The sequence below is a fragment of the Dendrobates tinctorius genome, unplaced genomic scaffold (assembly GCF_039654945.1).
Source record: "Dendrobates tinctorius isolate UK_male_01 unplaced genomic scaffold, ASM3965494v1 ptg000393l, whole genome shotgun sequence".
Lineage (NCBI taxonomy): Eukaryota > Metazoa > Chordata > Amphibia > Anura > Dendrobatidae > Dendrobates > Dendrobates tinctorius.
In genome coordinates this window covers 260,494-548,851 of record NW_027362059.1, presented here as the reverse complement: position 1 = coordinate 548,851, position 288,358 = coordinate 260,494, and the positions used below count along the sequence as shown (strand labels likewise).

Genomic DNA, 288,358 nt, shown 5'->3' with positions numbered 1-288,358 from the left:
CGACTCCGACTCCTTCATAAATGGCCAATTCATAACAACAAATTTACTGTTGTAAAATATTAAACATCGTGCTTATTCAGTTTCTCACCATCATATAAGTAATCAGACCACTTAGAGCAAAAACTACATTTATTAGAATACAATTAGAATATAGCAAATAACTTTTATAAACTTTTCTAAACTGTAAGTAAATATGCAATAAACACTTTTATGCAGTTAATAAGAAGAAATCTATAAATTTGTCCTCAGAAAAAGTATTGCCTCTGTCAGATCCTCCTTCATGGATGCCCTCAAATCTGATCTAATTATTTTGAGAGCAGAGAACAACCTCTCTACACTAACTTGTGTTGGTGGCAAAGCAGTAACCACTCGGGCAACATCTCTGACAATGTCAGGATACAGAGGAATCGCTTGTTGCACTGTTATTTTTGATGAACGGTCAAATTTCTCAATTTCTTTTAGTGCACATGAAAAATTCTGCTGAAATGTACTGGCTGTGTTGCTTGATGGGGATGACTCTTCTTCTATGCGGGAACGCTTTGCACGGTCCTTGTGATCCAAATATTTTTCGAAATTAAATTCTTCATCAGTTGATGATGAGGGTGAAGATGTGGCAGGACGACCAAGTTCTTCTTGTTCCTCCTGACTGTTCTGCAACCCTTTCATCCTTACTGCTATTTCAAACAGAGCTTCTTTTCCTTTACTTAGCTGTTGATCATCTAGAAGAATCCGATGCATTGGGTCTACATAAACAGCTGCCAAAAGAATGTTATTTTGTAATAGTAGCTCCTCTCTCCGTTTCATTGATGTAGCAATGCCACTTGCAATTAACCCTCCTCTTTGGGACAGGTGAAACATCAGGTTCTTCCACTCCTTTAAGAAAATACCTGGAGTTAAGTCCTCTGCTTGTAATTTTTTAGTCACTGTAAATGGGTGCTCTAGCAATTTTTCCAGCTCAGTCACCTGATTCCACTGACTTTCATTTAGCGTCAGTTGAGGGTTAGCCATGTCTACAAGAAAGGTTTTCAGTTCAACCAAGCGCTGAATCATTAAGTAAGTACTGCCCCATCGTGTGGCTTGATCAATAATTGCCCCTTTTCCAGCACGTCTCTTCAAAATTGAGTCAACTTTAGGGGTTCTGGCAACAGTAGCCAATTTTCTCACCTTGCCAATCAGTGCAGCAGCATGTCCTTCTTGCAGACTGTCTCTTATAGCCAGCTGTAGCGTATGCACAACACAGCGCATGTGATGAATGAAAGAACATATTGACACAGTTTCAACAAGATCATCTAAACTATCATGTTGCTGTTCATCTGAAGCAACTTCAGTTTGCTCCTCAGTTACAATACTGTGTTCCTCTATTTCAAACATTTCTGTGTCTGTGGACCCAGAATGTTCTTCTAGCTGCTGGTCACCATCATTACTCTCATTCATTAGCTTAATAGTACTTATCATATTTGAAGCATTGTCAGTTACGACAGAAAGAACTTGCTCTTTTTTAAGTTCATAGTCTTGCAGAACCTTTTCCACCAAGACCTGGAGAAACTCACTGGTGTGATGAGCTTTGGTGTCTTTTACTGCCAATGTCTTGGTAACTATTTCATTTTTGTCACAAACAAATCGGACATTGATGGCAAAATAGTTCACTCTGTGACGTGTACAGGCATCCATTTTAAGAAACAGAAAGTGTCCCTTGAGAGTTTTTTTAAGTTCTTCCTTTTGTTTAAAAGCTTCTTCGATTACTAATTTTCTAATACTCTCTCTCTCCAGAGAAACACCAAGCTTGTGGGCCATTTCCCCATTCAGACACATAAAAGCTGGTCGTGAAAATAATGAAATAGGCACACTATCCTTTACAACAAGCTCTATGATCTGTTTTTTAAATGTATCTACTGTCATTGTCACAGTAACTTTGTCACTGACAAAATATCTTGCAACTGTTGGCTGCAAAGTTCTCTGCTCCTTTGTTTGGCTGGAAGAGCTGGGCACTGGGTCATTGGTTTGGATGCAGTCTTTCTCATCCACTGCTTTCAGTACTTCTGGATGAAAGCGCTGTAAATGTCTCTTTAGATTAGAAGCTCTGGTAGGAGCATTTTTATCTTTGCCTGAATATGCACTCATCTTGGCTTCACAGCATTTGTTTTCGTCTGGATCATTTGTCATACACTGACAGACATAATGTTTTCTATCTTGAGTGATGGTGAAATGTTCAAATACAGCTGATTTAATGTGATGCTTCTTTGACATTCTCAGGTTTTTAATTCTGCATTCACAATCCAAATGACAATTGTTTTTCCTAAAAACAATTGTACAAAATTATTGCCAGGTCGTACAACTGATATAGTGGTCAGTAATACTGTTATTATTCCTCATGTGCTCACAGTTAACTGATGCAAAGTTTGTTGAAAGGATTATACTTCTTACAGTCTTCCTCTTCTGAGTAGCAGGCAGCTGTGAGATGCTTGGAAGACGCACACCTAGTATGATCTAGTCTAGAGGAGGAGCTTTACTACTAAGAATTTGCAACACATTTTCACTTTCAGTTTCATAGATTGTAAGTAGGGGGGTTGGGGCAGCATGAGGTTAACCAAGTATAAGATTAGATAAGGGCAGTGGAGAACAGTGACACACAAGAAGTAAGAAATGTCTCTATCTCCAGCAGAACTGCTTATCACTGTTGTTCATAGTTTGATAGAACATATATATTTGAGTAACATTTATAAAATTCATATGAAAGTTCAATTATGAAATATTAATACATTTTTTTTAAAGCTGGAGTCGGAGTCGGTACATTTCTACCGACTCCAACTCCAACCAAAACTAACTCCGACTCCACGACTCCGACTCCACAGCCCTGCTTTGCGGGTATTTCTTTCTCAGGGACAGTGCCGGATGTTTCTTTTTTCTTTGACTGACTATTGATAAACATGCGTTTCTACGCGTTTGTATGCACATGCGTTTTTTTGTAGTGTGCGCTCGGGCGCACAAAATGCATCTAGTTGCATTTTTTGTGCGTCCGGTCTGTCCCAAAAAAACGCATGTGCACACAATGCGGTTTTTTTTCACCCAAACACCCATTATAGTCTATGGGTGCGCTGACGTGCGCACGGTAATGCGCACGTGAGCGCAAAAAAACGCATGCGTTTTTAGAAAAAAACATGCTCAAAACCGCAAAAAAACGCACAAACGCATGATGCGTTTTTTATGTGTGTTTGCACTGCGCACGGTGCGCAGCGCAAAAAAACACAAGTGTGAAAGTAGCCTTAGCGGACTCAATATATGCCAAATTTTTATGATCCGTGATTACTATAATCAGATAAGCCACCCCTTCCAAAAACTTCTCTATTGCCCACATCATAATTGCTTTCGGCGGAACAGAACTTCTTGGAAAAGAAGGCACAGGGTCTGAGGTTGGTTAAAGCGGCAGGACCCTGGGACAACACTGCCCCCACCCCCACCTAAGAAGCATCCAAAAGGCTTAAACCAATCTGGCTGTACCAAAATAGGAGCGGACATAAAACATTTCTTAAGTGCCACGAAGGACTCCTTGGTGAGCCCCGACCAATTTCTAACATCCGCCCCCTTGCGAGTAAGGGCCCTGTCAAACATAGCGATCTCGCTAGCGAGATCGCTGCTGAGTCACAAGTTTTGTGACGCAACAGCGATCTCACCAGCGAGATCGCTGTGTGTGACACCTATCAGCGACCGGCCCCCCTGCCAGTATCACTGATCGCTTTTGGAATGGCCTGGACATTTCTTTGATCGCTGGTCTCCCGCTGGCCAGCACGCATCGCTGCGTGTGACAGGTTGGAGACCAGCGATCAGCTGGTAACTAAGGTACACATCGGGTTTCTAAGGGACGTGCGTTAATGAACTTCCGATAATAGTTCACGAATCCCAAGAAGCGCTGCAGTCGCTTAAGACCTCGGGGTTAAACCCAATCTGCAATCACCTACACCTTCTTAGGATCCATGCAAAGCCTCTCACAGGATACAATCAGATCCAAAAAAGACTGTTCTTGTACAAAAAAATGAGCATTTTTCCAATTTAACAAGCAACTGATTTTCTGAGTCTTTGGAGAACCGTGCGTAGATGTTGTAAATTGAGTCTGACTGTCCAGGGAATACGCTAAAATGTCATCCAAATAAATAATAACAAAGCGGCTTATAGGATACGCAAACACCACATTAATGAAATTTTGAAAAATAGCGGGAGCATTAGTAAGTCCAAACGGCATGACCAGATTTTCAAAAAGTCCCTCTGATGTGAGGAACACCGTTTTCCACTCATCCCCCTAACAAACCCTTATCAGATTGTAAGCATCCCAGAGATCTAATTTGGAGAACCATTTGGACCCTGATAACTGGTTACATAAATCTGGGATAAGGGGAAGAGGATAGATGTTTCTTACAGTAATTTTGTTGAGTTCTCGAAAGTCGATGCAGACCGCCATCTTTTTTCTTAACGAAAAAAAACCCGGCAGCCACAGGAGAAACAGAAGGCCGTATATGTCCCTTACAGAGGCTTTCCTCAATATACTCCTTCATGGCTAACCGTTCAGGACTGGACAAATTGAACAGACGGGCTTTCGGTAACAGCCCCCCGGAAGCAACTCAATGACACAATCAAAAGGTCTATGTGGCGGTAAGACCTCAGCCTCACTTTCAGAGAACACGTCCTGGAAGTCCTTCAGGTACTCCAGAATACCCTCCAGACTGACAGACGACACAGAAACAGATTTGACCGGTTCAAATAATAATTCAGGTTTACAACAATGGTTAACACAATTAGGACCCCATTGGACAATCTCCCCCGTCTCCCAATTGATGATATGGTTATGGCGTTGTAACCAGGACATACCCAAAACCAACCCAGCCGGCAAATTCTCCAAAACAAAACAACTTATTTCCTCCACATGATTAGAGCCTGCTTTGAATGAGAAGACCTCCGAGACATAACGAATCCCTTCTTTGGTGAGGGCAGAAGAGTCAATGGCCACCACTTTAACAGGAGTATGGAGTCTAACTGTCCCTATCTTGCATTGGGAGATTAAATGGGGATTGATCAGGTTGATGGATGAACCGCAATCCACAAAAGCTGTAGAAAAAGAAGGACAATTGTCCACTAGAAGTTCCACCTGCAGCAAAACTTTGGAAAATGAAGAAAAGTGTACCTGAAGGTCTGGATAGCCTCCTCGACTACTACCCAGACCTAAACGTTTCCCGTCTCCTTTGATGATGAAGGGCAGGATGGACAGTCCTTCCTCCAGTGTCCAGATTCTCCACAGTAGTAGCACAACTGATTTTCGCGGCGGCGTCTTCTCTCTTTCTCCTTGAAGGTAATGGTGCCCACCTCCATAGCCTCAGAGGTAGCTCCAGCCTAACCTTCACTGGAAAACAGTGGTGTTTCACGTTGCAAAACACCTCTCGCCCGTAGTCAGCGATCCATACGAATCGCTTGGGTCATGGCGTCTTCCAGAGAGTCAGGTGGAGGATGAAGGGCTAAGGTATATTTCAGACGTTCAGACAGGCTTCTATGAAACAAACCTCGGAGGGTGACATTGTCCCATGAAACCTCAGCAGCCCAACATCTGAATTCTGAGCAAAACCTCTCGGCCGAATGTTTCCCCTGACAGACATTAATCACTGTGTCCTCAGCCAAGCGCACTCGATCAGGCTCATCGTAAATATGCCCTAGTGCTTCTAAAAACACATTCACAGACATTCTCTCAGGGGCCGTAGAGGGAAGAGAAAACGCCCAGGCTTGCGGAGCCCCCCTAAGCAGAGACATAATCACCCCCACCCTCTGACTCTCATCCCCAGAGGTGCGGGTCTCAAGTAGAAAAAGAGCTTACAGCCTTTCTTAAACACTCTAAATTCTTTCTTGTTACCGGAGAACGTATTGGGTAACTTAACTGGGGGTGCGGGGGGAACTAAAGTGACATCTCTATCCCCTTCCCCCTGTATCGCAAAGCCAGAGCCCCCTGGACCGTGTCCGCAACCTGTTGGTGGGACTGGGCCAAGGCACGCTGCTCCAAATTTAACTTCTGCAGCTTGTGAGTCAGGTGCTTTACCTGCTTAGACAGCGAGCGCATTGGGTCTATGCTACAGAAGAGAGAAAAAAAAAGTTGTGGTCAGTTATAATATCACGGACCGCGTGCTAGGTACCGACCGGTATGTATGCGTCCTGTGCACTGCAGACGAACGGGGTTTGCAGTGTCCGGGAACAGAGACGTGATGGCACGCTACCACCGGCAGACAGGATCTGCGACACATGACCACAGGGGGCGGGACCGTGGCGGAGCCAACAGCAGGAGAGTAGTCAGGGCCAAGCCAAAGAAGTCAGGAAACTAGTCAAACCACGCATAAGTCAAAGAACCAGGTGAGCAAACAGACAGTACCAAATCAGCAGGCAAATACAAAACGGGAAACAGACCGGGTCAGAACCAAGGTATCACACACGAGAACAGGCACAAGGCACAGGCACACAGGGTTCAACTTAACTCAACTGAGGGCAGGAGTATAACTGACAAGGATTTGAGCAACCTGAGGGTAGCGTGCGAGTAGCTGACGCTAATAAGCTCAACAAACTTATCTTAGAAGGCAAGTGCGGCTGTTGGCCTCCATCTGGACTCTTTTGAGGAGGTAGTGGAAGACAGGATTCAGAAGAAGTGTAGGGCTATAATGGACAATAATACACACCCACTATACGAGCTGAAGCAGAAGGGCACATTCAGCAGCCGTCTAATCCTACTAAGGTGTAAGAAGGAGAAATTCAGGAAATCGTTTGTACCTATTGCTATGGGGATGTATAATAATTTCCTAAGGGTGGTAGACAACAATGACTGATTACAGGTGTACTAATGTCAATTAACAGTGACTTATATACCTGAACTACCCACATTTATTTGTTACGTAATGTTGGTATACTTGTTCAAGATTCGTGTCCTAATATTTTATGTACTGCTGTTTGTATTGCTGCTGTAATACCGTAATTTCCCCCGGGATCAATAAAGTGTATCGTATCAAAAGCCTTCCCAGATCCAGAGAGAGGCCACAATGATTAACCCCTGGTGCACCAGTCCCAAGCCTACCATAGGATCATGACAATCACACTCCAATATATCACAATCACACCCCTATATAACCTGGTCACATCCCTATATAACATGATCACACCCCTATATAGCATTATCACACTTCATATAACAAGGTCACACTCCTACAGTATATAACATGATCACACGCCTTTATAACCTTGTCATTCCCCTTTATTATATATTGTGTGTGCCCCCCCACATCCACCTGCATTTAATCTTATACAATAGTGTCATTGTGGTATACTAGGGGCAATGAGACTGAACAAGAAACCCAAAATCATTAAGATATGGGATCCAATAATTTTCTCCATTTAGTAGCTGTACATGCGCACTCACTTTTGTATATATGCACTCCCACTACCTATAGTGTACACACATTAATTATATATTATAGGTGAAGCGTTAAACCAGCACTGCATTAAGGATAAGTGTTATGAGTGGGTCACCTAGGAGGAAAACAAGACCAAGCTAAGTAACAGAAAACCAGACAGGTTGGTAACTACGCGGATTGCAAACCCCTGATCCTAACCACACAACTAGCAGCAGCCGTGGAGCGTACCTACGATGATTCTAGATGCCTCGTCACAGCCGGAGGACTAAATAAGCCTAAAGCAAGAAAAGGGGAAATCTAAACTGCCCCAGAGCAGACCCCAAAAGAATAGACAGCCCCCACACATGTATTGACTGTGAGACAAGATGAAAGCACAAACACAGGTAGAAAAATAGGCTGAGCAAACGATGGGGCCCACACTAGCTAGAAAGGACAGGAAAGGAAAGATACTGTCTGCAATCATGCCAAAAAACCCTGCAAAAATGTCCAACACGTCTGATAGCAAAAAATACCCTGAAGTCACTAGACTTCGCCCACTATATCAGCACTCTGGCATATTCTGAGAACAGAGCAAGAGGCCAATCTAATAAGGGACAAAAAGCAAACTAGCACATACAATGACATAAGAGTGGAAATTCAGCACAGCCCCAGCCGGGGCTGGCAGACCACACAAAAAACTGAATAGACCAAACCAAATCAAATGTGAACATAAGCAGAGAACAACTTAGCTTGAGAAGGCAGGAACTGAGCTGGAAACTAAGACCTCAGGAGGCAGGAAAAAATCACCAGCATGGGAATAGGAAGTCGGCTGTCTTAAATCCAGTCTGAGAATCCAGATGTCCACTCCTCATCCTCATTATCAGATGGCAGGTCTCTGTTAATTAGATCAGCTTCATTACCTCCTGCCACCAACAGAGGGAGCCCGAAAAGAGAACTCACAACTCCTCTGTCAGCACAACCAGCTCCCTCGCCAGAAACCAGAGGCAGACCAGAAAATGAGTTCACAACAGATAAGACTTCATTTTTTTGGCTCCATTACAAACAAAATATTATGTGCATGCATCGGAAATAGAGAAATCCAAACCCGTTGTGACTTGTTTTCGTTGTGACAACATCTTCCTGAACTTATTTTCGTTGTGACCGCGTCTCCCAGACTTATTTTCGTTGTGACAGCATATCCCCGGATTTGTTTTAGTTGTGACAGCATCTCCCCGGATTTGTTGTCATTGTGACAGCGTCTTTCAGGACTTGTTTTTGCTGTGACAGTGTCTCCCCGGACTTGTTTTAGTTATGACCCCGTAAACTGGACTTGTTTTCCTTTTGACAGCGTCTCCCCAGACTTATTTTCGTTGTGACCGCGTCTCCCGGACTTGTTTTCGTTGTGGCCGCGTCTCCCGGACTTGTTTTGGTTGTGACAGCGTCTCCCGGACTTGTTTTCGTTGTGACAGCGTCTCCCAGACTTGTTTTCGCTGTGACAGCGTCTCCCTGACTTGTCTCGTGTTCGTAGATGTAGTCGAGCAATCTGGTAAAAGGAGGTTTACTAAGAAAAATAATGCATTGTTCGATTCTACATCTGCACTGTTCTCTTACTTTAAAAGCCTCATAACAAAGGTTGTCTCCTTAGCTGAGTAAGTTCTCCTTGAACCACAAAACAAGTCCGGGAGACGCTGTCACAACGGATTTGGATTTCTCTATTACTGATGCATGCACAAAATCTGTTTGTAAGGGAGGAATCAAAGTGAAGTCTTACCTTTCAAGCAGTGCTGGACTAACTCTTCACCTGAACATCGCAGTTATCGGATCTCTCCTTGCTCCACCACCTTCCATCCTAAACCAATCCAACACCTATAGGAATGGTGAGCTGTAATATCCATATGTGTATTCCTGTTATGTACATGTTGTATACATAGATTGTAGACTGTATACGGTCCTCGGGTCAGGTGGTGTGGGCTCTCCTTTTCATCATTTATTTGTACAATTTGTGTCTTTCTGTAATCTGTGGTATTTCTGTATCTCTCACACAGGTCCTGAACCTGAAGCACTTTGAAATTAATGGAGTGCCCAAGGTCGTGCCTTTAAGCTTGTCTTACCAAGACTTTAAGAGAGACATATCAGATAGCAAAGAACTGCTACGTGTTCCTCACAGGATGAAGAAGGTGGACTTTTCCACTGTGGTCTTGCCTGCCATGCATGCTCCTGAACCCCACATCATCATCAATGGCAGATGTCCTCGAGATGAAGAAACAGAGGAGACAGAGGAAGAGGAGGCCGAGCTTCTGGGGTTGGATATAGATCTGCAGAGTGGATCCAGTAGTGATGTCAGTCAGAAAAGTACGGAGAGGAGTCAGGAAGGGGCTCCTTCTACCTTACTGGCAGATGACCAGAAAGATTCTAGAGGAAGAGCCTCCACTGCAGAGAATGACCTGGAACTGGAGGAAGGCTCAAAGACCTTAGTGCTGTTTTCTCCTGGAGACATGAAGAAGTCACCAGTCACTAATGAACTCATGCCAGACCTTGACCTGGGAACACTTGCTGCTTTGACACCTCAAGGAGAAAGGCCCCCGCCCACAGGTAGTCAATTAGATGTGTCTGAACCAGGTACTTTATCTTCCATACTTAAATCAGAACCAAAACCTCCTTGCATCGCTGCTGCCACCGCTGTCACCTCTTCTCCCTTTACCAAAGTTGAACGCACATTTGTTCACATTGCTGAAAAGACACACCTAAATGTTATGTCTTCCACCGGGCAGTTAAGACTGGAGGAGCATCCAGCCCCGGGACAGTCAGATGAGGCCATTATTCACGAAACTGAGGAATGTGGAGTGCAGAGACAGAAGGGAGCTATTACCTCTGCTGTGGGAATAGTGGAAATTGACTCCTATGCAATGTCAGCACATCACTTGGAGGATCATGAGCTGGTTCCACATGAAGTTAATGGAGTAAACAGATCCAAAGAGCAGCTAGAGAAAGTCATGATAAATGAAGACAGCAAGCAAGAAAAGATTGTGCTTTCCACTCATCGCCTTAATGAAACTGACCTTTGCACCAGCAAGGCTTTGAGTGAAGCTGCTAGGATGCGCTTTAGAAGTCGCATCCCTGTATTTCTGTCAGAGGAAGACACAGGATCAGATAGGTCTATGTCCAACTCTGCCAAGGAGAGGTTCCAAAAGAGAACAAAGCAACTGGATCTGGCTCGCCTGGTGATGGAGAAAAGGCAGATCCGACTCCAGCGTTTGGCTTCAGCAGGTTCATCATCTGCTTCATCTAGTGAAGATCGGAGGAGAACATCTGAGACATTGTCTACAACGGGGTCTGAGGAAGACACTCCCGAACTTGAAGACTCAATCCCCATAAAAGTAAGGAAAGAGAAACCATTGTGTATAAAAAGGGAAGAGTATTCAAAAAGCAAGATTCCACGTCCCATCACACCAGTCAATGATCCACGGCTCCTGGAGCCACCATCTCCAAGTCTCAGCAAATTGAAAGAATCCACAGCTGCCCTAAGGTAAGAGTGGACAGGACAGTGGCGTATGGGCTGCATCATGGAAATACTAATAGAGTTGGCATTTACAGATGCCTACAAAGCAATAATTCTTAGGATTGTGCCCAGGAATAGAGATGAGCAGAGTTAGAGGACTTTAATTATTGGGTGTCCTGGATGGACATGATTATTATTGGATATGAATCTGTTCACCAAGTTGGCATGAACTGGGGGTGTTTAGTTGCCCCCAGTTCATCAGGGATTTATTATATCCCACTATCCCGTTCCGGTCTGGAACTTGCAGCTCTCTGGCACCCCCTTACCCTCAGGTCAATCAGGGAACTACACCTAGGATAAATAGTCACCAAAAGGGCTGCCTGGTCGTGTACTGGCTATTAGGCACTCTGCAGGGAGGGCGGTATGTGTATTCCCCGGCTCAGGCAGGAAATTCACAAGTAAAACCTGCGTTCCGTCCCTGACAGAAACTACCAAATACCCCAGAACACACTTTGCTGCCACCAGCTCCTAGTTCTGATATTAAAATCAATATCGGGTTAGGAGCCAACTCAATAGTAGCGTGGATTTAGCACGGAGAACGTGGCAATAAGTTTATAGAGCAAGGAAAATGGAACTAGTAAAATTTTATAGATTTTTACTCCAAAAAGAATAGGCAGTGTTTACAAAAGTACAAAAGATGTTACAAAGAGAGACAGATGCAGTATATACAACAATTATAAAATAAAAGTGGATTAAGATATGAAACTTACAGTTATCAGTCAACGGCACGCCATGTGGAGGAGGGTGAGGGGCACCTTCGCCAAGGGAAAATGGTCCATCAGCACAGCCTCCTAGCTGACACCCCGGGCAAATGACAACCGCCTAATTGGGCTTCCTAGCCTTATACTCTCTGTTCCATGACCTCACTGAGTGGGCAGAGCTATGGCATGCACTCCCCTTTTGAAAGTTATTAAAAAGCTTATGAGTGCTATAACTTGGACTGCAAGGCTCACAGTGGGATGACAGAAGTATTGTAGCTTTTAGGACAAAATTAGCTTTCACTTAAGTCTAAATATGGTGTGGCTCGGTTGGGTCGAAATCCATTTCTCGGCTCCTGCTGGTCGCCGGCGTTTCAAAACCCACTGGTGGGCAGCTCTACTGATGCAGATGCCAAAAATGTAAATTTCTCACCTCTACGAATACTTGGTGTTATGATATTCAAGCTTGCACAAGGACAAAGAGAACATGTGCTTCAAGAACTGCTTCCAACCAGTTTAGGGTCGTAACTGTTCTTTGTGCTGCTGGCACACTAGGGGCTCATGTTACACAGCTGTATAGCAGGGGAGAGAGAGGGGGGCTGCAGCTTAGTGAGGGGAAAGGTCTGTGAACTGTGCCTGCCTGCCACTTCCAAACCCAGGAGATGCAGCAGAGCTCTGTATGTGTGATTGAACAATATGACATTACGTCATATTTCCTGACATAAGTTATGGGCAGATCAGTGGAGAACTGAATCACACTGAGCCCATGGTGATGATCATCAGTCAAGGAGCACCAGTGTCAATAGAGTCACCATTGTATGAAGATATGGACCGGGTTCTTTTACACGAGTTATCTGAATGCTGAGAAATTTATGAAATTCTAGCCCATTCATGCCAGAGTCCTGGGGATCCCCTTACATTCTACAGGATGGTGGGGAAGGAGACAGTAGGTTAGGGGGTTGCAGCAGCTCCAGTGATGGTGAGGCGGTGGCTCCAGTAGTGGTGAGGGGGCAGCGGGGATCATTGCAGGCTGTAGGCTTTCCTGAAGAGATGGGTTTTCAGGTTCCGTCTGAAGGATCCGAGTGTGGTTGATAGCCGGATGTGTTGGGGCAAAGAATTCCAGAGGATGGGGGCTATTCGGGAGAAGTCTTGGGTGAGGAGCGAATAAGTGTGGAGGAGAGAAGGCGGTCTTGGGAGGATCGGAGATTACGTGAGGGAAGATATCAGGAGATTAATTCAGAGATATATGGAGGAGACAGGTTATAGATGGCCTTGTAGGTCAGTATTAGTAATTTGAATTGGATTCGCTGAGGGAGTGGGAGTCAGTGAAGAGATTTGCAGAGGGGAGAAGCGGAGGAGTAGCGAGGAGAGAGATGAGTTAGTCGGGCAGCAGAGTTAAGAATGGACTGGAGAGGTGCGAGGGTGTTAGCAGGGAGGCCACAGAAAAGGATGTTGCAGTAGTCGAGACGGGAGATGATGAGAGCATGCACAAGCATTTTACTAGAGTGAGGGTTGATGAAGGGACGGATTCTGGAAATATTTTTGAGCTGGAGGCGGCAGGAAGTGGAGAGAGCTTGGATGTGCGGTTTGAAGGACAGGGCAGAGTCAAGGGTTACTCCGAGGCAGCGGACCTCCGTTACGGGGGAAAGCATGATGTCGTCAATTGTTATAGATAGGTCAGGTAAAGAAGATCTGTGAAATATGATCAGTTCAGATTTGTCCACATTCAGTTTGAGGAAGTGGGAGGAGAAGAAGGAGGATATGGCTGCTGATAGACACTCCGGGATTTTGGAGAGCAGAGAGGTGATGTCTGGGCCAGAGAGGTAGATCTGGGTATCATCGGCATAAATGTGGTACTGGAATCCATGGGACTTTATGAGTTGCCCAAGGCCAAGTGTATAGATTGAGAAGAGTAGGGGTCCTAGAATAGAGCCTTGGGGGACTCCAACAGAGAGAGGGTGGGAGTGGGAGACGCTGAATGTGCGGTTAGAGAGGTATGAGGAGATTCAGAATAGGGCAAGGTCTTTGATGCCAAAGGAAGAGAGGATCTGTATTAGGAGGCAGTGGTCAACTGTGTCGAAGGCAGAGGACAGGTCTAGAAGGAGGAATATAGAGTATTGTCCATTCGCTTTGGCTGTAAGTAGGTCGTTAGTAATTTTGGTCAGGGCTGTCTCAGTGGAGTGATGGGGGCGGAAACCAGATTGAAGATTGTCAAAGAGCAGGTTAGATAAGAGATGGGAGGAAAGTTCAGCGTGGACATGCTGCTCCAGGAGTTTGGAAGCGAATGGGAGCAGCGATATTGGGCGATAGCTGCACATAGCGGTTGGGTCGAAGGTTGGCTTTTTGAGGATAGGCGTGATTGTAGCATGTTTGAAAGCAAATGGGAAGGTACTGGAAGTTAGTGATAGATTGAAGAGGTGGGTTAGAGATGGGATAAGAGTGGTGGCGAGGTTGGGGAGGAGATGGGATGGGGTCAAGTGCGCATGTGGTGAGGTGTGATTTGGAGAGATGAGCAAGCTCCCCTTCAGTGATGTTGGATAAGGAGGTTATGGGGTTTGGGCATTGGTCTGGTATACAAAGGGGTTGTGGTGGTTGAATAATAAAGACTTGCCGTGTTTGGACCATTGGCCATTAGTGTTACCGGGCATATAACCATTGGCCATTACTGTTACCGGGCATATAACCATTGGCCATTACTGTTACTGGGCAAACAACCACCAGCCATTACTGTTACTGGGCAGCATACAACCACCAGCCAATACTGTCACCGGGCATACAACCACCAGCCATTACTTTTACTGAGAATACAACCACTGGCCATTACTGTTTCTGTTCATACAACCACTGGCCATTACTGTTTCTGGGCATACAACCACTGGCCATTACTGTTACTGGGCATACAACCACCAGCCATTACTGTTAATGGGCATACAACCACCAGCCATTACTGTTAATGGGCATACAACCACCAGCCATTACTGTTAATGGGCATACAACCACCAGCCATTACTGTTAATGGGCATACAGCCACCAGCCATTACTGTTAATGGGCATACAGCCACCAGCCATTACTGTCACCAGGCATTCAACCACCAGCCATTACTGTCACCAGGCATTCAACCACCAGCCATTACTGTTACTGGACATACAACCACCAGCCATTACTGTTACCGGGCATACAACCACCAGCCATTACTGTTAGTGCGCATACAACCACCAGCCATTACTGTTACTGGGCATACAACCATCAGCCATTACTGTTACTGGGCATACAAACACCAGCCATTACTGTTACTTGGCATATAACCACCAGATATTTCTGTTACTGGACATAAAACTATTGGACATTACTGTTACCGGGCATACAACCACCAGCCATTACTGTTAATGGACATACAACCATTGGCCATTACTGTTACCGGGCATACAACCACCAGACATTACTGTCACCTGGCATACAACCACCAGCTAATACTGTTAATGGACATACAACCACCAGACATTACTGTCACCTGGCATACAACCACCAGCCATTACTGTTAATGGACATACAACCACCAGCCATTACTGACACCTGGCATACAACCACCAGCCATTACTATCACCAGGCATACAACCACCAGCCATTACTGTTAGTGCGCATACAACCACCAGCCAATACTGTCACCGGGCATACAACCACCAGCCATTACTGTTTCTGGGCATAAAAACAATGGCCATTACTGTTACTGGGTATACAACCACCAGCCATTACTGGTAATGGGCATACAGCCACCAGCCATTACTGTCACCAGGCATTCAACCACCAGCCATTACTGTTAGTGTGCATACAACCACCAGCCATTACTGTTACTGGACATACAACCACCAGCCATTACTGTTACCGGGAATACAACCACCAGCCATTACTGTTAATGGATATACAACCACCAGCCATTACTGTTAATGGATATACAACCACCAGCCATTAGTGTTAATGGGCATGCAACCATCAGCCATTACTGTTACTGGGCATACAACCATCAGCCATTACTGTTACTGGGCATTCAACCACCAGCCATTACTGTTACTGGACATACAACCACCAGCCATTACTGTTACTGGGCATTCAACCACCAGACATTACTGTTACTGGACATACAACCACCAGCCATTACTGTCACCAGGCATACAACCATTGGGCACTAGTGTTAGGCTAGTTTCACACTAGCGTTTATTCGATGCAGAGCACGGCGCCGCTAGGCCCCGCCCCCGGCCGGCTCCCTGTCCGCCACATCCGGTCATCGCCACCTACTATCGCACATGGACGCTTGCCATCTGCGCACCCTATCTTTAGCATAGGGTGCGCTGGCCGTGCGCTAGTAGGATTTTGGCGTGCGCTGCGCACTTTTGAAGGTGCGCCGTGCGCGCCGAAATTCAACATGCTGCGTTCGGCACAAGGGGCGCACCTTCAAAAGTGCGCACACCAAAATCCTACTAGCACACGACCAGCGCACGATCTGCGCACCCTATGCTCAAGATAGGGTGCGCAGATCACAAGCGTCCATGTGTGATAGTAGGCGGCGATGACCGGATGGGGTGGGCAGGGAGCCGGCAGGGGGCGGGGCTTAGCGGCGCTGCGTTGAATAAACGCTAGTGTGAAACTAGCCTTACCGGGCAGATAACCATTGGCCATTACTGTTACTGGGCAAACAACCACCAGCCATTACTGTTACTGGGCATACAACCACTGGCCATTACAGTTTCTGGGCATACAACCACTGGCCATTACTGTCACCGGGCATACAACCACCAGCCATTACTGTTACTGGGCATACAACCACTGGCCATTACAGTTTCTGGGCATACAACCACTGGCCATTACTGTCACCGGGCATACAACAACCAGCCATTACTGTTTCTGGGCATACAACCACTGGCCATTACAGTTTCTGGGCATACAACCACCAGCCATTACTGTTAGTACGCATACAACCACAAGCCGTTACTGTTAATGGACACACAACCACCAGCCATTACTGTTACTGGGCATACAACCATTGGCCATTACTGTTAATGGACACACAACTACCAGCCATTACTGTTAATGGACACACAACCACCAGCCATTACTGTTACTGGGCATACAACCATTGGCCATTACTGTTAGTGCGCATACAACCACTGGCCATTACTGTCACCGGGCATACAACCACTGGCCATTACTGTCACCGGGCATACAACCACTGGCCATTACTGTCACTGGGCATACAACCACTGGCCATTACAGTTTCTGGGCATACAACCACTGGCCATTACTGTCACCGGGCATACAAGCACCAGCCATTACTGTTTCTGGGCATACAACCACTGGCCATTACAGTTTCTGGGCATACAACCACCAGCCATTACTGTCACCAGGTATTCAACCACCAGCCATTACTGTTAGTGCGTATACAACCACCAGCCATTACTGTTACTGGACATACAACCATTGGCCATTACTGTCACTTGGCATACAACCACCAGCCATTACTGTTACTGGACATAAACCATTGGCCATTACTGTTACTGGGCATACAACCACTGGCCATTACTGTTACTGGGCATACAACCATTGGCCATTACTGTCACTTGGCATACAACCACCAGCCATTACTGTTACTGGACATAAACCATTGGCCATTACTGTTACTGGGCATAAAACCACCAGCCATTACTGTTACTGGGCATACAGCCACCAGCCATTACTGTCACCAGGCATTCAACCACCATCCATTACTGTTAGTGCGCATACAACCACCAGCCATTACTGTTACTGGGCATACAACCACCAGCCGTTACTGTTACTGGTCATACAACCACCAGCCATTACTGTTACTGGGCATACAACCAGCAGTCATTACTGTTACTGGGCAAACAACCACCAGCCATTACTGTTACTGGACATACAACCACCAGCCATTACTGTTACTGGACATACAACCACCAGCCATTACTGTTACTGGACATACAACCACCAGTCATTACTGTTACTGGGCATACAACCACCAGCCATTACTGTTACTGGACATACAACCACCAGCCATTACTGTCACCTGGCATACAGCCACCAGCCATTACTCTTAATGGACATAGAACCACCAGCCATTACTGTTAGTGCGCATACAACCACCAGTCATTACTGTTACTGGGCATACAACCACCAGCCATTACTGTTAATGGATATACAACCACCAGCCATTACTGTCACCTGGCATGCAACCACCAGCCATTACTGTCACCTGGCATACAACCACCAGCCATTACTGTCACCAGGCATACAACCACCAGCCATTACTGTTAGTGCGCATACAACCAACAGCCATTACTGTTACTGGGCATACAACCACCAACCATTACTGTTACTGGACATACAACCATCAGCCGTTACTGTTACTGGACATACAACCACCAGCCATTACTGTCACTAGGAATATAACCGCCAGCCATTACTGTTAATGGATATACAACCACCTGACATACAACCACCAGCCATTACTGTTACTGGACATACAACCATTGGCCATTACTGTTACCGGGCATACAACCACCAGCCATTACTGTTACTGAACATACAACCACCAGCCATAACTGTCACCTGGCATACAACCACGAGCCATTACTGTTAGTGTGCATACAACCACTAGCCAATACTGTTACTGGGCATAAAACCACCAGTCATTACTGTTACTGGGCATACAGCCACCAGCCATTACTGTTACTGGGCAAACAACCACCAGCCATTACTGCCACTAGACTTGCAACCACCAGCCATTACTGTCACTGGACATACAACCACCAGCCATTACTGCCACTAGACTTGCAACCACCAGCCATTACTGTCACTGGACATGCAACCACAAACCATTACTGTTACTGGACATACAACCACCAGCCATTACTGTCACTGGACATGCAACCACCAACCATTACTGTTACTGGGCATACAACCAGCAGTCATTACTGTTACTGGGCAATCAACCACCAGCCATTACTGTTACTGGACATACAACCACCAGCCATTACTGTCACCTGGCATACAACCACCAGCCATTACTGCCACTAGGCATGCAACCACCAGCCATTACTGTTACTGGGCATACAACCACCAGTCATTACTGTTACTGGGCATACAACCACCAGCCATTACTGCCACTAGGCATGCAACCACCAGCCATTACTGTTACTGGACATGCAACCACCAACCATTACTGTTACTGGGCATACAACCACCAGTCATTACTGTTACTGGGCATACAACCACCAGTCATTACTGCCACTAGACATGCAACCACCAGCCATTACTGTCACCTGGCAAACAACTACCAGCCATTTCTGTTAATGGACATACAATAACCAGCCATTACTGTCACCTGGCATACAACCACCAGCCATTACTGTCACCAGGCTTACAACCACCAGCCATTACTGTTACTGGACATACAACCACCAGCCATTACTGTTAATTGACATACAACCACCAGCCATTACTGTCACCGGGCTTACAACCACCAGCCATTACTGTTAGTGAGCATACAACCACTGGCCATTACTGTTTCTGGGCATACAACCACCAGTCATTACTGTTAGTGAGCATACAACCACTGGCCATTACTGTTACTGGACATACAACCACCAGCTATTACTGTTAATTGACATACAACCACCAGCCATTACTGTTACTGGGCATACAACCACCAGCCATTACTGTCACCGGGCATACAACCACCAGCCATTACTGTTAGTGTGCATACAACCACCAGCCAATACTGTTACTGGGCATAAAACCACCAGTCATTACTGTTACTGGGCATAAAACCACCAGTCATTACTGTTACTGGGCAATCAACCACCAGCCATTACTGTTACTGGACATACAACCACCAGCCATTACTGTCACCTGGCATACAACCACCAGCCATTACTGCCACTAGGCATGCAACCACCAGCCATTACTGTTACTGGGCATACAACCACCAGCCATTACTGTTACTGGGCATACAACCACCAGTCATTACTGTTACTGGGCATACAACCACCAGCCATTACTGTTACTGGACATGCAATCACCAACCATTACTGTTACTGGGCATACAACCACCAGTCATTACTGTTACTGGGCATACAACCACCAGTCATTACTGCCACTAGACATGCAACCACCAGCCATTACTGTCACCTGGCATACAACCACCAGCCATTACTGTCACCAGGCTTACAACCACCAGCCATTACTGTTACTGGACATACAACCACCAGCCATTACTGTTAATTGACATACAACCACCAGCCATTACTGTCACCGGGCTTACAACCACCAGCCATTACTGTTTCTGGGCATACAACCACTGGCCATTACTGTTTCTGGGCATACAACCACCAGCCATTACTGTTACTGGACATACAACCACCAGCCATTACTGTTACTGGACATACAACCACCAGCCATTCCTGTCACTGGGCATACAACCACCAGCCATTACTGTTACTGGGCATAAAACCACCAGTCATTACTGTTACTGGGCATACAGCCACCAGCCATTACTGGTACTGAACATACAACCACCAGCCATTACTGTCACTGGACATGCAACCACCAGCCATTACTGTTACTGGGCATACAACCAGCAGTCATTACTGTTACTGGACATACAACCACCAGCCATTACTGACACTGGAAATGCAACCACCAGCCATTACTGTTACTGGACATACAACCACTAGTCATTACTGTTACTGGACATACAACCACTAGTCATTACTGTTACTGGACACACAACGACCAGCCATTACTGCCACTAGACATGCAACCACCAGCCATTACTCTTACTGGACATACAACCACCAGTCATTGCTGTTACTGGACTTACAACCACCAGCCATTACTGTTACTGGACATACAACCACCAGCCATTACTGTTACTGAACATGCAACCACCAGCCATTACTGCCACTAGACATGCAACCACCAGCCATTACTGTTAGTGCGCATACAACCACCAGCCATTACTGTTACTGGACATACAACCACCAGCCATTACTGTTATTGGGCAAACAACCACCAGCCATTACTGTTACTGGACATAGAACCACCAGCCATTACTGTTACTGGACGTACAACCACCAGCCATTACTGTTACTGGACATACAACCACCAGCCATTACTGTTATTGGGCAAACAACCACCAGCCATTACTGTTACTGGACATAGAACCACCAGCCATTACTGTTACTGGACGTACAACCACCAGCCATTACTGTTACTGGACATACAACCACCAGCCATTACTGTTACTGGACGTACAACCACCAGCCATTACTGCCACTAGACATGCAACCACCAGCCATTACTGTTACTGGGCATACAACCAGCAGTCATTACTGTTACTGGACATACAACCACCAGCCATTACTGACACTGGAAATGCAACCACCAGCCATTACTGTTACTGGACATACAACCACTAGCCATTACTGTTACTGGACATACAACCACTAGTCATTACTGTTACTGGACACACAACGACCAGCCATTACTGCCACTAGACATGCAACCACCAGCCATTACTCTTACTGGACATACAACCACCAGTCATTGCTGTTACTGGACTTACAACCACCAGCCATTACTGTTACTGGACATACAACCACCAGCCATTACTGTTACTGAACATGCAACCACCAGCCATTACTGCCACTAGACATGCAACCACCAGCCATTACTGTTAGTGCGCATACAACCACCAGCCATTACTGTTACTGGACATACAACCACCAGCCATTACTGTTATTGGGCAAACAACCACCAGCCATTACTGTTACTGGACATAGAACCACCAGCCATTACTGTTACCGGGCATACAACCACCAGCCATTACTGTTACTGGACTTACAACCACCAGCCATTACTGTTACTGGACATACAACCACCAGCCATTACTGTTACCGGGCATACAACCACCAGCCATTACTGTTACTGGACATACAACCACCAGCCATTACTGTCACCGGGCATACAACCACCAGCCATTACTGTTACTGAACATGCAACCACCAGCCATTACTGTTACTGGACATAGAACCACCAGCCATTACTGTTACTGGACGTACAACCACCAGCCATTACTATCTTTGAGCATACAACCTCCAGCCATTATTGTCACTGAGCATACAACCTCCATGATTGGGGCGTTGGTGACAATATTGGCCATCGTACGTTCAGGTGGGACTGTGCCAAAGTGATCAGTTCATTTTCACCAATGAATAGGTAAGAACTTACAATGTTGAGGTGGAAAATGCCTTTGTTGAGATCTCTGAGATGCTGTGGTCACTGTTTATAACAGTAATGAAGGTGTTAAATGGCCAAGATCTTGGTTCTCCTTCATTTAGACCAGTGCAGTCTGTGATTAGTAGGGGGCACCCTACCACCTATTAATCAGCTAATGCCTTCCATGGTCATCACACAGGTTCTGGATTTGTCTGGGTCACACTCCCCTATAGGTATAGTCTGGTGCAGACTGTAGGTTCAGCATGGTCCTAACACGGCGTCACAGTTCAGCCATCGTTATATGTCCTGCACTGGACAAGTGAGAAGAAACTCTGGCGCCAACAAGGAGTACGTGGCCAGTAGATGTTGACGTTACATCAGTGAGGGTCAATCTGCAGTAAGGAGACAACCGGAGTCTAGAATGGCAGCAGACGCAGTGTGATATGTGAGCAAGCCGTACTTATATAATGTAAAGTGAAGGCGTCTCCGCACATGGGCATCATCAGCCAAAGAGAAGTGGTAAACTGAGGGTAGGAGCCCTGGACAGGTAGGAAAAGATCGTCTGCACATTAAGGAGAGTGATAGGGCAGAAGATGGTACAGGGGCCCGCACTGCTCTTTTGCACCTTAGTGGTGTCTGACATCATCTCAGCACTGTCCTGCTGCTTCCATTGCAAGTGCAGGACGATCAGGCACAGCGGCTTTCATCCCTAGACACCTTTATATAGTCCCCAATGAGCATTTTCTCCTGAAGCAAAGCCCTGATTGGTTACTGAACGATACCGGACTCACAGACAGCCTGTTAGAAGACCCTATAAACCAATAACTGCTTTGATTAGAGTCCTGCAGGGTGGTCCCAGCCATGACCATACAGAGACACAGATCAGAGGATTGGTGGTTCTCTCCATCAGGGCAGGGACCACAAGTAACAGCAGTGTGCGCCCCAGATTGAGGAAAGTCAGGGTCTGCAAAATAACAGCCTTCAGGTGCATAAGACATTAAGGTGTGGCCCTCCATGTTCCTGGCAAATACTGAATTTTCATTTTTTTCTGGTGTTTCACTTCCAATCTTTGGCATGTAAGGGAAGACAGTCCTCTGTTCTCTGGATACTTAATATTGATGGCCTAACACTGATTAGTATCCAGTCCCCTCAAATGAAGCCGCATACCCTTCATCGTAAGGGGCACCACAGCTCAGCAGGATGACAGTCTGAGCCTGGTACGAAAGCTTGGCTCCGGTAAGGTTGGCAGCGTCCTTAAAGACCACCCATGTTAGGTGCCATAACCAATGATTGTCCATCCCCAACCTTAGACCTGCACCCATGGTAGCTGCCATATGCAATGACTGGTCATCCACCAAACTTAGGCCTGTACATATGATAGGTTCAGTTCCCAATGACTCTTCATGTTTAGCCTTAGACTTACACCCATGATAGGTACCATGCCCAAAGACTAGTCTTCTCCAGGCTTAGACCTGTACTCATGATAGGTATCATACCCAGTGAATGTCCATCCCCAGCCCTAGGGCTGCACCCATGATACATGCCATACCCAATGACTATTCATCTTCAGCCTTAGACTTCCACCCATGATAGGTGCCATAACGAGTGAGTGAAGAGTCAGTATTCACCGCATACTCAAGGTGGTTTAATTGCAAATAAAGTGTTCAATTTATTAAAGATGAGCAAGTGATTTCAAGGGAGCATACAATAAAATACAGATGGTAAAGAGACTAGAAAACGCGACGTTTCGCCCCCTCCCGGGTCTTAATCATACAGTCGCTGAAAGACAAAACGATGAGATATCAGATACAAATCCAAGGTGTAAATAACATTACGAGAATTACAATAAATAATTACACAGTCATAAAGAGGTCCCCAAAACAGCAAGATAATAGCAGCTTATAGTACTGCAGCCAAGAGAAGAATATGAAAAGTGGGTGATAGTAACGTTTGTTGAGTAGAAGGCAAGGAGTTAAGGAGGAGAGGATGCAGATGGTAGTTCACCTTAGCCCAAGATCTGTGTGCCATAAGGAGCCATGTGTAGTGGGGTCCCAAATTGCTGAAAGCAACGGTGAACACAAAGATTACTTATAGTCCTGGTGAGAAAAGTCTAAACAAGGTGCCTGTTAGAAGGGACTCCGTACCCACAGGGTTTTGGCTGCCCGGATGTATAAGGATCTAAGCTGTAACAGGTATATTGACTAAATGAACGAGGGAGAGAAGAGGTAATTGGCTAAGTGGTAGGGTATGGCTGCCTAGTTGTCAGTCATGCATTTCTGACTTTATTCTATTCCATACGTGAGATTATTGACTAAATTATCACCCCAGGGAGCTTTATTTGCCCTAATTCACTGATATGTGCTATATGTGGTTACTGCATACCACTCTGTCCTTCTGCTTACATAGAACCTTTATAATAGGACTTTCATGTACCTCATTATTATGATTACCAGTGATGAGCGAGCAGGCTCGCCACTACTTGGTGCTCACCCAAGCATCTCACTGCTCAAGATCCTCGGAGCTCGCAGAGTATTTCCGGGGTTGCTCGGTGGGAGCTCGGGTCCCCTCCCTGTATGTTTGGCGCTCTTTAGAGACCCAATGAACATGCAGGGATTGTCTGCCACACACTGTAATGCCGCAGCCATGTTGGTTGTGGCATTACAGTGACTGGCTGGCCGCACAGCGTCATCAGGTCTATATCAGACCTGGCACCGTCATGCTCGTCACAGTCTACTCCGGAATCGGGCAGTGTAGGAAGAGGTGCTGTGAGCTAGGGAGAGATTTGCTTTGTTCTTACATAGTTTGGGTATACCATATATAATGCACATGTCCATCTCAACTAACAGTCCTGAGGACTAATCCAGCTGCATAGATATCAATGCTAGGCAGGCAGTGTGTGTGGCAGACTGCAGTGCATATAGCAAAAGGGTCCATTCCAGTTCTGTCTGCTGCTTCTGCTTTTACAGATATTTCTAGACATAGCCCCAGGTAACAGAGGCCAGGAATAATTTTTTTACAGGCCAGCTATTGAAAACTGGTTTGTCCGTCACACGGATCACATATAACCTCGCTCAAAATTCTGCCATTTCTGGCCTCCATTTAATTTTTGTTGCAATGTGTTAGCAAAGTTATAGCCACCAGTTTGCTGGAAAAAATACCTACAGGCCAACTATTGAAAACCGTGGTTTGTCCGTCACACGGATCACATATAAGTTTGCTCCGAATTCAGCCATTTGTAGTGAACGTGGAAAATATTGTCCTCTATTTAAAATGGGCAAGGGATGGGGAACTGGGCTTGATGGTGATGGTGCATGCAGAGGCCAAGGCCGTGGACAAGCTGAAATTGTGCCACAACAAACACCCACATCTTCTCACCCGACCTTCCTGTCCCAATTACTCGGGACCGCGGCACACCACTGTTGAACCCAGAGCAGTGTCCCAGCACAGCGTTCAGTTGTCCATACCCCAGTCTTTGGAACGCAAACGCAAACACGCAGCCAGCACCTCACAGGCCATACTACTAAATTCACACATTTCGCAACTGCTTGCACTCAAAATGTTGCCTTTTAGGCTCGTGGAGATGGAAGTTTTCCACAACCTGTTGGCGGGGCCGTCCCTCAGTTCTCAGTCCCCAGCCACCACTATTTCTCAAAGTGTGCCATCCCCGCATTACACAAGCACTTGTCCCACAACATTAGCCATGCCCTCAATAATGTAGTTAATGGGAAGGTCCACCTAACCACGGACACGTGGACAAGTGCTTGTGGGCAGGGACGGTACATCTTGGTGACGGCACACTGGGTTAACGTAGTAGAAGCCACGACCCAGTCGGACCTTGGGATGGAACACGTCCTCCCGACGCTGAGGATTGCGGGCCCTAGGTCAATCAGGGTTGCCCCCACAGTCTATAGCAACTGCACCTCCTCCTCTTCCTCCTCCTTTTCAGCCTCCATCTCTGAAATGACCACATCAGTCACAAGCTGAAAGCACTGCAGCATTGCCTCAGCCAAGTGGCAACAGGCTGTGCTGAAACTAATATGCTTAGGTGATAAACCGCACAATGCTGAAGAGTTGTGGACAGCTCTGAAAGAGCAGGCAGATCTGTGGCTGACACCGCTGAACCTACAGCCAGGCATGGTTGTGTGTGACAATGGCTGGAATCTGGTAGCGGCTCTGAGGTGAGGCGAGCTCACACACGTACCATGCCAGGCACGTGCGCTTAACCTCGTGGTTCAGCGGTTTCGCAACACCTACCCGGAGCTGCCGGATCAGCTTGTCAAAATATGCCACCTGTGTGGCCATTTTAGAAAGTCAGCTACAGCTCCCGCCGCCCTTGCCATGCTTCAGCAGCATTTGCAGCTTCCGGCTCACCGACTGGTGTGTCATGTCCCCACGCATTTGAACTCTGCACTGCGGATGTTGGAAAGGATTTGTGAGCAGAAGAGGGCAGTTGTTAACTACCAGCATCAACGAGGCTGTCGGTATTCAGTTCAGACTCCACACATAAGACCTCAGGAGTGGATATGGATGTCAGCCATATGTATCATCCTCCACCAAGATGGTGAATGGCGATGTGTCACCATTTTGCTTCTCTGTGTTCTGAAACGCTATCTCCTCACAATCAAAGAGGATGCATTGCAGGCGGAGCATGATGAGATGGAGGAAGGAACCATACAGAGTGATTACACTCAGCCTAGCCTCATCTCATCCCAATGTGGATTGGGTGACAAAGAGGAGGAGGAATAACAGGAGCTAGTTTCATGTGCTATAGACAGTACTACCTGCACAACTGTCATACCATCTGTTCAGCGTGGATGTCCTGAGGACAGGGAGGAGGAGAGCATGGTCAGTCTTCCTCTTGGTGAGGGCACGGAAGTCTTGCCTGTTAGCAGTTTGGCACGCATGGCTGAGTTTATGTTACGTTGCCTTTCCCATGACCCTTGCGTTCTCAAACTCAAAATTTTGGGAGACAGTCATTACTGGTTGGTGACACTTCTAGACCCACGCTACAAGGAAAACTTTCTTTCTTTCATTCCCGAGGCGGACAGGTCTACTAAAATGGGGCAGTACCAGAGGGCCATTGTTGCGGAATTATTAAAAAAGGTAGAGGTCACAGTTCATTGGACAACCAAGAAGTACAGGCGAGAGAGACACAACTCCATTCCAGCAGAGGCAGGGGAACACTGTTAAAGTTTTCTCAGACCCTCCCATCGCACAGGCCCTGAGGCATGCGGTACTCTTACAAGGAGTGAAAAGTTTGGGAAGATGCTGAGGGAGTACCTTGCTGACCGTAGCATTGGGTACGCAGGGCGTGCGGATGTATGCGGATATGTCCGCATGCGTCGTTTTGACGATGCGGCGACCGCAACAAAATGCAACACGTTGCGTTCGACGCATGACGCCGTAGCGTCAAAACGACGCAAGCGGACGCATCCGCATACAGATCTGCACCCATGATAGATGCCCTAACCAGTGAGTGTTCATCTCTAGCCTGAAATAGTCAGAGTGAGACAGATATATGGAGCGCCAGGCTGACAGGTCTCAGGGCGCTGGTAGATGTAATCTGATGCTGCTTCTGTCGGGTGCCTCTAGAGAGGATAAAAACATGGGAAGCAGGGTAACCCGATTGCAGGGGAGCACAAAGGAAAGGGAGAAGCTTGAAAAAGAGAAAAACCTTTCAAGCTTCTCCCTTTCCTTTGTGCTCCCCTGCGATCGGGTTACCCTGCTTCCCATCTCTAGCCTGAGACCTGCACCCATGATAGGTGCCATAACCAGTGAATGTTCATCTTCAGCCTTAGACCTGCACCCATGATAGGTGCCATACCAAATGACTGCTGATCCACAACTAAAAGTCTTCATCTCCAACCTTATACGTACACCCATGATAGGTGCCTTAGACCTACACCTATGAACCCATGTTAGGTTTCATACCCAATGACTGTTCATCCCCAACTTTTGGCCAGGACCCATGTAAGTACCATACCCAGTGACTGGTCATCCCCAGCCTTAGATCTGCACCCATGGTTTGTAAAAAACTAAGTGACTGGTGATCTCTAGCCTTAGACTTGCACCCAAGAAAGGTACCATACTCAGTGACTTATTCTGGTTTCCTTGGTGGGTGCCATACTCAATGGCTGTTTCCTGAATTGTTAATGCCCCTTTTGCCCATTTTTGTCACCATGCTGTATATCTGTCCTTTTGACCTATATTTAATCTTTGTTTCTCCTGATTTATATAGGTGCCACACTCCATGGGCAGCTATTGTTGGCAGTACTGGGCTCTCCCCGGACCATAAGCCTAAATCCTTACATATGAGGCTTCCCCCTCTTTCAAGTCCAATTCCGTCTAGAACCAATGTACGGAGAGTCAATCGTGGAGCACCCAAGAGTCCAGTGGTTCCAGTGCGAACACTCAGTCCATCGCCACGAAGCCAGTCTCTCTCCAGAACAGAAAGTCCCTCTCCATCCCGGCAGAGAAGACCAGTTGCCACATCTCACCGTGTACAACAAACTCCCAGACTTCAATCACGAGCTCAAGTCCCTGGCGAGTGTCCAGCAACCCCTGCGGTTGCAAGAAAGGGACAAAGACTGAAGGTGCAAGTGCCAAATCTGGCAACAAAAGTAAAGAATGGAACCAGTGATGGTAGAGGCAATGTTAGGTAATGGCCCCTCGGTGCACACACCATCCTCACTCCAGCTCAACTAGGGGACATTGCTCTTCATTTAAACAGTGCTACGCAATATACACAGTCCCACACAAAGACTGTGCAAAGGAACCAGATCTCTGCCAATCACAAATCAATCATTTTATTTTCACATTTGAAGTTTGTTGCTAAGAATGAGCATTACAATAATGATCTGAAAGACGATAAAGAAGCAGCCCATATTCACTGTGTGACCTGCTGACCAAGGCTACGGGAGCTGTGATGAACACCCGGGCAGAGCAGCCATGTCTGCTTTTCGCTTTTCTGTGCCAGTCAGTAGACTGTTATCCTGTATACCTGCACCCGCCAGCATACACTAGGCATATATTGTATACAGTATGTGGTAATGCATAGAGCCTTCCAGTAATCTGAACACTTCACCCAGGGACACAGGACTCACCAATAAATCGTCTCAGTCAATGAGCCCTTACAGACATTTTCATGATGAAAGGGCGGAATAGCAATTTTGAGTACAAGGGCTGAGCACACAGAGGACACTCTTAGGAGACACCATAACACATCGCCGTGTCGGCCACATGCACTCGTTCTGTATTTTGGGGACACCACAGTATACCACAATGCAGCACAAAGTGACTGAGACTGGGGTGTAGGTTTGTGCACTCCCCTCCTTCCAGGAAAGAAAGATCTTTGACTGAGTGGAGATTGCACTGGATCAGAAGACTTGTCCAAAATTGTTTACACACCGCATCCAGATTGTAACAGTCCCCATGTGTGCCAGGCTGAACCCACACGCATGTTATGGGGGAGGCAGCAGACACATGCGGGACAAAAAGTCTGTTTTTCCTCACAAGCTGTAAAGACTTTGGGGAGCAGCAGTATGAAACGCTTCTTATTGCATTACAACATCCCATAATATCATTAAATAAAGTCTGCTATAGAATGGCTGCATGTCTTATTTCAGCTGCTCGTTACTAGAGTCTAGTGTGTGTGTGTGTGTGTGTGGCATCATTATCAGTAAGTTCAGTGTTGGCATCTCAGGAGGCCGAGGCGGGCTGATCAATGGTAGAGTCAGTGGGCACATCAGTAAGTCCAGTGCTGGCATCAGGGCAGAGGGGGAAGAATCAATGGTAAATTCAGTGTGGATAGCAGAAAGTTCAGTGGTGGCATCTCAGGAGGCCAAGGTGGGAGGATCAATGGTAGTGTCAGTGGGCACATCAGTAAGTCTAGCGGTTGCATCAGCGAAGGTAGAGGTGGGAGGATCAATGGTTGAGTCAGCGGGGACATCAGTAAATTCAGTGTGGCATCTCGGGAGACCGAGGCGGGAGGATCAATGGTAGTGTCAGTGGGCACATCAGTAAGTCTAGGGGTGGCATCAGCGAAGGTAGAGGTGGGAGGATCAATGGTAGAGTCAGTGGGGACATCAGTAAGTTCAGTGGTGGCATCTCGGGAGACCGAGTCGGTGAGCACAGAAGTCAGTGGTGATATCAGGGCAGAGGGGGAAGGATCAATTTTTAAAGTCAGTAAGGACAACAGTGAGTTCACTGAAGGCATCAGGAGAGGCAGAGGCAGTAGGATTAATGTCAGAGTCAATCGGTTCAACAGTAAGTTTAGTGGAGGCAGAGGTGAGAGGATCAATGATAGAGTCAGAGGACACATCAGCAGTAGGTTGTAATAATCACCTAGGCAGGTAACAATGCAACTATTTTTTATTCCTTACATCCATGGTTGTACAGCAAATCCAGGTAAATATCCAAAATAAATTGCCCCCAGTCCACAAGATCCCCTCCCCGGGGTTGATATTCCCACTGCCCTCATACCAGGTGATACTTGTTGCCTCCCAACTTTTGGTTGGCCCACAGATTTCGGATCTCCTCCAGCTCACTTGGCTGCATATAGAGGTAGACACAGGAACATTGTCTCTTTAAATCTTCCACTGGTTTATTAAAGGTACTGCATAAACCAGTGCAGCGTTAGCAAGACAAACACAGCCTTTCTGGCCAAACAGGAAAACAAAAATATAACGTATGGCATAGTCCGTGTTGCTGTGGCGATCAGTCCGCTGGTTAACAAAAAACAAAAAAATTCAGCTTTCCTTATCATCAAAACACAGCTCTAGAGCTTGCACCTCCAGATTCAGCCAACACTGAATGAGCCAGAAGTCTGTGTATTTATCCTCTGGACTCCACTCACTCTACAGCTGTTCACTCATCCTAGCCCTAAACATGGCCAATTATCCCCTCTCAGCACTTTGTGTGCTAGAGTTTTCTCCTAGGTTCATATCACTGAAGCTAACAACCTCAGTGATACACAGGACACGTTGAAGTGCAGTTAGCGTGAAACGGCCATCATCAACAGAAGGTTTCCGCTCCTCTCCCACTGTACTCGTTTTATTGATTAAATAAGGGACTGTTTTAACTGGATGGTGAGTGCCACCTTTTTTCTCTTTTTGTTGGACTATATTGGATTTATCTTTTTTTATGTGCACCCCTATTCCTACAGTTGTCTGGTGTTCAGCTAACACACAGGTAGATTTTCAATCACAGCTGTGAAAATCACAGAAGTGCCCGCAGTACACTCCTTATCACAAACAGAGCAGTGATACATGTATCCCCTCCAGTACTTTGCCAGTAACTTTGTCACATACCCCACTCTACCCAAAGCTGGGGTTTTGGCACCTTCAGTCACCCAACAGGGAAGTCTAGGCAGAACATCTGCGTTACCGTGCAGCTTCCCAGGCCTGTGCTCCACATGAAAGTTGAAGTCCTGTAGCCCTAAAAACCATCTAGTCACCCTGATATTCTTCCCCTTCCTTTCCTCATCCATCTTAGGGGCGTATGATCTGACACTAGCATGACGTTCTGGACTAAGAGGTACAGTGCCTTGTGAAAGTATTCGCCCCCCTGGAACTTTTCAACCTTTTCCCACATATGCTTCAAACATAAAGATACCAAATGTAAATTTTTGATGAAGAATCAACAACAAGTGGGACACAATTGTGAAGTTGAACGAAATTTATTTGTTATTTTAAATTTTTGTGGAAAGTCAAAAACTGAAAAGTGGGGCGTGCAATATTATTTGGCCCCTGTAACTTAATACTTTGTTGCGCCACCTTTTGCTGCGATTACAGCGATATCCCACCATTCCCAGAAATGCCTGATCCTGTTTCTTGGAGACTGGTTGCGGCCAATTTTGGATTGCCTCCACCTTATTCATTTGTGGCTTTATTTCTCCTGAAGATGTAGCCCAAGTATTTTTCCTCTTCTTTCCCCACGGCGCACTTCTTTGGGTTTGGTAAACCCCGCCTTCCTCCGCACATCTAGCACGGCCTGTTCCTTCTGCAGATGACTTCCTCAATCCGGGCTGAATATCACAATATCGCTGAGGTAAGCTGTGGCGTACTTTTTGTGCGGGACTAGGATCCAGTTCATGGCCCTCTGGAAGGTGGCTCGGGCTCCCTGCAGCCCCAATGGTATTTTGTATAAACCTATGCACGACCAAAAATCACTAGTGGGCAGTTCCATAAATATGTGAGAAACCAAAAAAAGGGAAACAACAATGCCCAAGTAATAAAAGGTATAATCTTTAGTTAAAAAATCTGATGTGCCAAATCATGTCAAAACGGATGAGGACTACTGAGCTCTAGTGGTCGATCAGATTCGGGAAGCGATTTTACTGATAAAAAAGCTGAATAACATGAACACAAGTCTACTGTCTAATGTCATTGCTGATTTACGGTAACCATACTATTTTTATGGAGGCATATGTCTTTACTTCACACTAATAACCTTTATATTTTTAATGCACTAGCACTTTATATTTAGGCAGTGGAAACATTGTTCCATGCGTAATCTCCCTCTTTTTTGTCTCAGCAAACCTTTTTTTTTGCCCTGGCACACTAATAGACTTGCTTTCGTGTTATTCAGCTGTTTTAGCACTAAAATTGCTTCCCTATTCTGATTGACCGCTATTGCACAGACACTTTTGCACTTTCCTTTCAAATGATTTTTATTGAAATTTTGTCTTTAAAAGGGAAAGAAAGGGGAAACAAAAGGGACAAGGGAAAATAAAAAGCTAGAGAGCTCTGCTCTACTTCCAGACACTGGTCATTATAATACACTTACAGATACTTTTATTAATGAAAGAGTATGAATAAAGGCCGAATTATCGGAACCTTAAATTCCACACTTCCCACTTCAAGTAATACTTAATTAAGGTACCTGAGTTGAAGGCAATTTTCTCTTCCATCCAACTGTGTGTGCGCAAGAGGCCTATGATATCAGTAAATTTAGGCACATCAGGTTTTTTCCACCATGTGGCGATGCAATTTTTAACAGTCAAGAGGATATGTAAGATCACAAATTTGGTGGATGGGCTGACATTCACAAAGACAAAAGCGCCATTCATGGGGTGACCTCAATAGGAATCTGGGATAGAGAGTTTACATGAAAGTTAACTTGTGACCATAGACTTCGCAGCTTTGGGCAGCACCAGAAAATATGATATAAGTTTCCGGGTTGAGAACAGCCTCTCTAGCATAAAGGCAAAATATCTGTACTAATATGTGACAGACGTGTAGGCGTGTAATACCACCTAAGCATAACCTTGAAAGAAAAGTCTCATGTAAACTCATCGATACAGTGGATTTATATGAGAGTTTGATCTCGTATTCCCATTGGTCCAACTGTATGGATGACTTCAAATCTACCTCCCATCTAGCCATGTAATTGTTTTTTAAAAACTCAGTATCCCCGTTAAAATAGAGGTAAATGCTTTTAAGAGACCATTTGGTTTTGAGGTTAGGGTTACCCACTAGTGCAGAGACAATTTTTAAATTTCTGTTGCGAAGTAGTTTTTGGATAGGATCTTTTCACAATAAGGCATAAACTCTGCCGAAGGAAGATGGTATTTGTCCTTGAGCTCAGAGAAAGAGAGAAGATGACACCCATCCCACACCCCCCCGACCTTTGTAACATGAGAGTCATGCCATATACTTGATAGTGGAAAGTTATATATGTGCGAGACGAATTTGAGGGGAAGAGATTTCAGAATGGTAATTCTATCATCAAGTTTTTTAAATTTGACAAGTTTCCTCCAACATCAAAAATTGGGTGACTATGAGTTTTGGACGTCCATTCCAGCATAAACTTGAAAAACAGGGTCTGTAGAGAGCTACTGTATAATTATTATGGGCCAATTCCAAATCCATCCATGAAGGACAACCCCCCTCCCTAAACCATTGGTGACTATGCTTGATAAAGGTCGCTCGGTAATAAGCCCATATGTTCGGTAAGGCCACTCCGCCATTGTTTTTGCATCTATATAAAATGTTATTTGCTATTCTTGGTTTTTTATTCTGCCAAATAAATGAGTTTATCAAGTTTTGTAGCTTGATAGTCAGTTTCATGTGCACTGTTAAGGGGATTGTCCGAAAAATATATAAGATCTTAGGTAAGATAAAGGATTTGACCGCCAATACCCTGCCAAGCAATGTAAGTTCTAAAAGCCCGAAATGGATAAAGTCTTTAGAGATTGTCTTAACCAGAATATCAATATTGGATGGGATAATCGTTTGGAGATCACGGGTAACGTTGATGCCTACCGTAGGTATGTCAAGCTCCTCTCCTCTAGCTGAAATTTAGTCCGGCTTAGAACGTCCTCAATATCCGTTCGTGTTAAGCTAAAAGGTAGAATTCTGGACTTAGCCTGGTGGATTTAAAAAAAAGAAATGTTAGAAAACTGTTGTAATATTATTTTCAGGGCCTCCACAGATTCAACCGGATTCGTGACTGATATAAAGAGATCATCAGCAAATAGATGAATTTTATGTGAGCGGACTTTAGCTTCTATCCCTGATATGGAGACAGATGCCCTAATGGCTTCATCCAGAGGCTCTATAGCGATTGCGAAAAGCAAGGGGGATAAGGGACACCCCTGCCTGGTGCCATTTGTAATAGCAAAGGGTTTAGAAAGGTGATTATTCATGTATACTCTAGCACTGGGTTCTACATATAAAGAAAAGACACTAGAAATAAATTTATCATTAAATCCAAACCGAGATAAGGCATTTTGGAGGTATACCCAATTTACTCTGTCGAAAGCCTTTTCGGCATCTAGGGACAAGAACAAAGAGGGGACATTAGAAGACCTAATCATGTTTAAAACATTTATTATCCTCCTTGTGCCGTCGGACGCTTGCCTGCCTACAATAAACCCTACTTGATCACCTTTCATCAATTTCGGTAATATGGTCTTAAGCCTATCAGCCAGGATCTTAGCATAAATCTTAACATCTCCATTAATCAGGGAGATAGGCCTAAAATTTTCAACCTTGTCAAGTTCATCCTTCCCTTTGGGTAACATTATGATCGTAGCTTCCAACATAGTTTTGGGAAAGGAACCACAAGTCGATACATGACCAAAAAGAGATTGCAATTGTGGGGACAAAAGTTTAGAGAATAATTGGTAGTATTCATTAATAAAGCCGTCCAGGCCGGGGGATTCCAGTGGCTTAAGATGACTAATAGTGATGGTTATTTCTTCCGCACTAATAGGGCGATTAAGAATCTCTAACTCCAATTTATCAATTTGCGGAAGGTTCAAGCCAGAGAGAAATTAATCAATAGACAACTGGCTTGGGGCAGGAATTGTGGGATCAAGATTTAAATTTTGCAATTTTTCAAAGAATGCAGAAAAGACAATGTCCTGTGGATGTGTTTTCATGACTCCCGATGAGGAACAAATCTGAGAGATTCTTTTACGAATACGATCTTGTTTAAGTTTGTTCATCATATATTTAGTTGGTTGATTCTTTGAGGAGTAAGGCTAAGTGCACACGTACCGGAACTCTCGCGGAAATTACCGCGAGAATTCCGGAATTCCATTCCGCGGGAAAATCGCATTTTAAATTCCGGTGATTTTCCCGCCGAAAAACTAGCATTTTGCAAGCGTATTTAGCTTGCAAAATGCTAGAGTTTTCCAAGCGATCTGTAGCATCGCTTGGAGAACTGATTGACAGGTTGGTCACACTCGTCATACATAGTGTTTGACGAGTGTGACCAACTTTTTACTATTGAGGCCGCCTATGCAGCATCAGTAGTAAAAGATAAAATGTAAAAAAAATAAAAAATGGTGTTATTCTTACCTTCTGACGTCCCGCGCATCCGTTCCCAGTAATCCTTTGCAAAAATGCCCGCGATGACGTCAGTTCTCGCGGGATCGCGATGTCTCGCGGTAATTCGCGATGACGTCGCACGAATGACCGCGAGACTTCGCGATCCCGCGAGAACGGACGCCATCGTGGGCATTTTCGCAAAGGCTTACTGGGAACGGGAGCGTGGAGAGAGAGGCGGGAATACTGCGCGGGACGCCGGAAGGTAAGAATAACAATATTTTTTATTTTAAATTCTATTTTTTACAGGGATATGGTGCCCAGAGCCCAGAGGACAGTCTCCTCTCCTCCGGACCGTGGATACCATCCGCAGTTGTTCTGCTTACTTTCCGCATGGTGTGCACAGCCACATGCGGGAAGTAAGCGGAACAATGCATTCCTATGGGTGCGGGATCGCCGCGATTCCGCAAATTAATGAGCATGCTGCGGTTTTTACCGCAAAGCGATTCCACCGCGGTAAAAGCCGCAGCATTAGTACAGCATTGCGGAATCCCATAAGAATGCATGGGATGCTTATTTTTTGCGTTTTCGCGGCAAAATCGCGCGGTTAAAACCGCCGCGGAAACGCGAAAAAAACGCCACGTGTGAACTCAGCCTAAGAAGCGAGTTCTGAGGCTCTGAGAGCCGAGTCATAGTCAAAATCTGTGCGCTGAGCTCTTGTCTCAGAATTTCCATATGAGTATCGTGAGACGGAGTACTCCATTTAGACTGCTGTTCCTCTTTTACTTTAATACTCGCTTGTAGACTAGATATCTTTTCCCTATTTTCTTTTTATGTCTGGAGAAGAGCTGCATAAGGCATCCCCTGATAACTGACTTATGAGCGTGCCAAAGAGTAAATGGATCTATGGTTCCAGTAGAGTTTTCACTGAAGTAGTTTCTTATGGAGGCTTCTAAAGATTTTGGATATTTTGGGATTTTGAGTATGGATAGGTTTGTTTTCCACAAAAAGGTGTTATTAACCGGGGGCCCTATTACAAATTTAGCCATTAGGGGAGTATGGTCAGAAAAGGATTTGTTAAGGATTTCAACCTTTTTGAATTTAGGTAAGGAGAAGATATTTGTAAGAAATAAATCTATCCTGGATGAGGATCCATGGACATCAGAATAGTAGGTATACTCACGGGAGGACGAGTTTAGGCACCTAAAAGCATCAAACAACTCATTCTTGAGCAACCAGTTACCCAAGGATGAGGCCGATAGGCGTGCAGAAGAGGAGGAGTCCATACGTTTGTCGGGCACCATATTAAAATCTCCTAATATCAACAGTTCACCCTGTTTGATATTATTAATTTTTCAAATTACTTTGTTGAAAAAAGGGAACAGTTTTGTATTAGGTGCATAGATGTTAGCAATGGTGAATATTTTGCCGTTAAGTTTACATAACAATATGTGAAATTGTCATGCTCGCCAGGTCTGTTATGTCCGCCATGTCTGTTTTGCTGCATGTTCCCTAGAGCAGTGTGCACACTCACCTCATGACTGTGTAATACTATTGTAGGAACTCGAGGATTCTGATAGCGTGGGGCAATGATCAGACAGAAGCGGGTTACTTTAGTGCAAATAGTGTATTTTATAACAGCAGTGACACCCAAAAACAATATGCTGATAACCTGAAATGAGACAAGTCCTAAAGCTATATAGCCATTCAGTAAAGTTCCTAAGACAGAGTCCTCATAAACATGTGATCCAAAGGTGAGTGTAACACTCAGGTGACGTGGCACAGTTCACAACGTAGTGATGCAGAGAGAGTCCAATCCCGGTATGTAGCAAGCACAGGGAAGTCCAGAACAAGTCTATAGGTAAATCCCAGACGAGCAAAAGCACAGGACAGTCCAAAAGCTGATTTACAAGTTGATCCCAGGAGCGGCATGAACACAGGTGAGTCCAGGAACAGGTTCACATTAAAGCATACGGTTGGTGACAGTTCCGACTGCTCTCATTGGGGAGAGTGAAGGGTTAAGAATAACACATAGTTCAGGAACACAGTTCTTACCAGATACCGTGAACCAAGGGTTAAGTTCCAAAGATGAGTGCAGCTTTCCCTACAGAGAACAGGGAATGTCCAGAGCCACAGCAGAAGCACACTAAGAAACCAGCAGCACAGCTGAAGGAAGCAGAATACTCCAGCAAGGAAGGCAGCACCTGAGCCGGGTTTCATACAAATGAACAGGAAGTAGGGCACACAAGAACAGCAACCTCCATCTTGACAAAGGGCAAATTCATTCACAAGGTGATTTAGAAAACCCGGAATACTGACAGACTGTTGGGCTGCAAGATGCCTGCATTTCTGCTCTGCCTTCTGTGATCATCTCTGCATGTCTGAAACTCCTGATCATGTGACCTTTCCTGGGTTCCAGCATTGTCTGGTTCGGCAATCATCTCTGCATGCCTGGAATCCTGATCATGTGACTGCTCTCTGTTATCCTGAGGATCTGAACCGGAAGTTCTCCCCTGGTCCTGACCCAAAAGTGGAGGTGCCTATGCCCTATATCAGACCGCCCCTCCCTATGCTCAGCGCCTGAGTATTGTGTTGCTTCCCTGCATGGCTGCTTGGTCTGCTGGGTCGCTCCCTCTATTCTGTGCCCTTGCACTTTGCTCTGTCGTGCGTCTCTGCACACACTCCGTGCTTGTACTCCGTCTCTTGTCTCGTGCCTTGTCTAGTGTTTGTCCCTCGTGCCATGTTTTGTCTCTGCTTTGCCTTGTAGTTCTTCCTTTCTCTGATTCTGCTTCGTGTACCCTGTCCCTGGCGTGCCCCTCGGCACGCGCAGGTCTCGCCTTGTCCTTTGCCCCTGGCATGCCCTCTGCATGTGCAGGACTCTTCCTTGTACTCTGCCTTGTCTCTGATATTTCATGTGCTCTTGCACCTCTCGTACTAGGCCTTGCCATGCTGTCTCGCACGCGTCTCTGTCCTGTACCTTTGCCTAGCCCTGCCTTGTGGCCCCGTGCCCTCTTGCACGCGTCTGGTCGCCCTTTGCCCGCCTGTTGCGCCTCAGCCGTGCAGCTCTTGTCGTGCCCGCCTGTGTGCCTCAGCCGTGCCCACCGTCCAGAGCTATAGTGGTTACCGCCTGTGTGTTCCTCAGCCGTGCCGCCTCTAGTCGTGCCCGCCTGCCTGTGCCACCACCGGTACCGCCTGCCGGTGCCCCAGCCGTGGTTTCTGTGCTCCCTAGAACTCACGCTGGTTCTCGCACTGTGCGTTTTCGTGCTACTCTTGCACAAGCCTTTCTCTTTCTTTGCTCTGTCCTGAACCTTGTCTCCCTGGCGTGTCTCTCTACACGCGCAGGCCTCCGTCCCTGTACCTCTCCCTGGCGTGTCTCTTTACACGCACAGGCCACCGTACCTGTACCTCTCCCTGGCGTGTCTCTACACGCACAGGCCTCCGTCCCTGTACCTCTCCCTGGCGTGTCTCTACACGCGCAGGCCACCGTACCTGTACCTGTCCCGTCTCTACACGTGCAGGCCACCGTTCCTATACCTCTCCCTGGCGTGTCTCTCTACACGCGCAGGTCTCCGTCCTGGAACCTGTCTTGCCTGACGGATTCCGTAACCTGTCGACTGCTGCCAGAGGTCTGGACCTAGATGACTGCGACCTGGTGTTCGAAGCTGACTTCCGCAGCCTGATTCCTGGATCCTGTCGGTCGATGCCAGCACACCGGATTCCGTTGCCACCGTACCCTATCTTGGATCCTGGCGTGTCTTCGGGCACGCACTCTGTCTTGAACCCCGGCATGTTCCTTGACACGCATAATGTCTCTAACTTTGTCTTGTCTCCTTGCATGGAACTCTGATCTGATTACCGGATGCCCGGATCCTGCCGATCGACCATCAGAGCCATAGAACCTGATGTCCCGGTTGATCTTCGCTTGCTGTCTGGAGTCTGACGTCATCGTGCCTCTGCCAACCATCTTGCACGAACCATGCCTTGGACTTTGGCGTGCCCTTGCACGTACCTTGCTATGTGTTTCCAGTGTGTTTATGTTTGGTACCTGTTTGACCCTGAAGTGTTCCTTAATGAAGTTACTTTGAACTAACGTCTTGTCTCGCCTTGTCTTGTTTCCCTGAGTCGGCCGTCTGGTCCAGCTGCCGTGGTGGCTCACCCCCTTGTCCTGCCCCTGACACTCCCTGTATAGGGGGTGGCTTCTCACTAGGTTAGCCCGCCCTAGGTGGGTGGGTGCCATGGCCCAGAGGGTCCACTCATTCAAGAAAAATGACTCAGCGTATGCTGACGCTCGTCACAGAAATCTCCCCCTTGGGTCAACTACCTCGCTGATCAACTCGAACGGTATTTTATTACTGATTATGGTCATAACCCCAGCTTTCCTCTTTTCACCAAATGCTTCAAAGGTATGGGTATAATGTTTGTGTAGAAACACTGGATGGTTATCCCTAGCGAATTACACCTCTTGTAGGCATACGATATCAGCATGGTATAGTTTATTTCCCTCCATGTAACATGTTGTTTGTATGGGCTTTTAAGACCTCTTAGTTGTAGGACAATACATTTATTTCCATCTATATGTATGTTAAATTCAAACAAGAAGACCAAAGTCTAGAAGAATACTTATAGAATTTAGACATCGAGCAAAAACAAGACAAACAATAAAAGGTGTAAAGTAAACTGAGAAACTATGGAGTTCTCCTTGGAGAAAGTGACCTTGGTTTCTCTCCTTAGTTTGGGGTAAAGAAACTGTGGCGAAGGTCCTACGCGACCAGCCAAAGCTCTATTAGAATAATTTATACCGTCTTTAGAACATAGAGGTTATATATATAGGGAACCTAAGATATAGACTAACATGAAAATCATCCTTTATCTTTACGCTCATTTTGAATAAATGCGACAAAATCCCGTCCCTCTTCAGTATTAAGTAACGAGACATTGTTTCCCTTGTACCACACTATTAATTTGGTAGGGAAACCCCACCTGTAAGATATTCCCAAGTCTCTCAGTTTAGTGGTCACTTCTTTGAACGATTTCCTAGCCTCCATGATGTTTCTGGAGAAATCCGAGAAAACCTTAATGTGTTCATAGGGGGCTGGAAAAACACCTCTATCCCTTGTGAATTGTAAGATCCCTTCCTTAGTCTCGTAGAAAAGTAGACGTAAGATGACGTCCCGAGGCTTATCCAGAGGGATACCCTTTGGGCGTGGTAATCTGTGAATCCGATCTATAGTTGACTGGATGTCTGAAAGAGAGGGGATTGTCTTCTTAAAGAGGGCTTTAGCATATCCAGCGAGATCATCCTGAATTTTGGTCTCCGGGACCATAATGACCTGGCCATTTTTTGCAATTCTGACCAGTGTCCCTTTATGAGGCAATAACTCTGGAACGCTTCAACGCATCCTAGCAATTCTGAGATTGTTTTTTTCGTGACACATTGGGCTTCATGTTAGTGGTAAATTTAGGTCGATAATTTTTGCATTTATTTGTGAAAAAATCAGAAATTTGGCAAAAATTTTGAAAATTTCGCAATTTTCAAATTTTGAATTTTTATTCTGTTAAACCAGAGAGTTATGTGACACAAAATAGTTAATAAATAACATTTTCCACATGTCTACTTTACATCAGCACAATTTTGGAAATAACATTTTTTTTGTTAGGAAGTTATAAGGGTTAAAATTTGACCAGCGATTTCTCATTTTTACAACAAAATTTACAAAACCATTTTTTTTAGGGAGCACCTCACATTTAAAGTCACTTTGAGGGGTCTATATGGCAGAAAATACCCAAAAGTGACACCATTCTAAAAACTGCACCCCTCAAGCTACTCAAAACTACATTCAAGAAGATTATTAACCCTTCAGGTGGTTCACAGGAACTAAAGCAACGTGGAAAGAGAAAATGGACATTTTAATTTTTCCAACAAAAATTTTCTTTTAGCATCAATTTTTTCATTTTCACATGGGAAACAGGATAAAATGGATCCTAAAATTTGTTGGGCAATTTCTCATGAGTACACCGATACCTCATATGTGGTCATAAACCACTGTTTGGGCGTACGGCAGGACCTGGAAGGGAAGGAGCGCCATTTGACTTTTTGGAAAATTAGCTCCAATCGTTATCGGACACCATGTCGTGTTTGGAGAGCCCCTGTGCACCTAAACATTGGAGCTCCCCCACAAGTGACACCATTTTGGAAACTAGATCCCTTATGGAACTTATCTAAATGTGTAGTGAGCACTTTGAACCCCCAAGGGCTTCACAAAAATTTATAACACAGAACAGTGAAAATAAAAAATATTTTTTTTTCCTCAAAAATGATTTTTTAGCACGCTATTTTTAATTTTCACAAGGGTAACAGGAGAAATTGGACCACAAAAGCTGTTGTCCAGTTTGTCCTGAGTATGCTGGTACCCCATATGTGGGGGGGGACCACTGTTTGGACACACGTCGGGGCTCAGAAGGGAAGTAGTGACATTTTGAAATGCTGACTATGATGGAATGGTCTGTGGTCATCATGTTACATTTGCAGAGCCCCTGATGTACCTAAACTGTGGAACCCCCCACAAGTGACCCCATTTTGGAAACTAGACCCCCCCCAAGGAACTAATCTAGATGTGTGGTGAGCACTTTGAACTCCCAAGTGCTTCACAGAAGTTTATAACACAGAGACGAGAAAAAAAACAAACAATTTTTTTCCACAAAAATAATTTTTTAGCCAATTTTTTATTTTCCCAAGGGTAACAGGAGAAATTAGACCCCCAAAGTTGTTGTGCAATTTGTCCTGAGTACGCTGATACCTCATATGTGGGAGAAAACTACTGTTTGGGCACACGTCGGGGCTCGGAAGGGAGGGAGCACCATTTGACTTTTTGAAGACAAAATTGGCTGGAATCAATGGTGGCACCATGTCGCGTTTGGAGACCCCCTGATGTGCCTAAACAGTGGAAACCCCTCAATTCTAACTCCAACCCTAACCTCAACACACCCCTAACCACAGCCCTAACCCTAATCCCAACCCTAACCATAACCCTAACCCCAACACACGCCTAACTCTAACCACAACCCTAACCCCAACACACCCCTAACCACAGCCCTAACCCCAACACATCCCTAACCCTAATCCCAACCCTAACCATAACCCTAACCCCAACACATCCCTAACCCTAGTCCCAACCCTAACCATAACCCTAACCCCAACACACCCCTAACCCTAATCCCAACCCTAACCATAACCCTAATCCCAACCCTAACCACAACCCTAACCCTAATTCCAACCCTAACCCTAATTCCACCCTAACCCTAATTCCACCCTAACCCTAACCCTCTTTCCAACCCTAACCCTAATGGAAAAAAAATAAATAAAAATAATTTCTTTATTTTATTGTTTGTTCCTGCCTGTGGGGGTGATAAAGGGGGGGTTTATTTACTTTTCATTCTATATTGATCACTGTGAGAGTTTATCACAGTGATGAAAATGAATGAATGGAAATTGCAGCCGGCGGGCGCATTGCGCATGTGCCCGCCATTTTCCAATATGGCGGCGCCCATGGTCCGGGACCGCGGGACACCGGGAGCCATAGTGGCACTCGGTAAGTACCGGGGGTGCGATCGGAAGGCGGGGGGGCAGATGATGACAGCGGCGGCACATCGCCGCTGTCATTCAGTGATGGGGCAGATCGCCCCCGTTAACTGGTGGGGGGGTCGGATCGGTGTCACCAGCCATGTCCAATGCTACAGCAGCGTCGGATATGGCTGGATTGTAATATTTCATCAATTTTCATTGATGAAATATTACTATCGCTCTGATTGACTGTTTCACTTTTAACAGCCAATCAGAGCGATCGTAGCCACGTGGGGGTGAAGCCATGCCCCTGTGGTGAAGTACAAAGCCCCCTGTATCTGCAGGTCGGGTGACCTTTCAGTGACCTAGGTCACCTGACCCGCAGGGGGGGCTTTAAAGTCATGACGCCACATAGGCGTCACTGGTCAGATTGGCACCAGTTTTCATGACGCCTATGTGGCGTCATTGGTCGTGAAGGGGTTAAGATTGTTGCGACGGCTCCTATCTTCTATGTCCGTCACCTTTTGTTCGATATACAAAACCTCCTGTTTGTAGCTCAAGTTCTGCTGAATGAGAGTTTCTGTTCTATCCTCCACTCTAGTGATCCTGCCCTCGTTTATTATTTGTCAGGCACTTCCTGAGGTTTCTCAGAGTCTCGAAGCCCATAGTAATACAGAAGTTGGCTGATCTACCCTCCGACACCTGCTCATCTGGAGAGAGGACTATCTCACACGTGACCGAGTGAAGGAGCACTCATGCATGAGGCCCCCCGGACATCCCTTCTTGGGAAGAGGTGGATTGCCATTACTAGAGCGTTCTTCCGCGGTGCTGTCCGAGTCAATAGCTGTTGCCCCTTTATTTCAGTACCCTCCCTCTAAAGTTTTCCTTTTATTGGATTGTGCATCTCCTCTAGCTGATCATCTGTTTCATTGGCCAGAGTAGTTTGATGAGATAAGTCGTGAAAGTCAGAAAGTAGATCGAGACTGTCTCGCCCATTCCCCATGGCATGCATTGGAGGCAGTAGAGGAAGACCTAGGTTTCTCCTCTGTTCCGTCCATAGGAGACCTTGACTGAATTAGGGAAGTCTCCCAAAGATTTTGGTTTTGTGGCACCCCATGCCCTCTGAGATCTATTAGTTTGCCCTTTAAATTTGGAATTTCCCGACGCCATGTTAGAAATTGACATCAAAGGGCAAGAGACACACAAATCTGTGGTCGTATGTAGAGAGCAGTCTAACTGCGACAACTATAGTGCAGATAACAATAGACAATGCAACGCCGCGATATCTGGCCGGAGAGAACTAGGCTGTGACATCCTAGGTCCTCCCCGCTCCACTCAGAGCGAGGCCCCGGCCAAGCACCCGAGTTCCGACACCTTACCGCTGTGTGCCAGTGTATGCAAGCTATGAAGTATTCTAATGCACACTATCAGATAACCAAAAGATACATATATATCTATAAATCCTGCACTAGAGCTCCCATAAATAAAGCAGCGGTGCACCGAAGCTGTGTTGGCAGAGGTCCTGGACGTTGCAGAAAAATAGTAGGAAGATATAGACTCCGGGACATAGAAGGAAGAACACAAATTACGCTCCAGTAGCAAAAATTCACACGCCCGCAATATATTATACATATATGTCTCAGAAATAAAGCAGCGGTGCTCCAAAGGAGTATCAGCAAATATATAAGGCGCTCCAATAAGTGATAATACACAAATTACGCTCCAGTAGCAAAAGATAACACCCCTGCAATATAGAACAGAGTGTAAAGGGGCACACACAAAAAAATAAATGTCACCTGCAGCTTGAAGAGGTTTTAAGCCTTCTGCTCAGCCCCAGCAGGGCTATGGGTCAGGTTTAAGATAGCAGCTCTTGCTTCAGCCGCCATATGTAATGGAGATCCAGCGGCTATTCCCGCTACCTGCGATCCTGCAGCTCCGGTATCTTCCCGCTTTCCTCTGTGTCTTGTCTTCTCACCGTCCTCACCGCTTCTTCTCTCTATCCGCTTCTATCTTCTTCTTGCTTCTGCCCTGTCGGCGGTTTCCTACCTCCGGCTCCCTCGCAGCTCCTCCTTCACTCCGCCTCTTGATTACCTCAGAGCGCCGGTTTTTGCGCCTTTTTTCTTTGCAGCAGTGCCTCACTTACTTGCTCTTCTAATGTCCGCGGTGATTCTTCTTTACTTCACAGCGATGGCGGACCTGCCGAGCTCTGCAGGATACTTCAGCTCCAGATGTAGCGACGGATTTTTCCACAGCTCCGACCTCCCGGGCCGCCACCGGAACTTCACAGAGGAGGGACTCCCGGACTCCCAATGCCGGCTTCCCGCCAACAGCGCAGCTCCGCTCCCCGCTACTTGCGGTCAGGTGTAACAGGAGAAATATTAGTCCCACTTTTAGGAAGTAATTCCAGTCGACTCCAGAAGGGTTGTGCACACTTTCAGGGACTTTTTTAATCCAGGTTCCTCCTTGGTTTTATATTTTTCGTCGCTTCACTGGCTGGTCACGCAGGAGCTCAGAGCTCACACGACCGCCACCTTGCTGCGCTCAGGCCACGCCCTTTAGCATTGCTATCAACCAATACAAATGCATTCACTGTCATTGTAACATTTACCAACCCTAGCTGGCCATGTGGTGTGTGACACATCATCAGACACATCTTGTTCCATTTATGAAGGAGGGCCTCTGAAAGTCACAGAGCCGATTTTTATAGGGCCAGCAGTCAGCCCTCACTTTTCTTAGAAAGCCATCAGCCGGCTATGCTTTGTTGTTCCCATTATTAAACAGTGGGTCTCCTATACTGTTAATGCCTATGCAGTGAGTGGCTGGGCTGCCAAAAATTAGGACGCACTCAATACCCCTTTGACGAAATGTACAGGAGGGCCTCATGAAAAAAATGTTCCCATTATAAGTAAGTGGGTCTCCAATAGTGTTTGCCAATGGATCCAGAGACTCCCCGGAGTTCCATGCCCAGCTTTGGTGCGTATGCTTGGCAATATCCCCCCCGCCGACTGCAGTAGGGCAGTTCAGATCCTCTCCAACTCTGAGTTTGTCGCCCAGATGGGAAATCACTAAGGGCCACCGCTACCACCAATGGTGTCCTGGCAGACTGCACCACAGAGGCAGGCCAAAAACCTCCCTGCAAACTGCAGGGAAGTCTCCCGACATCCCCCTGGCACTGGGTTTGACCCCCTGCCTGCACATCACTGGAGGCTACCGCTGTGCAAGTTTAGGGCCTAGCAGGCTGTGCTCTTAAAGCCGGCCACAACCCTCCCCTCTGGTTGCAAGGAGGCTCCATGATATCTCCTGTCATTGTGATCGTCCCCCAGCCAACACTAGTCCAGGGCCTTGCAGATTGCGAAATGGAAGCAGACAGCAGGGTGGGAACGGCCACATACGGTAGGCCGCAACTTCAACAAGGATTGCTCCTGGAATCCGGAAAAGCAGCCACAAGTCCGTGACTTTCCTCCAGCTCCAGAGGGTCCCCGAAGGGGCTCCTGCAATGCCTTCTGGCCCCTCTTGAACCCTCCAGAGAGTAACACTATGGCGGCAGTGACTGCCAAGCATGCTCAAGTGGGTTAGCTGGACTCACCACAGCTGCCGGAGGGGATGTGCGGACCACCTGGTGCTGTTTCCGCACCAGCTGGACCCTATGGATTGCAGTGTCTGCACACACCAAGTTCAGTAACATTGCCAGGCCTGCCATTCTTCTGTATCTTCTATATTCCTGACAGCATTGGTGATATTGGTGATGACATGTTGTGTATCCTTGGTGTGTGGACTGTGTATGGGTGTGATTTTTTTGCTATTTTTTTATTCTATATCTGAGGTTAAATTGTGGTTAAATGCAAGATTGGGTGAGAGGCAATAGATTAGCCCTTGCAGTCACATTTTATGTCACGTGCTGAGATGTGTAGTCGTTACACCAATGGTTTAGGCCTTCCGTCCTGCCCCACCTCGGGAGCAATGTTTCTGGCTGTGTGGTAGCGATTATGTGACCATAAAATTCAGTTTACTGATGGTTTGTGCCCTCATATTCCCCCAAGTCTGGGATATAATAATGAGGGCTAGAGTTGAGCGACTTTGGTCGGATCGGGTTTTATGAAACAAAATTTGAGTCGGATGAAACTGGTCCGACTAGGGCAAAAAAGGTCGGAGTTTCGTCCAAAACCCGACCCCAATGCAAGTCAATGGGGAATAAAAGTCGGCATTGAGCGGATGACATTCGCTCAACTCTAGTCAGGAGGCATAAAAGCTGAAGAAGGTAAGACCTTGTAGAAAATGAGGCGTGGTTAGAAGCTTAAAAGGGTACAAGGAGCTTGTGACATGGTATAAGCTGTTATGGGTCACAATCTGAGCAGTTAAATGCTGAGTAACGGGGAGATGAGAAGGGGTATATAGAAAAAAAGGGCTGAAAGTTTGGATTGTTGGTAGAACCTGATGAGCAGGCTGAAGCTAAGGAGCATATGGAAATAGAAGGGGAAAAAGGTGAAGAAGTCATAACGGTTGAAGAAGAGGTAGGAGTTGAAGAATGCTAGGTGGTGGAAAATGGTAGAGAAGTTTCGGCAGAGGTAGGAGATGACAAGGAGGTTACTGTTCAAGAGGAGGAGGAGGCAGGACTGGAAGGGGTTAACTTATGGTGTAAAAGCTAAAGAGAGAGTAGAAGCTGATAGGGAGGTGGAAGAAATGGGTTGAAGTTGTGAAGAGGTCAGAAGTTGAGGATGTAGAAATTGAAGAGAGTTGCTTTCAGAGCCCATAATATCGTACACTTCCAACACTAGGGACATCTTATGTTCTGTATTGGGCGGTTCCCAGGATTTTGAGATCTCCTAATACTTGTTTTCTGCAGTGATTTTCCTTTCTGATTTCAGGGAATTTACTCTTTATTCACCTGACCCTTTTAAGCCTGATAAGAAAGTTATTAGATGCTAGAAGGTGTTTTTACTTTGGATTCATAAGAATCTGATGAGCATTGATGTTGTGACTAGTTGATAAGATTAGTCATGGTGTGGCATGTTCCAGGGACTTCTTAATGAAGAACGTCCATGATGTGTAATTAAATAACAGTCTCATGAGTCTCATCACTGGGAATTGCTGGGGCAATTAGTAACTTTGGATTTAGGCCTCTGAAAACACACCCAGCCATTATCTGGGTCAATTATACAAATCCCATGATTCCATCTTTCCCCATTCATAGTCGTCTGAATGTCGTCCCCACAATCTCTAGAATGCACTTTGAAGATGTCCTCTCAGAAGTTGGAGTTTGAAGATGTCCTCTCAGAAGTTGGAGTTTTTGGAAAGTTCCAAATCTTGTCTCTTTTGATTCTTTGTCTTCCGAGAGTGATCCTTCCCCTTCACTTCTTACTGCACATCTTCATCTCAGCCGTGCCGCCCCATCATTGCACCATCCCTGACCACAGGAACCCAGGAAACCTCAGCCAGGGAGACCTTTTGCTCCTCAACATCCCTCAAGAACATGATGGCTCCTTCAGCTCCTGTCAGATGTTCTCCGAGCCGCAGTCACATGTGAGCAGGTCTGAGGGTGTGATAGTGAATGGATCCTGGCTGCAGAGTTGTGATCAGGGCTGGGAGTATGAGCACTCCACCTTCTCCTCCACCACCGTCACACAGGTAAGGCCTCCAAAAAAATCAGTGCAAAATCTGTTACAGCACGCGTCAAAGTAAGGGACAAGAGTCATAGTTAGAGGTGTCCCATTTCAGTATTTGGGTCTTCGTGCAAGTTCTATGTAATGTGGTCATCAATGGTTCTTATGTTTTGGAAACTGTTATATAGTCAGTAACTATAAGCATCACATTAAGCCAAGGGACAGGAGAGGACGAAGGGAAAGTGAGGGTAAATTATTGATGTTATTATTAGTGGTTGTCATGGAAAGGGCACTGTGACATTATTGTCACCTAACGGGCACTGTCACAGTGTTGTTGTCTGAAGGGCATTGTGATGTGGTTGTCTTGGGAAGGGTACTGTGATACAGTTTTTGTGTGAAGGAAACAGTGAAGTGGTTGTCGTGTGAAGGGCACTGCAATGCAGTTCTCATGAGAAGGGTACTGTGATGCAGTTGTCGTGGGAAGTGCAATGTGACACAGTTGTTGTGGTCAGGGCACTGTGAAGCTCTTGTCTTGTGAAGGGCACTGTGAAGCAGTTGTTGCCTGAAGGCCGCTGTGGTGCGGTTGTTGTGTGAAGGGCACTGTGTTAGGGTTGCGGATCGCACTAAATATAAAATATAAGGAAGTGCGATCGCAACCCGGGGTCCACCGTGCAGAGATGGAAACTGTTGCTCAGTAATGACGGAGTACTAACTAGACACCGGGGGTTAACCGCTGAACCGGTGTGTACAGGAGCGAACTCTGTTACCTCACAGAGCCGCTAGAACAAGTACCAGAGCCTGTTTATCCTCACAGGACTCGGCAAAAGAGCGTTAGTGCTAAGACACAGGACTCTGCCCCAAGGACTCAGAGTCAGAGCTCCTTTAGCGCCACTAGCGCTCAGCATCGCAACCGCGATGCCTGAACAGACCCCTATAGGATGCTGTGCCCCGTTAGAAGTCACAGGGTGCAGTTGAACGTTGCTTATCGCACAGTGCAGCTCTGGCGGATGCCACTAACCAGCCTAAACTCGGGCCTGAAAATCGCATAAGACGCGCATGGCGCCGCACTAATGGATGCTGCAGTACCTGCGGTAGCGTAGTGCCTAAGGTAGAGTGACGCGCTCTGGCGCTAGCTAGCATGTGTGAAGAGCTGGGAGCACTGTGGCGCTAGGCAGTGCCACACAACTCGGCGCTGGCTCCGAACTCTAAACCCTACCGACATGCGTGTCAAAGGGAAGGGGTGTCATAATGAGTCATTCAGCGGTTCACAAGCATCCATCATCACACACATCTCTACCAAATACAGTGTATACTAGAGCATGGCCATGCGGCTCTTTTATAGCAGCGTCCTCCCGGGACCTTCCTAGTGGTCCAATGAGAGCAGCAATAGGACCTGAGCAGGTGACCTCAGACCTCCAATGAGAGGACTTCCCACGGGCATGCTCAGTGGGCCGAAAGAAGGACTTAGTTCCAAGACTGCTCGCTGCTGGCTATTGCAGGTTACTACAGCTGAACCCTGATTGGCAGCAGTAACCAAGCCAACAGCAGTAGACTGAGCAAGACGCTGGGAACGATGTCTTTGCTGAGCAGGCTCCTCTGCGGCCGGAGAGGAATGGGAGACCACAGCAGAATGCAAGGCTCGTGATTCCTCCTGTGCAGAGGCAGGAGCCCGATGCCTAACACACTGTGACTTGTTTGCCGTGTGAAGAGCACTGTGAGGTGGTTGTTCTGGAAAAGCTGCTGTGACGCAGTTGTTGTGGGAAGGGCACTGTGACAGGGTTGTCATGGGAACGACACTGTGATGCTATTGTTTTGTGAAGGGCACTGTGACGTGGTTGTGTTTTTTCTCCATCCTGGGACTCTTCGTTGTATAATGACCCTCATCCTGGGACCAACTCTGGCTGGGTGCTTCGGTTATTTAGGCAATAACTAATTTTCCTGACAGGCCCCTTCTTTTTATAATTACCTCTATCTTGGGTCCCTTCCTGGTATAATGACCCCCATCCTGGGACCCTTCCTTGTGTAATGACCCCCATCCTGGGACCCTTCTCTGTATAATGACCTCCATCCTGGGACCCTTCTTTGTATAATGACCCCCATCCTGGGACTCTTCTTTGTATAATGACCCCCATCCTGGGACCCTTCCTGGTATAATGACCCCCATCCTGGGACCCTTCTTTGTATAATGACCCCCATCCTGGGACCCTTCTTTGTATAATGACCCCCATCCTGGGACCCTTCCTGGTATAATGACCCCCATCCTGGGACCCTTCTTTGTATAGTGTCCTCCCCCATTCTGGGACTCTTCTTTGTATAATGACCCCCATCCGTCGACCCTTCTTGGTAAAATGACCCCCATCCTGGGATCCTTCTTTGTATAACAACCCCCATCCTGGAGCCGTTCCTTGTATAATGACCACCATCCTGGGACCCTTCTTTGTATAATGACCCCCTTCCTGGGACCTTTCTTTGTATAATGACCCCCATCCTGGGACCCTTCTTTGTATAATGACCCCCATCCTGGGACTCTTCTTTGTATAATGACCCCCATCCGTGGACCCTTCTTTGTATAATATCCCCCATCCTGGAGCCGTTCCTTGTATAATGACCACCATACTGGGACCCTTCTTTGTATACTGACCCCATCCTGGGACCCTTCTTTGTATAATGACCCCCATCCTGGAACTCTTCTTTGTATAATGACCTCCATCTTGGGACCCTTCTTTGTATAATGACCCCCATCCTGGGACCCTTATTGGTATAATGACCCTCCTCCTGGGACCTTTCTTCATAAAATGACGCCCATCCTGGGAGCCTTCTTTGTATAATTACCCCATTTATGGGACTCTTCTTTGTATAATGACCCCCATCCTTGGACTTTTTTTTGCATAATGACTCCCATCTTGGGACCCTTCTCTGTATAATGACCCCCATCCTGGGACCCTTCTTTATAATGACCCCCATCCTGGGACTCTTCTTTATATAATGACCCACCTCCTGGGACCCTTATTGGTATAATGACTCTCCTCCTTGGACCCTTCCTCGTAATATGACGCCCATCCTGGGAGCCTTCTTTGTATAATGACCCCCATCCTCGGACCTTTCTTTGTATAATGACCCCCATCCTGAGACCCTTTTGTAGGATGACCCCCATCCTGGGACCCTTGTTTGTATAATGACCCCTATCTTGGGCACCTTCCTAGTATAATGAACCCCATCCTTGGACCACTCTCTGCATAATGACCCCCATTCTGGGCCCCTTCTTGGTATAATGACCCCCATCCTGGGACCCTTCAAGGTAAAATGACCCCCATTCTGGGACCCTTCTTATTATGACACCAATCCTGGGACCCTTCTTTGTATAATGACCTCTTTCTTGGGCCCCTTCCTGGTATAATGACCCCCATCCTGAGACACTTATTTGTATAATGACCCCCCCATCCTGGGACCTTTTTTATATAAGGACCTCTATCTTGGGCCCTGTCAGGGATTCAGGGGGGAAAGTTTACCCCCTGCAGTTGTCAGGAATTTATATATTTTATACGTTGTCGAATGATATATAAATCCTCACAACTTATGTTTCCTCTTTCAGTTCCGGTTCGGAACTTGCAGCTCTCTGATGTCCCCCTTACCCTCAGGTCAGTCAGGGAATTGCACCTAGGTTGGGTAGTCGCCGGAAAGGCTGCCTGGTTCCGTCCTGGTTATTGGGCGCTCTGCAGTGAGGGCGGTATGTTTATCAACAGTCCCAGGCCAGGAATACTCACATAAACCTCCGTCACTGCCAGGGTTTCCTGATACCACCAGGGACGCTTCACTGCCACCAGTTCCTTGTTTGATACTACCTTATATCGGGTCAGGAACCAACCCAATAGGCTGCTTAATTTGGCACAGAGGACGTGTCGGTTCAATCATAGAACCAAAAGAACCAACTAGTAAATTTATAAGTTTACTCCAGAAAATATAGGCAGTGTTTACAAAAATACAAAAGATATTACAAAAAGTCGTAGTTACTCACCAGTTAACGGTATTTTCGGAGTCCATGACAGCACCACCTGAGAGAGGGGATCCGCCCTCCAGGAACAGGAAATCCTACAGATACATAAGGGCAGCACCTCTCCCACGCATCAGTTGGTTTACAGAGCACAAAAGGACCACAATGGTTAATAGCATAATTTATATACAATACTCTACACGACTATTAATTACCCGTGTACATACAGTTGTGGCCAAAAGTATTGACACCCCTGCAATTCTGTCAGATAATACTCAGTTTCTTCCTGAAAATGATTGCAAACACAAATTCTTTGTTATTATTATCTTCATTTAATTTGTCTTAAATGAAAAAACACAAAAAGAATTGTCCTAAAGCCAAATTGGATATATTTCCACACCAAACATAAAAAGAGGGTGGACAAAAGTATTGGCACTGTTCGAAAAATCATGTGATGCTTCTCTAATTTGTGTAATTAACAGCACCTGTAACTTACCTGTGGCACCTAACAGGTGTTGGCAATAACTAAATCACACTTGCAGCCAGTTGACATGGATTAAAGTTGACTCCACCTCTGTCCTGTGTCCTTGTGTGCACCACATTGAGCATGGAGAAAAGAAAGAAGACCAAAGAACTGTCTGAGGACTTGAGAAACCAAATTGTGACGAAGCATGAGCAATCTCAAGGCTACAAGTCCATCTCCAAAGACCAGAATGTTCCTGTGTCTACCGTGTGCAGTGTCATCAAGAAGTGTAAAGCCCATGGCACTGTGGCTAACCTCCCTAGATGTGGACGGAAAAGAGAAATTGACAAGAGATTTCAACGCAAGATTGTGCGGATGTTGGATAAAGAACCTCGACTAACATCCAAACAAGTTCAAGCTGCCCTGCAGTCCGAGGGTACAACAGTGTCAACCCGTACTATCTGTCGGAGTCTGAATGAAAAGGGACTGTATGGTAGGAGACCCAGGAAGACCCCACTTCTTACCCCAAGACATAAAAAAGCCAGGATGGAGTTTGCCAAAACTTACCTGAAAAAGGCTAAAACGTTTTGGAAGAATGTTCTCTGGTCAGATGAGACAAAAGCAGAGCTTTTTGGGCAAAGGCATCAACATAGAGTTTACAGGAGAAAAAAAGAGGCATTCAAAGAAAAGAACATGGTCCCTACAGTCAAACATGGCGGAGGTTCCCTGATGTTTGGGGTTGCTTTGCTGCCTCTGGCACTGGACTGCTTGACCGTGTGCATGGCATTATGAAGTCTGAAGACTACCAACAAATTTTGCAGCATAATGTAGGGCCCAGTGTGAGAAAGCTGGGTCTCCCTCAGAGGTCATGGGTCTTCCAGCAGGACAATGACCCAAAACACACTTCAAAAAGCACTAGAAAATGGTTTGAGAGAAAGCACTGGAGACTTCTAAGGTGGCCAGCAATGAGTCCAGACCTGAATCCCATAGAACACCTGTGGAGAGATCTAAAAATGGCAGTTTGGAGAAGGCACCCTTCTAATATCAGGGACCTGGAGCAGTTTGCCAAAGAAGAATTGTCTAAAATTCCAGCAGAGCATTGTAAGAAACTCATTGATGGTTACCGGAAGCGGTAGGTCGCAGTTATTTTGGCTAAAGGTTGTGCAACCAAGTATTAGGCTGAGGGTGCCAATACTTTTATCTGGCCCATTTTTGGAGTTTTGTGTGAAATGATCAATGTTTTGCTTTTTGCTTCATTCTCTTTTGTGTTTTTTCATTTAAGATAAATTAAATGAAGATAATAATACCAAAGAATTTGTGATTGCAATCATTTTCAGGAAGAAACTGAGTATTATCTGACAGAATTGCAGGGGTGTCAATACTTTTGGCCACAACTGTATAAGAGGAAGAAGTGCACACCCAAATTAAACTAAAGGGAGGGAATACACGGGTGCTGTCATGGACTCCAAAAAATACCGTTAACCGGTGAGTAACTACGACTTTATTTGGTCGTCCATGACAGCACCACCTGAGAGAATTACAGAGAGTAATAATTACTTTAGGGAGGGACAACAGCCTGCAGAACCCTGACACCAAAGGAGAGGTCTGAGGAAGCACCCAGGTCTAGTCTATAATGGTTGTAGAAGGTGCTCGGAGAGGACCAAGTAGCTGCCTTACATATCTGGTCGATCGAGACCTCCGATCTCTCTGCCCAAGAGGTTGCCATGGCCCTGTTGGAATGCGCCCTCAGCTTGCCATGGGCCGGTTTGCCTTTTGAGGTGTATGCTAAAGAAATGGCCTCCCTAATCCATCTCGCTAGCGAACTTTTTGAAGCCCTAAGGCCCTTTCTAGTGCCCTGATAGGAAATAAATAAGCCATTATCTTTTTTCCAGGGGTCGGTAACCGCCAGGTACTCTAGGAGACATCTCCTAACGTCTAGCGTGTGTAATTTCCTTTCCTTATCGTTCGTGGGATTAGGGAGGAAGGATGGAAGAACTATCTCCTGAGTTCTATGGAAACTGGAGGCTACATTAGGCAGGTACGCTGGATCAGGTGTAAGAATTACCCTGTCATCCCTGAATTGTATGTAAGGAGGAAGTCTAGATAGCGCCTGGATGTCACTCACTCTACGGGCAGATGTCAATGCTACCAGGAGAGCCACTTTAAGGGACAGGTTTTTCGTGGAAGCTGATGATATAGGTTCAAACGGGGCCTCTGTCAGGGCCGTAAGAACTAGGTTTAGATCCCATGGTGTAAATTTATTTTTCACTAACGGTCTGGACCTGCCTGTTGCTTTAATAAACCTATTGATCCAATGGTTACTGGCGATGTTGCAGTTGAACAGTGCCCCTAGAGCCGACACCTGTACCTTAAGGGTGCTGGTGGAGAGTCCCATGTCCAGACCTTTTTGCAAGAACTCTAAGATCTGTGCTATGGGAGTGGACTGTCCAGCTACTACCCCTGAGCTCTGAAGGAATCTCTTCCAGATCCTCACATAGATTTTGGTTGTAACCGGCTTTCTGCTTTTAAGCAGGGTGTTAATTAGGGCCGGGGAAAAACTTTTCTTTTTTAGCAGAGCCCGCTCAAAATCCACGCCGTCAGATGTAGGCCAGCTACCTGAGGATGGTAAACTGGGCCCTGGGACAGGAAGTCTGGAATGTTTGGTAGGACCCAAGGGTCGGATACCGACATGGTCCTGAGGCATGATAACCATGCCCTCCTGGGCCAAAATGGCGCGATCACTATAATCCTCGCTTTGTCCTTCCTGACTTTCCTTATCACCAGGGGTAGTAGAGCCAGGGGAGGGAAGGCGTATGGTAGGCTGAAGTCCCATTTGATTAGAAGAGCATCTACTGCCAGAGGGTTCTCCCTGGGATTCAGAGAGCAGAACTGAGGCACCTTCCTGTTCTCTCTGGTGGCGAAGAGGTCCACTTCTGGCTGCCCCCATTTTTGTACTATCTGGTTGAAGATGGACGCTTTTAAGGACCATTCCCTGTTGTGAACTCATTTTCTGCTCCACCAGTTGAGAGTTCTCCTTCCGTTCTCCCTCTGGTGGTGACAGGAGGTAGTGAGGTTGGTTTAATTGGTAGTGATCTGTCAAATGATGATGAGGATAACGATTGGATCTCTGGAGTATCAGACTGGATATAAGACAGCTGACGCCCTATCCTGGTGCTGGTGATTCAGTCTGCTTCTCTGGTCTTGGACTTCAGCTCTGTTCCAGTCTTCTCAAGCTAAGTTTTTTGCTAATGTTCACACTTGCTTTGTTGGTCTATTCAGTTTTTTGTGTGGTCAGCCAGCCCCGGCAAGGGCTGTGCTGAATTTCCACTCTTATTTATCTGTATTTGCCAATTTGCCTTTTTTGTCCCTTATTAGATTGGCCTCTTTTTGCTCTGTCTCAGAATATTTCAGAGTGCTGATATAGAGGGAGAAGTCTAGTGACTTCAGGGTTAATTTTGCTATCAGAAGTGTTGGACATTATTTTTGTAGGGTTTTTGGCAGATTGCAGACAGTGTCTTTCCTTTCCTGTCCTTTCTAGTTAGTTTGGCCCCATCGTTTGCTCAGCCTATTTTCCTGCCTGTGTTTGTGTTTTCATCTTGTTTCATCGTCAATACATGTGTGGGGGCTGTCTTTCCTTTGGGGTCTGCTCTTTGGCAGTTAGTTTTCCCTTTTTCTTGCTTTAGGCTTATGTAGTCCTCCGGTTGTGACGAGGCGTCTAGATTCATTGTAGGTACGCTCCACGACTGCTGCTAGTTGTGTGGTTAGGATCAGGGATCTCCAATCTGCATAGTTACCAACCTCTCTGGTTTTCTGAGACTTAGCTTGTGTTGTTTTTTCTCCTCGGTGACCCATTCATAACAATTCCCCTTGCTTTAGAAGGTTGCGGCTTAAGAAATCTGCTGTGGTGCTTTCCCTTCCTTTTATGTGCAGAGATGTTAAAGATATGGAGATGTTGCTCTGCCCACTGGAACAGCCATTCTGCTACCTCCATCAGGAGCCTGGAACGAGTCCCACCTTGGTGGTTGATGTAAGCCACGGTGACCTCATTGTCAGAGAATATTCGAACATGGCGACCCTATAGATACACAAGAAGGTTTTTAACTGCCTGGTCTACGGTTGTTAGCTCTTTCAGGTTGGATGACATTCCCAACTGATGGCCCTCCCACAGGTCCTGGATCAAGATTTCCCCCATGTGGGCTCCCCAACCCGTAGGGCTTGCGTCTGTGGTGACTACTCGGGTTATGTTATATTCCCAGGGTACCTCTCTGGCTAGATTGTTCTCTGGCCTTCTAGATAACCGCCCAGGATCTTTTGATGGCGTAAAACCTCGCTCTCTAGCCCCCTTGTGTGGAACTGGGCCCACCGGACCGCGGGGATGCAGGATGAGAGAGAACCCAGGAGGAACATTGCCTTCCTGAGATACACGGTAGGGTTATTGGAGGTGTTCAAGACCTGCTGACGTAGGCAAACTAATTTTTCGGGTGGAAGACGACATTCCTGATTCTGCGAATCTAGGATTAAGCCTAAGAACTGCTGGACCATCATGGGCTGTAGACGGGACGTCTTAATGTTTAATAGCCACCCTAACCGTTCCAAAGCCGACTTTGCTCTTTGCAATTGATCCAGACAATGGACTGCTGTTTTGCCTACAATAAGGAAGTCATCCAGGTAGGAAATTACTAGGATGTCTGCCTCCCGTAGATGGGCCATAACTTCCGCTATAACCTTAGTGAACACCCGGGGGACGACTGCTATACCAAAGGGAAGGGCGACATATTGAAAATGCTGTAACGACCCCTCCAAATGAACTGCCACTCTAAGGAAACGCTGATGAGACGCATAGATGGGTATATGGTAATAAGCGTCTTTTAAATCCAACACCACCATTAAGCAATTTTCGAACAGCAATTTTATTGTGGAACTGATTGTTTCCATTTTGAAAGGTCGAATGACCAGGTATCTGTTGAGTGCTTTCAGATTAATTATGGTCCTGTAGGAATTATTTGGTTTACGGACCAAAATTAGGGGGGAGTAGAAGCCTTCGCCCTTCTCCGCCTCTGGTACCTTTATCAATACCCCCTTCTGACATAGGTCAACAACTTCGGTTTCTAGGGCAGTCTGTTCCGCCAAGGAAGACCTGAGCGGGGTGACCCTAAAACTGTTCTGGGGGACACAGGCAAATTCGAGCTTTAGGCCTGAGCCTACCATCCCCAGGATCCAGTTACTGTTCGAGATCCACGACCAGGCTTGGAAGAAGGCCGATAGTCTACCTCCCACAGGGGCCTCTAGTCATTGGGGAGGTTTCTTGGTCTCACGGGATGCTTCTTGGCATCCCCCTCCAAACATAAAACCGGTACCTTTCCTCTTCTTATCTTCCCATCTGCCCCGGTCCCTGGATGACCTCCTCCGAAAAAATCTCTTCCTAGCAAAGGGACGTCTATAGGAAGGGGTGGGCAGGGAAGGGGATTTCTTTTTATCGTCGCCAGCCTTCTCCAGGAGTTCATCTAGGACTGGTCCGAATAGATATTCCCCCTCACATGGGATGGAGCACAGCCGGGATCTGGCCTGGATATCCCCGGGCCAGCATTTTAGCCATATAGCCCGTCGGGCTGCATTTGATAGCCCTCCGGCCTTGGCCTCCATTCTTGCGGAATCTGCCGAGGCGTCGGCTAAAAAGGCTGCCGCATCCTGGATGGTGGGTAGGGTTTTCAAGATAGATTCCCTCGAGGCTCTATCCTCTAACTGCGTTTCTAGCTGGTCCAACCAGACCATCATAGACCTGGCCGTGCAGATAGCTGCGACCGCCGGTCTCAGGGCGCCAGCCGACATCTCCCATGTGCCTTTCAAGTAGGAGTCTGCCTTTTTATCCAGTGGATCCTTTAACGAGACCATGTCATCAAAGGGGATAGCAGATTTTTTGGACGCCTTAGCCACTGCTGCATCCAATTTTGGGGCTTTATCCCATTTATTCACCACAGGGTCCTCAAAGGGATATCGCCGTTTAAAGGCTGGTGGTAGGGAGCCTTTTCTTTCAGGTTTCCTCCATTCTCTATTAATCAAATTTTGGACCTTGTCATTTAACGGGAACGACTTATGTTTCCTGGGGTCTAAACCCCCGAACATTAGGTCCATTCAGGTTTGGTGTCTGTTACCCCCATGGTAGCCCTGACTGTCTTGACTAGTTTGTCCACTTGTTCCAGACCTAGGCAGAAACGACTGTCGTCTTCCTCTGAAGAGGACGCAGGCGCAGAGGTGGAGGGCTCTGAGGAGTCTTCATTCCCTCTAGGGTCAGCTGAAGAGCCTGACCCTGAAAAACTCGCCCTCTTTCTCTTCCTATACGACTCCCCCTGGGGTACGGATTTTAGGGCTTTCACCTCTGTCCTGATTATTTCCCTTGTAGCGAAGTCAGGGGTTTCTTCCGCCACCTACAGGAGGGGGACAGAGTAAGGAAGTATGCCTGTAATTTTTTTTTTTTTTTTTACCGTCTGCCGTATGCATGACTGGCACAGCCTCTTAGGGTAGGCGTCCGGCAAGGGGAATTTGCAAAGGGCGCATTCCCTGTTTTTTGCCTTGTCAGTGCATTTCTTTCCCTATAGGAGGAAAACATAAGGGGAACACTGCGTCAGGGCACATTCACGAAGATCTCTTACCCTGAGCAGAAGGCGTAGGTACCGGATCATGGGGGGGGGGGTGAGCTGGATCCTTCGGCCTGGAGGAACTTCTATGGCCGGATTGTCCAGTTCGTTTCTTCTTTTGCTGGGAGCTGGTTTGGGACCTCTCTGAGGTACATTCCTGCTCTTTGTCCAGCTGGGGCACGGGAGCTTCCTGCTCGTCCATCCTGCATCTGAGCTGAAGCCGCTCATCAGTGCCTCTGTGCCCTTTTTCCCCTCGGTAATCCGGGTTCACAGGTGACGTGGCCAAGGGCTGATTTTTGACCCCCTCCCCCATTTTCCCTGATGTCCCTCCGTCTGCGTGCCGCCCCCCCCACCGCTCTGCCGGCGCCCGCGCCGCCACGCTTGGCGACCCACGGGGAGAGAGAAAACCGCCGGCACCTGACTTCCGGTCTGGTGCTGCTGGCCCCGCCCCCGCTGCGTCACTTCCGGTCCGGGCACGTGCGAGGACGCGCAGGCCGCCAGCGTCACCGGTCCCGCCCCCCTGCGCGTCACTTCCGGTACGGGCGCGCGCGAGGACGCGCGGGCAACTGGCCCCGCCCCCCGCCGCGCCACTTTCGGTCCGGACGTGCGCTAGGACGCGCAGACCACCAGTGCTACCGGCCCCACCCCCTGCCGCATCCTTTCCGGTACGGCGCACGCGAGGATGTGCAGGCCACCAGCGCCATGGCGGCGCCCAACACACAGCGCCCCCCCAGACGCCACCGAGGCGCAGCTGCACGCCCCCAACCGCGATTCAGGCTGAGGGGGACCGCACTGGCCAGAACAAGGACCGGGATCAGGGGTGGAGAGGCCATACTTACCTGCCGGCGCCGGCCCAGGAGACGGGCATCCACCAGACCCCGCTCCCACCTGCCCCGCACACTGATGTGGAACCCTGCGCGGGCCACCGTGGCGCTTCCAGGGGACTCCGCACTGCCCGAGGTAGGAGACCCCCCCGCTACCTGAGTCGGACAGCCGGCCTGGGGATTTCTCATCCATGATGGCATGATCTGTAGGGAATCCTGTCCTCCAGGAACAGGAAACCAACTGATGCGTGGGAGAGGTGCCGCCCTTATGTATCTGTAGGATTTCCTGTTCCTGGAGGGCGGATCCCCTCTCAGGTGGTGCTGTCATGGACGACCGAATAAAGAAGACAAAATACAGTATATACCAACAGTTATAAATAAAAGGGATTAAGATAAGAAGCTTACTCTATCTCAGTCACATATATGACATGTTGATAAAGGGGAGGAGAACCTTCCCAAGGGAAATGGTATATCAGCACAGCTTCATGTTAGCTGGTTCTCCGGGCAAATTACACCCTCCTAATCGTGCTTTATGCTTTTCACCTGCTGACCTCACTTGGGGCTGAGTCAGAAAAGGTACGCCCTTTTTGAAGAGTTATTAAAAACCTTCTACGTGCCATATCTCTGGCTGTGGGGCTCATAGTGATGGCAGGGGGATTATATTTTCTCTTTTGAAATTATCTTTCATAAGACCAAACATGACGTCTCTGTGTGGTACGGGATGGCAGAAACCCTTTCCTCGGTTTTTAATGACTCTAGAAGTCGTCAAATGCTGTCAGGCGTAGCTTTAATTATACCGATCCTGAAAATATATGTTTCCTGTCTGTGTCACGGTTCCACCCCTCAGAGTGTCTGGGATAAAGTTACTGACAGCTCGGCCGTCCAATCCGGTACAGGGGCATGCTGAAGCTGTTAGTACTTTGATGGACAGCATGGCCATCCAATCTGGGACAAGGGAGTGTTGAGCTGTCAGTGTGTTGATTGACAGCTTAACTAGGCAATCTGTGACTGGGAGGCGTCGACTGTCAGGCGTTCACTATCCCATGTAATTGCAGTGCCTACTTAACTAAGCAGCTTCTCCAAGACCACTGCAAGACGTACATTCATCTTGTGAGCTTTGTGCGCTGTGCTCTCCTGTGCCTTGTGTTCTGTTTGCTTGATCTGTTGCCTGACTTTGGACTTCGTTCTCACCATCCGCTTGTTTAACCCCTTCGGTTCTGATCCGTTAACCTCCCGGTACTCTGACCTCAGAACCTTACCTGACTACGCTTTTGGCTCTCCCTTCTGTTTATGACGTACCCTCCTGGCTTCTGACCTTGGACTCTTTGACCACTCTGACTCACGGCTTGGCAATGAGAAGTGACTAGCGTCTCATTACGTCTGGCAGCTACGCTTTTCTTTTTCACCAGTATGGATCCTGTTCACACGCCTTGTGACCAGGTGGCGAATTTGATGCAGATGACTCAGGATCTGGCGAATGATTTCCAGAGTTTGGAGTCATCGCAATATCAGTTGAAGGGTCAGATAAATAACTTGATGAAGACCTCCCATAGCCCTCCACTGCCGGCAGTGGCTGTGGCGTCAGTATCCTCTGATGTACAATTGGTCTCTCCTGAACCTGTTATATCCCTCCCTGATACATTTTCGTGAGAGAAACACTAGTTTAGGGTATTCAGGGAGAGCTGTAAGTTATTTTTTACTCTGTGACCCCGGTCGTCAGGGGAGGAGTTCCAGCGTGTGGGAAAAATCATGTCCCGACTGCGAAGGGGTCCTCAGATCTCCGCATTTTCTTTATCCCCACAAGCCCCAGAACAGTTTTCCGTTGATGCCTTTTTTGACAGTTATATCTGATATATGACAAACCCGACAGAATCCAGGTCGCGGAGGCTAAGATCATGAACCTGGCACGGGGGGTTCGCACAGCTAAGGACTACTGTACTGAGTTGCGGCAGTGGTCCACAGAAGTTCTAAAGAACGATGCTGCTCTCAGGTGCCAGTTCCAAAGAGGCCTTTCCGAGACAATCAAGGATGCTCTGGTCCTCCATGACGCCCCTTGTTCTCTGATGGAGGCCATGACTCAGGCCATACGAATGGAGCGCAGAATCCGTGAGTGACATGGTGAACAGCAGGCTGTTTGTACTACTCTCCCAGAGGAGGTCCATTTACCCGAGGTTAGAGTTGCCAGTCTTTAGGGCCTGTCACACTAAGCGATATTGCTAGCGATATCACTATGTCTGATACTTACCTCCGACCGCACCCCCGCTGGTTATCGCTGATCGCGCGAGAACGTTCTGGACCGTTTCTCGTCATCAGCTTCCTGCTGGGCTTCCTGTGGCGCCGACGAGCGACACGTGGATGCGGGCGGGAGGACGTCAGGATCGCCTCGTCTGACAGGTAAGTAGCGACCCCGAACCCTGCTATGTCGCTGGTGAGATCTGCCTGTGTGGCAGCTCACTAGCGACCACTTAGCGATGCACCAGTGATCCTGACCACGTCCTATCACTGGTCGGGATCGCTGGTGCATCGCTAAGTGTGACAGTACCTTTTGAGTTGCATGTGACGACTCCTGGAGTGAACCCTCTGGGTCGTGATACCAACCCACCCAGGGCGAGCTGACTTAGTGAGGATCACCCCCTTTACAGAGAATGTCAGGGGCAGACCCAGGGGGGTAAAGTACAACGACTGCTGGAAACAAGTGGCCGGCTCACAGAAGACGCGAGAGAACGTGTCTAGCAAAGTGCAGGAGGGGACACGCAAGACACTAGAGTGTGCAAAGCGTGGACACAGGGGTATACAGGGTTCAGGACAGTACAAGGCACGTACACGGGGGCACGCTGGGTACTGGATAGTGCAAGGCGTGTGTACGGGAGAACGCTGGGTACGGAATAGTGCAAGGCATGTGTACGTGGCTGGGCAGAGTGCGTGCTGGGAAGCACGCCTGGGTGGAATGGCAAAGCAGAGGGTGTGCTAAGAAGCACGACAGAGCACAGTGCAGGAGCAGAGCATGTGCTGAGAAGCACGGCAGAGCACACGGCCCAGAAGGATTCCAGCATGGCTGGCAACTGCTGGTGTGTAGATAGCAAGGCGCTTACCTCCACATCCTCTATGGACCCACTGGCCTTAGCTTGGGCCAACATGTACAAAAGGGGGTCTTCCTCCCCGTCCTCGGGCAGGTTTCAGACCAATAGGAAGCAGGCTCCATGTTCTTGATGAGCCTTCATCATATTAACGTGGAAGGCCTTGAGCCTACCCCTAGCGTGCTCAAGAGTGACCACATAGGTGAGTGGGTTGAGCTGTATGATGTACGGGCCTTCCAAGGCCACCTGAAGCTTATACTTTGGTACGAGGACCAGGATCCAGGTCACAATCTCTGGAGTGGACCCTCTTGCCGTAATTCCAACCCACCCAGAGCAAGCTGACCTAGTTAGACCACCCCCTATACAGGGAGCGTCAGGGGCAGACCCAGAGGGGTAAAATACCATGCTGCTTGTACCAGGAGGCCGGCTCACAGGAGACGGAGGAGACTATGAAAAACCAGGAGGGCGAACAAGAGACACCGAGGAACGGAGGCTGAGGAGACGGAACTGGATCCAAGACCACCAGAGCCCAGGAAAGAGCAGGCACTGTAAGAAATTAAGGCAGAGCTGGAATCAGGACAGAGTCAAGGACGCTCAAGAAGGCACACGAGAAACAGGGATTGGCAGAGCGCGAACTGGGAGGCACATGGGGATCAGTAGTGAGCAGAGCACACACTGGGAAGCACACTGGGATCAGGAGTGAGCAGAGAACGCACTGAGAAACACACAGGGATTGGGAGTGAGCAGAGCGTGCACTGGGGTGAGCAGAGCACACACAGAGAAGCACACGAGGATCGGGTGTTAGCAGAGCGCGCACTGGAAAGCATACATGCATCAGTAGTGAGCAGAGCGCGGACTGGGAAGCGCACTGGAATGAGGAGTGAGCAGAGTGCGCACTGGGAAGTGCGCTGGGACCTGAATAACAGCAGAGCACCCATACTGGAACCTAGACTGGCCCCAGGACAGATACTAACGAAATAATCAGACGCTTCCTCTAGCAGGAAGCAGCCTGATATAACTGGTGCTGACTCCACGCCGGGAGGATGCTTCCAGGTCAGGATGAATTAACCGTAAAGGAAGCGCTCGGCCGTGGCCTAAGCTGCCTAGTGCGCGTGCACGGAGGACGGGTTCCCCGACGCGGCCAAAAAGTAGGAAGCAGAGGAGAGACGCCAGGAGGGACCCAGTCAGCGGCACGCCGGGTAGTGAGGTAAATATCCCGGGACCAGGGGGCTGGCGCCGTAATAACCCACACCTTCTGACCCACCTGGTAGGTCCATTCCCGTGTTTTTGGTCAGCCTGGGCAGGCACCACATTGTCATGTACCAACTGCGTCAAGGTCTGCATCTGGTCACGGAAGTGCATGACATACTCCACGATGGACACTTCAGTGGGGTTTGGCTCTCCTTGCCTGGATTCCCTTACCATCCTAAGGGGTCCCCGGACTCGCCTGCTGTTCAGGAGCTCGAAGGGGGAAAACCCCGTCAGGACCTGCGGAACTTCTCGGTAAGCAAATAGCAGGTGTGGGAGGAGTAGCAGTCACATCCCTGGGTCTCAACCAGCATTTTTAGCATGTTTGAGGGTACCGTTGAAGTGCTCACACAAACCATTGGTTTGGGGATAGTACGCGCTCGATACCAGATGCTTCCACCTGCATTTTCTTACAGAGAGCCTATATTAGGCGAGACATGAATTGAGTCCCCTGGTTGGTATGTAGTAATCGCAGGTACGCAGGATGCAGTGACGAGACGGGAGCCGGAATGAACTGAGAACGTAGCTTTTATATATATACAGCTATGGGAGCTATCTTGAGTAACCAGCAAGCTGACAACAGTTATCCTCATAGGAATTAGCACAACAATACACAGGTAACACGACTATGACTACCCGGTCGGAACCGGCAACTAGGAGGCCACGGTGTGGTGATCGATGTCTGTTCGGTGTCTCAACCGCTGGGCCCAGCTGACGAGGAGTTGACATATATTTCTGGCCCAGGTGGGCTGAGGGCACAACAGGCCCCTGAAGAATTCCTCTGCGTTGCGCCTCCCGGCAGAGACGGAATGGCGGTAGACGGGGCCTGGAGCAAGGCGGCCGCGGGCTGGAGCCAGACTAGGGCCGGGGAGTGATGGCCGCGGGCGGCAGCGGGTAGGCCGCAACCGTGGATGGTAGCTGGGCAGTGGTGGCCGCGGGTGGCAGCGGGCAGGTCGCAACCGTGGGCTGGAGCGGGGCAGTGGCGGCAGCGGGCAGGCCGCACGCTGGAGCTGGGCAGTGGCGGCTGCGGATGGCAGCGGGCAGGCCGCAACCGCGGGCTGGAGCTGGGCAGTGGCGGCCGCGGGCAGGCCGCAACCGGGGCGGAAGTGACGGGAGCGCGGTCGCTTGGTCGGCGCTCCTCTGTGGGGCTGCTCGGTGCTGTCTCCTCTCTGACCGGGGTAAGTCTCACCCCAGTCTTTCCGGTCGTCGCTCACTCCCTCTGGCGCCACCTGGGGTTCCTGCTCCTTCTTCCTCACTCTGTCAAATGCCCCCTGCTGGCGGTCTCAGCTCCTTTTATACTTGCTCCTCTCCCACACCTTCTGGAACTGTCTGTCGTCCATCCTCTAATCATGTCCCCCGGAAACAGTCCCCCTTGGAACCTTGGTGACAGTCCCCTTGTTCCGGCCCGGTTACACAGTGGGGGCACTCCCTCCTGCAGGTAAGCATCTCCCTGGGAAATCCTACTCATGAAAAGATGGCCAACTTGGCATCCACCACCTTATCCGCCCTAATTGAGGACAGAGCCACTGGCTCCGGGTACCGGGTAGCATAGCCTACCACAGTAAGGATGTAACGCTTTCCAGAGCTGCTGGGTATGGCCAGTGGTTCCACAATATGCACAGCAATCCTCTGGAAAGGCTCATTTATCACTGGCAAAGAGATCAGGGGAGCCTTGGGAGCAGGCCCTGACTTCACCACTCTTTGACACGTGATTCAGGAGCGGCAGTAGTTGATTACATCTGTGCACAATTTGGGCCAATAGAATTGTTGAGACAGCCCGGCCTTTGTTTTGCTGATTTCCAAGAGTCCAGCAAGTGGAATCTCATGGGCAATCCGTAACAGCTCACCACTAAATTGGTTCGGGACGACCAGCTGTCTTTCCCTCAACCACTCCCTTTGGTATTTACTGGGAACTGTCTCCCGATACAACCTCCCTTGTTCCCAGAACACTCTCTCATTATCAGTCTCTGAGGTGGGCTTCTCGGCAGGGTTTAACAAGATCTCCAGGCAAATATCATGAGTGCACAGCAGTCTGGGACTCCTGGCTAGAGGCAGCCAGAAGTAACATTAAATTCCCTTCCACGCGGGGACCCTCTGGGACCTGCTCTGGGTCCACATTTGGTTCTGTCATCCCTCTGACTGAGGAGGTTCCAGAAGACAGGGCGTTACCAATGTAGGTAGGGTAACCGACCGAGGGGGTGGTCCGCTTCTTGCCACAAACAGACACGAGACGGAGACAGAATTTGTGTCCAACAGGTCCGTTTTTATTGGCCGTCCTCCTGACACCCGTAGCAATACACCGCAGCAACTTCACAGTTCTCCGTACACAGGCCCGGGTACCTGCACCTTTCTTCTGTCACAGTGGCGTGCCTCGCGGCTCTTCCGCTGTGGCTGCCCTAGGCCTATCTACCGCCAGCGTTTCACCAGTCCGAGTACGTCGTCTGTTTGGTACCCCCCGGGGCCTTGTCTGTCCTGCGGCTCTTCTTGTCGGGGCCACCCCCCTGACCGTCTATTCTCCTCTGTCCCTTCTAGAAGCTCTCCTCTGTTGTCCGTCTTCTCTTTCTGCCTCCTCTTCTCTTGAGCTCCTCTCCCTGGACTGGAACCCTCTGGAACCCACTCCTGTCCTATTTATCCCCCTCCTCGGGAATTTCCCTCCTGGGTTCCTATCTCCCCGCCTCCCCATGACTAAGCGGTTTCTAAAGCTCTAAGCTGCTGTCAAGTCCTGAACTACACTCCCCCTTGCCATCTTGTGGTCAAATCTAGGTACTGCACTCCTTTTCCATCTTCCCCAGCCGTTTCCCTTCTGTCATTACAAACATCCGTCTACAGTGCACAAACCGTCCCTTCTCCCTTCAGTCAAGCCCGTCCGTCAAGTCACCTTCCCCACACCCGCATTCTAGGCACACTGACTGCGGGTGACAGCGGCTATGTAGGCCGTCTCTCCAGGGATTACCACAGTCCCATCAGCCTGTTCGGCCATGGGTACTACCTCCCTATACTCCCCCCATTACCTCAGGAGCAGTGCTATATATGGGGCAGTTACCTTCAGCCAGGACTCCTTCCTGTGTGGCACTGGTCTACAAATATCTAAAGGGCTGTCACATTGTAGAAGGATCAACTTTATTCTCATTTGCACAAGGAAAGACTAGAAGCAATGGGATGAAGCTGAATGGGAGGAGACACAGATTAGATATTAGAAAAAACTTTTTGACAGTTAGAGTGATCAATGAGTGGAACAGGCTGCCACGAGAGGTGGTGAGTTCTCCTTCAATGGAAGTCTTCAAACAGAGGCTGGACAGACATCTGACTGGGATGATTTAGCGAATCCTGCTTTGAGCAGGGGGTTGGACCAGATGGCCCAGGAGGTCCCTTCCAACTCTACGATTCTATGATTCTATGATTCTATGGTCAGGGGCACGGTGTCACCTTCTTCCTGGTTCCCGTACCTCTCCCCATTTGCCTTAGCACTGGCGCATGCACCTGTTAGGGGTTCCTAAGCCAGGTCACCCAACAGCGTTAGGTGGCTGAGTACTCCTGTACTTTCAGACACATCATTATCAGGTAAAGCATGCACATTTACATCATTAGCATCAACATTAGGGCTCATACTCACTTGGACTGGAGCATGCGGCGGCATAGAAATACGTGTAGCCGCACGCTCCGGTCCGAGTGCCAGAGGCAGTGCCAGGTTTTCATGAGAGAGACACGCACGAGAATGGTGTGTCAGCGCAGCCTCATGTTAGCTGGTTCTCCGGGCAAATGACACCCTCCTAATCGAGCGTCCCGGATTTATGCTTTTCACCTGCTGACCTCACTTGGGGCTGAGTCAGAAAATGTACGCCTCTTTTTAAAGAGTTATTAAATATATTCTACATGCCATATCTCGGGTTGTGGGGCTATACCAGCATATGTTCGCCGACAGCACTTCAATAGGGAGACACACGTTCTGGTCCAATGACCCAATCGGAGCATATACCATCAAATAGAAAAGAAGAACAGCATCCCTTCCAGGTGATTAGAAGTTTTCAAAAACTTTATTCTGGTTTGGTCCCTGTCAGACTCCTGTGACCGCGATCGCTGTGCCCTGGTACACACCTCTGTCTTCCTGATTGCTGTATACTCGGTGCTGAGTAAGTGTGACAGTGCTTCCTCCACTAGATCCAGTGATCACGGTGTGTTGGGAGGCAGCAGGAGCTGCTGGAGTAAGAGGCGGCATTTACCCTGTAATCGGGGCTAATACACTGGCCCCAGTTGCAGGGAAGATACAATAAATACAATGTATCAATAAAATGCCCCCGTCCACCACTGCCCTTCTCTGCAATAAAAAAATGTTTCTTAAAAACCTTATGGAAAGTGTGAAATAAACAAGAAGAGGCATTGCTGGTCTGAGACGCAGGTTTCTGTCCCACTCCTGTAAAAACATAAAGATGTTCAAGACGCACAAATAATTTCTATGAGAAAGGGAAGAAAACATAAAATGATTTTTTGCAGTCCTTGTGGAACATAGACAATTCGTGCATCAGTTTCTTTATATTTCCCCTGATATGATTAGAAGAATGAAAAAGGAACCTAAATATGAGGAAAATGTATTCCCATGTATAGCAAATGCAGAAGCGATGCCGGGTCAGGAAGGAAAACGGCCCATTACTGACCTGTGTAGCAATACTGATGTGATCAGATCTTTTGCTCTCATTTCTTTCTGTTTTCTGGCATAAAATGTTTAAAAAAAGAAAAATATTGTTGTTTTATTTGTACTTTTAATTTTTATTGGATTTTTTTTATTTTTTAATGCAACTATTTTAATACACTTACCCTAAGCCTAGCCCTAACCCTTTCTATAAGTCTAAAACTTATCCCTAAGCCTATCCCGAATCCCGCCTACTGCACTCTGATGCAAATCCCGCCTGCTGCACTCTGAAGCAAATCCCGCCTGCTGCACTCTGAAGCAAATCCCGCCTGCTGCACTCTGAAGTAAATCCTACCTGCTGTACTCTGAAGCAAATCCTGCCTGCTGCACTCTGAAGCAAATCCTGCCTGCTGCACTCTGACACCAACTCTTTCTCTGACACCAACTCTGTCTGCTGCATTCTGATACAAGCTCTGCCTGCTGCTTCATCCAGTCTGTTCTTCGGGTCCAGCTGCTGTGCGGCCGTTGGTCTGCCCTGGAGTGACACCTGGCATTCATCGAGAGCCAAGTCTAACCTCACCATCAGAGGCTCTAGTGAACAGTCAGGTGTTTGGTTAGTCACAACCCTCCAGGATCTCTGCGGTCCGTGGCACAGTGGTTCCACAAACATAAATCTAAATCTTATCCTTGAACCTAGCCCTGACCCTATCTATAAGTCTAAAGCTTATCCCTGAACCTAGCCCTAACCCTATCTATAAGTCTAAAGCTTATCCCTGAACCTAGCCCTGACCCTATCTATAAGTCTAAAGCTTATCCCTGAACCTAGCCCTGACCCTATCTATAAGTCTAAAGCTTATCTCTGAACCTAGCCCTAACCCTATCTATAAGTCTAAAGCTTATCCCTGAACCTAGCCCTAACCCTATCTATAAGACTAAAGCTTATCCCTGAACCTAGCCCTAACCCTATCTATAAGTCTAAAGCTTATCTCTGAACCTAGCCCTATCCCTATCTATAAGTCTAAAGCTTATCCCTGAACCTAGCCCTAACCCTATCTATAAGTCTAAAGCTTATCCCTGAACCTAGCCCTAACCCTATCTATTAGTCTAAAGCTTATCCCTGAACCTAGCCCTATCCCTATCTATAAGTCTAAAGCTTATCCCTGAACATAGCCCTAACCCTATCTATAAGTCTAAAGCTTATCCCTGAACCTAGCCCTATCCCTATCTATAAGACTAAAGCTTATCCCTGAACCTAGCCCTGACCCTATCTATAAGTCTAAAGCTTATCCCTGAACCTAGCCCTGACCCTACAGTATCTATAAGTCTAAAGCTTATCTCTGAACCTAGCCCTATCCCTATCTATAAGTCTAAAGCTTATCCCTGAACCTAGCCCTAACCCTATCTATAAGTCTAAAGCTTATCCCTGAACCTAGCCCTAAACCTATCTATAAGTCTAAAGCTTATCCCTGAACTTAGCCCTAACCCTATCTATAAGTCTAAAGCTTATCCCTGAACCTAGCCCTAGCCCTATCTATAAGACTAAAGCTTATCCCTGAACCTAGCCCTAACCCTATCTATAAGTCTAAAGCTTATCCCTGAACCTAGCCCTGACCCTATCTATAAGTCTAAAGCTTATCTCTGAACCTAGCCCTGACCCTATCTATAAGTCTAAAGCTTATCCCTGAACCTAGCCCTATCCCTATCTATAAGACTAAAGCTTATCCCTGAACCTAGCCCTAACCCTATCTATAAGACTAAAGCTTATCCCTGAACCTAGCCCTAACCCTATCTATAAGTCTAAAGCTTATCCCTGAACCTAGCCCTAACCCTATCTATAAGTCTAAAGCTTATCCCTGAACCTAGCCCTGACCCTATCTATAAGTCTAAAGCTTATCTCTGAACCTAGCCCTGACCCTATCTATAAGTCCAAAGCTTATCCCTGAACCTAGCCCTAACCCTATCTATAAGTCTAAAGCTTATCCCTGAACCTAGCCCTAACCCTATCTATAAGTCTAAAGCTTATCCCTGAACCTAGCCCTAACCCTATCTATAAGTCCAAAGCTTATCCCTGAACCTAGCCCTAACCCTATCTATAAGTCTAAAGCTTATCCCTGAACCTAGCCCTAACCCTATCTATAAGTCTAAAGCTTATCCCTGAACCTAGCCCTGACCCTATCTATAAGTCTAAAGTTTATCCCTGAACCTAGCCCTAACCCTATCTATAAGTCTAAAGCTTATCCCTGAACCTAGCCCTGACCCTATCTATAAGTCTAAAGGTTATCCCTGAACCTAGCCCTGACCCTATCTATAAGTCTAAAGCTTATCCCTGAACCTAGCCCTGACCCTATCTATAAGTCTAAAGCTTATCCCTGAACCTAGCCCTGACCCTATCTATAAGTCTAAAGCTTATCCCTGAACCTAGCCCTAACCCTATCTATAAGTCTAAAGCTTATCCCTGAACCTAGCCCTGACCCTATCTATAAGTCTAAAGCTTATCTCTGAACCTAGCCCTGACCCTATCTATAAGTCCAAAGCTTATCCCTGAACCTAGCCCTAACCCTATCTATAAGTCTAAAGCTTATCCCTGAACCTAGCCCTAACCCTATCTATAAGTCTAAAGCTTATCCCTGAACCTAGCCCTAACCCTATCTATAAGTCCAAAGCTTATCCCTGAACCTAGCCCTAACCCTATCTATAAGTCTAAAGCTTATCCCTGAACCTAGCCCTAACCCTATCTATAAGTCTAAAGCTTATCCCTGAACCTAGCCCTGACCCTATCTATAAGTCTAAAGTTTATCCCTGAACCTAGCCCTAACCCTATCTATAAGTCTAAAGCTTATCCCTGAACCTAGCCCTGACCCTATCTATAAGTCTAAAGGTTATCCCTGAACCTAGCCCTGACCCTATCTATAAGTCTAAAGCTTATCCCTGAACCTAGCCCTGACCCTATCTATAAGTCTAAAGCTTATCCCTGAACCTAGCCCTGACCCTATCTATAAGTCTAAAGCTTATCCCTGAACCTAGCCCTGACCCTATCTATAAGTCTAAAGCTTATCCCTGAACCTAGCCCTGACCCTATCTATAAGTCTAAAGCTTATCCCTGAACCTAGCCCTAACCCTATCTATAAGTCTAAAGCTTATCCCTGAACCTAGCCCTAACCCTATCTATAAGTCTAAAGCTTATCCCTGAACCTAGCCCTAACCCTATCTATAAGACTAAAGCTTATCCCTGAACCTAGCCCTAACCCTATCTATAAGTCTAAAGCTTATCCCTGAACCTAGCCCTAACCCTATCTATAAGTCTAAAGCTTATCCCTGAACCTAGCCCTAACCCTATCTATAAGTCTAAAGCTTATCCCTGAACCTAGCCCTAACCCTATCTATAAGTCTAAAGCTTATCCCTGAACCTAGCCCTAACCCTATCTATAAGTCTAAAGCTTATCCCTGAACCTAGCCCTAACCCTATCTATAAGACTAAAGCTTATCCCTGAACCTAGCCCTAACCCTATCTATAAGTCCAAAGCTTATCCCTGAACCTAGCCCTAACCCTATCTATAAGTCCAAAGCTTATCCCTGAACCTAGCCCTAACCCTATCTATAAGTCTAAAGCTTATCCCTGAACCTAGCCCTAACCCTATCTATAAGTCTAAAGCTTATCCCTGAACCTAGCCCTATCCCTATCTATAAGACTAAAGCTTATCCCTGAACCTAGCCCTAACCCTATATATAAGACTAAAGCTTATCCCTGAACCTAGCCCTAACCCTATCTATAAGACTAAAGCTTATCCCTGAACCTAGCCCTAACCCTATCTATAAGACTAAAGCTTATCCCTGAACCTAGCCCTAACCCTATCTATAAGTCTAAACCTTATCCCTGAATCTAGCCCTAACCCTATCTATAAGTCTAAAGCTTATCCCTGAACCTAGCCCTAACCCTATCTATAAGACTAAAGCTTATCCCTGAACCTAGCCCTAACCCTATCTATAAGTCCAAAGCTTATCCCTGAACCTAGCCCTAACCCTATCTATAAGTCCAAAGCTTATCCCTGAACCTAGCCCTAACCCTATCTATAAGTCTAAAGCTTATCCCTGAACCTAGCCCTAACCCTATCTATAAGTCTAAAGCTTATCCCTGAACCTAGCCCTATCCCTATCTATAAGACTAAAGCTTATCCCTGAACCTAGCCCTAACCCTATATATAAGACTAAAGCTTATCCCTGAACCTAGCCCTAACCCTATCTATAAGACTAAAGCTTATCCCTGAACCTAGCCCTAACCCTATCTATAAGACTAAAGCTTATCCCTGAACCTAGCCCTAACCCTATCTATAAGACTAAAGCTTATCCCTGAACCTAGCCCTAACCCTATCTATAAGTCTAAACCTTATCCCTGAATCTAGCCCTAACCCTATCTATAAGTCTAAAGCTTATCCCTGAACCTAGCCCTAACCCTATGTATAAGTCTAATTTTTATCCCTGAATCTAGCCCTAAACCTATCTCTAAGTCTAAAGCTTATTCCTAAGACTAGCCCTAACCCTATCTCTAAGTCTAAAACTTATCCCTAAGCCTAGCCCTAACCCTATCTCTAAGTCTAAAGCTTATCCCTAAGCCTAGCCCTAACCCTATCTCTAAGTCTAAAGCTTATCCCTAAGCCTAGCCCTAACCCTATCTCTAAGTTTAAAGCTTATCCCTAATCATAGCCCTAACCCTATCTCTAAGTCTAAAGCTTATCCCTAAGCCTAGCCCTAATGCTATCTCTATGTCTAAAGCTAATCCCTAAGCGTAGCCCTAACGCTATCTCTAAGACTAAAGCTTATCCCTAAGCCTAGCCCTAACCCTATCTCTAAGTTTAAAGCTTATTCCTAAGCCTAGACCTAACCCTATCTCTAAGTCTAAAGCTTATCCCTAAGCCTAGCCCTAACCCTATCTCTAAGTTTAAAGCTTATTCCTAAGCCTAGCCCTAACCCTATCTCTAAGTCTAAAGCTTATCCCTAAGCCTAGCCCTAACCCTATCGCTAAGTCTAAAGCTTATCCCTAAGCCTAGCCCTAACCCTATCTCTAAGTTTAAAGCTTATTCCTAAGCCTAGCCCTAACCCTATCTCTAAGTCTAAAGCTTATCCCTAAGCCTAGCCCTAACCTTATCTCTAAGTTTAAAGCTTATTCCTAAGCCTAGCCCTAACCCTATCTCTAAGTTTAAAGCTTATTCCTAAGCCTAGCCCTAACCCTATCTCTAAGTCTAAAGCTAATCCCTAAGCCTAGCCCTAACCCTATCTCTAAGTCTAAAGCTTATCCCTAATCCCAGCCCTTACCGCAGCCCCAATCCTAGTCCTAACATTAACCCTACTAACCGTAGCCTAACCCTGATCCGAAACCTCACCCTAAGCTTAGTGAAAAATGAAGGCATAATAAAGCTGCAAGGAGAAAACCAGCTCTAGAGACCAATCTGCTGCTCTCCGCTGTCTCTTCTCTCTCAGTTTCTGACTATATTCCTCTGACTCCTACAGTGGGATCTGGTGTGTGACCGGAAGTGGATGAATCAGGCAGCGGCCACATTTTTCTTCTTAGGTCTCACAATTGGGTCCCTCATCTGTGGATTCCTCTCCGACAGGTGAGCTGAATCTTCGGTGCCTGTTTCTAATATCATGTGATCCACACGGTGACCAGAAAAATGCCCACAGGAAAACAGTAGAGAGTTATAGGTGAGATGCTCTGCAGGGCAGGGGGATAGTATACAGGTATAGGTGAGATGCTCTGCAGAGCAGGGGGATAGTGTACAGGTATAGGTGAGATGCTCTGCAGGACAGGGAGATAGTATACAGGTATAGGTGAGATGCTCCGCAGGACAGGGGGATAGTATACAGGTATAGGTGTGATGCTCTGCAGGACAGGGAGATAGTATACAGGTATAGGTGAGATGCTCGGCAGGGCAGGGGGATAGTGTACAGGTATAGGTGAGATGCTCTGCAGGACAGGGAGATAGTATACAGGTATAGGTGAGATGCTCTGCAGGACAGGGGGATAGTATACAGGTATATGTGAGATGCTCTGCAGAGCAGGGGGATAGTATACAGGTATAGGTGAGATGCTCTGCAGCACAGGGAGATAGTATACAGGTATAGGCGAGATGCTCTGCAGGACAGGGGGATAGTAAACAGGTATCGGTGAGATGCTCTGCAGGGCAGGGGGATAGTATACAGGTATAGGTGTGATGCTCTGCAGGACAGGGAGATAGTATACAGGTATAGGTGAGATGCTCTGCAGGACGGGGGATAGTATACAGGTATAGGTGAGATGCTCTGCAGGACGGGGGGATAGTATACAGGTATAGGTGAGATGCTCTGCAGGACAGGGGGATAGTATACAGGTATAGGTGAGATGCTCTGCAGACAGGGGGATAGTATACAGGTATAGGTGAGATGCTCTGCAGCACAGGGGGATAGTATACAGGTATAGGTGAGATGCTCTGCAGGGCAGGGGGATAGTATACAGATATAGGTGAGATGCTCTGCAGGACAGGGGGATAGTATACAGGTATAGGTGAGATGCTCTGCAGGACAGGGGGATAGTATACAGGTATAGGTGAGATGCTCTGCAGGGCAGGGGGATAGTATGCAGGTATAGGTGAGATGCTCTGCAGGACAGGGGGATAGTATACAGGTATAGGTGAGATGCTCTGCAGGACGGGGGGATAGTATACAGGTATAGGTGAGATGCTCTGCAGGACAGGGGGATAGTATACAGGTATAGGTGAGATGCTCTGCAGGACAGGGGGATAGTATACAGGTATAGGTGAGATGCTCTGCTGGACAGGGGGATAGTATACAGGTATAGGTGAGATGCTCTGCAGGACAGGGGGATAGTATACAGGTATAGGTGAGATGCTCTGCAGGACAGGGGGATAGTATACAGGTATAGGTGAGATGCTCTGCAGGACAGGGGGATAGTATACAGGTATAGGTGAGATGCTCTATAGGACAGGGGGATAGTATACAGGTATAGGTGAGATGCTCTGCAGGACAGGGGATAGCATACAGGTATAGGTGAGATGCTCTATAGGACAGGGGGATAGTATACAGGTATAGGTGAGATGCTCTATAGGACAGGGGGATAGTATACAGGTATAGGTGAGATGCTCTGCTGGACAGGGGGATAGTATACAGGTATAGGTGAGATGCTCTGCAGGACAGGGGGATAGTATACAGGTATAGGTGAGATGCTCTGCAGGACAGGGGGATAGTATACAGGTATAGGTGAGATGCTCTGCAGGACAGGGGGATAGTATACAGGTATAGGTGAGATGCTCTGCAGGACAGGGGGATAGTATACAGGTATAGGTGAGATGCTCTATAGGACAGGGGGATAGTATACAGGTATAGGTGAGATGCTCTGCAGGACAGGGGGATAGTATACAGGTATAGGTGAGATGCTCTATAGGACAGGGGGATAGTATACAGGTATAAGTGAGATGCTCTGCAGGGCAGGGGATAGCATACAGGTATAGGTGAGATGCTCTGCAGGACAGGGGGATAGTATACAGGTATAGGTGAGATGCTCTGCAGACAGGGGGATAGTATACAGGTATAGGTGAGATGCTCTGCAGGACAGGGGGATAGTATACAGGTATAGGTGAGATGCTCTGCAGGGCAGGGGATAGCATACAGGTATAGGTGAGATGCTCTGCAGGACAGGGGGATAGTATACAGGTATAGGTGAGATGCTCTGCAGGACGGGGGATAGTATACAGGTATAGGTGAGATGCTCTGCAGGACGGGGGGATAGTATACAGGTATAGGTGAGATGCTCTGCAGGATGGGGGGATAGTATACAGGTATAGGTGAGATGCTCTGCAGGACAGGGGGATAGTATACAGGTATAGGTGAGATGCTCTGCAGGACAGGGGGATAGTATACAGGTATAGGCGAGATGCTCTGCAGGATGGGGAATAGTATACAGGTATAGGTAAGATGCTCTGCAGGGCAGGGGATAGTATACAGGTATAGGTGAGATGCTCTGCAGGACAGGGGGATAGTATACAGGTATAGGTGAGATGCTCTGCAGGACAGGGGGATAGTATACAGGTATAGGTGAGATGCTCTGCAGGGCAGGGGGACAGTATGCAGGTATAGGTGAGATGCTCTGCAGGACGGGGGGATAGTATACAGGTATAGGTGAGATGCTCTGCAGGACGGGGGGATAGTATACAGGTATAGGTGAGATGCTCTGCAGGACAGGGGGATAGTATACAGGTATAGGTGAGATGCTCTGCAGGACAGGGGGATAGTATACAGGTATAGGTGAGATGCTCTGCTGGACAGGGGGATAGTATACAGGTATAGGTGAGATGCTCTGCAGGACAGGGGGATAGTATACAGGTATAGGTGAGATGCTCTGCAGGACAGGGGGATAGTATACAGGTATAGGTGAGATGCTCTGCAGGACAGGGGGATAGTATACAGGTATAGGTGAGATGCTCTGCTGGACAGGGGGATAGTATACAGGTATAAGTGAGATGCTCTGCAGGACAGGGAATAGTATACAGGTATAGGTGAGATGCTCTGCAGGACAGGGGGATAGTATACAGGTATAGGCGAGATGCTCTGCAGGACAGGGAATAGTATACAGGTATAGGTGAGATGCTCTGCAGGGCAGGGGATAGTATACAGGTATAGGTGAGATGCTCTGCAGGACAGGGGGATAGTATACAGGTATAGGCGAGATGCTCTGCAGGACGGGGAATAGTATACAGGTATAGGTGAGATGCTCTGCAGGGCAGGGGATAGTATACAGGTATAGGTGAGATGCTCTGCAGGACAGGGGGATAATATACAGGTATAGGTGAGATGCTCTGCAGGACAGGGGGATAGTATACAGGTATAGGTGAGATGCTCTGCAGGGCAGGGGGATAGTATGCAGGTATAGGTGAGATGCTCTGCAGGACGGGGGGATAGTATACAGGTATAGGTGAGATGCTCTGCAGGACGGGGGGATAGTATACAGGTATAGGTGAGATGCTCTGCAGGACAGGGGGATAGTATACAGGTATAGGTGAGATGCTCTGCAGGACAGGGGGATAGTATACAGGTATAGGTGAGATGCTCTGCAGGACAGGGGGATAGTATACAGGTATAGGTGAGATGCTCTGCAGGGCAGGGGGACAGTATGCAGGTATAGGTGAGATGCTCTGCAGGACGGGGGGATAGTATACAGGTATAGGTGAGATGCTCTGCAGGACGGGGGGATAGTATACAGGTATAGGTGAGATGCTCTGCAGGACAGGGGGATAGTATACAGGTATAGGTGAGATGCTCTGCAGGACAGGGGGATAGTATACAGGTATAGGTGAGATGCTCTGCAGGACAGGGGGATAGTATACAGGTATAGGTGAGATGCTCTGCAGGACAGGGGGATAGTATACAGGTATAGGTGAGATGCTCTGCAGGACAGGGGGATAGTATACAGGTATAGGTGAGATGCTCTGCTGGACAGGGGGATAGTATACAGGTATAGGTGAGATGCTCTGCAGGACAGGGAATAGTATACAGGTATAGGTGAGATGCTCTGCAGGACAGGGGGATAGTATACAGGTATAGGCGAGATGCTCTGCAGGACAGGGAATAGTATACAGGTATAGGTGAGATGCTCTGCAGGGCAGGGGATAGTATACAGGTATAGGTGAGATGCTCTGCAGGACAGGGGGATAGTATACAGGTATAGGCGAGATGCTCTGCAGGACGGGGAATAGTATACAGGTATAGGTGAGATGCTCTGCAGGGCAGGGGATAGTATACAGGTATAGGTGAGATGCTCTGCAGGACAGGGGGATAATATACAGGTATAGGTGAGATGCTCTGCAGGACAGGGGGATAGTATACAGGTATAGGTGAGATGCTCTGCAGGGCAGGGGGATAGTATGCAGGTATAGGTGAGATGCTCTGCAGGACGGGGGGATAGTATACAGGTATAGGTGAGATGCTCTGCAGGACGGGGGGATAGTATACAGGTATAGGTGAGATGCTCTGCAGGACAGGGGGATAGTATACAGGTATAGGTGAGATGCTGTGCAGGACAGGGGGATAGTATACAGGTATAGGTGAGATGCTCTGCAGGACAGGGGGATAGTATACAGGTATAGGCGAGATGCTCTGCAGGACGGGGAATAGTATACAGGTATAGGTGAGATGCTCTGCAGGGCAGGGGATAGTATACAGGTATAGGTGAGATGCTCTGCAGGACAGGGGGATATTATACAGGTATAGGTGAGATGCTCTATAGGACAGGGGGATAGTATACAGGTATAGGTGAGATGCTCTGCAGGACAGGGGGATAGTATACAGGTATAGGTGAGATGCTCTATAGGACAGGGGGATAGTATACAGGTATAGGTGAGATGCTCTGCAGGACAGGGGGATAGTATACAGGTATAGGTGAGATGCTCTATAGGACAGGGGGATAGTATACAGGTATAGGAGAGATGCTCTGCAGGACAGGGGGATAGTATACAGGTATAGGTGAGATGCTCTGCAGGGCAGGGGATAGAATGCAGGTATAGGTGAGATGCTCTGCAGGACAGAGGGATAGTATACAGGTATAGGTGAGATGCTCTGCAGGACGGGGGGATAGTATACAGGTATAGGTGAGATGCTCTGCAGGACAGGGGGATAGTATACAGGTATAGGCGAGATGCTCTGCAGGACGGGGAATAGTATACAGGTATAGGTGAGATGCTCTGCAGGGCAGGGGATAGTATACAGGTATAGGTGAGATGCTCTGCAGGACAGGGGGATAGTATACAGGTATAGGTGAGATGCTCTATAGGACAGGGGGATAGTATACAGGTATAGGTGAGATGCTCTGCAGGACAGGGGGATAGTATACAGGTATAGGTGAGATGCTCTATAGGACAGGGGGATAGTATACAGGTATAGGTGAGATGCTCTGCAGGACAGGGGGATAGTATACAGGTATAGGTGAGATGCTCTATAGGACAGGGGGATAGTATACAGGTATAGGTGAGATGCTCTGCAGGACAGGGGGATAGTATACAGGTATAGGTGAGATGCTCTGCAGGGCAGGGGATAGAATGCAGGTATAGGTGAGATGCTCTGCAGGACAGAGGGATAGTATACAGGTATAGGTGAGATGCTCTGCAGGACGGGGGGATAGTATACAGGTATAGGTGAGATGCTCTGCAGGACAGGGGGATAGTATACAGGTATAGGCGAGATGCTCTGCAGGACGGGGAATAGTATACAGGTATAGGTGAGATGCTCTGCAGGGCAGGGGATAGTATACAGGTATAGGTGAGATGCTCTGCAGGACAGGGGGATAATATACAGGTATAGGTGAGATGCTCTGCAGGACAGGGGGATAGTATACAGGTATAGGTGAGATGCTCTGCAGGGCAGGGGGATAGTATGCAGGTATAGGTGAGATGCTCTGCAGGACGGGGGGATAGTATACAGGTATAGGTGAGATGCTCTGCAGGACGGGGGGATAGTATACAGGTATAGGTGAGATGCTCTGCAGGACAGGGGGATAGTATACAGGTATAGGTGAGATGCTCTGCAGGACAGGGGGATAGTATACAGGTATAGGCGAGATGCTCTGCAGGACGGGGAATAGTATACAGGTATAGGTGAGATGCTCTGCAGGACGGGGGGATAGTATACAGGTATAGGTGAGATGCTCTGCTGGACAGGGGGATAGTATACAGGTATAGGCGAGATGCTCTGCAGGACGGGGAATAGTATACAGGTATAGGTGAGATGCTCTGCAGGGCAGGGGATAGTATACAGGTATAGGTGAGATGCTCTGCAGGACAGGGGGATAGTATACAGGTATAGGTGAGATGCTCTATAGGACAGGGGGATAGTATACAGGTATAGGTGAGATGCTCTGCAGGACAGGGGGATAGTATACAGGTATAGGTGAGATGCTCTATAGGACAGGGGGATAGTATACAGGTATAGGTGAGATGCTCTGCAGGACAGGGGGATAGTATACAGGTATAGGTGAGATGCTCTATAGGACAGGGGGATAGTATACAGGTATAGGTGAGATGCTCTGCAGGACAGGGGGATAGTATACAGGTATAGGTGAGATGCTCTGCAGGACAGGGGGATAGTATACAGGTATAGGTGAGATGCTCTGCAGGGCAGGGGATAGAATGCAGGTATAGGTGAGATGCTCTGCAGGACAGAGGGATAGTATACAGGTATAGGTGAGATGCTCTGCAGGACGGGGGGATAGTATACAGGTATAGGTGAGATGCTCTGCTGGACAGGGGGATAGTATACAGGTATAGGTGAGATGCTCTGCAGGACAGGGGGATAGTATACAGGTATAGGTGAGATGCTCTGCAGGACAGGGGGATAGTATACAGGTATAGGTGAGATGCTCTGCAGGACAGGGGGATAGTATACAGGTATAGGTGAGATGCTCTGCAGGACAGGGGGATAGTATACAGGTATAGGTGAGATGCTCTGCTGGACAGGGGGATAGTATACAGGTATAGGTGAGATGCTCTGCAGGACAGGGAATAGTATACAGGTATAGGTGAGATGCTCTGCAGGACAGGGGGATAGTATACAGGTATAGGCGAGATGCTCTGCAGGACAGGGAATAGTATACAGGTATAGGTGAGATGCTCTGCAGGGCAGGGGATAGTATACAGGTATAGGTGAGATGCTCTGCAGGACAGGGGGATAGTATACAGGTATAGGCGAGATGCTCTGCAGGACGGGGAATAGTATACAGGTATAGGTGAGATGCTCTGCAGGGCAGGGGATAGTATACAGGTATAGGTGAGATGCTCTGCAGGACAGGGGGATAATATACAGGTATAGGTGAGATGCTCTGCAGGACAGGGGGATAGTATACAGGTATAGGTGAGATGCTCTGCAGGGCAGGGGGATAGTATGCAGGTATAGGTGAGATGCTCTGCAGGACGGGGGGATAGTATACAGGTATAGGTGAGATGCTCTGCAGGACGGGGGGATAGTATACAGGTATAGGTGAGATGCTCTGCAGGACAGGGGGATAGTATACAGGTATAGGTGAGATGCTGTGCAGGACAGGGGGATAGTATACAGGTATAGGTGAGATGCTCTGCTGGACAGGGGGATAGTATACAGGTATAGGTGAGATGCTCTGCAGGACAGGGGGATAGTATACAGGTATAGGCGAGATGCTCTGCAGGACGGGGAATAGTATACAGGTATAGGTGAGATGCTCTGCAGGGCAGGGGATAGTATACAGGTATAGGTGAGATGCTCTATAGGACAGGGGGATAGTATACAGGTATAGGTGAGATGCTCTGCAGGACAGGGGGATAGTATACAGGTATAGGTGAGATGCTCTATAGGACAGGGGGATAGTATACAGGTATAGGTGAGATGCTCTGCAGGACAGGGGGATAGTATACAGGTATAGGTGAGATGCTCTATAGGACAGGGGGATAGTATACAGGTATAGGTGAGATGCTCTGCAGGACAGGGGGATAGTATACAGGTATAGGTGAGATGCTCTGCAGGACAGGGGGATAGTATACAGGTATAGGTGAGATGCTCTGCAGGGCAGGGGATAGAATGCAGGTATAGGTGAGATGCTCTGCAGGACAGAGGGATAGTATACAGGTATAGGTGAGATGCTCTGCAGGACGGGGGGATAGTATACAGGTATAGGTGAGATGCTCTGCAGGACAGGGGGATAGTATACAGGTATAGGCGAGATGCTCTGCAGGACAGGGAATAGTATACAGGTATAGGTGAGATGCTCTGCAGGGCAGGGGATAGTATACAGGTATAGGTGAGATGCTCTGCAGGACAGGGGGATAGTATACAGGTATAGGCGAGATGCTCTGCAGGACGGGGAATAGTATACAGGTATAGGTGAGATGCTCTGCAGGGCAGGGGATAGTATACAGGTATAGGTGAGATGCTCTGCAGGACAGGGGGATAGTATACAGGTATAGGTGAGATGCTCTGCAGGACAGGGGGATAGTATACAGGTATAGGTGAGATGCTCTGCAGGGCAGGGGGATAGTATGCATGTATAGGTGAGATGCTCTGCAGGACGGGGGGATAGTATACAGGTATAGGTGAGATGCTCTGCAGGACGGGGGGATAGTATACAGGTATAGGTGAGATGCTCTGCAGGACAGGGGGATAGTATACAGGTATAGGTGAGATGCTCTGCAGGACAGGGGGATAGTATACAGCTATAGGTGAGATGCTCTGCAGGACAGGGGGATAGTATACAGGTATAGGTGAGATGCTCTGCTGGACAGGGGGATAGTATACAGGTATAGGTGAGATGCTCTGCAGGACAGGGGGATAGTATACAGGTATAGGCGAGATGCTCTGCAGGACGGGGAATAGTATACAGGTATAGGTGAGATGCTCTGCAGGGCAGGGGATAGTATACAGGTATAGGTGAGATGCTCTGCAGGACAGGGGGATAGTATACAGGTATAGGTGAGATGCTCTGCAGGACAGGGGGATAGTATACATGTATAGTTGAGATGCTCTGCAGGGCAGGGGGATGGTATGCAGGTATAGGTGAGATGCTCTGCAGGACAGGGGGATAGTATGCAGGTATAGGTGAGATGCTTTGCAGGACGGGGGGATAGTATACAGGTATAGGTGAGATGCTCTGCAGGACAGGGGGATAGTATACAGGTATAGGTGAGATGCTCTATAGGACAGGGGGATAGTATACAGGTATAGGTGAGATGCTCTGCAGGACAGGGGGATAGTATACAGGTATAGGCGAGATGCTCTGCAGGACGGGGAATAGTATACAGGTATAGGTGAGATGCTCTGCAGGGCAGGGGATAGTATACAGGTATAGGTGAGATGCTCTGCAGGACAGGGGGATAGTATACAGGTATAGGTGAGATGCTCTATAGGACAGGGGGATAGTATACAGGTATAGGTGAGATGCTCTGCAGGACAGGGGGATAGTATACAGGTATAGGTGAGATGCTCTGCAGGGCAGGGGATAGAAAGCAGGTATAGGTGAGATGCTCTGCAGGACAGAGGGATAGTATACAGGTATAGGTGAGATGCTCTGCAGGACAGGGGGATAGTATACAGGTATAGGTGAGATGCTCTGCAGGACAGGGGGATAGTATACAGGTATAGGTGAGATGCTCTATAGGACAGGGGGATAGTATACAGGTATAGGTGAGATGCTCTGCAGGACAGGGGGATAGTATACAGGTATAGGTGAGATGCTCTGCAGGGCAGGGGATAGAATGCAGGTATAGGTGAGATGCTCTGCAGGACAGAGGGATAGTATACAGGTATAGGTGAGATGCTCTCCAGGACGGGGGGATAGTATACAGGTATAGGTGAGATGCTCTGCAGGACAGGGGGATAGTATACAGGTATAGGCGAGATGCTCTGCAGGACAGGGAATAGTATACAGGTATAGGTGAGATGCTCTGCAGGGCAGGGGATAGTATACAGGTATAGGTGAGATGCTCTGCAGGACAGGGGGATAGTATACAGGTATAGGCGAGATGCTCTGCAGGACGGGGAATAGTATACAGGTATAGGTGAGATGCTCTGCAGGGCAGGGGATAGTATACAGGTATAGGTGAGATGCTCTGCAGGACAGGGGGATAGTATACAGGTATAGGTGAGATGCTCTGCAGGACAGGGGATAGTATACAGGTATAGGTGAGATGCTCTGCAGGGCAGGGGGATAGTATGCAGGTATAGGTGAGATGCTCTGCAGGACGGGGGGATAGTATACAGGTATAGGTGAGATGCTCTGCAGGACGGGGGGATAGTATACAGGTATAGGTGAGATGCTCTGCATGACAGGGGGATAGTATACAGGTATAGGTGAGATGCTCTGCAGGACAGGGGGATAGTATACAGCTATAGGTGAGATGCTCTGCTGGACAGGGGGATAGTATACAGGTATAAGTGAGATGCTCTGCAGGACAGGGGGATAGTATACAGGTATAGGCGAGATGCTCTGCAGGACGGGGAATAGTATACAGGTATAGGTGAGATGCTCTGCAGGGCAGGGGATAGTATACAGGTATAGGTGAGATGCTCTGCAGGACAGGGGGATAGTATACAGGTATAGGTGAGATGCTCTGCAGGACAGGGGGATAGTATACAGGTATAGTTGAGATGCTCTGCAGGGCAGGGGGATGGTATGCAGGTATAGGTGAGATGCTCTGCAGGACAGGGGGATAGTATGCAGGTATAGGTGAGATGCTTTGCAGGACGGGGGGATAGTATACAGGTATAGGTGAGATGCTCTGCAGGACGGGAGGATAGTATATAGGTATAGGTGAGATGCTCTGCAGGACAGGGGGATAGTATACAGGTATAGGTGAGATGCTGTGCAGGACAGGGGGATAGTATACAGGTATAGGTGAGATGCTCTGCAGGACAGGGGGATAGTATACAGGTATAGGTGAGATGCTCTGCAGGGCAGGGGGATAGTATACAGGTATAGGTGAGATGCTCTATAGGACAGGGGGATAGTATACAGGTATAGGTGAGATGCTCTGCAGGACAGGGGGATAGTATACAGGTATAGGTGAGATGCTCTGCAGGACAGGGGGATAGTATACAGGTATAGGTGAGATGCTCTGCAGGACAGGGGGATAGTATACAGGTATAGGTGAGATGCTCTATAGGACAGGGGGATAGTATACAGGTATAGGTGAGATGCTCTGCAGGACAGGGGGATAGTATACAGGTATAGGTGAGATGCTCTATAGGACAGGGGGATAGTATACAGGTATAGGTGAGATGCTCTGCAGGACAGGGGGATAGTATACAGGTATAGGTGAGATGCTCTGCAGGACAGGGGGATAGTATACAGGTATAGGTGAGATGCTCTGCAGGGCAGGGGATAGAATGCAGGTATAGGTGAGATGCTCTGCAGGACAGAGGGATAGTATACAGGTATAGGTGAGATGCTCTGCAGGACGGGGGGATAGTATACAGGTATAGGTGAGATGCTCTGCAGGACAGGGGGATAGTATACAGGTATAGGCGAGATGCTCTGCAGGACAGGGAATAGTATACAGGTATAGGTGAGATGCTCTGCAGGGCAGGGGATAGTATACAGGTATAGGTGAGATGCTCTGCAGGACAGGGGGATAGTATACAGGTATAGGCGAGATGCTCTGCAGAACGGGGAATAGTATACAGGTATAGGTGAGATGCTCTGCAGGGCAGGGGATAGTATACAGGTATAGGTGAGATGCTCTGCAGGACAGGGGGATAGTATACAGGTATAGGTGAGATGCTCTGCAGGACAGGGGGATAGTATACAGGTATAGGTGAGATGCTCTGCAGGGCAGGGGGATAGTATGCATGTATAGGTGAGATGCTCTGCAGGACGGGGGGATAGTATACAGGTATAGGTGAGATGCTCTGCAGGACGGGGGGATAGTATACAGGTATAGGTGAGATGCTCTGCAGGACAGGGGGATAGTATACAGGTATAGGTGAGATGCTCTGCAGGACAGGGGGATAGTATACAGCTATAGGTGAGATGCTCTGCAGGACAGGGGGATAGTATACAGGTATAGGTGAGATGCTCTGCTGGACAGGGGGATAGTATACAGGTATAGGTGAGATGCTCTGCAGGACAGGGGGATAGTATACAGGTATAGGCGAGATGCTCTGCAGGACGGGGAATAGTATACAGGTATAGGTGAGATGCTCTGCAGGGCAGGGGATAGTATACAGGTATAGGTGAGATGCTCTGCAGGACAGGGGGATAGTATACAGGTATAGGTGAGATGCTCTGCAGGACAGGGGGATAGTATACATGTATAGTTGAGATGCTCTGCAGGGCAGGGGGATGGTATGCAGGTATAGGTGAGATGCTCTGCAGGACAGGGGGATAGTATGCAGGTATAGGTGAGATGCTTTGCAGGACGGGGGGATAGTATACAGGTATAGGTGAGATGCTCTGCAGGACAGGGGGATAGTATACAGGTATAGGTGAGATGCTCTATAGGACAGGGGGATAGTATACAGGTATAGGTGAGATGCTCTGCAGGACAGGGGGATAGTATACAGGTATAGGCGAGATGCTCTGCAGGACGGGGAATAGTATACAGGTATAGGTGAGATGCTCTGCAGGGCAGGGGATAGTATACAGGTATAGGTGAGATGCTCTGCAGGACAGGGGGATAGTATACAGGTATAGGTGAGATGCTCTATAGGACAGGGGGATAGTATACAGGTATAGGTGAGATGCTCTGCAGGACAGGGGGATAGTATACAGGTATAGGTGAGATGCTCTGCAGGGCAGGGGATAGAAAGCAGGTATAGGTGAGATGCTCTGCAGGACAGAGGGATAGTATACAGGTATAGGTGAGATGCTCTGCAGGACAGGGGGATAGTATACAGGTATAGGTGAGATGCTCTGCAGGACAGGGGGATAGTATACAGGTATAGGTGAGATGCTCTATAGGACAGGGGGATAGTATACAGGTATAGGTGAGATGCTCTGCAGGACAGGGGGATAGTATACAGGTATAGGTGAGATGCTCTGCAGGGCAGGGGATAGAATGCAGGTATAGGTGAGATGCTCTGCAGGACAGAGGGATAGTATACAGGTATAGGTGAGATGCTCTCCAGGACGGGGGGATAGTATACAGGTATAGGTGAGATGCTCTGCAGGACAGGGGGATAGTATACAGGTATAGGCGAGATGCTCTGCAGGACAGGGAATAGTATACAGGTATAGGTGAGATGCTCTGCAGGGCAGGGGATAGTATACAGGTATAGGTGAGATGCTCTGCAGGACAGGGGGATAGTATACAGGTATAGGCGAGATGCTCTGCAGGACGGGGAATAGTATACAGGTATAGGTGAGATGCTCTGCAGGGCAGGGGATAGTATACAGGTATAGGTGAGATGCTCTGCAGGACAGGGGGATAGTATACAGGTATAGGTGAGATGCTCTGCAGGACAGGGGATAGTATACAGGTATAGGTGAGATGCTCTGCAGGGCAGGGGGATAGTATGCAGGTATAGGTGAGATGCTCTGCAGGACGGGGGGATAGTATACAGGTATAGGTGAGATGCTCTGCAGGACGGGGGGATAGTATACAGGTATAGGTGAGATGCTCTGCATGACAGGGGGATAGTATACAGGTATAGGTGAGATGCTCTGCAGGACAGGGGGATAGTATACAGCTATAGGTGAGATGCTCTGCTGGACAGGGGGATAGTATACAGGTATAAGTGAGATGCTCTGCAGGACAGGGGGATAGTATACAGGTATAGGCGAGATGCTCTGCAGGACGGGGAATAGTATACAGGTATAGGTGAGATGCTCTGCAGGGCAGGGGATAGTATACAGGTATAGGTGAGATGCTCTGCAGGACAGGGGGATAGTATACAGGTATAGGTGAGATGCTCTGCAGGACAGGGGGATAGTATACAGGTATAGTTGAGATGCTCTGCAGGGCAGGGGGATGGTATGCAGGTATAGGTGAGATGCTCTGCAGGACAGGGGGATAGTATGCAGGTATAGGTGAGATGCTTTGCAGGACGGGGGGATAGTATATAGGTATAGGTGAGATGCTCTGCAGGACAGGGGGATAGTATACAGGTATAGGTGAGATGCTGTGCAGGACAGGGGGATAGTATACAGGTATAGGTGAGATGCTCTGCAGGACAGGGGGATAGTATACAGGTATAGGTGAGATGCTCTGCAGGGCAGGGGGATAGTATACAGGTATAGGTGAGATGCTCTATAGGACAGGGGGATAGTATACAGGTATAGGTGAGATGCTCTGCAGGACAGGGGGATAGTATACAGGTATAGGTGAGATGCTCTGCAGGACAGGGGGATAGTATACAGGTATAGGTGAGATGCTCTGCAGGACAGGGGGATAGTATACAGGTATAGGTGAGATGCTCTATAGGACAGGGGGATAGTATACAGGTATAGGTGAGATGCTCTGCAGGACAGGGGGATAGTATACAGGTATAGGTGAGATGCTCTGCAGGGCAGGGGATAGCATGCAGGTATAGGTGAGATGCTCTGCAGGACAGAGGGATAGTATACAGGTATAGGTGAGATGCTCTGCAGGACGGGGGGATAGTATACAGGTATAGGTGAGATGCTCTGCAGGACGGGGGAATAGTATACAGGTATAGGTGAGATGCTCTGCAGGACAGGGAATAGTATACAGGTAGAGGTGAGATGCTCTGCAGGGCAGGGGATAGTATACAGGTATAGGTGAGATGCTCTGCAGGACAGGGGGATAGTATACAGGTATAGGTGAGATGCTCTGCAGGACGGGGAATAGTATACAGGTATAGGTGAGATGCTCTGCAGGACAGGGGGATAGTATACAGGTATAGGTGAGATGCTCTGCAGGGCAGGGGGATAGTATGCAGGTATAGGTGAGATGCTCTGCTGGACGGGGGGATAGTATACAGGTATAGGTGAGATGCTCTGCAGGACAGGGGGATAGTATACAGGTATAGGCGAGATGCTCTGCAGGACAGGGGATAGTATACAGGTATAGGTGAGATGCTCTGCAGGACAGGGGGATAGTATACAGGTATAGGTGAGATGCTCTGCAGGACAGGGGGATAGTATACAGGTATAGGTGAGATGCTCTGCAGGGCAGGGGGATAGTATGCAGGTATAGGTGAGATGCTCTGCAGGACGGGGGGATAGTATACAGGTATAGGTGAGATGCTCTGCAGGACAGGGGGATAGTATACAGGTATAGGTGAGATGCTGTGCAGGACAGGGGGATAGTATACAGGTATAGGTGAGATGCTCTGCAGGGCAGGGGGATAGTATACAGGTATAGGTGAGATGCTCTATAGGACAGGGGGATAGTATACAGGTATAGGTGAGATGCTCTGCAGGACAGGGGGATAGTATACAGGTATAGGTGAGATGCTCTGCAGGACAGGGGGATAGTATACAGGTATAGGTGAGATGCTCTGCAGGACAGGGGGATAGTATACAGGTATAGGTGAGATGCTCTATAGGACAGGGGGATAGTATACAGGTATAGGTGAGATGCTCTGCAGGACAGGGGGATAGTATACAGGTATAGGTGAGATGCTCTGCAGGGCAGGGGATAGCATGCAGGTATAGGTGAGATGCTCTGCAGGACAGAGGGATAGTATACAGGTATAGGTGAGATGCTCTGCAGGACGGGGGGATAGTATACAGGTATAGGTGAGATGCTCTGCAGGACGGGGGGATAGTATACAGGTATAGGTGAGATGCTCTGCAGGACAGGGAATAGTATACAGGTAGAGGTGAGATGCTCTGCAGGGCAGGGGATAGTATACAGGTATAGGTGAGATGCTCTGCAGGACAGGGGGATAGTATACAGGTATAGGTGAGATGCTCTGCAGGACGGGGAATAGTATACAGGTATAGGTGAGATGCTCTGCAGGACAGGGGGATAGTATACAGGTATAGGTGAGATGCTCTGCAGGGCAGGGGGATTGTATGCAGGTATAGGTGAGATGCTCTGCTGGACGGGGGGATAGTATACAGGTATAGGTGAGATGCTCTGCAGGACAGGGGGATAGTATACAGGTATAGGTGAGATGCTCTGCAGGGCAGGGGATAGTATACAGGTATAGGTGAGATGCTCTGCAGGACAGGGGGATAGTATACAGGTATAGGTGAGATGCTCTGCAGGACAGGGGGATAGTATACAGGTATAGGTGAGATGCTCTGCAGGGCAGGGGGATAGTATGCAGGTATAGGTGAGATGCTCTGCAGGACGGGGGGATAGTATACAGGTATAGGTGAGATGCTCTGCAGGACAGGGGGATAGTATACAGGTATAGGTGAGATGCTCTGCAGGACAGGGGGATAGTATACAGGTATAGGTGAGATGCTCTGCAGGACGGGGAATAGTATACAGGTATAGGTGAGATGCTCTGCAGGGCAGGGGGATAGTATACAGGTATAGGTGAGATGCTCTGCAGGACAGGGGGATAGTATACAGGTATAGGTGAGATGCTCTGCAGGACGGGGGGATAGTATACAGGTATAGGTGAGATGCTCTGCAGGACAGGGGGATAGTATACAGGTATAGGTGAGATGCTCTGCAGGACAGGGGGATAGTATACAGGTATAGGTGAGATGCTCTGCAGGACGGGGAATAGTATACAGGTATAGGTGAGATGCTCTGCTGGACAGGGGGATAGTATACAGGTATAGGTGAGATGCTCTGCAGGACAGGGGGATAGTATACAGGTATAGGCGAGATGCTCTGCAGGACGGGGAATAGTATACAGGTATAGGTGAGATGCTCTGCAGGGCAGGGGATAGTATACAGGTATAGGTGAGATGCTCTGCAGGACAGGGGGATAGTATACAGGTATAGGTGAGATGCTCTGCAGGACAGGGGGATAGTATACAGGTATAGGTGAGATGCTCTGCAGGGCAGGGGGATAGTATGCAGGTATAGGTGAGATGCTCTGCAGGACGGGTGGATAGTATACAGGTATAGGTGAGATGCTCTGCAGGACGGGGGGATAGTATACAGGTATAGGTGAGATGCTCTGCAGGACAGGGGGATAGTATAGAGGTATAGGTGAGATGCTCTGCAGGACAGGGGGATAGTATACAGGTATAGGTGAGATGCTCTGCAGGACAGGGGGATAGTATACAGGTATAGGTGAGATGCTCTGCAGGACGGGGGATAGTATACAGGTATAGGTGAGATGCTCTGCAGACGGGGGGATAGTATACAGGTATAGGTGAGATGCTCTGCAGGACGGGGGGATAGTATACAGGTATAGGTGAGATGCTCTGCAGGACAGGGGGATAGTATACAGGTATAGGTGAGATGCTCTGCAGGACGGGGGATAGTATACTGGTATAGGTGAGATGCTCTGCAGACGGGGGGATAGTATACAGGTATAGGTGAGATGCTCTGCAGACGGGGGGATAGTATACAGGTATAGGTGAGATGCTCTGCAGGACAGGGGGATAGTATACAGGTATAGGTGAGATGCCCTGCAGGACAGGGGGATAGTATACAGGTATAGGTGAGATGCTCTGCAGGACGGGGGGATAGTATACAGGTATAGGTGAGATGCTCTGCAGGACAGGGGGATAGTATACAGGTATAGGTGAGATGCTCTGCAGGACGGGGGATAGTATACAGGTATAGGTGAGATGCTCTGCAGACGGGGGGATAGTATACAGGTATAGGTGAGATGCTCTGCAGGACGGGGGGATAGTATACAGGTATAGGTGAGATGCTCTGCAGACGGGGGGATAGTATACAGGTATAGGTGAGATGCTCTGCAGGACGGGGGGAAAGTATACAGGTATAGGTGAGATGCTCTGCAGACGGGGGGATAGTATACAGGTATAGGTGAGATGCTCTGCAGGACGGGGGGATAGTATACAGGTATAGGTGAGATGCTCTGCAGGACAGGGGGATAGTATACAGGTATAGGTGAGATGCTCTGCAGGACAGGGGGATAGTATACAGGTATAGGTGAGATGCTCTGCAGACGGGGGGATAGTATACAGGTATAGGTGAGATGCTCTGCAGGACGGGGGGATAGTATACAGGTATAGGTGAGATGCTCTGCAGGGCAGGGGGATAGTATGCAGGTATAGGTGAGATGCTCTGCAGGACAGGAGGATAGTATACAGGTATAGGTGAGATGCTCTGCAGACGGGGGGATAGTATACAGGTATAGGTGAGATGCTCTGCAGGACGGGGGGATAGTATACAGGTATAGGTGAGATGCTCTGCAGACGGGGGGATAGTATACAGGTATAGGTGAGATGCTCTGCAGGACGGGGGGATAGTATACAGGTATAGGTGAGATGCTCTGCAGACGGGGGGATAGTATACAGGTATAGGTGAGATGCTCTGCAGGACGGGGGGATAGTATACAGGTATAGGTGAGATGCTCTGCAGGGCAGGGGGATAGTATGCAGGTATAGGTGAGATGCTCTGCAGGACAGGGGGATAGTATACAGGTATAGGTGAGATGCTCTGCAGACGGGGGGATAGTATACAGGTATAGGTGAGATGCTCTGCAGGACGGGGGGATAGTATACAGGTATAGGTGAGATGCTCTGCAGACGGGGGGATAGTATACAGGTATAGGTGAGATGCTCTGCAGGACGGGGGATAGTATACAGGTATAGGTGAGATGCTCTGCAGACGGGGGGATAGTATACAGGTATAGGTGAGATGCTCTGCAGGACGGGGGGATAGTATACAGGTATAGGTGAGATGCTCTGCAGGGCAGGGGGATAGTATGCAGGTATAGGTGAGATGCTCTGCAGGACAGGGGGATAGTATACAGGTATAGGTGAGATGCTCTGCAGACGGGGGGATAGTATACAGGTATAGGTGAGATGCTCTGCAGGACGGGGGGATAGTATACAGGTATAGGTGAGATGCTCTGCAGACGGGGGGATAGTATACAGGTATAGGTGAGATGCTCTGCAGGACGGGGGGATAATATACAGGTATAGGTGAGATGCTCTGCAGACGGGGGATAGTATACAGGTATAGGTGAGATGCTCTGCAGGACGGGGGGATAGTATACAGGTATAGGTGAGATGCTCTGCAGACGGGGGGATAGTATACAGGTATAGGTGAGATGCTCTGCAGGACGGGGGGATAGTATGCAGGTATAGGTGAGATGCTCTGCAGGATGGGGAATAGTATACAGGTATAGGTGAGATGCTCTGCAGGACGGGGGGATAGTATACAGGTATAGGTGAGATGCTCTGCAGGGCAGGGGGATAGTATACAGGTATAGGTGAGATGCTCTGCAGGACGGGGGGATAGTATACAGGTATAGGTGAGATGCTCTGCAGGACAGGGGGATAGTATACAGGTATAGGTGAGATGCTCTGCAGACGGGGGGATAGTATACAGGTATAGGTGAGATGCTCTGCAGGACGGGGGGATAGTATACAGGTATAGGTGAGATGCTCTGCAGACGGGGGGATAGTATACAGGTATAGGTGAGATGCTCTGCAGGACGGGGGGATAGTATACAGGTATAGGTGAGATGCTCTGCAGACGGGGGATAGTATACAGGTATAGGTGAGATGCTCTGCAGGACGGGGGGATAGTATACAGGTATAGGTGAGATGCTCTGCAGACGGGGGGATAGTATACAGGTATAGGTGAGATGCTCTGCAGGACGGGGGGATAGTATGCAGGTATAGGTGAGATGCTCTGCAGGATGGGGAATAGTATACAGGTATAGGTGAGATGCTCTGCAGGACGGGGGGATAGTATACAGGTATAGGTGAGATGCTCTGCAGGGCAGGGGGATAGTATACAGGTATAGGTGAGATGCTCTGCAGACGGGGGGATAGTATACAGGTATAGGTGAGATGCTCTGCAGGACGGGGGGATAGTATACAGGTTTAGGTGAGATGCTCTGCAGACGGGGGATAGTATACAGGTATAGGTGAGATGCTCTGCAGGACGGGGGGATAGTATACAGGTATAGGTGAGATGCTCTGCAGACGGGGGGATAGTATACAGGTATAGGTGAGATGCTCTGCAGGACGGGGGGATAGTATGCAGGTATAGGTGAGATGCTCTGCAGGATGGGGAATAGTATACAGGTATAGGTGAGATGCTCTGCAGGACGGGGGGATAGTATACAGGTATAGGTGAGATGCTCTGCAGGGCAGGGGGATAGTATACAGGTATAGGTGAGATGCTCTGCAGGGCAGGGGGATAGTATACAGGTATAGGTGAGATGCTCTGCAGATGGGGGGATAGTATACAGGTATAGGTGAGATGCTCTGCAGGACGGGGGGATAGTATACAGGTATAGGTGAGATGCTCTGCAGGGCAGGGGGATAGTATGCAGGTATAGGTGAGATGCTCTGCAGGACAGGGGGATAGTATACAGGTATAGGTGAGATGCTCTGCAGACGGGGGGATAGTATACAGGTATAGGTGAGATGCTCTGCAGGACGGGGGGATAGTATACAGGTATAGGTGAGATGCTCTGCAGACGGGGGGATAGTATACAGGTATAGGTGAGATGCTCTGCAGGACGGGGGGATAGTATACAGGTATAGGTGAGATGCTCTGCAGACGGGGGATAGTATACAGGTATAGGTGAGATGCTCTGCAGGACGGGGGGATAGTATACAGGTATAGGTGAGATGCTCTGCAGACGGGGGGATAGTATACAGGTATAGGTGAGATGCTCTGCAGGACGGGGGGATAGTATGCAGGTATAGGTGAGATGCTCTGCAGGATGGGGAATAGTATACAGGTATAGGTGAGATGCTCTGCAGGACGGGGGGATAGTATACAGGTATAGGTGAGATGCTCTGCAGGGCAGGGGGATAGTATACAGGTATAGGTGAGATGCTCTGCAGGACGGGGGGATAGTATACAGGTATAGGTGAGATGCTCTGCAGGACAGGGGGATAGTATACAGGTATAGGTGAGATGCTCTGCAGACGGGGGGATAGTATACAGGTATAGGTGAGATGCTCTGCAGGACGGGGGGATAGTATACAGGTATAGGTGAGATGCTCTGCAGACGGGGGGATAGTATACAGGTATAGGTGAGATGCTCTGCAGGACGGGGGGATAGTATACAGGTATAGGTGAGATGCTCTGCAGACGGGGGATAGTATACAGGTATAGGTGAGATGCTCTGCAGGACGGGGGGATAGTATACAGGTATAGGTGAGATGCTCTGCAGACGGGGGGATAGTATACAGGTATAGGTGAGATGCTCTGCAGGACGGGGGGATAGTATGCAGGTATAGGTGAGATGCTCTGCAGGATGGGGAATAGTATACAGGTATAGGTGAGATGCTCTGCAGGACGGGGGGATAGTATACAGGTATAGGTGAGATGCTCTGCAGGGCAGGGGGATAGTATACAGGTATAGGTGAGATGCTCTGCAGACGGGGGGATAGTATACAGGTATAGGTGAGATGCTCTGCAGGACGGGGGGATAGTATACAGGTATAGGTGAGATGCTCTGCAGACGGGGGATAGTATACAGGTATAGGTGAGATGCTCTGCAGGACGGGGGGATAGTATACAGGTATAGGTGAGATGCTCTGCAGACGGGGGGATAGTATACAGGTATAGGTGAGATGCTCTGCAGGACGGGGGGATAGTATGCAGGTATAGGTGAGATGCTCTGCAGGATGGGGAATAGTATACAGGTATAGGTGAGATGCTCTGCAGGACGGGGGGATAGTATACAGGTATAGGTGAGATGCTCTGCAGGGCAGGGGGATAGTATACAGGTATAGGTGAGATGCTCTGCAGGGCAGGGGGATAGTATACAGGTATAGGTGAGATGCTCTGCAGACGGGGGGATAGTATACAGGTATAGGTGAGATGCTCTGCAGGACGGGGAATAGTATACAGGTATAGGTGAGATGCTCTGCAGGATGGGGAATAGTATACAGGTATAGGTGAGATGCTCTGCAGGACAGGGGGATAGTATACAGGTATAGGTCTGGTTAAAAATCTTCGACTCCATCATCGCCCCAATCCTCCTGTATGGCAGCGAAGTCTGGGGTCCTCACACCTACCCAGACTGGTCAAGGTGGGATTCCAGCCCAACAGAAATATTCCACCTGGAATTCTGCAAGCACCTTCTCCAAGTCCATCGGAGCACCTCCAACAGTGCTTGCCGGGCCGAGCTGGGCAGATTCCCTCTACACCTAACGGTTCTAAAGAGGGCACTGTCATTCCGGGCTCACCTACGTAGGAGCAATCCAAGCTCCCATCACCATAAAGCCCTGACACATGTAGGGGAAACAGAAAAACCAGGACCCTCGGAACAACTCACCCAAACCCAACCTGACCAGAAAACCAATCACAACAACCTGACAAAAGCCGGAATCAGGAAGATGGTAGACGAAGGCCAGGAGAGGTACGTGAGTGGAAGAACGACATCATCAGCTCACAGAAACTGACCATGTACCAGAGTCTACAGAGAGACTACAGACTGGCTCCGTACCTGGAGAAACTCCCGGACCCCAGAGACCGCAAGATCCTGAGCCGGTATAGACTCAGTGCCCACAGTCTGGCCATCGAGGTCGGCCGACACAGGCAGAGCTACAAGCCCAGGGAGGAAAGACTGTGCCAACACTGTGACCAGGAGGCCCTGGAGGGATGAGACCCACTTCCTGCTACACTGCTCCAAATACTCAGCAGTGAGGGACACTCACTTCAGGAGACTCTCACATCTCTTCCCGGATTTCACCACCATGAAGGAGGAAGAGAAAACATACATCCTGCTGGGGGAAGAAGAGAGAGCAGTGGAGATAGCAGCGCAATATGTGAGCGAATGTCATAGACTGCGAGAAAGAGAACTCTGATATGCCATGGACTTCTATGGCCCCCACCCTGGATATGCCCCAACCCCCCATCCACCTTCCCTATGCCATGGACTTCTATAGCCTCATCCTGGATATGCCCCAACCCCCCATCCACCTTCCCTATGCCATGGACTTCTATGGCCCCCACCCTGGATCTGTCCCCATCCACCTTCCCTATGCCATGGACTTCTATGGCCCCCACCCTGGATATGCCCCCATCCCCCCATCCACCTTCCCTATGCCATGGACTTCTATGGCCCCCACCCTGGATCTGTCCCCATCCACCTTCCCTATGCCATGGACTTCTATGGCCCCCACCCTGGATCTGCCCCCATCCACCTTCCCTATGCCATGGACTTCTATCGCCCCCACCCTGGATATGCCTCAACCCCCCATCCACCTTCACTATGCCATGGACTTCTATGGCCCCACCCTGGATATGCCCCAACCCCCCATCCACCTTCCCTATGCCATGGACTTCTATGGCCCCCACCCTGGATATGCCCCCATCCCCCCATCCACCTTCCCTATGCCATGGACTTCTATGGCCCCCACCCTGGATCTGTCCCCATCCACCTTCCCTATGCCATGGACTTCTATGGCCCCCACCCTGGATCTGCCCCCATCCACCTTCCCTATGCCATGGACTTCTATCGCCCCCACCCTGGATATGCCTCAACCCCCCATCCACCTTCACTATGCCATGGACTTCTATGGCCCCACCCTGGATATGCCCCAACCCCCCATTCACCTTCCCTATGCCTTGGACTTCTATAGCCCCCACCCTGGATCTGCCCCCATCCACCTTCCCTATGCCATGGACTTCTATCGCCCCCACCCTGGATATGCCCCAACCCCCCATCCACCTTCACTATGCCATGGACTTCTATGGCCCCACCCTGGATATGCCCCAACCCCCCATTCACCTTCCCTATGCCTTGGACTTCTATAGCCCCCACCCTGGATCTGCCCCATCCCCCCCATCCACCTTCCCTATGTCATGGACTTCTATAGCCCCATCCTGGATCTGCCCCAGCCACCTTTCCAACAGCCCCTTCCCAACATCCCTACAGTCCCTATCCCTATTCCCTTCTGTACACCTGCTTTGGCAAAACTAATGTGTATTTAGTCCTGCCAATAAAGCTTCTTTGAATTTGAATTTATAGGTGCGATGCTCTGCAGGATGGGGGATAGTATACAGTTATTGGTGCGATGCTCTGCAGCACATTGGCTTCGGCTTTTTGAGGGCAGGAGTCCTGACAATGTTCTGTTGGGTCTTGATCTACGCTGTCAGCCTTTGGTTTGAGAATTGTCTCTGAAGAGCGATGCAGTCGGCGTCTCCAAGTCACCGCTGCGCTGATAGGATGAGATACAAGATATTCAGACCCCAGTAAATCCTCCCTGTGCTGTTCCTCTGGTAAAAAACTAGATGAACTCACAATACACGTTTATTGGAAAGAAATTAACACATCTGGGGAGAGATCTATTAAAGAACATGCTCTAACCAAAGCCCAATTGTCCGGCACCGCAGGAACGCCATGGTCACCGCAAGAACGCCATTGTCACCGCAGGAATGCCATTGTCACCGCAGGAACGCCATTGTCACCGCAGGAACGCCATTGTCACCGCAGGAATGCCATTGTCACTGCAGGAACGCCATTGTCACCGCAGGAACGCCATTGTCACCGCAGGAACGCCATGGTCACTGTAGGAACGCCATGGTCACGGCAGGAACGCCATTGTCACCGCAGGAACGCCATGGTCACCGCAAGAACGCCATGGTCACGGCAGGAACGCCATTGTCACCGCAGGAATGCCATTGTCACTGCAGGAACGCCATGGTCACCGCAGGAACGCCATTGTCACCGCAGGAACGCCATGGTCACGGCAGGAACGCCATTGTCACCGCAGGAATGCCATTGTCACTGCAGGAACGCCATGGTCACCGCAGGAACGCCATTGTCACGGCAGGAACGCCATTGTCACCGCAGGAATGCCATGGTCACGGCAGGAACGCCATGGTCACCGCAGGAACGCCATTGTCACCGCAGGAACGCCATGGTCACTGTAGGAACGCCATGGTCACCGCAGGAACACCATGGTCACCGCAGGAACGCCATTGTCACCGCAGGAACGCCATGGTCACCGCAGGAACGCCATTGTCACCGCAGGAACACCATTGTCACCGCAGGAACGCCATTGTCACCGCAGGAACGCCATGGTCACCGCAGGAACGCCATGGTCACCGCAGGAACGGCATGGTCACCGCTGGAACGCCATTGTCACTGCAGGAACGCCATGGTCACCGCAGGAACGCCATTGTCACCGCAGGAACACCATGGTCACCGCAGGAACGGCATGGTCACCGCAGGAACGCCATTGTCACCGCAGGAACGCCATGGTCACCGCAGGAACGCCATTGTCACCGCAGGAACGCCATGGTCACTGTAGGAACGCCATGGTCACCGCAGGAACGCCATTGTCACCGCAGGAACACCATTGTCACCGCAGGAACGCCATTGTCACCGCAGGAACGGCATGGTCACCGCAGGAACGCCATTGTCACCGCAGGAACGCCATGGTCACCGCAGGAACGCCATTGTCACCGCAGGAACGCCATGGTCACTGCAGGAACGCCATTGTCACCGCAGGAACGCCATTGTCACAGCAGGAACGCCATTGTCACCGCAGGAACGCCATGGTCACCGCAGGAACGCCATTGTCACTGCAGGAACGCCATGGTCACCGCAGGAACGCCATTGTCACCGCAGGAACGCCATGGTCACCGCAGGAATGCCATTGTCACCGCAGGAACGCCATTGTCACCGCAGGAACGCCATGGTCACCGCAGGAACGCCATTGTCACCGCAGGAACGCCATTGTCACCGCAGGAACGCCATTGTCACCGCAGGAACGCCATTGTCACGGCAGGAACGCCATTGTCACCGCAGGAACGCCATTGTCACCGCAGGAACGCCATGGTCACCGCAGGAACGCCATTGTCACCGCAGGGACGCCATGGTCACCGCAGGAACGCCATGGTCACCGCAGGAACGCCATTGTCACCGCAGGAACGCCATGGTCACCGCAGGAACGCCATTGTCACCGCAGGAACGCCATGGTCACCGCAGGAACGCCATGGTCACTGGAGGAACGCCATTGTCACCGCAGGAACGCCATGGTCACTGCAGGAACGCCATGGTCACCGGAGGAACGCCATTGTCACCGCAGGAACGCCATTGTCACCGCAGGAACGCCATGGTCACCGGAGGAACGCCATTGTCACCGCAGGAACGCCATTGTCACCGCAGGAACGCCATGGTCACTGCAGGAACGCCATGGTCACCGGAGGAACGCCATTGTCACCGCAGGAACGCCATTGTCACCGCAGGAACGCCATGGTCACTGCAGGAACGCCATTGTCACCGCAGGAACGCCATTGTCACCGGGGTTGTACCAAAAGGAATGACAGGATTGCCAACTGGAAACAATGGGGTGGGGAGCGCTGGACGGCCCATGTGAGATAATGTCAGCAAGGAGAGCCCGGTGACTTCCATGGGCTCCAGTGACATACAATACAGCACAGCACAGAACATGCAGAATGGATTTCACCCCAGGTCTCTGGCCCGGCTCACTCGTACCTCGCCTCAGAGGACAGATTCTGCTCTTACGAGCTGTCAGTCCACGCTCAGTGGGGGTGTATGGGCTAGAGACCCTGATTCCAATCCATTCTGCCCTTTCTTTCATCCCCTGCAGTCTATGTGTATGATACATAACTATGTAGGATCTGTTCACTCCAAGGCCCCGTCACACATAGCGACTCACCAGAGATCTCAACAACGATGTCAGCGTGTCAGGATCGCTGGTGAGTCGCTACATGATCGCTGGTGAGTTGTCACACAGCTTCACCAGCGATCAGCACAGCGACGCCGAGCGCGCGGCATCACTGTGTACTTTAGTTACCAGCGCGCTGCTTAGAAACCCTGCGTTTACCTTAGTTACCAGCTGATCGCTGGTCTCCTGCCTGTCACACGCAGCGATGCGTGGTGGCCAGCGGGAGACCAGCGATCAAAGAAATGTCCAGGGCTTTCCAAGAGCGATCAGCGATACCGGCAGGGGGGCGGTCACTGATCGCTGTGTGTGACGGGGGCTTTACTCTTGGTAGTCACAAGTGGACAGGGAATGAAGTGCAGGCGCCAGATTCACTGCCACTGGATCAATAGGAGAGTGGCGCTGCTGTGGCACTTCCGGTGTAATAGGCCAGATTAACCCCCCGCCCAGAATATACCCGGGGTTAAAGTGGCCTAGGCCAGATTATACCCCTTCGGTTCAGAATATACCCCAGATGTAGATCAGGCAGCACACGGGGGGCAGAGACAGCAAACGGGGCCCCAGGCAGAGCACAGGGACCACAAGCACCACATGGGGCCCCAGGCAGCACACAGGGGCCCCAGGCAGCACACAGGGGCCCCACGCAGCACACAGGGGCCCCATGTGCTTCCTGGGACCCTGTTCCCTGTCTCTACCCCCCGTGTACTGCCTGATCTACAGCAGCTGGGGTATATTCTGACCCGGAGGGGTATAATCTGGCCTAGGCCACTTTATAGGGGTTGTCCGGGCTTTTCACATAATCTCAGTGCATATCTGGGCTGCAGAATTATGACAATAAGTAATTTCCCTTCTGTCACTAGTTTGCACGGTTTTCTAGATATTTTGAACAGAACGTCCAGGGTGTCAGGAGTCAGATTTGTGCCTCTCCTTTGCTGAGATCTGGATCCTCACATTCTGCAGCCTCCTGCTCCTCATCTGCTGTAGAGGAGACAGCCCCGCGGCAACTCTCTCCGGAGGCGAAGTCCTCCACTCCTGCGTCTGAGCATGCTCATGAGACGAGTTCCCATTGGAGTTCGGGAGTCAGGTGCTCAGGTCCTGTGTCGGATCCCATTGGCTCCTCTTGGAGACCTGGAGATTTCCGGAAGGTCCCGTTCGCTATATAAAGTGTGCATGGCTGTTCCGCCATGCGCTAGTATAGCCATGCTGCTGCTGTGTGTATGGTGATGGCTGCATGGACTGGTGACTGACTCATTGGAAGCCCCGACCCTCTGATACTACGTCTGTGAGAGTGCCGGAGTTATTGCCAGTGCCAGCATTGCGCCTGCGTGTTAGCAGCGTCTTTACAGCAGCTCTTCGTGCGTCCGCGGTTGCGACGCTCTACACCCGATCCTTGTCAGTAGGTCTAGACGGAGCAAGTACCGCCATCTAGTGCTACTACTGTGGCCAGATACCGCGGGTGCAGCGCTGTAGCTCTGTGTCCTAAACAGACTCAGCGTTTTTGGGTTTTGTTTCTGTGACTCTGAGTTCAGCAGAGTCAGAGCAGTGCACTCTGGGTGCCATTAACCCCTGTGCACATTACCGCCAGATTGCTCTGCCGTCGCCTAGCAGCAGTTATTACATCCTCCGCACGGTGGACCCCGAGTGGCGAAGGCACTGTATTTATATTTTTATTTAGTGCCTTCCGCCACTCCTAACATTATGCTAGCGCCCGGGTCGGGCTCGTGATGGCAGATCAGCAGCAACTCCTGCAGTGCATACGGCAGCTGGAGAGCCGCTCAGTCACTCTTGAGAAGGCTCTCGCCGCTGCACAAGCTACTGATGCTGCTGTACAGGCTGTAACTGATGCGGTAGGCCGTATGTCCGTGTCCACCCTCGCACCGACAGTCACCCACCTCCCGTTACCCGATAAGTTTTCCGGGGATGGCGCCTCCTGTAGGGGCTTCATCAGCCTGTGCTCAATCCACCTGGAGCTGCTGGCTGCACAATTCCCTACGGAAGGGGCCAAGGTGGCCTTCATTATATCCCTACTGTCAGGCAAGGCCTTGGAATGGGCTACGCCTTTGTGGGAGCGCGGTGACCCTGTTAATGGCCATCAAGCAGGTTTTCCTCGGCCCACGGGTCACGCACGACATTTCTCTGCAGTTACTCGCTCTTAGGGATCCCTCTCGGTTAGCCAGTACACCGTCCGTTTTCGGACACTGGCGTCCGAGTTGGAATGGTCCGATAAGGGACTTATTCCCGTTTTTTGGCGAGGGCTAGCGGAGCATGTCAAGGATGCTCTCTCTACCACAGAGATCCCCACTACCTTGAAGGAGCTAATTTCTGTCTCCTCACGTATTGACCTCCGTTTTTCGGAGCGCGGTATGGAGCGTGCTCACTCCAAGCAGAGAGCTAGTCCGGCTCTCAAATTTTTTGAGCCTCTTGAGCTGCCTGAGCCAGAGGTTCTACCCCCAGAGCCCATGGAGGTGTCTTGTACCAATTTTGAGACCGCTCCGGCTCAGGTGCCCATTTGCGGTTGTCATCATGTGTGTGTTGCCTCTCAGGAAGCCAGCTCCCCGCAATGGTCGGACTCTGAGCTGGTCGACAAGTCCTTTGTTCCTCCTCATCTTAGGGCTCAGGTTCTCGCCTGGGCACACGCGTCCAATGCGCACAACCATCGGGCTATATGCAAACCACGAAGCTATTGGCCGGCGCGTATTGGTGGCCACACAGGGCTCGGGACATCAAAAGATTTATTCAGGCCTGCGCCTCATGTGCTCAGGATAGCCTTCCTAGGCGGAAAGTAGTGACGACTGCCGACTCACGGCGGCGCTCTGTTGCATCGCCCGCTCCCGCTATCTCCCAGGTGTCCCTTCTGAAACCTGCTGACGCCTTCCATGTGTCCCGCTTCATTGTATCACCCACCAGGACACCAAGCTCACCTTTGGGCGAGCTTGAGCCCTATGCCACTGTAGGGCACAGGCTGATGGTCCGGAAGGCTCAGGGAGGGGGCCCTAGGAGGGGGGGTAATGTTAGGAGTCAGATTTCTGCCTCTCCTTTGCTGAAATCTAGATCCTCACATGCTGCAGTCTCCTGCTCTGCACCTACTGTAGAGGAGACTGCAGAGGAGATGGCCTTGCGGCAACTCTCTCCAGAGGCTAAGTCCTCCACTCCTGCATCTGAGCATGCTCATGAGACGAACTCCCATTGGAGTATGGGAGTCAGGTGTTCAGGTCCTGTGTTGGATCCCATTGGCTCCTTGATGTGAGTTCATTTTCCCCTTCACCGTTGATGTCTGATGAACTCCCTCTGCTGGTGAAGAGAGGTAGTGAAATTGATTGGGTTGGGAAGAACCCGTCATCTGAACAGGTGGAGCCTGATTGGACACCCGGAATCACTGAGTGGATATAAGGCAGCCAACACCCAGCAGGGGTGCTGGTGATCCTTTCTGCTCTGAGCTCTTGCAAACCAGTTCAGTTCCTGTCTTCTGAAAGCTACATTTTTGCTCTCTTATTTTTCCATGAGATTGTGTCTGTTTACTTAGTGTTTGTGTTCTGCCTGCCCTTGTGGGGACAGGCTGAGCTCCATTTTTGTCTCTGGTCAAGTTGATCTTTTGCTCAGTCTTCAGAATAAACCTGAGTGCTGATATAGTGATTTTGAAGTCTAGTGACTTCAGGGCCTTTTTCTATCAGACGTGTTGGACAGTATTTTTGGCAGAATTTTTGCGGAATGCAGCCAGCATCTTTTCTGTCCTTTCCTATTTAGTTAGTTGGGCCCCATCGTCTTTCTGTCTGTGTTTGTGTTTTCATCTGCTTTTCACCGACAATACATGTTGGGGGCTGTCTATTGCTTTGGGGTCTGCTCTGGGGCAGTTTAGATTTCCCCTTTCTGTCTTTAGGCTTATTTAGTTCTCCGGCTGTGAACGAGGGGTCTAGGGCATCGTAGGAACCCCCCACGGCTACTGTTAGTTGTGGTGATAGGATCAGGGGTCTGCAATCCAATAGCTACCAACCTCTCCGGTTTTCTGGACTTAGCTTGTATTTTTGTTTTTTCCTCCTTCGGTGACTCATTCTTAACAGAATCACCAGCCATACCGCAGATTCTAGGGTACTCAATAGCAGGAAAGAATTGTTAAAAAAAAAAAAAGGGAAAGGGAAAGAAAAAAAAAAGTTTTTTCTTTGTGTGTATATTTTTTCCTCTATGTCTTTGAGGCCGTAGGGGGAATTTTTTCTTCTCAATGGAGATGAAGCAATTGTCTGATCGTGTGGAGCAGCTCGCTGCTGAAGTGCGGGGAATTTCCACCTATCTTGCTCATTCACGTGTTGATGAACCAAAGATCCTTACTCCTGATGGGTTTTTTGGGGATCGGTCTAAATTTTTGAATTTTAAGAATAATTGTAAATTATTTTTTGCCTTGAAGCCTAACTCATCGGGGAGCTCTGCGCAGCAGGTTAAAATTGTCATCTCTTTGCTGCGCGGCGATCCTCAGGATTGGGCGTTTTCTTTAGTACCAGATGATCCTATTCTAACTAATGTGAACGCATTTTTTCAAGCCTTGGGGCTGTTGTACGATGAACCTAATGCTATTGATCAGGCTGAAAAGGCCCTGTTGGCATTGAGCCAGGGTCAGGATTCTGCAGAGTTGTACTGTCAAAAATTCCGAAAGTGGGCGGTCCTTACTACCTGGAATGATGGTGCCTTGGCAGCTCTCTTTCAGAAGGGTTTGTCAGAAACCGTAAAAGATACTATGGTGGGATTTCCTGTTCCCTCTGGTCTTGACGATTCTATGTCATTAGCCATTCAGGTTGATCGGCGTTTGCGTGAACGCAAAACTGCACGAGAGGTGTTGCCACCTGTTGAACAAATGTCTGAACCTATGCAATGTGATAGAGTTTTGTCTAGGGCGCAACGTCAGGAGTTCAGAAGGCGTAATAAGCTGTGTTTTTTCTGTGGAGATGCCTCTCATATTATTTCTGTCTGCCCTAAACAAGAGAAACGTTTTGCGCACACATTTGCTGTGGGTGGTGTTCAACCTAAGTTTCTTCTGGCAATTACTCTGATCTGCTCCCTGTCCACATTTTCCGCTAAGGCTTTTGTGGATTCGGGAGCAGCTCTGAACCTGATGGACTTGGATTTTGCTAAACGTTGTGGATTTCCTATGACACCTCTGCGGAAACCTATCCCTTTGAGGGGTATTGATGCTACTCCTTTGGCGAAGAATAAACCTCAGTTTTGGACCCAGGTGGTAATGCGGGTTGCCCCAGACCATCAAGAAAATTGCAGATTTTTGGCGTTGCATAATCTGCATGATACTATTGTTCTGGGGTTTCCCTGGTTGCAAATCCATAATCCAGTATTGGATTGGAAATCTGTGTCTGTGGTGAGTTGGTGTTGTCGGTGTGCCCTTAGTGATGCTCCTGTTTTCTCCACCTCTCCCCAGTCGCATGATGTTCCTGACTATTTGGCGGACTTTTATGATGTATTTAGTGAGAGTAAGTCTGCGTCTTTACCTCCTCATAGGAGTTATGACTGTGCAATTGAGCTGAGCCCTGGGTGTAAATTTCCCAAGGGTCAACTTTTCAATTTATCTGTACCCGAGCACGAGGCTATGCGATCCTATATTAAGGAGTCGTTGGAGAAGGGTCAGACCATCCTCTTCACCCTTAGGTGCTGGTTTTTTTTTCGTGGCCAAGAAGGATGGTTCATTAAGGCCTTGTATTGACTATCGTTCCCTCAACAAAATTACTGTTAAATATCAGTATCCGTTACCCCTGATTTCTGATCTATTCTCTAGAGTTAAAGGTGCTTGCTGGCTTACCAAGCTTGACCTCAGGGGGGCGTATAATCTTATTCACATTAAGCATGGGGATGAATGGAAGACGGCGTTTAATACTCCGGAGGGACATTTTGAGTACCTGGTGATGCCTTTTGGGCTCACTAATGCCCCTTCTGTCTTCCAGTGTTTCATGAATGATATTTTCCGAGACTTTGTGGATAAATTTTTGATCATCTATCTGGATGATATTTTGATCTTTTCCAAAGATTGGGACTCTCATATGGAACATGTTCGGACTGTGTTCCAGATTTTGAGGGAGAATTTCCTGTATGTCAAGGGATCGAAATGCCTTTTTGGGGTACAGAGGATTTCATTTTTGGGATTTATTTTGTCTCCGTCAACTATTGAAATGGACCCGGCCAAGGTACAGGCCATTTATGATTGGGTTCAGCCTACTTCTTTGAAGGCCCTCCAGAAGTTTTTGGGTTTTGCTAATTTTTATCATAAATTTATTGCTAATTTTTCTGGTATTGCCAAACCATTGACTGATTTGACTACGAAAGGTGCTGATGTGCTGAATTGGTCTCCGGAGGCTGTTTCTTCCTTTCAGGAGCTGAAGCGAAGGTTCACTTCTGCTTCGGTTTTGCGGCAACCTGATGTCTCACTCCCGTTTCAGGTAGAGGTGGACGCTTCTGAGATTGGTGCAGGAGCTGTTTTGTCCCAAAAACATCCGGTAACATCTAAAATGAATCCCTGTGCTTTCTTTTCCCGAAAGTTCTCCCCATCTGAACGTAACTATGATGTGGGGAATCGGGAACTGTTAGCCATGAAATGGGCATTTGAGGAGTGGAGACATTGGTTGGAGGGAGCTAAACATCAAGTCGTGGTCCTTACGAACCACAAGAATTTGATTTACCTGGAGTCGGCCAAACGCTTGAATCCTAGACAGGCTAGGTGGGCCTTGTTTTTCACACGTTTTGATTTTGTGGTCTCTTTTCTTCCTGGCACTAAGAATGTCAAGGCAGACGCCCTCTCTAGGAGTTTCTTTGCTGATTCTCCTGTCGTGACCAAGCCTGCTACCATCTTAGGTGAGGGGGTAGTTCTTTCTGTCATCTCGCCCGATTTGAGACGTGCTCTGGAAGAGTCTCAGAAGGACAAACCTGAGCGTTGTCCCATTGGAAAATTGTATGTTCCTGACCAGTGGAGGAAGAGAGTGATGTCTGAAGTTCATTGCTCTGCATTGGCTGGTCATCCAGGTATTTTTGGTACTAGAGATTTGGTGAGTCGGTCTTTTTGGTGGCCCGCCTTGTCTCGTGATGTCAGGAGTTTTGTGCAGTCCTGTGGGACTTGCTACCGGTCTAAACCTTGTTCTCGCTCTAGTGGGTTGCTGATGCCTTTGCCGGTGCCCAGGAGGCCATGGACCCATATTTCAATGTATTTTATCTCTGATATGCCTGTCTCTCAGAGAATGACTGTTATTTGGGTGATTTGTGATAGATTCTCTAAGATGGTCCATCTTGTACCACTCCCTAAGTTGCCATCTTCCTCAGAGTTGGTGCCCCTGTTTTTACAACAGGTGGTTCGCTTGCACGGGATTCCTGAGAACATTGTATCTGACAGAGGAGTTCAGTTTATTTCTAGATTTTGGAGGACTTTCTGTTCCAAGCTGGGAATTCAGTTATCCTTCTCCTCTGCGTTTCACCCTCAGACCAATGGGCAGACGGAGAGAACAAACCAGACTTTGGAGTCGTATTTGAGATGTTTTATTTCTGCTGATCAGGATGATTGGGTTTCATTTTTGCCCTAGGCCGAATTTGCTTTAAATAATAGAGCTAGTTCTGCCACTTTGATGTCACCTTTTTTTTTGTAACTTTGGGTTTCATCCTCGATTCTCTTCAGGGCAGGTGGAGTCATCTGCCTGCCCAGGTGTTGACACTGTGGTGGAGAGAATGCACCAGATCTGGGACCAAGTGGTGGATAGGTTGTCTCTCTCCCAGGAAAAGGCCCAGTGGTTTTCCAATCGTCATAGGACCATTGGTCCCCAGTTTAAGGTGGGTGATATGGATTGGCTGTCAAAGAATATCTCTATGAAGGTGGCTTCTCCAAAGTTTAAACCTAGATTTATTGGACCTTACAAGATTTTGGAGATTCTTAATCCGGTCTCTTTTCGTTTGGCTCTTCCTGTTACATTTAAGATCCATAATGTGTTTCATAAGTCCTTGTTGAAGAGGTTTGTTGAGCCAGTAGTTCCTGTGGTGGCACCTCCTGACCCTGTATTGGTGGAAGGTAATGTAGAATATGAGGTTGAGAAGATACTGGATTCTCGCCTGACTAGACGGAGACTCCAGTATTTGGTTAAATGGAAGGGTTATGGCCAGGAGGATAATTCTTGGGTCCCTGCATCCGATATTCATGCTGAAAGATTGGTTCGTGCTTTTCATCGGGCCCATCCTGATCGTCCTGGTGGCGTGGGTGAGGGTTCGGTGACCCCTCCTCAAGGGGGAGGTACTGTTGTGAGTTAATTTTCCCCTTCACCGCTGATGTCTGATGAACTCCCTCTGCTGGTGAAGAGAGGTAGTGAAATTGATTGGGTTGGGAAGAACCTGTCATCTGAACAGGTGGAGCCTGATTTGGACACCTGGAATCACTGAGTGGATATAAGGCAGCCGACGCCCTGCAGGGGTGCTGGTGATCCTTTCTGCTCTGAGCTCTTGCAAACCAGTTCAGTTCCTGTCTTCTGAAAGCTAAGTTTTTGCTCTCTTATTTTTCCATGAGATTGTGTCTGTTTACTTAGTGTTGAGTGCTGATATAGTGATTTTGAACTCTAGTGACTTCATGGCCTTTTCTATCAGACGTGGTTGGACATTATTTTTGGCAGAATTTTTGCGGATTGCAGCCAGCATCTTTTCTGTCCTTTCCTATTTAGTTAGTTGGGCCCCATCGTTTGCTCAACCTGTCTTTCTGTCTGTGTTTGTGTTTTCATTTGCTTTTCACCGACAATACATGTTGGGGGGCTGTCTATTGCTTTGGGGTCTGCTCTGGGGCAGTTTAGATTTCCCCTTTCTTTCTTTAGGCTTATTTAGCTCTCCGGCTGTGATCGAGGGGTCTAGGGCACCGTAGGAACCCCCCACGGCTACTGTTAGTTGTGGTGAATAGGATCAGGGGTCTGCAATCCGATAGCTACCAACCTCTCCGGTTTTCTGGACTTAGCTTGTATTTTTGTTTTTTCCTCCTTCGGTGACTCATTCATATCAGCTCCTCTTGGAGACCTGGACATTTCCCGAAGGCCCTGTTCGCTATAAAAAGTGCGCATGGCTGTTCTGCCATGCGTTAGTATAGCCATAATGCTGCTGTATGTTTGTGGATGGATGCATGGACTGGTGAATGACTCATTGGAAACCCCTACCCTCTGATACTACGTCTGTGAGAGTGCCTGAGTTATTGCCAGTATCAGCGCCAGCGCGCTATTGCTCCATTGCCTCAGCAGCCTAGCATCAGCATTGCGCCTGCGTGTTAGCAGTGTCTTTCCAGCGGCTCTGTTCTAGCCACGCTGCAGTAGCAGCTCTGCGTGCGTTCGCGGCTGCGACGCTCGGCACCAGATCCTTGTCGGTAGGTCTAGACGGAGTAAGTACCGCCATCTAGCGTTACTCCTGTGACCAGATACCGCGGGTGCAGCGCTGTAGTTCTGTGTCCCAAACAGACTCAGCGTTTTTGTGTTTATTATTTCTTTATGTGACTCTGTGAGTTCAACAGAGTCTGAGTAGTGCACATTGGGTGCCGTTAAAAACCCTGTGCACATTACCGCCAGATTGCTCTGCCGTCACCTAGCAGCAGTTATTTCATCTTCTGCACGGTGGACCCCGAGTGGCGAAGGCGCTTTATTTATATTTTTATTTAGTGCCTTCCGCCACTCCTAACACAGGGGGGTGTTATGGCATTGAAATGAGAACTAGTCGTAACCTCCTACTCTACTCCAAACATGCCCTCTATAGCAAAAACCCCACCCTCCATAGCTACAGGCCCTCCCCGTCCACATGAAGCAGCCCTCATCACACAGTAACAAATCCTCCCTGTTGTGAGCTCATCTGTTCATTCATCTTTTGTGTCCGAGGATCTCCCTCTTCTGGTGAAGGAAGGTAGTGAGGCTGATTTGGATGAAAGAAACCAAACACCTGATCAGGTGGATGGTGACTGGGTAACGGGAACTACAGACTGGATATAAGGCAGTCGACGCCCTTCTGAGTCGCTGGTGATTTCTCTGCTGGATTCTTGGAGACCAGTATGATTCCTGCTTCCCAAAGATAAGTTTTTGCGCTGCTATTGAACTTATTAGTTTTGGTTTTGTTTACCTTGTTTTTTGAGTTCAGCCATCCCCGGCCGGGGGTGTACTGGATTCTTATTCCTTGATCGGTGTTCTCTTTTGCTCTGCTTTCAGAATATTCTGAGTGCTGATATAGGGTTTGAAGTCTAGTGACTTCAGGGTCCTTTTCGCTTATCAGTTGTGTTGGTAATATTTTTTAGCAGGGTTTTTTTCGGATTGCAGACAGCAGCTTTTCTGTCCTGTCCTTTTTAGTTAGCTTGGGCCCCATCGTTTGCTCAACCTATCTTTCGATCTGTGTTAGTGTTTTCATCTTGCTTCACCGTCATTATATGTTGGGGGCTGCCTATTGCTTTGGGGTCTGCTCTGGGGCAGTCAGTTTTTCCCTTTTCTCTATTTAGGCTTATTTAGATCTCCGGTTGTGACGAGGTGTCAAGGATCACCGTAGGAACACTCCACGGCTACTGCTAGTTGTGTGATAGGATCAGGGGTCTACAATCCGCTAGTTTCCAACCTCTCTGATTTTCTGGGCTGAGCTTGTGTTTTGTTTTTTCCTCCTCGGTGACTCAATCATAACAGAATCACCAGCCATACCGCAGATTCTAGGGTACTCAAAAGCAGGAAGGAATTGTTTAAAAAAAAAAAGGAAGAAAAAAAAGTGTCAGAATTTTTTTTTTTTTATGTATATTTTTTCCTCTTTTTCTCTGAGGCCGTAGGAGGAATATTTTTTTTCTGATGGAGTTTAAGCAATTTTCTGATCATGTGGAGCAGCTTGCTGCTGAAGTGCGAGGAATTTCCGCCTATCTTGCTCATTCACACTCTGCTGAACCAACCAAAAATCCCCACTCCTGATGTGTTTTTTGGGGATCGGTCTAAATTTTTGAATTTTAAGAATAATTGTAAATTATTTCTTGCCTTGAAGCCTAACTCATCGGGGAGCTCTGCGCAGCAGGTTAAAATTGTCATCTCCTTGCTGCGCGGCGATCCCCAGGATTGGGCGTTTTCTTTAGTACCAGATGATCCTATTCTAGCTAATGTGGACGCATTTTTTCAGGCCTTGGGGTTGTTGTATGTTGAACCTAATGCTATTGATCAAGCTGAAAAGACCCTGTTGGCATTGAGCCAGGGTCAAGATTCTGCAGAACTGTACTGTCAAAAATTCAGAAAGTGGGCGGTCCTCACCACTTGGAATGATGGTGCCTTGGCAGCTCTCTTTTGGAAGGGTTTGTCAGAAACCGTAAAAGATGTTATGGTGGGATTTCCTGTTCCCTCTGGTCTTGACGATGCTATGTCATTAGCCATTCAGGTTGATCGGCGTTTACGTGAACGTAAAATTACATGAGAAATGCTGCCACCTGTTGAATAAATGTCTGAACCTATGCAATGTGATGGGGTTTTGTCTAGGGCGCAACATCAGGAGTTTAGAAGGTGTAATAAGCTGTGTTTTTTCTGTGGAGATGCCTCTCACATTATTTCTGTCTGCCCTAAAAGAGAGAAACGTTTTGCACACACGTTTGCTGTGGGTGGTGCACAACCTAAGTTTCTTCTGGCAATTACTCTGATCTGCTCCCTGTCCACATTTTCCGCTAAGACTTTTGTGGATTCGGGAGCAGCTCTGAATCTGATGGATTTAGATTTTGCTAAACGTTGTGGATTTCCTATGACACCCCTGCGGACGCCTATTCCTTTGAGGGGTATTGATGCTACTCCTTTGGCGAAGAATAAACCTCAGTTTTGGACCCAGGTGGTAATGCGGGTCGCCCCAGACCATCAAGAAAATTGCAGATTTTTGGTGTTGCATAATTTGCATGATACCATCGTGCTGGGGTTCCCCTGGTTGCAAATCCATAACCCAGTTTTGGATTGGAAATCTGTGTCTGTGGTGAGTTGGGGTTGTCGGTGTGCTCTTAGTGACACTCCTGTTTTCTCCACCTCTCCCCAGTCGTATGAGGTTCCTGACTATTTGGCTGATTTTTATGATGTGTTTAGTGAGAGTAAGTCTGCGTCTTTGCTTCCTCATAGGAGTTATGACTGTGCAATTGAGCTGAGTCCGGGGTGTAAATTTCCCAAGGGTCGACTTTTTAATTTATCTGTACCCGAACATGAGGCTATGCGATCCTATATTAAGGAGTCGTTGGAGAAGGGTCATATTAGACCATCCTCTTCACCCTTAGGTGCTGGGGGTTTTTTTGTGGCCAAGAAGGATGGTTCATTAAGGCCTTGTATTGACTATCGTTCCCTCAACAAAATTACTGTTAAATATCAGTATCCGTTACCCCCGATTTCTGACCTATTTTCTAGAGTTGAAGGTGCTTGCTGGCTTACCAAGCTTGACCTCAGGGGGGCGTATAATCTTATTCGCATTAAGCATGGGGATGAATGGAAGACGGCATTTAATACTCCGGAGGGACATTTTGAGTACCTGGTGATGCCTTTTGGGCTCACTAACGCCCCTTCTGTCTTCCAGTGCTTCATGAATGATATTTTCCGGGACTTTGCGGATAAGTTTCTGATCATCTATTTGGATGATACTTTGATCTTTTCCAGGGATTGGGACTCTCATGTGGAACGTGTTCGGACTGTGTTCCGGATTTTGAGGGAGAATTCCCTGTATGTTAAGGGATTGAAATGTCTTTTTGGTGTACAGGGGATTTCATTTTTGGGATTTATTTTGTTTCCGTCAACTATTGAAATGGACCCGGCCAAGGTACAGGCCATTTATGATTGGGTGCAGCCCACTTCTTTGAAGGCTCTCCAGAAGTTTTTGGGTGTTGCTAATTTTTATCGTAAGATTATAGCCAATTTTTCTGTTATTGCCAAACCATTGACTGCTCTGACTAAGAAGGGCGCTGATTTGCTGAATTGGTCTCCAGAGGCTGTTTCTTCTTTTCAGGAGCTGAAGCTGAGGTTCACTTCTTCTCCGATTTTGCGACAACCCGATGTCTCACTTCCATTTCAGGTGGAGGTGGATGCTTCAGAGACAGGTGCAGGAGCTGTTTTGTCCCTAAAAGATCCTGTAACGCAAATATGATGTGGGGAATCGAGAACTGTTGGCCATGAAGTGGGCATTTGAGGAGTGGAGACATTGGTTGGAGGGAGCTAGACATCAAGTTGTGGTCCTCACTGACCACAAGAATTTGATCTACCTTGAGTCGGCTAAATGCTTGAATCCGAGACAGGCCAGGTGGGCCTTGTTTTTCACACGTTTTGATTTTGTGGTCTCCTTTCTTCCGGGCACTAAGAACGTTAAGGCTGATGCCCTCTCTAGGAGTTTTTTGGCCGATTCTCCTATTGTGACCAGGCCTGCTACCATCTTAGGTGAGGGGGTGGTTCTTTTTGCCATCTCGCCTGATTTGAGACGTGCTCTGGAGAAGTTTCAGGAGGATAAGCCTGAGCGTTGTCCCAGTGGTAGGTTATATGTTCCTGACCAGTGGAGGAGGAAAGTGATGTCTGAGGTTCATTGCTCCGCGTTGGCTGGTCATCCAGGTATTTTTGGTACTAGAGATTTGGTGAGTTGGTCTTTTTGGTGGCCTGCCTTGTCTCGTGATGTCACAAATTTTGTGCAGTCCTGTGGGACTTGCTCCCGATCTAAGCCTTGTTCTCGTTCTAGTGGGTTGTTGATGCCTTTGCCGGTGCCCAGGAGGCCATGGACCCATATTTCAATGGATTTTATTTTTGATCTGCCTGTCTCTCAGAGGATGACTGTTATCTGGGTGATTTGTGATAGATTCTCTAAGATGGTCCAATAATATCTCTATGAAAGTGGCTTGTCCAAAGTTTAAACCTAGATTTATTGGACCTTACAAGATTTTGGAGATTATTAATCCGGTCTCTTTTCGGTTGGCTATTCCTGTCACATTTAAGATTTATAATGTGTTTCATAAGTCCTTGTTGAAGAGGTTTGTTGAACCAGTGGTTCCTATGGCAGCACCTCCTGATCCTGTGTTGGTTGAAGGTAACATGGAATATGAGGTAGAGAAGATACTGGATTCCCGTCTGGCTAGATGGAGACTCCAGTATTTGGTTAAGTGGAAGGGTTATGGTCAGGAGGATAATTCCTGGGTCTCTGCCTCTGATATTCATGCCAAAAGATTGGTGCATGCTTTTCATCAGGCTCATCCTGATCGGCCTGGTGGCTTGGATGAGGGTTCGGTGACCCCTCCTCAAGGGGGAGGTACTGTTGTGAGCTCATCTGTTCATTCATCTTTTGTGTCCGAGGATCTCCCTCTTCTGGTGAAGGAAGGTAGTGAGGCTGATTTGGATGAAAGAAACCAAACACCTGATCAGGTGTATTGTGACTGGGTAACGGGAACTACAGACTGGATATAAGGCAGCCGACGCCCTTCTGAGTCGCTGGTGATTTCTCTGCTGGATTCTTGGAGACCAGTCTGATTCCTGCTTCCCAAAGATAAGTTTTTGCTCTGCTATTGAACTAATTAGTTTTGGTTTTGTTTACCTTGTTTTTTGAGTTCAGCCATCCCCGGCCGGGGGTGTGCTGGATTCTTATTCCTTGATCGGTGTTCTCTTTTGCTCTGCTTTCAGAATATTCTGAGTGCTGATATAGGGTTTGAAGTCTAGTGACTTCAGGGTCCTTTTTGCTTATCAGTTGTGTTGGTAATATTTTTAGCAGGATTTTCTCGGATTGCAGATAGCAGCTTTTCTGTCCTGTCCTTTTTAGTTAGCTTGGGCCCCATCATTTGCTCAACCTATCTTTCTATCTGTGTTAGTGTTTTCATCTTGCTTCACCGTCATTATATGTTGGGGGCTGTCTATTGCTTTGGGGTCTGCTCTTGGGCAGTCAGTTTTTCCCTTTTCTCTCTTTAGGCTTATTTAGATCTCCGGCTGTGACTAGGTGTCTAGGATCACCGAAGGAACACTCCACGGCTATTGCTAGTTGTGTGGTAGGATCAGGGGTCTGCAATCTGCTAGTTTCCAACCTCTCTGATTTTCTGGGCTGAGCTTGTGTTTTGTTTTTTCCTCCTCGGTGACTCAATCATAACACCTCCCCCTCTAGCAGCCTCAGTGCAGAGAGCAGAGAGCTGCTCCTTCCCCAGACACACACTGAATGGGGTTCTATGGAAAGTGAAACTAGTCTGAAGTGAAAATCGTCCTGCATTCTGAGCCACTCCATGATTACAATACATAACTCATTATCAGTAATTCCTTCCCTCACTGTCCCAGGCTGCTGGCAGCAGTGAGAACAGACTGTATGATGGCCAGTGATGGGGGTCTGCAGCTTCTACTCTGCACAGGGGATGGCAGTCACTGATGTAATCTGTTGTGTGACAAAGCCTCTGCTGTGTGAATGAGACAGCTCTGTGTCACTGATGTCTTCACACAGCAGCAGATTTGGTGCAGTGTATGTGTGAAGCTCCACCAAACTCCCAGCAAGCTCCAGTGACCAGCACCACCCACTGCCCACTCATTGGCTGGCAGTAAACTGCACCAGCACTCATCTTTATCATTATTCCAGCATTGGAAATAACACAGCAGTGATCCTGTATTTGTGAAAGCAGCACAATACATACATACATACACCCGCCAACACTTCACACTGTTACAGCTGCTGATTGGACAGGCTGCTCCCATCAGTATTTGTGTCATTAGAGACACAGTGCTCACACATACACTGCACCAAATCTGCTGCTGTGTGAAAACATCAGTGACACAGAGCTGTCTCATTCACACAGCAGAGACTTTGTCACAGAACAGATTACATCAGTGACGGCCATCCCCTGTGCAGATTAGAAGCTGCAGACCCCCATCACTGGCCATCACACAGTCTGTTCTCACTGCTGCCAGCAGCCTGGGACAGTGAGGGAAGGAATTACTGATAATGAGTTATGTATTGTAATCATGGAGTGGCCCAGAATACAGGACGATTTTCCCTCCTCGCTAGTTTCACTTTCCATAGATCACTGTTCAGCGTGTGTCTGGGGGAGGAGCAGCTCTCTGCTCTCTGCACTGAGGCTGCTAGAGGGGGAGGATTCGTTACTGTGTGATGAGGGCTGCTTCATGTGGACGGGGAGGGCCTGTAGCTATGGAGGGTGGGGTTGTTGCTTTAGAGGGCATGTTTGGAGTAGAGTAGGAGGTTACGACTAGTTCTCATTTCAATGCCATAAAACAACCCGCCTTGGACGTTCTGCTCAGAATATCTAGATAACCGTGCAAACTAGTGACAGAAAGTAAATTACTTATTGTCATAATTCTGCAGCCCAGATATGCACTGAGATTATGTGAAAAGCCCGGACAACCCCTTTAACCCCGGGGATATATTCTGGGCGGGGGGTTAATCTGACCTGTTACACCGGCTCCTCTGTTGGTCAGTGACATCACTATGTGCTCTTATCTGCTGACCTGGCTGTCTTTCGAGACCCTGCAAGAACCAGGGCTCATCCCACTGAACACCCGCACTCGATACCCATGGGTAGAACACCACTCAGACAACACAGAGGTGTAATTGTGACGAACAGCCCACAGCCGTTCGTCTACTTACGGGCGACACTAACGGGGGTCCCGCTGCCACCAAAACGCGACGGACAGCGGACCCTATGTCACCACTATGTCACAATCCCACCACTGACCCGGGTGTATCAGCGGACGGAGGGACGTGACACAATGCCGGCACACGGCTATCACAGGCACCGTTGGGGCTTATCTTAGTTATCCCACCACCGGCACCATGTGACAAAAATATCCAGCAAGCTAATCTCGCTCTACAATTTGCCGCAGGGGGGGTTTAATTTGGATGCCCCACCACTGCTATCAATCTTCCAAGTACTGCGGGGATTTATGTATATCCCACTTTCTCAGTTCCACTTTGGAACTCGCAGCTCTCCGGCGCCCCCCTTACCCTCAGGTCAGTCAGGGAACTGCACCTAGGATAATTGGTCGCCGGACGGGCTGCCTGTTGTGAACCGGCAATTAGGCTTCTGCAGTAAGGGAATTATCAATGCTGTGGCTGAAGCCCCTTACTCAGCAATATAAGACCCTTCTAGACTGCCAGCAAGCCGTAATAGCCGTACACAACGCGCTGCCACCAGTCACGGTTACTTAATTCACAGTGTTAAATTAAGAGGGTCCGTGGCAAACCCCTTGAATTAGTAGCGATTATCTATCAAAGGCATATAGTTCGAGTCTTAGAGCATAGAGACAGATCTAAATAATTATTTCATTTATTTTCCGAAAGAGGACAGTGATTACAGATAAAAGTTGCTATAAAATTGAGACATAAAATATGTACAGTACAGGTATAAAATAAAAGTGGAGAAAACAAAGATATTACACTCACAGTTCCATATTGTTCCTTAGGCAGACCATGCGGCTAAGGTGGGTGGAGGCGGAGCTGCACTTCTCCGCTCATCTGAGTTCTTGTCAGCACGGACTCTGCAGCTGTTCTGAGCTGGTTTGCCCAGGGAATGCCTTATAGGCTTTGCTTTGTGACATCACGGAGAGATGCATTCTGGGTTGATCCCTCCTCTCTCATCCGAGTTATGTTTTGGCTACAAAACTTAGATTAGCTATAACTTTATGGGAGAAGCTGGTATGGACTCATCAGTGGTATCATGTTTCCCAGCGTAATGAGCCTATCAAGAAAACATCAAACATCTATGCGATATGACCATCCATTTGGGCGCAAATCCTATCTCATGTTCTGGACAGGGTAGAACTTCGAAACATACGCGGTCTCGAAGCTGGGACCGCTCAGGTTACAAAAATATGATTTTCATATCTCTACTTGGTACGGTTTTCGCAGGGCAGGCTCTTAAAGTTTTATTTCAAACAAAGACCTTTTCCCGCATTTTTCTTTCAGCTGAGAGAAGCCAAATGGTGTGAGGAAGATGGTCTAGCTAATTAACATTCCTGCTCTTCCAGAGGAAGTGGCAGGGTTGGTAAAACCTGGGGGGAAGGAATTCCTACTACTGACAGTTTACAATGTCCTAGGATGGAGGATTTGTTAGCACATTGCAACAGAAAACATATCTTGCAGATATTGTACATCACACCTCCCCCCTTAAGAGGGCGCTAAGGAGGCATTACCTCTCGGTAATCGGCCATGCGCACCTCAGCGGGTTCGCCCCGGCGGGACAACCCATCGGCATTGCCGTTTTCACTGCCCTTCCTGTGTTTTAAAGTAAAATCGTACTGTTGAAGGGCAAGGCTCCAGCGGAGCAATCTTCCATTGGTTCCGGACACTGTGTGCAACCAGCTCAGAGGGTTGTGGTCGGTTACCACCGTGAAGGCGCGCCCATACAGGTAGGGCTGCAAACGCTGCAGTGCCCACACCATGGCCAGACACTCCTTCTCGATGGTCGAGTATGCCACTTCCCTCGGCAAAAGTTTCCGGCTCAGGTACAACACGGGGTGCTCTTGGTCCCCCGAGTCGACCTGGCTAAGCACAGCACCGAGGCCAAACTCGCTGGCGTCGGTCTGTACCAGAAACGGGCGACTGCTGTCGACTGCTCTCAACACTGGAGAGATGCACAGGGCTGCTTTCAAAGCTTGGAAAGCCGCCTCACAGTCATCTGTCCAGTTGACTGTTTGGGGTAGCCTCTGCTTGGTGAGGTCAGTCAAGGGTTTGGCAAGGGCGCTATAGTCCTGTACGAACCGCCTATAGTACCCTGCAGTGCCCAAGAAGGACTTCACCTGTTTCTTGGTCCTGGGGGTGGGCCAGGACACGATTGCGTCCACTTTTCCTGGCTCCGGACTCATGGAACCCCCGCCTACCCGGTGCCCCAGGTAGTGGACCTTGCGCATGCCTATCTGGCACTTCCCCAGCTTGATGGTCAGGCCTGCCTGGTGAAGACGCTTGAGCACCTCCTGGAGGTGCTGAAGGTGTTCCTCCCAGGTGGAACTGAAGACGGCAATATCGTCTAAGTACGCCACCGCGTACTCCTCCAGTCCCCGAAGCAGGTGGTTGACCATCCGCTGGAAAGTGGCAGGGGCATTCTTCATGCCGAAGGGCATGACCGTGGACTCGTACAGTCCAAAGGGGGTGATAAAGGCGGATTTCTCCTGCGCCTCAGGGCTCAGGGGAATCTGCCAGTATCCCCGACTCAAATCCATGATGGATATGTAGTTGGCGTTTGTCAACCGCTCGAGCAGATCCTCGATGCGCGGCATTGGGTGGGCATCAGAGGTTGTGATGGCGTTGAGCCCCCTGTAGTCCACGCAGAACCGGGTGGTTCGATCCTTTTTAGGCACGAGGACTACAGGTGAAGCCCACGCACCTTTTGACCGTCGAATCACTCCCAGCCTTAACATCTCATCGACCTCTTGGCGCATGACTTGTTGCACCGTTTCAGAGATCTGATAAGGTGTTCGCCGTAATGGGGCATGATTCCCGGTGTCCACCTCATGAACCGCTAACTCCGTCCTCCCAGGACGGTTTGTGAACACGGGCCGGAAGAGTTCCAGGGTGGCCATCAACTGCAACCGCTGGGACACGGTGAGCGAACCACTTATCTCCATGTCCTCAATGGACCCATTGGCCTTGGCCTGGGCCAGCATGTCCAGGAGGGAATCTTCCTCCCCATCCTCTGGCAGATTGCAGACCGGTAGGATGCAAGCTTCACGTTCGTAGTGCGCCTTCAGCATGTTGACGTGAAAGGCCTTGCGCCTACCCCGAGCATGGTCAAGCGTGACCACGTAGGTGACCGGGTTGAGCTGTTGGTGGACGACGTACGGGCCTTCCCAGGCTGCCTGAAGCTTATCCGTTGGTACAGGGACCAGCGCCCACACCTTTTGACCCACCTGGTAGGTCCGCTCCCGGGCGTTCTGGTCGTACCAGTGCTTCTGGTCAGCCTGAGCCTGCGTCATGTTGTCATGCACCAACTGCGTCAAGGTCTGCATCTTGTCACGGAAGCGCATGACATAATCCACGATGGACACTTCTGTGGGGTTTGGCTCATCTTCCCAGGATTCTCTTATCAACCCAAGGGGTCCCCGGACTCGCCTGCCATACAGGAGCTCGAAGGGGGAGAACCCGGTCGAGGCCTGCGGAACTTCTCTGTAAGCGAACAGCAGGTGTGGGAGGTACCGCTCCCAGTCGCGCCCTTGGGTCTCAACCAGTATGCGGAGCATCTGTTTGAGGGTACCGTTGAAACGTTCACACAAACCATTAGTCTGTGGGTGATACGGACTCGATACCAGCTGCGTCACCTGCATTTTCTCACAGAGAGCCTCCATTAGGCGAGACATGAATTGGGGCCCTTGATCGGTAAGCATCTCCCTGGGAAATCCTACTCTTGAAAAGATGGTCACCAGTGCGTCAGCCACCTTATCTGCCCTGGTTGAAGACAGAGCTACTGCCTCTGGGTACCGGGTAGCGTAGTCTACCACGGTGAGAATGTATCGCTTTCCGGAGCTGCTGGGGACGGACAGCGGTCCTACAATGTCCACCGCGATTCTCTGGAAAGGCTCCTCTATCACCGGCAAAGGAATAAGGGGAGCCTTAAGAGCAGGCCTCGCCTTACCCACTTTTTGACAGGTGGCGCAGGAGCGGCAGTAGTGTGTTACATCTGTCCCCATCTTGGGCCAATAGAAGTGTTGAGACAGCCGTGCCTTTGTTTTGCTGATCCCCAAGTGTCCAGCGAGTGGAATCTCATGGGCAATCCGCAACAACTCGCTTCTGAACTGATAGGGGACGACCAGCTGTCTTTCCCTCAACCACTCCTTTTTAGGATCTCCGGGTACTGTCTCCCGGTACAACCTTCCTCGTTCCCAGAACACCCTCTCCTTATCAGACTTGGAGGTGGGCGTCTCGGCGAGACCTCTCAATTTCTCCAGGCTGGCATCTGAGTGCAGAGCAGCCTGGAACTCCATGCTGGAGGCTGCCAGAAGTGACGTCAGGGTCCCCTCTTTACTGGGACCCTCTGGAACCGGCTCTGGGTTCACCTCTGGTTCAGTCTCTCCTGTAGCAGCAGAGGGTCCAGAAGACAGTGCGTTACCTGCGATCTGGGCACTCTGACTGCGTGTGACAGCTGCTATGTATGCTGTCTCCCTGGGGATTTCTTCAGACCCACCAGCTGGTGCTGCCCTGGGCTCTACCTCCCCATCCACCCCCAACACTTCAGGAGCAGTGCTACTTATGGGCCAGTTACCTTCCTCGGTGGCACTGGTCAGCTGCATGGCATTACCTTCCTCATGGTCCCCATGCACCTCCCCATTTCCTTGAGCACCGTTGCTTACTCCTGCCAGGGGTTCCTCAGCCGTCTCACTCCGCAGAGTGATGGGGCTGAGCACTTCGGTACCTGTGGACACATCTACCGCTTCAAAGAAAGGGTTAACGGGTTCAGTCGGCACAGATACATCAACATCATCATCATCCTTCCTAGGAGAAGAATGGTTATCAGTTTGCTTTGGTACATTCACATCAGCATCAGCATCGTACCTGGGGAAAGAATGGTTGTTAGTTGCATCATTACTCATCAAGGCATTAGCAGGTAACACATTCAGTTTCCCGTCATCATCATCATCATCAGGGTTAATGTTACCCTTATTATCAGTTTGGGGAAGGGTGTCAGGGACGTAGTATGCAACCATCCTCCCCAAGTCAGTCCCCAATAAAACATCAGTGGGCAGGTTTTCAGACACTCCCACCTCCCTCAACCCGCTCCCGGCACCCCAGTCAAGAAAAACTCGTGCCACTGGCAAGGGACAACGGGTGCCTCCAATCCCGGTGACAGTCAGGGTTTTCCCCTCAACAAACTCTTCAGGGGCCGCCAGTCCAGGACGGATGAGGGTTCGTTCAGCCCCGGTGTCCTTGAGGCCTGTAGCAAGACGGGCCCCCACCTGAACAGGTTGAACGTTGTCGTCAGCCCTCCCAACCACACCTCCCACCAAAAGAACAGAGGCGTTGGGCCCGGGGGCCTTGGCTGGGGGGTTCTTCGGCCTATTCGGACAGGTGTAAAAGAAGTGACCAGGCCGCTGGCAGTGGTGACACAGGCGACTGTCAGTAGCCGGCCTGCTGTTGGCAACAGGGACTGGGCCTCCGGAGGGACGGCTAGCTGGGGCACTGGGGTTGGTTGCTGGCTTACCCCCTTTCCAGCTGGTGGCGACTGGCCTCCGCGTCTCGGGCTTCCGGTTGGCCTCGTGGTTGTCGGCGATCTGCGCCGCTTTGTCCGCGTTCGTTGGTTCGCGGTCCAGGATGAACTGTCGGACCTCAGCTGGGCAGAGATGCAGGAACTGGTCTTTGATCATCAGGTCCCGTAGCTGCTCAAAGGTTTCAACGGACAGTCCATGGATCCACTGGTCAAAGTGGGTCCTGAGTCCTTGCACCACATCACTGTAGCTATCATGTGGGCCACGTTGGAGGTGCCGGAACTTCTTTCGGTATACCTCAGGTGTCAGCCGGTATTTGGCGATCAGCGCCTGCTTTATGGCGTCATAGTCATCATCGGCTTCTGGCGGAAGAGAAGCAAATGCCTCCAGGGCTTTGCCTTTTAGCCCTGGGGTCAAGTACCTTGCCCATTGGTCTCTGGGCAGCTGGTACTGTCTGCAGGATTTCTCAAAGGCTCGCAGAAACGTGTCCAAGTCCCCATCCTTTTCCATCACGGGAAAATGCTCTGGCCGGGGTTTAGGAGTCTGGACGCTGCTGGGCTCACTGCTTCGGGCTGTGGGGGCATTCCCACCCCGCTGGAGTACCTCCAGTTCATGGGCCCTCTGCGCCTCCCTCTCGGCTCGCTGCTCTGCTCTCTCAGCCTCAGCTTGGCGCTCACGTTCGGCTTGGGCCTCCTGCCGATATTGCTGGATCAGCCTCACCCGCCCATCCCTGTCTTCGGCGGGGAGTTCGTCCAAGGCCATTTGCAGATAGGGGTCCACCCCGTTCTGGTTGAATGTGGGGCCAGCGCTCAGGAGTGGAGCCTCTGCTGCAGCCCCATTGCAACTTGGGCCAACTTCTGCGCTCGCTGGATTCTGGTCGTTGTCCAGCTGCACTAGAGCCGCGATCATTTGAGCTCTGTTTTTGTTCGTGGCGTCAAGGCCTTGGTACGTGCATAATGCAGCAAGAACTTCCTTTGTCTGCCGGTTGTACCAAGGTTCTCCTTTTGCCGCCATGGTTGCCAAATAAAAGATAGAAAAAGAAAAACGAAGAAACGGGAGGGGGATACTTGCAAGTACACACTAATGTCTCAGGACTAGTAACCACTGAGTCTATTCTCCAAAACCTATGATGCAGGATTCCCGCAGGAACCGTGCAGGTTTTTAGTGAGAGGAATGATTGCTCAAACCAAATCACTAATGCTCTAGGATTATCCCACCGCTCTGCCACCAATATGTGACGAACAGCCCACCGCCGTTCGTCTACTTACGGGCGACACTAACGGGGGTCCCGCTGCCACCAAAACGCGACGGACAGCGGACCCTATGTCACCACTATGTCACAATCCCACCACTGACCCGGGTGTATCAGCGGACGGAGGGACGTGACACAATGCCGGCACACGGCTATCACAGGCACCGTTGGGGCTTATCTTAGTTATCCCACCACCGGCACCATGTGACAAAAATATCCAGCAAGCTAATCTCGCTCTACAATTTGCCGCAGGGGGGGGTTTAATTTGGATGCCCCACCACTGCTATCAATCTTCCAAGTACTGCGGGGATTTATGTATATCCCACTTTCTCAGTTCCACTTTGGAACTCGCAGCTCTCCGGCGCCCCCCTTACCCTCAGGTCAGTCAGGGAACTGCACCTAGGATAATTGGTCGCCGGACGGGCTGCCTGTTGTGAACCGGCAATTAGGCTTCTGCAGTAAGGGAATTATCAATGCTGTGGCTGAAGCCCCTTACTCAGCAATATAAGACCCTTCTAGACTGCCAGCAAGCCGTAATAGCCGTACACAACGCGCTGCCACCAGTCACGGTTACTTAATTCACAGTGTTAAATTAAGAGGGTCCGTGGCAAACCCCTTGAATTAGTAGCGATTATCTATCAAAGGCATATAGTTCGAGTCTTAGAGCATAGAGACAGATCTAAATAATTATTTCATTTATTTTCCGAAAGAGGACAGTGATTACAGATAAAAGTTGCTATAAAATTGAGACATAAAATATGTACAGTACAGGTATAAAATAAAAGTGGAGAAAACAAAGAGATTTCACTCACAGTTCCATATTGTTCCTTAGGCAGACCATGCGGCTAAGGTGGGTGGAGGCGGAGCTGCACTTCTCCGCTCATCTGAGTTCTTGTCAGCACGGACTCTGCAGCTGTTCTGAGCTGGTTTGCCCAGGGAATGCCTTATAGGCTTTGCTTTGTGACATCACGGAGAGATGCATTCTGGGTTGATCCCTCCTCTCTCATCCGAGTTATGTTTTGGCTACAAAACTTAGATTAGCTATAACTTTATGGGAGAAGCTGGTATGGACTCATCAGTGGTATCATGTTTCCCAGCGTAATGAGCCTATCAAGAAAACATCAAACATCTATGCGATATGACCATCCATTTGGGCGCAAATCCTATCTCATGTTCTGGACAGGGTAGAACTTCGAAACATACGCGGTCTCGAAGCTGGGACCGCTCAGGTTACAAAAATATGATTTTCATATCTCTACTTGGTACGGTTTTCGCAGGGCAGGCTCTTAAAGTTTTATTTCAAACAAAGACCTTTTTCCCGCATTTTCTTTCAGCTGAGAGAAGCCAAATGGTGTGAGGAAGATGGTCTAGCTAATTAACATTCCTGCTCTTCCAGAGGAAGTGGCAGGGTTGGTAAAACCTGGGGGGAAGGAATTCCTACTACTGACAGTTTACAATGTCCTAGGATGGAGGATTTGTTAGCACATTGCAACAGAAAACATATCTTGCAGATATTGTACATCACAGTAATGACTGTGCTCCCAGGGATCAAGGCCACGAGCAGGCACGGGGGTACAGGTGCCTGCTTCTGCTGGATCTCCATCCTCACTGAAGACGCAGATGACATGCAGCGTGTTGCAGAGACCCGTCGGGTCCCTGCACTGACGCATGCAGTGGCTGTGAGCTGACGTCGGAGGTACAGCCACAGGGAGCGGCGCATGACAATGGCGCACACTCCAATGTCAGCTTCGGTGCGGTGGCTACAAAAGACACTGGGAGATGTGGGAGCAGAGGAAAGGGGAGTAGACTGTTTTTGTTTTTAATTATGCATTAGGGGCAGAACGGGGACATATACACTAGGATTGGGGACCATATAAACCAGGATGAAGACCATATATTCCAGCATTGGGACACTGTATACCAGGATGCGGACATATTCCCCAGGATGATGGGTATATATACCAGGATGGGGGACATTACTACATAATGAAGGGGGCAATTCACGTCTTTATAGAATTTAGAACACTACAGGGGCCCATACATCTGACCATCGTGTGTGTGGTGTGGGGGGGGGCAGGTCTAAATTTCGCATTGGTCCCCATCGGACTCCAGTAACAGCACTGCAAAAATGTATCATACATTCTCAGCAAGTACACGCGGTGGTCCAAGTGGCAGAATCTCTCCTCTCTGCTGTGCCTTCTGGGCTTCCAGGACCAGCTCTCTCTGCCAGCAGCTCACTGCTTTTGGTGGGAGCCCACTGAATTAAATGTGACCTGCAGTCCCATGTAACTCCACAGATAACACAGGGATACTTCTGTGAGTACTGATGGCAGTGATGGCTCCTCTGGATCCCACTGCGGCTGGTTTGGGCTGGTGGGAGGCGTAAGGCAGAATCAGTAGAGATGACAGTAGACTAGATCTATCGCTGATAATGGCAGACTGCTACAAGCACAGAGCTTCAGTTTTGCACTAGATCAACTGTAAATCACAAGTTAATCACATATCATGTGATCATCCTCACCGTGCACCTCAAATATCACAGATCTGAAACTTTGTGATGCTGCAATTGGCAATTTTCCGTGTGGGCAATTTTCAGGGAACCGATCCACACACCTGAATTGTGATGTCATGTGATCCACACACCTGAATTGTGATGTCATGTGATCCACACACCTGAATTGTGATGTCATGTGATCCACACACCTGAATTGTGATGTCATGTGATCCACACACCTGCACTGTGATGTCATGTGATCCACACACCTGAAATGTGATGTCATGTGATCCACACACCTGCACTGTGATGTCATGTGATCCACACACCTGCACTGTGATGTCATGTGATCCACACACCTGAAATGTGCTCCGCACACCTGCACTACGATGTTGTCACGGTCACGTGTGTCTGGACGCAGCGAGTACCGCAAGGCGAACCCATATGACACAGGTGACCCTGGAAACACCGCCTCCAGTAAGGGGCGAATTTAAACAATAAGGGAAACCTGGGTAACATTAACAATGGTGGGCCCTGCGATAGGGAATAGGGAAGTGGAGACCTCCTGCACTCCCCTGAGCCAATGTCCCTGCACTCCTAACGTTCCGCACCGGGCGACGCACAGGAACCTAAAAACCCTAGCTCGTCCTGACCTAAACCCTCACTAGGGAATTGGTAGGTGCGGAAACTAATCCCACCACTGCACTAAACACACACATGAGGGAAAATGACAAAACAGGGGAAACACCAGTTAGCTTTTCTCTGTTGCGTACTCTCCTAGCAACAGAGCCCACCACCTGTGTGCATCTTCTCCTCCAACCGGATCCATCGCCAGAACTGGATCCATCACCATAGTGCAGCCTTGGAGCAGAGTCCACCACCAGTTGCAGCTGCTCAGTAAACAGAGTCCCAAGGATGAGTCCAGCTTCTGACAAAAAGTCCAGCATGCTTGAGTCCAACTTTTCTGCCAAGAAGTCAAGCATGCTTGAATCCAGCTTTCAGCAACCAAGTCCAGCATGCTGAGTGCAACTCTCACCATAGTCGCTGTGATGTACAATGCCCGAAGATATGTTTTCTGTTGCAATGTGCTAACAAATCCTCCATCCTAGGACATTGTAAACTGTCAGTAGTAGGAATTCTTTCCCCCCAGGTTTTATCAACCCTGCCACTTCCTCTGGAAGAGCAGGAATGTTAATTAGCTAGACCATCTTCCTCACACCATTTGGCTTCTCTCAGCTGAAAGAGAAAAAAAGTGCGGGAACTAAACTCTTTGTTTGAAACCAGGAGTTTGAATAAAACAATAAGGGATTGTCCCGTGAAAACCATACCCAGCAGAAATATAAAAATCATATTTCTGCGATCCGAGCAGACCCAGCTTCGCTGTGGTGCCTGTTGCAAAACTCTCGGATGTCCAGAACCTGAGATATGATTTGCGCCCAAATGGACGGTCATATCGCATAGATGTTTGATGTTTTCTTGATGGGCTCATTACGCTGGGAAACATGATACCACTGATGAGTCCATACCAGCTTCTCCCATAAAGTTATAGCTAATCTAAGTTTTGTAGCCAAAACATAACTTGGATAAGAGAGGTGGGATCAACCCAGAATGCACCTCTCTGTGATGTCACATAGGAAAGTCTATAAGGCATTCCCTGGCAGAACCAGCTCAGAACAGCTGCAGAGTCCGTGCTGACAAGAACTCAGATGAGCGGAGAAGTGCAGCTCCGCCTCCACCCACCTTAGCCGCATGGTCTGCCTAAGGAACAATATGGAACTGTGAGTGTAATCTCTTTGTTTTCTCCACTTTTATTTTATACCTGTACTGTACATATTTTATGTCTCAATTTTATAGCAACTTTTATCTGTAATCACTGTCCTCTTTCGGAAAATAAATGAAATTATTTAGATCTGTCTCCATGCTCTAAGAATCGAACTATACGCCTTTGTTAGATAATCGCTACTAATTCAAAGGGTTTGCCACGGACCCTCTTAATTTAACACTGTGAATTAAGTAACCGTGACTGGTGGCAGCGCGTTGTGTACGGCTATTACGGCTTGCTGGCAGTACAGAAGGGTCTTATATTGCTGAATAAGGGTCTGCGGCCACAGCATTGATAATTCCCTTACTGCAGAAGCCTAATTGCCGGTTCACAACAGGCAGCCCGTCCGGCGACCAATTATCCTAGGTGCAGTTCCCTGACTGACCTGAGGGTAAGGGGGGCGCCGGAGAGCTGTGAGTTCCAAAGTGGAACTGAGAAAGTGGGATATACATAAATCCCCGCAGTACTTGGAAGATTGATAGCAGTGGTGGGGCATCCAAATTAAACTCCCCCTGCGGCAAATTGTAGAGCGAGATTAGCTTGCTGGATATTTTTGTCACATGGTGCCGGTGGTGGGATAACTAAGATAAGCCCCAACGGTGCCTGTGATAGCTGTGTGCCGGCATTGTGTCACGTCCCTCCGTCCGCTGATACACCCGTGTCAGTGGTGGGATTGTGACATAGTGGTGACACAGGGTCCGCTGTCCGTCGCGTTTTGGTGGCAGCGGGACCCCCGTTAGTGTCGCCCGTAAGTAGACGAACGGCGGTGGGCTGTTCGTCACATATTGGTGGCAGAGCGGTGGGATAATCCTAGAGCATTAGTGATTTGGTTTGAGCAATCATTCCTCTCACTAAAAACCTGCACGGTTCCTGCGGGAATCCTGCATCATAGGTTTTGGAGAACAGACTCAGTGGTTACTAGTTCTGAGACATTTGTGTGTACATACAAGTATTCCCTCCCATTTCTTCGTTTTTCTTTTTCTATCTTTTATTTGGCAACCATGGCGGCAAAAGGAGAACCTTGGTACAACCGGCAGACAAAGGAAGTTCTTGCTGGGTTATGCACGTACCAAGGCCTTGACGCCACGAACAAAAACAGAGCTCAAATGATCGCGGCTCTAGTGCAGCTGGACAACGACCAGAATCCAGCGAGCGCAGAAGTTGGCCCAAGTGGCAATGGGGCTGCAGCAGAGGCTCCACTCCTGAGCGCTGGCCCCACATTCAACCAGGACGAGGTGGACCCCTATCTGCAAATGGCCTTGGACGCACTCCCCGCCGAAGACAGTGATGGGCGGGTGAGGCTGATCCAGCAATATCGGCAGGAGGCCCAAGCCGAGCGTCAAGCCCAGGCTGAGAGAGCTGAGCGCCGAGCGGAGGCTGAGAGAGCAGAGCAGCGAGCCGAGAGGGAGGCGCAGAGGGCCCATGAACTGGAGGTACTCCAGCGGGGTGGGAATGCCCCCACAGCCCGAAGCAGTGAGCCCAGCAGCGTCCAGACTCCTAAACCCCGGCCAGAGCATTTTCCCGTGATGGAAAAGGATGGGGACTTGGACACATTTCTGCGAGCCTTTGAGAAAGCCTGCAGACAGTACCAGCTGCCTAGAGACCAATGGGCAAGGTACTTGACCCCAGGGCTAAAAGGCAAAGCCCTGGAGGCATTTGCTTCTCTTCCGCCAGAAGCCGATGACGACTATGACGCCATAAAGCAGGCGCTGATCGCCAAATACCGGCTGACACCTGAGGTATACCGAAAGAAGTTCCGACACCTCCAACGTGGCCCACACGATAGCTACAGTGATGTGGTGCAAGGACTCAGGACCCACTTTGACCAGTGGATCCATGGACTGTCCGTTGAAACCTTTGAGCAGCTACGGGACCTGATGATCAAAGACCAGTTCCTGCATCTCTGCCCAGCTGAGGTCCGACAGTTCATCCTGGACCGCGAACCAACGAACGCGGACAAAGCGGCGCAGATCGCCGACAACCACGAGGCCAACCGGAAGCCCGAGACGCGGAGGCCAGTCGCCACCAGCTGGAAAGGGGGTAAGCCAGCAACCAACCCCAATGCCCCAGCTAGCCGTCCCTCCGGAGGCCCAGTCCCTGTTGCCAACAGCAGGCCGGCTACTGACAGTCGCCTGTGTCACCACTGCCAGCGGCCTGGTCACTTCTTTTACACCTGTCCGAATAGGCCGAAGAACCCCCCAGCCAAGGCCCCCGGGCCCAACGCCTCTGTTCTTTTGGTGGGAGGTGTGGTTGGGAGGGCTGACGACAACGTTCAACCTGTTCAGGTGGGGGCCCGTCTTGCTACAGGCCTCAAGGACACCGGGGCTGAACGAACCCTCATCCGTCCTGGACTGGCGGCCCCTGAAGAGTTTGTTGAGGGGAAAACCCTGACTGTCACCGGGATTGGAGGCACCCGTTGTCCCTTGCCAGTGGCACGAGTTTTTCTTGACTGGGGTGCCGGGAGTGGGTTGAGGGAGGTGGGAGTGTCTGAAAACCTGCCCACTGATGTTTTATTGGGGACTGACTTGGGGAGGATGGTTGCATACTATGTCCCTGACACCCTTCCCCAAACTGATAATAAGGGTAACGTTAACCCTGATGATGTTGATGATGGGAAACTGAATGTGTTACCTGCTAATGCCTTGATGAGTAATGATGCAACTAACAACCATTCTTTCCCAAGGTATGATGCTGATGCTGATGTGAATGTACCAAAGCAAACTGATAACCATTCTTTTCCTAGGAATGATGATGTTGATGTATCTGTGCCGACTGAACCCGTTAACCCTTTCTTTGAAACGGTAGATGTGTCCACAGGTACCGAGGTGCTCAGCCCCGTCACTCTGCGGAGTGAGACGGCTGAGGAACCCCTGGCAGGAGCAAGCAACGGTGCTCAAGAGAATGGGGAGGTGCATGGGGACCATGAGGAAGGTAATGCCATGCAGCTGACCAGTGCCACCGAGGAAGGTAACTGGCCCATAAGTAGCACTGCTCCTAAAGTGTTGGGGGTGGATGGGGAGGTAGAGCCCAGGGCAGCACCAGCTGGTGGGTCTGAAGAAATCCCCAGGGAGACAGCATACATAGCAGCTGTCACACGCAGTCAGAGTGCCCAGATCGCAGGTAACGCACTGTCTTCTGGACCCTCTGCTGCTACAGGAGAGACTGAACCAGAGGTGAACCCAGAGCCGGTTCCAGAGGGTCCCAGTAAAGAGGGGACCCTGACGTCACTTCTGGCAGCCTCCAGCATGGAGTTCCAGGCTGCTCTGCACTCAGATGCCAGCCTGGAGAAATTGAGAGGTCTCGCCGAGACGCCCACCTCCAAGTCTGATAAGGAGAGGGTGTTCTGGGAACGAGGAAGGTTGTACCGGGAGACAGTACCCGGAGATCCTAAAAAGGAGTGGTTGAGGGAAAGACAGCTGGTCGTCCCCTATCAGTTCAGAACTGAGTTGTTGCGGATTGCCCATGAGATTCCACTCGCTGGACACTTGGGGATCAGCAAAACAAAGGCACGGCTGTCTCAACACTTCTATTGGCCCAAGATGGGGACAGATGTAACACACTACTGCCGCTCCTGTGCCACCTGTCAAAAAGTGGGTAAGGCGGGGCCTGCTCTTAAGGCTCCCCTTATTCCTTTGCCGGTGATAGAGGAGCCTTTCCAGAGAATCGCGGTGGACATTGTAGGACCGCTGTCCGTCCCCAGCAGCTCCGGAAAGCGATACATTCTCACCGTGGTAGACTATGCTACCCGGTACCCAGAGGCAGTAGCTCTGTCTTCAACCAGGGCAGATAAGGTGGCTGACGCACTGGTGACCATCTTTTCAAGAGTAGGATTTCCCAGGGAGATGCTTACCGATCAAGGGCCCCAATTCATGTCTCGCCTAATGGAGGCTCTCTGTGAGAAAATGCAGGTGACGCAGCTGGTATCGAGTCCGTATCACCCACAGACTAATGGTTTGTGTGAACGTTTCAACGGTACCCTCAAACAGATGCTCCGCATACTGGTTGAGACCCAAGGGCGCGACTGGGAGCGGTACCTCCCACACCTGCTGTTCGCTTACAGAGAAGTTCCGCAGGCCTCGACCGGGTTCTCCCCCTTCGAGCTCCTGTATGGCAGGCGAGTCCGGGGACCCCTTGGGTTGATAAGAGAATCCTGGGAAGATGAGCCAAACCCCACAGAAGTGTCCATCGTGGATTATGTCATGCGCTTCCGTGACAAGATGCAGACCTTGACGCAGTTGGTGCATGACAACATGACGCAGGCTCAGGCTGACCAGAAGCACTGGTACGACCAGAACGCCCGGGAGCGGACCTACCAGGTGGGTCAAAAGGTGTGGGCGCTGGTCCCTGTACCAACGGATAAGCTTCAGGCAGCCTGGGAAGGCCCGTACGTCGTCCACCAACAGCTCAACCCGGTCACCTACGTGGTCACGCTTGACCATGCTCGGGGTAGGCGCAAGGCCTTTCACGTCAACATGCTGAAGGCGCACTACGAACGTGAAGCTTGCGTCCTACCGGTCTGCAATCTGCCAGAGGATGGGGAGGAAGATTCCCTCCTGGACATGCTGGCCCAGGCCAAGGCCAATGGGTCCATTGAGGACATGGAGATAAGTGGTTCGCTCACCGTGTCCCAGCGGTTGCAGTTGATGGCCACCCTGGAACTCTTCCGGCCCGTGTTCACCAACCGTCCTGGGAGGACGGAGTTAGCGGTTCATGAGGTGGACACCGGGAATCATGCCCCATTACGGCGAACACCTTATCGGATCTCTGAAACGGTGCAACAAGTCATGCGCCGAGAGGTCGATGAGATGTTAAGGCTGGGAGTGATTCGACGGTCAAAAGGTGCGTGGGCTTCACCTGTAGTCCTCGTTCCTAAAAAGGATCGAACCACCCGGTTCTGCGTGGACTACAGGGGGCTCAACGCCATCACAACCTCTGATGCCCACCCAATGCCGCGCATCGAGGATCTGCTCGAGCGGTTGACAAACGCCAACTACATATCCATCATGGATTTGAGTCGGGGATACTGGCAGATTCCCCTGAGCCCTGAGGCGCAGGAGAAATCCGCCTTTATCACCCCCTTTGGACTGTACGAGTCCACGGTCATGCCCTTCGGCATGAAGAATGCCCCTGCCACTTTCCAGCGGATGGTCAACCACCTGCTTCGGGGACTGGAGGAGTACGCCGTGGCGTACTTAGACGATATTGCCGTCTTCAGTTCCACCTGGGAGGAACACCTTCAGCACCTCCAGGAGGTGCTCAAGCGTCTTCACCAGGCAGGCCTGACCATCAAGCCGGGGAAGTGCCAGATAGGCATGCGCAAGGTCCACTACCTGGGGCACCGGGTAGGCGGGGGTTCCATGAGTCCGGAGCCAGGAAAAGTGGACGCAATCGTGTCCTGGCCCACCCCCAGGACCAAGAAACAGGTGAAGTCCTTCTTGGGCACTGCAGGGTACTATAGGCGGTTCGTACAGGACTATAGCGCCCTTGCCAAACCCTTGACTGACCTCACCAAGCAGAGGCTACCCCAAACAGTCAACTGGACAGATGACTGTGAGGCGGCTTTCCAAGCTTTGAAAGCAGCCCTGTGCAACTCTCCAGTGTTGAGAGCAGTCGACAGCAGTCGCCCGTTTCTGGTACAGACCGACGCCAGCGAGTTTGGCCTCGGTGCTGTGCTTAGCCAGGTCGACTCGGGGAACCAAGAGCACCCCGTGTTGTACCTGAGCCGGAAACTTCTGCCGAGGGAAGTGGCATACTCGACCATCGAGAAGGAGTGTCTGGCCATGGTGTGGGCACTGCAACGTTTGCAGCCCTACCTGTACGGGCGCGCCTTCACGGTGGTAACCGACCACAACCCTCTGAGCTGGTTGCACACAGTGTCCGGAACCAATGGAAGATTGCTCCGCTGGAGCTTTGCCCTTCAACAGTACGATTTTACTGTAAAACACAGGAAGGGCAGTGAAAACGGCAATGCCGATGGGTTGTCCCGCCGGGGCGAACCCGCTGAGGTGCGCATGGCAGATTACCGAGAGGTAATGCCTCCTTAGCGCCCTCTTAAGGGGGGAGGTGTGATGTACAATGCCCGAAGATATGTTTTCTGTTGCAATGTGCTAACAAATCCTCCATCCTAGGACATTGTAAACTGTCAGTAATAGGAATTCTTTCCCCCCAGGTTTTATCAACCCTGCCACTTCCTCTGGAAGAGCAGGAGTGTTAATTAGCTAGACCATCTTCCTCACACCATTTGGCTTCTCTCAGCTGAAAGAGAAAAAAAGTGCGGGAACTAAACTCTTTGTTTGAAACCAGGAGTTTGAATAAAACAATAAGGGATTGTCCCGCGAAAACCATACCCAGCAGAAATATAAAAATCATATTTCTGCGATCCGAGCAGACCCAGCTTCGCTGTGGTGCCTGTTGCAAAACTCTCGGATGTCCAGAACCTGAGATATGATTTGCGCCCAAATGGACGGTCATATCGCATAGATGTTTGATGTTTTCTTGATGGGCTCATTACGCTGGGAAACATGATACCACTGATGAGTCCATACCAGCTTCTCCCATAAAGTTATAGCTAATCTAAGTTTTGTAGCCAAAACATAACTTGGATAAGAGAGGTGGGATCAACCCAGAATGCACCTCTCTGTGATGTCACATAGGAAAGTCTATAAGGCATTCCCTGGCAGAACCAGCTCAGAACAGCTGCAGAGTCCGTGCTGACAAGAACTCAGATGAGCGGAGAAGTGCAGCTCCGCCTCCACCCACCTTAGCCGCATGGTCTGCCTAAGGAACAATATGGAACTGTGAGTGTAATCTCTTTGTTTTCTCCACTTTTATTTTATACCTGTACTGTACATATTTTATGTCTCAATTTTATAGCAACTTTTATCTGTAATCACTGTCCTCTTTCGGAAAATAAATGAAATTATTTAGATCTGTCTCCATGCTCTAAGAATCGAACTATACGCCTTTGTTAGATAATCGCTACTAATTCAAAGGGTTTGCCACGGACCCTCTTAATTTAACACTGTGAATTAAGTAACCGTGACTGGTGGCAGCGCGTTGTGTACGGCTATTACGGCTTGCTGGCAGTACAGAAGGGTCTTATATTGCTGAATAAGGGTCTGCGGCCACAGCATTGATAATTCCCTTACTGCAGAAGCCTAATTGCCGGTTCACAACAGGCAGCCCGTCCGGCGACCAATTATCCTAGGTGCAGTTCCCTGACTGACCTGAGGGTAAGGGGGGCGCCGGAGAGCTGTGAGTTCCAAAGTGGAACTGAGAAAGTGGGATATACATAAATCCCCGCAGTACTTGGAAGATTGATAGCAGTGGTGGGGCATCCAAATTAAACTCCCCCTGCGGCAAATTGTAGAGCGAGATTAGCTTGCTGGATATTTTTGTCACATGGTGCCGGTGGTGGGATAACTAAGATAAGCCCCAACGGTGCCTGTGATAGCTGTGTGCCGGCATTGTGTCACGTCCCTCCGTCCGCTGATACACCCGTGTCAGTGGTGGGATTGTGACATAGTGGTGACACAGGGTCCGCTGTCCGTCGCGTTTTGGTGGCAGCGGGACCCCCGTTAGTGTCGCCCGTAAGTAGACGAACGGCGGTGGGCTGTTCGTCACAGTCGCCACTCCACCAAGCCATGCAAGCACTTCCTGCCGACACCATAAACTGCGACTCCACCACGCCATGCCAGCCCTTCTTGCAGACACCATTGTAGAACTCCACCAATCCATGCCAGCACTCCCTGCAGACTCCATAGCTGACTCAACCCCTCTGGCTGCGCTGCACAGGACTCATGTTCAGCTCCTTCCTTCACCCTGGCTTACTTGAAAATGACTCACAATCAATATCACCAGCAAGTGATCACACACACCTGACACTCCTTTATAGAGCGTCACACCTGCTTTATAATTAACATGCACTTTAAAACTAAAGTGTGATACCACTCACCACCACCGGGGCAACTTAGAATGAACGACACACGTGTAATAATTCTAATGGCCACCGTGGGCAATCACACCACTTTGGCACCAAGCCAAAGGAAAAAAAGTTAACTATGTACATTTAACCTGTCAGATCCAGGCTGGATCATGACAGTTGTCATGTGATCCGCACACATACACTGTGATGTCATGTGATCCGCACACCTGCACTGCAATGTCATGTGATCCACACACCTGCACTACGATGTCATGTGATCCGCACACATACACTGTGATGTCATGTGATCCGCACACCTGCACTGTGATATCATGTGATCCGCACACCTGCACCTTGATGTCATGTGATCCACACACCTGCACTGTGATGTAATGTGATCCGCACACCTGCACTGTGATGTCATGTGATCCGCACACCTGCACTGTGATGTCATGTGATCCACACACCTGCACTGTGATGTCATGTGATCCGCACACCTGCACTGTGATGTCATGTGATCCGCACACCTGCACTGTGATGTCATGTGATCCACACACCTGCACTGTGATGTCATGTGATCCGCACACCTGCACTGTGATGTCATGTGATCCGCACACCTGAATTGTGATGTCATGTGATCCACACACCTGAATTGTGATGTCATGTGATCCGCACACTTGCACTGTGATGTCATGTGATCCGCACACCTGCACTGTGATGTCATGTGATCCGCACACCTGCACCTTGATGTCATGTGATCCGCACACCTGCACTGTGATGTCATGTGATCCGCACAGTTGCACTGTGATGTCATTTGATCCGCACACCTGCACTGTGATGTCATGTGATCCGCACACCTGCACCTTGATGTCATGTGATCCACACACCTGCACTGTGATGTCATGTGATCCGCATGCCTGCACTGTGCTGTCATGTGATCCACACACCTGCACTGCAATGTCATGTGATCCACACGCCTGCACTGTGCTGTCATGTGATCCGCACACCTGAAATGTGATCCGCACACCTGCACTGTGATGTCATGTGATCCACACACCTGCACTGCAATGTCATGTGATCCACACACCTGCACTGTGCTGTCATGTGATCCGCACACCTGAAATGTGATCCGCACACCTGCACTGTGATGTCATGTGATCCACACACCTGCACTGCAATGTCATGTGATCCACATGCCTGCACTGTGATGGCATGTGATCCACACAACTGAATTGTGATCCACACACCTGCACTACGATGTCATGTGATCCGCACATATACACTGTGATGTCATGTGATCCGTACACATACACTGTGATGTCATGTGATCCGCACACCTGCACTGTGATGTCATGTGATCCACACACCTGAAATGTGATCCGCACACCTGCACTGCAATGTCATGTGATCCACACACCTGAAATGTGATGTCATGTGATCCGCACACATACAGTGTGATGTCATGTGATCCGCACACATACACTGTGATGTCATGTGATCCGCACACCTGCACTGTGATGTCATGTGATCCGCACACCTGCACTACGATGTCATGTGATCCACACACCAGAGATGTGATCCGCACACCTGCACCTTGATGTCATGTGATCTGCACACCTGCACTACGATGTCATGTGATCTGCACACATACACTGTGATGTCATGTGATCTGCACACCTGCACTGTGATGTCATGTGATCCGCACACCTGCACTGTGCTGTCATGTGATCCGCACACCTGAAATGTGATCCGCACACCTGCACCTTGATGTCATGTGATCCGCACACCTGCACTGCGATGTCATGTGATCCGCACACATACACTGTGATGTCATGTGATCCGCACACCTGCACCTTGATGTCATGTGATCCGCACACCTGCACTACGATATCATGTGATCCGCACATATACACTGTGATGTCATGTCATCCACACACCTGAAATGTGATCCGTACACATACACTGTGATGTCATGTGATCCGCACACCTGCACTGTGATGTCATGTGATTCACACACCTGAAATGTGATCCGCACACCTGCACTGCAATGTCATGTGATCCACACACCTGAAATGTGATGTCATGTGATCTGCACACATACAGTGTGATGTCATGTGATCCACACACCTGCACTGTGATGTCATGTGATCCACACACCTGCACTACGATGTCATGTGATCCACACACCTGAGATGTGATCCGCACACCTGCACCTTGATGTCATGTGATCTGCACACCTGCACTGTGATGTCATGTGATCTGCACACCTGCACCTTGATGTCATGTGATCCACACACCTGCACTGCGATGTCATGTGACCCGCACACCTGCACTGTGATGTCATGTGATCCGCACACCTGCACTACGATGTCATGTGATCCGCACACCTGCACTGCGATGTCATGTGATCCGCACACCTGAAATGTGATCCGCACACCTGCACTGTGATGTCATGTGATCCGCACACCTGAAATGTGATCCGCACACCTGCACTGTGATGTCATGTGATCTGCACACCTGCACCTTGATGTCATGTGATCTGCACACCTGCACTGTGATGTCATGTGATCTGCACACCTGCACTACGATGTCATGTGATCCGCACACCTGCACTGTGCTGTCATGTGATCCGCACACCTGCACCTTGATGTCATGTGATCCACACACCTGCACTGTGATGTCATGTGATCCGCACACCTGCACTGTGATGTCATGTGATCTGCACACCTGCACTGTGATGTCATGTGATCCGCACACCTGCACTGTGCTGTCATGTGATCCGCACACCTGCACCTTGATGTCATGTGATCTGCACTGTGATGTCATGTGATCCGCACACCTGCACTGTGATGTCATGTGATCCGCACACCTGCACCTTGATGTCATGTGATCTGCACACCTGCACTGTGATGTCATGTGATCTGCACACCTGCACTGTGATGTCATGTGATCCGCACAACTGCACTTTGATGTCATGTGATCTGCACACCTGCACTGCGATGTCATGTGATCTGCACACCTGCACTGTGATGTCATGTGATCCGCACACCTGCACCTTGATGTCATGTGATCTGCACACCTGCACTGCGATGTCATGTGATCCGCACACCTGCACTGCGATGTCATGTGATCTGCACACCTGCACTGCGATGTCATGTGATCTGCACACCTGCACTGTGATGTCATGTGATCCGCACACCTGCACTGTGATGTCATGTGATCTGCACACCTGCACTGTGATGTCATGTGATCTGCACACCTGCACTGTGATGTCATGTGATCCGCACACCTGCACTGTGATGTCATGTGATCTGCACACCTGCACTGTGATGTCATGTGATCCGCACACCTGCACTGTGATGTCATGTGATCCGCACACCTGCACTGCGATGTCATGTGATCTGCACACCTGCACTGCGATGTCATGTGATCCGCACACCTGCACTGTGATGTCATGTGATCTGCACACCTGCACTGATGTCATGTGATCCGCACACCTGCACTGATGTCATGTGATCCGCACACCTGCACTGTGATGTCATGTGATCCGCACACATACACTGTGATGTCATGTGATCCGCACACCTGCACTGTGATGTCATGTGATCTGCACACCTGCACTGTGATGTCATGTGATCCGCACACCTGCACTGTGATGTCATGTGATCCGCACACCTGCACTGTGATGTCATGTGATCCGCACACATACACTGTGATGTCATGTGATCCGCACACCTGCACTGTGATGTCATGTGATCTGCACACCTGCACTGCGATGTCATGTGATCCGCAGACCTGCACTGTGATGTCATGTGATCCGCACACATACACTGTGATGTCATGTGATCCGCACACCTGCACTGTGATGTCATGTGATCCGCACACCTGCACTGTGATGTCATGTGATCTGCACACCTGCACTGTGATGTAATGTGATCTGCACACCTGCACTGTGATGTCATGTGATCTGCACACCTGCACTGCGATGTCATGTGATCTGCACACCTGCACTGCGATGTCATGTGATCCGCACACCTGCACTGTGATGTCATGTGATCCGCACACCTGCACTGTGATGTCATGTGATCTGCACACCTGCACTGTGATGTCATGTGATCTGCACACCTGCACTGTGATGTCATGTGATCCGCACACCTGCACTGTGATGTCATGTGATCCGCACACCTGCACTGTGATGTCATGTGATCTGCACACCTGCACTGCGATGTCATGTGATCCGCACACCTGCACTGTGATGTCATGTGATCCGCACACATACACTGTGATGTCATGTGATCCGCACACATACACTGTGATGTCATGTGATCCGCACACCTGCACTGTGATGTCATGTGATCCGCACACCTGCACTGCGATGTCATGTGATCCGCACACCTGCACTGTGATGTCATGTGATCCGCACACCTGCACTGCGATGTCATGTGATCTGCACACCTGCACTGCGATGTCATGTGATCCGCACACCTGCACTGTGATGTCATGTGATCCGCACACATACACTGTGATGTCATGTGATCCGCACACCTGCACTGTGATGTCATGTGATCCGCACACCTGCACTGTGATGTCATGTGATCCGCACACCTGCACTGTGATGTCATGTGATCCGCACACCTGCACTGTGATGTCATGTGATCTGCACACCTGCACTGCGATGTCATGTGATCTGCACACCTGCACTGTGATGTCATGTGATCCGCACACATACACTGTGATGTCATGTGATCCGCACACCTGCACTGTGATGTCATGTGATCCGCACACCTGCACTGTGATGTCATGTGATCTGCACACCTGCACTGTGATGTCATGTGATCCGCACACATACACTGTGATGTCATGTGATCCGCACACCTGCACTGTGATGTCATGTGATCTGCACACCTGCACTGCGATGTCATGTGATCCGCACACCTGCACTGTGATGTCATGTGATCCGCACACATACACTGTGATGTCATGTGATCCGCACACCTGCACTGCGATGTCATGTGATCCGCACACCTGCACTGTGATGTCATGTGATCTGCACACCTGCACTGTGATGTCATGTGATCCGCACACCTGCACTGTGATGTCATGTGATCCGCACACCTGCACTGTGATGTCATGTGATCTGCACACCTGCACTGCGATGTCATGTGATCCGCACACCTGCACTGTGATGTCATGTGATCCGCACACCTGCACTGTGATGTCATGTGATCTGCACACCTGCACTGTGATGTCATGTGATCCGCACACCTGCACTGTGATGTCATGTGATCTGCACACCTGCACTGTGATGTCATGTGATCCGCACACCTGCACTGTGATGTCATGTGATCTGCACACCTGCACTGTGATGTCATGTGATCTGCACACCTGCACTGCGATGTCATGTGATCCGCACACCTGCACTGCGATGTCATGTGATCCGCACACCTGCACTGTGATGTCATGTGATCTGCACACCTGCACTGTGATGTCATGTGATCTGCACACCTGCACTGCGATGTCATGTGATCCGCACACCTGCACTGTGATGTCATGTGATCCGCACACATACACTGTGATGTCATGTGATCCGCACACATACACTGTGATGTCATGTGATCCGCACACCTGCACTGTGATGTCATGTGATCTGCACACCTGCACTGCGATGTCATGTGATCCGCACACCTGCACTGTGATGTCATGTGATCCGCACACCTGCACTGCGATGTCATGTGATCCGCACACCTGCACTGTGATGTCATGTGATCCGCACACCTGCACTGTGATGTCATGTGATCTGCACACCTGCACTGTGATGTCATGTGATCAGCACACATACACTGTGATGTCATGTGATCCGCACACCTGCACTGTGATGTCATGTGATCTGCACACCTGCACTGTGATGTCATGTGATCCGCACACCTGCACTGTGATGTCATGTGATCCGCACACCTGCACTGTGATGTCATGTGATCCGCACACCTGCACTGCGATGTCATGTGATCCGCACACCTGCACTGCGATGTCATGTGATCCGCACACCTGCACTGTGATGTCATGTGATCCGCACACCTGCACTGCGATGTCATGTGATCAGCACACATACACTGCGATGTCATGTGATCCGCACACCTGCACTGCGATGTCATGTGATCCGCACACCTGCACTGTGATGTCATGTGATCCGCACACCTGCACTGCGATGTCATGTGATCCGCACACCTGCACTGTGATGTCATGTGATCCGCACACATACACTGTGATGTCATGTGATCCGCACACATACACTGTGATGTCATGTGATCCGCACACCTGCACTGTGATGTCATGTGATCTGCACACCTGCACTGCGATGTCATGTGATCCGCACACCTGCACTGTGATGTCATGTGATCCGCACACATACACTGTGATGTCATGTGATCCGCACACCTGCACTGTGATGTCATGTGATCTGCACACCTGCACTGTGATGTCATGTGATCTGCACACCTGCACTGTGATGTCATGTGATCTGCACACCTGCACTGCGATGTCATGTGATCCGCACACCTGCACTGTGATGTCATGTGATCCGCACACATACACTGTGATGTCATGTGATCTGCACACCTGCACAGTGATGTCATGTGATCTGCACACCTGCACTGCGATGTCATGTGATCCGCACACCTGCACTGCGATGTCATGTGATCTGCACACCTGCACTGCGATGTTATGTGATCCGCACACCTGCACTGTGATGTCATGTGATCCGCACACCTGCACTGCGATGTCATGTGATCCGCACACCTGCACTGTGATGTCATGTGATCCGCACACATACACTGTGATGTCATGTGATCCGCACACCTGCACTGTGATGTCATGTGATCTGCACACCTGCACTGTGATGTCATGTGATCCGCACACCTGCACTGTGATGTCATGTGATCTGCACACCTGCACTGCGATGTCATGTGATTCGCACACCTGCACTGTGATGTCATGTGATCCGCACACATACACTGTGATGTCATGTGATCTGCACACCTGCACAGTGATGTCATGTGATCTGCACACCTGCAATGTGATGTCATGTGATCCGCACACCTGCAATGTGATGTCATGTGATCTGCACACCTGCACTGTGATGTCATGTGATCTGCACACCTGCACTGCGATGTCATGTGATCCGCACACCTGCACTGTGATGTCATGTGATCCGCACACATACACTGTGATGTCATGTGATCCGCACACCTGCACTGCGATGTCATGTGATCCGCACACCTGCACTGTGATGTCATGTGATCAGCACACCTGCACTGTGATGTCATGTGATCTGCACACCTGCACTGCGATGTCATGTGATCCGCACACCTGCACTGTGATGTCATGTGATCCGCACACATACACTGTGATGTCATGTGATCCGCACACCTGCACTGCGATGTCATGTGATCCGCACACCTGCACTGTGATGTCATGTGATCCGCACACCTGCACAGTGATGTCATGTGATCCGCACACCTGCACTGTGATGTCATGTGATCTGCACACCTGCACTGCTATGTCATGTGATCCGCACACCTGCACTGTGATGTCATGTGATCTGCACACCTGCACTGTGATGTCATGTGATCTGCACACCTGCACTGTGATGTCATGTGATCTGCACACCTGCACTGCGATGTCATGTGATCCGCACACCTGCACTGTGATGTCATGTGATCCGCACACATACACTGTGATGTCATGTGATCCGCACACCTGCACTGTGATGTCATGTGATCTGCACACCTGCACTGCGATGTCATGTGATCCGCACACCTGCACTGCGATGTCATGTGATCCGCACACCTGCACTGCGATGTCATGTGATCTGCACACCTGCACTGTGATGTCATGTGATCTGCACACCTGCACTGTGATGTCATGTGATCCGCACACCTGCACTGTGATGTCATGTGATCCGCACACCTGCACTGTGATGTCATGTGATCTGCACACCTGAGATGTGATCCACACCCCTGAGATGTGATCCACACCCCTGAGATGTGATCCACACATCTGAGATGTGATCCACACACCTGCGATGTCATGTGATCCGCACACCTGCACGGGGATGTTGTGAGATCTGGTTCTATCTAAAGCTCCATTGGTCCAGATCTAATCTCTACTTGCTGGAGATTCTGGGATCCTGTCCTGGTTACAACCACAGACTGTGATCTCTGAGCAGCGAGCTTGTCGCTTCTGAAGGGTCTGGGATCCCATAAAATATTAATGTATTATTATATGTGGCTGACGTCATGGCTCCCACCAGTCCTGGAGTTTGGGTGGCTTCCATAATTAGAACTGGTCCCAGTGTTTGTCCCTGAGCTGGCCACCAGCAGGGGATAAGCGGCGCCCATCATTGTCCGCTGCTCTCAGTTTCTGTGTCTTCTCCAGGTTTGGACGGAGGAAGATTCTGCTGGTTTCCTTCCTGGTGAGCGCGGTATTTGGGGCAATGTCTGCTCTCTCCGTCTCCTACGTCATGTTCTCCATCTGTCGGCTGCTCTGGGGTGCAGGTCTCATGGGGATGACGCTGATCTCCATCTCTCTGGGTGCGTTTAGTTACTGGCAGCGATCTCTGGCATCTGGTGGCGCCGTTCTTTCCCAGGTCCTGAGTCAACGCAGGTCAGGCCCAACATCTGGGCACAGGGGCATGGCCCAATGGACGGCATCATAAAAGTGTCTGCAGCAGGGTCACCAACCTGACTGTACTGTTTATGAACGGTTCATTAATAAATCCCGTATAGACGATATTTTTTACGGACACATTGTAAGCTCACATAAATCCTTCTGACACCAATGATCGGCTGCAGCCCACAATCCTGACATCAGTGATCGGCTGCAGCCCAGAATCCTGACATCAGTGATCGGCTGCAGTCCAGAATCCTGACATCAGTGATGGTCTGCAGCCCAGAATCCTGACATCAATGATCGGCTGCAGCCCAGAATCCTGACATCAGTGATGGTCTTCAGCCCAGAATCCTGACATCAGTGATGGTCTGCAGCCCAGAATCCTGACATCAGTGATCGGCTGCAGCCCAGAATCCTGACATCAATGATTGGCTGCAGCCCAGAATCCTGACACCAGTGATTGGCTGCAGCCCAGAATCCTGACATCAGTGATGGTCTGCAGCCCAGAATCCTGACATCAGTGATGGTTTGCAACCCAGAATCCTGACATCAGTGATTGGCTGCAGCCCAGAATCCTGACATCAGTGATGGTCTGCAGCCCAGAATCCTGACATCAGTGATGGTCTGCAGCCCAGAATCCTGACATCAGTGATCGTCTGCAGATTACAGTCCTGACATCGGTGATGGTCTGCAGCCCAGAATACTGACATCAATGATTGGCTGCAGCCCAGAATCCTGACACCAGTGATTGGCTGCAGATTACAATCCTGACATCAGTGATGGTCTGCAGCCCAGAATCCTGACATCAGTGATGGTCTGCAGCCCAGAATCCTGACATCAGTGATCGGCTGCAGCCCAGAATCCTGACATCAATGATTGGCTGCAGCCCAGAATCCTGACACCAGTGATTGGCTGCAGCCCAGAATCCTGACATCAGTGATTGATCGCCGTCACGGTGAGAATCACAGCCACAATCATCTGCAGAAGTTTTTCAGCTTCAAAAAAATCACAAACGTCTTTTCATACAGACAGGTGAGAAAAGTGTGGTCTAATGACCGGCCTTGTGGTCTGGCCGGCTGGCTGCCTGGTCTGTAGGTGTGCACAGGCGCTTTCAGGGGGTCAGCCAGGCGATTAGCCAGTGTGGTCTAATGACATGTCCTGTAGGTGTGCACAGGCGCATTCAGGGGGTCAGCTATTACATTAGGGTGTGTGGTCTAATGACCGGCCTTGTGGTCTGGGCGGCTGGCGCCCTGGTTTGTAGGTGTGCACAGTCACTTTCAGGGGGTCAGCCAGGTGATTAGTGAGTGTGATCTAATGACCGGTCTTGGGATCTGGCCAGCTGGTACCTTGGTCTATACAGTATGTCTGCACAAGTGCTTTCAGGCGGTCAGCTAGGCCATTAGTGAGTGTGGTCTAATGACTGGTCTTGGGGTCTGGCCAGCTGGTGCCCTCGTTTGTAGGTGTGCACAGGCGCTTTCAGGGGGTCAGCCAGGAGATTAGTCAGTGTGGTCTAATGACTGGTCTTGGGGTCTGGCCAACTGGTGCCCTGGTTTGTAGGTGTGCACAGGCGCTTTGAGGAGGTCAGCCAGGAGATTAGTCGGTGTGGTCTAATGACATGTCCTGTAGGTGTGCACAGGCACTTTCAGGGGGTCAGCCAGGCGATTAGTCAGTGTGGTCTAATGACTGGTCTTGGGGTCTGGCCAACTGGTGCCCTGGTTTGTAGGTGTGCACAGGCGCTTTCAGGAGGTCAGTCAGGAGATTAGTCGGTGTGGTCTAATGACCGGTCTTGGGGTGTGGCCGGCTGGCGCCCTGGTTTGTAGGTGTGCACAGGCGCTTTCAGGGGATCAGCCAGGAGATTAGTCAGTGTGGTCTAATGACCAGTCTTGGTGTCTGGCCAGCTGGTGCCCTGGTTTGTAGGTGTGCACAGGCGCTTTCAGGGGGTCAGCCAGGAGATTAGTCGGTGTGGTCTAATGACCAGTCTTGGTGTCTGGCCAGCTGGTGCCCTGGTTTGTAGGTGTGCACAGGCGCTTTCAGGGGGTCAGCCAGGAGATTAGTCGGTGTGGTCTAATGACCAGTCTTGGGGTCTGGCCGGCTGGCGCCCTGGTTTGTAGGTGTGCACAGGAGCTTACAGGGAGTCAGCCAGGCGATTAGTGTGTGGTCTAATGACATGTCCTGTAGGTGTGCACAGGCGCTTTCAGGGGGTCAGCCAGGAGATTAGTGAGAGTGGTCATTAGATGTGATCAGGGCAGTTTTGACTATCTGCTGACTGCTGCCTGTCTCCTCGCAGCCCTGGAGTGGACTGACGTCACTCATCGGACATTCTGCGGCATCATCAGCAGCCTGTCATGGACGGCCGGGTACATGATCCTTGCCTTGTTGGCATACCTGATAAGAGACTGGCGCTGGCTGCTGTTGGCCACTACCGCTCCATGTTTACTCGCTATTGCCTCCTGGTGGTGAGTAGCTGGAACTACTGTGCACATAAGCTAAATGTTCATTTCCCTGAGGAGCAGCAGAGGGACACAGGAAATGGGCACACATAGCCACATGGTGGCACCATGACTGGCAGACACTTTGTAATCCCAACTTACATGAATCCCCCTCTACATTACATCCTCTGTAGGTGGGTCCCTGAGTCGGCACGCTGGCTCCTCACCAAGCAAGACGCAACCGCAGCTCACATGTACCTGACAAGGTGTGCAAAGATGAATGGAAGGTCAGAGTTCATCCAGAAGATTTCACCAGAGGTAAAATCCCACAGCCACATGGATGGACTAACCAGACCAGGAGAAAACACCACAACTAGGACGTGCAGGAGGAGAACGGGAACATTCTAACCTCTACACGCATCACCGCTTAAAGACCTAAGATTTACAAACAGCCACCACTAGGGGGAGCACACATTTTACACAGCTCCCACAGAGAAACATTATACATTCTACCAGCAGTCACCACTAGGAGGAGCTCACAGCACAAAGTGTATACAGCTCCCATAGAAATACATTATACATTCTACCTGCAGTCACCACTAGGAGGAGCTCACAGCACACAGTGTATACAGCTCCCATAGAGATACATTATACATTCTACCTGCAGTCACCACTAGGAGGAGCTCACTGCACACAGTGTATACAGCTCCCATAGAGATACATTATACATTATACCTGCAGTCACCACTAGGGGGAGCTCACAGCACACAGTGTATACAGCTCCCATAGAGATACATTATACATTCTACCTGCAGTCACCACTGGGGGAGCTCACAGCACACAGTGTATACAGCTCCCATAGAGATACATTATACATTCTACCTGCAGTCACCACTAGGAAGAGCTCGCAGCTCACAGTGTATACAGCTCCCAGAGATACATTATATATTCTACCTTCAGTAACCACTAGGAGGAGCTCAAAGCACACAGTGTATACAACTCCCATAGAGATACATTATATATTCTACCTGCAGTCACCACTAGGAGGAGCTCACAGTGTATACAGCTCCCAAAGAGATACATTATACATTCTACCTGCAGTCACCACTAGGGGGAGCTCACAGCACACAGTGTATACAGCTCCCATAGAGATACATTATACATTTTACCAGCAGTCACCACTAGGGGGAGCTCACAGCACACAGTGTATAAGGCTCCCAGAGATACATTATACACTCTACCTGCAGTCACCACTAGGGGGAGCTCACAGCACACAGTGTATACAGCTCCCATAGAGATACATTATACATTTTACCAGCAGTCACCACTAGGGGGAGCTCACAGCACACAGTGTATAAGGCTCCCAGAGATACATTATACATTCTACTTGCAGTCACCACTAGGGGGAGCTCACAGCTCACAGTGAATACAGCTCCCATAGAGATACAGTATACATTCTACGTTCAGTCACCACTAGGAGGAGCTCACAGCACACAGTGTATACAGCTCCCATAGAGATACAGTATACATTCTACCTGCAGTCACCACTAGGGGGAGCTCACAGCACACAGTGTATACAGCTCCCATAGAGATACACTATACATTTTACCAGCAGTCACCATTAGGGGGAGCTCACAGCACACAGTGTATACAGCTCCCATAGAGATACACTATACATTTTACCAGCAGTCACCATTAGGGGGAGCTCACAGCTCACAGTGAATACAGCTCCCATAGAGATACAGTATACATTCTACGTTCAGTCACCACTAGGAGGAGCTCACAGCACACAGTGTATACAGCTCCCATAGAGATACAGTATACATTCTACCTGCAGTCACCACTAGGGGGAGCTCACAGCACACAGTGTATACAGCTCCCATAGAGATACACTATACATTTTACCAGCAGTCACCACTAGGGGGAGCTCACAGCACACAGTGTATACAGCTCCCATAGAGATACAGTATACAATCTACCTGCAGTCACCACTAGGGGGAGCGCACAGCACACAGTGTATACAGCTCCCATAGATATATTATTTATTCTACCTACATGTACTGTAGTGCTCTCTATTTTTACCCTTTTTTGCAAAAGAAACCTCTCGTGAGGTATGGAGAATTTCTCCACAAGGAATTGAGTTACCCTATTTTCAATTTACAATTGTCTAATGAATGTTGTAACCGGAGAGCCATGTAATTGGGGATTTATGAGGGTCAAAAGGAAAATGGGGTGTAGTGTAGAGGAATGGTGGTATCAGAAAACTAGTCAGAAAACTCGGGTCACCATATACAGGGTGAAGGGGCATTAAGGAGGATTCTGGGTGCTACATACTGGTTGGAGGGGCACATAGGAGTAGTCGGGGTGCTATATACTGGGTGGAGGAGAGAACAGGAGAAGTCAGGGTGCTATATACTGGGTGGAGGAGAGTACAGGAGAAGTCAGGGTGCTATATACTGGGTGGAGGAGAGTACAGGAGAAGTCAGGGTGCTATATACTGGGTGGAGGAGAGTACAGGAGAAGTCAGGGTGCTATATACTGGGTGGAAGAGAGTACAGGAGAAGTCAGGGTGCTATATACTGGGTGGAGGAGAGTACAGGAGAAGTCAGGGTGCTATATACTGGGTGGAAGAGAGTACAGGAGAAGTCAGGGTGCTATATACTGGGTGGAAGAGAGTACAGGAGAAGTCAGGGTGCTATATACTGGGTGGAAGAGAGTACAGGAGAAGTCAGGGTGCTATATACTGGGTGGAGGAGAGTACAGGAGAAGTCAGGGTGCTATATACTGGGTGGAGGAGAGTACAGGAGAAGTCAGGGTGCTATATACTGGGTGGAGGAGCGTACAGGAGAAGTCAGGGTGCTATATACTGGGTGGAGGAGAGTACAGGAAAAGTCGGGCTGCTATATACTGGGTGGAGGAGTGTACAGGAGAAGTCGGGGTGCTATATACTGGGTGGAGGAGAGTACAGGAAAAGTCGGGCTGCTATATACTGGGTGGAGGAGAGTACAGGAGAAGTCAGGGTGCTTTATACTGGGTGTAGGAGAGTACAGGAGAAGTCAGGGTGCTATATACTGGGTGGAGGAGAGCACAGGAGAAGTCAGGGTGCTATATACTGGGTGGAGGAGAGCACAGGAGAAGTCAGGGTGCTATATACTGGGTGGAGGAGAGTACAGGAAAAGTCGGGCTGCTATATACTGGGTGGAGGAGTGTACAGGAGAAGTCGGGGTGCTATATACTGGGTGGAGGAGAGTACAGGAAAAGTCGGGCTGCTATATACTGGGTGGAGGAGTGTACAGGAGAAGTCAGGGTGCTATATACTGGGTGGAGGAGAGTACAGGAAAAGTCGGGCTGCTATATACTGGGTGGAGGAGCGTACAGGAGAAGTCAGGGTGCTATATACTGGGTGGAGGAGAGTACAGGAGAAGTCGGGGTGCTATATACAGGGTGGAGGAGTGTACAGGAGAAGTCAGGGTGCTATATACTGGGTGGAGGAGAGTACAGGAGAAGTCAGGGTGCTATATACTGGGTGGAGGAGAGTACAGGAGAAGTCAGGGTGCTATATACTGGGTGGAGGAGAGTACAGGAGAAGTCGGGCTGCTATATACTGGGTGGAGGAGAGTACAGGAGAAGTCGGGGTGCTATATACTGGGTGGAGGAGTGTACAGGAGAAGTCGGGGTGCTATATACTGGGTGGAGGAGCGTACAGGAGAAGTCAGGGTGCTATATACTGGGTGGAGGAGCGTACAGGAGAAGTCAGGGTGCTATATGCTGGGTGGAGGAGAGTACAGGAGAAGTCAGGGTGCTGTATACTGGGTGGAGGAGAGTACAGGAGAAGTCAGGGTGCTATATGCTGGGTGGAGGAGAGTACAGGAGAAGTCAGGGTGCTATATACTGGGTGGAGGAGCGTACAGGAGAAGTCAGGGTGCTATATACTGGGTGGAGGAGAGTACAGGAGAAGTCAGGGTGCTATATACTGGGTGGAGGAGAGTACAGGAGAAGTCAGGGTGCTATATACTGGGTGGAGGAGCGTACAGGAGAAGTCAGGGTGCTATATACTGGGTGAAGGAGAGTACAGGAGAAGTCGGGGTGCTATATACTGGGTGGAGGAGAGTACAGGAGAAGTCAGGGTGCTATATACTGGGTGGAGGAGAGTACAGGAGAAGTCAGGGTGCTATATACTGGGTGGAGGAGCGTACAGGAGAAGTCAGGGTGCTATATACTGGGTGGAGGAGAGTACAGGAGAAGTCGGGGTGCTATATACTGGGTGGAGGAGTGTACAGGAGAAGTCGGGGTGCTATATACTGGGTGGAGGAGAGTACAGGAGAAGTCAGGGTGCTATATACTGGGTGGAGGAGTGTACAGGAGAAGTCAGGGCGCTATATACAGGGTGGAGGAGAGTACAGGAGAAGTCAGGGTGCTATATACAGGGTGGAGGAGAGTACAGGAGAAGTCAGGGTGCTATATACTGGGTGGAGGAGCGTACAGGAGAAGTCAGGGTGCTATATACTGGGTGGAGGAGAGTACAGGAGAAGTCAGGGTGCTATATACTGGGTGGAGGAGCGTACAGCAGAAGTCAGGGTGCTATATACTGGGTGGAGGAGAGTACAGGAGAAGTCGGGGTGCTATATACTGGGTGGAGGAGAGTACAGGAGAAGTCAGGGTGCTGTATACTGGGTGGAGGAGAGTAAAGGAGAAGTCGGGGTGCTATATACTGGGTGGAGGAGAGTACAGGAGTAGTCGGGGTGCTATATACTGGGTGGAGGAGAGTACAGGAGAAGTCAGGGTGCTATATACTGGGTGGAGGAGAGTACAGGAGAAGTCAGGGTGCTGTATACTGGGTGGAGGAGAGTACAGGAGAAGTCAGGGTGCTATATACTGGGTGGAGGAGAGTACAGGAGTAGTCGGGGTGCTATATACTGGGTGGAGGAGAGTACAGGAGAGTCAGGGTGCTATATACTGGGTGGAGGAGAGTACAGGAGAAGTCAGGGTGCTATATACTGGGTGGAGGAGAGTACAGGAGAAGTCAGGGTGCTATATACTGGGTGGAGGAGAGTACAGGAGAAGTCGGGGTGCTATATACTGGGTGGAGGAGAGTACAGGAGTAGTCGGGGTGCTATATACTGGGTGGAGGAGAGTACAGGAGAAGTCAGGGTGCTATATACTGGGTGGAGGAGAGTACAGGAGAAGTCAGGGTGCTATATACTGGGTGGAGGAGAGTACAGGAGAAGTCAGGGTGCTATATGCTGGGTGGAGGAGAGCACAGGAGAAGTCAGGGAGCTATATACTGGGTGGAGGAGCGTACAGGAGAAGTCAGGGTGCTATATACTGGGTGGAGGAGAGTACTGGAGAAGTCAGGGTGCTATATACTGGGTGGAGGAGAGTACTGGAGAAGTCAGGGTGCTATATGCTGGGTGGAGGAGAGTACAGGAGAAGTCAGGGTGCTATATGCTGGGTGGAGGAGAGTACAGGAGAAGTCAGGGTGCTATACACTGGGTGGAGGAGCGTACAGGAGAAGTCAGGGTGCTATATACAGGGTGGAGGAGAGTACAGGAGAAGTCAGGGTGCTATATACTGGGTGGAGGAGAGTACAGGAGAAGTCAGGGTGCTATATACTGGGTGGAGGAGAGTACAGGAGAAGTCAGGGTGCTATATACTGGGTGGAGGAGAGAACAGGAGAAGTCAGGGTGCTATATACTGGGTGGAGGAGAGTACAGGAGAAGTCAGGGTGCTATATGCTGGGTGGAGGAGCGTACAGGAGAAGTCAGGGTGCTATATACAGGGTGGAGGAGAGTACAGGAGAAGTCAGGGTGCTATATACTGGGTGGAGGAGAGTACAGGAGAAGTCAGGGTGCTATATACTGGGTGGAGGAGAGTACAAGAGAAGTCGGGGTGCTATATACTAGGTGGAGGAGAGTACAGGAGAAGTCAGGGTGCTATATACAGGGTGGAGGAGAGTACAGGAGAAGTCAGGGTGCTATATACTGGGTGGAGGAGAGTACAGGAGAAGTCAGGGTGCTATATACTGGGTGGAGGAGAGTACAAGAGAAGTCGGGGTGCTATATACTAGGTGGAGGAGAGTACAGGAGAAGTCAGGGTGCTATATACAGGGTGGAGGAGAGTACAGGAGAAGTCAGGGTGCTATATACTGGGTGGAGGAGAGTACAGGAGAAGTCAGGGTGCTATATACTGGGTGGAGGAGCGTACAGGAGAAGTCAGGGCGCTATATACAGGGTGGAGGAGAGTACAGGAGAAGTCAGGGTGCTATATACTGGGTGGAGGAGAGTACAGGAGAAGTCAGGGTGCTATATACTGGGTGGAGGAGAGTACAGGAGAAGTCAGGGTGCTATATACAGGGTGGAGGAGTGTACAGGAGAAGTCAGGGTGCTATATACTGGGTGGAGGAGAGTACAGGAGAAGTCAGGGTGCTATATACTGGGTGGAGGAGAGTACAGGAGAAGTCAGGGTGCTATATACTGGGTGGAGGAGCGTACAGGAGAAGTCAGGGTGCTATATACTGGGTGGAGGAGAGTACAGGAGAAGTCAGGGTGGTATATACTGGGTGGAGGAGCGTACAGGAGAAGTCAGGGTGCTATATACTGGGTGGAGGAGAGTACAGGAGAAGTCAGGGTGCTATATACAGGGTGGAGGAGAGTACAGGAGAAGTCAGGGTGCTATATACTGGGTGGAGGAGCGTACAGGAGAAGTCGGGGTGCTATATACTGGGTGGAGGAGAGTACAGGAGAAGTCGGGGTGCTATATACTGGGTGGAGGACAGTACAGGAGAAGTCAGGGTGCTATATACTGGGTGGAGGAGAGTACAGGAGAAGTCAGGGTGGTATATACTGGGTGGAGGAGCGTACAGGAGAAGTCAGGGTGCTATATACTGGGTGGAGGAGAGTACAGGAGAAGTCAGGGTGCTATATACAGGGTGGAGGAGTGTACAGGAGAAGTCAGGGTGCTATATACTGGGTGGAGGAGAGTACAGGAGAAGTCAGGGTGGTATATACTGGGTGGAGGAGCGTACAGGAGAAGTCGGGGTGCTATATACTGGGTGGAGGAGAGTACAGGAGAAGTCGGGGTGCTATATACTGGGTGGAGGACAGTACAGGAGAAGTCAGGGTGCTATATACTGGGTGGAGGAGAGTACAGGAGAAGTCAGGGTGGTATATACTGGGTGGAGGAGCGTACAGGAGAAGTCAGGGTGCTATATACTGGGTGGAGGACAGTACAGGAGAAGTCAGGGTGCTATATACAGGGTGGAGGAGAGTACAGGAGAAGTCAGGGTGCTATATACTGGGTGGAGGAGCGTACAGGAGAAGTCGGGGTGCTATATACTGGGTGGAGGAGAGTACAGGAGAAGTCGGGGTGCTATATACTGGGTGGAGGACAGTACAGGAGAAGTCAGGGTGCTATATACTGGGTGGAGGAGAGTACAGGAGAAGTCAGGGTGGTATATACTGGGTGGAGGAGCGTACAGGAGAAGTCAGGGTGCTATATACTGGGTGGAGGAGAGTACAGGAGAAGTCAGGGTGCTATATACAGGGTGGAGGAGTGTACAGGAGAAGTCAGGGTGCTATATACTGGGTGGAGGAGAGTACAGGAGAAGTCAGGGTGGTATATACTGGGTGGAGGAGCGTACAGGAGAAGTCGGGGTGCTATATACTGGGTGGAGGAGAGTACAGGAGAAGTCAGGGTGCTATATACTGGGTGGAGGACAGTACAGGAGAAGTCAGGGTGCTATATACTGGGTGGAGGAGAGTACAGGAGAAGTCAGGGTGCTATATACAGGGTGGAGGAGAGTACAGGAGAAGTCAGGGTGCTATATACTGGGTGGAGGAGAGTACAGGAGAAGTCAGGGTGCTATATACTGGGTGGAGGAGAGTACAGGAGAAGTCAGGGTGCTATATACTGGGTGGAGGAGTGTACAGGAGAAGTCAGGGTGCTATATACTGGGTGGAGGAGAGTACAGGAGAAGTCAGGGTGCTATATACTGGGTGGAGGAGCGTACAGGAGAAGTCAGGGTGCTATATACTGGGTGGAGGAGAGTACAGGAGAAGTCAGGGTGGTATATACTGGGTGGAGGAGCGTACAGGAGAAGTCAGGGTGCTATATACTGGGTGGAGGACAGTACAGGAGAAGTCAGGGTGCTATATACTGGGTGGAGGAGAGTACAGGAGAAGTCAGGGTGCTATATACTGGGTGGAGGAGCGTACAGGAGAAGTCAAGGTGCTATATACTGGGTGGAGGAGAGTACAGGAGAAGTCAGGGTGGTATATACTGGGTGGAGGAGCGTACAGGAGAAGTCGGGGTGCTATATACTGGGTGGAGGAGAGTACAGGAGAAGTCAGGGTGCTATATACTGGGTGGAGGAGTGTACAGGAGAAGTCAGGGTGCTATATACTGGGTGGAGGAGAGTACAGGAGAAGTCAGGGTGCTATATACTGGGTGGAGGAGCGTACAGGAGAAGTCAGGGTGCTATATACTGGGTGGAGGAGAGTACAGGAGAAGTCGGGGTGCTATATACTGGGTGGAGGAGCGTACAGGAGAAGTCAGGGTGCTATATACTGGGTGGAGGACAGTACAGGAGAAGTCAGGGTGCTATATACTGGGTGGAGGAGAGTACAGGAGAAGTCAGGGTGCTATATACTGGGTGGAGGAGCGTACAGGAGAAGTCAAGGTGCTATATACTGGGTGGAGGAGAGTACAGGAGAAGTCAGGGTGGTATATACTGGGTGGAGGAGCGTACAGGAGAAGTCGGGGTGCTATATACTGGGTGGAGGAGCGTACAGGAGAAGTCAGGGTGCTATATACTGGGTGGAGGACAGTACAGGAGAAGTCAGGGTGCTATATACTGGGTGGAGGAGAGTACAGGAGAAGTCAGGGTGGTATATACTGGGTGGAGGAGCGTACAGGAGAAGTCAGGGTGCTATATACTGGGTGGAGGAGCGTACAGGAGAAGTCAGGGTGCTATATACTGGGTGGAGGAGCGTACAGGAGAAGTCAGGGTGGTATATACTGGGTGGAGGAGCGTACAGGAGAAGTCAGGGTGCTATATACTGGGTGGAGGAGAGTACAGGAGAAGTCAGGGTGGTATATACTGGGTGGAGGAGCGTACAGGAGAAGTCAGGGTGCTATATACTGGGTGGAGGAGAGTACAGGAGAAGTCAGGGTGGTATATACTGGGTGGAGGAGCGTACAGGAGAAGTCAGGGTGCTATATACTGGGTGGAGGAGCGTACAGGAGAAGTCTGGGTGCTATATACTGGGTGGAGGAGCGTACAGGAGAAGTCAGGGTGGTATATACTGGGTGGAGGAGCGTACAGGAGAAGTCAGGGTGGTATATACTGGGTGGAGGAGAGTACAGGAGAAGTCGGGGTGCTATATACTGGGTGGAGGAGAGTACAGGAGAAGTCAGGGTGGTATATACTGGGTGGAGGAGCGTACAGGAGAAGTCAGGGTGCTATATACTGGGTGGAGGAGAGTACAGGAGAAGTCAGGGTGCTATATACTGGGTGGAGGAGCGTACAGGAGAAGTCAGGGTGCTATATACTGGGTGGAGGAGCGTACAGGAGAAGTCAGGGTGGTATATACTGGGTGGAGTAGCATACAGGAGAAGTCAGGGTGGTATATACTGGGTGGAGGAGAGTACAGGAGAAGTCGGGGTGCTATATACTGGGTGGAGGAGAGTACAGGAGAAGTCAGGGTGCTATATACTGGGTGGAGGAGAGTACAGGAGAAGTCAGGGTGCTATATACTGGGTGGAGGAGTGTACAGGAGAAGTCAGGGTGCTATATACTGGGTGGAGGAGAGTACAGGAGAAGTCAGGGTGCTATATACAGGGTGGAGGAGAGTACAGGAGAAGTCAGGGTGCTATATACTGGGTGGAGGAGCGTACAGGAGAAGTCAGGGTGCTATATACTAGGTGGAGGAGAGTACAGGAGAAGTCAGGGTGCTATATACTGGGTGGAGGAGAGTACAGGAGAAGTCAGGGTGCTATATACAGGGTGGAGGAGAGTACAGGAGAAGTCAGGGTGCTATATACTGGGTGGAGGAGCATACAGGAGAAGTCAGGGTGGTATATACTGGGTGGAGGAGCGTACAGGAGAAGTCGGGGTGCTATATACTGGGTGGAGGAGAGTACAGGAGAAGTCAGGGTGCTATATACTGGGTGGAGGAGAGTACAGGAGAAGTCAGGGTGCTATATACAGGGTGGAGGAGAGTACAGGAGAAGTCAGGGTGCTATATACTGGGTGGAGGAGCGTACAGGAGAAGTCAGGGTGCTATATACTAGGTGGAGGAGAATACAGGAGAAGTCAGGGTGCTATATACTGGGTGGAGGAGAGTACAGGAGAAGTCAGGGTGCTATATACAGGGTGGAGGAGAGTACAGGAGAAGTCAGGGTGCTATATACAGGGTGGAGTAGAGTACAGGAGAAGTCAGGGTGCTATATGTTGGGTGGAGGAGAGTACAGGAGAAGTCAGGGTGCTATATACTGGGTGGAGGAGAGTACAGGAGAAGTCAGGGTGCTATATACTGGGTGGACGAGAGCACAGGAGAAGTCAGGGTGCTATATACTGGGTGGAGGAGAGTACAGGAGAAGTCAGGGTGCTATATGTTGGGTGGAGGAGAGTACAGGAGAAGTCAGGGTGCTATATACTGGGTGGAGGAGCGTACAGGAGAAGTCAGGGTGCTATATACTGGGTGGAGGAGTGTACAGGAGAAGTCAGGGTGCTATATACAGGGTGGAGGAGTGTACAGGAGAAGTCAGGGTGCTATATACTGGGTGGAGGAGAGTACAGGAGAAGTCAGGGTGCTATATACTAGGTGGAGGAGAGTACAGGAGAAGTCAGGGTGCTATATACTGGGTGGAGGAGCGTACAGGAGAAGTCAGGGTGCTATATACTGGGTGGAGGAGAGTACAGGAGAAGTCAGGGTGCTATATACTGGGTGGAGGAGCGTACAGGAGAAGTCAGGGTGCTATATACTGGGTGGAGGAGAGTACAGGAGAAGTCAGGGTGCTATATACTGGGTGGAGGAGAGTACAGGAGAAGTCAGGGTGGTATATACTGGGTGGAGGAGCGTACAGGAGAAGTCGGGGTGCTATATACTGGGTGGAGGAGAGTACAGGAGAAGTCAGGGTGCTATATACTGGGTGGAGGAGAGTACAAGAGAAGTCAGGGTGCTATATACTGGGTGGAGGAGAGTACAGGAGAAGTCAGGGTGCTATATACTGGGTGGAGGAGTGTACAGGAGAAGTCAGGGTGCTATATACTGGGTGGAGGAGCGTACAGGAGAAGTCAGGGTGCTATATACAGGGTGGAGGGAGAGTACAGGAGAAGTCAGGGTGCTATATACTGGGTGGAGGAGCGTACAGGAGAAGTCAGGGTGCTATATACTGGGTGGAGGAGAGTACAGGAGAAGTCAGGGTGCTATATACTGGGTGGAGGAGAGTACAGGAGAAGTCAGGGTGCTATATACTGGGTGGAGGAGAGTACAGGAGAAGTCAGGGTGCTATATACTGGGTGGAGGAGAGTACAGGAGAAGTCAGGGTGCTATATACAGGGTGGAGGAGTGTACAGGAGAAGTCAGGGTGCTATATACTGGGTGGAGGAGAGTACAGGAGAAGTCAGGGTGCTATATACTGGGTGGAGGAGCGTACAGGAGAAGTCAGGGTGCTATATACTGGGTGGGGGAGTGTACAGGAGAAGTCAGGGTGCTATATACTGGGTGGAGGAGAGTACAGGAGAAGTCAGGGTGCTATATACTGGGTGGAGGAGCGTACAGGAGAAGTCAGGGTGCTATATACAGGGTGGAGGAGAGTACAGGAGAAGTCAGGGTGCTATATACTGGGTGGAGGAGAGTAAAGGAGAAGTCAGGGTGCTATATACTGGGTGGAGGAGAGTACAGGAGAAGTCAGGGTGCTATATACTGGGTGGGGGAGTGTACAGGAGAAGTCAGGGTGCTATATACTGGGTGGAGGAGCGTACAGGAGAAGTCAGGGTGCTATATACTGGGTGGAGGAGAGTACAGGAGAAGTCAGGGTGCTATATACTGGGTGGGGGAGTGTACAGGAGAAGTCAGGGTGCTATATACTGGGTGGAGGAGCGTACAGGAGAAGTCAGGGTGCTATATACAGGGTGGAGGAGTGTACAGGAGAAGTCAGGGTGCTATATACTGGGTGGAGGAGAGTACAGGAGAAGTCAGGGTGCTATATACTGGGTGGAGGAGAGTACAGGAGAAGTCAGGGTGCTATATACTGGGTGGAGGAGCGTACAGGAGAAGTCAGGGTGCTATATAATGGGTGGAGGAGAGTACAGGAGAAGTCAGGGAGCTATATACTGGGTGGAGGAGAGTACAGGAGAAGTCAGGGAGCTATATACTGGGTGGAGGAGAGTACAAGAGAAGTCGGGGTGCTATATACTAGGTGGAGGAGAGTACAGGAGAAGTCAGGGTGCTATATACTGGGTGGAGGAGAGTACAAGAGAAGTCGGGGTGCTATATACTGGGTGGAGGAGAGTACAGGAGAAGTCAGGGTGCTATATACTGGGTGGAGGAGAGTACAGGAGAAGTCAGGGCGCTATATACAGGGTGGAGGAGAGTACAGGAGAAGTCGGGGTGCTATATACTGGGTGGAGGAGCGTACAGGAGAAGTCAGGGTGCTATATACTGGGTGGAGGAGAGTACTGGAGAAGTCAGGGTGCTATATACTGGGTGGAGGAGTGTACAGGAGAAGTCAAGGTGCTATATACTGGGTGGAGGAGCGTACAGGAGAAGTCAAGGTGCTATATACAGGGTGGAGGAGAGTACTGGAGAAGTCAGGGTGCTATATACTGGGTGGAGGAGTGTACAGGAGAAGTCGGGGTGCTATATACTGGGTGGAGGAGCGTACAGGAGAAGTCAAGGTGCTATATACAGGGTGGAGGAGAGTACTGGAGAAGTCAGGGTGCTATATACTGGGTGGAGGAGTGTACAGGAGAAGTCAGGGCGCTATATACAGGGTGGAGGAGAGTACAGGAGAAGTCAGGGTGCTATATACTGGGTGGAGGAGAGTACAGGAGAAGTCAGGGTGCTATATACTGGGTGGAGGAGAGTACAGGAGAAGTCGGGGTGCTATATACTGGGTGGAGGGGAGTACAGGAGAAGTCAGGGTGCTATATACTGGGTGGAGGAGAGTACAGGAGAAGTCAAGGTGCTATATACAGGGTGGAGGAGAGTACAGGAGAAGTCGGGGTGCTATATACTGGGTGGAGGAGAGTACAGGAGAAGTCGGGGTGCTATATACTGGGTGGAGGAGAGTACAGGAGAAGTCAGGGTGCTATATACTGGGTGGAGGAGAGTACAGGAGAAGTCAGGGTGCTATATACTGGGTGGAGGACAGTACAGGAGAAGTCAAGGTGCTATATACAGGGTGGAGGAGAGTACTGGAGAAGTCAGGGTGCTATATACTGGGTGGAGGAGAGTACAGGAGAAGTCAAGGTGCTATATACAGGGTGGAGGAGAGTACAGGAGAAGTCGGGGTGCTATATACTGGGTGGAGGAGAGTACAGGAGAAGTCAAGGTGCTATATACAGGGTGGAGGAGAGTACTGGAGAAGTCAGGGTGCTATATACTGGGTGGAGGAGTGTACAGGAGAAGTCAGGGCGCTATATACAGGGTGGAGGAGAGTACAGGAGAAGTCGGGGTGCTATATACTGGGTGGAGGAGAGTACAGGAGAAGTCGGGGTGCTATATACTGGGTGGAGGGGAGTACAGGAGAAGTCAGGGTGCTATATACTGGGTGGAGGAGAGTACAGGAGAAGTCAAGGTGCTATATACAGGGTGGAGGAGAGTACTGGAGAAGTCAGGGTGCTATATACTGGGTGGAGGAGCGTACAGGAGAAGTCAGGGTGCTATATACTGGGTGGAGGAGAGTACAGGAGAAGTCGGGGTGCTATATACTGGGTGGAGGAGAGTACTGGAGAAGTCAGGGTGCTATATACAGGGTGGAGGAGAGTACTGGAGAAGTCAGGGTGCTATATACTGGGTGGAGGAGTGTACAGGAGAAGTCAGGGCGCTATATACAGGGTGGAGGAGAGAACAGGAGAAGTCGGGGTGCTATATACTGGGTGGAGGAGAGTACAGGAGAAGTCAGGGTGCTATATACTGGGTGGAGGAGAGTACAGGAGAAGTCAGGGTGCTATATACTGGGTGGAGGAGAGTACAGGAGAAGTCAGGGTGCTATATACAGGGTGGAGGAGAGTACAGGAGAAGTCAGGGTGCTATATACTGGGTGGAGGAGAGTACAGGAGAAGTCAGGGTGCTATATACTGGGTGGAGGAGTGTACAGGAGAAGTCAGGGTGCTATATACTGGGTGGAGGAGAGTACAGGAGAAGTCAAGGTGCTATATACTGGGTGGAGGAGAGTACAGGAGAAGTCAGGGTGCTATATACAGGGTGGAGGAGAGTACAGGAGAAGTCAGGGTGCTATATACTGGGTGGAGGAGAGTACAGGAGAAGTCAGGGTGCTATATACTGGGTGGAGGAGTGTACAGGAGACGTCAGGGTGCTATATACTGGGTGGAGGAGAGTACAGGAGAAGTCAGGGTGCTATATACTGGGTGGAGGAGAGTACAGGAGAAGTCAGGGTGCTATATACAGGGTGGAGGAGTGTACAGGAGAAGTCAGGGCGCTATATACAGGGTGGAGGAGAGTACAGGAGAAGTCAGGGTGCTATATACTGGGTGGAGGAGAGTACAGGAGAAGTCAGGGTGCTATATACTGGGTGGAGGAGAGAACAGGAGAAGTCAGGGTGCTATATACTGGGTGGAGGAGAGTACAGGAGAAGTCAGGGTACTATATACTGGGTGGAGGAGAGTACAGGAGAAGTCAGGGTGCTATATACTGGGTGGAGGAGAGAACAGGAGAAGTCAGGGTGCTATATACTGGGTGGAGGAGAGTACAGGAGAAGTCAGGGTGCTATATACTGGGTGGAGGAGAGTACAGGAGAAGTCAGGGTGCTATATACTGGGTGGAGGAGAGTACAGGAGAAGTCAGGTGCTATATACAGGGTGGAGGAGTGTACAGGAGAAGTCAGGGCGCTATATACAGGGTGGAGGAGAGTACAGGAGAAGTCAGGGTGCTATATACTGGGTGGAGGAGAGTACAGGAGAAGTCAGGGTGCTATATACTGGGTGGAGGAGAGTACAGGAGAAGTCAGGGTGCTATATACTGGGTGGAGGAGAGTACAGGAGAAGTCAGGGTGCTATATACTGGGTGGAGAAGCGTACAGGAGAAGTCAGGGTGCTATATACTGGGTGGAGGAGAGTACAGGAGAAGTCAGGGTGCTATATACAGGGTGGAGGAGAGTACAGGAGAAGTCAGGGTGCTATATACTGGGTGGAGGAGAGTACAGGAGAAGTCAGGGTGCTATATACTGGGTGGAGAAGCGTACAGGAGAAGTCAGGGTGCTATATACTGGGTGGAGGAGAGTACAGGAGAAGTCAGGGTGCTATATACTAGGTGGAGGAGAGTACAGGAGAAGTCAGGGTGCTATATACTGGGTGGAGGAGAGTACAGGAGAAGTCAGGGTGCTATATACTGGGTGGAGAAGCGTACAGGAGAAGTCAGGGTGCTATATACTGGGTGGAGGAGAGTACAGGAGAAGTCAGGGTGCTATATACAGGGTGGAGGAGAGTACAGGAGAAGTCGGGGTGCTATATACTGGGTGGAGGAGAGAACAGGAGAAGTCAGGGTGCTATATACTGGGTGGAGGAGCGTACAGGAGAAGTCAGGGTGCTATATACTGGGTGGAGGAGAGTACTGGAGAAGTCAGGGTGCTATATACTGGGTGTAGGAGAGTACAGGAGACGTCAGGGTGCTATATGCTGGGTGGACGAGAGCACAGGAGAAGTCAGGGTGCTATATACTGGGTGCAGGAGAGTACAGGAGACATCAGGGTACTATATACTGGGTGGAGGAGTGTACAGGAGAAGTCAGGGTGCTATATACTGGGTGGAGGAGAGTACAGGAGACGTCAGGGTGCTATATACTGGGTGGAGGAGAGTACAGGAGAAGTCAGGGTGCTATATACTGGGTGGAGGAGAGTACTGGAGAAGTCAGGGTGCTATATACTGGGTGGAGGAGGTACAGGAGAAGTCAGGGTGCTATATACTGGGTGGAGGAGAGTACAAGAGAAGTCGGGGTGCTATATACTAGGTGGAGGAGAGTACAGGAGAAGTCAGGGTGCTATATACTGGGTGAAGGAGAGTACAGGAGAAGTCAGGGTGCTATATACTGGGTGGAGGAGAGTACAGGAGAAGTCAGGGTGCTATATACTGGGTGGAGGAGCATACAAGAGAAGTCAGGGTGCTATATACTGGGTGAAGGAGAGTACAGGAGAAGTCAGGGTGCTATATACTGGGTGGAGGAGTGTACAGGAGAAGTTAGGGTGCTATATACTGGGTGGAGGAGAGTACAGGAGAAGTCAGGGTGCTATATACTGGGTGGAGGAGAGTACAGGAGAAGTCAGGGCGCTATATACTGGGTGGAGGAGCATACAAGAGAAGTCAGGGTGCTATATACTGGGTGAAGGAGAGTACAGGAGAAGTCAGGGTGCTATATACTGGGTGGAGGAGAGTACAGGAGAAGTCAGGGTGCTATATACTGGGTGGAGGAGAGTACAGGAGAAGTCAGGGTGCTATACACTGGGTGGAGGAGAGTACAGGAGAAGTCAGGGTGCTATATACTGGGTGGAGGAGTGTACAGGAGAAGTCAGGGTGCTATATACTGGGTGGAGGAGAGCACAGGAGAAGTCAGGGTGCTATATACAGGGTGGAGGAGAGTACAGGAGAAGTCAGGGTGCTATATACAGGGTGGAGGAGTGTACAGGAGAAGTCAGGGTGCTATATACTGGGTGGAGGAGCGTACAGGAGAAGTCAGGGTGCTATATACTGGGTGGAGGAGAGTACAGGAGAAGTCCGGTTGCTATATACTGGGTGGAGGAGTGTACAGGAGAAGTCAGGGTGCTATATACAGGGTGGAGGAGCGTACAGGAGAAGTCGGGCTGCTATATACTGGGTGAAGGAGAGTACAGGAGAAGTCCGGTTGCTATATACTGGGTGGAGGAGTGTACAGGAGAAGTCAGGGTGCTATATACTGGGTGGAGGAGAGTACAGGAGACGTCAGGGTGCTATATACTGGGTGGAGGAGAGTACAGGAGAAGTCAGGGTGCTATATACTGGGTGGAGGAGAGTACAGGAGAAGTCAGGGTGCTATATACTGGGTGGAGGAGAGTACAGGAGAAGTCAGGGTGCTATATACTGGGTGGAGGATAGTACAGGAGAAGTCAGGGTGCTATATACTGGGTGGAGGAGAGTACAGGAGAAGTCAGGGTGCTATATACTGGGTGGAGGAGAGTACAGGAGAAGTCAGGGTGCTATATACTGGGTGAAGGAGAGTACTGGAGAAGTCAGGGTGCTATATACTGGGTGGAGGAGAGTACAGAAGTCAGGGTGCTATATACTGGGTGGAGGAGTGTACAGGAGAAGTTAGGGTGCTATATACTGGGTGGAGGAGAGCACAGGAGAAGTTAGGGTGCTATATACTGGGTGGAGGAGAGTACAGGAGAAGTCAGGGTGCTATATACTGGGTGGAGGAGCATACAAGAGAAGTCAGGGTGCTATATACTGGGTGAAGGAGAGTACAGGAGAAGTCAGGGTGCTATATACTGGGTGGAGGAGAGTACAGGAGAAGTCAGGGTGCTATATACTGGGTGGAGGAGCATACAAGAGAAGTCAGGGTGCTATATACTGGGTGAAGGAGAGTACAGGAGAAGTCAGGGTGCTATATACTGGGTGGAGGAGTGTACAGGAGAAGTTAGGGTGCTATATACTGGGTGGAGGAGAGTACAGGAGAAGTCAGGGTGCTATATACTGGGTGGAGGAGAGTACAGGAGAAGTCAGGGCGCTATATACTGGGTGGAGGAGAGTACAGGAGAAGTCAGGGTGCTATATACTGGGTGGAGGAGCATACAAGAGAAGTCAGGGTGCTATATACTGGGTGAAGGAGAGTACAGGAGAAGTCAGGGTGCTATATACTGGGTGGAGGAGAGTACAGGAGAAGTCAGGGTGGTATATACTGGGTGGAGGAGCATACAAGAGAAGTCAGGGTGCTATATACTGGGTGAAGGAGAGTACAGGAGAAGTCAGGGTGCTATATACTGGGTGGAGGAGAGTACAGGAGAAGTCAGGGTGCTATATACTGGGTGGAGGAGAGTACAGGAGAAGTCAGGGCGCTATATACTGGGTGGAGGAGAGTACAGGAGAAGTCAGGGTGGTATATACTGGGTGGAGGAGCATACAAGAGAAGTCAGGGTGCTATATACTGGGTGAAGGAGAGTACAGGAGAAGTCAGGGTGCTATATACTGGGTGGAGGAGAGTACAGGAGAAGTCAGGGTGCTATATACTGGGTGGAGGAGAGTACAGGAGAAGTCAGGGTGCTATATACTGGGTGAAGGAGAGTACAGGAGAAGTCAGGGCGCTATATACTGGGTGGAGGAGAGTACAGGAGAAGTCAGGGTGGTATATACTGGGTGGAGGAGCATACAAGAGAAGTCAGGGTGCTATATACTGGGTGAAGGAGAGTACAGGAGAAGTCAGGGTGCTATATACTGGGTGGAGGAGAGTACAGGAGAAGTCAGGGTGCTATATACTGGGTGGAGGAGAGTACAGGAGAAGTCATGGTGCTATATACTGGGTGGAGGAGAGTGCAGGAGAAGTCAGGGTGCTATATACTGGGTGGAGGAGAGTACAGGAGAAGTCAGGGTGCTATATACTGGGTGAAGGAGAGTACAGGAGAAGTCAGGGTGCTATATACTGGGTGGAGGAGAGTACAGTAGAAGTCAGGGTGCTATATACTGGGTGGAGGAGCGTACAGGAGAAGTCAGGGTGCTATATGCTGGGTGGAGGACAGTACAGGAGAAGTCGGGCTGCTATATACTGGGTGGAGGAGCGTACAGGAGAAGTCAGGGTGCTATATGCTGGGTGGAGGACAGTACAGGAGAAGTCGGGCTGCTATATACTGGGTGGAGGAGTGTACAGGAGAAGTCAGGGCGCTATATACTGGGTGGAGGAGAGTACAGGAGAAGTCAGGGTGCTATATACTGGGTGGAGGAGAGTACAGGAGAAGTCAGGGTGCTATATACTGGGTGAAGGAGAGTACAGGAGAAGTCAGGGTGCTATATACTGGGTGGAGGAGAGTACAGTAGAAGTCAGGGTGCTATATACTGGGTGGAGGAGCGTACAGGAGAAGTCAGGGTGCTATATACTGGGTGGAGGAGCGTACAGGAGAAGTCAGGGTGCTATATGCTGGGTGGAGGACAGTACAGGAGAAGTCATGGTGCTATATACTGGGTGGAGGAGAGTACAGGAGAAGTCAGGGTGCTATATACTGGGTGGAGGAGAGTACAGGAGAAGTCAGGGTGCTATATACTGGGTGGAGGAGAGTACAGGAGAAGTCAGGGTGCTATATACTGGGAGGAGGAGCGTACAAGAGACGTCAGGGTGCTATATACTGGGTGGAGGAAAGTATAGGAGACGTCAGGGTGCTATATACTGGGTGGAGGAGGTACAGGAGAAGTCAGGGTGCTATATACTGGGTGGAGGAGAGTACAGGAGAAGTCAGGGTGCTATATACTGGGTGGAGGAGAGTACAGGAGAAGTCAGGGTGCTATATACTGGGTGGAGGAGAGTACAGGAGAAGTCAGGGTGCTATATACTGGGTGGAGGAGTGTACAGGAGAAGTCAGGGTGCTATATACTGGGTGGAGGAGTGTATAGGAGAAGTCAGGGTGCTATATACTGGGTGGAGGAGAGTACAGGAGAAGTCAGGGTGCTATATACTGGGTGGAGGAGAGTACAGAAGTCAGGGTGCTATATACTGGGTGGAGGGGAGTACAGGAGAAGTCAGGGTGCTATATGCAGGGTGGAGGAGAGTACAGGAGAAGTCAGGGTGCTATATACTGGGTGGAGGAGAGTACAGGAGAAGTCAGGGTGCTATATACTGGGTGGAGGAGTGTATAGGAGAAGTCAGGGTGCTATATACTGGGTGGAGGAGAGTACAGGAGAAGTCAGGGTGCTATATACTGGGTGGAGGAGAGTACAGAAGTCAGGGTGCTATATACTGGGTGGAGGGGAGTACAGGAGAAGTCAGGGTGCTATATGCAGGGTGGAGGAGAGTACAGGAGAAGTCGGGGTGCTATATACTGGGTGGAGGAGAGTACAGGAGAAGTCAGGGTGCTATATACTGGGTGAAGGAGAGTACAGGAGAAGTCAGGGTGCTATATACTGGGTGGAGGAGAGTACAGGAGAAGTCAGGGTGCTATATACTGGGTGGAGGAGCATACAAGAGAAGTCAGGGTGCTATATACTGGGTGAAGGAGAGTACAGGAGAAGTCAGGGTGCTATATACTGGGTGGAGGAGTGTACAGGAGAAGTTAGGGTGCTATATACTGGGTGGAGGAGAGTACAGGAGAAGTCAGGGTGCTATATACTGGGTGGAGGAGAGTACAGGAGAAGTCAGGGCGCTATATACTGGGTGGAGGAGAGTACAGGAGAAGTCAGGGTGCTATATACTGGGTGGAGGAGCATACAAGAGAAGTCAGGGTGCTATATACTGGGTGAAGGAGAGTACAGGAGAAGTCAGGGTGCTATATACTGGGTGGAGGAGAGTACAGGAGAAGTCAGGGTGGTATATACTGGGTGGAGGAGCATACAAGAGAAGTCAGGGTGCTATATACTGGGTGAAGGAGAGTACAGGAGAAGTCAGGGTGCTATATACTGGGTGGAGGAGAGTACAGGAGAAGTCAGGGTGCTATATACTGGGTGGAGGAGAGTACAGGAGAAGTCAGGGCGCTATATACTGGGTGGAGGAGAGTACAGGAGAAGTCAGGGTGGTATATACTGGGTGGAGGAGCATACAAGAGAAGTCAGGGTGCTATATACTGGGTGAAGGAGAGTACAGGAGAAGTCAGGGTGCTATATACTGGGTGGAGGAGAGTACAGGAGAAGTCAGGGTGCTATATACTGGGTGGAGGAGAGTACAGGAGAAGTCAGGGTGCTATATACTGGGTGAAGGAGAGTACAGGAGAAGTCAGGGCGCTATATACTGGGTGGAGGAGAGTACAGGAGAAGTCAGGGTGGTATATACTGGGTGGAGGAGCATACAAGAGAAGTCAGGGTGCTATATACTGGGTGAAGGAGAGTACAGGAGAAGTCAGGGTGCTATATACTGGGTGGAGGAGAGTACAGGAGAAGTCAGGGTGCTATATACTGGGTGGAGGAGAGTACAGGAGAAGTCATGGTGCTATATACTGGGTGGAGGAGAGTGCAGGAGAAGTCAGGGTGCTATATACTGGGTGGAGGAGAGTACAGGAGAAGTCAGGGTGCTATATACTGGGTGGAGGAGAGTACAGGAGAAGTCAGGGTGCTATATACTGGGTGAAGGAGAGTACAGGAGAAGTCAGGGTGCTATATACTGGGTGGAGGAGAGTACAGTAGAAGTCAGGGTGCTATATACTGGGTGGAGGAGCGTACAGGAGAAGTCAGGGTGCTATATGCTGGGTGGAGGACAGTACAGGAGAAGTCGGGCTGCTATATACTGGGTGGAGGAGCGTACAGGAGAAGTCAGGGTGCTATATGCTGGGTGGAGGACAGTACAGGAGAAGTCGGGCTGCTATATACTGGGTGGAGGAGTGTACAGGAGAAGTCAGGGCGCTATATACTGGGTGGAGGAGAGTACAGGAGAAGTCAGGGTGCTATATACTGGGTGGAGGAGAGTACAGGAGAAGTCAGGGTGCTATATACTGGGTGAAGGAGAGTACAGGAGAAGTCAGGGTGCTATATACTGGGTGGAGGAGAGTACAGTAGAAGTCAGGGTGCTATATACTGGGTGGAGGAGCGTACAGGAGAAGTCAGGGTGCTATATGCTGGGTGGAGGACAGTACAGGAGAAGTCATGGTGCTATATACTGGGTGGAGGAGAGTACAGGAGAAGTCAGGGTGCTATATACTGGGTGGAGGAGAGTACAGGAGAAGTCAGGGTGCTATATACTGGGTGGAGGAGAGTACAGGAGAAGTCAGGGTGCTATATACTGGGAGGAGGAGCGTACAAGAGACGTCAGGGTGCTATATACTGGGTGGAGGAAAGTATAGGAGACGTCAGGGTGCTATATACTGGGTGGAGGAGGTACAGGAGAAGTCAGGGTGCTATATACTGGGTGGAGGAGAGTACAGGAGAAGTCAGGGTGCTATATACTGGGTGGAGGAGAGTACAGGAGAAGTCAGGGTGCTATATACTGGGTGGAGGAGAGTACAGGAGAAGTCAGGGTGCTATATACTGGGTGGAGGAGTGTACAGGAGAAGTCAGGGTGCTATATACTGGGTGGAGGAGTGTATAGGAGAAGTCAGGGTGCTATATACTGGGTGGAGGAGAGTACAGGAGAAGTCAGGGTGCTATATACTGGGTGGAGGAGAGTACAGAAGTCAGGGTGCTATATACTGGGTGGAGGGGAGTACAGGAGAAGTCAGGGTGCTATATGCAGGGTGGAGGAGAGTACAGGAGAAGTCAGGGTGCTATATACTGGGTGGAGGAGAGTACAGGAGAAGTCAGGGTGCTATATACTGGGTGGAGGAGTGTATAGGAGAAGTCAGGGTGCTATATACTGGGTGGAGGAGAGTACAGGAGAAGTCAGGGTGCTATATGCAGGGTGGAGGAGCGTATAGGAGAAGTCAGGGTGCTATATACTGGGTGGAGGAGAGTACAGGAGAAGTCAGGGTGCTATATACTGGGTGGAGGAGTGTATAGGAGAAGTCAGGGTGCTATATACTGGGTGGAGGAGAGTACAGGAGAAGTCAGGGTGCTATATACTGGGTGGAGGAGAGTACAGAAGTCAGGGTGCTATATACTGGGTGGAGGGGAGTACAGGAGAAGTCAGGGTGCTATATGCAGGGTGGAGGAGAGTACAGGAGAAGTCGGGGTGCTATATACTGGGTGGAGGAGAGTACAGGAGAAGTCGGGGTGCTATATACTGGGTGGAGGGGAGTACAGGAGAAGTCAGGGTGCTATATACTGGGTGGAGGAGTGTATAGGAGAAGTCAGGGCGCTATATACTGGGTGGAGGAGAGTACAGGAGAAGTCAGGGTGCTATATACTGGGTGGAGGAGAGTACAGAAGTCAGGGTGCTATATACTGGGTGGAGGGGAGTACAGGAGAAGTCAGGGTGCTATATGCAGGGTGGAGGAGAGTACAGGAGAAGTCGGGGTGCTATATACTGGGTGGAGGAGAGTACAGGAGAAGTCGGGGTGCTATATACTGGGTGGAGGGGAGTACAGGAGAAGTCAGGGTGCTATATGCAGGGTGGAGGGGAGGGTAATTATCTCGCTTCCTCTGTGGCAGGTTCTGCAGAAGACGGTCTCGTTGGAGGTTAGAGGATACAACTTCTGGGATCTTGTGAGGATCCGACAACTCAGGAAGAACACCCTGTGTCTTGGGGTTATGTGGTAGGACACCCCACTACTACTCTTGGGGATGCATAGTGGGTCTGCGGTCTCTGCAGATTCGGGGTGCAGAATGTTGGTGGAGACATGTGGCGTTTTGGTGAGAGAGATAATCTGTTTTATCCCGCCTTTTTGTGTTCTTAATGGGGAGAGGAGGGAGAGCCGCTGCAGGTCTGTCCAATTCTGGATCCAGGGGGACGCTATGAAAATTAAATGACGTCTGGCCCCACTGACATTGGGACTTTGGATAATCTCCTCCTACCACTCTGATGCCACCGCCTGATTCTCACAGTGTTCCCCGGATCAAGTACAAGGCCGGCAGAAGTCCAAGTTTAACCTCTAACCCAGCATGTGGCAAAGAGTTCCATAGTCTCACTGCTCTTACAGTAAAGAATCAGTGTGTGATTATGATTGAATCTTCTTTTCTCTAGACGTACAGGACCTCTCCTTGTGACACAGGGCTAGGTGTAATGACCATTATGCAGACCCCTACTGTCCCCTCATACAGTATTTCTACATTGTCATAAGATCGCCCCTCAGCCTTCATAATGGAATAACCTCAAGTTTAATAAGTCATCTCCTGCAGTCATCCATTCCCATAAAATCCAAGGTTGCTCTTCTCTGCACCCAATTTAGCTCAGGTTTGTCCTTCTTATCCACATACAATAGTGTAAAGACCACGGTTGCAGAGGTTGCGACCGCTATTGGGCCCGTATGGGTGAACAGTCCGTTGACACCAGCAGATGCATCAACTGGATGGACGCACAATCACATCGGGTCCGTGTGTGCTAATACACACTGCAATTAGGAGGCAGAGGGGCTCCTTCCCTGTCCCTAATGCTAGGGGCGGTCTAGCTCGCCATGCTCCCTGGATTACTTCTGATGGTGAAGACGCCGGGGCCACGTACCTAACCTTATTCTTGAATCCGCACTCAATCTCTACCCTTCCCCCACCCAGAGGGGAGTAGTAGTGTACAGTAATACACCAGCCAGATTAAAAAGGTAATATGAACAGGGATAAAGGAAAATACCAATCATACAAATATACAAATATACTCACTCAGACAACTGTTATGATTGAGTCACCGTAGGAGGCAGATACAAAAATAGAAGCTACGTCCAGAAAACCAGAGAAGTTGGCAACTATCAGATTGCAGACCCCTGAACCTATCAACACAACTAGCAGTAGCCGTGGGGGGTTCCTACGGTGCCCTAGACCCCTCGATCACAGCCGGAGAGCTAAATAGCCTAAAGACAGAAAAGGAAATCTAAACTGCCCCAGAGCAGACCCCAAAGTAAAAGGCAGCCCCCAACATATAATGACGGTGACACAAGATGAAAAACCACTCACACAGATAGAAAAATAGGCTGAGCAAACGATGGGGCCCAAGCTAACTAAACAGAACAGGAAAGGAAGGTTGCTGTCTGCAATCTGCCAAAACCCTATCAAAGACATAAGCCAACAAGCTGATATGGAAAAAGACCCTGAAGCAGCTAGGCTTCAAAAACTAAATCAGCACTCAGGTATTTTCAGAAGACAGAGCTAAAGGAATTCAGCTCACCCCAGCAGGGAATGGCAGAAATCCAGAAAAACAAAGCAAAACAAAGTCAAAGCACAAATGCAAAAAGCCAAGCAGAAATCTTAGCTTTAGAAGAGCAGGAATTCAGACTGGTCTCCAAGGATCCCACAGAGAAATCACCCACAGGGCAGAAGGGCGTTGGCAGCCTTATATCCAGTCAGTAACTCCACTCAGCCAGTCATCATCATTAGGCTCAGGTGTTTGATAATCAGGCTCACTACCTTTCTTTACCAGAAGTGGGAGTTCCTCGGGCCTCAGTAGTGAAGGGGAAAATGAACTCACAACAGACAACAGAGGAATGCACCTGGGAGTGGACGATGGGGTTAAAGCAAAGTAGGAGAAGAAAGAAAATTATCACACACTCAAAACCTAGCAACAGTCACAGATAAATCCACCAAATGCCATCTTCTATAATAACCAACAACAACCTCCAGCCATGCAGCAAAAACTAACTGTGACAATGAGTGCTAGTCAAGGCCCAGATTATATAGGAGTTGGGAGTGGCTAACAGTGCACAGCTGAGAGCCTTAATGCAAGAAAGCTTCCAGGAGCTCTCAACTGAGCAGATCAACCACTGTCCTGCTAACAGAAACCTGCACCATTTAATACATTATGAAGATGAAGTTCTTCTAATCAGTGCAGGAGTAGCAGAAATCAGACGCTGTGGTCTTCTGGCTCCTCTCTGTCACGGTAAACCTGTGACAGCTGAGCTCAATAATTGACAGACCACTGTATGTAATATTCTTAGACTCTCTTGTAACATGGGGTGGTACCACGGGATTGGAGGAGGCTGACACGGCACCGGTATATAAGAAAGGTAAGGAGGTGGAGTCAGGACATTGGTAGTGTGACATATATGACGGTGTTATAAGAAATCACCGCAGAGATATACTACAGAGAATAAAGTAATAACTGACAACCAGCATGGGGGATTCATGAAGAATAAGTCGTGTCTGACAACATGGCCGGTGTCTACGAAAAGGTAATTGCAGATCTGAAGCTACAGAAGCCGGGACTAATCATATGCAGATGGGTAAGGAATTTGCTAAGTTACAAGAAACAAAGAGTCGTCATAAATGGTATGTTCTCTAAATGGGATATTGTCAGGATCCCACCTGGTACCACCAGTATGTCATGGACCAGGGGATGTGCCCTTTGGCTGTACACGGCTATCACAAGCACAGGGGGGCTTATCTTAGTTATCCCACCGCTGGCACCATGTGATAAAAAATAGCAAGCTAGTCTGGCCCTAACAATTTACCGCAGGGGGTTTTATTTTAGTTATCCCACCACTGCCACAATCTGTTACAAGCTGTCGGGATTTATGGCTATCCCACTTTTCAGTTCCACTTTGGAACTTGCAGCTCTCCGGTGCCCCGCTTACCCTCAGGTCAGTTAGGGAACTACACCTGGGATAATTGGTCACTGGACGGGCCGCTCACTGTGGGCTGGCTGTTAGGCGTGCTGCAGTGAGGGAATTATAAATGCTCTGGCCGCAGCCACACAATCAGCTTATAAAACCCCATTCCGTCACCGCCAGCTAGCCCAACCAGCCAAAACACACTTCGCTGCCACCAGCTTCAGATTTCTCCGATTAATATTTAAAATTAATAGAGGGGTTCGAAGCAAACCCGAATCAGTAGCGTAATTAGCTTATAGGCGGATGAAGAGCATGGAGGCAGAACTAATAAAGTTTATAGTTTATTCCCAAAAGATTGGCAGTGTTTACAAGGCATAAAAAAAGATGTAACAATCTGAGACAATTAAAATATGTACAAGCAATTAAAAATAAAACAAGGTTAAAGAAGAAAACACTCACATGGTACTTAGATCATTCCAGCGAATCAGGTTGGGAATGGGCCATACGTCGCCATGCATGACAGTGTGGCTGTGTGTCTCAGGTTCTCCGTGTAGACTGACCTCCCGACTGAGTGAGTGTACTCTTTAGTTCTGGGTCATGACATCATAAAAGGGGCTGAGTTACCGGGGTCCTTCCCTTTTTCTAAGTTGCAAATTTGGCTCTGAAACCTTCTCGGCTATATAACTGAGCTTGAGAACCTAGTAGAATAAAGACAGACCTATCATTCATTTTGTATTGAAATTAGCTTTGTAATGACATCAAACACTAGCTGTCTATGCCGCTCGGTCCAGGAGAACTCCATTTCTCTGGTTCTGTTGATGCGAGGATTTAGCAAGAACCACTGTAGTGAAGCCTGATCGGAGCACGTGCCAATATGTCAGTTTCATATTTCTGTCATGGACTGAGTCCGAGGTAGGCCCATTTTACTATCTCCCATATATATCTATGAGAGCACATGTTTCTCTTAGACAAAAAGAATTCTTTCTACTAGCTAATTAACATTCCTTTGGGAGGGGGGTGACAGGAAGGAGGGAGTTAGCTGTAGCTTCAGGTTACAGGGTGTTACATGCAGGCAGAGAACACACACGCTGCAGCTGCTAAGGGGGGAGGAAGGGAGTCGCTTGGCTCTATGTAACTGAATGTTCTAGAAAAAGTGTAGAGAATGGATGATTCTGGAATGTTCCGTAGAAATCATGCATGATATTTTACATTATCATTACAGATATAAACAGCAGTGGGGACTGCAGGGATCTGTACTGGGAGCAGTGGGGTCCACAGTGATCTGTACCAGGAGCAATGGGGACTGCAGGTATCTGTACCAGGAGCAGTGGGAACCACAGGGATCTGTACTGGGAGCAGTGGAGACTGCAGGTATCTGTACCGAGAGCAGTGAGGACCGCAGGGATCTGAACTGGGAGCAGTGAGGACCGCAGGGATCTGTACCGGGAGCAGTGAGGACTGCAGGGATCTGTACTCGGAGTAGTGAGGACTGCAGGGATCTGTACCGGGAGCAGCAGGGAATGCAGGGATCTGTACTGGGAGCAGCGGGGACCACGGGGATCTGTACTGGGAGCAGCGGGGACCGCAGGATCTGTACCGGGAGCAGTGGGAACTGCGGGGATCTGTACCAGGAGCAGCGGGAACCGCTGGGATCTGTAAAGTGAGCAGCAGAGAGGGCGGGGATCTGTACAGTGAGCAGTGGGGACCATGGGGATCTCTACTGGAAGTGGCGGGAACTGCGGGTATCTGTACCAATAGCAGCGAGGACAGCAGGGACCTGTACTGGGAGCAGTGGAGACCACAGAGATCTGTACGGGGAGCTGTGGGGACCACATGGATCTGTATCGAGAGCAGTGGGGACCGCAGAGATCTATACCAGGAGCAGGGGGAATGCAGGGATCTGTACTGGGAGCATCAAGGACTGCAGGGATCTGTACTGGGAGCAGCGGGGATCTGTACCGGGAGCAGGGGGGACAGCAGGGATCTGTACCGGAAGCAGCAGGGACAACGGGGATCTGTACCGGGAGCAGCAGGGACCACTGGGATCTGTACCGGGAGCACAAGGTCTTCTTCCTTCCAAGGACCATACTAAGGACTAAGGGGCACTCATTACTTGTGGAAGAAAGTCGATTCTGGCAGCTAAACTGTCAGGAGATATGAACTAATTCATATTGTTCCAGTTACCCATACAGAGCTATAGGCTGCAGCTGGTTTTTGACCGACATGCTGCCCTCCCCATTAGGTTGTGCAGTGTAACACTGAGCCTCTCAAGCTGCAGCCACCCATTCCCCTCCCTCTTTCTCCTTGTTCGATTGGCACATAGCGGCAGTCTCTCTGCCTGTGGGTAATTCTACCCCCACTCTTTCCCCCCTCCCACAGGAATGTGGCTTTTGACCAGGCAAATCCGGCCTGTCAGCAGCACATGGTTTTGGAAGTTCCTTTGTTCATTCAGGATCGAATATGATAACACCGAATATTCATAGAGGAAGGAAACTTATATTTTTGGAAACTGCATGGTTAGAGCTATCCACAGGTGGGCTTTGAAGCTTCGGTGCCCACCAGAAATTGAAAAAAGGGGTCCCGCCATCCACTAGCCCGCAGGTATTTCTAGATTGGTATCAATAGAAAGATAAATTCGCAAGAGATAACATGATACTTCTGTCAACACGCTGTGAGCCTTGCAGCCAGAGTTATGGCACTTATAAGTTTTCTAGTAACTTTCAAAAGGGGAGTACATTCCCTAGCTCTGCCAACCCAGTGACGTCAGACAGAAGAAAGTGTCACGAGCCCACCGCGGACACGGATATGTCAGCGGACAGAGGGATGCGACGCATTACCGACACACGGCTATCACAGGCACAGTGGGGGCTTATCTTAGTAATCCCACCGCTGGCACCATGTGACAAAAAAAACAGCAAGCTAGTCTTGCCCTAACAATTTATCACAGGGTGGTTACTTTGGATGTCCCACCACTGCTAACAATCTTCCACAAACTGCGGGGATTTATGAATATCCCACTTTTCAGTTCCACTTTGGAACTCGCAGCTCTCCGGCGCACCCCTTACCCTCAGGTCAGTCAGGCAACTACACCTGAGATAATTAGTCGCCGGACGGGCTGCTTGTTGTGCATGGGCAATTAGACTGCTGCAGTGAGGGAATTATCAATGCTTTGGCCACAGCCACCCAATCAGCATATGACACCCTTCCATCACTGCCAGTTAGCCCAACCAGCCAAAACACACCATGCCGCCACCAGCTCCAGGTTTCTCTGCTTATGTTATAGACTTAATAGAGGGGTTCGAAGCCAACCCAATCAGTAGCGTAATTATCTTAAAGGCGCTTAAGTTTGTTTCTTAGAGCATGAAGACAGACTAATAAGTTTATGATTTATTCCCCAAAGTGGGGCAGTGATTATAAAGATAAAACGATTTTACAAAGTTGAGACGTCAGATATGTACATTGCAAATATAAAATAAATGGGATTAAAAGCAGAAATTAAACTTACAGTTGCTTAATGGTCTTTAGGCAAGCCATGTGGCCGGGGAGGGGCAGCCAGCCATACATCCCCACTCATCTGGGAAGTCCTTTCAGCATGGACTCTGCAGCTTAACTCAAGAATTTTAAGGGAGGTATATCTTATAGCCTAGGGTCGGTTACATCACCAAAGGGGCAGTCTGGAGAGGGTCAGCCCCCCTTTCTCCAAGTTGCAATCTAACTGTAAAAGTTATAACTATATCTCGCCGGGGGTAACTTGTATAAACATGTATATGGTATCATTCTTCTTGGTTTGTTGAATAAAATATTTAAAAACCAAACATGCCGTAGTTCCGTTACACTGTTTGGGAGTAATACATATCTCAGTTTCTGGGGTTGCTAGAACTTCGCAAGAGCTGCCGTAGGGAAGCCGGATCAGCGCGCATCACAGAAATGTCCGTTTCATTTATCGGTCACGACCGGAGTCCGCGCTAGGCTTCTTTTAATATTTCCCAAAACTGAATTGGCCTCATGGCTTCAAACAAAGACATTCTATCACTCAACTTAATTAACATCCCTTGCAGGGGGGAAGGGAAGAGAGAAGAATCCGCTTGCAGAGGAAGTGGCTGGTGTCCTATTTCAGATGCAGACACAGAGCTGTGGCTGAGGAAGGGGGGGTTTCAGCTGTGACAGGCAGATTTCTCAACTGTGTGTAGAGGAATGGAAGATTCTAGAGTGTTCCAGAAGACAACTCTCACTTAACATTACAGAAAGTATAAGGCTAGGATACCCAATTAGGAATTTGTCATTTGCCAGCTAGGAAGCTGTGCTGATAGACCATTTTCCCTTAGGGAAGATGCCCCTCCTCCACACGGCGTGCCATGGACTGATAAGTGTAAGTTCTTATTTTAATCCACTTTATTTTGTAATAGTCTGTATATACTGTATCTTGTCTCTTTTGTAACATTTTATATTTTTGTAAACACTGCCTATATTTTCTGGAGTACATCTATAAAAAATGTACTAGTTTTGTTTTTTTTGCTCTATAACTTACCTCTCTTCCTGTGTGCTAAATTTACGCTACTGTGTGGGTTGGCTGACCCAATATTAATTTTAAAATAGAATGAGGAACTGGTGGCAGCAAAGTGTTCTGGGATATTTGGCAGACTCTGCTAGTGATGGAATGAAGGTTTTATGTGTGTATTACCCGCTCTGGGAATGGGAACATACATACTACCCTCACTGCAGAGTGCCCAATAGCCAGAACACGGCAAGGCAGCCTTTCTGGTGACTACTTATCCTAAGTGTAGTTCCCTGACTGACCTGAGGGTAAGGGGAGCGCCAGAGAGCTGCAAGTTCCTAAACCGGAACTGGAAAATGGGATATGATAAATCCCTGACAACTGGGGGGCAATCTCACAACCCCAGTTCATGGCATAAACAGGAAAGGGTTCTTTACAGTTAGAGCAGTCAGACTGTGGAATGCTGACCACAGGAGGTAGTAATAGCTGACAATATAACAGCTTTTATGCAAGTGCCGCATGATTCCTCGATACACAGAACATTGTGGGCTATAGTTAAATCAGTGATATAATGTATAACTGATGGAGAAAGGCTGAACTTGATGGACCAGGGTACAACTTACATAACTATGTGTGCCGCCTGCTGCCCATGTGGAGGAGCCCCCTGGGCCGGGGATTTGTGGGTAATTTTTGGCTTCCCACAGGTTCGGTGTGGCATTCAGCTATTACGGCATCAGTTTTCACATCACTGGATTCAACCTCAGTCCGTTTCTCACACATTTCATATTTGGAGCCATAGAGATCCCACCGAAGGTCGGGGTATACCTCCTGCTCGACCGCATCGGGCGCAAGCGCTGCCAAGGAGGGTCCCTGATAATCACTGCAACCTGCATAGGACTCACATGCACCATGCCACAAGGTGACCAGTCACAACACATACCCCGACAAATCTTAGTGCACTCACTGGTGTTCCTCCTTATACCCCCACATGTCTCCTGTAACCTCACCGCTGTCACCTCGTATACCCCCACATGTCTCCTGTAACCTCACCGCTGTCACCTCGTATACCCCCACATGTCTCCTGTAACCTCACCGCTGTCACCTCGTATACCCCCACATGTCTCCTGTAACCTCGCCGCTGTCACCTCGTATACCCCCACATGTCTCCTGTAACCTCACCGCTGTCACCTCGTATACTCCCACATGTCTCCTGTAACCTCACCGCTGTCACCTCGTATACCCCCACATGTCTCCTGTAACCTCGCCGCTGTCACCTCGTATACTCCCACATGTCTCCTGTAACCTCACCGCTGTCACCTCGTATACCCCCACATGTCTCCTGTAACCTCACCGCTGTCACCTCGTATACCCCCACATGTCTCCTGTAACCTCACCGCTGTCACCTCGTATACCCCCACATGTCTCCTGTAACCTCACCGCTGTCACCTCATATACCCCCACATGTCTCCTGTAACCTCACCGCTGTCACCTCGTATACCCCCACATGTCTCCTGTAACCTCACCGCTGTCACCTCGTATACCCCCACATGTCTCCTGTAACCTCACTGCTGTCACCTCATATACCCCCACATGTCTCCTGTAACCTCACCGCTGTCACCTCGTATACCCCCACTTGTCTCCTGTAACCTCGCCGCTGTCACCTCGTATACCCCCACATGTCTCCTGTAACCTCACCGCTGTCACCTCGTATACCCCCACATGTCTCCTGTAACCTCACCGCTGTCACCTCATATACCCCCACATGTCTCCTGTAACCTCGCCGCTGTCACCTCGTATACCCCCACATGTCTCCTGTAACCTCACCGCTGTCACCTCGTATACCCCCACATGTCTCCTGTAACCTCACCGCTGTCACCTCGTATACCCCCACATGTCTCCTGTAACCTCACCGGTGTTCCTCCTTATACCCCCACATGTCTCCTGTAACCTCACCGCTGTCACCTCGTATACCCCCACATGTCTCCTGTAACCTCACCGCTGTCACCTCGTATACCCCCACATGTCTCCTGTTACCTCACCGCTGTCACCTCGTATACCCCCACATGTCTCCTGTAACCTCACCGCTGTCACCTCGTATACCCCCACATGTCTCCTGTAACCTCACCGCTGTCACCTCGTATACCCCCACATGTCTCCTGTTACCTCACCGCTGTCACCTCGTATACCCCCACATGTCTCCTGTAACCTCGCCGCTGTCACCTCGTATACCCCCACATGTCTCCTGTAACCTCGCCGCTGTCACCTCGTATACCCCCACATGTCTCCTGTAGCCTCGCCGCTGTCACCCCATATACCCCCACATGTCTCCTGTAACCTCGCCGCTGTCATCCCGTATACCCAACATGTCTCCTGTAACCTCGCCGCTGTCACCTCATATACCCCCACATGTCTCCTGTAACCTCGCCGCTGTCACCTCGTATACCCCCACATAATCTCCTGTAACCTCCCGCTGTCACCTCGTATACCCCCACATGTCTCCTGTAACCTCTCCGCTGTCACCCCGTATACCCCCACATGTCTCCTGTAACCTCACTGCTGTCACCTCGTATACCCCCACATGTCTCCTGTAACCTAACCGCTGTCACCCCGTATACCCCCACATGTCTCCTGTAACCTTGCCGCTGTCACCTCGTATACCCCCACATAATCTCCTGTAACCTCCCGCTGTCACCTCATATACCCCCACATGTCTCCTGTAACCTCACCGCTGTCACCCCGTATACCCCCACATGTCTCCTGTAACCTCACCGCTGTCACCCCGTATAGCCCCACATGTCTCCTGTAACCTCACTGCTGTCATTCCGTATACCCATGTCTCCTGTAACCTCACTGCTGTCATCCCGTATACCCCCACATGTCTCCTGTAACCTCACTGCTGTCACCCCGTATACCCCACATGTCTCCTGTAACCTCACTGCTGTCACCCCGTATACCCCACATGTCTCCTGTAACCTCACTGCTGTCACCCCATATACCTCCACATGTCTCCTGTAACCTCACCGCTGTCACCCCGTATACCCCCACATGTCTCCTGTAACCTCACCGCTGTCACCCCGTATACCCCACATGTCTCCTGTAACCTCACTGCTGTCATCCCGTATACCCCTACATGTCTCCTGTAACCTCGCCGCTGTCACCCCGTATACCCCCACATGTCTCCTGTAACCTCACCGCTGTCACCCCGTATACCCCCACATGTCTACTGTAACCTCACTGCTGTCACCCCGTATACCCCACGTCTCCTGTAACCTCACCGCTGTCACCCCGTATACCCCCACATGTCTACTGTAACCTCACCGCTGTCACCCCGTATACGCCACGTCTCCTGTAACCTCACCACTGTCACCCCGTATACCCCCACGTCTCCTGTAACCTCACTGCTGTCACCTCATATACCCCCACATGTCTCCTGTAACCTCGCCGCTGTCACCTCGTATACCCCCACATGTCTCCTGTAACCTCACCACTGTCACCCCGTATACCCCCCCACATGTCTCCTCTAACCTCACCGCTGTCACCCTGTATACCCCCACATGTCTACTGTAACCTCACTGCTGTCACCCCGTATACGCCACGTCTCCTGTAACCTCACTGCTGTCACCTCATATACCCCCACATGTCTCCTGTAACCTCGCCGCTGTCACCCCGTATACCCCACATGTCTCCTGTAACCTCACCACTGTCACCCCGTATACCCCCACATGTCTCCTCTAACCTCACTGCTGTCATCCTGTATACCCCACGTCTCCTGTAACCTCGCCGCTGTCACCCCGTATACGCCACGTCTCCTGTAACCTCACCACTGTCACCCCGTATACCCCCACGTCTCCTGTAACCTCACTGCTGTCACCTCATATACCCCCACATGTCTACTGTAACCTCACCGCTGTCACCCCGTATACGCCACGTCTCCTGTAACCTCACCACTGTCACCCCGTATACCCCCACGTCTCCTGTAACCTCACTGCTGTCACCTCATATACCCCCACATGTCTCCTGTAACCTCGCCGCTGTCACCTCGTATACCCCCACATGTCTCCTGTAACCTCACCACTGTCACCCCTTATACCCCCCCCACATGTCTCCTCTAACCTCACCGCTGTCACCCCGTATACCCCCACATGTCTACTGTAACCTCACTGCTGTCACCCCGTATACGCCACGTCTCCTGTAACCTCACTGCTGTCACCTCATATACCCCCACATGTCTCCTGTAACCTCGCCGCTGTCACCCCGTATACCCCACATGTCTCCTGTAACCCCACCACTGTCACCCCGTATACCCCCACATGTCTACTGTAACCTCACCACTGTCACCCCGTATACCCCCACATGTCTACTGTAACCTCACCACTGTCACCCCGTATACCCCCACATGTCTCCTGTAACCTCACTGCTGTCACCCCATATACCTCCACATGTCTCCTGTAACCTCACTGCTGTCACCCCGTATACCCCACATGTCTCCTGTAACCTCACCACTGTCACCCCGTATACCCCCACATGTCTCCTCTAACCTCACTGCTGTCATCCCGTATACCCCACGTCTCCTGTAACCTCACCAATGTCACCCCGTATACCCCCACATGTCTCCTGTAACCTCACTGCTGTCACCCCATATACCTCCACATGTCTCCTGTAACCTCGCCGCTGTCACCCCGTATACCCCCACATGTCTCCTGTAACCTCACCGCTGTCACCTCGTATACCCCCACATGTCTCCTGTAACCTCACTGCTGTCACCTCGTATACCCCCACATGTCTCCTGTAACCTCACCGCTGTCACCTCGTATACCTCCACATGTCTCCTGTAACCTCACCGCTGTCACCCCGTAGACCCCCACATGTCTCCTGTAACCTCACCGCTGTCACCTCGTATACCCCCACATGTCTACTGTAACCTCACTGCTGTCACCCCGTATACCCCACATGTCTCCTGTAACCTCACCACTGTCATCCCGTATACCCCCACATGTCTCCTCTAACCTCACTGCTGTCATCCCGTATACCCCACGTCTCCTGTAACCTCGCCGCTGTCACCCCGTATACCCTCACATGTCTACTGTAACCTCACCACTGTCACCTCGTATACCCCCACATGTCTCCTGTAACCTCACCGCTGTCACCTCGTATACCTCCACATGTCTCCTGTAACCTCACCGCTGTCACCCCGTAGACCCCCACATGTCTCCTGTAACCTCACCGCTGTCACCTCGTATACCCCCACATGTTTACTGTAACCTCACTGCTGTCACCCCGTATACCCCACATGTCTCCTGTAACCTCACCACTGTCATCCCGTATACCCCCACATGTCTCCTCTAACCTCACTGCTGTCATCCCGTATACCCCCACATGTCTCCTGTAACCTCGCCGCTGTCACCCCGTATACCCCCACATGTCTACTGTAACCTCACCACTGTCACCCCGTATACCCCCACATGTCTCCTGTAACCTCACTGCTGTCACCCCATATACCTCCACATGTCTCAATTAACCCCTGTTGTTGTTGCTCTCAGGTCCTTGGCGCTCCCTGGTGGCCATCTTGGGGAAAGGTTTCTCAGAAGCGGCATTTACTACAGCTTTCCTATTTACAGCAGAGCTGTATCCAACCGTCCTCAGGTGAGTGATCACCATGTCTCGATTACGGGGCTGCGGAGTCTCGTTTCTCTGGCATCAGAAAATTGGCATCCGCTTTGTGGTAATGGCACATGAGATGAACATGGCTGCCACCTGATTGTCTCCACTGCGGTCCATGTCGCTGCTATTCCAGAATCAGTCCACACTGCAATACCAGCGGCAACCAAATCCATGGGGGGAGGTTGCCGTTTCCTAATCAGATGCCTCCCCTTCATGTGCTTCTCCCAGTGTAACATACTGTACTGCAGACCACCATTAGCAAGGGCTCTTGTGGTTGTTGCTGGGGGTTGTGTATTGTCTCGTAGATCGTCCGCCATTAGCACTTTGCTTTCTGGTTCCACAGGCAGACGGGCCTGGGCTTCTGCTCCTTCATGACCCGGCTGGGCAGTTCGGTGGCCCCTCTGGTAATCCTGCTGGAAGACTTCTGGGCACCGCTGCCCCCGTTGGTGTATAGCTCCATGTCCCTGCTGTCTGGAGCAGTCACTTTTTGTTTGACTGAAACATGTAATCTCCAACTACGAGAGACCATCCAGGAGGTGGAGAATACCCAGTAACATATCCACTAGGACCCCCAACAGTGGGAGGCCGCAGCCCTGTCTGGAACTTTATAGACTTCTAACAAACTACAGCCACATCCTGAGATGCTGAGTTATGGAAGCATGGAATATATGACATTGGAACGGCATTACTCTTGGCGGTACTTAGCGCATAAATTGGCCGATTCATGTGAGCCCAACAGCCATGACAAGGCACACCTCTTTGTTGGGACTCTAAACCTAACATGATGCCTCTCTACAATTATATGGACAGTTGGAATCAAGCTCTATTTAAAACTGCAATAAACCGATGGGTGGGGCACTCAGTCAAAAGGCATATAGCGGTTTTAAATAGAGCTTGATCCTTCCTGTCCATATAAATGGCACTTTTAGCCCGGGAGAGGCATCATGTAAGGTTTAGGGTCCCAACAAAGAGGTCGCCTTGTGGTGGCTGTTGGGATCACGTGAATTGGCCAATTTATGCGCTAAGTACCTTCATTTTTTTACTTGTTTTCTACAGCAGTAATGCCGTTCCAATGTCATATATTCCATGTTTCCATATTACAGTGTCTCCGAGTGCGGCTGTCATTTAATTAGCTACATACGTAGGTGGCACTCTCAGCTTGCACCTGTTCAAATTTGTCTAGTTTGGAAGTGACAGTCAGTCTTTTGACATGGATGTTATAGATGTCACGCAGGGCTCTCGGCTCCGGATCCCCCTCTGAGCCAGGATCTCTGGTCATCAAAGTCGGTGGGTGATTCCTTTGTCTGCCATATTGTCTCATCAGGACTTTTCTTACAGTACACAGATTTTTAGGCTACGGCCCATGCAGGCTGATGTCATGCTATGTTCTGACTGGCTGCTAATAAACACCAATCCCAGCTCAACTCTTATCAGCAGAGTTGCTTTATACATAAAAGCTGATCTCTGATTGGTTGTTATGGGCAACAAAGACACCATCTGATCCTCATAGTCAGCCATTACTACCTCCTGGGCTCGGACTGTCCATGGTGTGACTGCTGTAACCATAAAGAACCCTTATCTACCCTGACATCTACTCCACACATAATGAATGCCCCTGGTGTTTTGCACGATCCTTGAAGGGAACAAGTCCTGTGTCAGTTCTGTACTGACTGTACATGGATGGTCACAGTGGAAGGGTCTCATCTTCACCTTGAATAAGCCTCTATTTCTTAAAACCAGACACCTCCCATCACCCATAATAGTCAGCACTTCTATACCACTGGCTCTCGCGCATCCTCTCCCCAATAGCAGCTGCTGCAAATGTAACATGGTCTAGCTCGAGTTCTGCAATCGGTAGCCAATGCTGGGGGCCCACCAGCCACTCCTGATTATGTCCTGTATGTGACCACAATGTTCCATTTTCTTCTGGTCTGTGGGATTGGTGAGAAGACAGAAGCCTTTTCTAACAAAGAAAAACATCTGGACCCAGCAATGTATTGTCATTGCCAAAACCTCCATCACGTCTGCCATAAGTATGTGGATAATGAGTTGGGCCTGATGAGAGTGTAGGAGAGAGGGCCCCGGAAAAAGAGCCCGCCGTGTGTCTGGGCCGGAACTAGGGGGCTGTCACCCACGTCCACAGGGGCACGTTCCCGGGGGGGATGATTGCAGGCCAGGACCGACAATCAACCCGGAAAGGTGGGGGCGGGTCGAAGAAAGGGGGCGTGGCAACTATAAAATGAGTGGTAGAGCTGAGTGGGGGACACTCGGCAGGGAGAGAAGCAAGGGAGAAGAGAGGCAGGAGGGAGGAGTCTAAGTGGCGCCCAGGAACGAGAGTAACGACACAGGCGACGAGACGGAGGCTCACCTGACCAGAGAAGTGGATGGTGCCGAGCAGCACATGGAGGATATCCAGAGACCCACGGCCGCCACTGCCCCACTCCATACAGCGGCTGTGGCCTGTACAGCGAGACCCGTGGCCGCCACTGCCCCGCTCCATACCGTGGTTGCGACCTGTACAGCGAGACCTGCGGCCGCCACTGCCCCGCTCCATACCGCGGCTGCGGCCTGTACAGTGAGACCCGCGGCCGCCACTGCCCCGCTTCATATCGCGGCTGCGGCCTGTACAGCGAGACCCACGGCTGCCACTGGCCCGCTTCATACCGCGACTGCGGCCTGTACAGCAAGACCCACGGCCGCCACTGCCCCGCTTCATACCGCGGCTGCGGCCTGTACGCCGAGACCCGCAGCCGCCTCTGCCTCGCCTCAAACCACAGCTGCGGCCTGTACAGCGAGACCCATGGCTGCCAATGCCCTGATCCATACTGCGGCAGCGGCCTGTACAGCGAGACCCGTGGCTGCCACTGCCCCGCTCCATACTGCTGCTGCAGCCTGTACAGTGAGACCCGTGGCTGCCACTGCCCTGCTCCATACCACGGCTGTGGCCTGTACAGTGAGACCCACGGCCGCCACTACCCCACTCCATACTGCGGCTGCGGCCTGTACAGCGAGACCCGTGGCTGCCACTGCCCCGCTCCATACCACGGCTGCGGCCTGTACAGTGAGACCCGCGGCTGCCACTGCCCCGCTTCATATCGCGGCTGCGGCCTATACAGCGAGACCCGCGGCCGCCACTGCCCCGCTTCATATCGTGGCTGCGGCCTGTACAGCGAGACCCACGGCCGCCACTGCCCCGCTTCATACCACGGCTGCGGCCTGTACGCCGAGACCCACAGCCGCCTCTGCCTTGCCTCAAACCACGGCTGCGGCCTGTACAGTGAGACCCATGGCTGCCAATGCCCTGATCCATACTGTGGCTGCGGCCTGTACAGCGAGACCCGTGGCTGCCACTGCCCCGCTCCATACCACGGCTGTGGCCTGTACAGCGAGACCCACGGCAGCCACTACTCCACTCCATACCGTGGCTGCGGCCTGTACAGCGAGACCCGCGGCCGCCACTGCCCCGCTCCATATCGCGGCAGCGGTCTGTAGAGCGAGACCCACAGCCGCCACTGCCTTGCCTCAAACCACGGCGGCGGCCTGTACAGCGAGACCCATGGCTGCCAATGCCCTGATCCATACTGTGGCTGCAGCCTGTACAGCGAGACCCGTGGCTGCCACTGCCCCGCTCCATACCACGGCTGTGGCCTGTACAGCGAGACCCACTGCCGCCACTACCCCACTCCATACCGCGGCTGCGGCCTGTAGAGCAAGACCCACGGCCGCCACTGCCCCGATTCATACCGCGGCTGCGGCCTTTACGCCAAGACCTGCGGCCGCCTCTGCCTCACCTCCCGACGAGGCGACCCCGGCAGTGGGGGACTGGCCCGGGGCCTGTACCGCCCACCCAGCACCAGGGCATGGGAATGCCCGAAGCCTTCGGCAACTCTTCTTTGGCTGGACCCGGCGGCTGAGGCGCTGGCCAGACATCTCCCGGACAACAACTCTGCAGGACGTCAGAGATCGATAAGTGACACTCCGTTTGTTCCCATTTAGTTCCAAGGACCTGTAGCCGGCCATACCATGACCATATAGTCGCTTCTCGCCGTATCGTTTAGTATTGGTATATTGTGTATTTGTGTCTGGCTTCCCTGCGCGGAAAACCTTTGTTAGCTTCCCTCTTTATTCATATATATATATATAAAAGTTGAGTTTAACCCTTGCTCTGTCTCCAGCTCATCACTTTATCCTGCGTACCTGCAAGTACCACAAAACTAAGGGGTAGCTTTTGGTCATATGTAGAAAAAAACAATCCAGCGATGAAGAACAACATTAGAATTAAACTTCACATTTATTAGAAGTATTAAAAGAACTCCATAATATTGAGCAAGTCTACACTACTAAAACAGAAGACCCTTTCTGGTCATAGTTCCAAAAGGTACAAAGTCAACACTTAATACATCTATCAGGTAACCATTCCCACAGTGAGGCATGATGGAAGCAGCCTCAGAGGGTTGGAGCTTTAGTCAAGAATGATGGAGTTATGAACAGTCAAGATATCAGTCAATTTTGTAACAAAACCTTCAGTCCTCTGCTAAAATGCTGAAGATGAATTTCACTTTACAGATCCTAGAGGCCTCCACTGCTTCCAGTACAGATCCTTGTGATTTCCACTGATCAATGTACAGATCTTTGGGGTCATCTCTGCTCCCTTTACAGATTCTGGTGATCCACCTGAAGGGAGGACTCCGGGCCGATGCGGTGGGCCGGAACCAACTTCTCTTCAGTCTGAAACCCCTCTTCTATATGTGAAGCAGAAGTGCGTGTTGTGCTGTGGGATTGGTTCTGTACTCACTTGTCTTTCAGAAGTCCTTGTTACTTTCCCGTCCTTGGGATCGGATACAGCTGCACACATATCAGGATACATTTCATCCCGTTCAGTTATACTAGAAGATTTGAGTACGCAGTTGCGGCATACAGAATGAGAAAGAGTCCCCTCCTGTTGGTGTTCCCTTTGCCCAGCACACTATCAGTTCTTGCCTCCATTCTGCCGGAACTGCCCCCATCTCAACAGCTCCTGTTGGTAGCACGGACTTCTTATCAGGCATTACAGCGTCTCTGAGGCCCACCATCTTGCCCTATCTCCGTGACCCGACCAGCCTCTTCCACTCAGGGAAGGCAGAGGCATGGAATCCAATGCTTCTTCTCGGCCCTAGGCCGATGACTGCCCTGTGATCTGTGCAAAACATACTGTTTGGAGACTTGATACTGACAGGACCCTTTGCACCTTATGCATCCATTGACCCTGAACCCCCCACTCCCTGTCACTTCTCTGAAAAGCCCTCCAACAAGGAAGTGCATCCCCTTTTTAACTGATCAAACCACTCCCAATATGTGAGATATTCCCAAGGTTTTAAATATAGCTTATCCTGACTGCTGCTAGCTGTATCCCTAGGCATTCCACTGGTTCCTCTATGGACAGTCCTCCCCAATCCCAGGGGACAGCCCTGAGGTAAAACCTCCGGGAAAACCAAGACGCCAATCAGCCTTGAGAATAAAATACAGATTTACTTCAAAATTCTTTTTACTAGGGGATTTTTACAGTATAGGGGAAAATGGGTCAGGAAAGCAATGAAGGGAAAGGAAGGTAACCAAACAAAGGAAAAGAGAAAAGGGGTTAGGGAGGAAGAGGAGTAAAATGCAGATTTATATGCAAAACATTTAGCAATAAAACTTGTGGTCTCCATTGCTTCTGATACTGATTGTTTTGAACCACGGCTCCAAGTACAAATTGGCAGTATCACCTCTGCTCCCTGTACAGATTTTCATTTTCTCCTCTGCTCTCGGTATAGATTGTGGCGGTCTCCTGTTCTCCCCATACAGAACCTCACCGTTCCCAATGCTCTTGGTAAAGTCATGGTCATCCCCACTGCTCTCGGTACAGATCCTTACCGTCTCCACTGCTCTCGGAACAGGTCCTTGCCGTCTCCGCTGCTCTGGAAACAGGTCCTTGTCATCCCCACTGCTCTCGGAACAGGTCCTTGCCGTCTCCGCTGCTCTGGAAACAGGTCCTTGTCATCCCCACTGCTCTCGGTACAGGTCCTTACCGTCTCCGCTGCTCTGGGAACAGGTCCTTGTCATCCCCACTGCTCTCAGTACAGGTCCTTACTGTCTCCGCTGCTCTGGGAACAGGTCCTTGTCATCCCCACTGCTCTCAGTACAGGTCCTTACCGTCTCCGCTGCTCTGGGAACAGGTCCTTGTCATCCCCACTGCTCTCGGTACAGGTCCTTACCGTCTCCGCTGCTCTGGGAACAGGTCCTTGTCATCCCCACTGCTCTCAGTACAGGTCCTTACCGTCTCCGCTGCTCTGGGAACAGGTCCTTGTCATCCCCACTGCTCTCAGTACAGGTCCTTACCGTCTCCGCTGCTCTGGGAACAGGTCCTTGTCATCCCCACTGCTCTCGGTACAGGTCCTTACCGTCTCCGCTGCTCTGGGAACAGGTCCTTGTCATCCCCACTGCTCTCAGTACAGGTCCTTACCGTCTCCGCTGCTCTGGGAACAGGTCCTTGTCATCCCGACTGCTATCAGCACAGGTCCTTACCATCTCCGCTGCTCTGGGAACAGGTCCTTGTCATCCCCACTGCTATCAGCACAGGTCCTTACCGTCTCCGCTGCTCTGGGAACAGGTCCTTGTCATCTCCACTGCTATCGGTACAGGTCCTTACCATCTCTGCTGCTCTCAGAACAGGTCCTTGTCATCTCCACTGCTATCAGTACAGGTCCTTACCTTCTCCGCTGCTCTCGGAACAGGTCCTTGTCATCTCCACTGCTATCAGTACAGGTCCTTACCGTCTCCGCTGCTCTCGGAACAGGTCCTTGTCATCCCCACTGCTATCGACACAGGTCCTTACCGTCTCCGCTGCTCTGGGAACAGGTCCTTGTCATCCCCACTGCTATCGGTACAGGTCCTTACCGTCTCCGCTGCTCTGGGAACAGGTCCTTGTCATCTCCACTGCTATCGGTACAGGTCCTTACCGTCTCCACTGCTCTCTGGAAACAGGTCCTTGTCATCTCCACTGCTATCAGTACAGGTCCTTACCGTCTCCGCTGCTCTCGAAACAGGTCCTTGTCATCCCCACTGCTATTGGTACAGGTCCTTGCTATTTCCACTCCTCTTGGTAAAGATCCTTGCCATCCCCACTCCTCTCGGTACAGGTCCTTGCCATCCCCACTACTCTCGGTACAGGTAGTGATGAGCGAGCACTAAAATGCTCGGGTGCTCGTTGCTCGGGTCGAGCAGATTGGAATACTCAGGTACTCGGACAAAACAACGATCCCAATGTTAGTCTATGGGAGACCCGAGCATTTTTGCCGTGATCACCCACGGGGGTCCTTTAAAGGTCTTAAAACGTCTGAAAATGATGGAAACACTGCTCAAATGACATGGAGACATCATGGGGATCGCCCCTGGAAGCCTTCCTGACCCCTAGGTCACAGCTGTAAACAATGTTGTCAGAGTTTCATGCCTTTGATTCCGATGCACCCAAAACATACCAAAACGAAACCTAAACTGATTTTGCAGTGAAATATGTTAAGGAACATCCTTTCCAGGTTAATGACTTGTATATAAGGCAAAATAACTAACCCCAGACCAAAATGTTCCTCCACCACTTGGGCTATGTTCCGACGCAGCGTTTTTGGAGCGTTTTTGCTACTTTAATATTGATTTCAACCAAAACAAATGCATTCACTGGGAAATGTCATTGTAACATTTACCAACCCTAGCTGGCCATGTGGTGTGTGACACATAAGGAGACACATCTTGCTTCATTTATGAAGGAGGGACTCTTAAAATCACAGAGTCGATTTTAAGAGGGGCATCAAGGGCCATTATTAAACAGTGGGTCTCCTAAACTATTGTAGCCTATGCTGTGAGTGGATGGGCTGCCAAGAATTATGACGCAACCCAATACCCCTTTCATAACATCTTATGAATGCAAGGCCTGCCCTGCTACCAATTCATATGCACCCCAATAAGCCTTTGAACCCACATACTGGATGGCCCCATAAACTCAACTTCACCATATTCATTTTGTACTCCCGTACTTTTTTTATACATTGACAGCAATGTCTGCCCTGCTGCATAGTCATATGCACCCAATTACGCCTTGGAACCCACAGACTGGATGGACCCCGTAAAATCCACGTCACCATATTCCTTTTGTACTCCAGTACTCTTTTGTTTGCACAGTGACAGCAAGGCCAGCCCTGCTGCATAGCCATATGCACCCCATTACACCTTGGTACCCACATACTGGATGGGCCCATGAAAATCCTCTTCACAATATTTATTTGGTACATCCAGAAGTTGCCAATGATAGACATAAAAGGTCTACGCTAATCTACCCAAGTGATGAAGAATGGGGCTTCGGTGCAACATTTCCAACATATCAAAGTAAATGGCATTTGCACGCCCAAATAATTGATTACACCTCCATGCAACGTGTGCGTTTTCTGAACAGAAACACTTGAAGATCTTTTTTTTTTCACTTGTTAGTGTATCAGATAAAGAAAATAATGTGGCTTCACTGAAATCATATTCTGATGGCAAAGAAAAGCATTCAGTGAACTGTGACACTGTAGGCAAAGATCGTACATTAAAAAATAGGGTATAAAATATCAGTAGAAATCTAATGCTATAAAGACAAAACTATGTCGACCCCAAATTGTAAAAAACGGACTCAAATTGTATACTCCAAATATACATACGATACACAGAAAAAAGGAGTTCCATACAATTATTAAAAAATATATCACTTTTATTATCATTAATTATACATATGTAACAAACAGTTAGAATGACCCTAAAAAAATCTTTCTTAAATTACATAGGTCCCAGGCATAATAATAAGAAAACATATATTGCGCATAAGCAAAAATGTATTAAAATTTATTACAAAAAATCCCATACATTCATAGCATATAAAAGGAACTTAATATGTCCTCAAAAAACTGCAGGCGTTAACTCTCATAAAATGGGGATTAACCCTCAATCAATAAACCGCCCAGCATTAAATTGAGACACAACCAATTGCTATTATAAAATATGCTTATTGTTGCTTACCCATAAATAATCCTGTTATGTCCGGGGACCTTGTGCCACCACTTGATGCGCGTTTCGCGTGTCCTTTATCAAAAAGGGAGTAAAGAAAAAGTCTCCTAACTGGCGTTTTATAGTGAAAGTTGTCTAAAGTGCGTATGCGCCGAAAGATAATAAATGATAATAAAAGTGATATATTTTTTAATAATTGTATGGAACTCCTTTTTTCTGTGTATCGTAAAGATCGTACATTGCAAGATGGTGGACGTTACGCAGGGCATGGCTCCAAAAGATTATTTTCAAATGTCAGAAAAGTGCGCTATTCTCCTACCAATTACATTACATGTTCAAATAAAAAATCACATAGAAAATCACAAAGAGTGAAGGAGAACTGACTGCAAGGAAAAAATTGAAAGAATCAGCATCTCTTCCACCAAAACTTGCTAACACTGCAGAGTTGTTGCTGATAAAAATCTCACCAATTAGTCCAAAAGCGAGTGAAACAGATTACTTAAAATCCTTGGAAGACTATAAAGTTTACTAATGTGACACAAAATCGTGTAAGTTTTCAATTACGCTTTTGAGAATAAGCAACAATGCCATCTGAATGACGCGATTGGAGACAGGAGACTGTTAGTTAACAAAAAAAGGAGTGTACGACGAAACCTCAAGCTGTCAAACCCTTTCCTGGTTTTCAAATGGTAGTGGAATCCCGACAATATGTTGAGAGCAGGATGCACTACATTGAAGGACTATCAACTTTTCGTATTTTTTAATGGTATGATGGTTCCCTTGTTGCAGAATTATTTAATGGATAATGTGGCTATTTTATTTGCCAAGTTTTTAACATTAAGGTTCAGATACGGCTTTAAAGAAGGCTAATACTTGCAATATAACGCTTTTTTATTTCAAAGTACAAAATTAAAGGAATAGTATAACTCAATAGTATAAGTGCATACACTTTGGTATATTTTAATATACAAAGGTTAAGTACATATAGGGATTAAATACATCTAATGATTAAGTCTATATAAAGATTAACTACATACAGTATAAATACATCATCACCAAGAGGCTTTTAAACATCATCTGTCTGGAATATCAGAGAACCAACACCAAGACAGAGAACCCCAGGGAGGTTCAATACACTGCATGGGCGTCCCCAATTATGCAGGTATGAGCACACTGTACATGTACCCCAGTTTTTGCTTCTGTCTTTGCCATGTTTCTCTGGTCTTATATAGTGATTTACACTATGTAGTAACTCAAGTTTCACCCAGCCCTTCAAGTGGCCAGCTTTCAAGGTCGGATGAAACTGAGATATCATGGAGTCATCAGACAAGGGGCCATAAACCCTTAGAATATAAAAGCCACAAGGATTTAGATAAAACCAACACAGACAGAGGTTAAGTAAACCATAAAGTTTTACAATCACAAACTGCTAATATATGGAAGCTTAGAACTGTTTGTGAAGTCAATAAACAAACAGTTCTCCAGATTCTGGCAGATTGTGGCAGGATGAGAATTTTCTTTCACATCTGTACATCTTTTAACAGAATTGCAGCTATGTAATTGTCTGAATGCATTCTGTATATTTCAATATGGATTCAAAAGAGAAATTGAAAAGGATTCACCGCGCTAACTGAGAGAAAAGAAAAGAAAACTGATTACACAGATACTCACTTAATGGTGTGAGAAGGAACCCAAGGTCAGAGGTGATTCTGGATGTCAGGGATGCTTCACTCTGTTTGGTGATCCGTATATAGGAAAAACTGCTGGATAAAGTAGTAAGAATTTTTAGGATTGTACTGACCAATAGAAAAGGCTTGGTCATGTATAAAACCCTAGCAGGGGATTTTGGTAACCCAGAAATCCAAGTGCAGTGGGACAATCTTTTTTTCTAATTTTTCTAACCAGGTGTTACATTTTATCATCAATAAGCGCAAAGATAACTTGAAAAGGACAAATCGTTCAATTAATGCACTATTTGACCAACTAAGTGCTTATAACCATGTGGAGGGTCTGGACAGTCTTACTGCCAATATTTTGTACAGGATCAAAGAAAAAGAAAAAGAAATAATTGATAAAAAGATGCGTAAATTTGCGAGGGACAATATCCCTATTAAGGATACACCTATTGCTGACCCTTCGGAATTATGTGAGGGTCCTTATAGCCCCAGCAAATATATTACTTTGGATGCATACGGTGGATCCCCTACTGATATTTCAGGTACCTCCTTAGTCTTTTCTACATATTCGAATTCTACTCAATATACGCCAGTCTCCACCCGTACAGGCAATGATTTACGCTCATAAGCCAACAATCCCCCAAGAGAGGACTATTCCCTTGATGCTTGTCAGTGTACTGAAGACACTCCCTCAGTCACACCAACAGTTCCTACTGAGGTAATAACAATCTCCACTTCAAGCAGTTATTCGCAACTCTCAACATTAGTCGAGGAACCAACCAATAACAGGGACTGGGAGGAATCCACTCCCTCAACCAGTACGCAACCTCACAAACAGACCGCCAAAAAACGAACTATGGCCCCTTTCAATCTGCTAAGTCAACCTAATTCCTACCCAAAACAGCTTCAAAAAACTAACCGCTCCAGCCTAGCATTTCTAAAAATATAAGCAAGCCAGCGAACCCTAGATCCCAGGTCCCTGTCAATAAGGAGGTGCGAAAAGAGGTAAAAGAGGTAAAAGAAAATAATAGCACCCACCGATATACAGTTGCAACATACACAAAAAATATTTAATTTAAGCAGATATCAACTCAATTCAAATGAGGAATCACTCCTCCAAAAGGGCTTAAAATTCACCTCAACCGTCAATCCAAAACCATTCAACCTATACAATAGCATTAAGAAATACTTGCGCAATTTAGCCCTAAAAAAGTATTTTCTTAAAAAAGGTGATCACCTTGTTAGGACCACATACACCATGGATTCAGAATTTATACATACAGGACTCTCTCTACCCTCATCATTCAGCCCCATTAATGAGTATTCCACCTCGTTCAAAACTTTTGAAACTCTAGTGACAGCAGACATAAAAAAACTAGGGAACAAAAATCAATAAAAAAAACTAGGTACATGTGTAATGTAATGTCTGCAAAATATGATGCTTACTGTTGGAACCTTCCAGAATCTCCCCTTTCCAGCTGAATTACATTGTACACTGTCAGCTTTCAGCAGCCCCTTCCCCCCCCCACACACACACCAGTGTCTTCATGTGCACAGCTCTGTGAAATCGTCCATTTCCTGTGAGCTAGAAATGTTAATTAGCTAAGTGAATTCAAGTTCCTTTGTCTAAGACCACGAGGTTTGAATGCAGCTATGGGAAGTATTTAAACAAGTCATACTGCAAAAACCATACGCAGCAGAGATATGATATAAAACCCACATCTCTGCGAAGGGCACGAGGCCAGCTTTCTAAGTCCTAATTTTCACGGTTATAACCTCTCCAGAACCTGAGATATGTATTGCTCCCAAATGGAATGTCCTAGCTAGTGCATTCTTGATGTTTTCTTGTTGGATTCGTTAAATCACAACCAATGATACCATATATGTGTTTGTGCGGGCTCCCCTCGCTAAGATATGATCCTCATAAGTTTTGTAGCCAAATCATAACTTGTTTCCAAGAGAAAAAGGTCGCACTCTGCGGGATAATGATGAATGTTTATTGACACTGAATTACATGTCACGTCGGAGATGTGAAGGAGAGTGTGTCAAATGGCTGACTACGGCCGTTTCAGCTACTCGAGCGCTTCCACGGGTCAAAGTGCAGGAGGAAATGACGGATACTTATGCATACCAGTCACTCCTCCTGCCAGCCACTACAAAACTAACAAGTGAAACAGACAAGTGTAACGTGCAGACATATAAAAACATACAATTTACCGCCTCAGCGGGAACAATACCGTTACATGTAAAATTACAAAGATTACAAGGAACAATAAATCATTATCAGTATTACTGGTTAACCCCTATAATTAAGTTAACTCTTCTGGATAATCTATTCCGGACCAAATATGTGCTCCCAATAAATATAATATAATTGTGATATATTGCGACTATGCCGTAGCTCCTGTCTCCAGGATAAAAATCACTGACACCTATCTTATTGCCATTTATATTATAATAATATCCTAGAAAAACTATTTTCTCCTGATCAAAACGGATTAAGACAATTTTAACTATGTAGTACAAAATTAAGCGAATAATAAACTGCCCCAATTTTATATAAATTTTTTTATCAAGCAAAATACCACGCCGAATGTCATAAATTTATATACCTCCCAGACATGATTCTTGTGTTATAATCTCATAATATTAAGCAAAATACATTTATATGGATCAGTTATCATAATAAAATGGCCATATCTACTTTATCATTGAAACCTGCGGGACCCGTCGCCCGTGTATCCATGATCCATTTTGATTCCCGCTGCAATAATAATTTACGCAAGTTCCCCCCTTGTGGGGGTAACATCACTTTTTCAATACCCGCAAAAGTAAGGACACCCGGATCCGTCCCATGTACAGTCCTGACATGGTCAATGAGACGTGGCACTCCTTTCCCAGATTTTATCGACTTGAAGTGCTCCCGAAATCGAACATAAAGCGGGCGTATTGTCTCTCCTATATAAAAAACCCGACATGTACAGAAGATAACATAAACCACATGACCAGTGTTGCATGTAATAAAGCTGGACACCGTATGTCTGACTGCACCCATCTGCAGTGTACGATCAGTACAATGATTCCTACAATAGGGACATTGTCCACATTTATAATTACCTTTAGGTATTCCCTGATTTAACCAGGTGTCACGTTGAGTTATTAAACGATTCTGGACTAAAACGTCCCTAATCCTTGTACTGCGTCTATTAGAAATCAAAGGTCCTCTGGACACTATATCAATCAACTCCCTGTCTTGTTCCAAAACATGCCAATGTCTCCTTCTTACGGATCTGATTTGTCTATCCATGGGGCCATAACGGAAACAGAAGGTAAATCTTTTTTCTTTCTTACTTTCTTTACTCTGTTGATTTATTATACATCTCCTGTTATCATCCCATTGTGATTTCACTTTTTGAAGTGTAGTATCTAATAAATGGTCAGGGTACCCTCGTTGTCTCAATCTCTCATGTAATTCTCTGCATTGTCGTTCCCGACCCTCCACTGTATTATTGACACAAAATATTCGTAAAAATTGACTATATGGTAATGAATTAACAGTATGTGTGGGGTGATAACTGTCAAACCGCAATACGGAGTTGGTGGCTATAGGTTTCCTAAAAACCGATGTACATATAGTATCTCCAAAAGGACATCAAGAAACTCCAATTTGGTACCTCCAAAATTATATGTGAACACCATGTTCATGTGGTTCATGTCATTTAAATAGTTAACAAATTCAACAAATGTCTCTTTTGTACCCTCCCAGATTATGAACACATCGTCCACATATCTGAGGTATAATCTGATATGTCTGAAATACCTCTGCATATTATAAACATATTTCTCCTCAAAAGCTCCCAAGAACAAATTCGCAAACGTGCAAGATACCGGCGTGCCCATCGCAGTTCCCACATTTTGACGATACCATTTCGAATCAAAAGTAAAAGCATTGTGTGTTAGGATAAAACTCAATGCATCACAAACAAAGTCTATGAAACCTTGCTCTTTCCCTGTCGTACCTAAAATTTCCCTAATAGTGTCAACTCCCAATTGTTGAGGAATTCTTGTATAGAGACTTTCTACATCTATTGATGTTAAAAAGAAACCAGGTTGCCACCCAAACCCATGTATTACTTCTAGAAAAGCTTCAGTGTCTCTTATATAGGACGGGATCTGAATAAGCATTGGCCGTAATAGCCAATCTACATTTTGTGAAAGTGCCTCCGTCACTGATCCTATCCCAGAAACAATGGGGCGACCTGGAGGACAGGATAGGGATTTGTGTATCTTAGGTACATGGTACCAATGGGGACGCGTAGGAAAGTCAGGCAACAATTTTTCTGCCTTTTTTTCAGAAATAATATTTTTTATGACATATTGCCTGAGTAAGGACCTCAAATCTTTTATGAATTTGTGGGTAGGATCCCCCATCAATTTCGTATATGTGACTGTATCTGATAGATGTCGGTGGGCTTCTGCTAGGTACATATCTCTCGGCAATAACACTGTATTCCCTCCTTTATCTGATGGTCTCACCACTGTGTCTGTCCATTCTCTAATTTCTCTCAATGCTGACTTCTCCGCCACTGTCAAATTTGAGGGAGCTGTGGGATATACTAATGCCTCTACATCTTTAATGACTAACGTCTCAAATAAATCAATAAGATTTCCTGGGGAGACAGGGGGCATATATTGTGATGTTCCCCCCCCTAAAAAAGGTGTATAAATCGTTTGTGGGTAGTCACCCCTAGATTCAGTGATAGTCAACAATAGGGCAGCATCTTCATGCACTTCTGCCAATGTACCTACTCCTGCCATAAATCCCAAAGGACCCTCTTCACATTGCACCTCCCCTGATAATGGAGTGTTAATGGGGGTTTGTAGTAAAAATTGCTTATGCAGATGCATCTTCCTAATGGATTTAAATAAATCAATCTTAAATTCTGTCAAATCAAAACTATCTGGTATACAAAAATTCAGACCCTTGGCTAATAATGAATGATGTGAATCATTCAACACATGATCAGTTAAATTTATTACTGCCTGCGACAGTGTGTCCCTTATCGTCTCGGTCTCCATGAGACTTGCTTTCTCTTGCGGTTTTGTCCATACAGCCTTCCTCCTTCCTCTTCTGATCCTCCGCCTAAAGGGATATTATGTCCAGACACACCGGCTTCTGCTGATATCTGCTGGCCAATTGCAGACATGGATGAACTGGCCCCTCTCCCATGCTTGAATCGGAATCCGTTGTTCAATAATCTCTCCTGTGTGGAGCCTGATTCTGTTTACGGTAATGGCGCTTATATTTCCCTTGTCCTGATTGTCCAGTATGTACGTTCATTCTTCGCTTATTCCAACTGAATATCTGGCCATTCAAAAAATCATGTTTGTCTCGTAAAAATTTGTCTCGTTTTCTAGACTTAATCTCTGTCTCCATTGTTATTGAATATAAGCCACTGATTATCTGTCATTCTCGATTTTAACTCTTCTTGTGATTTCATTAAATCCTCTTTAACTGTGTCATAATTACGCAAGTTGGTATCCAAGACCAATTGCAATAAATCTTGCGAACATTTAAGTAGAATTTTCTCCCATTCCATTCTGAAGGAAGCATCACCTTTGAACTCAGAAATTTCCTTCCACACTCTCAATCCGCGGGGTACTCGTCCACAGTCTCTGTAGGACTTCAATGAATTATTGGTCCAAAATAACTTTGTTTCCCTCTCAGCCAAATTCATTAATTTAAATTCCAAAGCTTTAGTGCTTAAAGCCTGCACTTCATCACACGTTTCACACTCTGAAGTAATTATCAACATCCTCCCGACCAGCCTGTAAGCTCTGTCCCAGTGTAGCTGTATCCGCCTCCATGTCCAAAGACATGGTTAGACTACTTCATGTGCTGCGTCTGGATAATCCAAACTAACAATCCGGTAACCAAGCGTGCTCAGTCCAGAAACAAATAATGCTAATGAAGTCAATGCAAGAAAGCGGGCGGCACCGCTGTTACCGTGCTAAGGTCCGTGGCTGGCAGCAGGCGGAGAGCTCGCATCCAGGACTCCCGGGTGCTTGACCTCGTAGCAAGACGATTGTAGTTTCCAAGAGAAAAAGGTCGCACTCTGCGGGATAATAAGAGCACTTTAAGTCAATAAAATCTGGGAAAGGAGTGCCACGTCTCATTGACCATGTCAGGACTGTACATGGGACGGATCCGGGTGTCCTTACTTTTGCGGGTATTGAAAAAGTGATGTTACCCCCACAAGGGGGGAACTTGCATAAATTATTATTGCAGCGGGAATCGAAATGGATCATGGATACACGGGCGACGGGTCCCGCAGGTTTCAATGATAAAGTAGATATGGCCATTTTTTTATGATAACTGATTCATATAAATGTATTTTGCTTAATATTATGAGATTATAACATAAGAATCATGTCTGGGAGGTATATAAATTTATGACATTCGGCGTAGTATTTTGCTTGATAAAAAAATTTATATAAAATTGGGGCAGTTTATTATTCGCTTAATTTTGTACTACATAGTTAAATTTGTCTTAATCCGATTTGATCAGTAGAAAATAGTTTTTCTAGGATATTATTATAATATAAATGGCAATAAGATAGGTGTCAGTGATTTTTATCCTGGTGACAGGAGCTACGGCATAGTCGCAATATATCACAATTATATTATATTTATTGGGAGCACATATTTGGTCCGGAATAGATTATCCAGAAGAGTTAACTTAATTATAGGGGTTAACCAGTAATACTGATAATGATTTATTGTTCCTTGTAATCTTTGTAATTTTACATGTAACGGTATTGTTCCCGCTGAGGCGGTAAATTGTATGTTTTTATATGTCTGCACGTTACACTTGTCTGTTTCACTTGTTAGTTTTGTAGTGGCTGGCAGGAGGAGTGACTGGTATGCATAAGTATCCATCATTTCCTCCTGCACTTTGACCCGTGGAAGCGCTCGAGTAGCGTGAAACGGTCGTAGTCAGCCATTTGACACACTCTCCTTCACATCTCCGACGTGACATGTAATTCAGTGTCAATAACCATTCATCATTATCCCGCAGAGTGCGACCTTTTTCTCTTGGAAACTACTATCGTCTTGCTACGAGGTCAAGCACCCGGGAGTCCTGGATGTGAGCTCTCCGCCTGCTGCCAGCCACGGACCTTAGCACGGTAACAGCGGTGCCGCCCGCTTTCTTGCATTGACTTCAAATCATAACTTGAAGAGAGGGAGGTTGGACTTCTCCAGACGCCTGCGCACTGCAGGACTCTGCTCTGCCCTCAACAAGGCAGAGCAGTGCGCTTGCGCCGAAGCCATTACAGGATGGGAGAAGAGGACGTCATTGCATGAAGAAGGGAGGCGTCGGACCGGACCGCAACACCCACCGGACCGGACCGCCCACCCCGGTGAGTATAATATAACGTGTTTTTCTTATCTTTCAGGTTACATCGGAGGCTTATCTACAGCATTACAGAATGCTGTAGATAAGCCCCCGATGTCTATGCCGGCAGCTGCAAGCCGAAAAAAAAGGTGACAGATTCCCTTTAAGTGGAATAGCAGTTATATTTTGGCGACTTTGGATATAAAATCATTATACACGGTCATTGACCCCTCCAAAGGTCAAGAGGCAGCTAAATTCTTTCTTGACGCCTTGAATATAAACCATCCCAGATCCAATTCATCATAGACAGGATTGAATTTATTATGAAACACAATTATTTCATTTATGAGAAACAGTTCTATATTCAAACCCACGGGACCGCGATGGGTACACGGTTTGCGCCCAGTTTCTCAAATCTGTATGTGGGCATGTGGGAGCATGAATACATCTACGGCACCTTACGTAAAAATCTAAAACTATGGTGCCGTTTTATAGATGATGTTTTGTTCGTCTGGGATGGGCCACTATCTGATTTGCACTCATTTATCTCTAGTCTCAATACCAATACCTTTGGTCTTGAGTTCACTCCTACTGTCAGCAGGTCGAATGTGAATTTTCTGGATCTAACCATTGATGTAGAACAAGGGAAAATAATTACCAAGAGTTATCGTAAAGACGTAGACTCAAACAGTTACTGTACATCCACATCAATAGCTGCCATCTACCTGCATGGCTAGTGAACATTCCAAAGAGCCAGTACCTGAGAATCCGACGGAACTGCTCCAATATCAAGGACTATCAAAGTGAAACGCAATATTTGACTGAACAATTTGCAACTAAAGGGTAAAATTCAGAGTCACTAAACTAAACTAGAGGTACAAACCATATCAAGAGCCTCTTTAATCCATGAAGTTCTGAAAGATAATACCACACCTACTATTCAGCAGTTCCCTATAATTACTCAGTTTCATTCAGGGCACAAATCATTTAATAAAATTATATGTAAACATTGGCCACGTCTACAAGGTGATAAATGTGTAGGTGATCTGCTTCCAAAAAAACCAAGATTCGTGTACACTAACTCCCAAAGTCTTGGCCGTTTGTTAGCGCCAACTACAAGAATGCACAATTCCATTAAACAGGTTACTCAGACCGTTCTCCCCCAAATTCTTTGGGTTTTCTGTCTTGTGGAAGGTGCTCATGTTGCACTAGGACGGCAACACCCAGACAATTGCACAAGGATTTTACTGATCCAGTTGATAACAATGTACTCAGCACCAGGGATAGCATCACTTGCAATACATCGGGTGTCATTTATATTCTGAAATGTCCCTGCGGAAAGATTTACGTAGGAAGAACCAAGAGACCCTTGCACGTCAGAATAAAAGAGCATCTGGATAACATTAAGAAAGGGTACAAGGCACACCCACTAGCCCGCCATTTTCTGGATGACCACAATTGATCCTGCAAGGGGGTCTCTTTTCTAGGAATTATGGTAACTGAGAGGCTGGTTTGCGATTGGTGGCTATACATGTGGGAGGTTTACGTTCATTTGTATATGAAGTTTTCGGCCATAAGTGTATTCTCATTTGTCTGCTTTTTTCATGATGTTTGTATCTGTTTCGATATGCGTATTGTCATGTTATGTGTATGCGATACTGATGGGCGGATCCTTGGTATGGATTGGATGTTCCTCTCCATATAAGGCCGCTATATGTGCTGTGTGCAGGGCCGCGTCCAGGCAAACTGGGGCCCCAGATGCTGACATATTGCCCCGTCACACAGAAGCATTTCTGTTGTCCCTACAAGGCCACTAAGTGAGTGTGATCGACAATACTGAAGTCTTTCAACACTTGCTTCCCGCATGGTATACGCAGCCCAGCCCCGCATGGTATACGCAGCCCAGCCCACGCATGGTATACGCAGCCCAGCCCCGCATGTTATACGCAGCCCAGCCCCGCATGGTATACGCAGCCCAGCCCCCGCATGGTATACGCAGCCCAGCCCCCGCATGGTATACGCAGCCCAGCCCCCGCATGGTATACGCAGCACAGCCCCCGCATGGTATACGCAGCACAGCCCCCGCATGGTATACGCAGCCCAGCCCCCGCATGGTATACGCAGCACAGCCCCCGCATGGTATACGCAGCACAGCCCCCGCATGGTATACGCAGCCCAGCCCCCGCATGGTATACGCAGCCCAGCCCCGCATGGTATACGCAGCCCAGCCCCCGCATGGTATACGCAGCCCAGCCCCGCATGATATACGCAGCCCAGCCCCGCATGGTATACGCAGCCCAGCCCCCGCATGGTATACGCAGCCCAGCCCCCGCATGGTATACGCAGCCCAGCCCCCGCATGGTATACGCAGCCCAGCCCCCGCATGGTATACGCAGCCCAGCCCCGCATGGTATACGCAGCCCAGCCCCGCATGGTATACGCAGCCCAGCCCCCGCATGGTATACGCAGCCCAGCCCCCGCATGGTATACGCAGCCCAGCCCCGCATGGTATACGCAGCCCAGCCCCCGCATGGTATACGCAACCCAGCCCCCGCATGGTATATGCAGCCCCGCATGGTATACGCAGCCCAGCCCCCGCATGCTATACGCAGCCCAGCCCCCGCATGCTATACGCAGCCCAGCCCCCGCATGCTATACGCAGCCCAGCCCCCGCATGGTATACGCAGCCCAGCCCCCGCATGGTATACGCAGCCCAGCCCCTGCATGGTATACGCAGCCCCGCATGGTATACGCAGCCCAGCCCCCGCATGGTATACGCAGCCCAGCCCCCGCATGGTATACGCAGCCCCGCATGGTATACGCAGCCCAGCCCCTGCATGGTATACGCAGCCCAGCCCCCGCATGGTATACGCAGCCCCGCATGGTATACGCAGCCCAGCCCCCGCATGGTATACGCAGCCCAGCCCCCGCATGGTATACGCAGCCCCGCATGGTATACGCAGCCCAGCCCCCGCATGGTATACGCAGCCCAGCCCCTGCATGGTATACGCAGCCCCGCATGGTATACGCGGCCCAGCCCCAGCATGGTATACGCGGCCCAGCCCCCGCATGGTATACGCAGCCCAGCCCCCGCATGGTATACGCAGCCCAGCCCCCCGCATGGTATACGCAGCCCAGCCCCCCGCATGGTATACGCAGCCCAGCCCTGCATGGTATACGCAGCCCAGCCCCCGCATGGTATACGCAGCCCAGCCCCCGCATGGTATACGCAGCCCAGCCCCCGCATGGTATACGTAGCCCAGTCCCGCATGGTAGACGCAGCCCAGCCCCGCATGGTATACGCAGCCCAGCCCCCGCATGGTATACGCAGCACAGCCCCCGCATGGTATACGCAGCACAGCCCCCGCATGGTATACGCAGCACAGCCCCCGCATGGTATACGCAGCACAGCCCCCGCATGGTATATGCAGCCCAGCGCACCATAGAATCGTAGAGTTGGAAGGGGCCTCCTGGCTATCTAGTCCAACACCCTGCTCAAAGCAGAATTTGCTAAATCATGGCAGTCAGATGTCTGTCCAGCCTCTGTTTGAAGACTTCCATTGGAGGAGAACTCACCACCTCCCGTGGCAGCCTGTTCCATTCATTGATCACTCTGTCAAAAAGTTTTTTCTAATATCTAATCTGTGTCTCCTCCCATTCAGTTTCATCCCATTGCTTCTAGTCTTTCCTTGTGCAAATGAGAATAAAGTTGATCCTTCTACAATGTGACAGCCCTTTAGATATTTGTAGACCGCTATTAAGTCTCCTCTCAGTCTTCTCTTTTGCAAACTAAGCAATCCCAAATCCTGCAACCTTTCCTCATAAGGGTTTGCAGACCGTTCACCATTCTGGTCACTCTTTTCTGAACTTGCTCCAGTTTGTTGATGTCTTTTTTAAAATGTGGTGCCCAAAACTGGACACAGTATTCGAGATCAGGTCTGACCAAAGAGGAGTAGAGGGCATTAATGACTTCACGTGATCTAGACTGTATGCTTCTGTTAATACATCCTAGAATTGCATTTGCCTTTTTTGCTGCTGCATCACACTGTTGACTCATATTCAGTCTGTGATCTATTAGTATACCCAAGTCTTTTTCACATGAGCTGTTGCTTAGCCCTATTCCTCCCATTCTGTATACGCTTTTTTCATTTTTATTGCCCAGATGTAGTACTTTGCATTTCTCCCTGTTAAAAACCATTCTGTTAGTTGCTGCCCACTTCTCCAGTTTATTTATATCTTTTTGAATCCTCTCTCTCTCTTCTCTAGTATTAGCTATCCCTCCTAGCTTTGTGTCATCAGCAAATTTAATCAGTTTACCCTCAATTCCTTCATCTAAATCATTGATAAAGATGTTGACCAATACAGGGCCGAGGACAGAGCCCTGTGGTTCCCCACTTGAGACATTCTTCCAACTGGATGTGCAGCCATTTGTGACCACTCTTTGGGTCCGATCACTAAGCCAGTTATGAATCCACCTAACAGTTGCCTTGTCCATTCCATACTTAGTCATTTTTTCAATAAGGATTGTATGAGATACTTTGTCAAATGCTTTGCTGAAGTCAAGATATACTATATGTTACAAACCACTCAGCACCCAGAATATGTTGTGCAGTTATATGTATGTATAATAGGTTCTATGTGAGATGCATGTCCCTAATGTATCAGCAGTGTCCGCCCTCCCCCCACCTTTGTAATTCCCACAGTAAACCTCTGCAGGCTCCGGCCACCTGTGGCTTTTGTAATGCATGTCTGGCCTGACGCCTGTCTATTGGCCGGCCCTTTGTATCTGTGTGATATATTCTGTGTCCTGTGAGTAAAGTGTTGTCAGACTGGAAATACATGGAGAAGCAGTGATCTTTTATATGCGCCCATGCACTCAGAGGAATTCCAGCCAGTGTCATTCATTCAGACTCCAGCCAACGCAGAGCGGACCTCAGAAAACACGGGGTGGTACTGAAAGAGGTACCCCAGCTTGGAAGACCCCGTTACACTGGTGGCAGACAGCGGGATATGATACCCCTTCTACAGGAGGAAAGGAATGAATGGAAAATAACTACCAGAAGTTAAAGAGGACTACATTAAAAGATCTGGTGGAAGCCTGAGGGTTGATTGCCAGCAACAAAACAAAAGCGGATTTGATAGCAGCCATCATGGAACACGACAGTGCAGCTCCCCCCCAATTTGAACGTGGAGGAGACCGAATTCCAGAGGGAAGTAAAGAACAGACTGGCGTTCTATGGCCCAAACCCTGCAGTAGAGATCATACGAGAGGTGATGGCTGATGTGCGTACTGATCTGAAGGAAAAGATGGCCGAGCGGACCAGGATAGAGCTAGCCAAGATGGAAATGGCAGAGCGGACCAAAGTGGAGCTGGTCAAGATGGAGATGGCAGAGCTGAGAGAGGAGAGTCAGCGAGCAGGGGGAGCTCTGGCCTTTGACTAGGTACCTTCAACAGTAAGCCACAAAAAGATCCAGTACAATGCCTTCCGACAGTTGGGGGAGGCAGAGGAAGACATTGATGGCTTTCTGCAGGACTTTGAGCGGCAGTGTGCCCTTCATCAAGTAAAGAGGAACGGGTTCAGATTCTGGCCAGCAAGCTGACAGACCGAGCAGCGGACGCCTATGGCACGGTACCTGATGAGGACTGTATGGACTAGGAGCGGATCAAAGAAGTGATCTTGGCCCGGTATGCGCTGACACCAGAGGCCTACCGCCAAAAGTTCTGCGGACTTATAAAACTCGTAACCGATACCCACGCTGAATGGGCCTGTAAATTACGGCGGTCACTGCTACAGTGGGTACAAGGGAGCCAAGCAACCACTAAGGAGGACGTCCTCCAGCTCTTCATGTTAGAACGATTCTTTAATGGACTAAACCCTGAGACACAGGAATGGCTTTGGGACAGGCGGCCAATGACTCTTGAGGAAGTCGCTCATCTGGCCGATGAACATCATGATGCCAGGAGGCCGCTGTTGTCCGGATCAAAGGTGGTCACTAGGGGCCCGCCCATGGACCTGGAGGGCCCCAAACCACCGAAGATTGTAGGGGGATCAGCTAGAAACCCGGCCTACCACAGTCCCCCTGTGGTGCGATGCCACACCTGCCATCTGCTGGGCCACCTGCAAAGACAATGCCTCAACCGGACTCAGCATACCCAGTGGCCATAGGCGGGAACAGCTACCTTCAGCCGGGCTGCTGTACACTGCTACCAAGGCGAAACTGACCCAGCATTGGGGGCTACGACTAACCAAGGGGTGGAAGAGATGGAGGAAGTGCTGCATGAAGTAGACCCCGTGCAGGCAGCCCAGGCAGATAATCGACAACAGCATCGACAGGTCATGTGGGTTAATGGGAAACGTATGCAGGGACTAAGAGATTCCGGAGCAACTTTGACCCTTGTGAAGCCTCATCTCGTCTGGGACCAAGAGAAGACAGACTGGACAGTGGCAGTCTGTGTAGCAGGGGGAGCCATACATCGACTACCCACTGCCAGGATTCACCTGAACTGGGGAGTCGGGGATGGCCTTGTTGAGGTCGGCTTGATGGAGGATTTGCCTGCAGACGTCTTGCTGGGAAATTACTTGGGGCCCATGTTGTCTGCATTCTCGGTGGCCCCTCTGGCTGAGACCTGTCCTGTGACCACCCGGAGACAAGCTCGAGCTGTGGAGGTGGAATCACACTCAGAGGAGGCCCAGGTAAGACATCCCAGCCCTGCACGTATTCCCATAGCCAGACACATTTCTTGTGCCACCCCAGATGAATTTAAGAGGGAGTTACTTGAGGATCCTTCATTGGAGGGATATCGTGGGAAGGCACAGGAGGGGAGAGGAGTACTAGAAGGGGAACAGTTTGTATGGAAGCAGGGACTCCTCTACCAGATCACAGAGCAGCACCACACAGGGATGAGCCCCACTATAAAACAACAGCTGGTAGTTCCCAAGAAGTATAGGCAGGAGCTACTGTGAATCTCTCATGATATACCCTTGGCTGGGCACTTCGGTGTCCGTTGCACCAGGCATCGTCTGACACAAAACTTCTTTTGGCCAGGGGTAACCTATGATGTTCGTCAGTACTGCCAGACCTGTGACAGTTGTCAGCGCATTGGCAAGAGTGGGGATCGATGCAAGGTCAAATTACGCCCCCTCCCCATTGTGGAGGAACCATTTAGCCGAGTAGCGGTCGATTTGATAGGGCCGTTAGCCAAACCCAGTCCATCCGGGAAAAAGTATATATTGACAGTGGTAGATTATGCCACACGGTATCCAGAGGCGGTTGCGTTACCTAACATACTGGCAGAGACGGTGGCGGCCGCCCTGCTCCAGGTTTTCTCACAGGTTGGATTTCCCCGGGAGATTATCTCGGACCAGGGTACCCAGTTTACAGCAAAGGTGACCAACCAACTGTGGAAGCTGTGTGGCGTAAAGTCCATTAGAAGCGCCCCGTACCACCCGCAAACCAATGGGTTGTGTGAACGCTTTAACTGGACATTAAAACAGCTCATTGGGACTTTTACCAGGACCTACAGGGACTGGGAGAAATTCTTTCCACAACTCCTGTTTGCCTATCGGGAGGTGCCCCAAGAATCCACGGGGTTCTCCCCGTTCGAGCTGGTATACGGAAGACGGGTAAGGGGACCCCTAGACTTAGTGCCGGAACACTGGGGAGGGCCTCATAGAAGGGGTACCTATTGTACCCTATGTGCTGGAATTCCGGGACCGCCTACAGGAGCTGACTCAGGCTGTACGTGAGAACATGCAGGCGACCCAGCGGCGCCAGCGCATATGGTACGATCGGAGGGCCAGAGAGCGCACCTTGGAAATAGGACAGAAGGTCCTGGTGTTAGAGCCCACTAAGCAGAATAAGTTTCAAGCTGCATGGCGGGGGCCCTACCAGGTAGTGGGGAAAATAGCCGACACAACCTATAATGTCGCAGATTGTGACGACCCCAGGGTTATCCGCATGTTCCACGTGAATATGCTGAAGCCCTACCGGGAGCGCCCTGAAGAGGTAGTTGCCATCTGTGCACCTGAGGCAGAGGATTTAGCCGGACTTCCCTTGCCGGATGTCTTAGGGGAAAGGACTCAGTCTAAAACATGGGACCAGGTACACTTGGGCGAAGACCTAGGCCCCCGGGAGAGACAGCAGGCGGAGGCGTTGTTGAGGCTGCGACAGAGGATGTTTTCAGAGAGACCGGGGTACACTCGCCTGGCACAACACAAGGTTGAGACCCAGGATCAGACCCCCCTGCGACAAAACCCCTTCCGCGTCCCTGAATCTGTATGAGAGGGGATGCGACAAAAGATGTTGCGTTTAGGGGTCATTGAAGAGTCAGATAGTCCCTGGGCATCCCCCCGTAGTGTTAGTGCCCAAGAAGGATGGGACTACACGGTTTTGTGTAGACTATCGTAAGCGCAATGAGAAAACAGTGACGGATGCATACCCCTTGCCGCGTGTGGATGAGTTGTTAGACTGGCTGGCGGGGGGCAAAGTATTTGACCACCATCGATCTATGCAAAGGCTACTGGCAGATTCCCCTTAGTCCTGACGCTATTCCCAAGTCGGCATTTGTCACCCCGTTCGGCTTATTCCAGTTTCGAGTTATGCCATTCGGGATGAAGAATGCCTCGGCGAGCTTCCAAAGGCTGGCTGACCGGCTTCTGGATGGTCTCCAGGACTATGCTTGTGCCTACCTGGATGACATCGCCATCTACAGTGCGACATGGAAAGAGCATCTAAATCACCTAGAAACAGTATTGGACAGGATCCACCAGGCCGGAATCACCCTGTACCCAAACAAGTGTCACCTGGGCAAAGCAGAGGTTCAGTATTTAGGGCATTGGGTGGGAAGTGGGAAACAGCGACCAGAACCAGCCAAGATTAAGGCCATAGCCAAATGGCCCATGCCACGCACTAAAACCCAGGTCATGGCGTTTCTAGGGACAGCGGGGTATTACAGGAAATTCGTTCCCAATTACAGCAGCGTAGCCAAGCCCCTCACTGATCTGACCCGTAAGAACCAACCCCGCCAGGTAACCTGGACCTCAGAGTGTGAGGAAGCCTTCCGCCAACTAAAGGACGCCCTCACCAATACCCCTGTATTGGCCGCACCCGATCCAACTACACGTTTCCTTGTTCATACAGACGCTTCTATGTTTGGATTGGGGGCAGTACTGAGCCAAGTCGGGCCGGACGGCCAAGAACACCCGGTAGCTTACCTGAGTCGGAAACTACTGCCCCATGAAGTAAGCTATACGGCCATCGAGAAGGAGTGCCTGGCGGTAGTATGGGCACTCAAGAAGTTGCAACCATATTTGTATGGACGACAGTTTTCCCTCCTAACGGACCATAATCTCCTAGTCTGGCTTAATCGGGTCTCTGGAGACGCCAGATTGCTGCGGTGGAGTTTAGCCCTACAACCTCTGGACTTCACCATCCACTACAGACCCGGCAAACAAAATGGTAATGCCGATGGACTAAGTCGACAAACGGAACTTGTACCAACCCCATAAACTTCGGTCATCCCCAAACTGATCCGTTGAGGATCAGACTGTGTATGCCGATCGCGTCGCTGAAAAGGGGAGCCGTCATGCAGCACTTCCTCCATCACTTCCACCCCTTGGTTAGTCATAGCCCCCAATGCCGGGTCAGCTTCGCCTTGGTAGCAGTGTAGAGCAGCCCGGCTGAAGGTAGCTGTTCCCGCCTTTGGCCACTGGGTATACTGAGTCCGGTTGGGGCATTATCTTTGCAGGTGGCCCAGCTGATGGCAGGTGTGGCATCGCACCCCAGGGGGACTGTGGTAGGCCGGGTTTCTAGCTGATCCCCCTACAATTTTCGGTGGTTTGGGGCCCTCCAGGTCCAAGGGCGGGCCCCTAGTGACCACCTTTGATCCGGAGAACTGCGGCCTCCTGGCATCATGATGTTCATCGGCCAGATGAGCGGCTTCCTCAAGAGTCGTTGGCCGCCTGTCCCGAAGCTATTCCAGTGTCTCGGGGTTTAGTCCATTAAAGAATCGTTTTAACAGGAAGAGCTGGAGGACATCCTCCTTAGTGGTTGCTTGGCTCCCTTGTACCCACTGTAGCAGTGACCGCCGTAATTTACAGGCCCATTCAGCGTGGGTATCGGTTACGAGTTTTATAAGTCCACGGAACTTTTGGCGGTAGGCCTCTGGTGTCAGCGCATACCGGGCCAAGATCACTTCTTTGATCCGCTCATAGTCCATACAGTCCTCAACAGGTACCGTGCGATAGGCATCTGAGGCCCAGCCTGTCAGCTTGCTGGCCAGAATCTGAACCCGTTCCTCCGGCTTTACTTGATGAAGGGCACACTGCCGCTCAAAGTCCTGCAGAAAGCCATCAATGTCTTCCTCTGCCTCCCCCAACTGTCGGAAGGCATTGTACTGGATCTTTTTGTGGCTTACTGTTGAAGGTACCTGGTCGAAGGCCAGAGCTCCCCCTGCTCGCTGACTCTCCTCTCTCAGCTCTGCCATCTCTATCTTGACCAGCTCCACTTTGGTCCGCTCTGCCATTTCCATCTTGGCTAGCTCTATCCTGGTCCGCTCGGCCATCTTTTCCTTCAGATCAGTACGCAAATCAGCCATCACCTCTCGTATGATCTCTACTGCAGGGTTTGTGCCATAGAACGCCAGTCTGTTCTTTACCTCCCTCTGGAATTCGGTCTCCTCCACGTTCACATTGGGAGGCACTGCACTGTCGTGTTCCATGATGGCTGCTATCAAATCCGCTTTTGTTTTGTTGCTGGCGATCGACCCTCGGGCTTCCACCAGATCTTTTAATGTAGTCCTCTTTAACTTCTGGTAGTTATTTTCCTTTCATTCCTTTCCTCCTGTAGAAGGGGTATCAAATACCGCTGTCTGCCACCAGTGTAACGGGGTCTTCCAAGCTGGGGTACCTCTTTCAGTACCACCCCGTGTTTTCGGAGGTCTGCTCTGCGTTGGCTGGAGTCTGAATGAATGACGCTGGCTGGAATTCCTCTGAGTGCATGGGTGCATATAAAAGATCACTGCTTCTCCATGTATTTCCAGTCTGACAACACTTTACTCACAGGACACAGAATATATCACACAGATACAGAGGGCCGGCCAATAGACAAGCGTCAGGCCAGACATGCATTACAAAAGCCTCAGGTGGCCGTAGCCTGCGGAGGTTTACTGTGGGAATTACAAAAGGTGGGGGGAGGGCAGACACTGCTGATACATTGGGGACATGCATCTCACATGGAACCTATTATATATACATATAACTGCACAACATATTCTGGGTGCTGAGTGGTTCTGTAACACTATCTACAGTATTTCCCTGATCCACTCAGTGATTCTGTCATAGAAGGAAAGTAAGTTAGTCTGGCATGACTTATTAGTTACAAACCCATGCTGACTCTGGTTAATCACTTCATTCTTATCCAGGTACTGACAAACATGTTGTTTAATAATTTGTTCAAAGATCTTTCCTGGTATAGAAGTCAGACTCACCGGCCTACAGTTGCCTGGGTACACCTTCTTCCCCTTTTTGAAGATGGGAACATTTGCTCTTCTCCAGTCTTCTGGGACTTCTCCTGTTCTACAAGAATTTTCAAAGATTATGGAGAGGGGTTCAAAAATTTCTTCTGCTATCTCCTTCAGTACTCTGGGGTGTAATTCATCTGGACCTGGAGACTTGAATTCATTTAGGTTAGCTAAGTGTAGATATCCTGGATTCTCCTATTCCCTTAATAGGACAGTGAAGAACAGTTGATGTTACATTTCCTTTCTGAGAGAAAACATATGCAAAATAGGAATTTAAAAGTTCGGCCTTCTCAACATCCTGTCTTACCATTTCATCATTTTCATCCTGTAAAAATCCTATAGCATCTTTGACTTTTCTTTTACTTTTGACATATCCCCAAAATCCTTTATTATTGCTTTTGACGTCTCTTGCAAGCCACAATTTATTGTCAGCTTTAGAATAATCTGATTCGTGCCCTGCAGGTTCTGCAGACAGCATTATATTCTTCTTTAGATATGCCTCCCTCTTTCCATTTTATAAACATTTTTTCTTCCTTTTTAGCATGTGCTTAAGTTCTGTGTTCATCCATCCTGGTTTCCTTAAATGCTTCCTATTCTTCCCTCTTTTCGGAATTGTTAACAATTGTGCTTGGTATATGCAGCCCAGGCCCGCATGGTATATACAGCCCAGGCCCGCATGGTGTATACAGCCCAGGCCCGCATGGTGTATACAGCCCAGGCCCGCATGGTGTATACAGCCCAGGCCCGCATGGTGTATACAGCCCAGGCCCGCATGGTGTATACAGCCCAGGCCCACATGGTGTGTACAGCCCAGCACCACATGGAGTATACAGCCCAGCCACCAAGTCACGCAACATGACATCTGTCGGCCCTATCCCCATCCTGTCTTTTCTGACAATGGCGGTAACTCTTGCAGGGCATTCATATACTGCGTAACCGTCTCCCCCTCTGCATACAGCTAAACAGGCGAGTCCTAAGTTCCCCTACATCAGTTAGGTCACCTCCAAGATTTGAAGCACTTTAGCAAATGTATCACGGTCTTGGGGGGTGCGCAACATCACGGAGTCTTGAGCCCCTCCATATCTAAAGCCATAATGGCCACCTCGGCCTCAAGCGTGGGGGTCATAGGGTGCATTCTCATCATACCCCTCATGCGTTCTTGTCCAACTCCACAACATAGTATTGGACCCCATAAATTTTGGCAAGTTACTCAGCATGGCCCCCCAGAGAGATACTGGTTCGGGGCACAGCTCCCTGTTCTACCACCTCCATGCTATTAGACTGCATCCTGCCGACTACGCCAAAATGTAAAAGGGACCGGAGGCAGAGAAGTGGTTAACAGGGTTTACTGAACAAGTTATTATACAAGGAATACTCCACGCAGGGAGACAAGATCAGTAACAGCAACGACGGGAATTGCACACAAACACAATGCTTGAGAAAAGGTATACATAAAAAAGGTAACTTATTGCTTGCATTTCTAGTAGGGGAAAGGCTGGAATATCTCCCGACGATGTCACAAATCGTAGACAATGTCTCTGGCTCTGTATTGAAAAGCACTGTCTCCCAACAGTGCTGATGCATCTGGTCTCGCTTGGCTTGAAACAGGCCTTTGTCTGGATTCCTCTGGAATGGTGCTGAACACGAACCGTGGGCACGCTCGCAGACCGCGGCAGCAGACGGTCCTCTGGAGTAGTCTCTAAGAACGAAGCAAGTCAGCTTATCTGCGGGCGGGAAGGAGCTGTCCAGAGAGGGTCAGAAGACAGCTCTGTAGTAAAACAATCAATGGTAGAGTCAGAACGCTGAGGGATCTAAGACATGGAGTTAGCAGTCGGAGCAGTGGGGAGTCAACCTTCTCCTTGTTCTCCTGTTGCGTTCCCAAGTCTGTCCCGTTCCTGTGCTCAGTCCTTTTCATCTCCCCCTGCTGTCCAGCGTACAGGTCCTCCCCTCCTAGCACCTTCCCCCGACAACAGTGGTGAGTCCCGATAGTTCCGGCCCCGAAGGGCACCGGAAGCCGCTGACTCTTGTCTCAGCTCCTTTTCTTACAGTATCATGGAAGTAGTCAGTCAGAAGCCATATACTTTGCCAAGGTCATTTCCACACCTTGAGGGACCCTAAAGCAGCCTACCAGCTCACCCTATGATTCTGGCCCAAAACATGACTCATCTTATTGCTGACATTGCATTTTTGTTGGACATGGAGGACACTCATTACTCCATCCTTCTGGACCATCCTGGTTTGCACAGCCTTTATCAGTAAACAAGATTATTTTATCCCCTTTAAGGGCATGTCACACTAAGAGATATCGCTAGCAATATCGCTATAACTAGTGATGTTATAGCGATATTGCTAGCGATATCTGTGTCTGATACTTACCAGCGACCCGCTCCCCCGCTGGTTATCGCTGATCGCGCGAGAACGTTCAGGACTGTTTCTCGTCGTCAGCTTCCTGCGGCGCTTCCTGCTGTGAGGACGAGCGACGCGTGGAGCCGGGCGGGAGGACGCAGGATCGCCTAGTGTGACAGGTAAGTAGCGATCTTTTGACGGTGCGCCGTGCGCGCCAAAATCAAACTTTTCGGATTTTGGCGCGCACGGCGCACCGTCAAAAGTGCGCAGCGCAGGTCAAAGCGCAACTAGCGCACGGCCTGCGCACGATCTGCGCACCCTATGCTAAAGATAGGGTGCGCCGATCGCAGGCGCCGCTGTCCGCTAGTAGGCGGCGCTACAAGCAAGGGGCGGGCACGACGGGCAGAGAGCTACCCCCGGCCGTGCGTGCGCTTAAAAAGCGCTAATGTGAAACCGGCCTTAGAAGTCTCCAGTGCTTTCTCTCAAACCATTTTCTAGTGCTTTTTGAAGTGTGTTTTGGGTCATTGTCCTGCTGGAAGACCCATGACCTCTGAGGGAGACCCAGCTTTCTCACACTGGGCCCTACATTATGCTGCAAAAGTTGTTGGTAGTCTTCAGACTTCATAATGCCATGCACACGGTCAAGCAGTCCAGTGCCAGAGGCAGCAACGCAACCCCAAAACATCAGGGAACCTACACCATGATTCACTGTAGGGACTGTGTTCTTTTCTTTGAATGCCTCTTTTTCTCCTGTAATCTCTATGTTGATGCCTTTGCCCAAAAAGCTCTACTTTTGTCTCATCTGACCAGAGAACATTCTTCCAAAACATTTTAGCCTTTTTCAGGTAAGTTTTGGCAAACTCCAGCCTGGCTTTTTTATGTCTCGGGGCAAGAAGTGGGGTCTTCCTGGGTCTCCTACCATACAGTCCCTTTTCATTCAGACGCCGACGGATAGTACGGGTTGACACTGTTGTACCCTCAGACTGCAGGGCAGCTTGAACTTGTTTGGATGTTAGTCGAGGTTCTTTATCCAACATCCGCACAATCTTGCGTTGAAATCTCATCAATTTTTCTTTTCCGTCCACATCTTGGGAGGTTAGCCACAGTGCCATGGGCTTTAAACTTCTTGAGGACACTGCGCACGGTAGACACAGGAACATTCTGGTCTTTGGAGATGGACTTGTAGCCTTGAGATTGCTCATGCTTCCTCACAATTTGGTTTCTCAAGTCCTCAGACAGTTCTTTGGTCTTTTCTTTTCTCCATGCTCAATGTGGTACACACAAGGACACAGGACAGAGGTTGAGTCAACTTTAATCCATGTCAACTGGCTGCAAGTGTGATTTAGTTATTGCAAACACCTGTTAGGTGCCACAGGTAAGTTACAGGTGCTGTTAATTACACAAATTAGAGAAGCACCACATGATTTTTCAAACAGTGCCAATACTTTTGTCCACCCTCTCTATGTTTGGTGTGGAATTATCTCCAATTTGGCTTTAGGACAATTCTTTTTGTTTTTTCATTTAAGACAAATTAAATGAAGATAATAATACCTAAGAATTTGTTTGTAATCATTTTCAGGAAGAAACGGAGTATTATCTGACAGAATTGCAAGGGTGTCAATACTTTTGGCCACAACTGTAAATCACCATGCAGTTTGTTTTGCAATTTCTCGAGTAGGCCGATACCCCATATTTAGGGAATACTACGGTTTGGACGCATGGCAGAGCTCAGAAGGGAAGAAACGCCATTTTACTTTTTGAATGTAAAATTACCTGGAATCATTAGCGGGTGTCATGACCCATTTGGAGAGCCCCTGATGTGGAAACCTTCACAAGTGACACCATTTTGGAAACTAGACCCCCCCCCCCAGAAACTTATCTACATGTGTGTTGAGCACCTTGAACCCACAGGTGCTTCACAGAAGTTTATAACGTTGAGCCGTATAAATCATAATTACATTTTCCTCAGAAAAATGTTTTTAGCCCCAAATTTTACATTCTCAGAAGGGTAATAGGAAAAATTGCACCAATTTGTTGTGCAATTTCTCCTGAGTACACCGATACCCCATATGTGGAATACTACTTTTGAGGCACATTGCAAAGCTCAGAAGAGGCGCCATATTGGAGTTCAGATTTTGCTGGAAAGGTTTTGAGGGTGCCATGTCACATTGGCAGAGCCCGAGGGGCCAGAACAGCAGAACCCCCCCCATAAGTGACCCCATTTTACAAACTACACTCCCCAATGAATCCATCTAGGGGTGCAGTGATCATGTTGACACCACATGGCAAACAAATCTCTGGTTGATGCAAACTAAGATTGTAGTAGTCTATAACAAACAGACCTTGAAGTCTTGTGCTGTTATCAAGACAACGTACTGTGCAATTTCAAGATTCTGATGATGATGCAGCCTAAACATACTGCACAAATGTAATAGGGGAGGATGTGGGAGCTTTGTGTATAAAAAGGTGGACACTATCAGTGAGGTAGGGACATTTTCCAGAAGGTATCGTGGGTGCACGGTTTCTGTGATGACAAGACCAGAGTATTTCCTTCTCGCTGACACTGTGGTCCCTCCAGTGGAGAAGTGATGCTACAATACTTGGTAATGTATAGTAATGATGCTTATTTTTCTATGTACTATAATTCATATTAATTGTATGATTCACATGAAATGAATTAACACAAAACAGGGTAATATTTTATCTGCCATTCCATTAATTTGGTGTTTTAGCATTTAAATTAATCATTGTATAATAAAATTGTGTCATATCCAAGTGGTGCCTTCTTTAAAGCCGTATCCGAACCTTATTGCTAAACAGTTTGCAATACAAGGGCTAATAGGAATTTTCTTCACAACAAACTGAGATCCATTTTCTCCTGAGTTCACCAATACCCTACATGTAATCAGGAAATATTTTTTAGGCACAGTGCAAAGCTCAGAAGGCAAGGAGCACCAGATTTTACTGTTCTGGTCTGCAGGTGCCATGACCCACTGGGAGAGCCCATGAAAAGCCAGAACAGCAGAACCCCCTATAAGTGACCGCATTTTACAAACTACACCTCTCAATGAATTCATCTAGGGGTGCAGTGATCGTATTGACACTACAGGTGTGTCACAGAATTCTATACCATTGGACATTGAGACAAAAAAATTTTACCCCTAAAATAGTTTTATCCCCACATTTTACATTTTCACATATGAAGTGGGTAAATATGGCACCAAAATTTGCCTCACAATTTCTACTGAACGTGGCAATACCCCATATGTGGCTGTACAGTACTGTTTAGCCATACGGAGAGACTCAGGAGAGCAGATTTTCCTATAACATATTGCCTGCAACCACCTCCCCATTTGCACAGACGACCACGTAGATGTAATATTCAGTCCCTGGTCAGACAGGATGTAATATTCCGTCCCAAGGCCTATGTCAGAAAAGGGTTAAATTTTGCCATGTTTGTCTTGGTCCACTGCAACCCTTTCTGCTTGTGAGCATGGTTAATGGGCGGCCAAATAGGTTTAGGCACAACTGCAGCCTCTGGAGGATCCTATACCTTGTGGTTCATTGGAATCCAGAGGAACAGACAGCTTCACATACCTGGTTGCGGATCTGTGATGGTATTTTAGCAGCTTGTGTAGACAAGGTGAGTGGGGGTGTCAGTGGGTGCGCTCTCGTCCGCTGGCCCGCTCATCTCACTGAACCTGCTCTGCTTTTCCCATGGGCATAATACTACTCAGACAACACAGGATAAGGGGAAAATAGTGTGGCAATACTTTACTGAACCACCAACAGGCAATAACACATAGCACAGTCCCAGCAAATTCCCAAGATGGTGCAAATTACAGTCTCACCCCTCCGATGACTCGCTGGGATTAGACCAGCTGCGACTTCAGGCTTCCAGGGTCGACTACCCCCACCAATGGCACACCGCTTTTGGTGGGCCCCAGCTAAGAGGCGGTAACGACAAGCCTAGGAAGCTGACAGTCCTTTGAGGTATGTGGCCAGGTGACCAGATTCTCAAAACCTGGATTCCCCAAAATTCAATGATGGTCAATGAAGCAGATCTGTATTCTTCCAGTCAGGGCCGTAGTCCCTTAAGCTGGCATCCGGTAGAATCGACATAGAAACACAGGCATATTCTCCTTTTATAGTTCAAAACTGTCCTTCAGGCATCATCCACAGGTCAGGGGGGAGATGGGGTGATAACGCTCATTGTTCGAGTATTCAATAAATCTGTACATGTCCTTCACCGTTAAGTCAACAAGCGACATGGATTTATACAATGAATAAACATTATTTTCTACTTTCACCCTGTCTTGCAAACACAGCAGACAATCTGTAGGAGCTGATATAAGAGGTGTGAGGACACAACATTGCATCAATAAACGAGACAATTTTCAGCAAGCCAGGAATAGACTTATCTATATGTTGACTTTTAAATGTATGCATTTTTTTCTTCGGCTGGTCAAAAGTCTGAAATGTTGACTTTTCTCTCACAGAGGGTCATGGTACAATGATGTTTGCTAATATGCACACTACACATTGTCCAGTTCAGATAGTTTGTGGACTTAAAATAGAGGAAAAACTATGCAAGTAAATCACCATTTTTCCCCTTTACCTGAGAATGCTGGTGTGAAGGACTTTTGTTAACTATATAAAGGAGAAAACCGTCCAGATATACATAGAGAGGGAAAGAGAGCCAAGAGATCCAAAGACTCTCTACAGGCCAGAGGCCAAGACCTCATGTCTATCACGAGGGACACAGATTTGTCTTCAATCTACAGGATGCCAGCTTAGGGGACCAAGGCCACGGCTGAAAGAATACAGATCTGCTCCATTGACCATCACTGATCCAGGCATATGTTTTTGGAAGCTAGGAATGAGACCATCCGGTCACCTGGCTCCATGAAGATGTTCAGAGAAGCCAGGTTGTGATGCTCAGGTCAACTGGCCTTGTACCTGAATGGACTGTCATCTTCCTACGCTTGTTGTTACCTGCTCTCGGTGTGCGTGCCACAGATGGGGTAATCGGCCCTATAAGTTCTGAAGCCACAGCGGCTCTTATCCTGGCAAGTCAGCAGAAGGGTGAAACTTTAACAAATACCATCTTGGGTATTTTCCTGGGACTGTTCTACTAGTTAATGGCCTGTTTTGTGATTCAATAAAGTATTGCCACACTGTTTTACCTTCACCCTTTGTTGTCTGAGTAGCGTTATGCCCACGTTAAAGGAGGAGAGCGGGCGTTCAGTGAGATGATCCCTGTTCAATGCAGTTTTGGCTAGAGGACCAGAGCACCCACCAACCCCCAGTGTCTCCACAAGAGGTATACAGCAGCCATTTATCAATTCAGAAACAAAACGTTCATACAATAGTCTATGATTCTTGAGCAACCAAAGAAAAACAAAAAATTCAAGTCATCATAAAGATAATAGCCTATGTCTCTTGGCCTATTGAAAATAGACGTCTGGATAATGAAAATTAAATGTTGCATCATCACACAGCTGTACTTTTAATTCTATGAATTTGGCAGAAACCTCCTCATTATGCCTGGCTGTGCTCTGTATCAGCCATACATCTCTTCACCGTACGATGATCATGCTAATCTTTTCGTGGAATATCTAATGTTTTCATACCTTGATCGAGGCATTACACTATGTGACGCTTTCCGGGAGCACAGATCATTTTACTTTTCCATATTGCTTGAAACGGGTGGTTGCTTATAAATGTGGAGTGCATTTCTTAAGTAGTTTTCCTTTAATTGGACACCTGGTAAACAATTATTACAAGGGTTTGACATGAATATCGGTAATACAAAGTACCCTGAGACACGAATCATCCAGGAGTTTATTTGAAAAGCAAAAAAAATTCAAAAATCACATCTTTAGGACACGCAAACCCAATCTGTATAATACTCAGTAGCTTGTATTATGGGTAATACAGTGCCCCACAATAAATATTTAGACTCAAGAATGCGCCATAATCATTTCTGTAAAATGGTCCTCTAAGCTTAGAGTCCCAGAGTGCCTGTAATTGACAGTTACAACCACAGTTTCAATGACCTCTGTCAATCCACGGATACAGATCCTCACCGTCAGCTATTAGCACACAGAACACAGTAGGCATCAACCTTATTAAAGAACCGGCCCAACTACAATTCCTCAACTCATGGAGTTTGAGAAACAGCAGATATAAAGACACAGGGATTACTGGGTTTCCCTAATCCGCTAGCCAAAACGGCATGGACCAGGAATCATTCCACCGACTGCCCGCTCTCCTTTTAACGTGGCGTAATGCTACTCGGACAACACAGGGTGAGAGTAACAGTGTGGAAATACTTTACTGAAACACAGAACACAGTCCCAGGACAGTCTCCAAGATGCAAATTACAGTCTCATCTTTCTGCTGACACGCCAGGATAAGAACAGCTGTGATTTCAGAGATTCCAGGCCGATTACCTCACCTGTGGCATGCACTGTCTGGAGGTAACGACAATGTAGGAAGCCAGTCCATTGAGGTACAAGGCCAGTTGACAGGAGGGTCACCACCTGGCTTCAGCTTCCAGGGCCGACTAACCCACCTGTGGCACGAACAGAGAAGAGAAGAGGCAACGACAAACTTAGGAAGATGACAAGCTATAAAAGTTCAAGGTCAGTTGACTGGAGGGTCACAACATGGCTTCTACATACATCTCCATGGGGCTCAGGTGACCGGTGGGTCAAAATCCTGACCAACCCAATCATATCCCTGGATTCACGATGGTGAGTGGAGCAGATCTGTATTCTTGCATATGTGGCTGTGGTCTCCTAAGCTGGCATCCTGAAGAAAGACAAATCTGTGTCCCTCGATATGGAGCCATGTCTTGGCTGCTGTCCTGTAGAGAGTCTCTGGTTATTTTTAGATGTTTGGATGTCTTGTCTGAATCTCTCATTATTAGCAACGGTCCTTCATTCAGTATTCGCAGGTAAAGGGGAAGAATGGTAATAAGACCTACTCGCATTGCTTGATTACATAATCTATTTGCTTAGGTTATCCCTATTTGGCAAGTCAACAAACTGGCTGGACTGGGCAATGTGTAATCAACATAACAGCAAACATCAGTGTTCCATGACCCTGTATTTCCAGTGTGGAGACAAGGGGTCGGCGTGTGTCCTGGTCCACTAGCAAAAATTGCATAGATTTCCTCTGTCTCGAATGCCAACAAACTGGCTGGCATGCACAATGTATAATTAAATACAAAAATTCCCCATGCATTGGGAGATATGAATCAAGAGCCCAACTCACAAATAATGCAATACCAACAACTCTCATATGTGAACCATTAAGCACAATCAGAGATCAAATAAAATATACTTCGCTTGGAAAAATTCTATTAAAGTTAATCATAAACAGAGCCTAAATGCTAATGCAGGTCACAGTGGACAATAACAGTATTCTCTCAAACAGCACATTGAAACGATAAAGAAGAGTAAGAAAAAAAAAAGAAAAAATATCTCAATAAATATTGCAGTTTTCTAACATGAAATAAATAAGCAATACCAAACCTATTCAAATGGCGTACGTTACCGAATATAGGCGTTACATGAAATCAATGAACAGGATGGAGTGCCAAGTATAAAGTGCTAAAAAGCCTAATAGGCATTGTGCATAAATTACTAGCAGTAAGTATAAAGATGATGAAAGTAATGCATGTGCAGGCCTCCTGAAGAAGCTGCGGCGTAACGCGCGTAGGGGCGGCAGGCTGAGTAGCGCCATTACACGCAAGTGTTACATATCGTTATAGCACTTGAACTTTAAGAACCTCTGCACATGCATTACGTTCGTCATGTCTATACTTACTGCTAGTAATTTATGCACAATGCCTATTAGGCTTTTTAGCACTATAGCACTTCATACTTGGCACTCCATCCTGTTCATTGATTTCATGTAACGCCTATATTCGGTAACGTACACCATTTGAATAGGTTTGGTATTGCTTATTTATTTCATGTTAGAAAACTGCAATATTTATTGAGGTATTTTTTCTTCCTACTCTTCTTTATTGTTTCAATGTGCTGTTTGAGAGAATACTGTGTTACTGTCCACTGTGACCTGCATTAGCATTTAGGCTCGGTTTATGATTAACTTTAATAAAATATACTTCACTTGGAAAAACTATTTGATCTGATTGTGCTTAATGGTTCACACATGAGAGTTGTGGGTATTACAATGTATAATTAGCATATCATCAAACATTACTAGTCATCCAGGATAAGAGCACAATACGTTACATGAAATGTCAACTTACAAAACAATATTACAGGCTTACACTAGCAAAAGTCTGTTTTCTTGACCAACCAGAACCGTCAATGACTCCCGGGCTTGCTGAAAATAGATGCCTGATTAAAATAAAATGCTGTGTCGTCACACCAGAGTATTACTAGGAGTTCAGCACTGTTGCAAGAGACTTGATCGCACCTGGATGATAGAAAAGCGTCGCTTTTCTTGTTTTTTTTAATCATTGGAAGGCCATGGGATATTAATCATGTTACAATAAAGCTTGGATTTTTACAAAGGATCTGGAAAAAAATCTGTTCCTTTACATTGGTTTACTCGTATGACCATAATGGAGTTCTACACACCTGATACAACTGGACTTTCCTGGTGAGCTGGACACAGCCAACAGATAGAAACGAACACAATAGAGTAGTTGTTCTTGTGGTCTACCTAGAATATATACTTGATGACTGAGCGTTTCTGCACAAGTCAGATACTGATAAATGGAGCAGAGATATTACAGCTCCACCAGCTTTCGTCAATTACACATCTTCAGGAGTTGCACAGCTGCCAAGAATATGACCACACACACCAAGTCTTCCCTCACCTTCCCCTGAAGACCCGTTTATTTCTAGACCGGACTGATGCTTGCTACGCCACCATTTGCACATTCCCAATGCCAAGAGGCTGCAGATTTTAGAGGGCAACATGTAGCAATCCTGTCTACTGGTATGTAGAAAATCTCCAGACATGATGGCCAGAAGTCGTCTACAGCATGACAATGCCCGACACACTGGACCTTAGAGAGGAATAATCGCAGGGTCAAACATCCTGCAAGGTACATATAAAGGACAAGAAATAGATGAAACAAACAAGAATGGAGGCACCGACTTTTATTGAATTATTCAGAATCTGCATCAGAGACCTGGAATAAAACTCCTGGGACATTTCTGTGACCTTCATATACTATATAACGGGAAAAAAAAAAAAAACACAGCGGGCAACGACCCAAAAGCAGGGTTAATATGTCCAAACATCTCTTACCCAGTCGCGATCTCCAGGCTCAACTTCGCAGTCCTTGGGGAAGACCTTGATGGAAGTTGATTGCAAGATGCATCAAGATTAATATTAGAATTAAATTAGCAACAGAAGAACAGATGTAATTACATCACTACAACATAGTGCCGTCACCCACGCTGGATGCAAACCTCACATGTGAAAAATTGGAATGTCAACGTAAAAATACAACAGAAAATGTTTACAACAGTAAAGCCACGACGGGTAGTCGTATCAGAGGCCAGGTTTGCTTAATGAGCATGGTCAATTCTGTGCCACCATATCTTCTGAGTATCAGGCCTGAAATGATCACATTACATCGAGGGGGAACAGCGGCAGAGCCACCGATGACTGGTATCATGCTCCCAATAGATGTGAACAATTCACGTAACTGATGTGTCAGTATAGAGATCTACTACGCACTGTACACAACACCTCACTACTGACCCTCAGAGAACTTCACAATGAACAAACCTAGGCCCCAGAGGAAGCCGTGCTATGCCGACCCAAATCCTTTACTACTTTTACAGATAAAGCTCACTTAGATTAGGTCTGATGGACAGTGCATCATCTTCTCTTTATGAAGGAGTTAATCAGAATCACACGTAACATATACAGACATATCTTCCATGGAATTTCCCGATGCAGCCACTGTGGTCACAGGTGTATGGGATAGGTCTTTGTTCATTGAAACTTTTCCAGATGCCAAACTGGATAGCTGCTGGCTGTTACTTGATGCATAACTGGACTGCATGAGGTTCCAGCCAGATGTCTGGGAAATAGAACTTGAAATGGCATCAGGAACTTCACACGCCATGTCGGCGTCATCAAAATCTTCACCAGAAACCTCTGGTAAAATTGGTCTGATCGGTATTTTCACAAGAGCATGTGCCCTTTCTAATTTGACTTTCTTCTCAGGTGGACTTTCTAACTTTGTCTGGAGGAGAGTTCTAGTTACATTTGTGGGCTGAGGGGCAAATTCCGAGTCTTGGTCTTCAGACGTGGTTAAGTCTTCAGGATCATCCTCAGATGCGATCATCTTATAATATGAGTCAAGTTCTTGCTGCAATACTCTAGGGCTGGCAGGGCTGTGTTTAGTAGGCAAACTGGATGTAACATTTCCAGAAGGTGGAATCAGAAGAGTCTCTGTTAGGTTTTGGCCATTATTGGGCTTCTGGGCATCAATTGATGTGATTTTGATTTCTTTATATCCAGCATCTTGTACATAACCAAACAAAGAACTGGGCAGAGACAGTGGAGCTTTCTTAAATTTTTGATTGAGTTTGGTAGTAGCGTTGAACGTTGGTTTTGCCTTCTCTAAGAGTAGCAGAGGAGCAGACACTGGTTTGTTTGCATCATCACAGTTGATATAAGTAACCGCTGTAGACAAGGGTTTAGTTTCTTGAAAGTTTTGGAGATTTGTGTCCTTGGCTTTAGTTTGTTGTGCAGGTAAATACTCCTGTGGGTTAGTGGGATTGATGGCGCTTTCTATTTTGGCATTGTTAGATAAACCACTGGTTGAGTTGTTTAAGGATGAATTAGCAGATGTGCTGCTAATTGGAGATGAAGCTGGATTTGTAACAGGAGACTTGGTGTTTGGGGTGGGCTGAACCTTTGCAGGTCCTGTGCTTGCTGCTGGTTTGATGGGATTGGATTTCCGACAAAGCCAACTTAAAGGTAACTTAGAGACTAAGCTTTCCTGTTCATTCTTTGCCTCATTCCTTTCTACAGTCTCATTTTTATTGACATTGAACAGGTCTTGTCCTTTTGTCGCCTGTACAGGTTTCATGCTTTGTCCATCTGTCTTCTTGAGCTCCATATTTGGACTTTTATCCTTGGATTCTGGTTGTGCACTCTCGTTAAGTATAACCATTTCTCCTCTAAAAGCTTTGGAGACCAAGTTCTCAGAGAAGACACCTGTGGGTTTGTTTGTCACTACTGGGATAGATTTTGATGTTGCATTTGAGGACCTTATAGACAGGAAAGTACTTAGAGGTGCAGGTTTACTCATTGTTAACTGAGGGATCGGTAAATGGAGATTCAGTAGACTTGGCAGGTTGGGTCGAACTTTTGGTTGTGCAGTGGAAGTAGATGCAGGTGAAGTAGTAGAGGTGATAGTTGTGGAGGCAGTGGAATGGGAAGGAGTAAAGGCCTTTCCAGGCTGGGTACTGGGATTACCCAGATATTTTATGGCAAAAGCTTTTTGCTTCCAACTGAGAGTTTTAGAATCCTCTTGCTTCGGTTTGACGGGTGCAGTTTCCACTTTTGCAGAGCTGACAACTGCCTGGGTTTTGTTTTCTGTCGTTTTCCACACAAACTTCCCAAACGTGGTGTTCTTTGCAGGCTCCTTTTCTGGTGTTTTATTCCGCCTCTGATCAGAGAACGGTGGAGAGGCAGTTGTGCGATGTTTGGGTATGGATTTCTTTTCTTCTTCTTCTTCCTTCTTTGGCTTCTTAGATTTGCTGTAGTCTTGGACTTCTATTTTCTGCTCTGCAATCTTGCGTTTGTGCTCTGCCATTCTCCGATCCAAATCTTGAGCAGCAGTCAAGCTCGCCTTCTTCTTCTCCCGACGTATCACTTTATAATTGATGTGCACATCAGTGTATTTCTGTAAAGGAATATCAATCAATGAATGTCCAGAGATTCTATGATTTTAAGCATAAAGATTGTCTAAGAACACTTCACCAGACATCCAAAACCGTTCCTGTAAGAACTACCAGGACTGATACTGGTTTTAAGACTGACATAAATGAGACAAACCTTGTACTTATCATTGTGGGCATATGTTCTCAAATGCTCTTCGGCAGCAATGTGATCCGGGAACGTCTCCTCACATAGTTCACAGTAGTGGCCATTAACAGGGACTAGGAATTCTGCACCTGCAACACCAGTACCATAAGGAATTGTACAAGCCCCATTTACCACACAGTCAACGTGAAGGAAACAGCTTTACCTTGCAGGGGAACATTTACTCTCGGTTTCTTTGTAAAGCTCGGTTCTTGAGGTTTCTTTTTCACCCATGGTCTCCTCACCTCTTTTAAACTCTGTATAATATGAAAAATATAACAGAAATCTGTGAAAGCTGAACAGCATCTAGAGCGGATCTATGGATTCAACAGGTGACCGACTCCTGCCATAGCCAGCGACAATAGACGTAGCCATCACCCGCTCATGGCACAAAATCAAAGCTCGGTTTCTCACCTGCTTGTGCTTCTTATCATGCATGTGTAGCAGGAATTCGCGCAGCGTCATGCAGATTTCATTACAGTCCTCACACCAATGTGAGCCAGGGTCAGAATATACAAAGATTTCAGATATCTCAAAAGGCGGAGGATTCTCAGAATTTGCAGGTGTCTTGGATGATGGTGTCGTGGGTCGTGGGCTTTGTGACTGCGACTTGTCTCTTGATTTTGATATGCGAGGTGAGTGGGGCGGTGGGGAGTTCTCAGGGTCAGGGCTCGGCATGGGTGGTCTGCCTTTACACTGGACTTCTGACTTCTCAGTGACACTGGACCGCTGCGTGGCCACCGTTATCTTTGCGTCAGCTCCACATACAGAGCTGCTCTTGGCATTAGCATCAGACACTGGGTTGCTTCTAGATTTCAGATCATTTGCGGACTTTGAGGAGTCACTACTGGTTCTCGACTCATTTTCAGAGTCCTGAATAAGAAACAAGAAAGGTCTAAGCGCAAAATTGACAAGTGCATGGAGAAGACAAATGAGTGGAGCACAGCTCAGGTAACATCGTTCACAACAGCAATGGAGTCAGTAAGTGCTTGATAACGTGAATCAGATTCTAAAATTCATGACAGGTTAACAGACAGACTTATACTTGTGTGCAGCCGCTGTGTAGACCCGGTGCTCACCTTGGTCGGCGCAGGGGAACCTGGGCTTCCCTTCTCCTCCTTACGGTCGCTCTTCTCGGCCAGTTCCGTGGGGTTGACGCCCAGGATCTCCGCCACCTTAGTGAGCTGCAGTTGCTTCTGCTTTGTTGTGTTCATCTCCTCAGAGAGGGAGTTGATCTGCTTCTGGGCAGTCTCCAATACACTGTTCAGTTCTTCCAGCAGAGGATCCTTGTGTCCGTCCTTCTGCCGTCGCTTCTTCCGTAGGAGTATACCTGTGACAGACAATGAGAAGGGGTCATCTGCAGCCATGGATTAAGACTGTTCGTGATTCCACGGATGCCCCCATAACTCACCTTGGTGGCTGCGCAGCTGCTCCACCTTGGTGCGGAGGGTCTTTAGGCTCTCGCTCTTGGCCTTGTGCTCCTTCCTTACAGAGCAAAGTTCCTCCAAGACCTTCAATAAATGAAAGGCTTTTTCTTAGGGTTGTAAGCAGCATCTGTACACTGCAATACAGACGCCCCATCACAACATGGGTACTCCCTGCTCGCACTTACCTGGAACAGCAGACGCACGGCCCGACTTCTGCCAGGAACATTACTATAAGCATTTCTTGTCCATTTCCACTGTAGATTTTTGCCCATAACAAGAGCTGATCGACCACATGCATTTCAATGAGCGCTCCGTTTAGGCACCTGTTCATACTGGCCGATAAGGTATGGTGACAGAATGCTGTTTAATGGTTCTGTCCCCAATAGCATTACGTTTTCAGTAGCACATCTGTCATACAAGGGGCGATGTGATTCACTCAGCCAACTATTAGCTCTTGGCTTGTTCAATAGCGTATTCATACAGGTCAAAAATTTAGAACACTCGCTATCGTAAATCACACCGTGGTCACAAGTCTGCTCCGCACTGACCCGCTCGCTATCGTACATCACACAGTGGTCACAAGTCTGCTCCGCACTCACCCGCTCGCTATCGTACATCACACCGTGGTCACAAGTCTGCTCGGCACCGACTCGCTCGCTATCGTACATAACACCGTGGTCACAAGTCTGCTCGGCACTGACCCGCTCGCTATCGTACATCACACCGTGGTCACAAGTCTGCTCGGCACTGACCCGCTCGCTATCGTACATCACACCGTGGTCACAAGTCTGGTCCGCACTGACCCACTCGCTATCGTACATCACACCGTGGTCACAAGTCTGCTCGGCACTGACCCGCTCGCTATCGTACATCACACCGTGGTCACAGGTCTGCTCGGCACTCACCCGCTCGCTATCGTACATAACACCGTGGTCACAGGTCTGCTCCGCACTGACCCGCTCGCTATCGTACATCACACCGTGGTCACAAGTCTGCTCCGCACTGACCCGCTCGCTATCGTACATCACACCGTGGTCACACGTCTGCTCGGCACTGACCCGCTCGCTATCGTACATCACACCGTGGTCACAGGTCTGCTCGGCACTCACCCGCTCGCTATCGTACATCACACCGTGGTCACAAGTTTGCTCCGCACTGACCCGCTCGCTATCGTACATAACACCGTGGTCACAAGTCTGCTCCGCACTGACCCGCTCGCTATCGTACATCACACCGTGGTCACAGGTCTGCTCGGCCCTCACCCGCTCGCTATCGTACATCACATCGTGGTCACAAGTCTGCTCCGCACTGACCCGCTCGCTATCGTACATCACACTGTGGTCACAGGTCTGGTTGGCACTGACCCGCTCACTTTGAGGAGTCACTACAGGTTCTCGACTCATTATCAGTCCTGAATAAGAAACAAGAAAGGTCTAATAACAAAAATAACAGTTGCATGGAGCAGACAAATAAGCGGCACTGACTCATTCACTATCGCACAACAGAAAGATCACAAGTCTGGTCGGCATTGATCCGCTCACTATCACACAGCAGAAAGATCACACGTTTGGTCGGCACTGACCCGCTCACTATCACAGCAGAAGGATCACACGTCTGGTCGGCATTGACCCGCTCACTAACACACAGCAGAAGGATCACACGTCTGATCGCCACTGACCCGCTCACCATCATACAGAAGTATCACACGTCTGGTCGGCATTGACCCGCTCACCATCATACAGCAGAAGGATCACACGTCTGATCACCACTGACCCGCTCACCATCATACAGCAGAAGGATCACACGTCTGGTCGGCACTGACCCGCTCACTATCACACAGCAGAAGGATCACACGTCTGGTCGGCACTGACCCGCTCACTATCACACAGAAGGATCACACGTCTGGTCGGCACTGACCCGCTCACTATCACACAGCAGAAAGATCACACGTCTGGTCGGCACTGACCCGCTCACTATCACAGCAGAAGGATCACACGTCTGGTCGGCACTGACCCGCTCACTATCACAGCAGAAGGATCACACGTCTGGTCGGCATTGACCCGCTCACTATCACACAGCAGAAAGATCACACGTCTGGTCGGCACTGACCCGCTCACTATCATACAGCAGAAGGATCACACGTCTGGTCGGCATTGACCCGCTCACTATCACACAGCAGAAAGATCACACGTCTGGTCGGCACTGACCCGCTCACTATCACACAGCAGAAGGATCACACGTCTGGTCGGCATTGACCCGCTCACTATCACACAGCAGAAAGATCACACGTCTGGTCGGCACTGACCCGCTCACTATCATACAGCAGAAGGATCACACGTCTGGTCAGCATTGACCCCCACTCACCATTGCACAGCAGAAGGATCACACGTCTGGTCGGCATTGACCCGCTCACTATCACACAGCAGAAGGATCACACGTCTGGTCAGCACTGACCCGCTCACTATCATACAGCAGAAGGATCACACGTCTGGTCAGCACTGACCCGCTCACTATCACACAGCAGAAGGATCACACGTCTGGTCAGCACTGACCCGCTCATTATCACACAGCAGAAGGATCACACGTCTGGTCAGCACTGACCCGCCCACTATCACACAGCAGAAGGATCACACGTCTGGTCAGCACTGACCCGCTCACTATCACACAGCAGAAGGATCACACGTCTGGTCAGCACTGACCCGCCCACTATCACACAGCAGAAGGATCACACGTCTGGTCGGCATTGACCCGCTCATTATCACACAGCAGAAGGATCACACGTCTGGTCAGCACTGACCCGCCCACTATCACACAGCAGAAGGATCACACGTCTGGTCAGCACTGACCCGCTCACTATCACACAGCAGAAGGATCACACGTCTGGTCAGCACTGACCCGCCCACTATCACACAGCAGAAGGATCACACGTCTGGTCGGCATTGACCCGCTCACTATCACACAGCAGAAGGATCACACGTCTGGTCAGCACTGACCCGCTCACTATCACACAGCAGAAGGATCACACGTCTGGTCAGCACTGACCCGCTCACTATCACACAGCAGAAGGATCACACGTCTGGTCAGCACTGACCCGCTCATTATCACACAGCAGAAGGATCACACGTCTGGTCAGCACTGACCCGCCCACTATCACACAGCAGAAGGATCACACGTCTGGTCGGCATTGACCCGCTCACTATCACACAGCAGAAGGATCACACGTCTGGTCAGCACTGACCCGCTCACTATCACACAGCAGAAGGATCACACGTCTGGTCAGCACTGACCCGCTCATTATCACACAGCAGAAGGATCACACGTCTGGTCAGCACTGACCCGCCCACTATCACACAGCAGAAGGATCACACGTCTGGTCAGCACTGACCCGCTCACTATCACACAGCAGAAGGATCACACGTCTGGTCAGCACTGACCCGCTCACTATCACACAGCAGAAGGATCACACGTCTGGTCAGCACTGACCCGCTCATTATCACACAGCAGAAGGATCACACGTCTGGTCAGCACTGACCCGCCCACTATCACACAGCAGAAGGATCACACGTCTGGTCAGCACTGACCCGCTCACTATCACACAGCAGAAGGATCACACGTCTGGTCAGCACTGACCCGCTCACTATCACACAGCAGAAGGATCACACGTCTGGTCGGCACTGACCCGCTCACTATCACACAGCAGAAGGATCACACGTCTGGTCGGCACTGACCCGCTCACTATCACACAGCAGAAGGATCACACGTCTGGTCGGCACTGACCCGCTCACTATCACACAGCAGAAAGATCACACGTCTGGTCGGCACTGACCCGCTCACTATCACACAGCAGAAAGATCACACGTCTGGTCGGCACTGACCCGCTCACCATTGCACAGCAGAAGGATCACAAGTCTGGTCGGCATTGACCCGCTCACTATCACACAGAAGAAGGATCACACGTCTGGTAGCCACCCATGCGCTCACTATCATACAGCAGAAGGATCACAAGACAGTCTGTATGTTGGTCCATGACCTTCCTCTCCTATTCATCCATTTCTGGGTATCTATAAGAGGAAAGGAGCACTCTGAGGTACCTACTATGGTTACACTCACTCTTCTCGCATGGGTCAGGCTTCACATCAGTGCTGAAATACTATGAATCAGGATGAACAATGATGGTGGATGGGAAGCAGGTGAAGGCTGCGCCTATCAGTCACACCATTGGGTCGTGGTTATATTGATATGAGGTTTACAGGTATTACATCACTATGGGATAGCAAATGAAAAGACTGCACACACTGTAGGTTTCTCACAAAACCCTGCTGGATGACTGGAGCTATGACCCCAAGAGCTAAGAAAATGCAAGGTGAAGGAGGAACACTGCAGTCTTTATGCGGCTGCATGTCCCAGGGATGCGGTCTGACTTACTTTCATTTTCTCAGCTTCTTTATTTTTGCGGTCGGCTTCCCGTTCTGCCAGCATCGTTGCTAATGAAGTTGCGGGTTTGGCATCTGTTTTGACAGTGGCTTTGGCCTCGGTAAGATCTTCAGTGGTTTCAATGACACGCAGGTTGCTGCGGGGGTTGTACACTGTGGCGGGTGCACTGACAGGGACACTTATATGAGGTGGCGGCATGTGTGCGGGTGGTGGTTGGGGGGGCACTGCTGAGTACATAGTCCAGCTGGATGTGGGATACGACACATAGGGAGTATAGGGATTGTAGCTAGGTGGCATGCTATATGCAGAGACCATTGGGGAATGTGGGTATGGAGGATAGATCGGGATTTGTGAGGGACTTATTGGAGTAAGTGTGGGTTCGGACACAGAGCAGGGGATGGGCAGCTGAACAGGGACCTCTACTTTCGGTGCTGCAATTGTATCTTTGGGTAATGGCTTACTTAAAATAAGCTGAGGATTCTCTTCAGGGATGGGGGCCGGGCTCGGCAGCGTCACAGGGGGGGATGGTTCTTTAGCGACTGGTTTTACAACTGGCTCAGTCTTCATTGCGGTTTCTTCTTTCCTTTCTGCTTTGACTTGAGGTTCAGGCTCTTTGGGTTCAGACACTTTAGCTTTGAGCTCAGCAGAGTTGACCATGGGCCCGCTCTGTGGCTGCTCAGTTGTAGGCTGCGTTATCTTAGGTGCCATTTTCTTCCCATGAAGCCGCTCTTGTGTTCTGATGGCAAGTTTCCCGATTTCAGCAACACCAATATCCAGGCCAATGGTCTTCAGTAGGTCGTGGATCTTCTCAAACTCTTGCTTGTTCGCGGAGCTCTTGACTGGCGGAGTGGAGGCCGTTTGGTCAGATTGAACTTTTTTCTGCTCTGCCTTCTCCTCGTCTCCATATAGGAAACGCTCCTCATCATCAATCTCGGCAGATCCGCACTGTTTGATATCTGGAGATTTACTTAGGAGAGAAGACGATTTGCAATCCTGGTTATGAGGCAACAAGACGCTGCCTGCCACATCAGCTGCTGCCTTCTTAGGGGAGACATTCCCATCACCTGACGGGGCACTCTGAGATTTAGGGGAGCTCTTGGTAAAAAGGTTTCCTATAGTGGAGCTGTCCTTTGGATCACATGGAGGGATTTTACTTGTGACATTTGGTTTCACCACAAAATCTGCACTTCTGCTTAGTGTCCAGTTTGCCGGCACTACAGTAAGTGGGGTAGTGCCATGTGGAAGAGGAACCTCCGGTCCCTGTGCTGCAGCTGCTAAAGCAGAAGAGTTGGAGGCGCTGGGTGTGAAGAGACCCATCTTCACCACCATAGAGAGGGAGCTTTCTGTGGTCAGGTTACTCTTCTCTGTGATCTTCCCTGCCCCCACAGAACTCACAATTGTCCCATCTTTACTGCTCAGGAGCATGTCAACCTGGAAAAATATGGAAATAACACATGAGCAGAGTGAACAGTACAGGAGCCCATCACCTCAGAGAAGTGAGTGAAGAGTCGGCAGAATGGAGCCATACATCCTCACCCCAGAGGACAAAGATGTTAGAGGAGAGCCAAAAGTATGGGGGATCCACAACCTCAGGGCGGAGGACAGAGAAATGCACCGAAAGTCAGCAGTATGGGAGCCCCACCATGTCACCCCAGAGGACAGAGAAGTGAGCGAAGAGTCGGCAGAATGGAGCCATAAATCCTAACCCCGGAAGACAAAGACGTTAGTGGAGAGTCTGTAGCAAGGGGCCCCACAACCTCAGGCCAGAACACTAAACTGTGCGCAGAGTCCACAGTATGAGGCCAGAGGCAACATACGGTCAGAAGCAAAAAAAAAAAAAAAAAGCTACCAATGAACCTCTGGGGCTCAAACCCATAACCCGGCTCTTGGGAGGACACAGAAGTAGTGGCAACACGCACCTGAGGAGACTGGTCAGAGCTGGGGGACTCCACATCTTGACGTTTCTTCAGGATGGACTTCTTGGGCATGGGCAGAGATGAAGCGTGCAAGTTCCGAGAGCAGCTACGTAAGGAGGAATCATTGCCCAATAGCTTCACATCACCGGACCTGGAACAACAAGCACACCATGACTGCATGTGGGCAGCTCTCACTGTGCCGCACCAGGGAACATCATCTACAGTTCCCAGCTATCGGCCATTGCCTGCAGCTCTGAATTCTATCTCCCCATCTGTGGAATTTCTGGGCAACTGTCATTTTACAGTGTGAAATCTCCTGCCAATGGGTGGAAACAGTCAGCAAGCTGCGAATTAATCACTTACATAACAGTATGTGTAAATATGGTGATGTGCTGCAGGAACATGGAAAGAACAAAAACCTGCAGCACCCAAGAGCAGTGAATGCTGGGAGGCTTGAACCATCCAACCACACTGGGCAGTTATAGGTTACAGGGGAGGTCTGGTACCTATCATGTAGCACGGAGAGGTGAGCGGCAGTGGTAACATCACCTCCACACATACCTGACAGTACCCAGCACCATCAGCAGATGTCACCTCATTGGAGCAGCCAACCTTCCCATACAGAACCCCTTTAACAATAGCGGCTGTACATCAATTAAACCCCATAACGAGCACCTTTCACCCAATGTTATACGCTAAGCTGGACATAGTGGCTGCCAGGGCTGTGGAGTCGGTAAGCCAAACCTCCAACTCCACAGCACCGGGCACTACTGAGCATGTGCATAAAGTGCAGCTCTGGTGTATAATACTGCACAGCCCTGGTGTCAGGAATATGACCTTTTTTTTTATTTGCTCTAATCACACATATAGAGCTCTGCTACATCTCCTTAGTTTTGCGAAAGACATGCTACAGCAACGACCCACAGTGCAGCTTCACCCCCTCCTTCATAGCTGCATGCCCCCTCAGTGTGCCTGTGTAATTCTCCCTCTTTCCCCCTCCCTCAGGAAGGTGTGTGATTCTCCTCACCCCTCCCTCAGGAATGTGGAGTGATTAGCCCTCCGTCAGGAACAATATTCGCACTAACTCGTAATGGAACAATGTGCCTGTCAAGCGCAGGCTAGAAAAATGCCTAGAATATCTAATTTTCTCAATTTCAGTGATCTAAAAGTGATCAGAGACCTTCATAGGGATGTAATAAAAGAGACTACACATTATCAGGTGCAAAACAAACCCATTTACTCAACATAAAAGTAATAACTTTGATATACACAAATTTCAAAACTCCCAAATAGACCCCAATGATATCAAGTAACGGTTATTAAAAAGAGAAAATTTTGGCACAAAAACATTTTCTAGGCACCTAGAATAATATTACACACAGAATTAATCTGAATTAGATCCTGAAGGTTCCCCAGAAAAAGCACTTGGAAAGCAAAGAGCAAGAATTGCAATACATGTTTGCATGTGTCAGGCAGATTGCATGATGACATTTGAGACATTCATAATTAGAAAGCCTTCTGTTCCCGCTTTCCATGGTGCAGGGGGTGCATCTCCTTCTTTTGGGAGGTGGTACAGGTGTTGGATTTTCAGTATCAATATCTGGGCGGAATCTTTTGAGCCTAACTTGAATGCCAGAGGGGATACCGATGGTTTTCATACTTCTCCTGCGTAGCTCTCCAAGCATTAGTTCATGGGCCAATTTTTTCAGGTACAGTCGTCTACGGAGTGGTTCAAGCTGGTTTTCAAGGTAAATGATTTGTGAATTTATACCACCCAAATTTAGCATAGCGAAAAATATGACCATTGGCCAGCGCTTGGTGTTTCTGCTGACGCTGAAAGTTGAGCACATCTGATCAGCTGCATCAACACCCCCTTTGGTTTCATTATAAAATGTAATAATCTCTGGTTTTTGTTGTGCTTCAGATTTAGGATCGATGGCATCATCATTATGAAGCATTGAGAGAAGTACATTTTTTTTTCCGCATGGTACATAGGAAACCAAAACCTTTCCATCATGGAATGCAAACATACTGCTGCACTGTTTTCTCCCTGTCACAGTAACAAGCTGTGGCGGCAATTCTTTTTTATTTTTTCTTACAGTTCCGACATATGAAAGCTTCTGCGTTTTCAGATAATCAATAAGATCACAATTTGAAAACCAATTATCAGCAGTTATATTGCGACCTGATCCAAATAAGGGCTCAGACATTCTTGTCACAACATCAGTGGGCTTGTTGCTGACACAGTAAGGACCATCTGGCTGTTTTCCAGCATAAATTTCAATGTTGTATGTGTCGGTCTTACTGGCATCAACAAGGGCATACATTTTTATTCCGTATTTGCTAGGTTTTGATGGTATGTATTGACGAAATGCGCATCTGCCACGAAAACCAGGGAGCATTTCGTCAGTTGTGACATTTGCCCCAGGGCGATAGTTTATCTTACAGTTTTCCACAAATTTTTGGAATACATCGCGAATTGGAGCAAGCCGGTCATATGTTTTACGTTCGGTTCGGGTAGTTCTGTCATCAAACCGAAGGCAACAAATTGGAATCTTGAATCTTTTTAGAGACACAAGGCTAAATTTTTCAATTCCATCACTTTCTATACCCCAAAGTTCCTCCAAACTTTGCCGATTTGCCCTATGAGCTCCTGCAAGGTATAATAATCCAAAAACTGCACGCAGCTCGATTTCATCCGTGGGCTTCAGGATTCTGTCACAGATGAACTTGTGCTTTATATTGTCTATATATTGATTAGTGTATATGACAATAGAGTCCAGAATGTCATCTGTGAAAAAGTATTCCAGCATTCAGCTGCATTTTTTGCATTTCGTGCTGTTCCCATAACTGCAGGAAGGTGAGTGATAATGTTATAAGGTTCCATACGTTCTTTTATGGGTGGATTCTTGTTCCATTTGTTTTTTTTATCGTTTCCCATATAATAAGATTCTATATCTTCTTCCTCCTCATCACTGTCACCATCTTGCTCTGTTTCAGAATTTAGTTCACAGACTTCCACCTCATCATGAGAATCAATCTCACTTTCTTCAAAATCCTCATTCATTGTGGGGTCTGCATCATCATCATCATCATGTTTCCCGCTTCCTCAACACGATGGGGTTTTGAAAGATCATACATTTTCTTCTCCATTTCAGAAGATAATCTGAAGCGAGAGAGAGAATATGCATTAGGGAACAATGTGCCTGAGAAGCACACTTTCATTTGTAAGAAAATCTGCCTTATTTATATAAAATATCCACAAACCTTTCTCTATCCATTCATAAAACAAGCTAAATAAACAATAGTAATGACTAAAAACATTACATACCAACCTTATAAAGTGTGATGTGTTCGGGACCAATGAGCCTGAGAAGCCAGCACAGCTATATCTTCCTTCCTGAAGCTCTGCAGACCAACTGTGGTATCAGGTTTCACACAGCAGCTAGAGCCAGGAGACTATCTAGAGGGAGGGGGTTTCCTGAAAATCTGGTGAGAAGGGAGAAATGAAAGTAGAAGAGCTGCGCCTGTCAGATCCATTGTTCCTGACGGAGGGTTAGAAACCAGCCTTTGTCTAAAAGCACATGGTTCCTTTATGTGTCTCTGATCAAATATAATGGCACAGAATATTCATAGAAGCAGGAAGCTTATATTTCTGGAAACTGCAGGGTTAGAGCTATCCACAGGTGGGTTTTGAAGCTTTGGCACCTATCCAGAGTCGAGAAAAGAGGTCCCGACGTCCACTAGCCCGCAAGTAGTTCATGTTTGGTATCGAAAGAACGGTAATTTCAAAATAAGAAAAATCTCAGTCCTGCCATCATCCTACGAGCCTCGCGCCCAGAGTTATAACACTTATAAGTTTTATTAACTTTTGAAAAGGGAAGTGCATGCCATAGCTTGGCCCACACCGTGAGGTCACCCAACAGAGTATAAGGCTATGAAGCCCAATTAGGAGACTGCCTTTCTGTCTGGGGACCAGCTGTAGCAAGCTGTGCATTTTGACCTGCCACTCTGGGAAGGTCCCCTCCCCCTACTCCACATGGCGTGCCATTGACGGAAATATGTAAGTTCCTTCTATTAATCCATTGTTATTTTGTAATTGCCTGTATATATTGTAATTGTCTCTTTTGTAACATCTTTTTATATTTTTGTAAACACTGAATATCTTTTGTGGAGTAAAACTGTAAAAATTGACTAGCTTCAGTTTCCTTGCTCTAAAAGTATTGTCACGTCCTCTGTGCTAAAACTGCGCTACTGTTGGGTCGACTCCTGACCTGATATTGATTTTAATATCAAAACTAGGAGGTGGTGGCAGCAAAGTGTGTTCTGGGGTATTTGGTAGATTCTGGCAGGGACGGAACGGAGGTTTTACATGTGTATTTCCTGCTTGGGACTGGGAATATACATACCGCCCTCCCTGCAGAGCGCCAATAGTCAGTACACGACGAGGCAGCCTTTCCGGCGACTACTTAACCTAGGTGTATTTCCATGACAGACCTGATGGTAAGGAGGGCGCTAGAGAGCTGCAAGTTCCACAACAGGAACTGAAGGTGGGATCGTAAAATAGGATTCCTGACACCTGGTCACTACTGAGCATATGCATAAAGTGCAGCTCTGGGGTATAATACTGCACAGCATCGGTCACTATTGAGCATGAGCATAAAGTGCAGCTCTGGGGTATAACACTGCACAGCATCGGTCACTACTGAGCATGTGCATAAAGTGCAGCTCTGGGGTATAATACTGCACAGCCCTGGTCACTACTAAGCATGAGCATAAAGTGCAGCTCTGGGGTATAACACTGCACAGCATCGGTCACTATTAAGCATGAGCATAAAGTGCAGCTCTGGGGTATAACACTGCACAGCCCTGGTCACTACTGAGCATGTGCATAAAGTGCAGCTCTGGGGTATAATACTGTACAGCCCTGGTCACTACTAAGCATGAGCATAAAGTGCAGCTCTGGGGTATAACACTGCACAGCTCTGGTCACTACTGAGCATGTGCACAAAGTGCAGCTCTGGGGTATAACACTGCACAGCCCTGGTCAGTATTGAGCATGAGCATAAAGTGCAGCTCTGGGGTTTAACACTGTACAGCCCTGGTCACTACTGAGCATGTGCATAAAGTGCAGCTCTGGGGTATAACACTGCACAGCCCTGGTCAGTATTGAGCATGAGCATAAAGTGCAGCTCTGGGGTATAACACTGTACAGCCCTGGTCACTACTGAGCATGTGCATAAAGTGCAGCTCTGGGGTATAACTGCACAGCCCTGGTCACTACTGAGCATGAGCATAAAGTGCAGCTCTTTGGTATAATACTGCACAGCCCTGGTCACTACTGAGCATGTGCATAAAGTGCAGCTCTGGGGTATAACACTGCACAGCCCTGGTCACTACTGAGCATGTGCATAAAGTGCAGCTCTGGGGTATAACACTGCACAGCCCTGGTCACTACTGAGCATGTGTATAAAGTGCAGCACAGATTCATCTCCTCTAACAGCTGAGATCCTGAGATCAGGAACATTTCAGGACTTTTCACCAATTATTATAGAAACCTTTACAGCACAGCCTGCACCCAATGTGTTATATATGATAGGAGTTGGAGTCGGTGAATTTTCTACAGACCCCACGGCCCTGGTGACAGAGCGGTGAACACATTTATGTTTTTTTTTTCTTAATTTCACTTTGCATGCAGAGAAATTTAAGTACTGGGCACTTAAATGGTTAACTTTATTAACGTTTGACAGGGAAACCCCTTTTAGATTCCAGTTAGGAACTTGCAGCTCTCTGGTGCCCCCTTACCCTCAGGTCAGTCAGGGAACTGCACCTAGGATAAGTAGTCACCGGAGAGGCTGCCTTGTCATGTACTGGTTATTGGGGCACTCTGCAATGAGGGCGGGAATATAAACATAAACCTCCAATCCGTCACTGCCAGGATCCCCCAGTAACACCAGGACGGTATGCTGCCACCAGTTCCTCGTTGGATTTGAGCTCGGTCCGTTACCAAGCTTTTATCGGGTCAGAAACCAACCGCGGGCAGCACGAGTTTGCGCAGGAAGCATTTTGGTCCTTGCAGAAGCCAATGGGGTGAAGGACAGTGAGGCTATGTGCACACGCTGCAGATTCACCGGCGGGTTTTTCCACGCGGATCCGCAGGTAAAGTGACCTGCGGTTTTGCCCTGCGGTTTCACACCTCTACTATGTTAAAGGTGTGAAACCGCTGCGGAAACCACCCAAACAATTGACATGCTGCGGTTTGTAAACTGCAGCAAAACCGCACGGAAAAAACTGCAGCGTGAGCACAGTGGTTTTGAAAAGCCATAGGGTAACATGGTACTGTACCATGTCTGCGGAAACGCAGCAGAATCCGCACCGTGTGCACACAGCCTGAGTCAGCTTTGGTTGTGTTGTCACTTTACAGGGTTCCAGCTTAGGCCTGTTTCACACTTCCGTTTTTTCAAATCCGTCAAAATCCGTTGTTTTCCGTAAAAAAACGGATCCGCCATTTTTTGCAGGATCCGTTTTTTTTGTCCCATAGACTTCCATTACGGTTACCGCGGATCCGTCAAAAAAACCGGATCCGTTTTTAAAAAACCGGATCCGTTTGCATCAGTTTCCGTCAAAAAAACGGAAACGGATCCGTTTGGCGGACACAAAAACGGAAGTGTGAAACAGGCCTTAGGGGATCTGCTCCACTGACCATCGCGACTCCATGGATACGTTTGGGATAGTCAGGATTTGGACCCATCATTTGCATGAGCCCCATAGATACGTTTGTGGAGAAGCCAGGTTGTGACCCTCCGGTCACCTGGCCTTGTACCTCAATGGACGGTCATCTTCCTACACTGTCGTTACCTCCTCTCTGTGCGTGCCACAGGTGGGGCAGTCGGCCCTGGAAGCTCTGAAGTCACAGCTGCCATTATCCCGGGGGGTCAGGGAAGGGTGAGACCCTGTAATGTCACCATCTTGGGTACTGAGCTGGGACTGTTCTGTGTGTTATCTGCCTGTTTCGTGGTTCAATAAAGCATAGCCACACTTTTGTCCTCACCCTGTGTTGTCTGAGTAGCGTTATGTCTACGGTAAAAGCAGAGCAGGCATGCGGTGGGACGATCCCTGGTCCATGCGGTCTCAAGCCAATGGACAAGAGCACCCACTGACACCCCTCCCCTGTATCACCACAGGGGGCATATACCAGGATGGGGGGGCATATTGCTTTTTATCTGCAGTCTGGCACCCCTGCTCCTGTCTGTGGCTGTACTTTGTTGCCCCTGCCTGCTCTCTGCTGCCCCCAGTGTTGGCACTTCACGATACATAAGTGGGTTTTGGGTTGCAGTTTCGGCACTTAGTCTCTAAAAGGATCGCTTGGTCACTGTTCTAGTACATTACTTCAATAAAACGGCGCTGGAGTCGACACATGCGCATACCGTAATCACCAAAGCCATTTTATTGAAGACACCACCATATATGCGAATTCGCAGACCGTGTCTTCAACAAAATTGCGGCGGATATCACAGGATGCGCATGTGGTGACTCCAGCGCCATTTTACTGAAGAATTTAACTACAACGTCAACATAGAGGAAGAACGGTGTCACAACGTGCCGTACCGACGAGGGGAACCGGTGTCACAACGTGCCGTACCGACGAGGGGAACCGGTGTCACAACGTGCCGTACCGACGAGGGGAACCGGTGTCACAACGTGCCGTACCGACGAGGGGAACCGGTGTCACAACGTGCCGTACCGACGAGGGGAACCGGTGTCACAACGTGCCGTACCGACGAGGGGAACCGGTGTCACAACGTGCCGTACCGACGAGGGGAACCGGTGTCACAACGTGCCGTACCGACGAGGGGAACCGGTGTCACAACGTGCCGTACCGACGAGGGGAACCGGTGTCACAACGTGCCGTACCGACGAGGGGAACCGGTGTCACAACGTGCCGTACCGACGAGGGGAACCGGTGTCACAATGTGCCGTACCGACGAGGGGAACCGGTGTCACAACGTGCCGTACCGACGAGGGGAACCGGTGTCACAACGTGCCGTAACCGTACCGACGAGGGGACCGGTGTCACAATGTGACCATGCAACGGTACAATGTCCCCCCCGCTGTAATGGCCGCCTCTGACTGCGCAGCAGCATGGACCGCACCTCCCCACCCAATGGTCTCACACCTACCTGTCGTGCTTCGGTGGGCTGCCCTGAGCCCGGCGCCCAGAAGTGCGGAGATCCCTGCCCGGACTGGAGCGAAGAGTGGGGGAGCGACGACGCTGAAAACAAGAGGAGGAAAGAGCAAAGTAATCTCCAGGAGAGAAAAGGAAGAGACAGCAAGTGTGCGGGCGCAGAGCCGGATCCCACGCAGCGTGCGGGCGCAGAGCCGGATCCCACGCAGCGTGCGGGCGCAGAGCCGGATCCCACGCAGCGCGCGGGCGCAGAGCCGGATCCCACGCAGCGCGCGGGCGCAGAGCCGGATCCCACGCAGCGTACGGGCGCAGAGCCGGATCCCACGCAGCGTGCGGGCGCAGAGCCGGATCCCACGCAGCGTACGGGCGCAGAGCCGGATCCCACGCAGCGTACGGGCGCAGAGCCGGATCCCACGCAGCGTACGGGCGCAGAGCCGGATCCCACGCAGCGTGCGGGCGCAGAGCCGGATCCCACGCAGCGTACGGGCGCAGAGCCGGATCCCACGCAGCGTACGGGCGCAGAGCCGGATCCCACGCAGCGTACGGGCGCAGAGCCGGATCCCACGCAGCGTGCGGGCGCAGAGCCGGATCCCACGCAGCGCGCGGGCGCAGAGCCGGATCCCACGCAGCGTACGGGCGCAGAGCCGGATCCCACGCAGCGTACGGGCGCAGAGCCGGATCCCACGCAGCGTACGGGCGCAGAGCCGGATCCCACGCAGCGTACGGGCGCAGAGCCGGATCCCACGCAGCGTACGGGCGCAGAGCCGGATCCCACGCAGCGTACGGGCGCAGAGCCGGATCCCACGCAGCGTACGGGCGCAGAGCCGGATCCCCTTCCCCGAGTAGATGACTGCACAGCCCCCCGGCCTCTCACCTCACGGCGGTACTCATCATCCGGGGAGCGGAGCTGGGGCTGTGGGGACGGGGAGCGGCGGGGCCTGGAGCGGGAGCGGCGGGGCCTGGAGCGGGAGCGGCGGGGCCTGGAGCGGGAGCGGCCTGCACGGCTCCGGGACTTGGAGCGCGACCGTCCCCGAGGTCTGGAGCGGGAGCGGCCTCTTCTGTCAGGTGAGCGGCTGCGCCTGAGGGGAGAGCGGTGTATGCGGGCGGGGGAGTGGCCTCGGGACCAGGAGCGCTCCTCCGGAGAGCGAGGACTGTCCCGGTACAGGGCCGGAGGGTCCGGGGAGAGAGCGCGGCGCCGAGGAGTCCGGTACATGGCGAAGGCTCCGATGATCCGATCACTGCGGCTCAGTTTGCGTCACACGCTCTACGTCCTACGTCACCACGGCGGGCGCCATCTTACTACACCTCCACCATTACTTCTGTGCACACCGCTCCATCTTACTACACCTCCACCATTACATCTGCACACACCGCGCCATCTTACTACACCTCCACCATTACTTCTGTGCACACCGCTCCATCTTACTACACCTCCACCATTACATCTGCACACACAGCGCCATCTTACTACACCTCCACCATTACATCTGTGCACACCGCTCCATCTTACTACACCTCCACCATTACATCTGTGCACACCGCGCCATCTTACTACACCTTCACCATTACATCTGCACACACCGCTCCATCTTACTACACCTCCACCATTACATCTGCGCACACCGCGCCATCTTACTACACCTCCACCATTACATCTGCGCACACCGCTCCATCTTACTACACCTCCACCATTACATCTGCACACACCGCTCCATCTTACTACACCTCCACCATTACATCTGCGCACACCGCTCCATCTTACTACACCTCCACCATTACATCTGCACACACCGCTCCATCTTACTACACCTCCACCATTACATCTGCACACACCGCTCCATCTTACTACACCTCCACCATTACATCTGCGCACACCGCTCCATCTTACTACACATCCACCATTACATCTGCGCACACCGCACCATCTTACTACACCTCCACCATTACATCTGCACACACCACTCCATCTTACTACACCTCCACCATTACATCTGCACACACCGCGCCATCTTACCACACCTCCACCATTACATCTGCGCACACCGCTCCATCTTACTACACCTCCACCATTACATCTGCACACACCGCTCCATCTTACTACACCTCCACCATTACATCTGCACACACTGCTCCATCTTACTACACCTCCACCATTACATCTGCGCACACCGCTCCATCTTACTACACCTCCACCATTACATCTGCACACACCGCTCCATCTTACTACACCTCCACCATTACATCTGCACACACTGCTCCATCTTACTACACCTCCACCATTACATCTGCACACACTGCTCCATCTTACTACACCTCCACCATTACATCTGCGCACACCGCTCCATCTTACTACACCTCCACCATTACATCTGCACACACCGCTCCATCTTACTACACCTCCACCATTACATCTGCACACACCGCTCCATCTTACTACACCTCCACCATTACATCTGCACACACCGCTCCATCTTACTACACCTCCACCATTACATCTGCACACACCGCCCCATCTTACTACACCTCCACCATTACATCTGCACACACCGCTCCATCTTACTACACCTCCACCATTACATCTGCACACACCGCTCCATCTTACTACACCTCCACCATTACATCTGCACACACCGCTCCATCTTACTACACCTCCACCATTATATCTGCACACACCGCTCCATCTTACTACACCTCCACCATTACATCTGCACACACCGCTCCATCTTACTACACCTCCACCATTACATCTGCACACACCGCTCCATCTTACTACACCTCCACCATTACATCTGCGCACACCGGTCCATCTTACTTCACCTCCACCATTATATCTGCACACACCGCACCATCTTACTACACCTCCACCATTACATCTGCACACACCGCTCCATCTTACTACACCTCCACCATTACATCTGCACACACCGCTCCATCTTACTACACCTCCACCATTACATCTGCGCACACCGCTCCATCTTACTACACCTCCACCATTATATCTGCACACACCGCACCATCTTACTACACCTCCACCATTACATCTGCACACACCGCTCCATCTTACTACACCTCCACCATTACATCTGCACACACCGCTCCATCTTACTACACCTCCACCATTACATCTGCGCACACCGCTCCATCTTACTACACCTCCACCATTACATCTGCACACACCGCTCCATCTTACTACACCTCCACCATTACATCTGCGCACACCGCTCCATCTTACTACACCTCCACCATTATATCTGCACACACCGCACCATCTTACTACACCTCCACCATTACATCTGCACACACCGCTCCATCTTACTACACCTCCACCATTACATCTGCACACACCGCTCCATCTTACTACACCTCCACCATTACATCTGCGCACACCGCTCCATCTTACTACACCTCCACCATTACATCTGCACACACCGCTCCATCTTACTACACCTCCACCATTACATCTGCACACACCGCTCCATCTTACTACACCTCCACCATTACATCTGCGCACACCGCTCCATCTTACTACACCTCCACCATTATATCTGCACACACCGCACCATCTTACTACACCTCCACCATTACATCTGCACACACCGCTCCATCTTACTACACCTCCACCATTACATCTGCACACACCGCTCCATCTTACTACACCTCCACCATTACATCTGCGCACACCGCTCCATCTTACTACACCTCCACCATTACATCTGCACACACAGCTCCATCTTACTTCACCTCCACCATTATATCTGCACACACCGCACCATCTTACTACACCTCCACCATTACATCTGCACACACCGCTCCATCTTACTACACCTCCACCATTACATCTGCACACACCGCTCCATCTTACTACACCTCCACCATTACATCTGCGCACACCGCTCCATCTTACTTCACCTCCACCATTATATCTGCACACACCGCACCATCTTACTACACCTCCACCATTACATCTGCACACACCGCTCCATCTTACTACACCTCCACCATTACATCTGCACACACCGCTCCATCTTACTACACCTCCACCATTACATCTGCGCACACCGCTCCATCTTACTACACCTCCACCATTACATCTGCACACACCGCTCCATCTTACTTCACCTCCACCATTATATCTGCACACACCGCACCATCTTACTACACCTCCACCATTACATCTGCACACACCGCTCCATCTTACTTCACCTCCACCATTATATCTGCACACACCGCACCATCTTACTACACCTCCACCATTACATCTGCGCACACCGCTCCATCTTACTACACCTCCACCATTACATCTGCACACACCGCTCCATCTTACTACACCTCCACCATTATATCTGCACACACCGCTCCATCTTACTACACCTCCACCATTACATCTGCACACACCGCTCCATCTTACTACACCTCCACCATTACATCTGCACACACCGCTCCATCTTACTACACCTCCACCATTACATCTGCACACACCGCTCCATCTTACTACACCTCCACCATTACATCTGCACACACCGCACCATCTTACTACACCTCCACCATTATATCTGCACACACCGCTCCATCTTACTACACCTCCACCATTACATCTGCACACACCGCGCCATCTTACTACACCTCCACCATTACATCTGCACACACCGCTCCATCTTACTACACCTCCACCATTACATCTGCACACACCGCTCCATCTTACTACACCTCCACCATTACATCTGCACACACCGCTCCATCTTACTACACCTCCACCATTATATCTGCACACACCGCTCCATCTTACTACACCTCCACCATTACATCTGCACACACCGCGCCATCTTACTACACCTCCACCATTACATCTGCACACACCGCTCCATCTTACTACACCTCCACCATTACATCTGCGCACACCGCTCCATCTTACTTCACCTCCACCATTATATCTGCACACACCGCTCCATCTTACTACACCTCCACCATTACATCTGCACACACCGCTCCATCTTACTACACCTCCACCATTACATCTGCACACACCGCTCCATCTTACTACACCTCCACCATTACATCTGCACACACCGCACCATCTTACTACACCTCCACCATTATATCTGCACACACCGCTCCATCTTACTACACCTCCACCATTACATCTGCACACACCGCGCCATCTTACTACACCTCCACCATTACATCTGCACACACCGCTCCATCTTACTACACCTCCACCATTACATCTGCACACACCGCTCCATCTTACTACACCTCCACCATTACATCTGCACACACCGCTCCATCTTACTACACCTCCACCATTATATCTGCACACACCGCTCCATCTTACTACACCTCCACCATTACATCTGCACACACCGCGCCATCTTACTACACCTCCACCATTACATCTGCACACACCGCTCCATCTTACTACACCTCCACCATTACATCTGCACACACCGCTCCATCTTACTACACCTCTACCATTACATCTGCACACACCGCTCCATCTTACTACACCTCCACCATTACATCTGCACACACCGCTCCATCTTACTACACCTCCACCATTACATCTGCACACACCGCTCCATCTTACTACACCTCCACCATTACATCTGCACACACCGCTCCATCTTACTACACCTCCACCATTACATCTGCACACACCGCTCCATCTTACTACACCTCCACCATTACATCTGCACACACCGCTCCATCTTACTACACCTCCACCATTACATCTGCACACACCGCTCCATCTTACTACACCTCCACCATTATATCTGCACACACCGCTCCATCTTACTACACCTCCACCATTACATCTGCACACACCGCTCCATCTTACTACACCTCCACCATTACATCTGCACACACCGCTCCATCTTACTACACCTCCACCATTACATCTGCACACACCGCACCATCTTACTACACCTCCACCATTACATCTGCACACACCGCTCCATCTTACTACACCTCCACCATTATATCTGCACACACCGCTCCATCTTACTACACCTCCACCATTACATCTGCACACACCGCTCCATCTTACTACACCTCCACCATTACATCTGCGCACACCGCTCCATCTTACTACACCTCCACCATTACATCTGCGCACACCGCTCCATCTTACTACACCTCCACCATTATATCTGCACACACCGCTCCATCTTACTACACCTCCACCATTACATCTGCACACACCGCTCCATCTCACTACACCTCCACCATTACATCTGCACACACCGCTCCATCTTACTACACCTCCACCATTACATCTGCACACACCGCTCCATCTTACTACACATCCACCATTACATCTGCACACACCGCTCCATCTTACTACACCTCCACCATTACATCTGCACACACCGCTCCATCTTACTACACCTCCACCATTACATCTGCACACACCGCTCCATCTTACTACACATCCACCATTACATCTGCACACACCGCTCCATCTTACTACACCTCCACCATTACATCTGCACACACAGCTCCATCTTACTACACCTCCACCATTATATCTGCACACACCGCTCCATCTTACTACACCTCCACCATTACATCTGCACACACAGCTCCATCTTACTACACCTCCACCATTATATCTGCACACACCGCTCCATCTTACTACACCTCCACCATTACATCTGCACACACCGCTCCATCTTACTACACCTCCACCATTACATCTGCACACACAGCTCCATCTTACTACACCTCCACCATTACATCTGCGCACACCGCTCCATCTTACTACACCTCCACCATTATATCTGCACACACCGCTCCATCTTACTACACCTCCACCATTATATCTGTGCACACCGCTCCATCTTACTACACCTCCACCATTACATCTGCACACACCGCTCCATCTTACTACACCTCCACCATTATATCTGTGCACACCGCTCCATCTTACTACACCTCCACCATTACATCTGCGCACACCGCTCCATCTTACTACACCTCCACCATTACATCTGCACACACCGCTCCATCTTACTACACCTCCACCATTATATCTGCACACACCGCTCCATCTTACTACACCTCCACCATTACATCTGCACACACCGCTCCATCTCACTACACCTCCACCATTACATCTGCACACACCGCTCCATCTCACTACACCTCCACCATTACATCTGCACACACCGCTCCATCTTACTACACCTCCACCATTACATCTGCACACACCGCTCCATCTCACTACACCTCCACCATTACATCTGTGCACACCGCTCCATCTCACTACACCTCCACCATTACATCTGCACACACCGCTCCATCTTACTACACCTCCACCATTACATCTGCGCACACCGCGCCATCTTACTACACCTCCACCATTACATCTGCACACACCGCTCCATCTTACTACACCTCCACCATTACATCTGCACACACCGCACCATCTTACTACACCTCCACCATTATATCTGCACACACCGCTCCATCTTACTACACCTCCACCATTACATCTGCACACACCGCGCCATCTTACTACACATCCACCATTACATCTGCACACACCGCTCCATCTTACTACACCTCCACCATTACATCTGCACACACCGCTCCATCTTACTACACCTCCACCATTACATCTGCACACACCGCTCCATCTTACTACACCTCCACCATTATATCTGCACACACCGCTCCATCTTACTACACCTCCACCATTACATCTGCACACACCGCGCCATCTTACTACACCTCCACCATTACATCTGCACACACCGCTCCATCTTACTACACCTCCACCATTACATCTGCACACACCGCTCCATCTTACTACACCTCTACCATTACATCTGCACACACCGCTCCATCTTACTACACCTCCACCATTACATCTGCACACACCGCTCCATCTTACTACACCTCCACCATTACATCTGCACACACCGCTCCATCTTACTACACCTCCACCATTACATCTGCACACACCGCTCCATCTTACTACACCTCCACCATTACATCTGCACACACCGCTCCATCTTACTACACCTCCACCATTACATCTGCACACACCGCTCCATCTTACTACACCTCCACCATTACATCTGCACACACCGCTCCATCTTACTACACCTCCACCATTATATCTGCACACACCGCTCCATCTTACTACACCTCCACCATTACATCTGCACACACCGCTCCATCTTACTACACCTCCACCATTACATCTGCACACACCGCTCCATCTTACTACACCTCCACCATTACATCTGCACACACCGCACCATCTTACTACACCTCCACCATTACATCTGCACACACCGCTCCATCTTACTACACCTCCACCATTATATCTGCACACACCGCTCCATCTTACTACACCTCCACCATTACATCTGCACACACCGCTCCATCTTACTACACCTCCACCATTACATCTGCGCACACCGCTCCATCTTACTACACCTCCACCATTACATCTGCGCACACCGCTCCATCTTACTACACCTCCACCATTACATCTGCACACACCGCTCCATCTTACTACACCTCCACCATTATATCTGCACACACCGCTCCATCTTACTACACCTCCACCATTACATCTGCACACACCGCTCCATCTCACTACACCTCCACCATTACATCTGCACACACCGCTCCATCTTACTACACCTCCACCATTACATCTGCACACACCGCTCCATCTTACTACACATCCACCATTACATCTGCACACACCGCTCCATCTTACTACACCTCCACCATTACATCTGCACACACCGCTCCATCTTACTACACCTCCACCATTACATCTGCACACACCGCTCCATCTTACTACACATCCACCATTACATCTGCACACACCGCTCCATCTTACTACACCTCCACCATTACATCTGCACACACAGCTCCATCTTACTACACCTCCACCATTATATCTGCACACACCGCTCCATCTTACTACACCTCCACCATTACATCTGCACACACAGCTCCATCTTACTACACCTCCACCATTATATCTGCACACACCGCTCCATCTTACTACACCTCCACCATTACATCTGCACACACCGCTCCATCTTACTACACCTCCACCATTACATCTGCACACACAGCTCCATCTTACTACACCTCCACCATTATATCTGCACACACCGCTCCATCTTACTACACCTCCACCATTACATCTGCACACACCGCTCCATCTTACTACACCTCCACCATTACATCTGCACACACAGCTCCATCTTACTACACCTCCACCATTACATCTGCGCACACCGCTCCATCTTACTACACCTCCACCATTATATCTGCACACACCGCTCCATCTTACTACACCTCCACCATTATATCTGTGCACACCGCTCCATCTTACTACACCTCCACCATTACATCTGCACACACCGCTCCATCTTACTACACCTCCACCATTATATCTGTGCACACCGCTCCATCTTACTACACCTCCACCATTACATCTGCGCACACCGCTCCATCTTACTACACCTCCACCATTTCATCTGCACACACCGCTCCATCTTACTACACCTCCACCATTATATCTGCACACACCGCTCCATCTTACTACACCTCCACCATTACATCTGCACACACCGCTCCATCTCACTACACCTCCACCATTACATCTGCACACACCGCTCCATCTCACTACACCTCCACCATTACATCTGCACACACCGCTCCATCTTACTACACCTCCACCATTACATCTGCACACACCGCTCCATCTCACTACACCTCCACCATTACATCTGTGCACACCGCTCCATCTTACTACACCTCCACCATTACATCTGCACACACCGCTCCATCTTACTACACCTCCACCATTATATCTGTGCACACCGCTCCATCTTACTACACCTCCACCATTACATCTGCGCACACCGCTCCATCTTACTACACCTCCACCATTATATCTGCACACACCGCTCCATCTTACTACACCTCCACCATTACATCTGCACACACCGCTCCATCTCACTACACCTCCACCATTACATCTGCACACACCGCTCCATCTCACTACACCTCCACCATTACATCTGCACACACCGCTCCATCTTACTACACCTCCACCATTACATCTGCACACACCGCTCCATCTTACTACACCTCCACCATTACATCTGCACACACCGCTCCATCTTACTACACCTCCATCATTACATCTGCACACACCGCTCCATCTTACTACACCTCCACCATTACATCTGCACACACCGCTCCATCTTACTACACCTCCACCATTACATCTGCACACACAGCGCCATCTTACTACACCTCCACCATTACATCTGCACACACCGCTCCATCTTACTTCACCTCCACCATTACATCTGCACACACCGCGCCATCTCACTACACCTCCACCATTACATCTGCACACACCGCTCCATCTTACTACACCTCCACCATTACATCTGTGCACACCGCTCCATCTTACTACACCTCCACCATTACATCTGCACACACCGCTCCATCTTACTACACCTCCACCATTACATCTGCACACACAGCGCCATCTTACTACACCTCCACCATTACATCTGCACACACCGCTCCATCTTACTTCACCTCCACCATTACATCTGCACACACCGCGCCATCTCACTACACCTCCACCATTACATCTGCACACACCGCTCCATCTTACTACACCTCCACCATTACATCTGCACACACCGCTCCATCTTACTACACCTCCACCATTACATCTGCACACACAGCTCCATCTTACTACACCTCCACCATTACATCTGCACACACCGCTCCATCTTACTACACCTCCACCATTACATCTGCACACACAGCTCCATCTTACTACACCTCCACCATTACATCTGCACACACCGCTCCATCTTACTTCACCTCCACCATTACATCTGCACACACCGCGCCATCTCACTACACCTCCACCATTACATCTGCACACACAGCTCCATCTTACTACACCTCCACCATTACATCTGTGCACACCGCTCCATCTTACTACACCTCCACCATTACATCTGCACACACCGCTCCATCTTACTACACCTCCACCATTACATCTGCACACACAGCTCCATCTTACTACACCTCCACCATTACATCTGCACACACCGCTCCATCTTACTACACCTCCACCATTACATCTGCACACCGCGCCATCTTACTACACCTCCACCATTACATCTGTGCACACCGCTCCATCTTACTACACCTCCACCATTACATCTGCGCACACCGCTCCATCTTACTACACCTCCACCATTACATCTGCACACACCGCGCCATCTTACTACACCTCCACCATTACATCTGCACACACAGCTCCATCTTACTACACCTCCACCATTACATCTGCACACGCGCCATCTTACTACACCTCCACCATTACATCTGTGCACACCGCTCCATCTTACTACACCTCCACCATTACATCTGCACACACCGCGCCATCTTACTACACCTCCACCATTACATCTGCACACACAGCTCCATCTTACTACACCTCCACCATTACATCTGCACACACCGCTCCATCTTACTACACCTCCACCATTACATCTGCACACACCGCGCCATCTTACTACACCTCCACCATTACATCTGTGCACACCGCTCCATCTTACTACACCTCCACCATTACATCTGCACACACCGCGCCATCTTACTACACCTCCACCATTACATCTGCACACACAGCTCCATCTTACTACACCTCCACCATTACATCTGCACACACCGCTCCATCTTACTACACCTCCACCATTACATCTGCACACCGCGCCATCTTACTACACCTCCACCATTACATCTGTGCACACCGCTCCATCTTACTACACCTCCACCATTACATCTGCGCACACCGCGCCATCTTACTACACCTCCACCATTACATCTGCACACACAGCTCCATCTTACTACACCTCCACCATTACATCTGCACACCGCGCCATCTTACTACACCTCCACCATTACATCTGTGCACACCGCTCCATCTTACTACACCTCCACCATTACATCTGCGCACACCGCTCCATCTTACTACACCTCCACCATTACATCTGCACACCGCGCCATCTTACTACACCTCCACCATTACATCTGCACACACCGCTCCATCTTACTACACCTCCACCATTACATCTGCACACCGCGCCATCTTACTACACCTCCACCATTACATCTGCGCACACCGCTCCATCTTACTACACCTCCACCATTACATCTGCACACACCGCTCCATCTTACTACACCTCCTCCATTACATCTGCACACCGCGCCATCTTACTACACCTCCACCATTACATCTGCACACACAGCTCCATCTTACTACACCTCCACCATTACATCTGCACACACCGCTCCATCTTACTACACCTCCTCCATTACATCTGCACACCGCGCCATCTTACTTCACCTCCACCATTACATCTGCACACCGCGCCATCTTACTACACCTCCACCATTACATCTGCACACACCGCTCCATCTTACTACACCTCCACCATTACATCTGCACACACCGCTCCATCTTACTACACCTCCACCATTACATCTGCACACACCGCTCCATCTTACTACACCTCCAACATTACATCTGCGCACACCGCTCCATCTTACTACACCTCCACCATTACATCTGTGCACACCGCTCCATCTTACTACACCTCCACCATTACATCTGCACACACCGCTCCATCTTACTTCACCTCCACCATTACATCTGCACACACCGCTCCATCTTACTACACCTCCACCATTACATCTGCACACACCGCTCCATCTTACTACACCTCCACCATTACATCTGCACACACCGCTCCATCTTACTTCACCTCCACCATTACATCTGCACACACCGCTCCATCTTACTACACCTCCACCATTACATCTGCACACACCGCTCCATCTTACTACACCTCCAACATTACATCTGCGCACACCGCTCCATCTTACTACACCTCCACCATTACATCTGTGCACACCGCTCCATCTTACTACACCTCCACCATTACATCTGCACACACCGCTCCATCTTACTACACCTCCACCATTACATCTGCACACACCGCTCCATCTTACTACACCTCCACCATTACATCTGCGCACACCACTCCATCTTACTACACCTCCAACATTACATCTGCACACACCGCTCCATCTTACTACACCTCCACCATTACATCTGCACACACAGCGCCATCTTACTACACCTCCAACATTACATCTGCACACACAGCGCCATCTTACTACACCTCCACCATTACATCTGCACACACAGCGCCATCTTACTACACCTCCAACATTACATCTGCACACACAGCGCCATCTTACTACACCTCCACCATTACATCTGCACACACAGCGCCATCTTACTACACCTCCAACATTACATCTGCGCACACCGCTCCATCTTACTACACCTCCACCATTACATCTGTGCACACCGCTCCATCTTACTACACCTCCACCATTACATCTGCACACACCGCTCCATCTTACTTCACCTCCACCATTACATCTGCACACACCGCTCCATCTTACTACACCTCCACCATTACATCTGCACACACCGCTCCATCTTACTACACCTCCACCATTACATCTGCACACACCGCTCCATCTTACTACACCTCCACCATTACATCTGCACACACCGCGCCATCTTATTACACCTCCAACATTACATCTGTGCACACCGCTCCATCTTACTACACCTCCAACATTACATCTGTGCACACCGCTCCATCTTACTACACCTCCACCATTACATCTGTGCACACCGCTCCATCTTACTACACCTCCACCATTACATCTGCACACACCGCTCCATCTTACTACACCTCCACCATTACATCTGCGCACACCGCTCCATCTTACTACACCTCCACCATTACATCTGCACACACCGCTCCATCTTACTTCACCTCCACCATTACATCTGCACACACCGCGCCATCTCACTACACCTCCACCATTACATCTGTGCACACCGCTCCATCTTACTACACCTCCACCATTACATCTGCACACACCGCTCCATCTTACTACACCTCCACCATTACATCTGTGCACACCGCTCCATCTTACTACACCTCCACCATTACATCTGCACACACCGCTCCATCTTACTACACCTCCACCATTACATCTGCACACACCGCTCCATCTTACTACACCTCCACCATTACATCTGCACACACCGCTCCATCTTACTACACCTCCACCATTACATCTGCACACACCGCTCCATCTTACTACACCTCCACCATTACATCTGCGCACACCGCTCCATCTTACTACACCTCCACCATTACATCTGCACACACCGCTCCATCTTACTACACCTCCACCATTACATCTGCACACACCGCTCCATCTTACTACACCTCCACCATTACATCTGCACACACCGCTCCATCTTACTACACCTCCACCATTACATCTGCACACACCGCTCCATCTTACTACACCTCCACCATTACATCTGCACACACCGCTCCATCTTACTACACCTCCACCATTACATCTGCACACACCGCGCCATCTTACTACACCTCCACCATTACATCTGCACACACCGCTCCATCTTACTACACCTCCACCATTACATCTGCACACACCGCTCCATCTTACTACACCTCCACCATTACATCTGCACACACCGCTCCATCTTACTACACCTCCACCATTACATCTGCACACACCGCTCCATCTTACTACACCTCCACCATTACATCTGCACACACCGCTCCATCTTACTACACCTCCACCATTACATCTGCACACACCGCTCCATCTTACTACACCTCCACCATTACATCTGCACACACCGCTCCATCTTACTACACCTCCACCATTACATCTGCACACACCGCTCCATCTTACTACACCTCCACCATTACATCTGCACACACCGCTCCATCTTACTACACCTCCACCATTACATCTGCACACACCGCTCCATCTTACTACACCTCCACCATTACATCTGCACACACCGCTCCATCTTACTACACCTCCACCATTACATCTGCACACACCGCTCCATCTTACTACACCTCCACCATTACATCTGCACACACCGCTCCATCTTACTACACCTCCACCATTACATCTGTGCACACCGCTCCATCTTACTACACCTCCACCATTACATCTGCACACACCGCTCCATCTTACTACACCTCCACCATTACATCTGCACACACCGCTCCATCTTACTACACCTCCACCATTACATCTGCACACACCGCTCCATCTTACTACACCTCCACCATTACATCTGCACACACCGCTCCATCTTACTACACCTCCACCATTACATCTGTGCACACCGCTCCATCTTACTACACCTCCACCATTACATCTGCACACACCGCTCCATCTTACTACACCTCCACCATTACATCTGTGCACACCGCTCCATCTTACTACACCTCCACCATTACATCTGTGCACACCGCTCCATCTTACTACACCTCCACCATTACATCTGCACACACCGCTCCATCTTACTACACCTCCACCATTACATCTGTGCACACCGCTCCATCTTACTACACCTCCACCATTACATCTGCACACACCGCTCCATCTTACTACACCTCCACCATTACATCTGTGCACACCGCTCCATCTTACTACACCTCCACCATTACATCTGTGCACACCGCTCCATCTTACTACACCTCCACCATTACATCTGCACACACCGCTCCATCTTACTACACCTCCACCATTACATCTGTGCACACCGCTCCATCTTACTACACCTCCACCATTACATCTGCACACACCGCTCCATCTTACTACACCTCCACCATTACATCTGCGCACACAGCTCCATCTTACTACACCTCCACCATTACATCTGTGCACACCGCTCCATCTTACTACACCTCCACCATTACATCTGTGCACACCGCTCCATCTTACTACACCTCCACCATTACATCTGCACACACCGCTCCATCTTACTACACCTCCACCATTACATCTGCGCACACCGCTCCATCTTACTACACCTCCACCATTACATCTGCACACACCGCTCCATCTTACTACACCTCCACCATTACATCTGCGCACACCGCTCCATCTTACTACACCTCCACCATTACATCTGTGCACACCGCTCCATCTTACTACACCTCCACCATTACATCTGCACACACCGCTCCATCTTACTACACCTCCACCATTACATCTGCACACACCGCTCCATCTTACTACACCTCCACCATTACATCTGCACACACAGCGCCATCTTACTACACCTCCACCATTACATCTGCGCACACCGCTCCATCTTACTACACCTCCACCATTACATCTGCACACACCGCTCCATCTTACTTCACCTCCACCATTACATCTGCACACACCGCTCCATCTTACTACACCTCCACCATTACATCTGCACACACCGCTCCATCTTACTACACCTCCACCATTACATCTGCACACACCGCTCCATCTTACCACACCTCCACCATTACATCTGCACACACCGCTCCATCTTACTACACCTCCACCATTACATCTGCGCACACCGCTCCATCTTACTACACCTCCACCATTACATCTGCGCACACCGCTCCATCTTACTACACCTCCACCATTACATCTGCACACACCGCTCCATCTTACCACACCTCCACCATTACATCTGCACACACCGCTCCATCTTACTACACCTCCACCATTACATCTGCACACACCGCTCCATCTTACTACACCTCCACCATTACATCTGCACACACCGCTCCATCTTACTACACCTCCACCATTACATCTGCACACACCGCTCCATCTTACTACACCTCCACCATTACATCTGCACACACCGCTCCATCTTACTACACCTCCACCATTACATCTGCGCACACCGCTCCATCTTACTACACCTCCACCATTACATCTGCGCACACCGCTCCATCTTACTTCACCTCCACCATTACATCTGCACACACCGCTCCATCTTACCACACCTCCACCATTACATCTGCACACACCGCTCCATCTTACTACACCTCCACCATTACATCTGCACACACCGCTCCATCTTACTACACCTCCACCATTACATCTGCACACACCGCGCCATCTTACTACACCTCCAACATTACATCTGCACACACCGCTCCATCTTACTACACCTCCACCATTACATCTGTGCACACCGCTCCATCTTACTACACCTCCAACATTACATCTGTGCACACCGCTCCATCTTACTACACCTCCACCATTACATCTGTGCACACCGCTCCATCTCACTACACCTCCACCATTACATCTGCACACACCGCTCCATCTTACTACACCTCCACCATTACATCTGCACACACCGCTCCATCTCACTACACCTCCACCATTACATCTGCACACACCGCTCCATCTTACTTCACCTCCACCATTACATCTGCACACACCGCTCCATCTTACTACACCTCCAACATTACATCTGCACACACCGCTCCATCTTACTACACCTCCACCATTACATCTGCACACACCGCTCCATCTTACTACACCTCCACCATTACATCTGTGCACACAGCGCCATCTTACTTCACCTCCACCATTACATCTGCACACACCGCTCCATCTTACTACACCTCCAACATTACATCTGTGCACACCGCTCCATCTTACTACACCTCCACCATTACATCTGTGCACACCGCTCCATCTTACTACACCTCCACCATTACATCTGCACACACCGCTCCATCTTACTACACCTCCACCATTACATCTGTGCACACCGCTCCATCTTACTACACCTCCAACATTACATCTGTGCACACCGCTCCATCTTACTACACCTCCACCATTACATCTGCACACACCGCTCCATCTTACTTCACCTCCACCATTACATCTGTGCACACCGCTCCATCTTACTACACCTCCACCATTACATCTGCACACACCGCTCCATCTTACTACACCTCCAACATTACATCTGTGCACACCGCTCCATCTTACTACACCTCCACCATTACATCTGCACACACCGCTCCATCTTACTACACCTCCAACATTACATCTGTGCACACCGCTCCATCTTACTACACCTCCACCATTACATCTGTGCACACCGCTCCATCTTACTACACCTCCACCATTACATCTGCACACACCGCTCCATCTTACTACACCTCCACCATTACATCTGCGCACACCGCTCCATCTTACTACACCTCCACCATTACATCTGCACACACCGCTCCATCTTACTTCACCTCCACCATTACATCTGCACACACCGCGCCATCTCACTACACCTCCACCATTACATCTGTGCACACCGCTCCATCTTACTACACCTCCACCATTACATCTGTGCACACCGCTCCATCTTACTACACCTCCACCATTACATCTGCACACACCGCTCCATCTTACTACACCTCCACCATTACATCTGCGCACACCGCTCCATCTTACTACACCTCCACCATTACATCTGCACACACCGCTCCATCTTACTACACCTCCACCATTACATCTGCGCACACCGCTCCATCTTACTACACCTCCACCATTACATCTGCACACACCGCTCCATCTTACTACACCTCCACCATTACATCTGCACACACCGCTCCATCTTACTACACCTCCACCATTACATCTGCACACACCGCTCCATCTTACTACACCTCCACCATTACATCTGCACACACAGCGCCATCTTACTACACCTCCACCATTACATCTGCGCACACCGCTCCATCTTACTACACCTCCACCATTACATCTGCACACACCGCTCCATCTTACTTCACCTCCACCATTACATCTGCACACACCGCTCCATCTTACTACACCTCCACCATTACATCTGCACACACCGCTCCATCTTACTACACCTCCACCATTACATCTGCACACACCGCTCCATCTTACCACACCTCCACCATTACATCTGCACACACCGCTCCATCTTACTACACCTCCACCATTACATCTGCGCACACCGCTCCATCTTACTACACCTCCACCATTACATCTGCACACACCGCTCCATCTTACCACACCTCCACCATTACATCTGCACACACCGCTCCATCTTACTACACCTCCACCATTACATCTGCACACACCGCTCCATCTTACCACACCTCCACCATTACATCTGCACACACCGCTCCATCTTACTACACCTCCACCATTACATCTGCGCACACCGCTCCATCTTACTACACCTCCACCATTACATCTGCACACACCGCTCCATCTTACTACACCTCTATCATTACATCTGCACACACCGCTCCATCTTACTTCACCTCCACCATTACATCTGCACACACCGCTCCATCTTACTACACCTCCACCATTACATCTGCACACACCGCTCCATCTTACTACACCTCCACCATTACATCTGCACACACCGCTCCATCTTACTACACCTCCACCATTACATCTGCACACACCGCTCCATCTTACTACACCTCCACCATTACATCTGCGCACACCGCTCCATCTTACTACACCTCCACCATTACATCTGCACACACAGCGCCATCTTACTACACCTCCACCATTACATCTGCACACACCGCTCCATCTTACTTCACCTCCACCATTACATCTGCACACACCGCTCCATCTTACTACACCTCCACCATTACATCTGCACACACCGCTCCATCTTACTACACCTCCACCATTACATCTGCACACACCGCTCCATCTTACTACACCTCCACCATTACATTTGTGCACACCGCTCCATCTTACTACACCTCCAACATTACATCTGTGCACACCGCTCCATCTTACTACACCTCCACCATTACATCTGTGCACACCGCTCCATCTCACTACACCTCCACCATTACATCTGCACACACCGCTCCATCTTACTACACCTCCACCATTACATCTGCACACACCGCTCCATCTCACTACACCTCCACCATTACATCTGCACACACCGCTCCATCTTACTTCACCTCCACCATTACATCTGCACACACCGCTCCATCTTACTACACCTCCAACATTACATCTGCACACACCGCTCCATCTTACTACACCTCCACCATTACATCTGCACACACCGCTCCATCTTACTACACCTCCACCATTACATCTGTGCACACAGCGCCATCTTACTTCACCTCCACCATTACATCTGCACACACCGCTCCATCTTACTACACCTCCAACATTACATCTGTGCACACCGCTCCATCTTACTACACCTCCACCATTACATCTGTGCACACCGCTCCATCTTACTACACCTCCACCATTACATCTGCACACACCGCTCCATCTTACTACACCTCCACCATTACATCTGTGCACACCGCTCCATCTTACTACACCTCCAACATTACATCTGTGCACACCGCTCCATCTTACTACACCTCCACCATTACATCTGCACACACCGCTCCATCTTACTTCACCTCCACCATTACATCTGTGCACACCGCTCCATCTTACTACACCTCCACCATTACATCTGCACACACCGCTCCATCTTACTACACCTCCAACATTACATCTGTGCACACCGCTCCATCTTACTACACCTCCACCATTACATCTGCACACACCGCTCCATCTTACTACACCTCCACCATTACATCTGTGCACACCGCTCCATCTTACTACACCTCCACCATTACATCTGCACACACCGCTCCATCTTACTACACCTCCAACATTACATCTGTGCACACCGCTCCATCTTACTACACCTCCACCATTACATCTGCACACACCGCTCCATCTTACTACACCTCCACCATTACATCTGCACACACCGCTCCATCTTACTACACCTCCACCATTATATCTGCACACACCGCTCCATCTTACTACACCTCCACCATTACATCTGTGCACACCGCTCCATCTTACTACACCTCCACCATTACATCTGCACACACCGCTCCATCTTACTACACCTCCAACATTACATCTGCACACACCGCTCCATCTTACTACACCTTCACCATTACATCTGCACACACCGCTCCATCTTACTACACCTCCACCATTACATCTGCACACACCGCTCCATCTTACTACACCTCCACCATTACATCTGTGCACACCGCTCCATCTTACTACACCTCCACCATTACATCTGCACACACCGCTCCATCTTACTACACCTCCACCATTACATCTGCACACACCGCTCCATCTTACTACACCTCCACCATTACATCTGTGCACACCGCTCCATCTTACTACACCTCCACCATTACATCTGCACACACCGCTCCATCTTACTACACCTCCACCATTACATCTGCACACACCGCTCCATCTTACTACACCTCCACCATTACATCTGTGCACACCGCTCCATCTTACTACACCTCCACCATTACATCTGCACACACCGCTCCATCTTACTACACCTCCACCATTACATCTGCACACACCGCTCCATCTTACTACACCTCCACCATTACATCTGTGCACACCGCTCCATCTTACTACACCTCCACCATTACATCTGCACACACCGCTCCATCTTACTTCACCTCCACCATTACATCTGCACACACCGCTCCATCTTACTACACCTCCACCATTACATCTGTGCACACCGCTCCATCTTACTACACCTCCACCATTACATCTGCACACACCGCTCCATCTTACTACACCTCCACCATTACATCTGTGCACACCGCTCCATCTTACTACACCTCCACCATTACATCTGTGCACACCGCTCCATCTTACTACACCTCCACCATTACATCTGTGCACACCGCTCCATCTTACTACACCTCCACCATTACATCTGCACACACCGCTCCATCTTACTACACCTCCACCATTACATCTGTGCACACCGCTCCATCTTACTACACCTCCACCATTACATCTGCGCACACCGCTCCATCTTACTACACCTCCACCATTACATCTGCACACACCGCTCCATCTTACTACACCTCCACCATTACATCTGCACACACCTCTCCATCTTACTTCACCTCCACCATTACATCTGTGCACACCGCTCCATCTTACTACACCTCCACCATTACATCTGTGCACACCGCTCCATCTTACTACACCTCCACCATTACATCTGTGCACACCGCTCCATCTTACTACACCTCCACCATTACATCTGCACACACCGCTCCATCTTACTACACCTCCACCATTACATCTGCACACACCTCTCCATCTTACTTCACCTCCACCATTACATCTGTGCACACCGCTCCATCTTACTACACCTCCACCATTACATCTGCACACACCGCTCCATCTTACTACACCTCCAACATTACATCTGTGCACACCTCTCCATCTTACTACACCTCCACCATTACATCTGCACACACCTCTCCATCTTACTTCACCTCCACCATTACATCTGTGCACACCGCTCCATCTTACTACACCTCCACCATTACATCTGCACACACCGCACCATCTTACTACACATCCACCATTACATCTGTGCACACCGCTCCATCTTACTACACCTCCACCATTACATCTGCGCACACCGCTCCATCTTACTACACCTCCACCATTACATCTGCACACACCGCTCCATCTTACTTCACCTCCACCATTACATCTGTGCACACCGCTCCATCTTACTACACCTTCACCATTACATCTGCGCACACCGCTCCATCTTACTACACCTTCACCATTACATCTGCGCACACCGCTCCATCTTACTACACCTCCACCATTACATCTGCACACACCGCTCCATCTTACTACACCTCCAACATTACATCTGTGCACACCGCTCCATCTTACTACACCTCCACCATTACATCTGCACACACCGCTCCATCTTACTACACATCCACCATTACATCTGTGCACACCGCTCCATCTTACTACACCTCCAACATTACATCTGTGCACACCGCTCCATCTTACTACACCTCCACCATTACATCTGCACACACCGCTCCATCTTACTTCACCTCCACCATTACATCTGTGCACACCGCTCCATCTTACTACACCTCCACCATTACATCTGCACACACCGCTCCATCTTACTACACCTCCAACATTACATCTGTGCACACCGCTCCATCTTACTACACCTCCACCATTACATCTGCACACACCGCTCCATCTTACTACACATCCACCATTACATCTGTGCACACCGCTCCATCTTACTACACATCCACCATTACATCTGCACACACCGCTCCATCTTACTTCACCTCCACCATTACATCTGCACACACCGCTCCATCTTACTACACCTCCACCATTACATCTGCACACACCGCTCCATCTTACTACACCTCCACCATTACATCTGCACACACCGCTCCATCTTACTACACCTCCACCATTACATCTGCACACACCGCTCCATCTTACTACACCTCCACCATTACATCTGCACACACCGCTCCATCTTACTACACCTCCAACATTACATCTGTGCACACCGCTCCATCTTACTACACCTCCACCATTACATCTGTGCACACCGCTCCATCTTACTACACCTCCACCATTACATCTGCACACACCGCTCCATCTTACTACACCTCCAACATTACATCTGCACACACCGCTCCATCTTACTACACCTCCACCATTACATCTGCACACACCGCTCCATCTTACTACACCTCCACCATTACATCTGCACACACCGCTCCATCTTACTACACCTCCACCATTACATCTGCGCACACCGCTCCATCTTACTACACCTCTACCATTACATCTGCACACACCGCTCCATCTTACTACACCTCCACCATTACATCTGCGCACACCGCTCCATCTTACTACACCTCCACCATTACATCTGCGCACACCGCTCCATCTTACTACACCTCCACCATTACATCTGCGCACACCGCTCCATCTTACTACACCTCCACCATTACATCTGCACACACCGCACCATCTTACTACACCTCCACCATTACATCTGCGCACACCGCTCCATCTTACTACACCTCCACCATTACATCTGCACACACCGCTCCATCTTACTACACCTCCACCATTACATCTGCACACACCGCTCCATCTTACTACACCTCCACCATTACATCTGCACACACCGCACCATCTTACTACACCTCCACCATTACATCTGTGCACACCGCTCCATCTTACTACACATCCACCATTACATCTGCACACACCGCACCATCTTACTACACCTCCACCATTACATCTGCACACACCGCTCCATCTTACTACACATCCACCATTACATCTGCACACACCGCTCCATCTTACTACACATCCACCATTACATCTGCACACACCGCTCCATCTTACTACACCTCCACCATTACATCTGCACACACCGCTCCATCTTACTACACCTCCACCATTACATCTGCACACACCGCACCATCTTACTACACCTCCACCATTACATCTGCACACACCGCTCCATCTTACTACACATCCACCATTACATCTGTGCACACCGCTCCATCTTACTACACCTCCACCATTACATCTGCACACACCGCACCATCTTACTACACCTCCACCATTACATCTGTGCACACCGCTCCATCTTACTACACATCCACCATTACATCTGCACACACCGCACCATCTTACTACACCTCCACCATTACATCTGCACACACCGCTCCATCTTACTACACATCCACCATTACATCTGCACACACCGCTCCATCTTACTACACATCCACCATTACATCTGCACACACCGCTCCATCTTACTACACCTCCACCATTACATCTGCACACACCGCTCCATCTTACTACACCTCCACCATTACATCTGCACACACCGCACCATCTTACTACACCTCCACCATTACATCTGCACACACCGCTCCATCTTACTACACATCCACCATTACATCTGCACACACCGCTCCATCTTACTACACCTCCACCATTACATCTGCGCACACCGCTCCATCTTACTACACCTCCACCATTACATCTGCGCACACCGCACCATCTTACTACACCTCCACCATTACATCTGCACACACCGCACCATCTTACTACACATCCACCATTACATCTGCACACACCGCTCCATCTTACTACACCTCCACCATTACATCTGCGCACACCGCTCCATCTTTCTACACCTCCACCATTACATCTGCACACACCGCTCCATCTTACTACACCTCCACCATTACATCTGTGCACACCGCTCCATCTTACTACACATCCACCATTACATCTGCACACACCGCTCCATCTTACTACACCTCCACCATTACATCTGCGCACACCGCTCCATCTTTCTACACCTCCACCATTACATCTGCACACACCGCTCCATCTTACTACACCTCCACCATTACATCTGCACACACCGCTCCATCTTACTACACCTCCACCATTACATCTGCACACACCGCTCCATCTTACTACACCTCCACCATTACATCTGCGCACACCGCTCCATCTTACTACACCTCCACCATTACATCTGCACACACCGCTCCATCTTACTACACATCCACCATTACATCTGCACACACCGCTCCATCTTACTACACCTCCACCATTACATCTGTACTGGCCGCGCCATCTTACTACACCTGCACCACTACTTCTACACTGACCGCACCATCTTACTACATCCGCACCATACTACATCTGTACTGGCCGTGCCATCTTACTACACCTGCACCACTACGTCTACACTGACCGCACCAGCTTACTACACCCGCACCACTACATCTATACAGACCGTGCCATCTTACTACACCTGCACCAATACATCTATACTGACCGCGTCATCTTACTACACCCGCACCAATACATCTATACTGACCGCGCCATCTTACTACACCCGCACCACTACATCTATACTGACCGCACCATCTTACTACACCCGCACCACTACTTCTACACTGACCGCACCATCTTAATACACCCGCACCACTACATCTATACTGACCGCGCCATCTTACTACATCCGCACCATACTACATCTGTACTGGCCGCACCATCTTACTACACCCGCACCACTACATCTATACTGACCGAACCATCTTACTACACCCGCACCACTACTTCTACACTGACCGCACCATCTTAATACACCCGCACCACTACATCTATACTGACCGCGCCATCTTACTACATCCGCACCATACTACATCTGTACTGGCCGCACCATCTTACTACACCCGCACCACTACTTCTACACTGACTGCGCCATCTTACTGCACCCGCAACATACTACATCTATAGTGACCGCGCCATTTTACTACACCCGCAGCATACTACATCTATACTGACCTCGTCATCTTACTACACCCGCACCACTACATCTATACTGACCGCGCCATCTTACTACACCAGCACTACTACATCTGTACTGACTGCACCATCTTACTACACCCGCATCACTACGTCTGTACTGACTGCGCCATCGTACTACACCCGCACCACTACATCTATACAGACCGCGCCATCTTACTACACCTGCACCACTACATCTATACTGACTGCACCATCTTAATACACCCGCACCACTTCATCTATACTGACCGCACCATCTTACTACACCCGCAACACTACATCTATACTGACCGCGCCATCTTACTACATCCGCACCACTACATCTATACTGACCGCGCCATCTTACTACATCCGCACCACTACATCTATACTGGCCGTGCCATCTTACTACACCCGCACCACTACATCTATACTGACCGCACCATCTTACTACACCCGCACCACTACATCTATACTGACCGCGCCATCTTACTACACCCGCACCACTACATCTATACTGACCGCACCATCTTACTACACCCGCAACACTACATCTATACTGACCGCGCCATCTTACTACACCCGCACCACTACATCTATACTGACCGCACCATCTTACTACACCCGCACCACTACATCTATACTGACCGCACCATCTTACTACACCCGCACCACTACATCTATACTGACCGCGTCATCTTACTACACCCGCATCACTACATCTGTACTGACCGCGCCATCTTACTACACCCGCATCACTAAATCTGTACTGACCGCGCCATCGTACTACACCCATACTACTGCATCTATACTGACCGCGCCATCTTACTACACCCGCACCACTACTTCTACACTGACCACACCATCTTACTACACCTGCACCACTACGTCTATACTGACCGCACCATCTTACTACACCAGCACCACTATATCTATACTGACCGCGTCATCTTACTACACCCGCACCACTACATCTATACTGACCGCGCCATCTTACTACACCCGCACCACTACTTCTACACTGACCGCACCATCTTACTACACCTGCACCACTACATCTATACTGACCGCACCATCTTACTACACCCGCACCACTACTTGTACACTGACTGCGCCATCTTACTGCACCCGCAACATACTACATCTATAGTGACCGCGCCATTTTACTACACCCGCAACATACTACATCTATAGTGACCGCGCCATCTTACTACACCCGCACCACTACATCTATACTGACCTCGTCATCTTACTACACCCGCACCACTACATCTATACTGACCGCGCCATCTTACTACACCCGCATCACTACATCTGTACTGACCGCGCCATCTTACTACATCCGCATCACTAAATCTGTACTGACCGCGCCATCGTACTACACCCATACTACTGCATCTATACTGACCCCGCCATCTTACTACACCCATACCATCTTACTACACCTGCACCACTACATCTATACTGACCGCGTCATCTTATTACACCCGCATCACTAAATCTGTACTGACCGCGCCATCGTACTACACCCATACTACTGCATCTATACTGACCGCGCCATCTTACTACACCCACACCATCTTACTACACCTGCACCACTACATCTATACTGACTGCACCATCTTAATACACCCGCACCACTACATCTGTACTGACCGCACCATCTTACTACACCCGCACCACTACTTCTACACTGACCGCACCATCTTAATACACCCGCACCACTACATCTATACTGACCGCGTCATCTTACTACACCCGCACCATACTACATCTATACTGACCGCGCCATCTTACTACATCAGCACCACTACATCTATACTGACCGCGTCATCTTACTACACCCGCACCATACTACATCTATACTGACCGCGCCATCTTACTACATCAGCACCACTACATCTGTACTGGCCGCACCATCTTACTATACCCGCACCACTACTTCTACACTGACTGCGCCATCTTACTGCACCCTCAACATACTACATCTATAGTGACCGCGCCATTTTACTACACCCGCAACATACTACATCTATACTGACCTCGTCATCTTACTACACCCGCCCTACTACATCTATACTGACCGCGCCATCTTACTACACCAGCACTACTACATCTGTACTGACTGCACCATCTTAATACACCCGCACCACTACATCTATACTGACCGCGTCATCTTACTACACCCGCACCATACTACATCTATACTGACCGCGCCATCTTACTACATCAGCACCACTACATCTATACTGACCGCGTCATCTTACTACACCCGCACCATACTACATCTATACTGACCGCGCCATCTTACTACATCAGCACCACTACATCTGTACTGGCCGCACCATCTTACTATACCCGCACCACTACTTCTACACTGACTGCGCCATCTTACTGCACCCTCAACATACTACATCTATAGTGACCGCGCCATTTTACTACACCCGCAACATACTACATCTATACTGACCTCGTCATCTTACTACACCCGCCCTACTACATCTATACTGACCGCGCCATCTTACTACACCAGCACTACTACATCTGTACTGACCGCGCCATCTTACTACACCCGCACCACTACATCTATACAGACCGCGCCATCTTACTACACCTGCACCACTACATCTATACTGACTGCACCATCTTAATACCCCGCACCACTTCATCTATACTGACCGCACCATCTTACTACACCCGCACCACTACATCTATACTGACCGCGCCATCTTAGTACACCCGCATCACTACATCGGTACTGACCGCGCCATCTTACTACACCCACACCATCTTACTACACCTGCACCACTACATCTATACTGACCGCGCCATCTTACTACACCCGCATCACTAAATCTGTACTGACCGCGCCATCGTACTACACCCGCACCATCTTACTACACCTGCACCACTACATCTATACTGACCGCGCCATCTTACTACAACCGCACCATCTTACTACACCTGCACCACTACATCTATACTGACCGCGCCATCTTACTACAACCGCACCACTACTTCTACACTGACCGCACCATCTTACTACACCTGCACCACTACATCTATACTGACCGCGTCATCTTACTACACCCGCACCACTACATCTATACTGACCGCGCCATCTTACTACACCTGCACCACTACTTCTACACTGACCTCACCATCTTACTACACCTGCACCACTACATCTATACTGACCGCACCATCTTACTACACCCGCACCACTACTTCTACACTGACTGCGCCATCTTACTGCACCCGCAACATACTACATCTATAGTGACCGCGCCATCTTACTACACCCGCACCACTACATCTATACTGACCTCGTCATCTTACTACACCCGCACCACTACATCTATACTGACCGCGCCATCTTACTACACCCGCACCACTACATCTATACTGACCGCGCCATCTTACTACACCCGCATCACTACATCTGTACTGACCGCGCCATCTTACTACACCCGCATCACTACATCTGTACTGACCGCGCCATCTTACTACATCCGCATCACTAAATCTGTACTGACCGCGCCATCGTACTACACCCATACTACTGCATCTATACTGACCCCGCCATCTTACTACACCCACACCATCTTACTACACCTGCACCACTACATCTATACTGACCGCGTCATCTTACTACACCCGCATCACTACATCTGTACTGACCGTGCCATCTTACTACACCCGCATCACTAAGTCTGTACTGACCGCGCCATCGTACTACACCCATACTACTGCATCTATACTGACCGCGCCATCTTACTACACCCACACCATCTTACTACACCTGCACCACTACATCTATACTGACCGCGCCATCTTATTACACCCGCACCACTACTTCTACACTGACCGCACCATCTTACTACACCCGCACCACTACTTCTACACTGACCACACCATCTTACTACACCTGCACCACTACATCTATACTGACCGCACCATCTTACTACATCCGCACCATACTACATCTGTACTGGCCGCACCATCTTACTACACCTGCACCACTACATCTATACTGACCGCACCATCTTACTACATCCGCACCACTACTTCTACACTGACCACACCATCTTACTACACCTGCACCACTACATCTATACTGACCGCACCATCTTACTACATCCGCACCATACTACATCTGTACTGGCCGCACCATCTTACTACACCCGCACCACTACATCTATACTGACCTCGTCATCTTACTACACCCGCACCACTACATCTATACTGACCGCGCCATCTTACTACACCCGCATCACTAAATCTGTACTAACCGCGTCATCTTACTACACCTGCCCTACTACATCTATAGTGACCGTGCCATCGTACTACACCCATACTACTGCATCTATACTGACCGCGCCATCTTACTACACCTGCACCACTACATCTGTACTGGCCGCACCATCTTACTACACCCGCACCACTACTTCTACACTGACCACACCATCTTACTACACCTGCACCACTACATCTATACTGACCGCACCATCTTACTACATCCGCACCATACTACATCTGTACTGGCCGCACCATCTTACTACACCCGCACCACTACATCTATACTGACCTCGTCATCTTACTACACCCGCACCACTACATCTATACTGACCGCGCCATCTTACTACACCCGCATCACTAAATCTGTACTAACCGCGTCATCTTACTACACCTGCCCTACTACATCTATAGTGACCGTGCCATCGTACTACACCCATACTACTGCATCTATACTGACCGCGCCATCTTACTACACCTGCACCACTACATCTATACTGACTGCACCATCTTACTACACCCGCATCACTAAATCTATACTGACCGCGCCATCTTACTACACCTGCCCTACTACATCTGTACTAACCGCGCCATCTTACTACACTGCCCCACTACATCTATACTGACCGCACCATCTTACTACACTGCCCCACTACATCTATACTGACCGCGCCATCTTACTACACCCGCACCACTACATCTATACTGACCGCACCATCTTACTACACACGCACCACTACATCTGACTGCGCCATTGTACTACACCCACATCACTACATCAATACTGACCGCGCTATTTTATCACACCTGCACTACTGTATCTATACTGACCGTGCCATCTTACTACACCCACATCACTACATCTATACTGACGGCGCCATCTTACCACACCCGCACCACTACATCTATACTGACCGCACCATCTTACTACACCCTTCCTACTACATCTATACTGACCGCGCCATCTTACTACACCTGCACCACTACATCTATACTGACCGCTTCATCTTACTACACCCGCATCACTAAATCTGTACTGACCGCTTCATCTTACTACACCTGCCCTACTACATCTATACTGACCGCGCCATCTTACTACACCCGCACTACTACATCTGTACTAACCGCGCCATCTTACTACACTGCCCCACTACATCTATACTGACCGCACCATCTTACTACACTGCCCCACTACATCTATACTGACCGCGCCATCTTACTACACCCGCACCACTACATCTATACTGACCGCACCATCTTACTACACACGCACCACTACATCTGACTGCGCCATTGTACTACACCCACATCACTACATCAATACTGACCGCGCTATTTTATCACACCCGCACTACTGTATCTATACTGACCGTGCCATCTTACTACACCCACATCACTACATCTATACTGACCGCGCCATCTTACCACACCCGCACCACTACATCTATACTGACCGCACCATCTTACTACACCCTTCCTACTACATCTATACTGACCGCGCCATCTTACTACACCCGCACTACTACATCTATACTGACCGTGCCATCTTACTACACCCACATCACTACATCTATACTGACGGCGCCATCTTACTACACCCACATCACTACATCTATACTGACCGCGCTATCTTACCACACCCGCACCACTACATTTATACTGACCGCACCATCTTACTACACCCTTCCTACTACATCTATACTGACCGCGCCATCTTACTACACCCGCACTACTACATCTGTACTAACCGCGCCATCTTACTACACTGCCCCACTGCATCTATACTGACCGCACCATCTTACTACACCTGCACTACTACATCTGTACTAACCGCGCCATCTTACTACACTGCCCCACTGCATCTATACTGACCGCACCATCTTACTACACCCGCACCACTACTTCTACACTGACCGCACCATCTTACTATACCCGCCCTACATCTATTCTTACCGCGCCATCTTAATACACCCATTCTACTACATCTATACTGACAGCGCCATCTTACTACACCTGCCCTACATCTATAAAGACCGCGCTGTGTTACTACACCCAATCTACTACATCTATACAGACCACGCCATCTTACTACACCCCTGTATTTGAAAACCATAAAAATGTAAGTCCTTTCTGAGATATGACGTAGTATCCAGTCCATGTGTCCTGGGACTTAATTTCCATAGTACGTCATAGCGATTAGTGGCGCCCCCCAGGGGGAGCGCCGCAGATCGCGGCCTGGTGTCAGCTGATTATCCCAGCTGACACCCAGCACTATGTGCCAGGGGTGGTCACAGATCGCCCCCGCCACGTTAACCCCTCGCAAATGCACATATGTTTGATCGCAGTGTACCGGGGACATAGGAGAGAAGCGCCCAGGGAGGGTCTCCCTCCGTGCTTCCCTGCGACCCCCAGAGCAGCGCGATGGCACAATTTAATAAAGTAAAAAAAAAAGGGTAAAAATAATTTATAAAAATTCCCCAAATTAAAAAAAAAATTCCCCAATTAATTCTTTATTTTGTAAACAAAAAAAACAATAGAAGTACACATATTTAGTATCGCTACGTCCATAAGGACACGCCCTATAAAACTGTCCTACTAGTTAACCCCTTTAGTGAACCCCTTAAAAAATAAATAAAAAAAAGCAAAAAACAATTCTTTATCATCATACCGCCGAACAAAAAATGCAATAACGTGCGACGGATATAAATATCCATTGTAACGGGGCCTTCTGTCCTGTAATACCTCTTACATTACCACCCCGTGTTTCAGGAGGTCCACTCTGCTTTTCCTCGCTTCTGAATGAAGGACGCTGGCTCGAAAGGCTTTGTAACATGGGAACATATAAAAGTTCACTGCTACTCCATGTATTTCCAGCATGACAATATTTTACTCATCGGTCTCAGAATATATATACATAGAGGGCAGGACAATCAATGTGTGTCGGGCCAGTAGATAACAGGCTCCAATTAAGACGCCAGACATACATTACAATAGCCGTGGGATTTACAAAGGTGGGGGGAGATCAAAAGTGGGATATCTTGTTTACCTCTGCCCAGGGGGTCGCAGCCGGTCGGTTGCTGCATTAAGGGCATACATCTCCTATTCAGTGTGCTGGGGGGTTCTGTAACACGGCTCCCCCTTTTCAGCGACGCGATCGGCATATACAGTCTGATCCTTAACGGATTGGTTTGGGGATGACCGAAGTCTATGGGGTTGGTACAAGTTCCGACTGTCGACTTAGTCCATCGACGTTACCATTTTGTTTGCCAGGTCTGTAGTGGATGGTGAAGTCTAGAGATTGTAGGACTAAACTCCACCGCAGTAATCTGGCGTTGTCTCCTGAGACCCGATTAAGCCACACTAGGGGATTATGGTCCGTTAGGAGGGAAAACTGTTATCCATACAAATATGGTTGTAACTTCTTGAGTGCCCATACTACTGCCAGGCACTCCTTCTCGATGGCCGTATAGCTTACTTCACGGGGCAATAGTTTCCAACTCAGGTAAGCTACCGGGTGGTCTTGACCTTCCGGCCCGACTTGGCTCAGCACTGTCCCCAATCCAAACATAGAAGTGTCTGTGTGAACAAGGAAACGTTTAGTTGGATCGGGTACGGCCAATACCGGGGTATTTGTGAGGGCGTCCTTTAGCTGGCGGAAGGCTTCCTCACACTCGGGGGTCCAGGTTACCTGGCGGGGGGAGGTTCTTACCGGTCAGATCAGTGAGGGGCTTGGCTACGCTGCTGTAATTGGGAACAAATTTCCTATAATACCCTGCTGTCCCTAGAAACGCCATGACCTGGGTTTTAGTGCGTGGGATGGGCCATTTGGCTATGGCCTCAATCTTGGCTGGTTCTGGTCGCTGTTTCCCACTTCCCACCCAATGTCCTAAATACTGAACTGCTTTGCCCACGTGACACTTATTTGGGTTCAAGGTGATTCCGGCCCTGTGGATCCTGTCCAATACGGTCTCTAGGTGATTTAGATGCTCATCCCATGTTGCGCTGTAGATGGCGATGTCACTCAGGTAGGCACAAGCATAGTCCTGGAGACCATCCAGAAGCCGGTCAGCCAGCCTCTTGAAGGTCGCCGGGGCATTCTTCATCCCGAATGGCATAAATCGAAACTGGAATAAGCCGAACGGGGTGACAAATGCCGACTTGGGAATAGCATCAGGACTTAGGGGGATCTGCCAATAGCCTTTGCATAGATCGATGGTGGTCAAATACTTTGCCCCCGCCAGCCGGTCTAACAACTCATCCACACGTGGCATGGGATACGCATCCGTCACCGTTTTCTCATTTAGCTTGCGATAGTCTACACAAAACCGGGTAGTCCCATCCTTCTTGGGCACTAACACAACGGGAGATGCCCAAGGACTGACTCTTCAATGACCCCTAAATGCAACATATCTTGTATCTTGTCGCATCCTGTCATGTCGGACACTGTTCACACCAGGGTGTCCGGCAGACAGCGGTAATACCCTGTTGGGTATTCTGTTCCAGTCGGGATAGGGTTAACCAGGTTGTCATGCTGGCTGAGGGCTGGGCCACGCCCTAGGTCTTTAAATAGTTCGTCCTGACTATGGGCGTCGCCGACTATAGCTTTAGCCTAGTGCTAGCAATACCGGTCAGCAGTGGTGGTGTTGGAGCGTCTGATATCTGGTGCAGTATATCCCTCAGTGGTTCTTTCTCCAATCTGTTATACATATATTTGGTTGCCCTTGCACATTATTGTATTCCCTTGTGTATTAACTGTGTGGTGTTTCTTTTACCCCTGTCCATACGTATTTGTGGGGTCTGGTGTCTGGTCCCCTCACTGGGTGGAGGGTGGTGGGTTCAGCTTAGGGCTGGACAGGAGACAGGGACAGGGTGGAGGCTCAGGCAGGCACACCTTCAGTGTAAACCCTGGGTAGAGGGACAGACAGGGTTCCCCTAGTCTGAGGGACATCGCAGGGGTCCCGGGGTTTTTGCCTAAAGTAACCTAGGCATACCATGACATTATAGTCGACCCAAATAATAAAGTGAGAGAAAAAAAAAAAAAGGTATAGATAGGGAATATAGGGGTTACTTACTATGGATCCTATACTTTCCCTAACCAAGCAGCTGGAGGCTCTATCCATACAGGTCACTGAACTCAGGGGGGCGGTCCAGCAACAAGGCCTGTCAGCTCCTGCAGTACCTGCTGAGGCTGCAGCCAGGGCAGCTGAGCCCAAGTTTCCCCTTCCTGAACGATTTGCTGGTGAACGTGGTAAGTTCACGGTGTTTCGTGAATCATGCAAATTGTATTTCCGTATGCGTCCACATTCCTCAGGTAATGAGGCTCAACGCGTGGGCTTGGTGATTTCTTTGCTGAGTGGTGACCCACAGGCCTGGGCCTTTTCACTCCCTTCAGACTCACCGGCATTTGAATCTGTAGATTTTTTTTTCTCTGCTCTGGGTTTGATCTATGACGATCCGGATAGATTAAACTTAGCAGAGTCTAAGATACGCTCACTGCTACAGGGTGATCGACCAGCTGAGGATTACTGCACGGAATTCCGGCGCTGGGCGGTGGACACGCAGTGGAATGACCCTGCGCTTAGAAGTCAATTTTTGCATGGGGTTTCTGGAAGGGTTAAACAGACTCTCCTAATGTACGAGACTCCCGCCTCTCTGGAGGCTGCGATGGCACTTGTAGTACGCATAGACCAACGTCTCCGTCAGGGGGCGCTGGTTTCGTTGCCTCCGGGAGGTGGGAGAGTGGTTGGTGAGGTTGCCGCGGGTGAATCCGTGGAACCCATGCAGATCGCTGGTATACCACAGTCACCGAGTAACAAGCCTAAACATCCTTGGCACAGAAGGCAGGGTCTCTGTTTTTTTTGTGGCAAAGGAGGACATTTTATTAACGCTTGCCCCCTGGTACCTATGAAGGGCGCACCGGCGGAAAACTGATAGGCTCAGAGGGTTTGGAGGAGTCTAGTCTGAGCCTTTGTGTATCCTCCGTCATGGTTTCCCAGTGTATGCTCCCTGCTAGGGTGGTACTTGGGGGGCAAATGCTCTCTATTACAGTATTTATTGATAGTGGCTCAGCTGCCAATCTCATTGATGAGAGGTTCGCGCATACAGCGGGATTTCCGGTGGAGAAATTGCCGAACCCCATCCGGGTGGTTACCATCAATGCTTCCCCGTTGTCTCAAGGGGAGATCACAGAGTGTGTGTTGGATATACAACTCCACATCGGAGTATTACACTCAGAGCGGGTAACTTGTAAGGTGCTTAGTAACTTACCGGCTCAGATGGTTCTGGGCTTTCCATGGTTGTCAATGCATAATCCTGTTATTGATTGGAAGACCCAGGACATAATTCAGTGGAGCAGGGAGTGGCAGGAGAGGTGCCTGGCTACATGTATTTCCGCTTTGACCCCCAGTATCCCGGAGCCGTTGCTGGATTATGCGGATGTATTTTCTGAGAAGGGTTGTTCGGAACTACCACCGCACCGACCCTATGACTGTGCTATTAGGTTGAAACCAGGGGCCAAGTTACCTAAAGCTAGAATGTTTAATATCTCAGGTCCCGAGAGGCTAGCTCTCAAGGAATACATTGCGGATAGCCTGAGCAAGGGTCATATTAGACCTTCCTCTTCTCCTCTGGCTGCTGGCTTCTTCTTTGTTAAAAAGAAGGATGGCGGTTTACGCCCATGTCTGGATTTCAGAGAACTCAACCAGATTACGGTCCGTGATCCTTACCCTATGCCACTTATACCCGATTTATTCAACCAAGTGGTTGGTGCCAGGTGGTTCTCCAAACTGGACCTCAGGGGGGCGTACAATCTTATAAGAGTCCGTCAGGGGGATGAGTGGAAGACAGCGTTCAATACCCCTGAGGGTCACTTTGAGAGTTTGGTAATGCCGTTTGGGTTGACTATGGCACCGGCGGTCTTTCAACACTTCATTAATGATGTCTTCTCTCAGTTGTTGGGGAGGTTCGTTATAATTTATCTTGACGACATCCTCATTTTCTCTCGCGACCATGATACACATATAGAGCATGTTAGACAGGTTCTGCAGTTGCTCAGAGAGAACAGGCTCTATGTCAAGCTTGAAAAATGTGTGTTTTTCGTACAGGAGCTACCGTTCTTGGGTTATATAATCTCCGCCTCAGGTTTTAAGATGGACACCGCAAAGGTGCAGGCGGTACTACATTGGGATCGGCCTGATAATCTTAAGGCGCTTCAGCGATTTCTTGGCTTCTCCAATTACTATAGGAAATTTATTAAGAACTTCTCTATGATTGCCAAACCACTGACTGACATGACTAAGAAGGGTACCGACTTTTCTGACTGGTCTGAGCCTGCGGTACAGGCGTTTGAATTCCTCAAGAATAGTTTTGCCTCAGCGCCCATTCTGGTGCAGCCCGATGTCTCCTTACCGTTTGTCGTGGAGGTGGATGCGTCAGAGGTTGGAGTGGGGGCTGTACTGTCTCAGGGCCCTTCTTGGGCCAAGTTGCATCCGTGTGCCTTCTTCTCCAAGAAGCTGTCGCCTGCGGAGCGTAATTATGATATTGGCAACAGGGAACTATTGGCCATCAAATTGGCATTTGAGGAGTGGCGACACTTCTTGGAGGGGGCTGTTCATCAGATTACTGTGATAACCGACCATAAGAATTTGCTTTATTTAGAATCTGCTAAGCGCCTGTCCTCCAGACAGGCTCGCTGGGCATTATTCTTCACCCGGTTCAACTTCATTGTTACCTATCGACCTGGGTCGAAGAATGTTAAGGCAGACGCTTTACCCAGGTGTTTTCCTGGTGGAGAGTTATGTGAAGAGCCGGTGCCTATTCTCCAAAAGGGTGTGGTGGTATCTGCCATCACGACAGAGATTGAGGCAGAGATTGCGGAGGCTCAGGAGGTGGTACCGCCGGGGTTGCCTGCTAATAAATCTTTTGTGCCGCTACATCTACGCTCTAGAGTGTTGGGCGAACATCACGACACGGTACTGGCAGGTCATCCAGGGGTTAAGAGCACTCTGGAACTGGTATCGCGTCGTTTTTGGTGGCCTAAAATCCGGCAGGATGTGGCCTCATATGTGGCTGCCTGTACCACGTGCGCACGGGCCAAGACTCCTCGTTCCCGTCCCGCTGGTAGCTTGCAGCCTCTCGGGGTGCCCAGTAAGCCATGGACTGAGATTTCCATGGATTTTATTACTGACTTGCCCGCCTCGGCAGGGAACTCGGTCATTTTGGTAATTGTTGATAGGTTCTCCAAAATGTCACATTTCGTTGCTTTACCATCTTTGCCCAATGCTAAGACTCTTGCTCAGATATTTATTCGCGAGGTGGTCAGACTTCATGGTGTCCCATCTGACATTGTGTCTGATCGAGGTACGCAGTTTGTGGCAAAGTTTTGGAGAGCTTTTTGTTCTCGCCTTGGAATCAAATTATCTCATTCATCGGCTTTCCACCCTCAGTCGAATGGACAGACTGAGCGGATGAACCAAAACCTGGAGCAATACTTGCGCTGCTTTATTTCCGACAATCAGGAAGAGTGGTCAGCGTTTCTTCCTCTGGCAGAATTCGCAATAAACAACCATTGCCAGGAATCGTCTGGGGAATCTCCTTTTTTTTTGTGTGTATGGTCAGCATCCTCAATTTTGCACCTTGCGTCAGGGGTGCTCAGTTGGCGTCCCTGAAGAGGACCAGTTGGGAGCTCAATTGTCGTCTGTTTGGAGGAGAGTCAAGCAGCGCTTGTTGAAGGTGGGTTCCAGGTACAAACGGGTGGCTGACTGCAGACGTGTGCCAGGTCCGGACCTGTGTGTGGGTGATTGGGTGTGGTTATCTACTAGGAACATTAAGCTCAAGATACCGTCACTTAAGTTGGGTCCCAGGTTCATTGGCCCATTTAGAATCTCCGCAGTGATCAACCCAGTGGCATTTCGTTTGGAGTTGCCGGCTGTGTATAAGATTCATAATGTATTTCACAAAGCATTGCTAAAGAAGGTCGTGGGTTTGGTGGATGGTTCCCCCGGGCCACCACCTCCTGTCTTGGTGGATGGCGCGTTGGAATTTGAGGTGTCCAAAGTGGTGGACTCTAGGGTTGTGCGTCGCACTCTACAGTACCTGGTCCACTGGCGTGGCTATGGTCCTGAGGAGAGGACATGGGTGCCGGCCTCTGACATTCATGCTGATCGACTGGTTACTATGTTCAATCGTCGCCATCCGGACAAGCCAGGTCCTCGACATGGTGAGGTTCCGGAGGTCCCTCGTAGAAGGCGGGGTACTGTCATGTCGGACACTGTTCACACCAGGGTGTCCGGCAGACAGCGGTAATACCCTGTTGGGTATTCTGTTCCAGTCGGGATAGGGTTAACCAGGTTGTCATGCTGGCTGAGGGCTGGGCCACGCCCTTGGTCTTTAAATAGTTCGTCCTGACTATGGGCGTCGCCGACTATAGCTTTAGCCTAGTGCTAGCAATACCGGTCAGCAGTGGTGGTGTTGGAGCGTCTGATATCTGGTGCAGTATATCCCTCAGTGGTTCTTTCTCCAATCTGTTATATATATATTTGGTTGTCCTTGCACATTATTGTATTCCCTTGTTTATTAACTGTGTGGTGTTTCTTTTACCCCTGTCCATACGTATTTTTGGGGTCTGGTGTCTGGTCCCCTCACTGGGTGGAGGGTGGTGGGTTCAGCTTAGGGCTGGACAGGAGACAGGGACAGGGTGGAGGCTCAGGCAGGCACACCTTCAGTGTAAACCCTGGGTAGAGGGACAGACAGGGTCCCCCTAGTCTGTGGGACATCGCAGGGGTCCCGGGGTTTTTGCCTAAAGTAACCTAGGCATACCATGACACATCCCTTCTCGTACAGACTGAGGGACGCGGAAGGGGTGTTGTCTTAGGGGGGTCTGATCCTGGGTCTCAACCTTGTGTTGTGCCAGGCGGGTGTACCCTGTTCTCTGAAAACATCCTCTGTCGCTGCCTCAACAACGCCTCCACCTGCTGTCTCTCCAGGGGCCCTAGGTTTTCTCCCAAGTGTACCTGGTCCCATGTTTTAGACTGAGTCCTCTCCCCTAAGACATCAGGCAAGGGAAGTCCGGCTAAATCCTCTGCTTCGGGTGCACAGATGGCCTCTACCTATTCAGGGCGCTCCCGGTAGGGCTTCAGCATATTCACATGGAACATGTGGATAACCCTGGGGTCGTCACAATCGGCGACATTGTAGGTGGTGTCAGCTATTTTCCCCACTACCTGGTAGGGCCCCTGCCATGCAGCTTTGAACTTGTTCTGCCAAGTTGGTTCTAACACCAGGACCTTCTGTCCTATCTCAAAGGTGCGTTCTCTGGCCCTCCAATCGTACCATACGCGCTGGCGCCGTTGGGTCGCCTGCATGTTCCCACGTACAGCCTGATTCAGCGCCTGTAGGCGGTCCCTGAATTCCAGCACATAGGGCACAGTAGGTATCCCTTCTATGGTTCCCTCCCCTTCCCAGTGTTCTCGCACTAAGTCTAGGGGTCCCCTTACCCGCCTCCCATATAACAGTTTGAACGGGGAGAACCCCGTGGATTCTTGGGGCACCTCCTGATAGGCAAACAGGAGGTGTGGCAAGAATTTCTCCCAGTCCCTGTAGGTCCTAGTAAAAGTCCCAATGAGTTGTTTTAATGTTCCGTTAAAACTTTCACACAACCCATTGGTTTGCGGGTGGTACGGGGCGCTTCTAATGGACTTTATGCTGCACAGCTTCCACGGTTGGTCACCTCTGCTGTAAACTGGGTACCCTTGTCCGAGACAACCTCCCGGGGAAATCCAACCCGTGAGAAAACCTGGAGGAGGGCAGCCGCCACGGTCTCTGCCAGTATGTTAGGTGTAGTGAAACCTCCACCAGGGGGAGCTGGTGAGGGAAGAGAGGTTACACACTAGGAGCAGCAACCCTGAGTAACTGCACAGGTGCCACAGGTAACGAGAGAGAATAGTCAGACGAACCGAGTCAGAAACTAGCAGGAGCAGACGTATCAGAAGGAGCAGCAATACACATAGTCAAAATACCAAAGCCGAGAGTCAGAAAGCCAGAACATGAGCACGGGGTCCAAAACGTGAGACAAAATACGTGGTCGGGGTACAAGCCAGGGAGTCAGATGCCAGAGAGGGAACGTAACAGCAGAGACGAATACCAAGAGACGGGGTCAGGAATCAGTCCGGGTCATACACGTGAATATCAGTCAAAGGCAGGAGGATCACCAGGGTACAAGGGTCAGCGGCTCTAAACTGCAAGCTTGAGCTATCACTAACACTGGTCAGCAGGTTGTGAGGGATTGAAATAGCCCAGCTAGCTCCAGAACGAGGCTGAGGAGATTAACCCCCGCATGACCAGTCCGGAGTGAAGACAGCAGAAGATAAACTCCGGACTGGACCATGACATTAGGTAATGCAACCGCCTCTGGATACCGTGTGGCATAATCTACCACTGTCAATATATACTTTTTCCCTGACGGACTGGGTTTGGCTAACGGCCCTATCAGATCGACCGCTACTCGGCTAAATGGCTCCTCCACAATGGGGAGGGGGTGTAGTTTGGCCTTGCAGTGATCTCCCCTCTTGCCAATGCGCTGGCAACTGTCACAGGTCTGGCAGTACTGACAAACATCATAGGTTACCCACGGCCAAAAGAAGTTTTGTGTCAGACTATGCCTGGTGCGACTGACGCCGAGGTGCCCGGCCAAGGGTATGTCATGAGAGATTCGCAGTAGCTCCTGCCTATACTTCTTGGGAACTACCAGGTGTCGTTTTATAGTGGGGCTCGTCCCTGTGTGGCGCTGCTCTGTAACCCGGTAGAGGAGTCCCTGATGCCATACAAACTGTTCCCCTTCCAGTACTCCTCTCCCCTCCTGTGCCTTCCCACGATACCCCTGTAATGAGGGATCCTCAAGTACCTCCCTTTTAAACTCAGCTGGAGTGGCCCAAGAAATGTGTCTGGCTATGGGGATACGTGTAGGGCTGGGGTGTCTTACCTGGGCCTCCTCTGAGTGTGATTCCGCCTACGCAGCTCGAGCTTGTCTCTGGGTGGTCACAGGATAGGTCTCAGCCAGAGGGGCGACCGAGAATGCAGACAACATGGGCCCCAAGTCATCTCCCAGCAAGACGTCTGCAGGCAAATCCTCCATCAGGCTGACCTCAACAAGGCCAACCCCGACTCCCCAGTTCAGGTGAATCCTGGCAGTGGGCAGTTGATGTATGGCTCCCCCTTCTACACGGACGGCCACTGTCTGGTCCGTCTTCTCTTGGTCCCGGACGAGATGAGGCTTCGCAAGGGTCAAAGTTGCTCCGGAATCTCTTAGTCCCTGCATACATTTCCCATTAACCCACACCGCCTTTCGTTGCTGTTGTCGATTCTATGCCCAGGCTGCCTGCACGGGTTCTACTTCACGCAGCACTTCCTCCATCTCTTTCATCCCTGGATTAGTCGTAGCCCCCAATGCCGGGTCAGCTTCGCCATGGTAGTGGTGTACAGCGGCCCAGTTGACGGTAGCCG

The 288,358-nt window shown here is 49.1% G+C and overlaps 3 protein-coding genes across 5 annotated transcripts in view; 2 read left to right on the top strand and 1 right to left on the bottom strand.

Moving 5' to 3' along the window:
• The window catches only part of TTBK1 (tau tubulin kinase 1), a 268,616-nt gene extending 239,056 nt beyond the window's left edge, over positions 1 to 29,560 (top strand). For all 3 annotated transcript variants that reach the window (XM_073563522.1, XM_073563520.1, XM_073563521.1), the window contains 2 exons: positions 9,455 to 10,935; positions 28,193 to 29,560. In XM_073563522.1, coding sequence (XP_073419623.1) covers positions 9,455 to 10,935; positions 28,193 to 28,616 — 1,905 coding nt within the window. In that variant the 3' untranslated portion in view covers positions 28,617 to 29,560. The remainder of the gene's footprint in view (positions 1 to 9,454; positions 10,936 to 28,192) is intronic.
• An 18,945-nt stretch (positions 29,561 to 48,505) lies between these two features.
• On the top strand, positions 48,506 to 185,920 carry SLC22A7 (solute carrier family 22 member 7). The gene is made up of 9 exons (XM_073563501.1): positions 48,506 to 48,912; positions 75,258 to 75,361; positions 145,975 to 146,129; positions 148,496 to 148,664; positions 148,832 to 148,955; positions 172,066 to 172,169; positions 180,306 to 180,520; positions 185,142 to 185,244; positions 185,606 to 185,920. The coding sequence occupies exons 1-9, from the start codon at positions 48,523 to 48,525 to the stop codon at positions 185,814 to 185,816; spliced, it is 1,575 nt and encodes a 524-aa protein (XP_073419602.1). The 5' UTR covers positions 48,506 to 48,522; the 3' UTR covers positions 185,817 to 185,920.
• Positions 185,921 to 226,387: 40,467 nt separating this feature from the next.
• On the bottom strand, positions 226,388 to 246,580 carry LOC141076169 (uncharacterized). Its single transcript, XM_073563504.1, has 10 exons — positions 246,189 to 246,580; positions 245,310 to 245,401; positions 237,133 to 237,280; positions 235,205 to 236,644; positions 230,764 to 230,863; positions 230,432 to 230,682; positions 229,767 to 230,225; positions 229,519 to 229,609; positions 229,326 to 229,444; positions 226,388 to 229,173 (listed from the first exon to the last, which is right to left on the bottom strand). Exons 1-10 carry the CDS (start codon positions 246,525 to 246,527, stop codon positions 227,155 to 227,157), a joined length of 5,058 nt encoding a protein of 1,685 aa, XP_073419605.1. The 5' UTR covers positions 246,528 to 246,580; the 3' UTR covers positions 226,388 to 227,154.
• Positions 246,581 to 288,358: the final 41,778 nt, after the last annotated feature.

Coding starts and splice junctions, on each gene's coding strand:
- LOC141076169 (XM_073563504.1), bottom strand. CDS start 246,527: ATGTACCGGACTCCTCGGCGCCGCGCTCTCTCCCCGGACCCTCCGGCC. Junction 230,226..230,431: donor GTTCCCCTGCGCCGACCAAG/GTGAGCACCGGG, acceptor TTTCTTATTCAG/GACTCTGAAAATGAGTCGAG. Junction 229,610..229,766: donor ATGATAAGAAGCACAAGCAG/GTGAGAAACCGA, acceptor CATATTATACAG/AGTTTAAAAGAGGTGAGGAG.
- SLC22A7 (XM_073563501.1), top strand. CDS start 48,523: ATGTCCTCTCAGAAGTTGGAGTTTGAAGATGTCCTCTCAGAAGTTGGA. Junction 48,913..75,257: donor CCTCCACCACCGTCACACAG/GTAAGGCCTCCA, acceptor TGACTCCTACAG/TGGGATCTGGTGTGTGACCG. Junction 75,362..145,974: donor TGTGGATTCCTCTCCGACAG/GTGAGCTGAATC, acceptor TGTCTTCTCCAG/GTTTGGACGGAGGAAGATTC.